This window comes from Mytilus galloprovincialis, chromosome 6, assembly GCF_965363235.1.
Source record: "Mytilus galloprovincialis chromosome 6, xbMytGall1.hap1.1, whole genome shotgun sequence".
NCBI classification, from domain to species: Eukaryota; Metazoa; Mollusca; class Bivalvia; order Mytilida; family Mytilidae; genus Mytilus; species Mytilus galloprovincialis.
Window position 1 is genome coordinate 6,222,373 of NC_134843.1, and position 237,312 is coordinate 6,459,684.

The window sequence follows — 237,312 nt, forward strand, 5'->3', positions numbered from 1 at the left end:
TAATTTTCAAACTACAAATGCCATTGAATAAATATATTTCCAATATCCTTCACTCATCAATCGATAAACTATGGTTTCCTGAAGTGCATTCAAGCAAATAGATTACTGCGTAGTTCCTTTTCAGTTTGATGTGTATGTGCTTCTAGGCTTTTATTCCTAATACGTAGTTTATCTTTTTGACTTTGTGGTTTCAAGGCCATGTGGTTTCGAGTGAACTTTTGAAGTTTATATAAGAAATTAATTGTTAAATACCTTCTTAAGGTAGCACAATACAAAGATTTTATAACTACAACTCCCAAGTTTTAACATGCTGTAACTTTCTTAATAATGCTTGAAAATTTATAAAAGTGGTAGTTTTGGATAGCTAACAGATTACTCTTTCAAATTAATACAATGTTAGTATTATGCAACAATTATGTAACCAATCATAACTGAGTTTAAAATATATTTCACCAAATTTCCACTTTCAAATGAAATTAGCTTCTGCATGTGTATCCCTAGAAGGTTGATTTTATTATATGTTGTTCCTATGGCCATTATCTACAAAAGGGTGTCTCAGATTTCAGATAGAATGTATAGATCAAATTTTACACCTAATTAAACATTTTCTTCTTTTATGTGGTTAGGATGTTTACACTAATTAGAGATTTATGAGAGAATGGAACACCATAGAGACAACCCTGTTGAAGCCCATGAAGTGTTGATTAAAATTTGGTTAAAATTTTCTGTATAGTTAAAGAGATGATAGAGCTAAATTCATTCAAGTGAACCTACCCATATTTTGCCACTAATTACATAATAATTGCATAATAAAAATATTGCATTCATTTAAAAGATTGATCTTTTATCTATCTATATATACCTCTTTTATTATTTTCTATGCATTCATAAGAAATTTACAGCATTTCAAAGGTTAGTGATTGGAATTAAAAAAATCTTTGTACTGTGCTACCTTAAACGATTATTTTGTTTTGGGTTTAAATTACAAGCATCTACTGAAGATTATTATTATAAGTCACTCCCATAATACCCTTTTGCTCTTCTGGGTTTAAAATAAGCATACTAGTTGAATCCAGATACATTCTGTTCGTACCGGTCCTGAATCAATTAAGTGGTTGTCGTTTGTTGCTGTATATCCTATTTGTTTTCTGTTACTTGTTTTGGAAATAAGTCAGACCGTAGTTTTCTCGTTTAAATTGTTTTGCATTTGTCATTTCGGGGTCTTTAATTGCTGACATGCGGTATGAGTTAAGCTCATTGTTAGAGAACATACGTTATAGCTGTTAACTTTTATGTGGTTTGGTCTCTGGAGGACAGTTTTATTGTTGGCAATCATACAACATAAACGTATTTTTATATTGAATGCATAATAAGGAAATTGCATTTCTATTTAATTAAATATAAAATTGAAAGTGACCGCCCATATTTTCTCAACTTTTCGTGTTTGTAACTGCATTTTTACCAAAATTGTACCAACTTATTAACCTAGTATCTTTGAAATGGAGATTTTCTAAATAGGCACTTGATTTTTCAACAAACACATTTGTATTTGATTTTGTGTTTTATGACAGGACATGGCCGATTTTTAGTATCATAAGGTAGCAATTTGTTTACACAATTTTGTTTTAAATTAATTGCTTTATTTATGTTAAAAAATATATAGTGACGTATGAAATGTCATATTTTATGTATATGATTGTAAACAAGGAAGACATGCACTGTTATGCATTAACCGATATGCACTTACATGCGTTAACCAATTTTCTAAATATATCCTTTATGTGTCTAATTAAAAATGACGTCAATTAAAAACATGGCAAGCATAAAAGTATATCGCCTGTTTTTGTTTTATTCAGACATTATTTGAATGATTTGGATTGCAGACTTCGTACTTGTTATATCAAGAGCCACACAATAGCCTGAACTTGGCAAACATTCCACTTAGACATTCATTTTCACTTTTATTGAAATCGTTAACGCTTATTTATTTATATGTCTTATCTATCTGCTATTATTTGTCTTTTTTCCTTCGATCAATTAATTATGGTGTTTTTTTTTTCAAATGATACAGAAACAAATATAAAATAGTATTCTGGCTTCTATGTTAAGGATATTTAAGGATAATAACACCCCCGCACACTTATCATGAATTAAGCGCAGATCTTATCTTGCTGATACTGTATGTTATGTTTGATAAGTTTTAAGTTATTTTTTTTAAACGCCTAAATTGGGTAGAAATCGTCAAATAAGGACCCTTTTTACTTATAAAAAATTAGTCACTGCTAAGATATTATATATCTTGTAACGTTTTTCGTTTATTACATGCATCACTGGGTTTAATCATCAAATCATCATGGTGTAATCAGATTAATTATTCTCATTAAACGTTATCAAGTAATTCCTTACAATCTATTTTTATCGCCTTTGATCAGATTGCACTTGTTACATTGTTTAATGTCAAATCAATCATGTTAATCAGCTGGTGCCCCGTTGCTTTGTTTAAACAGGTGCCTCGGTTGACCTCAGTTTCGGTTGACCTTAGCTCCGGGCTCCGGGCTCCGGGCTCCTGTAAAATAGCTCCTGTACAATATTTCTTTGTTCAGAGTCATTTAACCATATTGTAATCAGGTTACTAGAGTAGTATAAAAGAGGAAAATAGATAGTGAGAAAGGGGACGAGATACGATATACGAGGAGAGACGATTTTGTGTACGAGAGGTGCATATGTAGGAGATTTAGGATTATGTCACCGTATTGTTGAGCCTGCAGTTAAGATGTTGTAAACTTGTATTACTTTTACATGTACTTTGGATTTTGAATAATACAGTATTGAACTTTTAATCGACTTTGTGTTTATGTTAACTTGCAAGACTTCGTTCAGACTACACCAGGATCCATTTATTTATTTATGTGACCAGGATTCCCTTAATCACGCTACCAGAGATTTTTAGGGTTACCCTGTTAAAGAGTATACTTGGCATTTGTCGTCCGTGGACGTGTGAAACGTAGACACCAAACAACAAAGCACAAACACAAGAATACACACTCTAGTTTAAGTCCCCATACTTAAACACTTTTTCGTCACAATCTGTTATATATTTATCTGCTCTTCAAATCTTAAATTATTAAAAATAGTACTATGTCCATCAAAATTAAGGTCCTTATATTTCACTTTGATAGGAAAGTAATCGTTAGATTTTTCATCTATGACATGACTTGTTAAGATGAACTGGAAGAAATATATTATACTTTTTTATACTAATTTTATAAGAATTATTGACATATAAGAAAAAATGACGAAGGTGCTTTAACAGCCTTATTATCATTCAGAAATTAACAACATGCACAGATCTTTTAAAACAGTCATAACAACGAGGAGAAGATCATACAAAAATATTTGAAAAGCAAAATAACTTTTTTTTTTCAAATATGAGTGTCCATATCTCTAACTATGCTTAAATTGCGAATTTTCTTATTCTGATGTGTATGAAGGATGTAAGACCATCTATTGTAATAGTTTTCCCCGACAAAATCAAACGCAATATTGGAAAGTAACCCTTAGAAAGATTCGATTGACAACTATAGCCATGTTTGTTTTACTTTTAAATCTTAACTTGCTGATAATTTTACTTTGTTTTTTTTTTTTTATTTTCTAAATATTACAGTTTTAAGATAATTTTCAAAATAGTGATTTAAGGGTAATAGATGGATCTTTATATCTGAGAACGTTTCCCCTCCATTATCTCTCTTTTTATTACATGTATTATGGTTTTCAAGATATAAAACAATTACTTATTATTTCTCTTTATGGTTTATCTAATCCATATCATCATTTAAGTTGGTTGATTGATATTATTAACAAAATAATAAACTTTATTTAAGATACACGAAGAATCATTCCTAATATTTGATTTGGACCGTTTGGTTTCAGAGAACATTTGATTACATAGTTTCTATATGCCAAAATAATTATGGAAAATCTGACATGTTACTGTAAAAATATTTTTAAACGGTTCATTTATTTTCAAAACTCTGGCAATTCAAAACAAATAATTAGCTTTTGTTTTCACTATGTGAGAGTGAAGGATAACATTAATTTTACTAGCTTTTGCACAGTACATTTCTAGCCAAAAAAAAAAATAAATTCTACGTAATTTTCATTCATATTGTGAAAACCTCTAATGAATTGAATACTGTTGCGGGTATATTAACTGTTGCATTTTCTTTCTGTTTTAACACCAGCTTGCTTGTGATATAAGTTTATTTCATTTGAGTATCGTCTTGATCCGTGTTCTCTCTTTTATAAATTGAATTTCTAAATGACAATTAATATGGAAAATATTAAATTGTCGATATTGTAAGAAATACTTTCAATACAGAAATTAACAGTTGTAAATTCAATCTATTTAATAACACCAAAATTTCACATAACTTAAGGTTGTATATTGTAAATACAGCTGTACACGCATCTTTTGCTAAGATATAAGATATTCACAGATAACTTGAATTTTTGTTGACATACTGGTTCCCAGATATGATAATTATGTTTCATTTCATATAGACACAACATGGGACTAGTACCAGTATAAAAACATATTATTGCGGTGAAAAATCAATTCTGTAGTAGACAAACAGTACAGCATGTACAGGTAGGGGTAAGAGATAATTTAAGTATAAGTTTAAACTCTAAGAAGCTCGGGGCATATAAATGTTGAAAATAAAAAATATTTGAATAAAATAGTATTGCATATCAACTTTCCATTCAAGAATACAATTTTTCACAGACCTTCATGGTAAAAGTGTCAGCAATATAGCCGCAAAGGGAGTTCCTATGGGAAATTGCATTATCTATATCTACAGAAATGCAACCGTAAAACTGTTAGGTGGACATTATTTAATCTTAAGATTACAAATATAGGTCGAAACCAAAAACAATTTTCCTGATTTTTGGTTTATTGTTTTATGGTCGTGCAGTAACATTGGAATCAAATACAATTGGCAATTCAAGATCAATACTATTTTAACCATAGGATACAAATACCACAAACCGCTATCCATCAATTGGAACAACATTATTCGGTGCTGATCATTTAGTATTACTACAACGGAGGGGCGAAAGACATTATAGGGACAGTCACAAATTAGATCTACTAATTTATTATAGATAATTATCTAACGATATGATCAAGAAATAGAGGAAAGACACCAGAGATAAATCCACACTCATAGGTCGGAAATAACTTGACAACGCCATGTCCCAAAAAGGAAAACAACAAACAAACACACAAACAAGTACACAAAACACAACTTAGAAAACTATAGGCTAAGAAACATGACCACCACCAATAGCTAGGGTGATTAAATAAGCCATAAAGAGGACAAATCAGCATGTGCATATGATGACATCGACTTTGATTTAAATACAGCTTTTTGGTCGGGTTCAGTGTGCTATTATGCCTTATTAGGCCATGGAATGAAACAGAACATTCACTTCCGGTTTAGATTGTTAAGCCTAAAGTAAAGTCGGAGATATCTTTATATTAAGATACAATGTTTGTAACATAATAGTGTTTATCATGAATGTAAATATATGTTTTTGTCGTAATAATAGTTTTGAATTTCTTAAAATTTTTCATTGCTATCAAATGAAAGCTCCTATTTTTCCAAATATGACAGCGTCCAATTGTTTCCATAAAAGAGGGACGAAAGATACAGGAGGGACTGTTAAATTCATAAATCGAAAACAAACTGACAACGCCACTGCCAAAAATGAAAAAGACAAGCAGACAAACAATAGCACACATGACACAATATAGAAAACTAAAGAATAAGCAACACGAACCCTAACAAAAACTGGGAGTGATATCAGGTATTCCGGAATGGTAAGCAGATCCTGTTGAACCATACAATGTTCTGATTGTCCAAGATTATTATGTATTTTCGAAACATTCTTTATGTCTTCCTCCAAAGGGTAGATGATATATTTGCCACTGGATTTACAATACATAACTCAATCTTAAGATTTTTGGAGACAGAAAAAGACTTAAACCGATACCGTTTGATATTTCCAACTCAAAAGAAAACACACCTAAAATGCGGATTAAAATAAAATGTTGAATAATTATAACTTCAGAAGAATTTTTTAACAAGAACATATATTGACAATAACTGTTTAGTGTCGGTAAATATCAGCTGTATTTGTAACAGGCTAAGACACAGGTGTAATGCGAGCTTTAGCGAGCTATTACTCCTGTTTTGAGCAGAGTACAAATACAGCTAATATTCAAATACACTAAAATTTTACTCTCTTTATTTTGCAATTAATTCTGTATATTGTTTTTGCTTCGAAAGACACAAAAACTCACATTTTTGGCATTTATTTTCTTTTTTTAATCCCTTGAAGCCAGCGTAGTAATATTAAAATCAAACATTCAGCAGAAGAGAGGTTCACAAAAGAGAATCTCGAATGGTCAACCATTATACATCGCCCATGGTGAATAACTATCTATTTTAACATAACATTTAGTTTCAAAAGTAAAAACAAATAAGAAAACACTAGAACACACCCGTGATATCGCGGGTCTGTGTCTGAATTAAAGTATATAAATATGCGTAAGCCTTATTTTAGTATTGGTATTGTCATCTGATAAAGTCGATTATAAGATGTACATTTTTTTCTACTTTCAAAATCTTTCTGTTTGAACCCGCTGACTTGCAACTTATCAATTACATTGGTAATATTAGTTATTTGGAAAAAAGGGCCTGGAATGGAGTATTTTTTAATCAACAGCATTGTCCTGGATTAGTTATAAATAAAGTTAAATTCTTTGATTCGATGTGTTACGTCATGCCGGCAAACAAATCTAAAACTGTATTTTAAATTGCGTCATTTTAAGTCCAGATTGTTAGTATTCGTATTGTCATCTTAGAAAGTCATACTTTAGTTAAAATACTACAATGCAATACAATAGGGAACAATGTGACAATGATTGAATTTGGTAGTGTCAATCCTGTGATTATGACCCATGTATATAGCAAAATCCTAAACACACCGTTTTGTGGTGCGCTTGTCAGATGCAGAACGTACAGATAAGGTAAAAGGTGTCATAACTTTGTGATATACTATTCGTATCGGTATCGGATTCGATCCGGAAATTGTTAATAATTGGCAATATTAATTATGTGGAAAACAAAAGGGTCTGGAGTGGTGTAATTTTAATCAACACCATTGTCCTATATAAGCTATATATAACGTTAAATTCTTTGATTTGTCGTTTTTACCACATGACGGCTGACAAATTGGACCTCGTTATTTTAGTATTATAGATTGTCCAGTTTGAAACAGAAGTGTACGATTTGTTCTAGGCTTCAGAATTTTGAACTGAATTTGACATTCACTTAACATGCATGCTGAAATCGACATGATTAATTTTGTTACACATGTAAACATCCAAGTTTTGAAATCGATGATTGTCGTCGTAAAAAATTACTGCTGTTCAGGTCAGTCTGTTATCAGAAAATTTGTTTAGTTCGTATTGCTCTATAAAATATGTGAAAACAAACAGAATGTATCAAATAATCTTTAGTTCGCATTGGAATGCGACTGTAATACACATTCTGAGGTCACACAGGTTCATTCACCACTAGTCCGGCAGTGGACGTAGCTTAAAAGCGATATCTGTATAGTATACAGATACAGCATAGCGATATCTGAATCATATCTGTAGGGCTGTATCTGTAAAGTAAGACATCCAATTGCAGGATAAGCAGACAAACATTAACAGCAGTATTTTCTACGATGACAATCATCGATTTCAAAGCTTGAATGTGTACATGTGTAACATAATCAACCATGTCAATATCAGCATGCATGTTAAGTGAATGTGACAATCAGACAACACATTTATATAAACTAGACAGTTTAGGCAAACCGTCATGCCAATATGTCTGGATGATGAATGGAAATAACCCTTTAATTAAAACAAATGTAAATCTAAACAAAATCCCATTTGGTTAACAAAACAAAACCATTCTTAAAAATATTGTTTTTAGGCTTCTATTGCAATTCTTTAAGCTTGCAAATTTAGACGTTTTTTGTATGATATAAGTGTATGTCCGTAAAATTATTTCAAATTGGACTTCAAAAAAAGTAGAAATATCAGGACACATGCTATACAATAAAAATCATTTATTTTGTTGAAGAATCTTGAACAAATGTATGAACAAATAAATACATGATGTAATTATGTAGACATTCTAAAAGTGTATCTACTTTGTAACGACATGAGTGTATTTGGTTTAGATTTTGATGTTTTTTACTTTACAGCTGATAAAGAGAAGCACCGTTAAAGAAATGTGTTCTCTCATATTCGTAGTCTTACATATTGTGTAAAGATATTTGATGACAGATTGAGGCGCCTAAAATAAATAAATTTTTTGATGTTACATTTTCAGTGAGTTCCAATTATTATAGAGATAGTAATCGGACAAAGCGGCATAACCCAGATCGATAAAGATTTATCAAAGGAAACCGGGATTGTAAAATTTATGTTAACGTCAGATGCACGTTTCGTTAACAAAAGAATCATCAATGACACTCATCCAAAAAGTTACAACTACCATATAAAATTTAGAAGTTGAGGAGCTTTAATGACCAAATCTAGAACGTTTCAGTCGAATACAGCTATGGTAATATATTCCTGCGATAGAAAAACCCTAGGAATATCAGAACTTCAAAGTTTTGGACACAGTTGAATTATAATTATGATAATGTGAGTGATCATTCTTATAAACACAAAAGTGCTGACTACTGAGTTATAAGCTAGCAGTGCGTTTCGTCATCATTGGACTTATCAGTGGTGCTCAAATAAACAGTTGGACAGCTTAATCAAGCAGGAAGTTCACTAGCACTGCAGTCAATATTATTAACCAAAACAATGTACAAAATACGACTAAGTCCAAGTATATATAGGTGTTAAAAAAAATCAAAACCACGGAAAACTACGCAATAAAAATCCTGACCTGTTTACTTGTGAACAAGGAGATGAAATGTTCACCACCAGCGGCATCGATGAAGCTGTTGAAGACAAAATCGTCAAAATTACCAAGATTAAACTTTTGAAGACTAAACTCGCGTTTTTTTTTTTTTTTTGCATAAACCCATAATTTAATTTCGAATATATCTGTTGAAAGGTTAGAATATCAAAGAAGATTAGTATAACGATCCACATTATCACATCAAAATGTGTCAAATATGGCTAAAGAACATAATATAAACAGACTATTAAAAGAAACGACCATATCAGGGACATTACATATTTAAACAAGGTGGTGAGTACTGGACTGGTGATACCCTCGTAGATGAAACCTACAGCGCAAAGCACGAAGTTGAAGAGCATTGCAAGCCATAACTTTCGAAAATTGCAAACACAGCTCATCAAAGATACAAGGCTTATGATTTGATTCATAAGACGCAAAAGAGGTATACCAATGCTGAAATCTCTTAAATCCGTTTATAGATATACAAATAAAGAAACACAAAATAATATGAATTCAATAATACTGAATTCAAACAGCAAAGCAAAAAAAAACAAAAAAAAACCAAAAACAAAATCTGTTCTTGATCTTTTTGAAATTTTTTTTGATATCACATCTTTTTTTGGGACCTGTCTAAGGTGATTTTTAATCTGTTAATGTTCCTTGTGATGTCGAGTTTATCACATGAGTGTGCACTGATTTATAGTTCATAATCGTATAATGACCTTTCAATGTCTCATTAAATTAAGGCAGCAGTAGTATTGCAGTGATTGAAAACAAAACCAGGTAACAAAATAAAAGCGAAACACTTCAACTTTATGAGGTAAACAAACGAACAACAGGAACACTGAAGTGAACAAAAAAGACAAATAACAAACGTAGAAACTAACTATTTGCTAACAACCACATCTTCCTAAAGACTGACTTTGGTATAGAAGTATGGTCACTTCTTCTTCCTACTCTTGCCTTTTGGTGGTGCGGAATGTATAAGTATGCAGTGACATCTGGTCGTTAAATCTATGCTGCGTGTATAAGAATTGCCACACTCTTTGCACAATTAGAACCATGGGAACAACACTTTGAGGGGTTAGTAGGTGGTCAGCTTCAAGGCAAAAGTTCTGGCATTATCCAACTTGAACTCATTATCAAGTGTTTAAAGTTCCCCAAACTTCATCCCGAAATGTTTCTATTACTTGACCTTCCTGTAGTATGTATTGTTAATTTGTTTTCGTCCTGAATACACATAAAACCATACCTTCTCTAACCAAAACTACGAGGATTTGATAGTATATCAAAACACGACTCATTCTTAAGCCATTGAAAATATGTTTGTAACTGATAAGTAAATAAATGCCTAGTCTTATCCGGTCAAACTGTAGGCGTTAATTCTGATAGATAACAGACCCGCGTTTCGTTTACATAATATTCATAAGTTTGGTATATCAGACCTATTACGATGTTGCAGTGCATTGAAACCCAAAATGTCCGTAAACTTGTGCAAAGTAGTATTTACAAAATGTGTGACGGTACCTAATCGTCGATTACAAAAAAGTTTATATTTTATTACATTGACCTAATATTGTTTTATATTGCAACTGAAATTAATACATTGATAGCTTTTTTAATGGTAACACAAATGTCAAACTTATTTGCATCCCTTAATGAACCCCTGATTGTGGAGAAAGTGTTCCATGATGAAATTGACATTATATAATTAAAGCTATGTTACTATATTTATGAAATGAATACAGCTAGCTACAGTATAAATATTAATACAATATTACATTACAACCAGCCAGATAGGCTTACGATGCAGTGAAACATAACATACCATGTCATCATTGAAATGTTGACTATTGAAATGCTGATACTATCGGGGACGAAACTACCAATAGCAGTGGTATTGACCCAGCTATTCCCGGTATGTCCAATATAATTTTCGTGACAACCATGACATGTGACACAGTAAATAAGATTTGTTGTCTTACAAGTCATAATGGCGTTCACATGAAATTTTTTGCCATCTTTAAATGATTTCATTTTACCCGTTTCTAAGTATTTTGTATCTTGACCGCAAACACCGCATCTTGAATCTCCGCAAGACTTTATTTCAAAGTCACTAACGTTCGGTTCGAACCGAGCTCTGGTTAAGTGTTTCTTTAAGTTTTTAGGTTGTCTTCGGCTGTAGATTAAGTTTCCTTCCGGTATCAATTTTTTCATAGTTTCACTATCGTGTTGAATCGGGAGGTCTGATTTAATTGTATTAAAAACGTTTGGTAAATACGGGTCATGTGTACTAACAAACGGTATTTTCTTTAAGTTTTCATCCGTGTCCTTCACTTTCGGGGTTCGTACTTCTTGAAGTGTTAATAGTTTAGATTTTCGAATTCCACCTTCCATTAGACCCTGTGGGTATAACTGTTGTGTCAAATAGCCTTTTAATTCCTTCAAACGTACTTCTCGAATGTTATGGTCAGATACTATAGCACAAATCCGCCTTAATGACGTCGCCTATAGCGACACTACATTAGTTATCCTGAAGAGTCCCAATGGAAGGATGAAATCGATAGAATGGAACTGTTAACTTTTTACTTATTTTATTATTTTATTTAATGGATATATATGTCGTGTACATGTTTGCAGGTTATAACATGTACAAAAATATTGTTCATGTTATAATTTGTACAATGCCAAAATACAAGTTATAACATGTACAAAAGTACCTCGTACATGTTATAGCATGTACAAAATATTGTTTTAAAATGGTTTTAACCTGTACAAAATTTAAAAACAAATATTAAAGCAGAATATACATTCACGATTGAAATTTGTCAAAAAAAAAAGAAATAATCAAATAAAAAAAAGGTGCATTATTTACACCATGCATTAAATACCTCATTTTCATACATTTAAGAAAAAAGTTGTTTTACTTGTTGCTACCAGCTGACAGAGACAAGTGACACCTTTGAGTTGCATACAACTTTAATGTCCAACTAAGTCTTTAATTCCAATTTTATAGCCGCCATGTACATTTACATTCATATTCATCACCACGCCTGTTATATTTTTTTTCTCATCGGCAGGGTCCATATCAATGGACGGAATATAAATGATAACGTTATTCCATTGGAAGAGAACAGTTTATCTAGTTTTTTGAGTGTTTGTTTGTGAAGGCCTCAGGTTGAACCTGCAGGCCAGAAAAGGCCCTCTTTCTAGCACGCTTGATGTCAATATTTTAAATTTTAGACAAACCCTCACTGGTTGTGACAGCAGATATATCACTACCCGAAAGCGCCCTCTTCCGAGAAAGTATACCAGAAGTTGGCATGCTTATACTTCATCATCAACCATGTTAGCATCACTTTATTCAATTACCACTGTTTCTGTTTCTAACTCAATAGTTTGTTCTTGTTGTCTGCTGAATCAAGATCATTCAATTCACCAGCAGTTTCAGTGTTTGTGTAAGTATTAATGTCCGTCTCTGACATTCTTTTGTTGGTTTCAATTTCAGTGTCAGTATTATGTTCTGTCTCGGTAAAAGGGTCTTCACTTTTCTGTGATACAGAACTTGCTTAAAATTTTTATTGACTACATGTGTATTTTAAAAATCTCTTAGTAACTATAAAAACTATTAAACTTGTCATTCACTGTATCCGAAAGGTATAACACTTACATGAAAGGACAATAACAAAACAAACGATGAAAATATTATTGAGGTTTATGGCATGTGTTGTATTAATAGAAATATATTTTTATTTTCAAATTTTGTACAAGTTAAAACCATTTTTAAGCAATATTTTGTACATGTATGAGGAACTTTTGTACATGTTATAACTTGTATTTTGGCATTGTACAAATTATAACATATATATATATAGAGAGAGAGAGAGTCTATAAGAATCTACCAACCAGTAAACTTAATAGGTATTGAATCATCAAAGTTGACAATACAACACAAACAGGAACAATTATATGAGCCTAAAAGATTGTGTAACAATACCGATAAATAAATGGAAAACAAAACACTAAAAAGTGTTGTATATTATCGCAAAAGATGGAAAAACTGAACAGATGATATAAATTATACAATAATTGCAAATATTTCGGCTCAACAAATGGCTTTCCTCAGTGTTAAAAGTTTTAACAATACTGATATATGATGTACAAGGTGTAAACATAGATCAGTAATAATACAGGTAAGTTTTGGTCGATTGATTTTAATCCAAAATTCTGAACATAATTATATAAACATTAGACTGTAAATTTAATTATTTCTTTCTATTGATTCCATCTGTATGGAGGACACCCAGTTCTTTTATCCAAAACCTCTCCCGATTATCTCTTTGCTTATGTTGCCATGTGCAATCCTGTTCGATCACAAGGATCTTCATGTGATCAAAATCTTTTAGAATGTGATCTGGTAACCTGAAGTGTTGGCTGACAGGAATATACGGGGGTTTTTTTGTGAGGTCACTCCTGTGGCCATTAAGGCGTTTGTGAAATGGCTGCATAGATTCACCAACATATTGGAGACCACATATAGGACACTCAAGAACGTAAATCACGTTTGAGCTTTTGCAGTTGACATTGCAGAAGATCTTGTATGTCTTTTCTGTGGTCTGGTAATTACCTACAGTATGGTTAGGTTTGGAAAGGTCAGCACGGACAAGTATATTTCTCAGGCTGTTTGAAGGCAATCATGGGAGGCTCAGAAAAGATTTTGGATAACTTAGAATGTTTCTCGATTGCTGTCCAATGATCACGAATGGTCTTGAAACTATTTCTCAGGCATGGATGGTAAGTGAGCACACATGTTTAGACGATTTATATATATACATGATGGCGATCCGATGGATACATCTGTTGTAGAGTTGTCACTGACTCAGACGTACTTATAAATATAATTATTTTCTGTGACTGTATATTACATTAATTTGTAGGATCCTTTACTATAGATAATTTAGCTGATCTGTAACAATATCATCTTCATGCCTCATATATCATGTACTGTAGTACGCCGCTAGATTAAAACTGACGAGGAAAGGTAACACACGGCCAGCGAAAGCTCTTTTTTTTAAGAGCCCAGGTGGTCGTGTGGTCTAACGGGACGGCTGCAGTGCAGGCGATTTGGTGTCACGATATCACAGTAGCATGGGTTCGAATCCCGGCGAGGGAAGAACCAAAAATTTGCGAAAGCAAATTTACAGATCTAACATTGTTGGGTTGATGTTTAGACGAGTTATATATATATATAGAGAGAGAGAGAGTCTATAAGAATCTACCAACCAGTAAACTTAATAGGTATTGCATCATGAAAATTGACAATACTACACAAACAGGAAAAATTATATGAGTCTGAAAGATTGTGTAACAATACCGATAAATAGATGGAAAACAAAACATTAAAAAGTGTTGAATATCATTGCACAAAGATGGAAAAACTGAACAGATGATATAAATTATACAATAATTGCAAATATTTCGGCTCAACAAATGGCCATTTAGTAACTTTTTAGTGTTTTGTTTTGTATATATATATACAACTCGTCTAAACATCAACCCAACAATGTTAGATCTGTTAATTTGCTTTAGCCATTATTTTGTTCTTCCCTCGCCGGAATTCGAACCCATGCTACTGAGATATCGTGATACCAAATCGCCTGCACTGTAGCCGTCCCGCTAGACCACACGACCACCTGGGCTTCATGATATATATATATATAGAGAGAGAGAAAGACGTACTTATAATTATAATTATTTTCTGTGACTGTATCTTGCATTAATTTGTAGAGTCAGTTACAACTCTACAACAGATTTATCCATCAGATCACCAGCAATGATTGTGAGACATGGCTGTGTACATTGTATATTTACAACTCGCAAACATATTGTAACGAAAACCGTGCGGTCAGGCTTTGGTGTTATACTATAAATGTGTAACCCTTAGTGTGTTGCTATAAGAATGTGTTGTATAACAATGTATAAGTATATAATATGAACTAAAGTTATAACTGGCGACCCTTCTTTGGTAGCGTGGTACTCTGGTATCGTGGTTCTTTGCGGTATTCCGGTAGATCTAAGGTTGGTTCTGTATAGGTTTTGTGGTACTTATTGGTATTCTGGTAGATCTTAGTTTGATTCTGTTTAGGTTTTTGTAATAATAACAGACTCGTTAAATAAAAATCAACTTGTATTAACTTTAAGATGCGTTAAATATCTACAATTCATACAAATAGTATATTTCTCAGCAGTATTCAATTCTAACAAATAAATACCTTACTTTTTTAGAATATCATAAAGAAAATGGATAGCGGAAATATAAATACCTCGAAAGTTTAGTTTGGTTATCGGCAAATGGTAAATCAAATTCAATGTCAAAAGATAACGTTTCTCTCGAGAAGTTATTCTCTAAATGCAACTTGTTAAGGAATTAACAAGCCCACATTATACGGAAGTAGTCTGGTTACTACTTAGTCTGGTAAATGGTTACGGTACATGTATAATTTAAATCGCTTGGAATTAGCGTGTGTTAATCGATAGTCCATTGAATATATAACTCAAATGCATTGGGTTCTTATGGATAAATGAAGTTAAAGGCTTTTAAATTAGTCATCAGTTGTCTAAATATGAATTTTATTACACACTAACTTTAAAAACATCTACTGTGTATAGCTACCTTGTGTTCGATTATTTTGGCTGAGGACGTGTGATTTTGCGTGGTGCCATATCCTGAGCCTACACCATTCAAATGGTGCCCATTTCCGGCAGTCTTAATGACGCTCGATACAGATGAGTTTTGACACTAGATATGCCGCCCATAATGAGCCTTTGTCAAAAGTTGGCTAAACAAAGCTCATACAAGTGCTGACTTTCTAGAAAACTACTACGTAACAGGAATCATGTTCCTTTCTGGGAAACTACAACGTAACAGGAATCATGTTCCTTTCTAGGAAACTACAACGTAACAGGAATCATGTTCCCGTCCAAATCACTGAATTTCAACTTAAAAAAACAAGTTGGGATTATTTGGATAAAAGCATGCGCTGTCATCATCCAGCATTGCAAAAAAAAAACAAGCAAGAAATGCAACAAGCTCTTAAAGGGAGGTGTCCGAAAGACTGTATTCGTTGACTTATCTGATATCTGATATATGCCGCGAAAGATCAGTGATGTAGTACAGGCTTATTGTGGGGGCAACATATACTAGTATTGAATTTTGGTGTTATCTCAGTGCTGTTGTCTTTAATGTGACAAATTTTGAGAATTTAATAAACTTTAAAGTTTGCAAAATTTAATAGTAATGTGATATTTTATTTCTGTATTCAAAATGATGGTGAACATTTTAACATGTTGAATTCTCTTTGTTTAGTATAGTGTAAAACCAGGGCCAATACAGCTAACATGGAATATATACACTGACCAATAAAGAAATAGACATTTAATAAAACTATAGTTATAAAAACAAGAAGATTTGGTATGAATGATTAAGATATAACTCTCCACTGGGCACAATAGACCAAATGAAACAGAAATTATTATATATATATTATAGGTCTTCGTACGTCCTTCAACAGTGTCCAAAATCCATACCGTATAGTCAGCTATAAAAGGCCCGAAATGACAAATCTAAATCATTTTAAACAACAAAACTAACGGCCTAATTTATATGCTACATAGCAACAAACGACAACCACTGAATTACAGGCTGCTGACTTTGAACATATTATTTAATCAATCGAAATAATAAAGTACTATAATTTTGAGTATGTAATTGATTTGTGTATCCGAAGAAAAGAAGAACGTATGATACTTATTTAGGGTCATACATTGATTATTTTTCATGATTCCAATAACTTTGGTGTCTTTTCAATTTTTGGAATAATAATACCGAAAAAAGATTTGTTCGTCAAGTAACATCACATTCAACGAATCAATGTTTTACCCAGCAACGAAATATGCGAATGTTAAATTTGGAAGGGTTTCATGGTGATTTTTTTCTCCAAAAAAGTTACATGCAATGAACTTCTGTCAGAATATTGAGGTTCTAATTATATAATATCCATTTAATAGATGATTTTAAAATAGTAGTTAATTGATTGTTCGACTCAAACATATGTATCTCCTTCGGTTACTGTCCTACATTAGCCACTGGAGTATAAGAATGCCTTTCCATTGTAATTCGCAACAAGCAACATTCTCCTTTCCTTACTAAAATGAATCGCACGTGGTCGGGAGAGGCCATCATTTTTAGTCAACAGTTGTCGGTGTTTTTGTCCATCGGAAGATATTATTATTACATTGTTTGAATTACGTCTTACCACGTAAACATTGCCATTATTGTCTACAGAGATTCCTGCGGGTTTTTTCAATAGACTTTCTTTGCAAAATGTCCAGTGAATATGACTGTGTATATCACAACATGTAACAGTGTTGCTGTCAGAATTTGTATAATAAAGATTTTCGCCGTATGCTGCAATATAACTATAACCAATCAGGCCTTTCTGCACAAAATCGATAATGCTCTCGTTGTTTAGATTGATGATTTGAAATCCCTGACTACAAATATCAACTAATTTCGATTCATTATATGTAATTCCAAATGCAGAATGTTTGTTTGGAATAGCTTTCTTGATTTGTTTGGTTTTTAAATCGATTATAGTTAAAAGTCTATCAACATAATCACCAGACGTTACAGCTAAGGTGTTGTCTTCAGTAATGTGTGCTATATCAAACGCCATTGTCGAAGATTTCACTTCAAAATTTAGTGATCCATTTACACTTAACACTTTAACTGTGCTTTCTCCATAATTTGAGAATGCCATTCTTCCATCAGGTAGCAGACATAAACCACAGACATTGGATAAATCTGCATCCATGGTCTGTTCTAATTTAAGATGTAGATTTTCGTAGCAACTTGAAGGTACATTTGTCAACATCTTTTGGGCTTGTTTTTCTTTTTTCGTGATAAGATTTATTTCGTATGGTTTACTGCCAACTACAACTTTTCCAAAATGTTGAATATCAGCAATATTTTGAATCGCGGTATTTAGATCAAATGAAAACAACACCTGTTTAAGATTTTCGTTACCGGAAATTGACCTCAGGTATTTATCGTGGCCAGAGACTTCATTGTCTAATCGTTTCATCGATAAAAAGGTCTGGAGATTTGACGCATGTTCTTTGATATCGAAAATGTTCCCCTGTAATTTCGCAATTTCCTGTTCTTTTTCCTCTAAAGAATTCAACATCTGACGGATTTTCTTGCTCTCTGTTTCATCGATTATCTGCAGTGACTTTATTATATCTGCCTGTATTTTGTCAATATGATTATTGATCGCTGTTCTGGTATCTTGGATTTTCTTCTCAATTTGCTTCCGAGCCTCAGATAAAGTTTGAAGGTTGTTCTGTCTGTTCTTTTTAATTTTCTCCATATTTTCAACGACTTCGTCTAATTTCTGCTCAATCTCATAAAATGCATTTGAAGTCTTGACATTATTTATTACGTCGTCTAACTTTGCAATTTCTTGGCATTTGTTGTGACTTTCCACAATGCAGTTACTACAACATGGACAATCGTGCTTCTTGCAGTAAATGCTGTATTTTGCATTATGTCTGTCACAGAACTGGGAAATTTGAATTACATCACTAGGTAAATTTTTATATTCAGAAATTGGTATGACGGTATGATTTCGTGATGCCTTTGATAAAACGTGGTGTTCCTGGCAGCCTTCGCAAAGTCCTTCATCACATTCAGTACACCAGACAGCAGAAGGTTTGAAGATATGGCGTAGATCACAAACACCGCAATTCAAATATGAAGCCGCCATAATACAATATAGATTGTTCACCCTGTAAAAAGTATTGACATTTCATCATTGCATCTTAAGAAATTCTTACATTATTCTCATTTATATTACAATAACTTAAATACTGAAATAGGTTTAGAATAACGGTATTCTACTGTTGCATTTATTTACCAAAGTTGAAATGCACAATTTCGAAGTTCTTATAATGTTTCCTCTTACAAAGCTATAATCTTATTATATAAAGAATATCCCGCACCGTTTTCCTATCCGTATGTTTCTCTATTTTAAAAAGCAGTGAAATATGGTACAGTAATATATAATCAATTGTATTGCTAAATGTTACATTTTTAGAACTCTAGTATAAAGTTGAATTATAGATAAGCACACTCCTAATTGAATTGGTGCAATCATGTTGAGCCGCTCTGTTGACTTCATACACATAGAATATATTAGTCCAAATAATTAGAAAGTCCAGTCAGAACGTTGACCCCGGTTTCACCCAATTTCGTCAAGCAATTTTTGTTTCTTTTTTCTTCAACGGAAACATGTATGTTTCCTCCAAAAATCATATCAAGTGAAATCAAAGCATCCTGTACGTTACAATTGACAATTGTGTAAACTTGTAGAAGTTCTAACATACAAATTGTTTTGAATAAGTGTACTCAGTTAGAATAAGAAGCTTTCAAACCAAAGGTCGTCAATTGTCGCGTCAAACTTTCGCAAGCCTCTAGCCTTTGTTAGTCTTGTATTATTTTAATTTTAGTTTCTATTGTACAATTTGGAAATTAGTATGGCGTTCATTATCACTGAACTAGTATATATTTGTTTAGGGGCCAGTTGAAGGACGCCTCCGGGTGCGGGAATTTCTCGCTACATTGAAGACCTGCTGGTGACCTTCTGCTGTTGTGTTTTTTTCTATGGTCGGATTGTTGTCTCTTTGGCACATTCCCCATTTTCATTCTCAATTTTATCACATGACATTTTATTCTTTATTCTGGGGAAACTAAGCTGAATTTAAGATATTTGATGATGCATTTTATGAACAGGCCTGTGTCAAATTTGTGAAACTGTATATGCTGTTATACACAAATGCGACACATCAATGTGTCGAAAGTTATGTCTCAGATGTTCCGATAGTAATTTAAGATTCATGTCCCGTTATTGATAGTTATCAAAGGTACCAGGATTATAATTTAATACGCCGACGCGCATTTCGTCTACATAAGACTCATCCGTGAAGCTCAGATAAAAAAAGTTATAAAGCCAAACAAGTACAAAGTTGAAGAGCATTGAGGATACAAAATTCCAAAAAGTTATTCCAAATACGGCTAAGGTAATCTATTTCTGGGGTAAAACAATACTTAGTTTTTCGAAAACTTCAAAGTTTTGTTTACAGGAAATTTATAAAAATGACAATATAATTGATATTCATGCCAACACCGAAGTGCTGACTACTGGGCTGGTGATACCCTCGGGGACGAAACGTCCACGAACAGCGGTATCGACCAAGTGGCGTAAATAGTTGTCAAAGGTAACACCTTATTTGTACTATTGTGTGTAATAATATAATTACAGTATGTTATTTACAATAAACATTCTCTTATTACGAAATACATTTTTATACTGCAGACGTATATAAAACAACTACAAATAGATAAACATATTTTATCATTTTTAAAACAATTTCAGAACTGGAAAAGAGATTCAATATTCCAGTAAAGGTTACTCTGGGCCATAGAATACTATTCCAAGAGTTACTATGATATTTTGGTATATATTTTTACTGCTGTAACTAAATGATACCAACATCAGAAATTAATTTCCATTTATAAAGATCAAGGCTAACCAAAATATGTAAAAAATACTTGGTCTAGACAGGGTTGAAATATTGAATTCCCTTGCAATACTGATGTATATCGGATATATATTTAAAAGATATAATAATCAAAGTATTCTCTACGTAAATCCATCTCAATTTGAAATGAAAGGAAATTGGTTTGCAATCAGTGTATAATTAAACTTTAAACAATAAATTGTGTCTCATTGATCCCATACTTCTGCACTAAAATTATAATCAAAGTACAGAAGTACTAAACATATGATGGAAGGTCACACGCAATTGTCTCAGAGAAAAAAACGTATTTCTTTACCTCAAAATTAGGTTAAGGTGCATAGATATATATATATATATATATATATATATATATCTGAGACAAGTTCCTGTTTGGATGCTGAATAACTGACAGGGAATTCAACCTGACCGAAATAACTATTATATTGTAGTGATATTACCATTTGTTATCAGTAAACTCTAGATTATTGTTATATATTATATTTTAAATATTTGTATAAAAGACGGACGAAAGATACCAAAGGGACAGTCAAACTCATAAATCTAAAATAAACTGACAACGCCATGGCTAAAAATAAAAAAGACAAACAGACACTATAGTACACATGACACAACATAGAAAACTAAAGAATAACAACACGAACCCCGACAAAAACTAGGGGTGATCTCAGGTGCTCCGGAAGGGTAAGCAGATCCTGCTCCACATGTGGCACCCGTCGTGTTGCTTATGTGGTAACAAATCCGGTAAATAGTCTAATTCGGTAGGTCACATTCATGAAAAGGAATGGGATTATAGTTACGACGTAAGGAACATATCCAATATCATTTGTGAAACGATACAACAGTCATATATATTTTCAAGATCATTTTTATAAATTTCCTGTTTTCAATATTTTGAATTTTTCGAAAAACTAAGGATTTTTCACTGGTAATATACATTAATTTTCATAAAACAAGGATTACTTTCAAGCACCATAGCACTTTAACTAAATGAAACTATGAAACCTTCAGCAAACGCGAAAAGCTAAAACGCAAAAACGCGAAATCGGAAAGAAAAAATATTTCTCGTTTTCGCGTTTTCGTCTTTTTGTTTCCGCGTTTTAGCCCTATAGAATATGAAGGGCAAAAACGCGAAAACGCAAAATGGCCTTAACCGGCCACCATAGGTTCGGGTGTTTTGAAGCAAGTGGTTTCGGGAAAGATCCTTTCGGGATCCGGGAATTCGTTTTTCGATTTTCGGGATGTCGGGATTTGAATTTCTTTAAATTCGGGACCTCGAGATTTCTTGCCAAATGGTCAAATTCTTACCAAAAAGTCTATAAGAGATAAAAAAAAAATATTTAAACACTTAGGTGATGTAATATCTCCTTGTCATTTTCGTTCCCTGTGGTGAAAAAAAACTTAACTGACAGAGTCACATATTGTTATCATGAACACAAACAAGTATTCCTGTGCTATCTCATAACTTCAAAGAAATTATCAGAATTACTCTAATTAGAAATCTTAGTATCCTATTGTGTGTTAGTCTGCATTTTTTACCACTGTTTTTGTTTTACCACTCGTATTTATTTCAACAGAAAGTAAAAATAAACAAATAAACCAGTGACAACTCTGCTTCTAAATCAAACCAGAATTGACCACGAAGTATTATTTTAAAATCATAGTTTTAAATGAAATTCACAGTGCACTAGCGTAAATAGTAAACTTGTAGGTAACGAATAATTACCGGTAAATTGCATGTAAATATGTGTGTTGAACTAGAAAGAAGTTCGCATGTCCCGTTTTTTTTTATGCATATGAAAGTTTTCGGATGATTTATATTTGTGTTAAAAGTATAAAAAGTGGGACGGGGAGGGGTACGAGGGGTCCTGATCCCGAAATCACGGGCTCAATAAAAACATGAAATCCCGAGATTCAGAATTTATAGAGAAATTTAAATCCCGAAATCCCGAAATTCGAAAAAAATACACCCGGATCCCGAAATCCCGAGCTTAAACACATTGGATCCCGGATTCTCGATAAAGGTCCTATCCCCTCTATTAGCGATACTAAGGGGTAATTGACCACAAGTGTAACATTATATAATATGTATTAGTTGATGAACAAAGCTAACAGAAAGTGGGGAAAAAACGAACAAAAGAAATTCCGTCTACAAAACATTACACATAAACTAAGAATTGAGGACTATGACAATTATCTCAGTTCTAAACGAGCATAAGATAAACAGGTGTCTTCTATTCCGTCCGCATATGTTTGAGAAAATAAAATCTAAATTTGAAACCATGGTCGAACCTAAAAATATATATGATGATCAAATTCCAATTTCGAAAGGATAGCGAGATGCGTATTATTTTGTTGTGCTTTGCTTAACATTCAGAAGAAGAGAATACAATTTTGAAGTATTTCTTTTATTCCCAAGTCTCAAAATTAAATATTACTATAGAATTATAGAGTACAAAATGTAGGGGTTCCCGGAAAAGGGAGAGGGTGAAAAAAAATATGTTACTATGTCAGGGCCTTTTATAAATGACTAAACGTTATGGATTTTTCTCATGGTTGAAGGCCTTTGTGGTTGCCTATTATAACTGCTTAATTTTATCCACTTCATTCAATAGGTTATCTGGGGTGTCGAATTTTTTTGGCGATAAATTATTCGTAAGCTAAAAGACTACTCTGTCATAATTATTTCCAATTTCAATATAATATCACTGACTTTGTTTTTCTGTAATAAGATATTGCCATTAACGACATTTAGGATATTTCATTTTGTTTATTTAGGGAAAACTTACGTTTTCCTTATGAAAGAGGCATTAAACGATAGAATTGTCTAATATTCAATGAGATAATTGCTTTTTGTTAATAAATACTTCTGAAATTTTTTTAAACAGGGGGTAACTGGCCACATTACACTGGAAACATTATATTGAAATTACACTACAAACATTTTATTAGCATTATACTGAAAGTATCGATACATTCTCATAACATCGCCATTGGTTCATTCTTATATCATTTATACACCAGTACATGTATAACATAGAAAGCTTTAGAACTACATGATAATACAACTATAGCATTATAATATTCACAATGCTAAGGTAGCAATGCACAGTTCAGAAAAAACTTTAAATTAACACTCATAATTATTTAAACACCCTCTTTCCGTTCCTTTCTAACAAATACGGCTTAATATGTGTGTTGTACATGTGTATATTTATGGAAAGAGAACCATGGCAACAATCTGCATTTATTTGATACAAATAATGCAAAAAGGGGGGGGGTGTGAACATGTCACAAAAGTCTCAAAAGGAACATTTCAATCAATTAGTGTGATACCTTTCCTGAAACCATAGAAATCCTGAAACCATAGAAATATTTATATATAAAGAGGTCCAAAAAGGCATATAAATTTCTGCTCGTTTTTCCATAAAATTGAATTGAAAAGATCGAGCGTCAAATCTTTGTTGAAAATAAAACACAATAATTGCTAGATTTATGGGTGGTACGGATAGGAAAATACGGACTGTCAAACATGTAAATGGCCTATAAAACATGCTAAAAACAATATAAATGTTCATATAAACACACTTAGAAGGCTTTATTATTCTTCAACTATCTAAAAATCTATTTTATTGTACAAAAACTTTTATATTTAAAAAACTTAACATGGCCATAATGCGAAACTAAACTTCTAACTGTGAATTGCTACCTTAAGGTTAAACAGTTTTTCTTTCAAATTCCAGTTTAAATGAATGTTGTTGTTCTGCTAGCTAAACCGAGCAAATTGGCCTGCTACTTTTGAAAATAAGTTAAAAATAAATATTTTATGAAGGTTAGCAGTTGCCACTGAAATGCAACAGAAAAGTGACTTGAAGAAACATGCCATGTCAATGTGTAAATTCTACTGTTTTAGTCAAATTTCTAAAACTATACCTTCTGTGCTTGTCTTTTCTTGTTTAAAACATAAATTAACCTTAACAGTAGACAAATTTTCCAAATTAAAGCTATTTTAAAGCTCTAGAGTGTCAATTTTGTTGTGTATTAGCATACCAAAGCCTTTGTTAAAATTATGCAAATACTGAATTAATTTATAACAGCGGGAACACGTTGAGACATAATTCATGCTTAATTGTAACTTTATACTTGCTAAAATAATAAATTTGAATTATTCGCAAAAAAAAATATCAAGCATTCCTTATTAATGTTCCTACATAACGCCCATTGTTTCTTTTCCAAGGGGTAGACAATAAAGTATCAAATTATGACCGATCCATGTTCTTTTGTCAAAATGTCTTTATTGGTTGCTAATGACAATAAACAACAAAACTAAAATATATTGTCATACTAAAAGATGTTTCTCCCTACGAATTGTATCTATAATCTAAATATCAATAGATTTGTGGTATGATTTTTCAAAAGATAAGCAATTCTGTGCTTTGTCAAATGCCATAAGGTAGCAATTATACACAGTTAGGAAACAAACTTAAAATTGACTCATAATTTTTAAACACCCTCTTTCCCTTCCTTTCTAACAAAAAAGGCTTACTATTTCAATCAATGAGTGTGATACCTTACCTGAAACCATAGAAATATATCTACCAAGAGGTTCAAAAACAAGAGGCCTGAATCGCTCACCTGTTATTTTTTGCTTAAAATCTTTCTTCAATGATAATTTTGCTTTTCAATATATATTAGTGAGTGTCTTAAAAATTCAATTTAAATGTTGTTTGTATCTGTCATATTTTCTAGAAAAGCGATTTTACCCCCTCTGTTCCATTTTAGTCACAGTGGCTATGTTTCTTGACGTATAAGGAAATAAAATACAAAATTTGTATTAGATATTCTGAAACTTGTTCAACCTAAGTTTTGCTGAAATTGATTCAGCAGTTTGAAAGCAAGCAAACTAGATGAACAAATTTTGAAAAATTGTTCTAAAAGGACAGTAACTTCTCAAGGGGTCGATTGACAATTTTGGTCATATCAACTTTTTTGTCGATCTGACTTTCTGAACATTTTTGCTGTTTACAGTTTATCTTTATCATTAATAATATTCACGATAATAACTAAAAACTCCAAAATTTCCTGAAAATTACCAATCAATGGGTTGTTAGATTCATCTGATAATTTCATGGCTGATCTATATTGACCTAATGAACAATTTTACTTCATATCAGGTTTGCTCTAAACGCTTTAGTGTTTGAGATATAAGCCGAAAACTGCATTTTACCCCTATGTTCTATTTTAGCATGACTGCCATTTTTTTTCACGAAACAGAAAATAAAACATGAACTTTATTCTAGATTCCCTAAGGATCATTCAGCTTAAATTTGGTTGGAATTGGTTAAGTAGTTTCAGAGGAGAAGATTTTTTAAAATTAATAAACATGATAAACAAAATGTGAAAAATTGTCCTTACAATGCAATAACTCCTTAAGGGGTCGATTGACAATTTTGGTCATATCAATTTATGTGTAGATCTGTTTTTGCTGAACATTTTTGATGTTTACAGTTTATCTTTTTCATTAATGATATTAAAGATAATAAACAAATACTGCAAATGTCCTTAAAATTACCAATTTAGTGGCAGCAACCCAAAAGTGGGTTATCAGATTCATCTGAAAATTTCAGAACTTATAAAACTTTACCTTATAAACACTTTTATCTCAAATTAGATTTGCTCTGAATGCTCTAATGTATGAGATATAAGCAAAAATATGCATTTTAACCCTATGGTCTATTTAGCCATGGCGGCCATGTGCTTTGACGAAACAGAAAATAAAACACAAACTTTATTCTAGATATCCTCAGGATCATTCAGCTTAAGTTTGGTTGGAATTAGTTTAGTTGTGTCAGAGGAGAAGATTTTTTAAAGTTAGATAACATGATAAACAAATCGTTAAAAAAGTCCTTGAATTGCAACAACTCCTAAAGAGGTCAATTAACTATTTTGGTCATTGCAACTTATTTGTAGATCTTACTTTGCTGAACATTTTTGCTGTTTACAGTTTATATTTATCATTATTAATATCCAAGATAATATAAAAAAAACTGCAAAATTTCCTTCAAAATACCAATTTAGTAGTAGCAACATGACAACGGGTTATCACATTCATATGAATATTTCAGGAGTGGTACAATTTTACCTAATGAACACTTTTACCCCATGTCAGATTTGCTTAAATGCTTTAGTTTTTGAGATATAAGCTGAAAAAGAGGGACGAAAGATACCAGAGGGACAGTCAAACTCATAAATCGAAAATAAACTGACAACGCCATGGCTTAAAACGAAAAAGACAAACAGACAAGCAATAGTACACATGGGACAATATAGAAAACTTAAGTATAAGCAAAAAAAAGCATATGCATTTCTGCTCGTTTTTACATTAAATTGAATTGAGAAGATCGAACTGTGTGTTGCTACCTAAGGCATAACACAATGATCTATGCAACTTGAAATTATATAAAAAAACTCCGATCTCTTTTTTATTTAGTTGAAATACACATGGGGGTTCATATAATGACCTTATAACAGCCATTCTCAAGAAAATATGCATTTTCAGATTTCTTATTTTTTGAAAGTCGTAAATGTGGATATTTAACAGATGATGATTCAAGAATTAATTTCTTTGTTACTGAATCTTCAACACTTTACCGTTTAGTTAAAGAAATTAGAAAGCGATCTAGACAGGAAATTTTCAAAATTGTAGATTTGTATCACGTGCACATGTATGAACCTGGCAAACAGAATATGAGTTTTGTATGCACTACCTCGAATAGCGCCGGATAGAATCGTTATAACAGTGTGATAATATGGACAACTCGATATTTGATTCATAATGATTAGGACAATACATGCAAACATTTGAAAAAATATTTGGAACCCGGAATAATCATGAAACTTTCTTACACTTGCAGTATATTTATTTACCAATTTGCAATTTTTATAGGCAGCAGGCATATTTTTAATTATTTTACAGTTATTTCCTTATTAATCGATTACGCTTTTATTTTAAAGCATGCATTTCCAATACTTAGGAAAATGTGTTACACATACTCACGATTGTGTAAAGATACTGTACGGCATGTACAATGGGTATAATAACGTTATAGAGTAGAATTTATGGTGACGTTACAGTAGACATCAATAACGTTGCCGAATATTTTCTAATTTTAGGCTCAAACTTTAAGAGGATATAGTTTGAAAACAAGCACGGTTGCTAAGGACTTTTTTCACCAATGGATTCGTCGTTTATTTTTTATTTGCATTTCGATTTAAAAAAAATTATCTGTAGACCAACGAATTAGAAAATCAAGATAAAGTAAAAATATATGCCGTTTTTATGATTTCTCCTATTTTATTTCTGACGTATAATGCTGTTAGTTTCCACAGCTTGTATTTGGAAAACGAAAACGGTTACCCCCTTTTTATTTTATATTCTGATGTATGTTTACAAGCAGAATCCACATGTAACATTTAGATACACATCTGTGGAGTATTTAATTACGTTCACCTCGCCTTAACGGATATAGGGAGAACAACAGATTTATACAAATCATGTTAGATTTTTTGATTTACCTGATAACTACAAGTATTTCATTGTATTGGTAAGGTGGCGTCCAGGAAGATAAATACACAACTGATCACATGACTATGTGTTTTAAAAACAATTTATGAAAAACGTGATATACACAGGCGATAAACATTCATGTATTTTAAGTGCGCAACTTATCTTTAATCTGAATTATTGAACATTGATTCATTCTAAACATGTGTGAATATTGAAAACAATAAAATAACAAAAACACCAAACTCAAAGAAAAATTTAAAACACATTAAAACGAATGGAAAAAAATCTGCCATGTTCCTGATTTGGTACAGGCACCAGGCACTTGTATTGACAACCATGTGTGCCAAAAAAAAGGCATTATAGGGGGTCATTATACATATATGTGTACTGTCAAAAAATGGGGTGAGCAGTTATCATTGTGTTATGATCTTAATCGGTCTAGAAAAACAACATGAAGAAAAAATGAAGATAAGCAAACAAAAATGACCATAGGACAATTTCACAAATTGACTGAATGTTTAAATATCGAGTCACACCAAAAGGATAATGCTAAAAATGGACTATACAGTAAAGGTTTGAAATAGAAGAAAAGACAAATAAACAGACCACTATAACACGTGATCAAGATAAATAAATTAAAAAAACGACAGTAGGTGGCCTTAATTCATAATGAAGTCCCGCTTTTCCTACATTTTTAAATTTTAAAAATACATTCTTCTATAACTACAAAAAAGTTCAAAAGCTGTTAAAGATAATTTGGTTTTTCAATTTAAATTTAATTCACTTAAAGGTAAATACGTGCATACTACATGCAATTTACTTATTTATGAGAAATTATGATAATGAATTATACAGAAAATTAAAAATATGAATGTACTGTGAATTGATATAAAAGGAAAATTTTAATATCTTACATATTGAAAGTAATGAGGAAGAAAAGGCTTAAAACAGAAACAAAACAATCAATTGAATCATGCATAATTATTACAAATATAATTTAGGGTTTGAACTGTAATCTTAATGATAGTCAGCCTTGATTTTGAATTCAATGCTACAAAAGTAAAAGGCTGAAAAAGACAAACCCATGTTCAAAATACACTTAATAACACTCACAGTAAATTTATCCACAGTATCTAGATCATCACATGCCTAGTTCTTGAACATATAGATGAGTCTATGTCATGTATTAGTCAAAATTTAAATACACTGATTTGGAAAAAGTTTTTGATATTTTGAAAACTATTCCGTTCCGTATTTTGTTAATTTTACTTATTGTTTATGTAAAAAAGATTCGAACAATGCATTCCCCATATACATCCTATCTTTATGTAATTGTGGTGTTGTAAATAAAGGCAACAGTAGTATACCGCTGTTCGAAAGTCAAAAATCGATTGTGAGAAAACAAATCTGGTTTACAAACTAAAACTCAGGGAAACACATCAAATATAAGAGGAAAACAACGAAACAACAGAAACACTAAACTGCAACAAAAAAACTATGCAACACTAACAGAAACGAACGATAAGACAACAATTGCCATATTCCTGACTTGGTACAGGACATTTTAAGAATTGTTGTTTTGTGGCTAGCCAAAACTTATACATTTGTATACTTGTCTTTCATTTTTGCTAATGTGCTTTGTCTATATGTCTTTTTGTGCTTCTTTGTTACATATTTGTTTGTTTTTATAGTGATTAAGATTATAACTCAATGTTGACTGCTGTATCCCTATTTTCAACATTTTTACTTATTATATCTGTCTGTTTTGTTCACACATCGTTGTCAATAGGATGGACATTTTATGCTACTGTTATACAACTGAGAGGTTAAGCTAGCTATAAAACCATGTTTTATCCACCATTTTCCACATAAGAAAATGTCTGTACCAAGCCAGGAATATGCCAGTTGTTATCAATTCGTTTGATGTATTTTATCTTTTGATTTTGCCATTGTATGAGGGACGTTCCTTTTTTAATTTTTTTTAATTTTTTGTTGTTAATAGTTGGAATAGGTGTCAACTCATCTGGGTATCGAGTTTTTCGTTCGCTGAATGACATCATATACTCATCATCTCATGTGGACAGACTTATGCTTGTGGTTATCGCAGACTTTGGTCGGTACATTTCTCAGAGTATTAATGATGGTAGGACAGTTTGCAGTAGAGCACTTCCAGTAAGTTCTTTGACATCCTTTTTTCTTGGCCTGGAAAATTCATCTGCATTGATGTTATCCCTTTGTTATTTTCCGATCAAAGTTTTAAACACTGACAAAGCGGTAAGTTCGTTTTGATGGGCGGGGTGTATTTGCAGCTTTACACGGCATTGCAGAACTTACATTTTGTTTGCATTGTTTTAGTCCTAAGCATGCATGACATAGTTTTCATTTGAGGTATAACAAACAACAGTCAATCAATCACTCCTTGTCGTGACCTTGTAAACTCAGTATTGATTGTCATGAAAGGTGATGAATAAATAGCGGGATAATTTTATGATATCGACGCTTGCGGTCTCGAAACGTTTCGAGTTAATGCGATTCCTTTTATTTCCCAAATAATTATTGAATATTTAAATAAGCTGTTATGATTTTTGAAAATCGATTTACAACTGTCGTTCGTTATTTCATTATTTACGGTAAGATACACGACTAAGTAAAGATGATTTAATAAAGTGTTATTCTTTAAATGCTAAATCAAAGGACTGGAATGACAAACGAGAATTGTTTTAATATCTGATACTGCAATTTATGTTTGAACATTTCTGGAACCATCTTCTTGGTCTGAAAATATAAATACTTAGTTATTATTTATATACAATGTTTAGGCAATTAAATAGAGACCTACTTTTTAGATGGTGTGTTTGATTTTCAACGATTTCCAGACTCTTTTTTATGCAGTAAGCAATGAGAAATACCTTTCAAAATAAATGTTTTTTCATATTCTAACAGTCTTAAAACCTTTATTAAAATATGGTGAGTGGGACGAACATTTAAATTTTTCGTGATTTTTTAGTTTCAGTCAGTATTGGTTTTTTATAGTGATATTCGTCAGACAAAGCTGCATAAATCAGATCTGTAATTGTAAAATCTGTATGTGGTTTACTGCTATGGATGTTGGTATCTTTATAACAGTTACGCTATACAAATAAAAGACGCAAACAGGTATTTTTTTAAGCGGGATGGTGTTATGATATTTAAATGCAGTATAACACAGAAGGATATTATTAGTTACATAGTGCGATAGTGACCTAATACGATATATATGGGGTCAGTAGATTTCCATATGGGGTGAGAGCGAAGCTAGAATCCCCATATGGAATTTAATGACCCCATATATATCGTATTAGGTCACTAGCACACTATGTAACAAATTTATCTTACCGACTATCTTAACATGTGATATTTAGAGTAGTGGTCTATAAAAGTGATCAAGTCTTTAAAACTGTTAGACTATTAGTATGAACCAACTTCCATAGGGCTATTCAAAAACAAATTACAACAATAACAACTTGTTAGCTTTAAAAGTGTTGAATGGAATTCATTTCAATCGTTCATTATCCATTTAATCGTCTGTTGAAACATTTTAAGATTTTTCTCGCCGCCGTGTTGTTTGTATAACACAACTCCACTACTAACCTAATATGGAACTTTACTAACCTAATATGGAATATACATGGTCTCCACGAGGTCGTTCTTAACCAATCATAGTCTTACAAATGTATAGGAGGTACGATAAATGTGGATACGTCGCTATGTATTTTTGATGCAGAATACTTTTTGTAATGCTATAACGCTATTACGATATTCCTTTTTGGACCATTTAAAATCCAGCTAGAATAGCTACATTGTTAACAAATGGAACTGTTTTGACTGTGAAACATAATCACAGTATTTAATAACCATTGTCGCTATCAGCGCAGATGCAACGACTTTCTTCGCAGGCGACACAATAAAAATATATAAGTCTCGCTAACCCGATCCAAACATGAGCAGTAGATCATACTAAATATAATCGTATTAATGTTTTCAAACTTTTTAAATTAAGCAAATACAAAAAAATAGAGCACGATTGTATACAAGACTAGTCATTCACAATAAATATCAGTTAATCAATATGGAAAAGAATGAAAATCTTTTATAAAGTACGATTTTGACTAAAACTTTAATATAACAAAATAATAGAGATATAAAGGGATATTTGATGTGCAATGTGTTTGGATGATAAGGAATATAATCAGGTAAGAAATCATTGTTCCTCGTTATGATCATTATGTAATATATTTTGCTGCTTATTTTACAAATAAATAGATTTTTTTTATTTTAATTTTTTTTTCGTAATAATTGTGTTTCTTTTTATAAATATGACATAAAAAAATAAAAGCATATTTATGTTAACTAAAAGGATATATATGTAAACAGTAAATATAAATTATAGGATCACAGTTTACATTCAAGAAGGGACACTGATTTAAAAAGAGAAAACCACTTTGACGTCTTGGTGAATTTGAAAATTAAAAAAAAATGTATAAATAAAAGAAAAGGTTAAAAGAAAGTAAAAGTTTTAGTTGTGTGATTTTGTACACTGATTGAAAAACGTTTTAGTATCTATCTATATATATGTTGTGTGCAAGTTATCATTTTGTACAAATTATAATTTGTACAAAAATATTGTACTTTGCTTTTCTATGATGTGCTAGTGTTTATTTTTTACAAAAAGTTCTAAACAACCTGTAAATTCCAAAATACCTCGTGCTGAGACACTTAAGTCGAGCGTACCATTAATGGTTTACCTGATTTGGTCCATACTTTTATTTGTTTTAACCAATAACTTCATTAACATTTTTTTTTTTAAATCATCAAATTGTCAAATATGAGAGTACAAGGATAAAGGCTGTGGATTTTCTATAAAATTTCCCATATGTTAAGCATTGAATCAACACAAGGGTACATAATCCTTTAAACGTTTAATCCCGCTGCACCTGTCCTAAGTCAGGAATCTGATATACAGTCGTTTGCTTATGTAATCTATACGTGTTTTTCGTTTCACGTTTTTTATATAAATTAGACCGTTTGTTTTCCCGTTTGGATGGTTTTACACTAGTAATTTTGGGGCCCTTTATAGCTTATTGTTCGGTGTGAGCCAAGGCTCCATGTTTAAATGAATACAAGTAGTTTTGTAAATAACTTTATCCTTCACATTTTTTCTTTCATTTTATTGATTAATAAAAGATATATACATGTGCAAGCAAAACAATAATTAACATAACATATCGATGAGTTACTGAAAACAAATTACCATCACTGTTCATTTATATTCATTTCAGCATAAATCCTGAGATCGGAGGCTGTCTTTCTTGAAATATTTCAAATAGTTATTTCATAAGCATTACGCAAAATCCAGATGTTTCCTAATAAGCATCAAATTTGTAGGTAGATGTTTTTGTGTTCTGTTAAATTGTTCCTTTTAAAATAGTAACACGATGATGACTGCTGTACCCATATTTTGACTATAGTATTTATTATGTCTGTTTAGTTCACGCATCATTGTTAATATAACGGAATTTGATGAGACTGTCAACAAAGTAAGAGGTTTGGCGCTATAAAACCAGGTTAAATCCACCATTTTCTACATTTGAAAATGTCTGTACCAAGTCAGGAATATGACAGTTCTTGTCCATTCGTTTTTTATGTGTTTTGTCGTTTGGTTTTGCCATGTGATTATGGACTTTCCGATTAGATTTTCCTCTGAGTTCAGTATTTTTGTGATTTTACTTTTTTCATGCAATATTTCAAATATTTATTTCATAAGCAGTACGCAAAATCCAGATGTTTCCTAATATAGTTTCAGCATTTATCAGTGCAGAAAAAGAACAGCTTTAAATTACAGACTGAAATTTATGTTCATCCCCAAGAAATACTAGTCGCAGTGAATAAACTACAATGTGGTCATCATAACGATTATTTACATGTGTAGTGGTTGAAATTATCCAGTTTATAATTTTTGAAGGGGTGCGTTTGAAGTGCAAAATAATCTTACACTAAATGCGATGACATGTACTTCAAAGTTAACTGCAAAAAAAGCACATATGGCTTATCTTGTTTGTGTGAGGTTACGAAAATGAGTAAATGAACATTCTTGTAAAAACTAGTTTCAGAACTGTAAGATGAAATAAGTATAGTAGCTAATAATTTATATACTAAAATTAAACTAAGATATGAATTTTTATAAAAGAAGAAACTTGGCTACTTAGTTCATTGTAGCACAACATAAAGCTATTGGAAATTATGTATGTTAAATCCCTGTGTAGGGTAACACTATTCTCTTGCGTTTATTTAATGCATATAGCTTTATTTTCAGTGGACCAATTAACAGACTGAGTTAAAATAACATACTGATCAACAAACCCATTGCTAGAATATTTGAGTGATAAAGTCCAAATGAGCAAAGCATAAATGATGAGTCAGGTAACGTTTAACGTTTAGAAATGACGGAATAATCATAGTGTGACTACATTACTTTCAAGTAAAACAGATAAAACGATGTAATTGTTTAGTTTATGTTCTGACGAAAGCGAAACTGAGTATCATGCCTTCCTTAATTTCTCGTAATGTGTGCCTTTTTCAAGAACTTTAAACTCTTAACTTTTCAATAATACATATAACATTCATAAATGTGATATGGTTAAATGCTTTGAAGAAAATTCATTTTTCTGTATCAAATAAATAAGAAATATGAAAGTGAGTTTCCATGTTTCTTCAACAAATCTACAGTAACGGACTTTTCTCTACGTAACCTCATACAAAACGGACTATGTTCTCGGTTAACCGACAAATTCCCTTGAACTTGATTTCGTGTCTTGTAACAGTACATGACCACCTATAAGCACCACTTGGTACCAATTTATTAACACGCTTAAATTACTTAGAATTAATCTTTTCATTTATTTTAAAAATCATAATCACGTGTAAAGTGGCATTATTTTTGTATTTAATTATGAACAAGGAAGATGCGCAATAACATGCATGAGCCAATCAATATGCACTTAAATCCGTTAACCATTTTTTTCTAAAAAAAAAACATCGCTTTATTTATGTCTAATGAAGAATGACATAAAGTAAAAAGAAGGCAAACATAAATGCAATGAGACTTCTAACAATAATTTAGCATAAACATATATTCAGCAAAGCATTGAGAGTGAGTATAAATGAACCAGTAAGGTTCTGTTGTTTATGTGCAAAGAGATGTTAAGAAAAATGATCATGATCATCATAGAGGTATGTAAAACTTGAGACAGAAGCGAGATGATTGTTCAATAATATAAGTTGTGATTGTATATTTTCCATATATTCACATTTGTTTTAAAAGAGACATAATCATGATTATAGTATATGTCTCTGTTTTAAACTCTCATAACAGCAGTTTTTTGATTTGGTGAATTTGAATAATTTCTGTCAGAATAGGCTTATATTGAATACCTTGTTAATCTTTCCTTTAAAGGGAAATTCCGCGATTTTTTACTTATCATCTAATTATGTTCATCTTAACATAAAAAACACATTTGCAAAGTTTTAAATTTATATTCCTTCTAATAACGGAGAAAATCAAGTATTTGTAACTTTTTTGGTTGAATTCTCGAGTGGGTCGTGACGTATTAGCCCGATTTATTGAATTCTGGGAAAAAATAAAATCTGTTTAACTCTTATAGCTTATCGACAATATACGTAATTAAAAGCGCACAGCTGACGAATGGTCGAAGTTATAAACCACAATATAAGAATGAACGAAAGTGAATATGCATATATATACCGTTTTGTATTGATTGAATTAAACTCCTATAAAATTATCTCTAGTAAATGTTTTTGAATAAATTTAATTAATTATTGTTGAGATTTTTTTCATAAAATATTTATTGAACATTTTTACTGATATTGAACTGAAAATATTTCAGTTCTATTTACCGTTATTGTTTTGATAATCATTTCAATGCAACTAATGTGTGAGCAGAGTGTGTATATTATTTTGTAAAGGTCACTGTATATTTCTCGGCTTGAGGTCAATTCGTTTACCTTGTAGCTACTTAGCCGCAGGTGTGAGTTCAAGCGTACACAGGTATAAATGTTGTTATTTGGAAAGGATAAATAGAAAGGATTAGAGTATATGCTGTCATGATGTTAATACACTAAGATTAAATACACGATGAGAATAAAGATACAATAATTAAATTGTGTAAATTAATTGAAAATAAAATTCAGATTCGTAATTCCGAAAGTGTATAAAAATAAAAGGAAACAATTTTTGATTACTTTCTTAGCGGCAATTGGCGTAAAGATTCAAATATGAAGCAAAAAATAGTAGTTTTAATCTTTAATAAAAACTAAATGCAATATTACCCAATTTGATATACCATTGTACATCTGTTTGATATCATTGACTTTACCGGAATTTCTTAACTTGACGTATTCAAATCTGGCTGTGTTTAAATGCTAATAAAACTATTGCAATTTTAAAGTTTTTAATTGACAAAAAAATACAACATACAACATGCATAATTTTTTTTTAGTTTCTTTTTAACATTTTATTCTTACATAATTAAATTCATTTGACAATCATTTACACGAACTTTTTGTGAAAAGAATACTAATTATCTAAGCTAAGGCATTATGTCTTTTGAGGATTTTTGAGGATTTTTTTTAAAATTCTATGATAATAGTTGTGCAATGTTGAACATGATAGCCGTCATTAATCCAAATAAGTAATACAGTAGTTGTAATAAAAGTTATACTTTAGTCATGCATTACAGATATTGACGAATTTATAATAGTTCGTTCATACATCGTTGTTCATGAAACAATCATTATTAGTATACATGTAAGTTTCCTGACGTATAAGAGCCATTGAGGATGAGCTCCAGAGAAATCAGACTAGTTGCGTTTCGTTCGTTTGTTTGTTGGGAAAGGAGAGGAAATGCAACCGCTTGTACAGATAAACGACAGAATTACCATACAAGCATTTATAGTCAACACAATCAGAAAGAGTTCCCATCGTTAGACGGGGAATATGAAGGCTTCCAAGAATGAACAAGTGACATGTCTAACTCTGAACAGTTAGAGAACAGACTATCGACATCGAACGCTTGTTCTTGATATTTGAAACTGTATGCATATATATACGTATACGTTTATGATATAGTGATGAGTTCTGACCAAAACTAAATTCCTTCATGGTTATATCTTGCCATACGTTTATATTGGTTTGTAAGGTGATTACTCAAAATCGTTATTTGAAAATCCTGTTTGTGAGATGTAGATTCATTTCAATACAGAAATTTCGTCTATATATTTCACAAGTGTATAACACGGAGAAGCTCTGAAGGTTCATTACTCCCATTTTGTTTGGGTGTGAACCATCGATGTTTACAGCAATATCAAGGAATAAGGTGATGATGGTAGAAAGAACTATGGGCGTCATGTGGCAAATATTACATGCATATCGGACAATGAGTTGTCCATCTGTATGAAAAGTTTTCCAATACAACCATATTATTGAGAAGGAATGTTTAAATGCTATACTCTCGTACTAGTATTACAGGGTTCTTGTGGCGTTCACCTTAGACACACATCGTTTTAACGATGTTTAAAAAAAGACAGAACCAATTTAATGTCATATTTCCCTATTTTTTAAATATAACTAAAATTCTTTTATCTGACAAGAATATCCCTATTTAGCGAACAAGTAATTTATTCTTTTTTCGGTTATTGAATACCAAGAAAGAAAATAAATCCCGAAATTAATTTGAAACTTTGATACTCAAAAGTTTCCCAGCAAAATATTCACATCCCCTGGGGATAATTAGTGTTCGTCCAGTGGCATATATAACAATTGTGATGACGAATTCCTTCCTTTGTTTGAGAACAATCTTATTGAAATATAAATCTGTGATTTTCCTAGGTCCACAGCTTCAATGAACCAAAGCAAAAGTTATACATCGACCTGTATTTAAATCAAATTGGTTCTCTTCTTCTTTTGGTATACAACTGTAGTCTATCGACATTCGATGATTACATACTGTTGGCATACGTTGGCTAGTCTATTTACAACACTTTTACCCCTATTTATTCAAAATATATGTTTTTTTCTTATGTTCAATGTATACACGTATATATTTTAAATTGCGCTATAGTTCCGTAACTTTATATCCAGTCGTATAAACGAATCGTCGGCAAGTGCGTACATTTTTTTAAATCAATATTTCTGGTCTGTTCCAATCTGTCCTTCACTATTGACAATGACTATATATTACATTTTCCCAAATTCACCCTTGGAAAAAATATTTAAATAGATTTTAATTTCATCAAATCTTATTTTTTGGGTATTATTTATATATTATGAATTATATTCTTTACACCAGAAATGTTATTTATAAACAAGCGTATGAGTTTAGTAATGACAAGTAAGACAGAGTTGTATATTATACATCTGATAGTTCAAAATGGAAAGTTATAAGTTATAAGTTATCAGCCGTGTACACTGATCAATACCTGCAGAAGTGAAACGATGCATGAACTTGCAAGCCCGACAGGAAATTGCTTGAATACCTGGACGTGTCACCTCACACCCCTCACAATACCTTTGGAAGTAATACCTTTAGCCATGCTGGTGATCAGATAAGGGAAGATCAAAATATATTTGAAAAAAGTTTATTACTTTAAAGAATTATGAACAAATTAGATTTTCGAAAACTATTTTCACGGAACACTTATTTATGATTTCAACTTTGACTTTTCACCTAATTCCAATATCAACAGTTTAAAAACAACAGACCATGGTAATTTAAAAAAAGTAAGAATATTTTCCGTATCAAGTTAGTTAGTCGTATTAAACAACCGTACGATTGACAAGATATTGACACGCAATTACGACTACATCGGTTACTGTAGTTTTGTTTCTTTGTGGTTTATAGACATATCGTTTTTATTCATCGGGAAAGAAGACAAGATGGCGGATCTCGGAGAATTGATACTCTAAATTTAAAATCGATGGTGATCGCTTATCTAGCGGAATAAAACTTTAATATCTATGAATTTGAACATTTTTATACAGAATGAACATAATATCAATTTTTGATTTTTTTGCGAAGTTTCCCTTTAATTTATTTTTCTATTACGCACTTGCGCTGTTCGATTGCAGGATTTTTAACGAAAAGTGTAATGGTAAAGATCACTGCATACGGAAAAGTTGTGCGCGAATTAAAGCACGGAATCCCAATAATGCAATAGCCTTTTTAATATGTGTAGTTTGTTAAAATAAAGGAAATCTAGTAGATGCAACTTAATGTTATACTAACCACTCGGCTCCGTCCGTCAGTCCATCCAAATTATCGTGACGAGTTATTCTTTCAAAGTTGCATGCCTGCTATGAAAGTGTACGATTTTGTATTTGGTCATCAGCTTGAATATATTGAGATTGTCAATTCTGAACAAACACTTATTTTTTTTATATATTGTGACATTGGTTACCCATGGTTGAAACACAAACTATTTGGAAATAACAGATTTATCTTCATTATGTATTCAAACTGAAAGCAAGATTCAGTCCAATGCATCTAATGCGCTTCAGAACTAATTTGTCTAAAGTTGCTCATGATAGGGGTAAATTTGCAAGATGAGCAATCCAAGCACTATAGGTGTTAACCTTCTATGTTATTTTGTTTCTAACAAGAGAGTTGTGATTTTATGTATCATTGTCATTTTGTTTAGGTTCTTTTGTTAGCTATTCTGACATCAGTCTCTGACTTCTTTTAGTCTGAATTTTACTGTGCGTATTGGTAGCAGCCGAGTAGTCAGCACTTCTGTGTTGACATGTTTAATCAATGATATGGTCATAACTATGAATTAAATGTTTACAAAACTTATAAAGAACTTTTGAAATACTAAGGCTTTTCTTACTCAGGAATAGATTACATTAGCTATATTTGGCAAAACTTTTAGGAATTTTTTATCCTCAATGCTCTTCCACTTCGTACTTTATTTGGCCTTTGTGTACATCAGCATCACTGATAAGTCTTTTGTAGATGAAATGTGCATCTGGAGCAAATACAAAATTTTTATCCTGGTATCTATGATGAGTTTATGTATTGCTGTGTGTTTTTTCAATCTACATTGACTTGATGTATAGGGGCACAGTTGAGATATCACGAAACATGTTTAATTGTATTTTTGCACATCTCAAGTAAAGAGACTCTGGCCTTTGTTAGTAATGTATATTGTTTTTTAATTTTAGTTCTTTTATATGTTTAGGAGTTTAGTATGACGTCTATTTTGACTGAACTTGTTCACATATTTTTGTGTAGGGGCCATTTAAAGCCTCTCCAAGTGTAGAATTTTTTCGCTGAGTTGAAGACCCATTGGTGGCCTTCATTGCTTCTTTTTACTCTTTGGTCAGGTTGTTGTACCTTTGACACATTTTCTATTGTCATTCTCTATTTTTTATTGTCTCATTGAAAATCATACCACATCTTTTATATTAATACTCTTTGATATGTTCTGCTCTTTTTTTATTCTCGGATTTGCTTGTTCCTTTTGTAAAATATAAACTTCCTTAAAAATGATTTTGTTTATAAAGCTAAGCCAAGTTAAACTATAACATAAAGCTAATAACACATTTTCAATTCTTAAAGTTTATCATATTAGGTATTATCATATTCTTTACAAAATATGAAATCTGCAAAATAACAATATAAATAGGGATTACAACATCAAAGATTTCTCATATAACTGAGAATGCAAGTACACTCACAAATCTTGTTTACACTTACTTAGCATTCCATTCCATATACGCTGTAATTGTCACTACATTTTTAAGATTTTTTCTCTTATAAGATTAACACAAAGGAAATTGCCATCATTGTAGTAACAGTCTTAAATCAGTTTTTTTATAAATTGAAAATTGAGTGGTAGAAACTCAGCGAAAAAAATATGCTCATCGAATATGTTAATGAGAGAACTTAATGTATTCTTCTTTCAGGCATATTTTTGTTACAAAATACAAATTACATATAAATAAGAGTTTTTTCACATGTTAAACCAAAAAAATAACACCAAAAGGTTCTTTCTCGAAATGCATAGATATTTCATTTGTATGGTTAGTACACAAATCAAAATTTATGAGATCTCAAAATCAGAGTTTTGGAAAGAATGTATTTAATCAAGTGTGTCCGAAATTTTTAAAAACAGAAAGTATTCAAATGCTTTGATGTCGATGTTTGACAAACTTATTATTGGTCAAAATCTAAAGGTTTTCAATTGAAATGAATTATAATACCAAGGGATTTTATATTCAACAAGCCAAAAAATAATTGGAGTCCATAGGGATACTCACATATACAAATTACACTTATACAATGCAGAATTATAAAACATTCAACTCTAAAATGAAAACTATTCTAAACAACAACAGATAAGGAAAACTATATAACACTTTTGAAACTTTTATTTCATTCCAATCTAATCAAAGACATTGTTTGTTAAAAAAACAGTTTATCATGTTTATAATATTTCCCAACATTTTTTACTTTTTATTCCTTAAAACATTCCTTTTTTTCATATAGATGTATATTCTTCTAAGGCATGCATAGTTTCAAATATATATGTATCACGATAAACTTCTTTCTGCATTCACTACTTCTTGAACAATGTCTACTTATATTTTGTTCTAAATCAAATATAAATGATTTACATACTTACATAAATGGTTATAGTTAAGGCTTGATTGCATTAACATGACTGTACTATTAAGCATGGAAATCAGCATTATTTATGCTTCCTCTTATAGATGGACAGAAAACTTAACAGTGAGTATAAATTTTGTAAAAAAATTTTTTATATATATACCTATATGATATTGTACTGTAAAACCTCAACTACAAATATCCAAAACAGACCAGAGTACACAATCTTAAAGATCTGACCTTACAATCATAACAGATGACTTGCATGGGTGTTCAATGTCCTGAACAGAAGAACAATTACTATGGGTCATTGGAGGAGACTTAGACAACAGGTTTGGAATATAAGTTGTCTATTATATTTTTTGTAGCACCATGCATTGAGGATATACAGGTTCTTGCATATTATTTTTCTTTTCTTTCCAGCAGATTGTCGTGTTTATAAATTCAATACTGAATAATGCTTTCAAAACCTAGATTAATAAACACTAAACCATTTAAAGCAACTTTCCTAAATTACAATCAACATTAAAAGCAGACTAGCTTTGATATCACATAAAATTATTGACAACATTTAAATATGCAGTGGAAAGATACTTAATCACACAAAAACACTAATTTATAACCTTATATCCATGGAATATTGCAGATCAATAGTCCTGGTTAAAAAAAAATTTGTGGTTTACCAATTTTCTATCTTCCTCAATAGAATTATTATTATCATATTATGACATACCTATTTCAAGCATTGTTTACCTTAGCAAATATGTTTCTTTGTTTTACTGTCAGAGTGTGTAATGCAATAAACCAGTTTTCAGTCTGTTGATAATATAAACATGTTTTTTTAGGAGGCTGAATTGTAAAAATTACATAAATAGAAATTGTTAGCATTCATGTCCTGACCACAGCCAACTATATATAATCTGAGACATCTATATCTATGGTATGTTGTGTAAATGGATATAACTGATCTTTTAAAAAATTACATATAACCCTTTCCTCCATAATGACGCCTTTTGACGCCAACCCCTTTACTCCATAATGACGCCTTTTGACACCTGTGTAGTACCTTATTTGAAATGCTTTGACTACAAAATGTCTGCATCAGACTTAAAAAAATTTGTATCCAATATAACAAGGACATTCATGAGAATATCTGACTTGAATTTCATTGATGAAATATTCGTTTTCACAACGCATTAACACTTTAAACCAGATGATATTTTTTTACTGAAAAAAATCCTATGCGAATTAAGTATATTAAAAAAAAAAATCCATGGAGGAAAGGGATAATACAAAAGCATACCAAATATTAGCTTATTATACATGACCTGTAGAATTAACATAAAATAATCATTTTAACTTATTGTTAGAGACATATAATCACATATGTAAAGATGCAGGTCAGACGACCTTTATAAAATTTAATTATTTCACAAAATATGACAAAATTATTCATGTATTTCTTACACTAATTAAAAAGGATAACTTTCATTGAATATGATTATTATTTCTAACATTAAAAAAACTATAATATGACTACAAAATATATGAGTAGAAACACAATCTACCTAGACATGATAGATATCCTTATCTACATGATTCTACAATCGGTAATCAATTGTATGTTTCAAAAGTCTATAATACAATGCCATTTCTGTCACTAGAAAGATAAAACTCAAGTGTCTACTCTCATACAACTATACTTGAGGCCAAACATTTACAATGAAATCATATAGTCATGTTGTGAATTACATTTTTTTCTGAATGAAAACTATCAACTTTCACCTTATATCATTTTAACATTTTATAATAATTTTTACTTAACCATTGCTTAATTAATTTTTCCGAGGAAATTTAGACAAAAAATTGAAAAACATTCACTATAAAGTATATAAACATTAATGATTTAATACTCTTAGCTTTCAATTCACTTGACAAACATTTATTAAAAGTCACAAATGTATTTTAAATGGCCCTTAAACAAGGAAATATTTCTTAAACGATGAGGATTCAAATATATGGAGAAAGTAAAATTTTGAAAAAAAGCATATATTAAAAAAATCCAATCAAGTCTTTTTACCACTTTTTTCAGTTAATTCATACATAAATTTAATAACTAAAAAAAATGTCCATACATAAATTAAACACTCTTTTCTATGAATTACAATCTGTCAAACAAAATCTTCCAAATACAATCTTTCAAGCCTTTGTCAAAACATAATGAAAACATTATATAACCAAAATATAATTTGAAAATTTTTGAAAGATTATGACTAGAATTTTCTATAAATAGAATGTGTTTATATTTGACTAAAATATATTTTTCCAAAATGCTTTTTCATAAAAATATAACAAAAAAATTTTTATCCTTTTTAAACTACAATTTGTGATATTCTCATATAAATACAAAATACTTATAGAGTGCCTTGAGAAACCAAGGTGAAACAATTCAAACACTTGTCATGGCAGTTCAGAATTTATATGGTTTACTTTAGGTGTGGGGATCAGATCAACTTCTGTTGGAGTAAAATATTTCAATGTTGTTTTTTTCTGAATAACGTCAAGATGTAATTTTTAAATGCAAAGTTGTCTTTCCTGTATTGGTTTCAAAATCCAATGATCATTTCTCTATTAGGTATATTTCCAACCCCATCTGCCTCCCCCCTATCCCAAATAATATTAAAAAGGGAATACTATAGGCTCTAGTATCAATATGAAATAAATATAATTATATATACAACCTTATGTAAATGCTTAATATCTACATAAAATAACATAAAACATAAAAAATAGAAAACTAAAATAACTATAACAAATATAAATAAAATATCTATAAATAGCATTGGAGACCTAAATAATTTTATAAATGGATCATTATATGGCAAGAAATAATAAATGTTAAATATAACAAATCTAATCTTTCAAAACACATGGATTCATAAATGTGTTTTTAAAAAAACAAATTTGTAGAAAATGACTTCAAACAAGCATTTGCAGTTCATACATATATAGCCTTTTTCAGTAAATGATACATAAAAGTAATCAATATCTAATATTATTACGTAGACTATATAGAGTAAAAGGATATCATTTAATTATCCAAGTTGATAAAAATTAATCTAAAAAAAAGTATAGTTTCTTAAACATGTTAAAAAAACATGAAATATTGTTAATGAGTCATTAAACACTTTCAGGCCAATTTTAAATCTGGAATTATTTTTTTTATATTTCAAATTTGTTACCATAACTTATAAGATAACCCAAAACTGGTAAACAAGTTCAGGAACAAATGCAAAGAATGAAGGCTAGATGAATTTTCTAAGCTTAATTTGGATTATCTCCCATTATTTTTATTTTGAATATAATATACCACCTGACCACAGTGGGTTTCTTTTATGATAAACCCAAGTGCAACACTTTAATTTTGATTCTAGAAAAAATTCTAATTCCTTGTGTATTATATTATATACTAAGTCAAAAATCTATTTTCCTTATTTTTAGTCTACTTTTTCTGTCAGTGTGCAATCCTAAACATTACTGTTACAAAATATATATTTCTTAAATATATAAATAGCTTTTGAAAGAGAAAATGGTTAATACATTTGTAATACAAAATATATATTGCTGCATGATGTTACATTACTGTTGACCTTTTATCTGCATCACGATGAGTCCCCTATAGCATCTAATTACATCTGTTTAGAAACTGTACACCATCATGCAATTTGTACACATTCCTTTTTAAAGCTTTTTCCTTTCTAAAATTAAAAATTTGTCTTCAAAATATCTAAATAAATTTCCTTTCTGTATTCAGATATTTCCTCCAGTTTTTTTCATGCTACCAATCCAAGTCGGTTAACCTTAGATGACAAAAATGTATGTAGAACAAACACAATAGGTTTTGGACAGGTCTGCAGATCCAGTTCCTGAAACACAATTAGGTTAAATTTAACATTAGGATTTATTATCATGTCTATCATGTTAATCACCAAAATAAGACCTTTAATAAACAACACGGACTGTAAATTTATTTTTTATTTAAAATGTCTTTCAATTTCAGAGGTCAAACTTTCCTTTACTGTAAATTCAGAAATTATTGCGAGGTTTTTATTATTCGAAAAATGCTACAGAGTTGTAAACGCAATAATTAAAACTCGCATTTTGAAATATTTCGTATGAATTAAACATGACTTTTCTCAAAAATCGTTATAATTAAAATCACATTTAAGTTTAAAGTTACAAAATCGCAATAATAAACATGATAAATGCACGCAACAATTTCTGAATTTACAGTAATTATTTCAAACACATATAAAGACCATCTTTCAGCAAATGTCTTTTAGACTTGCCTAAAAAATTGCAGAATCACGATCAATTTTGTAGACTTTACCTTTAGCAGTCAATAGCATTACACCAACATAAACAATTGTAATTATATAAGGACCAATATCTATAGAACAGTATATTCCTAAATAGACTTTCACTGACATGCTGAAGTTTATAAGTTATAGAGTGTGACGGGTAATCAGTGTAGTTGGTTTGTGTCTGTTATAGTTGTTTTTCGTAATCTGTTTTGTTATAAATTAGACCATTCATTTTCTCAATTTTCTCATTTCATATTTTTCATTTTTGAGCATTTTATAGCCTACTATGTGGTATAGGTTTTTCTCATTGTTGAAGGCTGTTTTGTTGCCTATAGTTGCTTACATCCACTTCTTCTAAACCTAGGTGGATAGTGTTCTTATTGGCAATCATACCACATCTCCTTATTTTTATATTAACATGTTTTGTTCTGTTGATAATTTGGATATCTATATGTTTCATATCTGTGTATTATTCATACAATCTCCACTTATTTAACATCCATAAATGGACATACAAAATGGAAGCATTTAAACAACAAGCCTCAATACCTAGACCGGATTTTAATAGCCAATTAGTTTAAGAGAAATTATATTATTAATGTACCCTTTCAAATCTTAGTGGTCTTCAAAAAATTGTAGATAAAATACTTACATGTTCTCCATCTGTTCCAAAATCTAACCACATCAACCTGTTCCCGTCATCTCCTGACATTCGTAACTTTTCATACGGAAAAGACCAGAACATTTTATCATCATTTGCATGGTATAAGGTAAAACCATTTTCATAGTGTAGATTTAGTCTGGCTTCTTGGTTCTGCCAAGTACATACTGAAAAATACAAACACACAAATAATAATATCAGATTTAGTCTGGACTCTTGATTATGCCACATGTGCCATGAACAAACTCAAAAACACACGCACAAAAATAAAACAAGATTCAGTCTTAACTCTACTCTGACAGCCATTTTTATAGGTTTTATTGAAAATACTCGAACAAAAATAATAATGAAAGGACAAGTCCAGTCTAGCCAGCTGAACATTTTTGCATTCCTGTTTTCAATCTTTTTAACTTTGAAAAACAAGGCAAAAAATTAAATGTACTAGATGGATATAAAAACAATTACTTCATACAATGTACTTTAGATATCAATTCTGTAAAATGATGTTATACAGGTTATAACTTGAGGACGTATATTTTAAATTTTGTTTATCAACAGTGCACCATTAGAAGTGTGAAACATCAGAAGACTTAAACTTGAATGCTGTACCTCTTATTAATGCAATAAAACATAGATAAAAAACTTAATTTTCTACAGAATATGTAAATCTGTCAACTATAGTAAGCATCATTGACTTAAATAGTTATTCAAGTTTATTTTATACAGTAAGAAGAGTGTGTCCAAAGTACACGGATGCCCCACTCGCACTATCATTTTCTATGTTCAATGGACTGTGAAATTGGGTAAAAAAATTAATTTGGCATTAAAATTAGAAAGATCATATCATAGGGAACATGTGTACTAAGTTTCAAGTTGATTGGATTTCAACTTCATCAAAAACTACCTTGATCAAAAACTTTAACCTGAAACTCCCACTTTCATTTTCTATGTTCAGTGGACCCTGAAATTGGAGTCAAAAGCCTAATTTGGCTTTAAAATTAGAAAGGTCATATCATAAGCAGCAAGTGTACTAAGTTTCAAGTTGATTAGACTTCAGCTTCATCAAAAACTACCTTGACCAAAAACTTTAACCTAAAGCGGGACAGACGGACTCACGGAAGGACGCACGGACAGACGAACAGAGCAACAAACAGATGGACGCACAGACCAGAAAACATAATGCCTGTCTACTATTGTAGGTGGGGCATAAAAATTTAAAATCATATGAAACCAGTGACTGGTGAAAAATACTGTAATGCATGTATATATCATCAACTAAGTCTTCTGGGCACGATTTTATCATTTTAAGTACATCCATTTCGTATAATCGTCAAAAAAAAATTCTCTCCGTCTGTTATGATGTGAAAATATGGCAGCTTATTAACTGTTGTATCTTGAAGCTGTAGTTTACTGATTGTCACCTAAGTATAAACAATCAACAAAGAAACATAGGAACTCATATTCTCATACCACATCTTCCTTTTTCTATATATAAATATCTTACCACAACTAACTTCTTTAATCAATACTGCAGCTCCATGTGAACCTTGGACTAATGCTCTGGACCAGTATGCCAGGTCTCGTTGTGTTTCTACCCTAAATACATGCATTTCTACACCATTTCTGGTCCCACATCTCGTTCCAAATGTCACTAAATCACCACCGGTCATTGGGTTAGTTCTCTGACCAGAATGAATTAGTCTGAAATTGATTTGAATTCATATAAATCAATATCAAATGCTTATAAATAAGCCTCAAATTCCTGTTTTATTTTCTAAGTAATCATATCTTGACATGCAGTGTCATTAGATTTTAAGTCATTTTGTAAGTAAGTGTAGTTAGGTTGGTGTCTCATTGAGGTATACCCAGCTCTTTTTTTATTCATACATAAATCAGATTTACATGTGCAGTACTAGTAAACCTTTAAGATTAAACAAATATTTCAAATATTTTGAATTCAATATCAATCGTTAAGGGACGACATCAAAAGATCGATGTAGGATAAAAAACTTAAATCAAATAGTTTGGGGGGGGGGGGGGGGTAAAATTCTGCAAGTTTTGTATATCTAAAATCGATTTTTACATATATCCCTATTGGTAAATCAATTTTTCCCAAATTAAGTTAAGAGGGGAATGAGGGGGTCAGTGAAAAAACTATGTGAATTAAGTTTTTTATCCTACATTGAACTTTTGATGTCGTCCCTAACATGGTTATAGCAATATTCTGAACATTTTTCCCCTGCCTCTACAAATAGCGATGAAGGTATACGTATATGATAAGGTAGTTTATTTGATCCCTTGATTTTGAAATCAAAAGTGTTATAAGTCAACTAACATGGAGTAACATCTTAATAAAACATTAATTACCATGATAACTGTTGATTCATTTAGTTTTGTTGGTTACAATTTTTCGTAGATTGAGGAAAACATAAATTGTCTGTTCGTTGATATTTGATTTTGTGATTTTGACTTCATACAAGCATATATATGAAATTTTTACTATGTTTTAAATTTTAATTTGTGGTTCATCTAAAATTAGTTTTCCACAAATAACAATAAATCCACAGTAGTCTGTTACCATGGTTACATATCATCAGTGTTTATAGTTTGGAATGTTGTCTTTCAAATATGCATCATGTGCATAAGCATGATAAGGGCATGAAACTTCTTGCATTTTTCAAGTGTTTAAAGGACAATGAAGGAAAACCTGTTAAAATTGACAAAATAGTCTCATTTCGAGATCATGCATTCATGTCATTATCATTTTATATTTTAACATCCCAAAATGTATGAAAAATAACTGACCATTTAAGGTCAAACATGTCACCATCAATCATACTGACCATCCTGCACTACAGAGTTCAGTTGACATCCTTTTCATTATCTATAAAATTACATATTTTGAAAGGTTCGAAGACTGAAATTATTTTTTTTTAATTTCAGGGTAAAAAATTATTACAAGCTGTAAACATACCCCTTCCATTTTCATACAGACTACATATATATGCAAAACTACATATGTATTACTTCCTGTACGCAAGGTTTTTTTTTATCAAAATAGAAATACATGTAGTTGCAAACCTTGTAGCCAGTAATGGATGACTTTGAAATGGTGTGGCCCATTCCTCTTTACTCCAAGGGGCTGTGTCATACATCATTAAATCTTTATCTGTTACAGCTAGGAATACTGGTTTCCAGGTGGGGGTACCTTGCTCATTCGATAACTAAAAAGTAAAGGATGATAAAAACGTAAATTCATTTAAAATGACATGCTGTAAATTAGGTTTCCTCTATATCTGTAAATAAGTAAAAGATATACATGCATGACATGTGAAAATTTGATGTTGAATGTGTGTAAAATGTCTTTTTTGGCACGGCTTTTGTTTAATAATAGTCATGTTTATTTTGTCCAAAAGCAATGTGTAATATGACCATTACAGGTTAAATATATATCAATTTCAACACTTATGGCATCACCATGATCGGCTCTAAAATGTCCAGATTTTTTACTGGTTCATATACTAATGAAATCAACAGAACTTTATATAAAGACTTGATAGACCACATATTTTTATTTAATATTAAGTAATTCAAGTATTTTTGCAATTTTAGTGGCCAAATGAGGCTCCTATCATGCAACAATGTACAACATGAGCTAATTATATCTACTGCTTTAATTGAAGAACTGAATGAAAAACCCAAGATCTTTTATTAAACATGTTAAATCGGTCACAAAATGTGTGTCATGATGAATGTTTATAAATACATGTACATATAAATGCATGTTATAACTCACAAGCCTGAAGCAATTAACAGTAAATTTTGATTCCCTGACTAGTCATTAGGAGTTTTAACTATAAAACATCTTGTATGCACAGTTAATTTTAAGGCCATGCAAAATTTATTGTTGGTTTTCCCTAACATCATGATTATTGCTGGATTTGTGTTTAACCTACAAGTCAAATCTTTTTTTTAACACCTGAAACAATGGGCATGAAATTAAGATGAAAAAAAAATTATTTTTAACTATATATGATAATCCTTTAAATGACTGTTGAAAACTGTAGTCATAGTTGTGAACTCACCTGCTCAGATAACCATCCAATGTGTTTGATCTCCCCTGAATTAGGAGCTGAACTCATTATGTGGTTAGCTTCCTCTATACATTGTCTCATCAAAATAGCCACATTAGCATGAATGAGATTGAACCATTCTGAGGCTGTTCCAGGATCAGGAAACCTTAATACACAGGAACTTTTCCCATCAGGGGAATTGAGTTCTAAAGTTTTTCTTTCAGGATCTGACATACTAAGATTTCTACATAAATAACATAATTTTAATGGGATTGTCTTGGATTCATTCCAGTTTGCCCGGGCAGCATCTCTCTGAGCTTCTTGACCGCCCCAACCTAAGTCATTCAATGCTGAGGTCTTTCTAAAATATGGACTAACTTCTCTTATATACTTCACTGAAACAGAGGAAAAAACATTTTAGACTTAACAAACACCCACACAATAATAGTACATGTATGTACAGGTCTGTATGAACATGTTATGCATGCATGTGCATGTACATTTTAATTTGTCAGAAAGTTCTACTATAAAGTACTATGAAAAAATGAAGAACTAAACAGGTCAAATTCTCACAGTATCAGAAAATGAGTGAAAATTGTCTCTGTTTTACAGAATTAAACTGATATTATTTATCAGAAGGCAAAGCATTGCCTATATCTAACACTGTTCAGTGTTGTCTCAGTTTCTTGTAGATGCTTGGCCTTTTTTTTTATACATGTACAAATGATGTATGTGTACATGGTCTTGAAGTTAACCAATTTTGGTAATTTTAATTTGAGAAACCATTGATACATGTACATGTAGCAACATTTTGATACAAGTCAAATATTTTTTGCTTTTAACATTGACTTGATGAAGTCATATTTTGTTTTGAAATAAAAGGAGGGAACTCATTTGACATGCATGCATGAAACATACACATTTAGGCCTCTACAAGTCAATAGCAGACTTATTTATGTCTGAGCTCTGACAAATGTCTGACAAGTGAACATTTATGAAGATAAGAGCAAGTCTGCCTTAACCATGCATGTATACATGTACATCTGCCTACTTGTATTTTCATCTACACTTTTGAAAGAAATGTAATATTTTTAAACATGTTAAAGCATGGTAGAAATTACCATTGAAACAGTAACATTCTCATGATTACAAATGTACATGTAACTAATAGCAAAACCATTGACACAAACATTATACATGTACTTGTGTTGTATCTTTTAAAAGCAGTTAAATCATCTACATGTATGAAGAGCCTACAATACAACTGTCTGACAGTATCTTATCAATTTGTGATTACAATTTAAATGAACACCAAACTGGACGATGCAGTATTTAATTCTGTGTAACATACATGTACATGTAGGTTGCTTCTTCCTGTTATTAGGCAATCTTTATCATGTTTATACCAGGGCTTCCAAAACGGTCATATATTCCGGACATTTGTATAATGTCCGGTAAAAGTCCGGCAGGGCAAAGCATGAAACGGTCATATACATTTTAGTTTTCAAGGCTTTTTCGGTAATTTTAACATAATTCACGATCTTTTTGACCCAACCTTTTGCCTTTAACATCCACACATTTCCGGTCATAAATGTGACATGATGATTAATTACTATCAAAACAAGCCCTACTTCAATACTTTCTAATTTTAATCAAGGCTAATTAGTTGTTGGACAGGTGATATCTACCTGTTCAGGTGACAGGTAAACTATGTTCACTTCAGTACCGGACCAGTGGCGGATCCAGAGGGGGGGTTCCGGGGGTCCGCACCCCCCCTTTATTTTGGCCGATCAATGCATTTGAATCGGGACATATGTTTGCACCCCCCCTGCACCCCCCCTTTGCCCTGGGCTAGCACCCCCCCTTTCGAAAATTCCTGCATCCGCCACTGCGGACATCGTATAAATTGATCGGTCTATTCACAATTATTTTCTTACATTTCAGCGGTTTGTAGCTCATTGATTTAGTCCAAAAGATTAAAATTATGAGAAATTAGTTTATCTACATCATGTACATGATTTGATGAAAAATTTTAAAAGGTTTAAATGAAAAATCGTCAGAACTACGTTGAATGAACTAGAACACGTGTGCGCATGTGCAAAGGTGGGAAATTTAATTATGCATCCTTTATTTCTTCAAAATGCTAAAATTATCATTGATACCTGTATCTAAACGTTCATTTCAAGTATTTTGTTGAAGAAATAACGTGGAAAGAGCTTCTTCACTCAGTCATGCTTTGTAAACGTACATGAATTTTACGTATCCGTTTATGGTCCATGTTTTACCATTGTCAAGTCAACATCCAATTTTAGAAAAACGTGATTTTAAAAACGAAATTAAAGTTTTTGACATGTCATTTTGCACAAATAAAGAGTCTATGGCAGATATGAGCACGCTGATGTGCACACTTTGAATGATGCACTGCCAATTTAACAGTTTACATCCAAACATCAAATTCATATCAAAGTAAAGTTTAAAATCATTTTTTAATCTAATGTCCTTATCATTGGAATGGCCATCTGATTACCATAATTGCCTTTTGTGACTAAGTCTTAAGAGATTAAAATCAGGATCAGATATAAAATGTCCGGCTGGCTCAAATGTTTTTTGGAAGCCCTGCTTTATACAAATATTTTAAGTATGTCTTACGAGTTGTAAATGTAACCATGGTAAATGGTACATAATTGTTCAAATGTACAAATGATGTATATAGAAATGCATTTTTAACGTGGAAATATTTATATGAAATTAAATGTCAAGTGGGGAAATAGATGACATTACACAAAACTCTAAACAAACATCAAAACATCACTAAAATAGCAATCCATTAATATAATGTCTAACTAATCCGTTTTAAATCTTACATGAATACATGTACATGTATGTACATGTATGTATTTGATACATTTGTATATATATTATATATTGTTCCTTTGCTTAACAGACAAAGTGATGTTACAATTGATTAAACAGCACTTAACATATGCATGCTTAAAGGTGCATTAGTTATGATTCGTGATAAATAAACTGAAGCAAATACTTTACTTTAATTTGTTCCTATATAACATGTATAACGTAGAATACTACATGTACTATGTGACTACCAAGATAAAATAATATTTGATTTTTTTTTAATATCTCTTTAACATGTTTAAGACTGACAGTCTGTGAGACTTCAAGAAATTTATAGACTTTGGTAGCTTCAGACTGAAAAACTATAGGAACTGCTCAATAAATTAACCACACATTTCTAATCGTAAATAAATACAGGTTTATCATAAAGTAGATAGATATTGTCATGTCAAATGAGAAAAAAATTGTGACTTTTTTTAGTTTCAATTTGATGTGAAGTGTTTTATAATGGTTTCAGAATTTTGGATTGCTATCGACCCCATTTCTTATAAACCTGGTTTGCATTCTGTACACTTCTGTGATGAAATAAATTGGATTATAACAATTTTGAAGTGACAGATTACAAGTTTGATAAACTAGCTGGCATCTCTTTAAAACTATAGTTTGAATGACATTTTATTGATATATCAGAAACTATTAGGATAATGGCAAATAATTTTTTAATTCATGTCCGTTTCAGTATATTTATTAATAATGACTCAATGATGAAATCAAAAGCAGGCAGCCACAGTGGGACCCTAATATGAAAATTTCTGGATCCGCCACTAGTCCAGACTCATAATTATTTGGACTAGATCCGCCACTAGCATGACTAGAAGCACCCTGGGTGGGCAATGGTGGGATGCATCTCAAAAAAGATCTGAGCCTGAATAATCTATTTCTATATAAATATATGCGACTCTTGGATGCATTATAAGACTATAATATGACAATTTGATTACCTTCTATATCTACAACTTTTTTAGCCTTTTTCAATGCTTTTACAGCATCATCATGAGTTGCTTCCCTTAGATCTTCACCATTTACAGACAAAATAGCATCTCCTACATAAAGCTTTTCAGTTTTGTCTGCCGCCATTCCTTTGAAGATTTTACTTATTAAAATTGGCATTTTATTCTCTTTGCCACCTTTAATACTGATTCCAAGGCCATTCTGTTCCTCTTTAACCACTCGCACAAGTCGTTTTTGGCCGGCGAGACTGTCTGGTAACTGGTCCGTTTTAGGAAGTGTGCTAGATGCATCTGAGGATCCAAGAGTGCTATTTGCTAACTCTGGATTTTCATCAAGTGTTAAAGTCAACGAATCCTCATTTAAAGTAACGTAAACTCTGCACCATTGCTGTCGAATATATACTTCGAACAGCCCAGATCTTGGCAGACCAGCCGCCATTTTGACAACCATCGTATCACGTGATTACTGTACTTACAGGGTGGGAAATTTCAAAGTTCTTTTTGGATACATTTCGTCTGAGGAAACAAAAGATTGGGCTTGCTTTTTACGGTTATTTGCCTCTTACTACTATCAAAGGATTTGTTATCTACTTTTGTAACACAGATTATGAAAATAATGGTTTTTATTTTGTAGTGTTAATTTTTTTAGAGGTGTTCGATGTACTTGAAAATCAAAGACATATATACAATGATCTATAATACATGTATTATATATGTCTCTGATAAAATATATACTTTTGATGGTTCTTTTAATTCTGTTGACAATTATGAATTGTCTACTCTATACTCTATACGCTACACTTCCCGACACAATCTTATCAAGAAAAAGTTTTCCGATATTTAATTAAATGGTCTACTGATTAAAATCGCATTGCAAATTTATTATATAACTATTATATAACTTGTTGAAAGCCTTTTTCTGTGTGCTAGATACACATAATGGAAATGTGAAGATTTGATTGAAGCTTAAATTTCCCCCTGACCAACATATATGTACGTTTCGGAGATAAAATGTGTCGACAGGTACATTTTGTAGTAGGTATCAGTATTGTGTCCCTTTAATTTCAGATCTATTCCTGTATTGCTATAAATCACAGTTTATGTCCAATCTCAGTAAAGACACGTCATTGTTACATTTGGTTGATATATTCAACAATACCTACCGTTATCTTGATGATATATTGTTTCGTTAAATAATCATGAGTTCTCTAATGTACAACCGAAATTTACCCAAATGAACTTTATTTTAAATCGGTCCTACTAAAAAGCGCCCGGGAGCGCCCGGGAAAAGAAAAAACGCCCGGGGAAAAGAAAAAGCGCCCGGAGAAGGAAAATTAGCGCCCGGAGAAGAAAATTAGCGCCCGGGAGAAGAAAATAATAATATTTTATAACAATATTTTTTTTCCTTAAAAAATAACTAATCATTGCTTGTTTTGTCCTTAATATAAATGGGGATATGTACGATGCTACATCTAAAGTGTTGTTGTACTTTTACATTTTAGATTTCAAAATTGTATATTGAAGTAAATAAATAAATATAAATAAGAGTATATAGAAGAATCATGAAAGACATTGTCCTCGATCAAAATGTATATTTTGTTACTAAAAATAATCGGTGCCTGAGGTCTAATATTTTCGCAACGGCATGGTGAACACTTTTTTATACAGATGCTGAGATAGATTTATTATATCTTTTTATAAAACTAAAACTGTTTCAATGGCTATGGTCATCAGGGTTTTAATACTTAGACTTAAATTTAAACAAAACATCTGCTTTTTACCCCCCTTGTTTTAACTACGGTACATATCGTTTTTGAAAAACATGTCTTTTGATGTCTTACATGTTATAAATCTTCCGCATAAACTGTGATCCATTATTATCAGTCTTTCGAAATAGTATTCATATATTATTGTTAAAATTGAAATATTCATACTTGTTTTTGTGCTTTATTACAAACGTATTATCTGAATTGGCAAATAACTTGTCTAAAATAAAAAAAAAATCAAAGGTGTCTCATGCCAATAAAATATAAATATATTTTCCCCGGGCGCTTTTTCTGTTCCTCGGGCGCTATATTTTCTTCTCCGGGCGCTTTTTCTTTCCCCCGGGCGCTTTTTCTTCACCCGGGCGCTCCCGGGCGCATTTTAGTAGGACCCCTTTAAATAAATCTACATAGGTTTAGACATTTCAATTTCGAATGGGAAACTCCATATTAAAATTTACCACAAAAGAAACGATTGTTCATTCCCTATTGTTAATTTTCCCTTTTTTTAGTCGGCGATGTACCTTTTGCTTTATATCCTACGATGTTTATATATCACAACTCGTTCTCTCGAGCTCGTTCTTTTATATGCCCCTGTATATAGTGTTGTCATAGAATTTTCACGAAGTAATCAATGCATCATTGGTACATGTATGTTCTCTTTTCGCCCGTTTTCTATTTTTATGCCCCACCTACGATAGTAGATGGGCATTATGTTTTCTGGTCTGTGTCTCCGTTCGTCCGTTCGTTCGTTGTACCGTTCGTTCGTCCCGCTTCAGGTTAAAGTTTTTGGTCGAGGTAGTTTTTGATGAAGTTGAAGTCCAATCAATTTGAAACTTAGTACACATGTTCCCTATGATATGATCTTTCTAATTTTAATGTCCAATTAAAGTATTGACCCCAATTTCATGGTCCACTGAACAAAGAAGAAGATAGTGTGAAACTCAGGTTAAAGTTTTTGGTCAAGGTAGTTTTTGATGAAGTTGAAGTCCAATCAACTTGAAACTTAGTACACATGTTAACTATGATATGATCTTTCTAATTTTAATTCCAAATTAAAGTATTGACCCCAATTTCACGGTCCAGTGAACATGTAAAATGATAGTGCGAGTGGGGCATCCGTGTACTATGGACACATACTTGTTAATACATGTATCTGGAAAATATTTAAAATTATTTTAGTGGTTTAAAAATTTTAATTATTTGGTGAAAATTTCAAAATTTCGAAAATTTTCGAAATAATGGTATTTTTTATAATTAAAAACAAATAAATTAGTACTGATAAGTGTTACACGGACCGACCATAAAAGAGTTTGTAAAGGCGACCGCCTCCCGATTGTACTTTTCTGGTTTTACCTTCATAAGGATCGATAAAGATATTAACATAAATAATTTTCCGCAAGTATAGTAAAATGATTAAAAAATTCTGAAAATGGTCCTAAAATAACAAATGGATAAAATGAAAAAAATGAAAAAAATGACGAATAATATGGCAAGGGCGGATCAAGAATTCGAATCTTCATGTCTGGGGGAGGAGGGGGCACCATGAGATCAAAATTATTTTTTTCATTTTGAGTTGTATATATACGAGTTTGGGTGTTATTGGTTGGGATGTCAGATCATCGTTTCTATAGTTCTATTATGGTGATGACAAATACAGATTAAAAGGCAAACTCATTAATAACGAGTATAAAAAATAGCAAAAGAAATGAGAAATACATCTAGTGTATTTTTTTAATTTGTTTATCGTTCATATAATGTCTCTTAAGTCTACATGTATATAGGCGGAGTAAGGATTTTTGTATTGACTGAGTTCTGTATTGAACATGTAAAACTTGTAGGGATTTTCATTATCTTATCTTATCTATCTTCATAGAGATTCTAATTTAAATATTGGGTTGAAATCTTTTTGAACAAATATGGATACATCTACAAAATCAAATTGTATATTTAATATATATTTTAGTGCTTGTGTACGAATGTGAATATATATTCTCATTAATTTGTAAACAAAAAAAATATATTTGAAAATAAAAACATTTATTTTTTAATCATTTCAGTCATATTCTTGTGTTGGATTTCCGCGTATTTAATCACGGGATTTCCATATTTAATCACTTTACAAAATCTGAAAAAAATTGAAACTTTAAGCTTTAAGCTAACAACTATTCTTTACTTGCCCAGAGATTTAATATACCTTTCATATAACCTCCTTGTTATAACCATCATTAGTATAACATGTAACATGACTATATGAAAATGTGTTACGAATATTGCCAATGATCGAGACAGCAGTCCATCATAAACCAATGATGTAGAATTTAGCAACTATAGGTCATCGTGTGGCCTTGAACAAATAGAACATCTCAAACCGTCAGCAAGCTATGTATACAAGGAATTCAACATTACACATTTAAATAAATTCAAACGAGAAAACTATCAGTATGATTTATGTACAAACCACTCATTGAAACGGAAATCTAAATATGATAAACAACAACAACCGACAATTGATAAATTACTAGCTATTGTAATGCTTGGATATTTAAAAAGATAGAATATTTTGAAAATGACCCTGAAATGTATTAGTATCACGAAGCATTGTCCCCTCCTTTATTTTAATTTCACCTTATTGCCCTCTATCAACGATTTGCCGATAATAAAAGCACGCATACATTCTGAATTTATTGTATATTGAAGAACATCAAGTAGAATAAAGTTCTATTATTCTCACAGATATTTGATTAAAATTAAAATTATCTCTTTCTTGGGAAAAATAACATGCTTTACAAATAACATGCCTCTGGATATAGAATTTGTTTATGAAACATGCAACACATTTACAAATTAACTTGTTTTTACTTGTATTGACATTACATGTTTATTACGTGTATATGTGATGGGCAGAGGTTGACCAATTGATTCGGAATTTCAAATATACATAACATAATAAATTTTTAAACATTTTATGTCATTTTGAAGTCATCTAGTCATCAGAAATCCAGCCTTAAGTGACAAAAAATATGATTAATCTAATTAATCACTGACCAAGGTATATATTAATTTAATTGATTAGTTATTAATTCATTTCGCTAAACATTTTTTCGAGGTACAGGATATACAATCCCAAGTCATGGAACTGAAAATTTTCTTTTCAGTCGTTTTGTTATGCATGTTTTCAAGGAATATATTGGCTTTACGTGAATGTGAGTTATTTCATTTATTTTATATTTAATTTCATTTTTGAATTTGTATGGTAGGTTCTAGTTCAAATAATATATGCACACTGTTATTTTACTTGTTGCTTACAACTAGGAGGGAAAAAAAGGAAAACACATTGTATACGGTATCAAAGCTATACCAATAGCTAAAAAAAATCAAGGGTTGGGAACAATAACTGCGGATTGAGTGCTGATAATAATGTTTAACCCCTCCACATTATCTATGTGCCTGTGCCTGTCCCAAAGAAAAAAAAAATCCCCTTTTTAATCGTTAACGTACACAAAGGTGCAGCGTTGAATAAAAGTGAGATATCATGTAAACATGCTAAACATGTTTTAAGTGTTAAGGTAAGGACGATAAAATACAAAATCCAACAAGATTCGACAAGTTTTAAATGAAATAAATCGATGGGAAATCAATTTTTAATAGAACAAAGTCTGTAATTTAGTACTGCCTGCCTTATTATTTTCGTTTGTTATTTTGGATACAAATCAGACATATACGATATTGTGTTTGTTCATTGTTGAAGGCAAACAGTGACCTATAGTGGTTTACATCATTATTATTTGGTCTCTGGCAGGAAGTTATATCATTGGAAATCATATAAAAAAGAAGATGTAGTATGATTGCCAATGAGACAACTATCCACAAAAGACCAAAATGACACAGACATTAACAACAAATTATACCACATTTCCTTATTTTATACTACGAATTCATAAATATCCAAATGAATTAATATTTTAAAATTGACTTATTGTTTGTAGTGTACATGGAACAGTTATGTAACCAGCAGATAAACTTTCTAGCTTTGAATGAAGACGCAATTCTATTGAGAGTTAGTCCACAGGCGTACAGGAGAAATCTGGACTGTATTGTGGCCATTGAACCACATCCGAATAAACAACTTTCTGTAAAACTTCAAAATTTGGATATAGATGCCCTGCCCTCGGGACAGTGTACCGATGATTATCTAACATTATACGATGGGAGAACACAGGCAGCACAGTTCTTAGCAGGTAAGGAGAAAAAACACCATGTTAAATAAAAAAATGTAATTACTAATTAAATACATTTTATATGTCCGTACTCAGAGCAATGTATCAGTATGATTTTTGTATGTTTTATGTCCAGTAGAACATATTTCATGCTTATATAGAACAATTTAAACATGTTAAAAGGATGAATGCATGGTGCGATCAAAGTTTTTAATTTACAAATGGTGACGGACTAGTATAATCAATCAATAGGGGAGAAAAATAATGTACAATTTGAAGTCCAGAAAATGAAGTCAATATTTGCGAAAAATATTTTTAGGAGGGTCTCATGAAACATCTTAATTGGGGTTACAAGAATTTATTTAATTTACGTGAAATTATATTATCGTCTAAAACATTTATGTATTCAGTTATACCATTTTACAAACAAAGAACTGTTGTTTTAATTTCAGGAGCGCCCAATCAAATATGTGGAAACAGAAATGTTAGAACTATACCACTAGCCGATTCCTACACAACACAAAGAGGGTATCTCACAGCCCGATTTCGATCGGGACCAACAAACTCTATCCACAGAGGATTTGACATGATTATTTCAGCTTTCCATTTAGGTAAGTTTATTACGGTCATTTCAACAACTGTTTGAAGTTTATATGATTTGTATATAATATTTATAAAAGAATTTTGCATATAACACACACTTGCAGACTTAATAGTATTACATTATATGATGCAGGTGCTTCCAGATAGTCTCCTAAGGCAATTAAGCTTTACTTGTTAACTGCAATGATAAGATACCCGTTGGGTGCTTTTAATTATATACATAAACTATACTGGTATTCGAATGTGCGACTGTTTAATTTCCAATAAATAAAGCCCGACTATATATTCAAGTTTTCTAACGCACCGATATTTTACTTCCAGCACCATGCAAAGATAATGAATACAAGTGTTACAACCAGAGATGTATCCCAGAAAACCTTCGTTGTTCCGGTTTTGATCACTGTGGAGACAGGACGCCAGTTTGTTTATTGACAAATGAAGCTAAAGCAGCCGTGGGAGTGACAGCAATCTTAATACTCATAGCAATTATCGTAATTGTCGCAGTTTGTGTCTGGAGAAAAAAGCGTCAAACAACGTTTAACGACAGGGTAGGTAAAACGAGATGTTAAAGATCATACCACTATAGGGACTTCACTTTCCGGACAGACAAAATTGGTTATCAACAACACATTGCCTTGTACAGGAGTTGGAAGTAATACCGTCTGCATATGATTCCAATTATTTATGAAATAAATGGGCCGAGTGCTATTCTAATAAGGGCAAAATACAAAAACAAATCATCAAACTTAAAACACTGAGAAAAGGACATTAGTTTGAAAAATTTTAATCATTATTTTAGATAAAAATGTCCTTTTCCTCAAACGTCATTGCTATTCTTGAATTTTGATTGACAACTGTGAAAATGATTCCGTCTTTTTCATAACAGATGTTTACTCCACAACCGACAGACTTATACCCACTATTGAGATGGGACCCGTCGATAAATTAACAGGTTAGCATTTGGCCAAATAAGCCGCCATTCAAAATTATCTTAGTAACTAGCAAAAATAACCACTAAGATTTAGAAGCATGCAGTTCGACAGATTTTTTTCATGAAGCATATAACAACTACCAATTTCCCTGTTTGAGGCCGTCCTTTTATGTCTATAAACATCCATCTTTCGTAAAATCAAATATTTATTTCTGGGTTGGCATGTTCAGTTAAGTTAAGTCGTATTGACGCCAATAGATAAACAGATCTTATAATAATAATTAACAGTGTACATACATGTACATAAGTTACTCTGAATTTAGGAATTCAGCGGGTATGTCTCAGCAATGATACTATTAATATTTTCCGACAAAAAAAAAAGTGATAAAAAAAAATCATCATTTTATGCAAATATTTTTGTAACGCAAGTACACTGCTCTTAACGGCTTTATGGATTCAAGATGGCTTATGTTTTTAACAGTGTCTCGAAATATAAATAAAAATATTAAAAAAATTCAGCAAGGAATTTTAGTTAGAATGAAAATACTAATAACGTAAAACCTATACAGAGTTTATCTTTTTAGGTGAAACAGCAGAAACAGAGAAACCATTTTGAACATTCTGTCGCTGGGGAATCATTCAAAGTTAAAATGAATGGCCAAGTGCATTAACAAAAACAATCATATTTGAGAAATATGAGAAAAATATCATGTCTATTTTTATAACTATTAGAGAAATTGTACATATATGGTTGAAAATATGAATCCTAGAAAATGCTACAATGTTGTTTGGCAGTATGAATATAGCTTCTTATACATTGTACCATCACGTAATGTCCTTTCCAATTTGGCTTATTTTGTCTTTCAGGCTTAGAAGGTGGGAACCTCAGACGCAAAGATTCGACTCAGGGGATTTTTTAAAAAGGATGCCATGCAATAGCATGTATAGATCTCAAAAACTTACATATAAAAATGATAAAAGTTAAGAAGAAAAAAAGTAATTAAATATTGCTATACATGTTGCAGCATTTTCTGACTATATGTAATATACTGTATATGTACCAAAGTGTTTATATTTTATTTGTGCTGAACTTACTTCGAACATTTGTATAGTTTGTATGTTTGTATGAAAGTGTGAGAAAACAGGAAATAATAATTAAAATAATAAAAAATATTAACGTTTTCAGTTTCCAGATGTCTTTCTTAGTTTTGATTAATATTGTTTGGTCTATTCTTCTTTAAATATCAAACTATAAAAATCAAAATAAGATGATTTGGTATGAAGATTGCCAGTGAGACAACTCTCCACTAGAAACCTAATGACACACAAGTTAACAACTATAGGTCATCATTAACTAGTCCGAGAGACGTGTTAAATGATAAGTGAATATAATCTTGCTTCAAACCACGTACAAAAAACGTTTCAAATAGTATCGTGTACTTGAGACAACTCTCACAATTGCGCCGATTTATGATAAAAATGTCGGACGGTCAATCATTTGATGTGTCATTACATTCACAGTACCTCTATTATTGACATTTGAAATATTCCTCTGAAGAATAATAAATGAGTACTTCTAAACTTCATTAGAAAACTCGTTATTGATACAGAAACCCAATGGCATAAACAATAACAAAAACAATCATTTATAAAAGTCAGCATTTATTTTTTTCAATAATAAACAAGTTTATGTAAATATATGGTAAGCCCTTATTGATTTAGATTGCGTAACGTCTAGTAGAAAACATTGGAAGAATGTTCAGGACGAGAACAAATTCACAGTTACTGTTTAGGGAGCTACCATTTGATTTTTATGGGGGGGCTAGGATGAAATTTGAAAAAAATAGGCAGGACAGGAGTTTTGAGTAAAACAAATGGCAGGATGAGACACTTGCAAAAAAAAAAGTCAGGACGACAATTTAGGTAAAAAAAAGTCAGGATAAACTAAAAAAAAAAGGCAGGACCGAACAGAGTGAAAAATAAAAAGGCAGGACAGAGATTACAAAAAAATGCAGGACAAAATTTTTCATCTTAGCCCCCCCCCCCCATAAAAATCAAATGGTAGCTCCCTTATACAATAGGTATGTCCTATAAAAGGGATCAACCGGGATTGAGGACAGGACACTTTCACTGAATAGTCGACGTAAATTAAAAGCAATATAATCATGTTTAGAGTACCGTTATACACCACTAAAATATGGCAAAATATTTGTAAAAGTAAACCATTATAGATCAAAGTACGGCCTTCAAAACTTTTTTTAAGTTCAGAATACACAGAACAAAAACAAGCATAGTTTAGAATCATTGTCTACGCAATTGGTGAATGTATGGCGTAATAATGTGTCATGTATTGACGACAACAAACTGGGTACTGAATAATTTCTTATCATAGTTTGATTACATATATGGCTGCAAACAAGCGTCACTGATGAGTCTTTTGTAGACGAAACGCGCGTCTGGCGCAAATATAAAATTTCAATCCTGGTATCTATGATGAGTTTATTCAGTTAATAAAGTTTATAAAAGAATGTGCAGTTACATAAATTTACTAAATTTGTTATATAGCATGAAGCGAGTACGGTGAACCCAGAGCTTTTTTTCGAACGATACTTTAAATACTATCCTTTATATGCCTGAAAAAAGAAGATGTTGAATATTGCCAAAATAAGACACTTATTTTGTGCTTCTTCGTTACATTTGTTGTTTTTACAGTGATTAAGATGATAACACAATGTTGACTGCTGTACCCCTATTTTTGACATTTTTACCTATTGTGTCTGTTTGTTTTGTTCACGATGCGTGACAATATAATGGAATTTGATGCGACTGTCATACAAGTGAGAGGTTTAGCTAGCTATAAAACCAGGTTCAATCCACCATTTTCTACATTTGAAAATGCCTGTACCAAGTCAGGAATATGACAGTTCTTGTCCATTCGTTTTTGATGCGTTTTGTTATTTGATTTTGCCATATGATTATGGACTTTCCGAATTGATTTTCCTCTGAGTTCAGTATTTTTGTGATTTTACTTTTTATCCACCAGAGACCAAAGAACGAGGATGTTAACAGGGGTGTACTGTACGACATTCGACCATTTAGTGTTCTGTCCATTCATATACTGGTTCTTTCCGTGTATACTATCCTACAAATTATAATTTTGCACATATATAATCCTACAAAATCTGTAGCTTCAAAAGGCACGGTGATTATTACTTCCATTCATGTGCAATAAATAAACAACACCTCCTGCATTAACTAATGACTTGTACTGTGCATCCACAGAACTACAAGATACTACAATTTTAGACCAAATAAAGCGCTTAACAAACCTCCTTAAATGAATTGAACGTACGGCCCTTTGACTCTATTATGACGAATAAAATTGAGAAAGGAAATGGGGAATGTCGCTTTGTGTCAATATGCAAGTTAAAACATCAAATGAAATTGCATGCTCTAATAATAAGTTATATATAACGTGGCTGTTCATAATGGTATCAATTGTGTAACAAGCACGTTTCTCTTCATTTGAATATACCATGGAAGTAATATTTAATATTTAAATATTACTTCCATGAATATACCAAATAAAATTGCATGAACGGTATAACGTATCAGAGATAACAACAGATTTACCAAACATGGACAGTAGAAAAATAGATTCTACTACTGCATCAAATGTCCAAATATACTTTCCCATTCAAGACAATTTAAAACGCGAGCTTGTCGAGAGTAGCAGTATCTGTATTTCTTTAAAATAACATCAGATATGGTCGCCTTTTTCGTGACATCACCATAGAAAAATGTTGAAGAAGGTAATAATATTTGACCAACAAAGAACTTAGAACATTCAAACCACACGTTGTTAATTAATACGAAAAGTACTCACTGTTGCCTTTTGAGTCTTATTCGGAAAGCCGACATCCATTTTCTCTTGATACTGCTTTGTTAAAACTAACGCAAAATGGAATAAATTGCAAAATGGGAGAACGGTTCAGTAAATAAACGGATGCAACATGTGGAGCAGGATATACTTACCCTTCCAGAGCACATGAGATCGCCCCCAGTTTTTGGTGGGGTTCTTGTTGCCTATATATAGTCTTTAGTTTTCTATGTTGTGTCTTGTGTAATATTATTTGTCTGTTTGTCTGTTTCTTTTTTAGCCATGGCGTTGTCAGTTTTTTTTTATCTATGAGTTTGACTGTCCCTCTTGTATCTTTCGCCCCTCTTTTAAGAAAGAACAAATCTCAGAACGAAGTCAGTTTTCAATAGACATACATGTGTAGACTTATTCCTTGTCCTTTATCTGGTTTGTTCTGAGATGCCCGTATGTTGCAAGGGAGAGGAACAGCCTACACAAATATGCTAACATTATAACCGATGCAGTTGTTGATTCAAACATTAATTTTCCACAACTTTATGTGATAATTTCACAATTTGAGAATTTCTTACATTTTAATTTGTATTTAAGATCGACATAATTTGTTACCTTGGTATTTCAAGTGCACTCTTTCATACGGAGATTTATCGCGTCACGCTCACCAGAGCAGATATAAGTGTTGTCGACCGCTCTCTAAATTCAAAATTATGCAAAATCGTAGGTTTTATAAACATCTTTTTTTTCCACTTTTTATATCAAATTTCCTTTCAACAGATACAAGTGTTTACGGTTTTATGCTTTTTCTTTGTATAGTGTTTGCCTGACTGAAAACTGTGACAATGTTGAATGTTGTAATAAAAACATCATCCCCAACAAAATCAGTATTTGTTCTCCTTCAAATAAACACTGAAGCAAACATTAAACATTAAGGATAATATTAATCTTGCTAGAACGTTACTCTTTTGGTAAGTAATTATAAAAATAGAGTTTACATTAAATGTATCCCACTGTACAGTGAATTGTATGGAACCTATTCATTTTGACTTTATGGGGAACTTATTGGCAATGTTTATGAGAGGATGGAAATTAAAAGAATTGAAAAAAATCTTCAATCCTATCAAAATCGTGTTAATTTATTGATAAATGAATAGGATGATATCTGTACAATTGCATGGAAGTGCAGACAATGTATTTACTTTGACTTTTATAAAAAAAAAATCGTCATTATTTTCCATTTTGGGAATGAGGTGCCTCGTGTATATATAAATATAATTCGTCTAATAACAGTCCAACACTATTAGATCTGTAAATTTGCGGAGGCAAATTATATATATTATATATGTTTTCGGTTGGTTTGTTTTTTTACGATTAAGGGGTTTATAATCGTTGCTGATGAAGATTAATTCCAGAGTATCGTTTCGTAAGTGTCAAGTTAGGTATTTTAGATTTATGGAGTTTTGGAGGGTTTTTTTTAATGATGGTTCTATATACTAGGTCTAAAAGTTTACTCTTTTCTGAAGTGATTAGTAAGGCTTAGTACCAAAATTAGAAGTTTTCGTTTGTTTCTTGACAATCTCTTCTGATGATCCATTACCAAACACAGCCGGTTCCATTACTAACGATTTTAAGAGAGAGAAAAGATAAGCAATGATAAAAAAAAATCATACAAAAATAAATAAACCGTTTATAAATTAAACCAATGAACATAATGAATAGAGTATTCAAATGAACATTTTTGAATGTACATATATGACGCAATATCAAGTTATTTCAATTATACACGAACATATATTTTTGTTATTTCCCTCCAGGAGATAGCAATAGACACCTTGTATATCAGTGAAATCTGTCATCTCTAGAAATCGATCACACTCGACAGTATATACATATATATGTAGGACTTTAAAGTGCGATAGGGATGCTAAAGTACGATGGTCACGCTAAAGTGCGATGGTCTACGCTAAAGTACGATGCCTACACACGCTAAAGTGCGATGGTCTACGCTAAAGTACGATGCCTACACACGCTAAAGTGCGATGGTCCGCGAAAGTATAGACGTAATAAACGTACTATGGATTATGACGTGAACAGTCTTTTATACAAACAAAAATTGAACATGCCGAAAGATTAATGTAGACTATTTGATTAACAACTTTAAAGTAAATGTCCATGACTTACTCAGTTTAAACATGATAAAAGAGGGACGAAAGATACCAAAGGGACAGTCAAACTCACAAATCCAAAACAAACTGACAACGCCATGGCTAAAAATGAAAAAGACAAACAGAAAAACAGAAAAACAATAGTACACATGACACAACATAGAAAACTAAAAAATAAAAAACACGAACCCCATAACTGTGTTTTGTCGGCTGAAGCAAATGTGGGTTGTTTTCGGTGCTAGAAGAAGGACTTTTATCCTGCAGTCGACCATCTTTCTATACAAATACGAAAGTATACGCATAAATATCCTTTATCCTGTTTCTATTTGAAGCTAACGGATACATTGAAATCATTGTTTATGTTGCAGTTTACTTTGCCGTCCCCGTTCAAATATTGATTTTAATGAAAAGTAAAGTCGGTAACAGGTACGTCATGTTTCCATGCGTTAATCATAAATTGTCTGCTGAAAAATTAGAACGAATTTTGTATTTGTAATTTACAATGACGACTTTGAGAGGAGATGTTCACATTAGTGATATACTGTGTGAACGGCAAGCTACACCAATTATCCAAATATGTGATACCGGCCTGAATTTAAAAAAACATATACAGGATACATGTATATAGATTTTTGTCACACCTAAATTACTATGTTAGCAATTATTACGTGGTCATTCTTCTTAATTTAAAACAATGATCACTTTTAAGACTACCGGTAATTATAAAGCCTATCAAATATGTCATAAAACCTTGTACTAGCTTTCGCAAAAAGACTATTTTTTAAATCCGTGTTCTTTAATACTTTAAGCCCTTTTTTAACATTACACTTTTAGTCCATCGCACTTTAGCGTGATTAACCATCGTATTTTAGCGAACAAACAGCCATCGCACTTTAGCGTGATACACCATCGTACTTTAGCGTAGACCATCGCACTTTAGCGTGACCATCGCACTTTAGAGTACCATCGCACTTTAGAGTCCTACATATATATACATTGTTGCATCTGTAAGGAAATGTGAATTATATAATAATATTAAATGCACGTATTTAGCTTTTGTATTAGGTCCTAGGTTTTTATAATTCTAATCATGATCTCCTTTATAAAGTTAAATCAGAGTTAAGATTCGCAATTATAGTCTCAATGTGACTAGCGATACATTTCAATTAAATAAATACATGCAGAATGTAACATCTTTTTTTTCTTGTTTGTCAATCTTATTAAAATATAGATTTTGATGTCGTTATCCTTATATATACGAACATGCGAGATAAGATGGATCAGAATTGTAATCAGATTGCTTTCTGAAGTACTGCTAGTGTTGTGATTACTAGGTACAAATGTAATAATTCTCCTCAAGTGTGGAATGTTCAACAATGACCTCAAAAGGGAGTTAGGGCGACAAAGGTATAGTCTCGAATATCGAATGTGTGGGTGGAATATATAGTCTGGGTGGTAAAACTCTTAGACTGAGCACCTGCAAGCTAAAACTTTCACAAGTTGGCTCAACTCCAGCCATTATTGACAAACTTCTGAAACAGATGGGGATTATGTAAAATTATCTAAGAAATCGTGTTTATATGGTGTAGTCTTACGAGTACCGAATTCCCGAGGTATGTGCATTTAATAAAAAAAAATATCAAAGTCAAAAGATAATTGAATGACAATGCAAATACAAATAAAAAAACACCAGGCATATATTTTTTGCGTCTTGTCAACAACAAGACTAATCATTAGACTCGAATGAAAAAAAAGATGAACGGAAAATAAGCGGAAGAGCACTGAGTTCCCCAAAACTTTTACATATTATATAATCAGTTTAAGTGATCTCGATCAAACCAGTTTCTATCAGATAACCTTGGGTTATGGCCCTATTTGGTTGAATGGACTTTAATTTCTTTTTATGTTTTTGAAAATTTGAATATTTGGTAGCTTTTAAATTCAAATCTATTTTTTTAAGTTACATAAATTAACTTAAGGAGGTCACTAAATTATTCAAGTATTACTGCAATACAACATGAAGTGACAACAATTCTTCCTTTTGACTAAAAATAACTGAGCAAAACATATGAAAACAATTCAAGTATAACTACTGCAGAATTAACGGCATATAATCAGAAACAAGTGTTAAAGAATTGCATTTATAGTGATGCAAATTCCTATGAATAAGAAATAGATCAAGTTATTGAAAATAAGACAATTGTTATGTAAAAACTGTTCACCGTATTCCAACAAACACATCATGCTAAATTGTTTTATTTCCTTGAATTGCATACAGTCGTTTAGGTATTCAGCTTCATAAGTTTGGAATGATATACATGCAAATCAAAATCTACCATTAAAGAGGCAATTTTATCTACTTTAAAAAAAAAGAGCTCTGAAATGCGAAAACAGCATATGATAATGTGAGATTTTAAACGCTACCATAGACATAATTATATACATATATATAGCTTGCTGTTCGGTGTGAGCAAAGGCTCCGTGTTGAAGACTGTACCTTGACCTATAACGGTTTACATTTATAAATTGTGACTTAGATGGAGAGTTGTTTCATTGGCACTCGTATCACATCTTCCTATATCTATATACGTCTCTGAAGCTCCATTATGTATTCTTATGTGATATTTATGCGCATAATTCTACATCTGGTATCCTGAGTTTGATCATCCTAAGTCCAATTCACATTCACATAATTGCACGTTTATTTTTTTTTTATATACATGTAAATGTAACAATACATATTGATGCAAAATGTAAAATAATGAGTGTAAAATTGAGGCTGAACCCCTTGATACAGAAGTTTAATTGCACATATGCAATTGACTCTGTCTGTTATTTGTCCATACGATTACAAAATATAAAAACACTATTCTGTAACCCAATGAAGAAAAAACGACGATATATATATAGAGTTGTGATCCGTCTTTCTGTCCGTCTGATCTGTCCTTCAGTCATAGTCTCAGGAGGTTATTCGAATAATGGTCACATATCAGAAAAATATTCTGTTTCCCATGTTGATCCCATCACGTCTAAGGCCAAACAGGCCGAACACTAACACATAGAAGGATAAACCGGATATACAATCTAGAACATGACAGGGGATTGAAACCACACCTAAACAAACTATTTTCATAACCTGTTATGGGATTTTAGCTATGCATAAACGCACAGATAAGTCTAGCCCCTTTTCAACTGATTTTTACGACCTTTTCTATTTTCACCAACTATCCCAGGTAATAAGGGAGAGATCAGCGCCCAGATACATATTTAACGCAGCCTCATCAACTATTTGCCTTTGCGGTCTGTCAAAGTTATTTTTCGTTTATACATCGGTTTTAGCATAAATCAGGCCGTTGGTTTCCTCTTTTGAATCATTATATACACTGTGTCACTTTGGGAACTTTACGCCTTATATGTCAGTGACAAACTTATTTTTTACATAAATAAGGCCGTTAGTTTTCTCGTTTCAATTGTTTTACATTGTCTTATCGGGGCCTATTATAGCTGACTATGCGGTATGGGCTTTGCTCATTGTTGAAAGTCGTACGGTGACCTATAGTTGTTAATGTCTGTGTCATTTTGGTCTTTTGTGGATAGTTGTCTCATTGGCAATCATACCACATCTTCTTTTTTATATCCAAGACATTTTTGATACAATCATCAGAAGTCGGATTTAGTTTCTTCCAATAAGAGAACCAGTAATGCTTAAATTTAAAGATACCGAAAGTCCTCTTTTTAAAACATAGTTCATCCGAAGCGCTGTACCGATCTTAGAACAAAAACAAATCTTAGAACCCATATAGCACACTTGCATTTATATAAGATATGAAATAGCATTTTCGGTATGTGTATATTAAAAGTATTCGATCTCATCATATTTGATAGCTATAGTCAATACATCTTTTGTGCGAGATAAACCTAACTATAAGTAACACGTGTCGTATTGAACATAATTCTTCATTTGGAATAACACCCTTAGCAATTATAAAGTTTAATCCAAGGAAAATACTAGTTCTTTTTATGACTAATATGTTTATGACACAAAACCATGTGAACACTTTGCATATTTGCATTTAAATAGATATGCAACTTTTTAACAAATGAACCGAGGTTCAGGTAGAATGCTAATAAAATGTTGTTTTTTTTTTGTTTTTTCTTAACGTTTTCAACGCATTTAACTAAGCTTTTAAATTAAAAAAAAAAAAAAAAACACCACGTATTCCAGTCAAGTAATTCAGGGTACACGAGGACTCAGTTTGATCTATTGAAATGAATTTTATCATTGTAAAATCGGGGTCGCTGTCTATTAATATCCTTTTAGTGCATTTGAGCAAACATGTAGCTACACCAACGTTGAAAAAGACAAAAATCTATGCGAATAAATTATTATGGACCACATATAATATGATTACTTGATTGGTGTTTACTTAATGTCTGATGATAGCTACTTTACTTGAATTGTTAATTGTTAAGAAAGATGAATAGAAGAACTGCGTCCTAGGCAAAATTAGTACACTATATAAACCCTACTCATTTGAACGAAATTAACTAATATGGATCGGTATAAAATTATGGTTTTGATATCCAACAGTCATATTCATTTTGATCAATTGCTAATAACAAATCATTTATAAATCAAGATAACTTTAAAAATCTAATATGCAGCTGATAAAATTTGCAAAAAGACTCGAAAGACAAAATATAGTTGATAATAGTTTTACTCTATTATATAATATGTATACTCCAATAATATTAGTACAACCTTTGACGCCTATCCCTGGCATTGAGTCAGGAGTTAATTGGATAACAACAATTAAGGTAAATGATGGTAATTCGAGATAATACAAATTATATATTCATCTATTTGTAACCTGAAGTTCGAAATTATTTGTTAATCAGCTAAATTGAAAACACAATGCATACAACTTCTATTGCATGCAATTGGGATTAGAGAAATAATGGAAGCTATTTACATTCTACAACAAAGATCGATCTTAGTGTCATGCTGTTTGTAAATTTCTATACCTTATAGGTTTTATTTGACAAATATAGAGCATGTTTATAGACAATTCGTTGTTAACATGTTTTATTCTAAATGAATGAGCAAAATTTGACAATGGAGAACACAGTCATATAGTACTACACACCATTAAACTGTTATTACATTAATTGGATTTAAGTTAATTATTTCTTCTGTGTGTGCTAAGACAAAGGAAACTAAACAAAATGGGATTACTTATGAGGAAACGAAAAAAAGGTAAATGCTGTTTAATAAAATATATGGAAAATAAAGTACAAGTGAATGGCTGTATTAATCCCATAGTAAATATATGGGGATTTTTATGAACATATCGGAATGCTGTAAAAGGTGTTTTTTCATGTTCCGGCATTTTTACCTTGTGTTTGTATTTGTTTTGTTTTCGTAAGGACGGATCGAAATTCCTTCTTGGGAGAATGATATTGCGAATTTGTTATTTCAGAATCGAACTGTTGGTCTCTTCAGTCTTGTGACGCAGTTTTAGCTTTCCCGTAAATGACGTCTTGACCAAATGAAGAGTGCATTACATTGACCAATAATGATTTAATGCATTAGAAAATATCAGTATTATTTCTAAGCATACACGATTGTAAGAGGTCGATCTATTCTATGGCACTGGGGATACATTTGTACGTCTAATATGAAACAAGAACCCAAAAGAGATAAATGAATATATATAATTATACTGGTATATTTCAAAACTAATGCAACGCAAAGAAATGTGGGTTTTGGTTTAAAAGTCCGAAGAACATTATCTGCCTGAAGTCCGAAGAACATTATCTGAAATACGAAATTCAATCTGAACTAGGGTACAGGGAAGGCTTAAAAATGTATTGCTACAATTTTGGGATTTGTTTGAAACTGCATGTCTTTTTAGTGTCTTTGTTGAGATTGGTCTATCAGCAGTATAAATTTTGTCACATGAACGCATCGTAACACTTCACGTTTCTTCAAACATGACATTGCAATAAAATTACGCTTGTAAATAAAAACGCACCATTGCAGTCTTGGAGCTATTGAAATCGTTAAATGGACTTTTTTTTCTCGAATGGTTATCACTTCAACGGTTTTATCTTTTACAATTAAGGCAAGCTGAATAACACTGTCTTGTTTAATTTGAAACAAATTGTATCATTTCCAGAATCAATAAATACCTCATTCCCACTTCACACATTTTGTCTCCAATTTATTTCGTTGCATGTCCAATTAATTTTAAATCAGTGGTTTTTTTTCATAAAGTAGTTTTACGGTGCGTTTTGTTTTATTACTTTTAACATTAAAAAATGTAGCATAGCAGTTTATATGCAGCATTTATCTCAAATAATGAAACCAGTAATTCTGAAATGAACGAATTATTATTAGAAGAAAAAAATAAGAAAATTCACGTTCCGAAATTAACATTTATAATTACATGACAAGTAAACCTTTTTTCAGATAAGAATAACTCCAATGTCAACTAAATTTGAATAACTTAACGCCTTGGTCGGTCAGTGTGATCAAATTAGCGACTGAGATATTTGGGTTAATCGAGGCGCAATTTGAAGCGTAAAAAAGCATCATTATAAGAAGATCATATTTCTCAAACGTGATTACTCATGGATACGAAGGACTTGAGTTATCAATTACGACGGAGCTTTCGTTGCTAAACAAATAAATACCTCGCAAATACTATTATACTATTATGGTTCGAGATATAAAACAAAAACAAACCTACTTTTTTCTAATTATAAATGTGGACTTTTGGCTCATGCTGATGAATTTTAGCCAAAATCATTATATTTCACAAATGTTTAATGCTTCTACGAAAACAGGAAATCCATCTTGCCACTTTCCAAGCCTTACTGGTAAGATTTCCTAACCTCAAAGTGAAAACATAACAACACCTTGTTCGAGTACAAGACAACTTGACCCGTAGAAAAATCGTCGTTTATGAAGACGAATCAGACATTATTTTAAGGCATTCAGGACCGTCCTGTCGACTATTGTTTAGATTATCATTTGATAGTATGACGAAAAAAATGGTTGATTTATTGATTGGTGATTGCATTGCGCCGCATCAGCACACAAAGGCTATATCGCGGCGATGATATAAATCGGAAACTACTGACATCGTCAATAATTGGGAAAACTCGGGCCTGAATGTCTTTTACAATGAGCAAAAACCCATACACTACCTTAAAGGCCCCTTAAAGACAATAACAATTTTCAGATATATTTGTATAGTTTTGCATGATTTCAAATTGTATTTTTCAAGCGTTCCTCAAACGCAGTCTTTAATTGATTGTAAGTTGAGATCAACTCACTCCATTATGTTTCCAGGCGCAGTGATACAGTAAATTTTGTTTGTGTCCCCATCAGTAGTTTCGTTGATGACTGAAAAAAGTGATCAGAATCAGAACAAGAATGTTCCATTTACATGACATTAATATTGATCCCTGCACTAACATGTTATGAAATTATTTCGATCAATTAGTGCATGATAATTTGCAGTGAGGGATTAGGTTTAGTTTAAACATATTTCATTTGCTCAAACCAAAACGGATCACTCAGACACATGAAAGCAAAACATACTTATAAAGTATGAAATACGTGGTCTGGTAGATATAATTACAAGTATCTTGTGGAAAGGAGAAAGGACAGAACTTATTGCAAATGAATATTTTATTATGAAATTATGCTGAATTGCAATGGTTTCTTACTAGCCCTTCTAAATTCAATGGCTATTACCTTTATTCCATACATGTAAATGATCACAAATTATAGCGAACAACAACAAACAATTTGATGCTTAACAAAATTTAACCAATCTACTAAACACTGTTATCTCCTAATTCCCGTACCGACAGATGAGTGCTAATGTTATTTTAAAATTGAGAATGGAAATAGGGAATATGTCAAAGAGTCAAAAACCCGACCAACGAGCAGATAACAGCCGAAAGCCACCAGTGGGTCTTCAACGCAGCGAATACGGATTTACATGAATATGGATTTTTTACAAGACCTTTTCACGTTAATAATAATTTGTGAAATGCAAGAAACATGACACATTAAAATAAATTTGATGACACAAACTAACAATTCTTCGGCAATCGACTATGATAATTGACTCTTAGGTTATAAATAAAGACTGGAAATTTCTCTATAATTGTGAATTGTGAATGAAATAGGACTTACGATACAGTATTTATTTCGGCTATAGTATCTGCCTTTCAACGCGTTTGCGCTTTGATTATATGGTCACTGTAAGCAACGATTTATTCGTTTTCTTATACAATGCCAACACTATGGTTTTGTAGTATAAAACGAAATGACCAGTTAAACTATGTATTAACTGTAATATACGTTCAGAATTTACAATTCTGACAGTTCTTAATCAGTTGGAATACTATTTTTAATGCATATTCAAATAATTGTCATTTATTTTTGAAATCTATTATAATGCTTTATGTGAGACCATACAGAGTTTACTTCTGAATGTTGCATTTGGAAACATTGGCCGTTTAAGTCGGTTAAAAAGTAACAGATGTCAGCAATATCCATGATATTTAAATGAGTCAAACATACAAATAAAGCAAATAAAAATGAAAAAACAAATGCAAAAGATTAGTGCAATAAACAGTAAAAATATGATTACAGAACATTAATTTATGGCTAGTGTCTAATAATCAGCTACACGTGTCCAGCACGTACACTCTGTTACGTTTGTTTTCATAAGAAATAGCGTTCTCGTAGTTTTGCACAGTTATTTGGGATGTCCCCAGTAAAGAACAATCTGTGCAATACATTATATCTCTATGACATTTTGTTTTTATGTAATGCCTTAGCTTTGTTACATAATACTTAATAGCAAAGGAAATAACCAACATTTGCGATGATATAAAGGGATTTGCTAAAAAAACATAAATAGAACATGTGTATTTGATTTATTTAGCAAGGAGTTATATTCTGAATTATAGTAAGTATTTAATATTTACATGATGCTCAACTCCGCTTTACTTCGCAAAACAAAGCATGTTTTTCAGGTAATTTAAGGTATAATATAATTATCTGATCGATGTTTGTAATCCGCGGTTATGCAGAAACTAAAGAATTGATTTATATCAAAATTTCTTTTTGAATTAGAATTTAACATTTGTTTGTTAAATTAGACTTTACATATTCCGATAGTACTTTCTAAGACTTGACCAATCTAGAAATAAAAACTCAACACAATAAGGATAACTAAGCTATAGAAATTTGGCTACAACCGGACCTCACATAATAATAAAGTACAGTAAAACCCCTTCCGCGGAGAGCGTTTTTTTTAAAGTTTAAATACACAAATACGACCAAATTAGGGATTCGCTATATTTTGTAAGTGATGTGAATTAATTTTCTTAGCAACTCTTTTAGTGTAGACTTGGGTACATATGTATTTCACTTACCGAAAGACAATTTTAAAATATTCCCCTTACCCTTTGATGCTATCTGTCCAAAATACCTGACCTACATCTGAGTTGACCCACTTTTCAGAACTTGTGTTTTTATAGTGTTCTCCTCTTAAAAGTGCATTAAATATTTACCACTGGACATTAAGAAACAAACAATCAAAACTGCAAAGACGTTTTATGATAGATACAGTGATGTTTTGCCTCTTCTCTTCTCAAGTAGGTACATGTTTTCAAAATGAAGAAAAAAGCCCTAAGGTACTAACATAATGCATTTAAGTAAAACAATGTTCACCGTATTTTTTGTTCTGTTGTAACGCCAAGGGTTGACTGGGGTATATGCATATGGTGATCATTGTTGAAATTCCATGCTTAATCTATACAGGATGTATAACTACGTGGTCACGCCTGGTCGTGTTATAGACACTAGATATGATATAAAAGTAGGATACAACGCTCTCTGCACGTTGATGGAACCTTACAACAGCCATTAAGGGCATGTTACAAGAGCACGACTACCTTGATAATCCAGTGACAATCGAAATTTTTACCTATCATCCTAGAAGAACCTCCTATATAGATTGCATTTGTTGTTGTTTTTTCTTTTCTTGTCCTTAATGTATATGAAATATTTTTCACTGGACGTAAATTAGTCAATTATTACGTAATGACACCTCTATGTACCTTCAAAATACAAATGCTATTTACATGTAATTACTTAATGAGCCCAAGTTAATAGAGAATTGGCCGTACAGATCGATCGATCGTGTTGTATATGAACCACTTTCTGACGCCAAGAGAAACAAACCTGGAATATGATTCCGTCAGACAATCAGAAATACAAACAAACTCATCAGTCATATATACTTTATCTGCCTTAATTACAAACGTAACATAGATCGATTGAAGACGTTTTAGTGGTGTAACTCTTTCAGATAAAAACAAGGCTAATTGTTTTATTAGATGATAAATCATTTGTTTGGAATTATACCTGTTGGGTAAAGCTCAAGGCACTTTTTATGTCAGTTATGACTTTTGTTTTAGCAGCAATCATTGTAGTCGAGAATGAAAAACGGCTGGAAGTGTAATGAGCTTGTAATAATTGTGTACTCTTAACATTGATATAAAAATGCATAGATATGCTATTTGTGATTTTTTTTTATTCTATTGTTGTTGGTATAATTTTTAAAAAGTTAATGCATTTGCTTTCATAATCGCATTTTTCGTATTGGTAGTATCATGAACACATACTACACAAATCTTCCCAATATAACAATATAAAACAAAAGACTCTAAGAAACCAAATGTCTTATCTGGCAATCACCAAATATAATGTTCTAATATTGTAAGATTCTGGCAAACGGAAAGGGATAGTTTCACCCGTTTTTTTGGGGCAAAGTATTCCGAAAGTTTCCTAAAATTAAGTGTCAATGCGATAAAAGTTTTGTGAAATCATAGAATTTTCGGTAATAAAGGTGTATGTAGACAATGTTCTTGCTAATACAAATGCATATAGAATAATATTCTAGCGTATGTTTTTTTCTTGCAATTCCGATATAACCTTTTTGAAGACAGAAGTAGTACATATTTAATTGCATCGTTCTTCGTCAGTTAGGGTTGAAATAGAGAAATGATCAACACACTTTATTATTATAAGCATCAACTGAAAAGATTAACCAAGTACAGTTTATTTTTATTATACCTTCGGGCTTCTCATTCTTCTTCCATTCGTAAATATTATAAAATCTTTCAGGTGAAATAAATGTAAATGAATGGATATCAAAACAATGTTAATATATTTTTCTTTTTTTAGTGGAAAAACCTGTTACAATAAAAAGGGGTGGATTCAACGGCAATGTTGAACAAGCGTTTAAAAATATAACGAAAGAAATGGTAAGTATTTATTTTTCTTTTTCGAACACACTGATAATGCTAAAATAAACTTCCATTTTACCCTCGCATGTCCATATTTTAATATTGTCAATCGATATTCCTACACACCTCATATTTTACACCGCGCTGAAGTACGTCCATTATTCATAGTTCATTATTTATAATAATGAATAATGAAATAGTTCACTATTCACTATTCAATATTAAAAAATGAATAATGAATAATGAAATAGTTTATGTTTCATTATTCAAATTGAAGCGGTGAATAGTGAAATAAATATAAAAAAAATTGACTGTTGACACTAAAGCTATATTTTGATTCGCAATGACCATAAGAGTTGCCAATGAAATAACTATCCACAAAAGACCAAAATGACACAGACATTAACAACTATAGGTCACCGTACGGCCTTCAACAATGAGCAAAGCCCATACCAGCGCGGTATATTTTACACAGCCACGACGTCATATACCGAGTGCAATTCGTGGGATAGAAATAGATCCCAGTATCTCCATCTGAGGGATGTCCGTTTGGTTGTGCAGAATAAATAGATGCATGCGCATCACATCCTATAGGAATAGAATCATTAAATCTGATGCCTCGTGTCATGCGCGAGAGTGTCACACTTTTTGCACCTGTATGAACCCTTGCAACAGCTCGTTGATGGCATGTTGTAAACCATTTCTACGCTATCCAACATATCTTCATTTTTAAGTCGAAATTCCCGTTCTGTAGCCCGTTATTACATTGATTTCACCATACAGTGTGAGTCACCTCACGGTCGATGTGGGTTTTGATCTTGTCTAAGACTTATTGGCAGTCATACCACATCTCGTTCTAGCTTAAGTATTTAGTAGATCGGATTGATTGATTTTTTTTGTGTTTAACGCCACTTTCAGAATTATTTCTATATATTATGGCAGTCTATTTTTATCTGTTGAGGAAGCCGGCTTATTTTTATATCAACTGAGTTATCGTGGTAAAATTACATGCATTGATATTGTTATGATTATCATAAGAATAAATTAACATTGATGGTGTTTAATATGTTACCATTCATAATGAAAGGGATGAAAAGGTTATATAGATATAGGAAGATGTGGTATGAGTGCCAATGAGACAACTATCCATCCAAATAACAATTTATAAAAGTAAACCATTATAGGTCAAGGTACGGCCTTCAACACGGAGCCTTGGCTCACACTGAACAGCAAGCTATAAAGGGGCCCAAAAATAAGTAATGTAAAACCATTCAAGCGGGAAAACCAAGGGTCTAATTATATTATGTATTATGAAATAGATTTTAATCTTTCATGATACACATCGTACATTAACAATACAGACTGGTCGAAGAACCTGGAATTTAGTTAGAGGAGAAAACAGTATTTCCTATCACGCGAAGATTCACATTCGTGAAACGAAACCAATTACTACACGTAATTGTTATGCCACTTATTGAAATGGTAATAAAAGAAAAGCACTGGCATCTTGTATCCGCAACTCCTCCTTAAAAAGCTGACTATAGTTCAGGAATGTTTCTTTACATAATGCCAGTTTACATCGATCATTCTTATTTCAAATCAGAATTTTAATTTGTATTCATTGATATTACAATTGTATATATAAAGGCGGCAGCGGAGAGGGATCTGTATACTCTTTCATTTAGAACTTCTATACAGCGGAGAGGGATCTGTACATCCTTTCATTTAGAACTTCTACACAGCGGAGAGGGATCTGTACATCCTTTCATTTAGAACTTCTATACAGCGGAGAGGGATCTGTACACCCTTTCATTTAGAACTTCTATACAGCGGAGAGGGATCTGTACATCCTTTCATTTAGAACTTCTATACAGCGGAGAGGGATCTGTACACCCTTTCATTTAGAACTTCTATACAGCGGAGAGGGATCTGTACACCCTTTCATTTAGAACTTCTATACAGCGGAGAGGGATCTGTACATCCTTTCATTTAGAACTTCTACACATCAATATAAAGGCGGCAGCGGAGAGGGATCTGTACATCCTTTCATTTAGAACTTCTACACATGATTATAAAGGTGGCAGCGGAGAGGGATCTGTACATTCTTTCATTTAGAACTTCTACACATCAATATAAAGGCGGCAGCGGAGAGGGATCTGTACATCATTTCATTTAGAACTTCTACACATGATTATAAAGGTGGCAGCGGAGAGGGATCTGTACATCCTTTCATTTAGAACTTCTACACATCAATATAAAGGCGGCAGCGGAGAGGGATCTGTACATCCTTTCATTTAGAACTTCTACACATCAATATAAAGGCGGCAGCGGAGAGGGATCTGTACATCCTTTCATTTAGAACTTCTACACATCAATATAAAGGCGGCAGCGGAGAGGGATCTGTACACTCTTTCATTTAGAACTTCTACACATCAATATAAAGGCGGCAGCGGAGAGGGATCTGTACATCCTTTCATTTAGAACTTCTACACAGCGGAGAGGGATCTGTACATCCTTTCATTTAGAACTTCTACACAGCGGAGAGGGATCTGTACATCCTTTCATTTAGAACTTCTACACAGCGGAGAGGGATCTGTACACCCTTTCATTTAGAACTTCTACACAGCGGAGAGGGATCTGTACATCCTTTCATTTAGAACTTCTACACATCAATATATATTCTATGTTAACGTCAAAAATTCTATGTTATATTCATATTAAAATAAAATTGACACAATATTTTGAAAAGTGGATTCTGATGAAATACCATTTTGATTTTTTAGCATGCAACCAACTTTCTAAAGAACCATTTTGAAAGTTGTTTTGTATTTAAACTGAAAACTGACAACACCTTTGTTCTGGATAATAGACATTATGAAACTTCTCTGTCAATAAAAATTGAAAATTAGATTTGCAGCGTTTAATAGATATTCTAACAATTTTAAATTATTAGACCATGCCATATAATTATGAATTAAAAGAATGTTATAAAAGATAATAATGTAGAAGATAAGAGAAAAAATAAACGACCCACTTATCTTAAATTTTGACAGTTAAATTTGCAATTAGTAAGTTATTTCACGCTGCCTTTGATGTCTAGATGTATAAATAATACCAAGTTAATTGTATATGTAAGAGTGCAGCAAATTATGTTGTTTTTATGTAATGCTGTGATTATTTTTATGTGATAGAATAATGGAAGGGGGTCTAGGTTGGGAAACTTTTTCTGTTGAACGTTTAAAAAAATTTAGGGGATAGTTTACCCGTTTCACACACTAGAAGTACATGTGTACCTGTATTGTTCTATCAAACACCCTGGAACCAATGCGTTCTTATATTCAATTTAAAAGTTTGCTATTTTTTTAGTGCAAGCCAGAACTATATATAGTTTTGACATGAAATGGCTGTCACTTTATTCTAACGGAAGTCAAAAGAGCTACGAATGATTGAAATTGCAGAATTAACTCAGAAAGCAAAGAGAAAGGATTATAAGTTTTATTCCTCACGCAATAGTTAGAACATGTCTGACTTTAAAATAAAAAAAAAAAAAAAAAAACTGAATATAAATACATATATTTAAGTCTAAGTTTTAAAGTACTAATAAATTGATTTGAATTATGTTTGAAAATATCAATAAATCAAAATTGTTAGAAATCTACATAATCTTTACTGTTTGTCACGAAGTCCATTTATTCGTGGAATAAGTAGGTAGAATGCATTTATATTGATTCATAATGACAAAAATATAAATAATCCTGCAAGAAATTGACATTTTCTCCATTAAAAGATTATTGGCATCGTAAGCAGTTCTTTGGCTTTACTATGCACTATTGATGAAGTGTCAGAATAAGCATAAGTTTCTGTATGGACTATAAGTGCAAACATGTTGAACGCCTAGCCTGGATAATCATTAAACTCTTAGAATAGTAACATTATAAAATACTTTGATTGGATAAAACTGTATGTGTAAATACCCTATTTTTGATAAAATTATGTAAACACGTACTCATACATGTATGAACATAATGAATGACACTCATACTTAATTAAAAAGAGTCGTTTGACAAATAATAAAGATATCCCTTGTTTACAAAATCGCAATGAATTTCTGATATAAAACACGGAAGGGAATTCGAATATAAAACATTAGAGATAAATACTATTAAGATTTGCAGCAATTATACACTAAATCAGTACATTGAGGTAGAAATGCTATTAGCATTGTGCACAGTTATATACGACCATTCGAATAATAACGTTTGTGAAATTGTGCAACGTGGGACATCCATACCATTATGTACTACTCTTAGAGTGATGCAATACCTAGCTTAACATCTGATAGACAGTCGGCATTCATATGGAATGCTCTTAGTCATCATGTATTTATGTATATATATATATTCTTATTGCATTGTGAGGTCTGTTGTACTGTCTTTTGATAGATAGTGTTATCCTGTCTATTAATTATAAAAATTGTAATAAAATAAATATCAAATTAAAGATTTGAGTCATTGGTCAAAGTAACCTTTAAGGACTTATTTGGCCCTGTAAGTATTGCTTCAAGACAATGCTCATCCTATGTTTTATCATCCAAACACGTTTTTAAGAAAAAGAGAAAATTAGCCTAGGCTTCATTACACTATTTGATGTCTTTATGGTGACTTCATTGGCTCGTTTTGTCAGACGGACCAAATGTGAGAATATGTTGTTGACTAAACGCGAACATCATCAGTACGTTTAGGTCCATCGTCACTTCCTTCCCATGTTCAGCGAGCGGTTGTGATGTGATGCTACATTGCACGAATTATGTTGCAAATTGTATTGTTATTATTGATAATCAGCACCGCTGTCATTAGGGAATTGTAACTACATATTGACAGAACAAACCTTAATTTTAGATTAGTTAGTAAAGACCACTATGAACTTTTATAGTGCAGGGATACCGGCGGTCCCTTCTATATAGAAATTGATGTCATTTTAAGTGTTTCCGATGAAGGACAAAACTCGGAAGGGGTCTTTTAACAAGGAGCACAGGTGTCATCGAAAATATTTCTTCTTCACTGATGAAATAAACATAAACTACATTACCTGTTTGGGCGATGGTTGTGCTCCGTATTATTTCCGACCATGTGCAAGTAAAAATATAAGAAAAAATATTAATTTCGTCTATCATGTCATTTCTGTGTAACTCCGACATGGTAAGGATGCATTAACAAAGTACGTGCATTCAAAACGAATTTCTGAAAATACGAGATATTAGAAATGTGTTTGGTTTTCGAGTCATCTTGGCACGAAATCGTACCTTGTCGTTTGATAAACAAGTTTAAAAATGCGAAAATCATGCTTTAATGATTATATACGAAATAGTCGTTCATTGGCCCTTCTGAGTACCGTATTTCAATAAAATATGGTGATGTCTCTTCGGTTATGTTGTGTAACTAAATCAACACTGTCAGAACATAGAATTATAATTGGTATAGATGAGTTCAAATAGTTTTTTACAATTATTTACGCCGTCTTTTGATGATCCATGCGAGGTTCCCTGCAAATTTCATAGCATATAAGTATTATATTAACTATGTCACTTCAATGCTTAGAGTAAATACTATGATTTATGATGCGGAGTCTTAGTTTTGACACCAAATATCAACTTATGTATGCACTAGTGAGGAAATTGTTAGATTTTGTGATGTACATGTAAATGTGTAATTACCATTATTTACATAAACTGGGTCAGTGTTTAATAAAACGGACAAAAAAGAAAAAAATGAAATTAACAATTAGTCCATATCTAAATTATGGTTAATGAGGAAAAATCACGGAACTTGAATGATTGTCTGATTTGTTATTAGTGTCTCCTGATATAACATCCAAAGGAACATGTTCACAAAATAGCAACAACATTACTCTGGTGAATTCTACATGAAAACATGTTTGAGATTACTGAAGATAAAACAGGGAATTATGTTTGTTTAATACCCACTAAGGATACAATAGCAATGGTAAATAATGACAAAATGCTTGAAATTGAATTAGATTTAAGCTTTTTTGATATTTATGATATTGAGTGTGGATGATAACAAGGGTAGTATCATTTCTAATATTTTGTTTTGGTCAGCTATATAGAGAAAAGTAAAGCTTATTCAAAGGTAAGAAATTTGCAAGTCATTTATAATTTTGAAACTATTTGAAACGCGCTAAAAAAGCAGTCTTTGAAATATAATGAAAACAAAATTGCAAAGAAAAGCAAATGTTCGTTTATCTGAAAATAGTACCAAAACTTATATGTAAATTTAAATTAAACTAATAGTTTATCATATATAAAATGGAGATTATGTTTAAATCAGAACAAATTCTGCAAGTCATTGTTATAGTATCATATTCGAGAATAAGTTTAAGTTAAACATTCGATTTAATCCAATTACATTTTCGCCATCAAGACATAACCAAAATAACTGCATGTGATTGTTAACGTCCAGTGGAAAATATTTCATGGATATTCAGGACGAAACTCATTAACAAAGATCACATATGATCAGAAGTTTTGGTGTTAAGGGCATACGATACAGTTTTGAACCTGTATTTACAAGTTGATGAAAATTTGCATATAGGCTATTTTTTACCTGATTAAATCAAATATGTCATAAAAAATATACCTTCATGTGCTACTTTTTGAGTAAAATGAGGTCGAAATTTTGTATATTTGCTCAAAATTCAGATTTGTGTCCGTATTTTCTTTTTAGAAAGAACGACGTAACTTTTTTGCTTTAAAAGATAAACACAAATTGTTTTTTGTTAAATAATCGATAATTTCTGTATTTTATAAGTATCATTGAAAATTATGTAATTTTTATTCCGAAATAACTCTATATTTATCAAATGTTTATGAATAGAGGAAAAAACGTCATTTTTTGCTGCATCTTTATCAAAATTAAAAAAATTGCGCTATTTACAGTTTTATAAAATTTGGGTCACATAATCTCCTTGCAAAATGAAACAAATTGCTGTTTTAAAAAATAGGGGTCCATGCACTCGTTTTCAAATTAAATCAGTTTGAATGATAAAAATCAGTCGAAAAATGCATCTTTTCCCGATATGTCATAGTTTGACGTCGCGAAAATAACATTTTACGTTAGCAACGTCATTACCTTCCCTGTAACTGTATCGTATGCCCTTAAGGTAACGTTTTGACAAATACTGTAGCTGAGAAGGTATAAACAATACATATTCATGCATGTACATATACCCGAGCTGTGGTGATATTTGAATAATCTATATTAATGAAATTTTATTAAAGTCAGACTGAGAAAGGTGTTTTTTAAAATATCGATGAATAGGATTTATGTTAACGATGTTTATATTTCTGTAATTTTGGCCACTGCACGCTTTCAATAAAAAAAAAAAAATATCAATCTATCGATTTTGACATACTGATGTATTGTTGGGTAAAAAAACCCTTATTCATTAGCTAACTAGACATTTTTATATAAGAAAAAATCAAGTTGATATACTAAAAGAAGAAGTAACAAAACGTTACGATAGATCTTTTAAAATCCCGTGGACGAAAAATGCATTTAGGAAATGTAGCCAATATTTACACATTTTTGATAACTTCATGTGTTTCTATTCAGGTTAACATGTATGGTCGAGCGATCATAAACGAGTGCAATAAGTCTGTCTTGTCACTTGGGTTGCATATCTATATTCAATAGAGTTATAAAAAAGTATTTGGCCACATCTCACAATCCATGAAATGTTTACATTGGACCCAGATAAAAGATAAACCGTCGTACAATATAACAATATACATGTATGTGGTTTACATGAACATACAGATTGCTCGATTGCGTTTGTCGTCAAATGTTGCGTATTTGTGGTAAAGTTTTGAAGTTGTCTCTGTTTTGTTACTCTGCCAGCCCTATTTACTGATGTCTTGTCTGATTTTGTAACTAAACCATTCTCCCCATAGATTCAATTCCTCTGCCTACGGAAGAATAAAGAAAAAAGGTTATAAAAGAAGGTTAATGACTGTGTGTCATGGTTATAAAGTCACTACATACGGAAAAGCTGTTGGTTGATTAACTTTATACTGCACTCGTTCTATTTGAGCAGTCAAAATGCGTTGACTGTATATTTCTATGTCATCTACAGTCACTGACCCGATATCACTTTTCCTTATGAATATTTAAATAGCAGTTGCCGAAACTATATTTAATTATACATATGACCTCTTCAACCTGTTCTTGTTTCCAATTTATATAACGAAGCGTGGAACGACTCAAAGTTATTTCTTTTACTATTTTTGGAAAACATATTTCACTTGTTAATATTTTTTGTTTGAAACCTATAAATCATTATGTTTTAGGTTTATAGTTGATATTTTATTCCATACTCAAACTATTCGTTAAACATCGGCTGTGGTTTCAACAGTGTTACGGCCAGAAATCGCCTTTAAATTGTAGCCAACAAAAGACACAAATCAATAGTAAAATTTAACAATATTTAATATACAAAAGTTTACAAAAGGTATTACACAAATATTACTGTTAACTTAACTGTCAAAATATGAGTCCAATCTGTTATCTTTATCTGTATCCGGAAATCTTTCGGAATCCAATTTGAATATTACGTTCACTACTAATGTCACAATCCAGTATGATGGTGTTTGTAGAATAAAAGTGTCAATCCAAATGCTGTGAATACTAATGTCTATCAATGTCTATGTCCAAGTTTAATTATGAGAGTTTAACTTTAGTGTCTGTATATATATAGTGTTGTCATGGAAAATTCTAGAACACTCTATAATGGAACATTGTGGAAAATCCTGGAAAGTTACAACGGAAGTTTCTGGAATAACGTAGAAGTTTAAAATTACGCATCTTTTATAAGGATCATTCTAGAAAGTTCCAATCATTCTGTGATTGTTCCAGTGATTCCTAAACTGCACAATTATAAGATTATTTGGTAAACAACTATCAGGCCATACAACACAAATTAGGCCAACATAAATAAACATAATAATTACAATATCATAACAGCTCCCCCCTTAAAAGAAGTTTTAGTGTAACAAAAACTTATCATGAATAATATGAACAAAAATACATTATATATACAAAGTGATTTAATAAGCTCTAGATAAAGCATCAGCTATTACATTATCTTTACCCTTAATATGTTTTACAATTACATCATATTCCTGTAACAATAAACTCCACCTAGTCAACCTCTGATTCTTGTTTCTCATTTTATGCATGAAGGTGAGAGGATTATGATCAGTATAAACAAGAATAGGATATACAGTGGGATTCAAATATACATCAAAATGTTGAAGTGCTGACAGCATTGCAAAACACTCTTTTTCAATAGTTGAATAATTTTTCTGATGTTTATCTAATTTCTTAGAAAAATATGATATAGGTTTTTCAACATTATCATCTGTCTCTTGATATAAAACAGCTCCTATTCCTACATCGCTTGCATCAACGGCAAGTTTAAATTGTTTTTCAAAGTCTGGAGTAATCAGAACTGGACTATTAATTAAAAGTGATTTGCTATTTTCAAAAGCTTTTTGACAATTTCCGCTCCAGATAAATTTAGAATCTTTCCGTAAAAGATGAGTCAATGGTTGAACAACAGTAGCAAAATTTGAACAGAATTTCCTGTAAAATCCTATCATGCCTAAATATCTCATAAGTTGTTTTCTATTTGTAGGAGGTGGAAATTTGGAAATAGCTTCCACTTTAGCCATAATAGGTTTTACTTGACCTTGGCCAACTGTATGCCCTAAATAATCAACAGTGGCCTGACAAAATTCACTTTTACCAAGATTAACAGTCAAATTTGAATATGACAATCTATCAAAAGTATCATACAAATGTGTTAAATGCTGTTCCCAGCTATCACTACATACAATAAGATCATCAATATAAGCATAACAACAGTCTAAATCTTTTATAACATTATTGATCATTCTTTGAAATGTAGCTGGAGCACTTTTCATGCCAAATGGCATTACAGTATATTGAAATAAGCCATCTGGTGTAACAAAAGCTGATATTTCACGAGCTCTCTGTGTCAATGGAACTTGCCAATAACCTTTCAATAAATCAAATTTGCTCACAAATTTTGCTTGACCAATATTGTCAATACAATCGTCTATCCTTGGAATCGGATAGGAATCAGATTTTGAGACTGAATTTACTTTTCTGAAATCAGTCACGAAACGAAAAGTTTTATCTGGTTTTGGCACAAGGAGACAAGGAGAGCTCCATTCACTGTTACTCGGCTCAATAATATCATTGTCAAGCATATATTTAATTTCTTTTCTCATAACTTCAAGTTTGAGTGGATTGAGCCTGTAAGGATGTTGCTTAATTGGACAAGCATCTCCGACATCAACATCATGACAAACAGCAGTGGTTTTGTTTGGCACATCTGGAAAAAGATTTTTATAAGAAAATACCAAAGTTTTTATTTCTTCTCTATGATCAAAAGACAGATGTGCAAGTTTTGAATCTAAATTTGACAAAATTTCTGAATTTTTCAATCTAACTGTCTCTTCCATAGTTTTACAACTAAAAATTGGTTCAATTACATCTGGTTTGTCATGATTGTTCTCAAATTTAACCATGCCTAAAGTGGCAACTGGTTTACTATCACATAGTACATTAGTACGCTCAAAATATGGTTTTAACATATTAATATGACACACTCTATTTTGTTTGCGCCGACCTGGAGTTTTTACAATATAATTCAAATCATTAATTTGACTCTCTATTGTATAAGGACCACAATATTTAGCCTGTAAAGGATGTCCAGGGACAGGCAGAAATACAAGTACGCTATCACCAGGCTCAAAAACTCTGTCCCTGGCATCTTTATCATACCATATTTTCATCTTGTTCTGTACATTTTTTAAGTTTTTCTGAGCAATTTGACAAGCAGTATACAATTTTTCTTTAAATCTAGATACATAGTCTAAAAGATTCAAGTCAGTATGTTCAGTAAGCCACTTTTCCTTAATCAATTTTAACGGTCCCCTTACAGTATGACCAAATACCAACTCAAAGGGACTAAATCCAAGGGATTCTTGAACAGCCTCTCGAACCGCAAAAAGTAGAAAGTGAACTCCATCATCCCAGTCTCGGTCAAATTGAAGACAAAAAGTTCTAATCATGTTCTTCAATGTTTGATGAAAACGTTCTAAGGCACCTTGAGATTCTGAATGATAAGCACTTGATCTGTACTGACCAATCCCTAACTGGTATACGACTTGCTGAAATAAACCTGACATGAAATTTGATCCCTGGTCGGACTGTATAGACTTAGGAAGTCCTACTAATGTGAAAAATTTGATCAAAGCTTTGACGATAGTAGGTGTCTTGATATTTCTGAGCGGAATAGCTTCAGGAAAGCGGGTAGATGTACACATGATTGTCAATAAATATGCATTTCCAGTCTTGGTCTTTGGTAAAGGTCCAACACAGTCAATTAGAACTCTGCTGAAAGGTTCGTCAAAGGCTGGAATAGGCAGAAGTGGTGCTGGTGGTATTTTCTGGTTAGGTTTACCAACAACCTGGCATATATGACATGATTTGCAGTATTCTGCAACATCATTTCTAAGTTTAGGCCAGTAAAAATGCTGCAAGATCTTAAGGCAAGTCTTCCTTATACCTAAGTGTCCAGCCAAGGGGGTGTCATGGGCAAGACCAATAATTTCTTGTCTATAAACTTTAGGCACCACCACTTGGTATAGCACTCTCCATTCCTCCTCTGGGGTAGCATCAGGAGGCCTCCACTTCCTCATTAAAATACTGTCCTGATGGTAATAGCATTCGGCCACTTTGTCTGCTTCCTCCTGTGGTTGAGCCCTCTGGCTGAGCTGAAGAACCTCAGGGTCTTTATGTTGTTCTTCGAGTAAATTATTTCGGTCTAATGAATGGCTGTTTACATCTGGCCATGGCATAATAACATTTTTGTTAACACTAGGTGGTTTTATAATAGCCTTTTCTGAGTTACCAGGATCTTCAATATCAGCTATAAAAGTGTCAGAAAGGTCCATGTAATCAAACTTGTCTTCTTGCAAATTCTCATTTTGTTGTTTTCTAGCCATCGCCCTAGTAACAACACAAGCTGGATACAATTCAGCATCATCTTCAGGTGATTTAACATCCACCACCGGTTCACTGGTAACAATTGGTTCAGCAACCACTTTGTTCCTAGCTAGATCATTTCCTAGCAATAAGGTAACACCCTCAACAGGGAGATTAGGACGAACACCTACAACAACTGGTCCAGTTATCAAATCTGACTTCAGATAAATACGATGGAGAGGAACATCTATACAACCTAACTCTACACCTTGTAACAAAACGGAGGCACCAACAGAAGTATTCTCGGACAAAGGCAACACACCTTCTAACAATAAAGTCTGAGAAGCTCCAGTGTCCCGTAAAATTTTAATAGGCTGAAGAGTGGTATCATCAACAATAGCAACAAACCCATCAGACATAAAGGGTTTATATTCCTCCATATAATCACAAAAACTGGACTTAAAAGCCTGACTCGCAGGACATTCCAATGTACTGGTAATATAAGGTGTCGTACAAGCACTGGTCTTCGGCTTATTATCTCGTTCATTCTTCTTCTGGAGTCTAAAACAATCAGCCATCAGGTGACCAATCTTCTTACAATAAGCACAAGTCAGTGACTTCTTCTCAAAAATATCAAATTTTGGACTAGACATATTATAACTGGACTGACTCTTATTCTGTGGAACAGGCTTACTATCAGTACGCTCAGTGCTTTGATTTTTGTAATTTCCACTGGAAGTATTAACATTTTGACTCTTGAAACTTCTTTTATGTGAAAGAGTATAATTATCTGAAATTACAGCCGCATCATGTATTGACTCAACAGTTTTGTCGTCTAAATGTGTTTTTAAGTCTAAATGAACACATTGTTTGAACTCTTCTAATAACATCAATTGTCTTAGGTTATCAAAATTGTTATCTGTTTTCTTTGACGTAAGCCATTTATCAAATAGATCTTCTTTTTCCCGAGCAAATTCCACATATGTTTGTGAATCAAACTTTTTATAAGATCTAAATTTCTGTCTATATGCTTCTGGTACTAGTTCATAAGCTTTCAAAACTTCCTGTTTTACCATATCATAATCAGAACTTTTTTCTGATGGAAGTGCGGAATAAATTTCAGCGGCCTTACCCTCAAAAACACTTTGCAGCATCGTAGTCCAATATGGTTTCGGCCATTTCAAATTATTTGCAATTTTTTCAAACTGTGGAAAATATTTATCGACTGTTTTTTCACAAAATCTGGGAACCAAACGTATATTTTTTGCTGCATCAAAATAATCTGATTTTGACTGGACTTTAGTGTTGCTTTCTTCTTTGACCATTTCAATTTTCAGTTTTTCCATCTCTAGCCTTTCTCTCATTTCAAGTTCTTTTAATTTTAATTCATCTTCTTTTATTTTCTCCCTCTCCTTCATTTCCAGTTCTTTTAATTTAAATTCATCTTCTTTTTCTTTTCTCTCTATTTCCAACCTTTCCTTCATTTCCAGTTCTGCTTGTTTTAATTTAAATTCATCTTCTTTTCTTTTCTCCATCTCCTTCATTTCCAATTCTTTTAATTTGAGTTCATGTTCTAATTCAAGCTGTTTTAATTTAAAGGCGTCAATATTTTCGACCTTAAGTTCAAGAGCCTCTTCACCTAAAATTTCTGCGTCAACTAATTTGTCTATAACCAAATTTTTTATAATTTGTTTTCTCATAGATACTTTAAAAACTAATTTCAGTTCTTTAGCAAGCAACACTAATTCCTCTTTCTTTAAATTATCAAAACTCTCCAGGTCTGGCGTTTTCAAAAATTTACCAGCATCAAATGCCATTTTGTAGAATTTTGTTGGCTAGTTATAATAAAAATATTGAATAAATTTTGAAAAAGATATTTTCGTTCTCCCGGACGAGCCCCCAATTTCTGTTACGGCCAGAAATCGCCTTTAAATTGTAGCCAACAAAAGACACAAATCAATAGTAAAATTTAACAATATTTAATATACAAAAGTTTACAAAAGGTATTACACAAATATTACTGTTAACTTAACTGTCAAAATATGAGTCCAATCTGTTATCTTTATCTGTATCCGGAAATCTTTCGGAATCCAATTTGAATATTACGTTCACTACTAATGTCACAATCCAGTATGATGGTGTTTGTAGAATAAAAGTGTCAATCCAAATGCTGTGAATACTAATGTCTATCAATGTCTATGTCCAAGTTTAATTATGAGAGTTTAACTTTAGTGTCTGTATATATATAGTGTTGTCATGGAAAATTCTAGAACACTCTATAATGGAACATTGTGGAAAATCCTGGAAAGTTACAACGGAAGTTTCTGGAATAACGTAGAAGTTTAAAATTACGCATCTTTTATAAGGATCATTCTAGAAAGTTCCAATCATTCTGTGATTGTTCCAGTGATTCCTAAACTGCACAATTATAAGATTATTTGGTAAACAACTATCAGGCCATACAACACAAATTAGGCCAACATAAATAAACATAATAATTACAATATCATAACAACAGGTAATATACATTTCATGGCGTTGTATATTTCTCCGCCTGATACCGGTATGAGGCCTTTTTGAAAGCGGATTTTTACCAATATCTAAATCAAATAAATAACATTTACACATTAAACAACAATTGAAAATGATTTTTTTTCTAGATTGCAGAATAAAGACAATAATAGTGCATTGACTTGACATATCAACGATATAAGGATTCGGCCCAAAACGGGGAAATGCTCGACAGAGCCTCGCATAGGTGTCCTTCAACTGGACCCTTAAAAATTATGTATACTAGTGTACAGTGATAATGGACGTAATACTAGACTCCGAATTATACACAAGAAACTAGAATTAAAAATCATACAAGACTAACAAAGGCCAGAGGCTTCTGACTTGGGACAAGCACAAAATTGCGAATGAGATCTCAACCCTCCCCCTATACCTCTAGCCAATGTCGAAAATTAAACGCATAACAATACACACATTAAAATTCAGTTCAAGAGAAGTCCGAGTCTGATGTCAGAAGATGTAACAAAAGAAAATAAATAAAATGACAATACTACATAAATAACAACAGACTACTAGCAGTTAACTGACATGCCAGCTCCAGATCTCAATTAAACTGATTGAAAGATTATGTCTTCATAATATGAAATTCAGGCACAATCCCTCCCGTTAGGGGTTTAGTATCATACTATCATAAAATATACGAGAAAAACACAACCCCTGTCATGACAACAACTGTATTTTAAATAAATGTGTTTAGTTCCGATTCAAAGACCCTATAAGTGAATCAATATTGAAGTATTTGGCACAACTTTTTGGAATTTTGGATCCTCAATGCTCTTCAACTTTTTACTTGTTTGGCTTAATAAATATTTTGATATGAGCGTCACTGATGAGTCTTATGTAGACGAAACGCGCGTCTGGCGTACTAAATTATAATCCTGGTACCTTTGATAATTTTTTGAAGCCAAAATCCTTAATGAACTAACAACAATATCGTAACTATATCCCTTCTTAATAAGTCTGTGTAAAGGTTTTGTAAGCTTTTGAGGTGAATACTGACATTGTTTTGCTTTGTAAAGAATATTACCATAAAAGATTGGATGTGCAATACCTGAACGTATACATTATTGTCTATTTAGAAGACGGGAAGACCATAATGCAGTAGCAGCAGTACATTTCTAGAGATTTTAATACAAACAATGATTTTCTTTTAAAAGAAAGTCGATATACATTGTACATGTGTCATATAATAGTAAATACAGCAATAAAATAAATCATTTTTTTGTGTGTGTGTTCTGGGGTGGGTGGGAGTGGGGTGGTAATTGGACTTATATGACTTTTAAGTAAACTCGCAACGCTCAAATTATCGTCTTTTTGATATAGCTGAATATTTTTTATTCACTCTTTTTGGAATCGAACATCAATGACGAATACATCTCAATTTAGACATAAAACAGGAGAATTAAGTGTGTAATATTTGATGACCACACTTTTAGTTTATTATCAAATCATACATTCTGAAAAATGGAGACCAAGTCGTTTATTGATACCCCGAATAAATAAAACCTTGCAAAGCCAGACAAATGAAATGGATTGCAGTTCATGAAAAACGGACTATCGTTTTTATCAATATGGTATGCACTTGAGAGGAGGAATTTTCCAGACATTTTCCAGCCAAGGTTCCGTGTTGAAGGCCGTACATTGACCTATAATGGTTTATTTTTTTAATTGTTATTTGGATGGAGAGTTGTCTCATTGGCACTCACACCACATCTTCCTATATCTATGAATACATTAGGGCCGTCGCTTACAAGTTTTGTGCAAGGGTATACTTTACAATAGTGTTTCATGCTTTATAGAATAACTCTTGTGTAAACTGTTTTCTTTCATATTTCATATTAGGTGTTATGATCACGTTTATTTATAACAGAACTGTGTTTCATTAAGGTTTTAACATTACTTGTGTGGTTTAATGTCGACTGATTTCTGAGGAATATATTTAATTTTGCAAACAAAAACTTATATGATCAAGTCTTTTTTTAAATTTATGTTTTATAATATTTACCTGTATTTACCTGCATGCTGTAATATTGGCATAATTGAAATGTTTTATTTTGGCGCAAATGAAATATTGTTTGTGGCGCAAATGAAAGATATTTTTGGCCCAAATGAAATGCCAATTGGCGCAAAAGCAAAGCACCGAATATGGTTTATCAATTTCTAATTTAGAACCATACAATTTGAACTGCACAGCTTTTCTTTATGGCTAATAAAATAGAGAATAGAAATGGGGAATATGTCAAAGAAACAACAACCCGACCAAAGAGCCGAATACAGCCGAAGGTCACCAATGGGTCTTCGACGCAGCGAGAAAATCCCGCGCCTGCAGGTGGGCCTCAGCTGGCCCATTATTAATATTTATAAGTTCAGTGAAAATGGACGTCATACTAAACTCCAAAACATATACTACATATAACTCAAAAAATGTGAAGGGAAACATTACAGCAAATGCATGCCAATATCATTATTATTTTCATATCAGATAGTTTATGCTTAATGATACTGGACGACCGTTTAAGATCTTGGGAATGTAATTTGTTTATTTTACTTGTAGCTACCTACCTCGATGGATGTTCATGGTATGGGAAAGTACCTCTGTATAGGGGACTTTATTTGTCTGTACTGTGAAGAAACTGAAGGATATGTTTACAGCATACAATCGAGGTATACAATATATTTAACAGTGAATATATTAGCATTGTAATGGGGCAAAATGGGAGAAAAGAATATGACCACAAATATTTACTAGAGTGTAAAATGAGAGATGATAAACAACAAAGTAACTAGAGTGCAACATGAAAAAGCATAAGATGTTTCAATTATATAGATACGCGTAAATGTTTTTCTTGTTTTTAGCCTATATCATGCAACTTAGAGTCATTTCTGCTTTTGATATATTGAAAGTACATGCTAACAAAAAATGTTTTCTGTTTCATGTATATTACTATAGCTGCATGAACAATGGACTGAATGTGTACACTAATCAGGATAGAAATCGACCTAGAAATGTCCCGAATCCGCAAGGTAACTATATGTGACAATATATTGTAAAAATAACTCTAGCATCTTAAAGGGACAAAGCAGACAACCCACACAACAATTCACTGACATTATCGTTTTTTATTGTCAAAGTTGTGTGATAAATAGTACTTGATAGCGACAAGCATCCCATTAAGTTGGTAATGTAAAAAAATGTTTAAAGTTAATGGAGTGTAACGTTTACAATAAAAGATGGAAAAAGCTTGTCCTGATTTCGTATCTCAAATAATTCTTTTTGCATATTCAAGACCTAATGTTGTTATAAATACCATATTACCAGAGAAAATGAGACGAAATGTGACGGAAGCCGAGCGATACGAATCATTATATACACATTTTGAGGTCCACATACAATCCTTAATAATATAGACAAGTATTTATACAATATGCCAATGTCTAAAACTCCAAAAGATAGAGATATTTTTTTCAAATTCAATAGAGGCTATGCATGGTACAATATCAAAATCAAAGTCCTTTACAGACTTGCGAAGCAATGAATGTGTTTTTTAATTTTATAGATGTTTTTGTGCTTTTTTTTAAATGATTGTTTGTTTTGAGATTGTAACACAGTGATGACTGCTCTTCCCATATTTTGACTCTTATTTATTATGTCTGTTCTTCACGCATCGTTGTAAATATAACGGAATTTGATGCGACTGTCATATTAGAGAGAGGTTTAGCGCTATAAAACTAGGTTCAATTCATCATTTTCCACATTTGAAAATGCTGTACCAAGTCAGGAATATGACAGTTGTTGTCCGTTCGTTTGATGTGTTTTGTCATTTGATTTTACCATTTGATGAGGGACTTTACGATTGAATTTTCCTCGTAGTTCAGTATTTTTGTGATTTTACTTTTACGTAACACAAACCAACCGTCAGGTTCCTGAATTAGTACATTGGCATGGTTATGCGACGGATCTTCTGTTTTGCCTAATATCATTTCTCCGTAACAATCGAGTAGCGGAATACCATAACTCGATAAGAAGCAACTTGTAAGTTGATATTTTCAATGAAATAGTACATTTAGTATTTTAGATACGAATAAAAGGTATTTTTGTACAAAACTGAAAGTTCTTTTCACAGTAGTATGTCATAATGGGTACGAAAACACTGAAAATCGATGAAAACAAATTGTACTGGTATGATAAAACTTGTTGGCATTGATTTATCTTTTCATAAATGTAAATTGACAAAAAACAAATATTCATAACAAAAAAGAATGCAAATATCGACGGTAAAGAATAGACACATTAATAATTACAGATTTTATTTTGCAGTAATTGTCTTTCAAATAACGATTCAAAACAGATACAAATTGAACAAGAAACTTAGGAAGGTAGAGTTTTCTGACATTGACACATCAGAAGTGCACGAATCTTCTATCTCAAATGCAGCAAGTAAGAAAATAAAAGTAAGTGTGATTAAACTACTAAGGAAATTGTGATTTTTGTTTGACATTTCGTTGTATTCTGCGAATAATGTTTTTGGAGACGGCATATTTTGGTTTATATATATATATATATATATATAGGAAGATGTGGTGTGAGTGCCAATGAGACAACTCTCCATCCAAATAACAATTTATAAAAGTAAACCATTATAGGTCAATGTACGGCCTTCAACACGGAGTCTTGGCTCACACCGAACAAAAAGCTATAAAGGACCCAAAATTACTAGTGTAAAACAATTCAAACGGGAAAACCAACGGTCTAATCTATATAAAAAACGATAGTCTTAATTTATCTGCTTCCTGTACCAAGTCAGGAAAATGGCCATAGTTATATAATAGATTGTTTCTGTGTATGTTACATTTTAATGTTGTGTTTCTGTTGTGTTGTAGTTGTTCTCCTCTTATATTTGATGCGTTTCCCCCAGTTTTAGTTTGTTACCCGAATTTGGTTTTTTTCTCAATCGATTTATGAATTTCGAACAGCGGTATACTACTGTTGCCTTTATTTATACATGTGAAAGAGGCGAAGTTCATGTCAATTTACCATTATATTATTTATCAGAAAAAATCATGCAGCAAAATTAAAAGGAAAAATTTAGAAATATGTTAGACAATAGTTGTTCAGCATCTGTACACTAAAAAGCAATCCTAAATGTTGTCATATGTTACCACGTCAAGTAGACTTTACAAAAACAATAAAGTTCACCAATCAGATCAACAACGAACGCTATTTATATATTAATATGTAGACATTTTAAGTTGGAAACAATCTGTAAAAAATTCTAATCACTAATTGTCCAATTAAAAAAAAAGTACGATATATCACATAGATCTGATACTTTAACCGCTGATACGATTGACCCATGTATTGAAGTAATTGTATTACCTTATTTTTTGTCAATTGTATTTTGAATAATAAGCGTTTATTTAAACTAAGTAAACTATCAGTTTTGGAATAAAACATTGTTATAAATGAATAATAATGTTTCTCAGAAAATATGCTTTAATTGACTTTTAATTGCTATATGTTCTCGAAATGGATACAAAAATGTCGATATTTCATAATAACAGTAATATTTTCATGAAGAACAATTGTTCAATATTTTTGTTTAAAGATACATGTATTAGACATTTCTGCACTCACATATTTGTCAAATAAAATATTTAGAGTATAACAATCAAAAACACATAATAACTTATGTTTTACTAGCCTCAAGATAACAAACAGGTTATCACCTTACAAATTATTAAACGCCAATTTGTAATGTATCTTACCTAAGTCTACCAAAGTGTTTCTAAACGCACGCAGGACGTCAGTTTGTTCCTCTATATTTGGCTCTGTTACATCATCACTAATTACACTTGTGCTATTTCTGGTGTCACATGTGCATTTTTTGTCTTTCAAATGCTTGTCTAGATGGTTTTCAAAAGTCTTTACGTTCTTTGTGATCACTACGATGTCTTGTAGGCTATTACACACTTCCACTTCTCGGTAGTATTTCCTTAAGTGAAGACTGTTTTTACAAAGTAAATAAACCTTATGTTACTAATGAGTCAAATGCTAAGTAATCATGTTGTAAATGGTATGTTTCTATCATGTCAGCTCTTAGCCTTCGCAATGTTAAAGTAGGAATTTTCAATCGTTCTTCGTACAATAAATATCTGTGGTTGGGTAACTTGTTTTGTTGCCTACGTCGGACGTTTTCAATTGTTTTGATATCTCGGATATACCAGAGTGTTTTCGTGATTTGTTGGTTTCTTTGGTTTTAAAGTTTTTTTTACTAGATTCTTCAACACAATAAATATTTTCAATTTATGTATCACCGTTATCGTCTTCTACAGTTAAAACGCTACTGAAAAATTCAGTCAAGACCTCAGCCTTTTCTGTATCTGTATTTGCAGCAAAGTTTTGACAATCCTTTTTACATGAAGTTCTGATACGCCAATCCTAGGTTTCCAGTTGGCATTAACGTATGCCCAATCGTTTTTGCAAATTGTTTTCGCAGACTTTTCGATACACTTCTCCCGATTTTCCCTTTCTAAAGAAATTGATGCTTTTGATTTATTTCGAGCATTATTGTACAACTGAGGCTTTCGTTATCTATGTCATTTCTATATATTCCACATACTTTTATGTTTTGTCCTTATTGATAGTTTACGTCAGCTCTAAGAGGTTGTTTAAATTACTCATTTGAGATAAGTTTCTTAGGTATATGTAAATTCATAGCATCAGACAATTTGTTCATGAACATGTTTACCATATTTTCTCTATCTTAAACAGCTAGTAATTCCTCTAAGTTAACATTCATATGTGACAGTCCCTTTAGCTAATAGTTAAACTTTACACTTTTCGAGTTTGCCCGATACAACTTTATTAAGCATGAAACCTACACCCCTTTCTGCACGTATATGTGTTTGCCTCTTCTTAAATAAATTATATGTGGGTTTTATAGGCGTCAGCGGAAGCGGAAAACAAAGACAATGAAGCAGAACAGAAGCGACAGTTTGGGAAAAAAGTTCGTTACGGGGAGATTATTCAGGTATTTACTGAAAGTATAAAGCATTCTTCTTGACCAATTACTAAAGAATTCTCCATTCACTCACGTCACTGCCCATGACAGCATCGACATATGACAAGTAAATAATAAAATATTTAATGAATATATTACACCGGTAGAAGAAATTGTAGTCACCTTTGATAGATAATTTTTCCAACCAGTTTAATAAATTATAGAGATGAAGGGTGTATGGGATACACGTGATTACACTAGACGACAAAAAAACAAACCAACACACCAACGTGACAATCAGCGGCAAACATACAAATTTGAAAACTAAAGTCTATAAAAAGTACCAATATCTTGATCACCCTAGAAAAGACAAAAAATACATGAAGGACAGAAACTTCACTATAAATACATGAAGAACAGAAACTTTACTATAAATACATGAAGAACAAAAACTTCACTATAAATACACGAAGGACAGAAACTTCACTATAAATACATGAAGGACATGAATCTCACTATAAAATACATGAAGGACAGAAACTTCACTATGAAATACATGAAGGACAGAAACTTCATTATAAATGTAAATACATGAAGGACAGAAACTTCACTATAAATACACGAAGGACAGAAGCTTCACTATAAATACATGAAGGACAGAAACTTCACTATAAATACATGAAGGACAGAAACTTAACTATAAATACATGAAGGACAGAAACTTCACTATAAATGTATATACATGTAGGACAGAAACTTCACTATAAATGTATATATATGAAGGACAGAAACTTCATTATAAATGTATATACACGAAGGACAGAAACTTCACTATAAATGTATATATATGAAGGACAGAAACTTCACTATAAATGTATATACATGAAGGACAGAAACTTCATTATAAATGTATATACATGAAGGACAGAAACTTCACTATAAATGTATATACATGAAGGACAGAAACTTCACTATGAATGTATACCTCACTATAAATGTATATACATGTAGGACAGAAACTTAATTATAAATGTATATACATGAAGGACAGAAACTTCACTATAAATGTATATACATGAAGGACAGAAACTTCACTATAAATGTATATACATGAAGGACAGAAACTTTACTATAAATGTATACTTCACTATTAATGTATATACATGAAGGACAGAAACTTCACTATAAATCTATATGCACATAAGTATTCTTAAAACAATGCTCAGTTTATTATATTGGAATAACGTAAATGTTTGTATTTCAGCTTCGTCATGTTTTCTCAGGGAAGTATATCCACTCCAGTACAACACAAACTAGCCAGAAAGATAGAAATAATATGAGGGTATGCACATTAATACAAGTAATTCGTATTCACTTCGATCAAATCCAATGTTTTATTTATACCCAGACACAAAACATGTGTAACATCTGGACAAATTACAAAGAAAACTCAATTAATGACATAATAGTCAGGAAATTGTATAAAGTATAATATTGGAGATTACATGTAACAGTCAGGAACATGTAAAAGCGTATACTATCTGGAGATAACCCATGTTATAACGTATCTGTCTATATGCGTGTAGACAGTCCGTCATCAATAAAGATTAGTTACGTAACAACTAGCAGTGACATTATGACAGAATCGTGTGCAGTTTAAGTACAGATGGTTATGCTATATAACATTTCGGAATGCATTACTTTCTCAGTTCATTAATACACTGGTTGGTTTATTGCAAACATATAAGTACTGATATTCATCACTAATACATTCATTACATATCTGATCTTAGATTGTACAATAGTTTTTTTTATACGAATTGAAATGTTGCTTGTTCTAAGTTCGAACTCTTTATAAGTTTGTCATCTAGAAGACGAAGTAAAAAATAAAAAAAGAAACAAAACACAAAGACTTGAGTATTGCCATTCCAATATTTGTTTCAGATAACGTATTAAGCTTTTTATAACACCATTTAATAACCAAATCATACTAATTTGTAAACTGTCCCAATAAACATTCATATCGGTAATAAAAATAACTGTGATTACAAAGAGACGACAAACCATATCTAACTGATACGCAATTAGAAAATAATTTATTGACCAAATTATAAATCTTTTTTTTTTTATTTGAAGGTAAATTGATCAATCAATAAAACGTAACCTTTGGGATTTTAAAGCTAACAATTGTTACTTCCTTATGAGGAATGATGTCGTGATTGTCGTACTTTTTTAAATGACAAGCCCTTATCTATGAAAAGGTCCACAGACTAAGAGATTTTTTGTCGCGATTATTTTTTGCTCTATTGATTCGAAGACACTAAACGTAAATTGTTCTAGTACATTTACGGCCGCCATCACGAGTTGGTTGACCGTTATGTTAAATCCGTTTCATATATGATAGCAAAAATGTTCCAAATGTGATTACTACAATCCCTTTCCCTTTTCTTCAAATGTAACGTACCTAATCAGACTTATTAACAACGATTAACGGGTTTATACTAACATGAGAATACGACGGGTGCTGCATGTTGAGCAGATCTACTTACCCTCCAGCGTGGCACGTTAAATCACCAACAGTTTTTGGAAGGGATTTGTGTTGTTCAGCCGTTAGTTTTCTATGTTGTGTTTATGGACTATTGTTTGTCTGTTTATATTTTTTTTTTCGTTTTTAGACATGGTGTTGTCGATTTCTTTTCTAAGTTTTCTTATTTGAATTTGAATGTACCTTTGGTATCACGCGTCTTCATATGAACTTTGCATCGAGTAAAACAAGATGACTGGAATTATATGAATTACTATTTTATTTTAGATTTCACTACTTGAATGTAATGCTAAAAATGCACAGTTTAAGATATTACCTCGATACAAAGTGAAATCAGAAGGAGAATTCGTAAGTATTCTAGTCGATCTTTTTTTCTATTGATATCTGTGTGGTTTTTGGTACATCTTTCCTCCACGATTGTGTATGCAATACATCTTACACAAGCTAAACAAGCTTAAACAACTTATGATTGTACAGTGGTTAACTTTCTAACGTAAGACGCGCTCTTCATTAATAAATTCTATGACATTTTAACTGTATGTACACAGAAATGTCGTTCATGGCTTTCACACAAGTTATTGTGTTTCATACATTACACATATCAGAATTATTTCTATCTTAAAGTAGTATGACGTTAAATGCACGATAGCGTTAAAGCAAATTAACTGGAGATCAAAACTGAAAACATCGCAATGTCAGATGAAAGTATGGGTACTACAACTGCATATAGAATCAGCAGTAATATTACCAAAAAAGCACACAAATAACTAAAATGTCACTGAGACATAAAGGCAAAGGTAGTACATTGTATACCGATGTTCAAAAGGCATAAATTAATTGAGAGAAAACAAATCCAGGTAACAAACCAACAACGGAGGAAAACACATCAACTATTAGAAGAAAACAAAGGAACAACAGAAACACTGAAGTGCAACAAAAAAGGCTCATACAGAATTTTGTTTGAATAGTTATTTTCTATTTACAGGTACAGTTGTATGATCAGGTCATGCTTGAGAGCATCAAGTCTCCTGGGCATTTCCTTCATGCTAGCGAACCTTACCAAATAGATCATTTTACAAATGCGTAAGTCTACAATTTCAGCGACGATAGGTTGATTTTTTAAAATGTAATTGGAAGATCATATTTGATTAAAAAAAAGAAACTTGCACCAAACGTTCATTAAAGAAAAAACATCAAAGAAGCTTCTAAATAACAAACAAAAAAACAAACAAATACATATAGAGATAAAGAAACAAAGTAAATTATATATTTATTAGTATTGCAAACATAAAGTGTTTTACTACTGTAAACATCATGTGGATTTCATTACCCTTTTAAGCATTTATATATATACAACAATCTCTTATATTGTTTTAATTACGAATCGCTAGAGGTATATTTAATATTGGAACTATAAAATGCAGATTGCTATGATTGTCAATTCTGTATTGGCATAGATGGATGTCAACATTTTTATAATGCCAATGTCAATAACAGAGACAAAAAGATACTTAAGCAATTACAGAGTTGATTGATAGATTCACGCACCAAACAACTGTTTTTTTCTATTTCAATTTATAGATCTGAGTTAAACTTAGGAGTGGAACGTTCAAGTTTTACATTGGTCGGCAGCTTCCGTGATTATCCAGATCAGTTCCAATTTTTTAGGGTAAAATATTTTGCATTATTACTGTATAGTTATGATATGGTTATGTAGTCACCGTAGGCACTGTCGTCGTCCATCTTCAGACATATTGTCAGTTCCCATTTATCATAGTTTGAGTTGACCAATCCGTATGAAGTATTCATAATGTTTAGTAGCTACAATAAAGACTGTAATAATTGAAGGGAATGTGGCCATAACCGATTCTTTAAAAAGGTCCAAATGGCAACACAACAGTTTTTTCATGTCGTTTTAGATTTACAGTATTTCCCAGTCCCCCGGTCGGATTATGCTGCAATGTTTCTTTATGAATTTTCCATACAAATTGAAAGCGTATTAGCAACCAGGGTTACAACTCCGTCGGGCATAGTTGATCTAAGAAAAAATTGGCTGTTTTTTTATGTTCCTATTGGCCTTACAGCTCCTAAAGTTGTCACGTATTTATACATCCCTGAATTTCAAATGTTAATGTTTGAGGATTTGTGATGAAAGTAAATATATAAAATCGCTTCGGAGGCAAGACATTATAAATGATTAATTTCAATCCAGCTAACAATGTTACACTTTAGGGACCTACCGTTTGAATTTTCCTCGAAGTTCAGTATTTTTGTGATTTTACTTTTACACACTTTTAGCCTTCTTGATTCCCATGAAATTAGGAAACCTAATCGTAGTCAATCAATTAAGATTTATCATATTTCCGATTTCAATACGTTAAAAAAGGTAAAAAGTATTTGGACTACATTACAAACTTGTTGAGTTCACTATTAACAATCGCATCAACTATGTCTCGGTTATTGTATAGAAAGGTATATACTATGAAAATAAGAGCGAGCCAAGCTCTTATTTTCATAGTATATACCTTTCTATACAATATCCAATTTAGCACATATTTACAACTTGAGGAATCCTGTAATTAGTCCATTGATATGTTTTGGCTGACTGGATGTAGCTCATTTACGTAGTTTTGTAAATCTACCCACTATAATATCAATGTAAAAATGGGATTTCAAAGGCCCTTGACTTTAGAATGTAAAGAAGGTAGCTGCTGGTGTAAGTATGTTTATTGATATGAACGAAGCGTTGTTTTACTATACATGTACTTATTTACATGGTAAGATAACAAAATGAATTGACCAAGAGCAGACAATTCTTAAATTGCAGTGATAGCTTTACGTTCTTGAAAACATTTTTTTAATTTCACATAAAACCTAAAACTTATCTTAATACAAACAGTTGGATCCCCCTCCCACATCTTTGATTGAAACACCTTTTAAAAATGGCTGGATCTGCCCCTGGTATGTACCCATAGGTAGTCTAGTGGATAGTTTATATGCATGAAATATTTGTCACTGGACATTAGGCAACCAATTATCGACCAATTTATGACTAAATATATCAAATTGCTTTATTAATAATTTCCCTTCAAAAGATTCATGGTTGACTTTTTTTGTGTACAAAGTAATTGCATGGAAGATAAAGGATTACAAATTTTAGATTGAGTTGTACTTTAATCAAGGTATAAAGCACCATTATTATTACTCTTTATTTAAATAAAAGAAACTTTTTTAATTGTCAAAACAAAATTTAGATCAAAAGATTGATTAGTAGGATGTTAAAAGTCTTTTTGAAAACTAATTACAAACTATTTAGTTAAATTTGGAACACATCATTTATTTCAAAATAGCCAGTAGCAATTTTTGTTCTAATATCTTCATTACAATACAATGAAATCTTACCCTTGTTGTCATTCATGCGTAGTTACTTAGTACACGGAAAAAGTATGTACTATGAAAATTAGAAGGCAAATTCAAGCAATTTGATTGGACGAGAAGTTGTAAGTATGTGCTAATAAAGATTTAAAGTAAGTGAGTAATTAACAGAAATATATTCAACATTGATAATTTTGTGAAAGTACACTATTATTACAACACATTATTTTTATCTTTATCACATATTCAAATGTTTAAATTTCGATATGTTGGATAAACTATCTAATGGGGAAATCTACAAGTTCGGTAAGCGCTACATATAAATAATAGATAATTTGGTTTATGCAGGGTGGATCTGTCATACGATTGTTCCATAAAGAATTAGAAGCCTATGTGATAGCTCAAGGATTGTTCGACCAAGAAGTAACAGAAAATGGTAAAACATATCATAGAAATAAACAAAACAAATGAAAAGCTCAATCATGATACAAGATAGTCGATTGTTTTAGTTTATAAAAAGATATGATGAAATGTTTCACAGAAAAAGGCTACCCATTTTTAATACAAGGTTTGATTATCTCGTAAATGATGATATTGCTTCGCATACCCAACAAGTAAACAAACTTTTGTAATATAACAATTATAACACCACAATTGTTTTGTTGTATAGAATAGCACACAGGCTTAAACCTTATTTTGAATATGCTGAAAAACTATTAGTATACAATTATAACTGCTGATGTAACTGTTTAAATATCTTCTAAAACTATCAGTACATTAAATATATGTACATACTTACTTCTCAAATACAACATATATTCCGATTTTTATAGTGTCTTCTAAAGGTAAGTTATATTAATGCTAAATAGGACTTTTTGATAATCAGATTCGAAATGCATTACTTATTTAATTGCCATCACATAAACATAGAGTCATGTAATATATATACTCAAGAACGAAGAAAATTTTCCAAGGATGGGGATACCGTTAGAGGGGTATAATGTTGTTGAGTATATATAAAGTTTAACACCTAAACAATGATTGAATGTAAACATGTGATGTTAACGTAATCCTTTATTTACTAACACATTTTATTATAGCCAGATTCTCAAAACTAACACGAATGACAGAGAGCACACATACCATTTTGTTCACTGAATGTTTTCCTCACATATATGCAGTTTAATAAACATTTCCATCAAATAAACAAATGACAAAACAAATCTATTAACGTTATTTCTATGAATTTATGTGCGATAGAATATATCGTAAGGAATACAATAATAAAATATTTCTTCATATACATCATGTGTGTTAAATTTCAACGTTAAATTCATAATACATCCATCTGTATCACGTTAAGCGTCTGAATCATGAATAAATAGTTCTTTTCAATTGCTTTACATATAGGTACATGTAGTAAGCATAGGTTTGACAATTTGTTTTACAATTATATTTGTTGCCTACGATAACACTTTAAAACTGTATAAATAAGAGATTAAAATAATAGTATCAATGGATCATATAGAAATTTTGATTGATAATTTTCAGAATGATATGTTTCGTTAGTTTTATAGTTTGAATTGTTTTACATTATCATTTCGGGGCCTTTTACAGCTGACTATGCGGTATGGGCTTTGCTCACTGGTGAAGGCCGTACAGTGACCTATAGTTGTTAATTTTTGTGTTATTATGGTATCTTGTGGTGAGGTCTCTCATTAGCAATCTTACCACATCTTCTTTTTTTTTATATTCGAGTATATTTTGTAGTTCATTTCCGTATTCGTGCCTTTGATCCTTATAATCCGAAGACGATATCACCTACATCATCTGGAATCACCTACTGGCAGATAGAAGCGGAATCTAGTATTCTCAATGGTACGGTTAAACATGTTAAAAATGAAACAGATCATTTTGTCTACCTTACAGATATAACTGTTTGATGGAGAAATGTCATATCTTATTCTCTGCTGTTATAATATCTCTATTCTTTTGTTTCATTATTCGATTTTTTGTTTCAGCAGTTTATAACATAACATTGATAAAAAATTATTTTGATTAAAAATAATTGGACATATTTCTATTGTATGTGAATTTACCCTTACATTTAAGAAAACAAAAAAAATTATGAACCGACATGTGCAAGATTATAAGATCTTAATAAAGTCAACTTCTTTTGGTGAAATAAAAACAAATTATCCCCCCCCAAAAAAAAAACCACGCTTTATTTCAAATCATTAGAAATTAAAATGTTGCCTAAAAAAGTATCTTATATCTAAATTTGTAGGTGATGTGATAAAATGGGAACAACAGATTCGACTTCGTCATATGACAAACAGGAAATATTTATCTCTTGATAACAACTTAGATGTTTGTTTAGTAGACGATAACGGTGATCCTAGAACAGTATTCAGATTTCACTCTGTAATCAAGGTACCTATAATTTACCATGGCCTCCAGATATAACTTTAAAGTGGATATACCAACAGAGTATTGTCAGTTTGATGAACACGCTGAATAGTATAGACCTACTGCTGTCATGGTTTTGGTATAATAACAATAATTTGGATGTATTAGGACGACGAACATGTCTACACAATGGTTTTTATTTCATTTAAAATGACTTGGTAAAACTTCAAAACCGTTTGTCTTCGCCTGGGTGTTCATTTATCAGCCAGATAAATCTGCTTTCGGTGTAAATGTTTAAAATTCTTTTACCTTTTAATATGAAACTAAGTATTCATAAAAGTTAATTAGAAAAATACCCATTAAGGTGACTAACGGAATATCAGAAGTCAAAGTCTCCAGATCAATGCATTATAAAGAAGACTTTAAAGTAGCACATAACGCAAGTGTCAAACAAACAATTTAACTAAGAAAAGCCTAAAACATAACAATACCAAACTTCAAAACATTTAAAGTGATAATGAATGCTCTTCGGAAGGTAATGCTTTTTATAAAGTCACAATTCTGAGAAACTAGATGTAATTTACTTAACACTTTTAAAAGCTTTTTTTTATTTTGTAGGAACAGGATGAAATAAAGTTTGAAAGTTATACAAGAATAGAACATATGTTGACCGGATGTTGGTTACATGCTTTGAAAGGTAAGAAATGGAGAATAGTATCAAATGAATGCATTACATGACATATTCTAAATGCAATTCATAGTCAGGAATATGACAGTCATTTGATGTGTTTTATCATTTTTGATTAGGGACTTTCCGTATTGAATTTCTCTCGGAGTTCAGTATTTTTGTTATTTTACATATTCATTTAATTCCTAATTCAAATTTTTTAAATATTTTTTCAATTTGTTTATAATGTAAGCTTTCTCAAAACTTACCACGTGGCGATCTGTTGCAAGAATTAGCTATCCTACGGTATAGTTAGTCGTCCAAAGTCAGCGTTTCTGCTTACTGGTTTGGCTCTAGGTTTTCGACTGACAGATCCGGAACGAGGCTCTTACGTCTTCCGGATCTGACTCCTCCGTCAGTGGAGCACCACCGACGACCCCGAGGTACTACACTCGCCCCGACGTTATATAAAAGGAGTAACCCCCGGATAAAAAACAAAAGACTCTATTCTGGTGGGATATAAGTATGGGACCCTTAAATTAGAAATACAATGGACCCGCCCAGCATCCCAGCCCCTTGGAAATTGAACAACAGGTGGTACCCCCTATCTCCGACACCCCTGGGATCCCTAAGACACACACCCCAGGATTATACATATAAACATTATTTCATCTTGGCCAACGGGCCGTTAATTTTATTAACTAGAAGACAACTGGCTACAACTAAAATAATTTGGAAGCCAACGGGCTGTAAATTCATTTATTAATGGCCAACTGGCCCTGATGTCAACTATTTACAACTAGAGCTGCCCGCCTACGGGTTAACTCCGTACAGACGGCCACCATTGAGGTGGGCCACCCGTAAAATCTCCCTTGGACAGGTTGCCCTCACTGTTCCCACCAACTTTGCCACCTCATACAGGTAATGAGGGGGGCCATGCCGTGCATTTGGCGAGGGAAAGTAAGGGGCATCGCTCTCCAAAAGGATCCTAAACGGAGGCACCGACCTCAAGGCGTCCTTCTGCTCGGAGTTAAAGGAATGGACGCCCATCCCAAACCCAAAGTAGGCATTGCGGTAAGAGTGTTGCCACTCTATCACTTGAGCCATCCCCCCTGGAAGCAGTGAAGATGGATTAGCTGTAAAGGATTGACCGCAACGCCCTTCATAACTTCCAAGACTTCATGATGAGCTCGGGCGTGAACCCGGTCCAGTCGGTCGCCCCGAATGTGCAGGACCACAGGCTGGTAGAAGCGACACGACTGGAGTGCCCCTCTCAAAGTAGAGATCTGACGGACGTGCAGCTTTTTCTACACTGTAAAATCCACTCCCACCTCTCCAAGGGCGGACACACACGGGTGAGTCACCAGTTGGTGGAACCGGTGCTGAGCGGCATCCTCAAACTGCCCGGCACTCTTGGGATGGATTCCCACCGCCCCGACCCATCCCGGTTCCAGCTTCAACGGTACACGGGGCCAAGTTTTCGGGTCACAGAAAACTGCAACCCCTCCAGCCAGCTTGACTGGGTCCACAGGGGCAGGGTTCAACCGCACCCTAAGAAAATCACCCAAGGATGTCCGAGAAGGCAGCCCCATCTTGCTCAGGGAACGATGCATATGACTGTCAAAAGCCTCTGGAAGGTCCCTGCACAATTGGGACTCCACTCCCCTACTCCCTGAGGAATTCCCCTAGTGCCCTGATCCCTGTGCCCCCACAGACAAGGATGAACCTCGTGACCCTAGACCCGGAAGTGACCGGCTTGGACGGGCACACGGAAGGGACATGAGGGAAGGTACAGGCCGGGTAGGGTGGGACATGAGGGAGGGAACGGGCCTTGGGGAGTGCCCCGTGGAACTGAACACCCCAACCTGTCCCAAGGGCCTGGGAGCCCCCTGTGTGCAAACCGGAGCCCCCAGCCTGCAGAAACCTCCTGCCTTGGTTGGAGGAATCCCCTGCTCACTAGCGGAGCTCGCCTGGGAAGGCTCACTGGAGCTTATGTTGACTTCCCCCAGAAAGGCCCGGCGCTGATGACCCTGTAAAAGAGCCATTAACTCCACCTGCGCCCTCCAGTGCATGAGCACTGCAGGTGAGTTGATTGGCGACATCGTGAAGGTTGGCGGAACCTCCCACTGTGCCAATTGGCACACTGCTGCCATGGCTCCGCACTCAGCGCTCAGGTCCTCTGGAGTCAGCCCCACAGTCTCCAGTTGGCTTATAACCCAGTGGATGGGGTTGCCCACAGCAGCACCCCCTAGGGCCCGGAAGAGTGTGCTCAACAAAGTGAGGCGCACTCGGGCTAACCCTGCATCTGAAACACCCAGGTCCCGGAACACCTTGGCCACATGTTCCGCTAGAATGTGCCCTTCCAGGCCTGGTCCCCGAGCTTCACAGCCAGACACTGGACAAGACAATGCCGAATTGGCATCCAACTTGGAGTACCACACATTTCCTGCTAGGGTGTCTAAGCACTCTTCTACTAAGGGGAGTGCAAATATTTGGCGGGAACAGGCTCCATTGACCCTTCTATAGTCCACACACCACCTAACGCTACCATCCCTCTTCCGTATGAGGACTGGGGCAGAAGCCCACTCAGATACGGATGACTGAATTACCCGACTGTAACATTTTTTCCAAATGGGCCTCCTCTTCTTGGGCAAAACCTAAGGGTGTACGCCGCATTCGCTGTTTAATAGGGGGTGATTCCCGGTGTCAATGCCATGTTCCAAGGCCGTGAAATGGCCCAGGTCCAAGTCACTGCTAGAAAGACATCCTGAAATTCCTGTAACAGGGAACACAAGGTCTCCTCCTCCCCTTCGGACAAATCATCACAGGACCTAGTGAACATCTCTTGTAAGTGTTGGGGCAACGACTTTTCATGAACATCTCCAGCAACCCCCATCTTGCACACTTTAGGGCCCAGGGCTCCCCCACGTCGACTTCCTGAGCTTGGGCTAGTAAGTCCCCCTTTGAGATAACCAGAGGACTGCCAGTGAGGTTGATCAGACAAAACACCGGATTTTGACCAACATCATGTAAGGTTCTGGGTATGAGCAGACTTCCCTCAGCCTTTGCCTCAATGATGTATTCTCGGCCCATGGGTTTGGCCAACACCCCTATTACTCTTTGAACTGAATTTGCCGGGACTGTGTGATTTTTTCCCGCCCGTACCTCAGTTGTTTGGGGCAATGAACTGGCCTGACCCCATGACATTTGGATGACCTCTCCGTGATTGGACAATTGATTCCTATGTAGGTCAAGTGAGATGCCCTGCTTCCTTAAGAAGTCTATCCCCAATAGCATCTGATCCTCAATTGGTGCTACATATATGTCCCATGTGAATTCTTGTTTCCCCAACTTAATATAAAAAGGCCCAGCAACAAAACCATTCATTTGTAGGCCCTTCCCTGCAGTGTTCATCACCACCTCTTTAAGGATAGGAGGTGGCTCCTTTAAACTCTTGTACGTTTCCTCTGATATCAGGGTAACCCGAGCTGCTGTGTCCACAACAGCATCGACCCTTTGACCCTGGACTACCACAGGCACCCGATACATAGTCCCCCCCGTTAACTGACTTATGGTTATCATTTCTCTTTCCCCTTCCGTCACCAAGTCCCCCTCCTCATCACTGTTTGAGCTATCGCACAGTGTTTGTTCCCCTTCCTCCCCAGACCCTTCGTCTTGTGACCCCGATTCAGACATGTCCAGGGCAGTGAGACTGATGGGTTCCCTCTCAGGCCCTTGTATTGGTTTTTCTTTTCGAGCTAAGTCTATATCTTTTGTGGACGTTGGGTCTGGTGGGACGGGAGATAATGATTTAGTGACCCCTAGTTCTTTGGGGTGGGACTGTTCCTCTTGGCGATCCTGCACAGGTGGGAAAATTACTTCCTCTGAAATGGCTAATCCCCCCCCCCGGTATCATTTCTATTTGACTGATGGTACCCTCCCTATTCAAGTAAGGTGGTTTCTGGCTTATCACGAGGTTCTTTATACTCCGTGGTTTAGGGCCAGACTCAGACCTCTTGAGTCGACCCGTTGGAGTTTAACGGACCCTTGTTGTCCTGGAAGGTTACTTTCTTACCCCCAGGTCTGGGAGAATTAGATCTTTGAATCTTTGGGCATTCCCTTTTAAAGTGACCTTTCTCCCCACAATGGAAACAACCACCATTACCGGACCGAGGGGAGGGACTTCTGGATGGGGGCCTAGCAGTATTGCGGACGGCAAAAGATAGCTTTTGTATTTCAGACATGATATTGCCAAGGGTTCCGCTTACCTCCCCTTTGAAGGCATGAAATTGGACATCTTTAGGGGGATGTTCTTTAGGGTGAATTTTGGGAGAAGCATTATTGGAGACTGGGCCTGAGGTGGAACATACAGTATAGTGGTCCCCACCCCTGCCTCTGGTCTCCGGGCTTACACTTTTGACTTCCTTTCGGGCACTGCGGTCATATATGGCTTGGTGGTTATGTTGATGCCAACGAATTTTGTCCACCGCCTCCTCTTTTTACTTTTAGGTTTGGCATTGGAGGCCAACATTCCCCCCTCCTTATCTGAGGCCCCCTGACACAATCGCATGATGGCTTGTTGGTACATATGATCCTCGGGCAGGTGACGGAAGGCTTTTGTGGCAAGGGATTGGACCCTGTCGGCCCAGTCCTCTAAGGTTTCGTCCCCACCCTGCCTGGCGATGTTAAATTGGACTTGGACTGTTTTTGCAACTCATTAAACCCAAACCGTTTAGCCAACTTACCCACCAAGTCCTCATAAGACAAGTCATGCCTTCTTTCCACGAGCAAGGCATAAAACTCTCTGGGTTTCCCATCGAGGGACCAGCACAATAGATCTTTGCACTCCCCTGAAGACCACCCACTGACCTGGCATAATCGGGAAAATTTGGCATAGAAAGCCTGCCAGTTGGTTTTCCCATCATACCTAAGACTCTTTTGTAGGATTGGAGGTCTAACCCCCGTGGGCCCCCTTTGTCGATCTTGAAATCTCTGGTTATGTGGCCCCCAATGTTCTCCTGGTGGTCATATGCATCCCGACGAGAGCTCCTCTGGTCACCAGATCCCCGTCTAGGTTCCCCTGACCCTGTGGGGTACCCCATGCTACTGGCGTGCCTTGATGCTGGAGCCTCACTCTCCATATGGGCATCTCTAAGCCTTGGGCCCTCATTATCGGTATATCGGTTTGGGAAGCCCCCTCTTTCCCTACCTGTATCCCCGGCATGGTTATATCGGGATCGAGGTGTTTCCTTTCATACCTGTAATCTCTCGTACCCCCATACGGCATCATGGGCCTGTCCCATTTGTCTTGGTGGACCCCAATGTCTTCCCTGAACCCACGGTTAAGTTTCCCACCATCTTGAAAATTGAGATGCTGGGATGGAGATGGGGACAGTGCCGCCCTGGCTCTGGGTGTTTCTACTGCTTGACTGGGATACTCATTTGTGGTTTGACCCCTACCCCTTGCCTGTATGAGGCTATCTATCCGCTGCACCTTTTCCTGATGCCCTATCTCCTCCTTTGCAAAATTTATTAGACCCCTGTTGGGTGGCAAAGAGGTACTAAAATCCATTGACTCTAGAGCTGCCTCAGTGATTCTCATATAGGGGACCTCACGTAGATCCTCCAACTCTAGAATCCCCTTATCCTCCCTCAATTCCCAGATTTTCGCTGCAATTTTAGTCCCCCCCCCCCCCCCTGGAATTGATAACAACTCCTCAAAAGTGGCAGAGTTTATGTGGACTCTAGCCATGGTTACACTTGGAACACAATTAATAAACAATTTAGGTTTAAATACAATAACAAACTTTTTAACTGGGGATCAAGCTTATAAGTTGACCCCAGAGGTATGTATAGAAAGGGCAAGTGTATGTGTGTGGATCGTTTAAATTGCCACTTACAATTTCTTCTTTCTGTTTGCAACTGGAAGATTCTTTCCAAATTCTGTTTGCAAATGGAAGTTGAACTGCGTAGGTCAACTGAGTGCATTACGCGGCAGAATTGGATTGGGGTTTACAAAATTCCCTACAAGGGTTTTGCAGAACAATTAAGGGGTTTACACTTGTTCCTACAAGGGCTCCGCAAACGGCCAAGTGTGAAAAAATCCCTAAAAATAAAAAACCGTGACTAAAACTTAGTCACAAAAGGTTCCCTTCCCGATGCTCTAACTTTTCCTCCCAAATAAACTAACCCAGCAAAGTTGTGGTTAGCGAAAACTGAAAATAGGTGACCTGTCAGGGATTCCCTAAAAACAAAATGGAGGTGCTGTTTTGGGCCCCTTTGAAATCGCAATTTCGATGCAGAATTCAACTCCCCTAGTGAATTGGTTCGAAAAAAAATGCTCGCAGCGCCAATGTAAGCTTTCTCAAAACTTACCGTGGCGATCTGTTGCAAGAATTAGCTATTCTACGGTATAGTCAGTCGTCCAAAGTCAGCGTTTCTGCTTACTGGTTTGGCTCTAGGTTTTCGACTGACAGATCCGGAACGAGGCTCTTACGTCTTCCGGATCTGTCTCCTCCGTCAGTGGAGCACCACCGACGACCCCGAGGTACTACACTAATAGAATGTTTCCGTTTTCTCTTTTGAAAAATCGCAATTATGTTTGGACAGTACACTCTTTATGTCAAAAGAATGAGGATGACACGATTTTAATCAGACAAGTTTTACCATTTATATTACCATTAAATATCGAAGTCATGCAAATAGTCGTTTCAAGGAATATAAAAAGGGAAATTTGAATTTGAAATCAAATACAATACAAAAAACGACCTAGGTAAAAAATAAACTTTTGCAAAATATTTTCATTATAGATCAACCGTTTGATAGAAAGACTTTTATGGAGAAGTATGGGGTTCAAAATATGGACACAGAAACAACAAAGCTACGACATGTAAGACATCTTAATGATAAGCTGCTATACAATAACATGAATTCTGTATCTTTTGTGTTTATAAACATATTCTGCATTCATCGTTATAAAGAACGATCATTGATTAAGGGTTTCGACGTATTAAAACATGAGGAAAAAATCTGTCCATGAATGGTGTAAAAGAATAGTGAAACTGATCAACATCGCAATAGATGGTCACACTGAAAAAATAGGGAAACACATCAAAATATAAAAGGAGAACTACGATACAACAGAAACATAACACTACAATGTAACACACAGAAAAACGAACTATAATATAACAATGGCCATTTTCTTAACTTGGTTCAGGATATTTTACGAAAGAAATTGTGGGTTGAACCTAGTTTAGTGGCTAGCCAATCCTCCCGCTTTTATTACTTACTTACTTACTTAGTCCTTGTTATGCCTTTTGGCACATAGGGCAAGGACAAGTTGCCGCCACTCCTCTCTGTTTTTTCAAATCTTAGAGTTGATTTTCAAACCAATCATTCTGGCATTCTGTTCTAATCTCTCCGTTTTTTCTTTCATTTGATTTTCAGTATGGGATACTAATGCTAGATCATCTGCATAGTCTATATCCTCTAGGTTTGGAGTGAATGTCCACCTTATTCCGTTGTTGGTATTTGACATTGTTGATTTCATCACCCAGTCGACTGCAATGATAAACAAGAGAGATGACATCAGACATCCTTGCCTCACTCCAGATTTTACCAAAAAACTAATGTCTGGGTCAGAGTCTACAGTGCATTTAAAGTTGTCGTAGAAGGCTTTGATGAGTTGTATTAGTTTTTCAGGAATTCCATAGCTTTTTAAGATGGTCCATAATCCCTGTCTGTGTAAGCTGTCAAAAGCCTTTTCAAAATCTACAAAGTTGATGATTATTTTTCTTTGCCATTCTGCACATTGTTCGAGGATGTTTCTGAGGACAAATATGTGGTCTATACAGCTTCGTCCTTGTCTAAAAGCTGCCTGTTCTTGTCGTAGTGTTCTGTCTATAGCTGTTTTAATTCTTGAAATTAGGATTTTGCAAAATACTTTACTAGGAATAGAGAGAAGAGTGATACCTCTCCAGTTATTGCAATTAGTAAGATCACCTTTCTTTGGTATCCTCATGATGTCACCTTCGGACCAGTTGTCTGGTATGATGTTGTTCTCCCAAATTTCTTTAAAAACTGGGTAAAGGATATCTGATGTTTGCTTAGCATCAGCTTTAAAGAGTTCAGCATTTAATTGGTCAATGCCTGGTGCCTTTCTATTCCTTAAACTTTTTAGTGCTCTCTGAATTTCTAGTTTGGTTGGCGCATAAAGATCTATATCTAATTCTAATGGTGTTTCTGTGATATCGATGCTAACTGTATTTTCTGGTTCTTTTCTATTGAGAACTTCTTGAAAATGTTCTTTCCATCTTTCCTTTTGTTCTTTTTCGGATGTGTTGTTTTGTTTGTCTTTAATTGGCATGCTCTTATTAGTTTTCTTGTTGCATAGCTGTTTTACAACTTGGTAAACCTGTCCCATTCTCTGGTTGGATGCAGCATTTTCTGCTTCTTTTGCAAGGTCTTCTGTATACTTTCTTTTGTCACTTCGTGTTGCTTTCTTCACTTTCTTATTGCATTCTGAGTATTCCTTCCACAGCTTATCTTTTATTCTTTCTGAATAAGTCTGACAGAGTTTGTTTATTTCTTTTCTTTCATCAATCAATTTCCATGTTCCTTGTGTAATCCGTTCTTTATGTATTTGTCTTTTATAGCCAAGAACTTTTTCACTGGTTTCTTTGTATATTTCTTCTACTTTCAGCCATTTATTGTTCATTGATGCTGGTTCTGATGTTTCTTCTATTGTGTCTTCTAGGACCTGAAATCTGTTCTTTATCTACAGGTTAAATTCTTGTTTTACTTTGGTGTCTTGCAGTTGATTTATATCAAATTTTCTTTTAATGGTTATTGGTGAAGACATCTTATTAAGTTTCAACTTTATATTGACTGTTATTAGAAAGTGATCACTTGCAATGTCAACTCCTCTCTTTACTCTGACATCTTGTAAGGATCTTTTCCATTTTCCATTGATCATAATGTGGTCTATTTGATTTTTGTCTCTTCCATTTGGCGAGTTCCAAGTTAGCTTGTGAATGTCTTTGTGTGGGAAGATGGTTCCACCAATTACTAAGTTGTTAATTCCACAAAAGTCAACCAGAAGTTCTCCATTTTCATTCATTTGCCCACATCCATATTTACCCATTACTCTTTCATTTCCTGTATTATCGTTGCCAACCTTTGCATTTAAATCACCCATTACAATTGTCAAATCATGTGTTGGTATTTTTCTGATCTCAGCTTGTAAGGTGTTATAGAATTCAGTTTTTACTTCCTCTTCCGCTTCATTTGTTGGTGCATAGCACTGAATAAAAGTTACTTTGCCTTTCTTTGCATGGAAACGGGCTCTTATAATTCTTTCATTTACAGGATTGTACTCAATAAGTGATTTTGCTGTTTGTTTGTTCATAATTATTGCAACACCTTGTTGATGCATGTTATCTGTCCTTCCAGAATGTATGATTGTTTCTCCTGATCTTGCTATAGACTTTCCACAACCTGTCCATCTACATTCACTAATGCCTACTAAGTGGAGCTTATAATTTTTCATTTGATTTAAAATTTGTGCTTGTTTTCCTGTTTTATACATTGTACGAACATTCCAACATCCTACCTTCAGTTTTGTTCTCGTGTTCAGAATACCATTCCTGCTGCTAGCTTCCTCTTGGATTTCACTGGCACCATTCATACTTGCATGTGATTGCTGGTATTCTGAGTGTCCGAGACGAGTTAAGTTTCTTGTCCTTATTTCCGTAACTGTTTGTTTTTTGCGAGACGAGATAGTTGGTCTTGTGCTCAACCTCCAACCTGGAGGACCAGGAGATTTTCTTTCAAGGTTCTCTTCATTTAGATCAGTTGTCGTCCCCGACTATGAGTCATGATCTACCCATGTTTCAATTCAGAGTTGTCTCTCCTAGATAGATAGTCATCCCTGACTACGACCTCTATCTGACCGTTTATTTTCCCATAACTGGGGCAAGGATGATGAGTGCTAGGGCGTATCCACACACCGATGGGCCTACACACTGCATCTCTTGGGTCTTTGCTACTCCGAGATCTCCAGCAGATTAGCATGACTAACTAAGTAATCAGTATCCATGTGTTACCGCGAGGAGGATTCTGCTGGAGTCCTGATAATAAAGAGGCTATGTACTGGCAGGAAAGGCTTACAGACTCGGCTTTCTTTTCACAATAAATTGCTAGCCAGCGGCATAAGACATCCACAAGGGACAGTCCCATACACTAGACGCATGATATTACCCCGTGGTATACACCACCAACACACTCCCGCTTTTATGGCAATGTGAAATATAACATTAACATGACAACATTACACGACAAGACTACAATACACATACATTGGAGATCATATAGTACAGAGAAACTCACAAATAATAGCTATAAAAAGGTACCAGGTTTATAATTTAATACGTGACGACACATTTGAATTTCTAAAAATTGTCTAAAAATTGGATAGGATTAGGAGAGAATTCAGGCTTATGTTTGTAATACTGATATAACATTTATTAATTACAATGAAAATAACAATACTTATTTATATAAAATTGTGTTAGTATTTAGATAATATTAAATGAAATATGTTTATTTGTAGATACTGGCTTCAAATGAAAGCATGTATGCCGATGCATACACATTACAATGTGTTCCACAAAATGATGTTCAGAATTTCAACTACATTGCTGGTATAGTGCCATTCCTGACAAACTTAATCAAAGATGTAAGCATTGTACAAACGTTTTTCGAAAGATAGAATATTTTGCTTTGATTATGTATTTGCAGAATTGCTGTTGAATTGGACATTTGTAGATAGGTAAAGAATAAAATATGCTTTGTACATCATCAAACTGCTGTTGCCTAAGTTATGTGTAGATAATATTAGAGACATAGTGCGCTAGTGACCTAATACAATATATATATGAGGTCAGTAAATTCCACATGGGGTGAGTGTGATTCGAATGTCAATATTTCATAGTTTTAGTAACATTTAGATTGTTCACAATTTGACTGTTTTATCATCGATCTGCCTGCAGTTCAGCTAGAAATTATATCCTTCCAATAAACATATAAATATATATGAAATATAGCTATCAAAGGTACCAGTATTATAATTTGGTACGCTAAACGCTCGTTTTGTCTACATAAGACTCATCTGTGACGCTTATATCAAAATATTTATATTTGAAGAATATGAAGAGCAAAGGATTCAAAATTTATAAGCAAATACGATGAATCAATTGTTCGAATTAAATACAATGGTTATGTGCTATTAACATAATACGTTGTTCACGACCTCTTTGGACTGAATCTAAAATAGCGTAAATATGTACTCTCAGTATCAGTTCTTTTAGTTTTTCAATGTCATTTTAGTTGAACGATGTGCCAGCTCTTTCAGCTAGAAGAACATATGCTATAGTAACGGTATGTTTTATGAATTAATAATAGCAAATTGAATATCAATAAAAGTACAAGAGACATAAATTTGTCAAATATATGAATAATTCTTGGATGAAGTGGACTTAAAAAAAATATAATCAGTTTCATATAAATACGAATAAAAATGATTTACGGTGTAGAAAAACGTATCTCAAGCGGCACGAAATATGCAATATGTTTATTATGGATGTTTTTATAACCAAGAGTTCCAAATGGTGAAGTTGAAATCATCCCTTCGTAAATTTTACGGTCGCCATCACGAGTTGGTTGACCGTTACCGTTCACAGATGATACCAATATGTTGCTTATGTCGTTGCTACAATCCCGTTCCCGTTCTGCGAATGTGACCTACCGAAATAGACTATTAACGAGACTTGTAAAAATATGAGCAACATAACGGGTGCCACATGTGGAGTATGATCTGTTTTCCCGTCCAGAGCACCTGAGATCAACCTCAGCTTTTGGTTAGGTTCGAGTCGCTTAAGCTTTAGTTTTCTTTGTTTTGTCGCGTGTACTTTCGATTTTTTGTTTGTCTTCTTTTAAAAATGACATTGTCAGATTATTCTTTATCTATAAGTTTAAATGTCCCTTTATTATAATTAGGTCCTCTTTTACAGAAGAGTACTTATTGTATACATTTATTTTACCACATACACATGTATTTATATATTTGTCTAATAATAAGTACTCCCACATGAAACTAACTGTATAAATATTTGCTATCTTTAGGCACTAAAGGATGTAAAAACGTTCTTAGGAGACAAAGGACTACCAGTGAAACGGAAACAAAAACTACTCAGAAACTTGAAGGTTATACATAGTTTTTATTCAACAATGCTTTCTTTAATCAGATGCACATTTTATTTACAAAACCAAAAATAAAAATAAAAAAAAATAATAATTAACTTTGTACACAAAAAAATGATATATACTTAAAATTCTCCTGGTAAAATATAACCTTTAAGGAAAACTCGTCGTTATAATTCATATACACTTTCTGAAAGTTCAAATACTGGTTTGGTTTTTCTTTTGCAAATTGTGACTTGGATGGAGGGTTGTCTCATTTGCACTCAGACCACATATTCATATATCTATAAACTGATTTTCAAATGACAGGTTATAGATCTATTGGTAGACCTTGTGAAATGTCCCTTGAGAACAGGAGAGGAACAGTTATATCGTATTAGGATATATAAGGAGGCATATGATGTTCTTCATGCGTACATGCTGGGAAGAAGTGGAAAGAATGCGTTATACATGGCAAAATACATTGACTTCTTTCAGACACAGTTCACACAAAAGGTACATATTACACAATCTGCAAATTAAACATTTACCAACAAAATCATTTGCATTTAAACTACGATTTACAGTATCAAAATATGTCCTATTAATAACAAAGATGTGCAATTAAATAGTGCCGTAATATTTTATTTAATCATCCTGTCAAAAGTGTTTTACACTTCTTCCTTCCAAGTCTGCATTAAGTTCACACAAAAGGTACATATTACACAATCTGCAAATTAAACATTTACCAACAAAATCATTTGCATTTAACCTACGATTTACAGTATCAAAATATGTCCTATTAATAACAAAGATGTGCAATTAAATAGTGCCGTAATATTTTATTTAATCATCCTGTCAAAAGTGTTTTACACTTCTTCCTTCCAAGTCTGCATTAAGTTTGTTTTAGATTTATGAGTTTGACTGTCCCTTTGGTATCTTTCGTCCCTCTATTAAATTATATACACTGCATCAATGATAGAAAGTGTAACAGATACATATAAATTATGAAGCAATCTAGGAAATACACAAACAAGCATAAGGAACTGTAAGCTATATTATTAAAGAACATCGTTGAAGAGAACACATTTAAATATTTCATCATTTAATATATCAAAATATTTAAAAAAAATCTAAATGGTTTCAGAATTGAAGTTTTACCAAAAACATGTTTATTAATGTTCCTTACTATGTTGACTATGTTTTGAAGGGTGGTATAGGAATAAACGTTGCTCAGATGATTGTTGAACTGATGAGAGATAAGAGGAAGCTAGTCGATAGAATAACCACCGCACACATAGATAGATTCATTCACCTTCTTGGTGAAACTAAGGTATGTCATGGAACATATTAAACCACAAAGCTGTTGTGTCACAAACTACAGTACAATTTGACTATTCGTATAAAAGAACCTATATTGACATGTTTGATGTTGCAGTGGTACTAGGGCATATTTATTCTAACCTTTAAATAAAGGCAACAGTAGTTATTTTACTTTATACCGCTATTCGAAACTCATAAATCGATAGAAAAACTGAGGGAAACGCATCAAATACAAGAGAACAACGACACAACAGAAACACAACATTAAAATGTAACACACACAGAAACGAACTAAACATTAGACAAAATCGGATGAGAATAACAAATATAACTTCAAAACAAAATACATGAATTCATGATAGAAAAGTACCATGACACGTCTTATATAGCAATGCGAATTCACACTTAAATATAAGAGGAAACAAACGACACAACAGAAACACAACATTAAAATGTAAACACACAGAAACGAACTACAATATAACAATGGTCATATATAATATTACAATATTTATCAATATCAAACTGCAGAAGCAATCAGATAACTAATTATACTATATAGCTATGTCGGTGTATCTTCTGAATAAATTTAAAAAAAAAAAATCGTACAAATTTCGTTGAACCAAACTGAAATCCAAGAAATGAAGTGGGTGATTAATTTTCTTTAACATAACACACGAATACAACAGAAAAGACGTAAAGACATTTGACAAAATCTGATGAGAATTACAAATATAACATCAAAACTAAATACATGAATTTGGGATAGAAAAGTACCGTGACACGTCTTATAGCAATGTGAATTCACACTCAGCAAAACGGTCACAATCGGGAATAAGTCACGTTCGGTAATTAAAAGATTAGACGACGTAATGACAAGCCACAATCTTCCACGGGGTAAAAATGTCCTTAGTTAGTTTGGACAAAGACCCAACGTATGCATCAACCAATTCGTGATGGTGTCCGTAAAATTTACGGAGTGTCATTTTCAATCTGTCCTTCTCATAACTTTGTTGGAGCAGTTTCTGAGTAAAAAATTCACAGATATATTTCTTGAAAGTTCTGTAGTTAACACATGTAAGTTACAAGACACCAGATACAATACAGATTAAGTTGACGTATATTCTGATCATTAAATACGATGTCAAACAACTAAGGGTGAACATTTGGATAATTGTTATCGTTCTATTTTCCAGAATTCAATATTTCTGAACCTGTTACAAGTGCTTTGTGTTTGTGATGGAGTATCGATACCAACTAACCAGACATATATTACAGAACAATGGCTACGACAAGATATGGTAACAATAATTTACAATTATATTGATATAGAAATGTATAAATCATCCTTCCCTACAAAGAGGTTCACAATTACACAGCTATATCAAAGAAGAAAAATGATTCTATGTTGTGAAAATTTATCACACTTAGTGAACGAATGATATTTTGAGATAGCACATCTTTTGTCATGATTTATTCATCCTCCGATATGTGGTTTATAATTGTCCCTGTAATGATATTTTGATTGCATTATATAATATTTATGTAAACTACAGACCAAACGTTGTAACCTTTGCAGGATATTTTCTTTATTTAAAAGAATAAGTCATCAACTACTCAATATAAATATAATGAATTTAGAAATGAAATTTCATTGATGCTCAATTTATTAATTTTCCAGGGATACAAGTTTCATGCCGCCAGAGGTCAGAATCTGAACAGAGAACCCAATGTAATGTTCCTATCATCTGATGATAAAGAGTCTTGGGTTCCAATGCATCAATTAGATGTAAGGCCATTGTTTGGTGTAAACATGGAAACATGAATAATTGAATCAAATAATATTTTTTTATCAAGAAGTCAAAAATTGAAAAAGGAAAATTGTTTACATAAACATGTGAATGAATTAAATGAAATAAGATCATCAATATTATGTATCAATTGCGAGACTAAATTAATTATATCTAATTTAGTTTATCTATTTTCCATGTCTATCATTTTCTTCTATTTTCGTTTAACCAACGACTTAGGTTTTATTACAGTTAGATGCACTTGACAACTTTGATAAGGTATGATTGGACATTTAAAAAGCTTGGTTCCTCTTTTGTTCGCTAATGTTTAAAATCAGTTTGTTTTTATGTTATCATAAGTTTACATATATGTTTCGTTTGTTAATAGATTTTAGCTTTTGTGGCAATTTATGTTCCTGATATACTTGCTTCGTTTAGGTTTTCATAATAACAATTATTAGCGTATATTATCGTATATTTATTTAAATGTTTACCTGTATTACTTCAAGGTATGGTTGGAGATTTGCTTTTAAGTACCAGTTGTTTATCCTAGGTTTATGCGTATCCAATGTAATATATTTATTTTAATATTTTTTGCCCCACTTCTAGTTGCAAAAATGTAATACATTTTAACACTCAGTCAACATATCAGAATCGGGAATGGGACGCCATCGGTTATATTATATGTTAGACCTATTTAAGAACTAGTATTTAAAGATCAAAGACTACAAATTGCTAAATAGACATTTCGCTACCCCATTATATCGGTCGAACAATTCGAGATTTGGACCATAAAACTGAATTTTGATTTCAGTCTTCCTTGTTCATAACTCTGTTGGTTCAGTTTTTGTGTACTGCGTATAGTGTAATCACGCATGCCTGTAACGTATTAACTTAGATATGTAAACGCGAAGTTACAAATTGGAAACGTAAACTTGTTTTACTTGCATCTTATTTGAGAAATTTTGACTAATCAAATATTTGATAGTAAACAGTTTTAAACTAAGGCAGAATAATAAAAAAAATACCAGTTCAAACAGATTAATATAGGAAATCGATGACATCTTTAACATGTATGAGCTTTATGTTTAAGAGTTTATTGATTATTTTTGTAGCCCTGTGAAGCTGGTGATAGTCCATACAGATTTTTACTGAATCAATTAGACTTGTTGAAGTCCCTCTGCTTCGTAAGTAATATATCCTGCTTTTTTCAACAAAACTTAAAAAAATCTGAATGAAAAATTGTTATGAGGTGTAAATATGAAAATATAGATAAAAAATACCATCATGATAAAATTATATCTATTGGAAATTAATATTATCGGTAGCAATGTTACTGCACGAATTACGCATTTCGAGATTTTAATCTATTTCTAGTAATTTATTTGTAAATAAAAAACACAAATTTCAAAAACGTTCTTAACTAAATACCCATGAACCATCTAATAAAGCAAACATGTTTAAAAATCATTCAAATCTTTCTGTGTTAATTTGAAGGGTCGGAATGATTTTGCAGTTCATACTATCACAAGAGAAAAACCTATATTGCAATGGGAAGATGCTTATCTGTGCTTGACATCTACACAGTTAAGTGATCAACTGCGAGCCAAGTATTGTGAAGTCATCATAGGTAAATAATTTCAATATATTCTATATTCATTTTAGGTCTGCACTTTAGAGAACTGTGTTCGAGCGTTTTAGATAGATTACTTTCAAAACAAAGGATTTTTTTAAAAAGCGGCAAAAAAAAAACACCAATTGATACGTAAGATAAAGGCAACAGTAGTATACCGCTTTTCAAAAGTCATAAAGCGATTAAGCGAGAGAAAAAAATCCAGGTCACAAACCTAAACCGAAGAAAACACATTAAATACAAGAGAAAGAAAACAGATTACCAATTACACTGACCTGCTACAAAAACAAACGCCAACATACACAGAAACGGACTATTTGATTACAACTGCCATTTCCTGGCTTTGAATAGGATATTTTATGAAAAAATGGTGGGTTGAACCTGGTTTTATTGCTAATTGTAGTCACAATATACACTCATTCAATCAAATAAAGATATCTACATGTCTTATTATGGACATCGATGTTAAACTACTTCACATATATTATTGTTTTATTTGCCAAGAGTATAAACTATTTAATTTCAGTGACACAACCCTTTGGCTATATGATATCGAAGTACTAAGTTGAATCAAAATTGTTCCATCTTAATATTTTAACTTCGGCTCATGATAGACTTATGACACAAGTTCCACGGATGACATTTTTCAAACATGAAATAGCAAGAATCGCACCGCACTTTAGCGGCTGTCCAAAGGAAAAAATACACTGGCCTTTGTTAGTCTTGTAAGCTTTTTGTAAATTTTGGTTCATTTATATGTTTCGGAGTTTAGTGTGACGTATGTTTTGCCATACTATACATTTTTCAGGGGTTAGCCGGGGACCAACTTCGGTTGTCGGATTTTCTCGCTGTGTTGAAGACCTATTGATGAATGTTTGCTGTTTTTTGCTCTTTGGTCTTGGTTGTTTTCTTCTCAATTTTTGTTTATGATAACACATGAAACAGCACACATTTAATTGTAATTATGTCTTTTGCTTGTGCTTATACAATCTAGTGTAATCATATTTTACCTAAATGCATTTCAGCTGCTTTTGTCGAAGTTGGAAGCAACTATTCGGTCCTTGATCAGCCAGAATTATGCTTTGTTTATGAATTTGTTGGAACAAAAGATGGAGACAGGGAATCAACACAGGTTAAAATTTTTAGATTTAGAAAATCTGTTATTATTACATCGAAATGTATACCCTTTCATTACTAAACAGTAACTAATGCTTGAGTCATATATATCGTACTTTGGGAACTTCATTTTCCATATGTGAATAGTATTTGCAATGTTTGTTTTGTCGTATCACTTATGCCAAAAAAAAATGAACATTGATAAAGATATAAAAATATTATAGTCCATGGTCCATTTTCATCACAACACTATGTTTTATTCTTTTTTGTCATTCTTGACTATGTCAAAACGCATTCAGGGATTGGTAATTGGTCACAAAGCTGTGCTTGTTTTATCCGTATAAGGATATTTGGTCATATACGAAGTGTTATCTGCAGCTGTAAATTTTGTGTTAGAGTAGCGGTTTTGACGTCTACTGTAAAAAAGAAGAAATACAACGCCTATCTGAATATTTAATTCACTGTTTTAGGACGAACCAAGTCATTTCAGTGTCGAGCCATGTCAGGTTTGATGCTTTATTTAAATCCTTTGTTTATTACATGCATGTTTTCTCATTTTAGAAGGCCGTACGGTTGCATATAATTGCTTACATCCATTTTATTTGAACTTTGGTGGACAGGTGTCTGAGTGACAATCAAACAACATCTCCTTGTTTTTATAATACCAACATTAATTTTATCATAGCACGCAGTTTCTTATTTAGTTTATTTTATGTAAAAGTTTTTTTAAGTATTACATGTAAAAGTATTTTATGATAGTATTTTAGTTGAACAAAACATGTTGCCAACATTTTACTGTATCAATAGATTTTTACCTATTTTTAAAATATTGTTAATAATGAAATATAAGAACAAAAATGTAAGATAAATTTCATAGTTAACTAGTATGACTGATTTGCCTTAAAATGCATTAGTCTTTTTTGTTATTTTAAGATATAACAAATACGTCATTTTTCTACTAATGATAATCTTATATGTATTCAGTCTTTATAAAAGATGATTTAAATGAAATATAAAATGACAAATATGTGATATCATGTTTGAGTTTTTCACCGTCTTCTTCCAATTGATCAACGATATTTAGACATGATCTTCGATTAAAAGAAACACCCAGAAACATTATCTACAAAAACTAACGTTTGGTTACCTTTCTTATTCAAGTGTGTTTTCGTACTCGTATTGATTTTTTTGGTCAATGGTCTTAAACATACATTGTCGAAGGCCGTACGGTGACCTGTAGGTGTTAATTTCTGTGTCATTTTGGTCTCTTGTGGAGAGTTGTCTCATTGACAATCATACCACATCTTCTTTTTTATATTATATTTGTCCAGGGTGTTCGAGATTTAGCAACACTGTTTCCCGTCTTGCGAGATTTTATAGTAGACTTTATGGAAAGAAACAGTCAGATGATAGCATCGGAAATTGGTTTGAATCAACTAACTGAACAGGTAAAACGGGTTATACTTCTTCATATAGCAAAATCGTACTATGTAAAAAACATGATTATACTGTTTCAGTTTGAACAAGATGAATATAATTTCATATTTCAATTTCGACCTAAAAGAAAAAATAATATTTCGAAATATACTATAGTAGCGTGAACTTGAATCGGCTCATCACTGCAATTACAGTTATATTTAGAACTTTAGTTTTATAGGTGATATATAATTGTTCATTGGTGATATTATTAACCTATTTTGTACGTCACCATTGGTGCTTTCGATTTATTTACTGTATGTCAATACCGCTACTATCACCTGTTTTACGCATGCTCCTTTAAAACACATTCTTTATCTTTCCTTTAGCTTTTGTGTTTACTGAAACACTTGGTTCGCTTTGGATACTTTGGGGATCTTACAGAGATTAACAAAATCATTAAACCATTGATTGCTGTACTGGACGGGTCAACAGACGTACCAGTTCGTAAGGATAAACGGAAAGGTAGTATGTTTTATAGAAAAGTATTTTGAAGCAAGATATGATTAACAAACAATGTTTTAATTTGTGATCTTTCAATCAAGGATGGATACACGTAAGTTTTATTATAAATGTACCCCTATTCGTTATATTTGATGCTTTATGATACATCATATTTATTCAAATACACACAAAAACACATAGTTTTATATATTAAATGATAAAAATTTATCTAAATCAGTTGTATGTTTTACAAAGTTATTTGATCATTCAAATTTCAGGCTATTCAAGAGATGCTCAAAAACTCGTCAGCCAGTATAAGTCCGGTGGACGATATGAACCAAACGCTCAAACTGAAGCTGTTGTCAATGCAAAATATCAGTATGTTTTATATAGTCATTCTGTCTTTTGCAATGTTTCATGCTTGGATAAGGGCTAGCCTTAATTCTATGTATTTTTCATCTGCAATAGTTCAATAAAGATATGACCAAATATATAAAATATATGATTAAGAGAAGACTGTTAAACAGTACATAAGATATGTTAAATATATCTAATATTGAAGAATGTATGTGGTATTGTTTCACGTAATTGTATTTTCACAGAAGACACAATTACCAAATGAAAATAAAATTAATCACAAATACGTGCCCTCTCTTTTCCTATTTCTAAACTATCAAAATATATTTCAACTACTTCTGGCTTATTTGAACCTATATGATTGTAACGGTTTCTTGTACGCATTGAACGTATGGTAGGTAATGTGTCTCCCATATATAAACAATACTATATATTGTCGGATAAAAGTTTAATAACAGTATGTATACAAGAATACAAACATATATATATAGTACACCAAGTTTTCAATAACGCTTTTTTACAGGGGTCTACAGGTTCTGGATTTTCTTCTAACATTCCAAAGAAATCTCCGCTTAAAGGTATACATAATTGATGTAATACATGTGTTGTTATTATGATTTGCTAAAAGTTAAAAAAAAAATAAAATACAAAAACTAGAAAAAAAACACAATGAAAATCAGTAAACTACTGCTACACGGTTTACCGATAGAATGCAGCTTTAAAACTTAAACAACATTCATATCTTGGCTTTGTAGAATTTTTGAAGAAAACATAGAAATAAAGGCAACAGTAGTACGCCGCTGTTGAAAAGTCATAAATTGATTCAGAAATAAACAAATCCGGGTTACAAACTAAAATCGTGAAACACACATCAACTTCATAATAAAGATAATTCTAGGAGATCTACGAGACTCAGCATAAACATTATCCATAAGTTTCTGATGACCGATAAGGTTTTGTAATGCCGTTTTCATCTTTATAAACTCTATCACTATTATAGATATGAATTGAAAGTTTAGAAAATTATAACTACTATACTGTTAAAATGAAAACATATTTTTGACAAAATAAACCAGATAACTATAGTAAACAGAAAACTGCGTACAATATTAAAATGACGGTTATCTTCTTGACCATCATTAATCGACTATTTATTCTTTGCAGACAATGGTTGAAAAGTTCAAGATGATTGAATTCGAACAAAAACGCAAGATAGCATTGAGGATGACAGCACTTATGTATGAAAAGTATAATCCAAGGGACACAAAAAAGTATGTAAATTCTATGTAGCATAATTCTTTTGTTCCACATGTTTGGGAAAGTGATTGGTATTTATGATATCATATCTGTTTTGTGTCATGTTTAGACAAATATATTTTTTCCATAAACAGTCAGACGGAAAGTAACACACGGACATTCAAACTATTATCAATAAAAACAAGAAACTCCATCAACAAAACATAGCAAAAAACGACAAAAGACAAACAGACTTCTTAATACAACATAAAAAAAATTAAGAATGATCAATATGTCGCAACAAAACCCGTGGTTGATATCTGGTGCGTCGGTGCTGATCCTTTTCGAATTTATCATTTTAAAAAGGTTACTAAAAGGGAGACAAATAATAGAAAGTAAGCGTTGAACAAATTCACTAAAAGTACAGTGTCATGGCATTTCATAACCAGTTGGATTGTTCGCCTTTTTATTACATCTACTTTCTATAAAAACTTCTAAAACGGTGGCTTTGAAAATTTGTTTTTCTTTCAGAAAAGCGTTAAGACAACAGCAGAAAATATTAAATGAATTACGAGAGATGTTTCACGCATCTGATATATTTGATAAGGATCATTATACAAAGATTTTGATGGTGAGGTTTTATTTATCTTTATTATATACTTAGTAGTAAATACAGATAAATTGTATGTGTAATACAATCAATGGCAAGCGTGCTGTATCAGCCACCCATGATGATATCGATATCAGCACGGTTGCAAAAGCTTTATCACACCTTTAATCTGTATGACGTCACGTCATCGATTGCAGTCACTGTTGCAAAGGCTTTCAAATCCCTGTTCTGTATGACGTCATGTCAAACCTATAATCTGTATGACGTCATGTCAAACCTATAATCTGTATGACGTCATTTCAAACCTCCTTATCTGTATGACGTCATGTGACATAAAAAAAACTACTTGAGGTATATATATGATATGGCTTTTTCAATATCACACACCATATCAACCCTCAACCAATATAGTCCCTCGAGCAGAGCTCTTGGGATTATATTGGTGTCTCGGGTTGATACGGATGCGATATTGAAAAAGCAATATAATATTCTCTATATATTATTGTACACCTTTCAAAGAAAGGTTATTTGATGCTGTTGAAATGACAGCTCATTGTGAATTTTATATGTTTATTATTAGTTTTCTATGTTTGAATGTGAATATGTTTTAATGCAAGTTTGATTGAATCCTTTTCGTTTAAATATATAAAATAGTTTAACAAACACACATTAATTGGTAAAATTGACATTATTTCAATGTTGAGCGGAAACAAATTGTTCAACATTAAGTTCTATAGAAATTGAAATCAAAAACAATTGTCCTTGTATTTCCTTGTATATATTTGTGCGTGGCATCCAATTGCCCATCCCGTTGAGTTAGAATCAAATCGTATTATTTTTTTCAACTTGTTTTACTTTTCATAAATGTTTTATGTTTGCAGGATATTGCAGAGTATAAATATGACAAAATGGTTTCCAAATCTCTTGACATTTTAAACAAGGCATATTCGTCCCAAAGCGACATGTTCAAGCTGGCAGAGAAGGCACAGGTATAAATCTATTTCATATTAAACATCAAATACAACTATAAGGGAAACATGTTTTGAATAAGAAGCCTGGTTCATTTAATAACTATTTCTAGTGTTTATTTTATTTGATTACATGCATGTGATATTTCAACTTTGATGATGATTTTCGTTTCTTAGAGCTAGGTAAAGTGTGAAGGCTGATGTGATAAATATTTGGGCATATAGTTTTATTCTATCGTTGTGTAACAAGTCGGATATAAGGTTTATTTTTTAAATAGTTGCTGATGACATCAGAATCAATTAAAGTTCACATTGATGTACAAAGAGAGTTACCCGTCCTCCAAAGATTTGTCCGACTAAAAGCCAATGATTATCAAGTTAAAGTTATGGGAGATATTCTTGACGAATTCATCAGGTAACATTTTTATCTCAAAATATGAAATATGTGTAGCAGATCATATGTTGTAATTTTTTTCTCTTCTTTTTTTCCTGATTTGTAAACTTTATACTTGCAGTAGATAGTCGAAATTTACATTAATTGGTATTAAAAGTTGTATTCGCAACTAACTTGACATTAAAGGTTGTATATGAAACTTCATTTTATTCCAACATTTTCAAGAAAGAATTATAGTCATTTTAGATCAGTACGAATTTGGATAACGTCATAGAGCTATTAATAGTGGAGATATTTTTCGTTTATTTACATTTATAAATGAGTCAAATATTCATTGATCCTAAATTAGGGGTCATTTCGAAAGGTCCGTCTTAATAAATGGCACCAAATAAATTTGATCAAAATGGCGCGATGCATTGTTTATTGATTTGAAATAAAACTTTTGTACTAAATGTTTAAGTACGATGATCTGAGCCAGTCCAATAGAAGTGATTTTGTAGGATATTTACTGTCCGGAGCAGCTGCAATAGCTGAATACATTACTTACTATACCATGGCGTTGTCAGTTTTTCAACGATTTATGAATTTGACTGTCCCTCTGGTATCTTTCGTCCCTCTTTTACTATAACCGTTTCACAAATGATATCGGACATTTTCCTAACGTCGTAACTACAATCCCCTTCCCTTTCATTAATGTGACCTACCGAATTAGACTATTTGCCGGATTTGTTATCTCATAGGCAACACGACGGGTGTTACATGTGGAGCAGAATCTGCTTACTCCTCCGGAGCACCTGAGATCACCCCTAGTTTTTGGTGGGGTTCGTGTTGTTTATTCTTTAGTTTTCTATGTTGTGTCATGTGTACTATTCTTTGTTTGTTTGTCCTTTTCATTTTTAGCCATTGCATTGTCAGTTTATTTTCGATTTATGAGTTTGGCTGTCCCTCTGGTATCTTTTGTCCCTCTTTTACTACCATGGAAATTTTGAACTGGTCAGATCACGTCATCGTGTTCTTATTGTACTAAGTGTCGATACGATTTTTCCAACAATTTCAACTAAACTCTTTTAACAGTATATGATAGATTTGGTTACACAAAACATGTACCCCCATTTTTGATATTTTTTTTTCTTAGTATTATGTCTGTTTGTTTCGTTCACACATCGTTGTCAATATAATGAAATGTTATGCGACCCTCATACAACTAATGTTTTCGCTAGCTATAAAACTAAGTTTAATCCACTATTTATTACTTTAGAAAATGTACCAAGACACGATTGTAACAATTGTTATCCATTCGTTTGGTGTGTTTGAACTTTGATTTTTGCCATTTGATAACAACTTTCCGTTTTGAATTTTCCTCGGAGTTCATTTGTTTTTGTGATTTTACTTATTAGTTTAAATCAATATTGCGGCGTTGTTTGCTCGTATAATTAACAAGAACGCAGTTGTATATATGAAGGAAACATTATATTTGTATATGTATATATCTTTGAGATCGAATCAACGTCGGAGATATGTTTTTAATTTTGCAGGTTGTGTACTTTACAGAAAGGATGCGATGAACCTCATTTTGTAAATCAGAAAATTTTGCTCAGTCATGGCAAGTATTCCCATAATCATTTCTATTTGACATGAACGAAAAAATGATTTCAATAATGAAATGCAAGAGAATAAAATCATTTAAAATAACTTTTGAAGGCAAACAGCGTGACAAGTAATTTTAACATAAATGACGATTGCACAATTTTATATGTGACATGAACATATTGAAAAGAACATATGTTGGTGTTAAGGTCAAATCTGAGAAAAAATAATTTGCAACTACATTTGAAATAAAAATTGGCAATTAACACCATTTTTTGGTTTAAAAGCAGTCTTTCTTTCTTTGTATTTAACGACACTATTGAAAAATGTTCATCCATACCTGACTTATGATTAAACTGTTTGTAGGCGTTTTGGATACTATAAGGGAGATATTGAGACAAGAAATCGATCCACAATTGGAGGTATGCTCAATTAATATAGCGCCATATTTGTTCAAGTAAAACAACATCAATTTATTTTGTGTCATGCATTTGTAGTTTAAAATAAATTTCATCTTTACTACTGTAGATTTCGTTGAAGTAATGTTTCGCTTTTTGTCGCAAATTGTTCAAACCGTTTTGTCTCCTCTCCTCTTTCAGTTGTAAGGTAAGGGGACCTCTTTAATTTTTTAAGAAAAAATAATGTTCTTTATCATGCTGTAGACTGTTTAGAGAAAATATTAGTTTAAAAAAGTATACATACAATGTCAAGCAAACTATAAGGTGTAATGTTATGATAAATAGTTCGAAATACACAGAGGGCTTATAAACTCTGTATAATAAGTGTTGCTTTTTGTGTTTTATTTATCTAGCTATTTATTTCGTTATTTTACTAGTGAGAACAAATGCACGTACACCATATTTCTTATAACATTTCATATATATAATTAACTAATAGTACTTTATTCGTTGTAGGAACATTACCATAGAATGAAATCTATATTTTCAAAATCACTAAAGCTTGTTCAGGTTTTATCAAAAGACAACAAGGAAGTCCAGGAGAGTCTATTTTACCATCTTGATACTTTACTTGAAGTCAGCATAGTGCCTTCAGATTTAGCTTTGGCAATAAAAGAGGTATGTACATTTACGTTAATTATTTACATACAACACAACATTGCGCCTTTAAATGAAGCTTTGTGTTATAAGTGGTATAAGATATCAAATAATATCAAATCAAAGACCATATCACAGACAAAACACTCAAAACATGTACAAGCATAATGATTTAATATTTCAAATTAAATTTGAAAGTAAAATGAATAAAAACCAACCTTGCTGATCATCTACTTCAAATGCTTTGAAATTTGCTTGGCATGCAAATTGCTATGACATCTCTAATTTTGGAGAGATTTAGAACAGTAAAGCATTCGATTGAACATGTTGCTATGTATAAGGGTAAAATCACAGAAAAAAACTAAACTCCGAGGAAAATTCAAAAAGACAAGTCCCTAATCAAATGGCAAAATCAAAAGCTCAAACACATAAAACAAATGGATAACAACTGACATACTCTCCTGACTTGGTACAGACATTTTCTGAAGTAGAAAATGGTGGATTAAACCTGGTTTCATTGCTAGTTTTATAATCTAAAAGAAATCTTTAAAATAATATGAAAACATTATATGTTGGTGCATTTTAAATATATAATTACAGCTTATGTTAGAATGTTGGATTTTGAATGGTTGGAAATCAGTTTATATTTTTCGCAATTTTGTAACATATTTCCTCAAACGAATTTGACTGTTTTGACCACTGCCGATGCTTGTTCATTATGGGTGTGTTCACAAATACCTACTGTTATATAGATGCACCATAATTACATTCTAAACTAATCTTTATTTCTCGTGTTTGCTTGTATTCTTCTAGCTGTTTGTTGCCAATCAAACAACGTGCCTTAAAATAACAGAAAGTCAAATTAAAAAGCTTGTTTTACTGACATGTGAACACACAAGTGATGCACCAGAATTCGCTGATTTATTATACACGTTAGTAAAGGTTGAAGGACTTGATTTGAATATCAAACGAAACCAATCATTAGTGATGAAATATATTATGCAGAACTACCAAACAGCCGCTTACATTCTCGAAAAACCACAAAATGAAAGGTGAGTACTGGAGCGTTTTAGGTTATTCAAATTAACATAAGGGCCGTCAAGAAGATATCAACGAGACTTCAATAAAATAACACCTAATACTGAAACCAGAGATGTTAACCTTTAGTTCAAATGTTCACGGTTAATTTAATATTTTATCTATTCACTAGCATACCAACAGTCAAAGACTACTAGGGTTTCCTCAACAAAGCAAAACATAAATACAAGACAAATACATAAAATGCATTTTAACATCACCACGGTTAGACACTCTAACTAGGTAACCATTTAGAACATTTTCATTTTTGCGGTTTAATATTTTAACAGTTTTTGAGATGTGTAAAAACGCAAAAAGTTTATCAAATTTCAAAACATGATTTAAAAAAAATACAATAGTTTATCAAATTTCAAAACATGATTTAAATATATTTAATAATAATTTAATTTAATAATAAATTGATTGAAATAAATCGCATTTAACATTCATATAAAACAATTAATGATTGATCGTTATTTGTTTTTTACAGAGAGCAGATACTCACAAATACACATTCCGAGAAAGAACACCTTGCCTATTATGTGAGATTTGTAGATTTGCTTGCTGTCTGTGCTCAGGTAAAAATTGATTGAATCAATGTTTGTAGAAAATGTAGAAATACGCAATACAAAGAAAGGGTATCATTTGAGACGTATCCAAACTAAAAAGGTTTTGTTAACCTACAATTGCTTCTTTCCATTTCATTTTAACTCCTGTGGATAGTTGTGTCATTGTAAATAATCATTCATACCACATCTCCTTTTTCATACAGGAATACACAAAACAGAAACTAAAACATCAGCAAAACCATGGACAATAAAACCTCAAATAAAATAATCAAAATAATCCGATTAAACAAAGAAACGCGACAAACAAAACATGATCTAGTTACCGAAAAATGTAGTTTCCTTTATAATTTGACGCTTTTGTTAAGAATGAAAACATTATTTAGTCCATACGTAGCATTCTTATTCATTTTACAAGTACAAAAATGCTATCAAACAGTCTATCATTTAAATCAGAAGAAATAAATAGAAGAGACACGATACAATCTTCTACATTTCACCTTTACTTTTATTCAACAATTATATTTGTCTCTAAAAAATATTTCAGAGAGTACTCTTAATAATATTGTAATGCGACAGTCAGATAAATTTTATTTGATCACATGCACGACTTAATTCAAAACTTTATTTCATTTATTGAATGTATACTGTTCTAAATAGAAAAAGAATGTAAGTAAAACAAATAGTTAATCAAGGTATAGGGTTTACCATAGTTTTATTTCCGCTGCATATTGTTTTTGTGAAGATCCTGCTATACCCATAGATTCAATCGTTCCCATTTTGCAAATGATCTTAATTGGCTTGAATTCAACTATTTAGACTGGTATATGTTTAAATTCGTATATTTCCAAATTACACATTTAAATGTATTAAGAATGGTATTGATTATTAAATTATGAGATTGGGATTTCTGCTTTATTATTCAGCGCATTAAATATTTTCAAAACCATCAAATATATTTTCCAAAACTACCTTTTTTTACAAAATTGACATTTTTGGATTTGCCCATTCTAAAACAGTTTTTTCCGTTTCAATAATTTAATCAACAATTTCCAAGCTTTTTTTAATTGGTTTTCTAGAGGACATACCTTTATCTAAATTTCTCCTTACTATTTTTAGGTAATTTCGAATTATACTAAATTTTCTCTTCTATAAAAAAGATTGGAACCTAATTGAAGTTTAAAAAAAACTTTAGTATAATTTCACTTCGGATTACTAACTTAATCCGTTTATTGTAAGGTTCACAAGTATTTTCTGCGTAAAAAAAATTGTGGTTTGGGTTGTATGTTAACATCTGTTAGCCTATAGGAATGATTTTGGTATATGCAATTTTATTATAATCAATTCCAAAATCCAGATTCTTTTATCTTTAAGAATATTATTTATGAAGTTGTCGCTTAAGATTTATTTTTTTCGTCCCAAAGATCTTAAGTTGTATAAGTTCCTCTTTTAGTTAAGCCAATAGGTGTTCTGTTATATTGGTTGTTTTTTTATTTCCAAATAATTGTTGGTTTAGGATATCGTTTCTTTTTATTGGACTTTGTATACTAATACTTGAAAATTAGACAATGTTTTTAGTAATCCTTGTTCTTCTGAATTTTATTTCCACATTAAAAAAATTCAAAAAGACACTTTACCAATTGATTGAGTATCAAGTTATGCCTATGAAACGTCAATTATTATACATATATATGACATTACGAATCGGATAACTTGGACAAATATTGTGAATATTGCATCCTCTACATAGGCATTTTTTTAAATAGGCACATGTCACTGTGTGAAATGTTCTGACCGAAAGATGGTTTCTCCTAAATTTGTTAGTGTTAGTAGAGGTAAATTCGGCATTCATTTTTCCATGTAATCATTTTATTGACTACAAATATAAAAATATGCAAAAGAGTAATAATGTTTTGTTCTATTTATTTCTAGGGAGAAAACAAGTTTATAGAGTCACTATGCCAAACAATGTTACCTATTGAAGAACTACTATGGGTTGTAAATCATGGTTCAATAGACAATATTATCAAAACTCCATTTGTAAAGTTTATGCACGAAGTTTACTTACAATTCGTTGGAGACATTATAGAAAGTGGAGCAGCAGATTTGCAACACAATAAGTGAGTGATTTTAACATAAGATGATATGCTGTATTTCTGTGTTAAGTGATATTTATTTTCATAAGCCTCATTACATTTTATAACATTTTATATTTTCAACTTTATGTCTTGGAATATTTTATATTGAAAAGGAATCGTTTAAACCTCTATCTTCATAATCTTAGTTTAAACAATATTTTATTTTTCAAAAGTGCTCAAAATACAATTATGCAATAGAAATACAGGATTTCGGAATCAAGAAACACCTATATAAATCCGTCTATAAATAAAACCGTCTATTTTGATTTTTGTTTATTTGTCCAATTTAGATCTATATTTCATATTATTCCTGAAGTGTAGTTTGTGGGATGTTTTGTAGAGACATGTGGGAATTCCTGGACGAACTAACACGATCAATGGGGAGAGCTGTAGCTGGACTAGATACCCATAAAAACTCAATTGGTGCCTTCCTAAAGACTAAACCGGATAGAAGGTACAAATTCAACTCCAACAAGATGTAGCTGTGTTATCTTTAGGAATAAAGATAAAATCATTCCTCAGAAAAAAAAGTGTTTATAATTATCATCTTTTCAAATTCTACAAAATGAAATGGTATAACAACTTCTACTCAATAAAGGTATCTAAGTTAAGATAACATGTATTTTACAATGCCTACATCATCTTGTTTCTATATTTAAAGTATATGTTTGATATAATAACTGCTAAGTATTAAGTTGTTTTTTTAAGCAAAAAAAAAACGGAAAAAAGAACAAATAAAAATGTGTAAGACTTAACTTTTTTTATCAATTTTCAGCTTAATGTCGAATGAAACATCAGCTGTGAATAGTTTAAAAAACAGTGTGTACTTCTCATTGGAAGCCGTTTTACCCTTTCTGAAGGTAACTTGTTCCTATTATATAGTATTCATTTCAATCATAAACAAAATCATTTATGGTCGATTGGCGTTAATATTTACTTAAACTGGTTATCATCCTGACTTATCTGAGATTATGATTTCGAATATCGAATGTAGCAAGGTGTTTTCACTCCAATTCTAATTGGCACTGATTTACAGTTGTCCAGCTTGAACGTTGGTGGTTTATTCGCGTACTTTTGCTTCCAGAACACTAAAATCTCATTACCAAGTTGTAGCTGGAATTTTTATACAACAAACAAACAAGCATCGACAACTTATACTCATATATAAATATATTTATAGGCGGTTCAGTTACAAAACAATTTTGACTTTAAGATTAGGTGCAGATGAACGAGGTAAACAGTATTGCCAGTCTCATCGCATTGTGTGTGATAAATTATTATTATTTACTCTAACATCTATGTCAACCCATCAAAATTAATAAAACTGATACGTTGATACTATATACATGTATTTCCATTTTATAAATTGATATGTGATATTCAATACTTTGCTTAATATTTCAGACATATTTCACACGAGTTTACACTCCAGAGAAAGAAATTTATCCTGACGAAATAGAAACTGCTAATGGAATCGCCCTCGCCGTAGCAGTAAGTCATATATTATTTAATTTGCTTGTATTTAATCGTACTTGAACAGTTGTTACTGATTTCTTTTACTTCTTATAATTATAATAGTTATAAGGTTGAAACGTTGCTTTCAAAAGTTACTGACTCAAACTACATACCCTAAGTTATTGTTGATGTTTCGGAACAATCGTACCACATCTCCTGTCTCAAAGTTTCACATGAACTCGTTGGTTCAGATCAAACTGGTCGTTTAAAAGTAAAATGCATTTACTAGGGACAAACATATCAAAATACATTAAGTAACTGATTTCCAAAGGAGATTAAATGTGTTCAGTTTGGTAACATGTGTATCAAAATGTTATCTGTTCTATAAAAAAAAAAGAAAATAAATGATGGAATACAATATCTATTCTGGATCTGCACTGAAGTCAAAACTTACTGTAGAATTATGCTGTCGTACAAATTCATCAATTTATCAGTCTTATAATGTTGTTCTTCCTTCATTTGTTTCGCCTACAAGTGAATTATCGTATACACTCGAATCAAATCAGTTGGATGACCAAGCTTTATAAGCAATGAAAGAGCAATAAAAATCTCAAGTTCGGACCAAATACTGTTAGGGCCCTTTATGCTATTAGGTAGATAAAACACTGCAAGTCGTTGCAACGACCCTTTGGTTGTAAACAATCGCATCCCAGATGTTTACTTCAATATTTGAGAATATTGCCTTTTTTCCAAGATTTAAAAAAAATGGCTCTATATGTGCTGGTTAATAACGTTGTTTTATCTATTCATTCTTATGAACTCTCGAATCTTACTTCTTTGTTAATTTGACCTGTTGATACTGTTTCTAATGCTTTTTTGTTATTTTATGTTAATATGAATCTTGTCTATATACCAGCATTCATTATTTGGAATTACTACCAAAAAGTAAAATCACAAAAATACTGAACTTAGAGGAAAATCAATTCGGAAAGTCCATATTCACATGGCAAAATCAAATAACAAAACGCATCAAAAACTAATGGACAAGAACTGTCATATTCCTGACTTGGTACAGGCATTTTCAAATGTAGAAAATGGTGGATTAAACCTGGTTTCATAGCGCTAACCCTCTCACTTTGATGACAGTCTCATCAAATTCCGTTATATTTACATTGATGCGTTAACAAAACAGACACAATAAATAAAATAGTCAAAATATGGGTACATCAGTCATCATCGTATAACAATTTTAAAAGGAACAATTTAACAGAACACAAACACATCTATCTACAAACACATTCATTGATTTGTGTGTCTGACGTCAGAAAATTTTATACGTCACATAGATTTGTCGTTCAATGTGCATTTAAACAATTTTAAAATTTACATAGGCAATGTTAGCATATAGGGTTACAAAATCAAAAGTATGTAAGAATAAATTTCAGAAATAGACCGAGATTGAAAATAGTCCAAAAGTTATATATAGAATTTATAAGAATCCACAAATAGTAATTCCACTACGCGATTGAAGAATGATTTTGACGTTTATGGTTCAACGTATTTTGTAATTCATAATAGAAATATATCTTGACATAAAATAGAACAATATCATACTGACGGGATCTTTTTAAAGTACAGAGTCACGTTATAAGAACCAAAGAAATACAAAAAGTCGCATATACAAAACACGCCACCAAAAAATGAAAACAATACAAACACTTCACTCCAATTTTCACTTCTTCGTACTATGAACATCAAAATTATTTCATTTCTCCTTAAATACTGTTATTGGAATGTAGGAAAACAAGTCACAGGAAAAAAATTCACGGAAAAAAAGTCACGGAAAAAAAGTATCAGGAAAAAAAGTCACAATAAATATTTTGTATGAAAACTGTCATATGATCTGCACATATATATTGGTGAAAAAAAGTCATACATTTTGTATATATTCGTATCTGTTCATTTGCTTATTGTCTGTGTGTGGGTTTTTTTTTCTGCTGTTCATGTGCAAGTATGGTTTTGTGTTTTTTGTACCCCATATCCCTTTTTTTATTATAAAATTTAGAATGGAAATAGGGAATGTGTCAAAGAGACAACAACACGACCATAGAACAGACATTACAACATTGATTGACAGTGACTGTTTAGATTAATTAGTGGCTTCTTGTGGCACCTTTCCCTTTTTTGTAGACCTTTCACTTCCTCTATTGGTAGGAAGCCCTACCCATGAAAAACAACTAGATCTGATACACTTTTACAAGTAGTATTATTTTTATTTAACAAAACTGCAATTTTTTTAATTATTTATTTCATACATATACAGCTGATATACAAAATGACTTTTGTCATGTGCATTCCAACATACTTCTTATAAAACATTTTATATATTATAATTGTGATTTTTTGATTTTTTTATTTCAGACATGAAATAAATGATGTTTGTTATGTGCATTCCAACATAATTCTTTCAAATAATTTTATTTATTGTGACTTTTTTTCCTGTGACTTTTTTTCTTGAGACTTTTTTTCCTGTGACTTTTTTTCCTAGAGGTTTTGTGACTTTTTTTCCTGTGACTTTTTTTCCGTTGACCTGTTATTGCACCCGTAATGGAAGTTTTATCTAGCACTAATTATATAGTTTAATTGTTGATATTCACCCCATATGTACCAAGTGCTAGATAAGTTTTATTGATATTAAAGAAATTTATTGATATTCCTAATGAAAGATTTTATACACACAGACGAACAAGTATACTAATGACAAAATTATTTTTTATGCACGTGTGTAGGATATGACGCAGCTTTTTTTCAAAAGTGATTATTTTCTATAATTTGTTTAATATTTCACAGTGGTATCTTACTTTAACTTTGTTTTCACCTGTTTATTTACTTTTGACCTTAATTATTTATCCCTTATATATTTTATTAACTATGCATTTGCATTCAGGTATCGTAGATCAAATTTATTCATTCATTGTGTGTTAATTTGCGTTTTTCGATTGAGTTAAGCCTTCCGATTAATATTTTATAGTGTGTATTTCTATGTTGTGATGTTATACTATTGCTTCAGAAAAGGGAGAAGGTTTGGTAGCATTAAAACGTTTAATCATGCTGCAAATTTTTGCACCTGTCCTAAGTCAGGAATCTGATGTACAGTAGTTGTTGTCTGTTTATGTATTTCTGACGTGTTTCACGTTTTATATAGATTATACTGTTGAATTTCTCGTTTGAATGGTTTTACATTAGTAATATTTGGGGCCCTTTGTAGCTTGCTGTTCGGTGTGAGCAAAGTCTCGGTGTTGAAGGCCGTACCTTGATCTATAATGTTTTACTTGTATAAATTGTTATTAGGATGGAGAGTTGTCTCATTGGAACTAATACCTCATCTTCCTATTATCTGTTATAGTTATATTTAAAGTTAAAGAGCAAAATGAAAAGCTTATAGTGAACTAATTAATACAAATAATGATGATCTTATGGAGAAAAAAGCAAATACTTTAAGTATTCACACGTATATGCAATACTCTTACTTACTACTATACAATAATTGATAAAACACCCGTTTGTAAAGAATGACATCTTGGATTTTAATAATTTTTCCCATCCTGAGTTGTAATATTTGTACATACTAGTTAGAAAATACTTTTTAAAGGTGTTTCTTCGACTGTGCATGTGCAGTACTCACAACCATTATTAAGCAGTGCTCCTATACAACTGAAACCATAATAATATATAAGGAAAATTCATAGAAGATTGAATATCAATTTTAGGGATTATGCGAAGCTGTAGGACCATTTTTATCGGACCCAATTCATATGAAGACTGCAGTTACAACATTGACGGTTCTTATTCCACTGTCAACAGAACCTAAATCTGTACGTATACATTTAAATCCTCTTAAATATCGAAAATAAAAATACATTACGACTTACATGTATAAGATAATGACGAATGGCTTGCTCTTACGAATCTTAAAAATTCATCCATTGTATTATTAAAACACTATATAATAATACGATCGTATACTATTTGTAGTAAAATTACCAAGTACATGCAAACCTCAAGGTTAGGTTACAATTGTACACTTATACTTAGTTATGAAAGGTACCATGATTATAATCTGATACGCCAGACGCGCGTTTCGTCTACATGAGATTCATCAGTGACGCTCATATCAAAATATTTCTAAAGCCAAACAAGTACAAAGTTGAAGAGCATCGAGGATCCAAAATTCCAAAAAGTTGTACCAAATACGGCTAAGGTAATCTATGCCTGGGATAAGAAAATCCTTAGTTTTTCGAAAAATTCAAAGTTTTGTAAACAGGAAATTTATAAAATGACCACATTATTGATATTTATGTCAACACCGAAGTGTTGACTACTGGGCTGGTGATACCCTCAGGGACGAAACGTCCACCAGCAGTGGCATCGACCCAGTGGTGTAAATAGTTATCAAAGGTACCAAGATTATGATTTAGTACGCCAGACGCGCGTTTCGTCTTCATAAGACTCATCAGGGACGCTCATATCCAATTATTTATAAAGCCAAACAAGTACAAAGTATAAAATATCAGTATTCGATGGGTTGTTGACTATATATTTTTTTCTAATTACATTAAGTCATATGACTAAAAAGAGATATTGAGACTGAATGAGCAATGACAACAAAAAAAGACGAAAATGACACTACACAATAAATCACTGAAGTTATTTCTTTTTTTAATCTGTTGAACTAAACTCACATTCTCATAAGAACTTGTTTGTTTGTTAAATGATGCTTTTATTAAGTAAAAAAAATGTATAAGTTTATAACATTTATGTATATATTTTTTGCAGTTGTTTGATAAAATTCTAGACAAAATTGCTGTAAATCTTAATGTGACGGACACCAGAAGTGATATTAAAAAGGTAAACTAGCCGTTATAAAGCTTTGTATCATGATAACAATATCAAATCTAGTCTCTATTAAAAATGAATTGCCCACAGAAGAAAAAAAATACCTTAGCTTTATACCTTAGCTGTATTTGGCAATACCTTTCGGACATTTGCGTCCTGAATGCTTATCAACTTCGAACTTATTCATTTTAAGTGGAGCATTACTGGTAAAAACAAATTCGACTGAACGCGCTTCTTACATACAAAATTAAACCTGTTACTTATGACGAGTTAATTGATATATATGCATGTCTCGCTTTACCCAGGCATTTACTTCTATATGTTTATATCCGTTTTCAAAATATCATCTCGAGTATATCGTGAACAAATGCTAGGACAAAATTGGTCGTTATCCTATATGACAGTAGTTTGGACTCAATTTAAAATTTGAATTTTATGTGTGCATGATCTTTTTAGGATTGGTATGCTATTCGTTTCTTTTTGTTACAATTGGGTTTACTGTGGTATAGGTGTCCAAATTAAAAATGATAGAATTTATTCATACTTTGCCAAAACGTAGTATTTATGGAAACATGTTCAAATATATAATAAAAATGATAGGTCACCGCGCATTTTTTCAAGCTACAGGTTGTGATAAAATGACACATTTTGTATGGATTATACAGGAAAAAACATCATTATGTGATTAGAAGCGTAACTAAAAGATAGCTTTTAGAAAATGCTTTCAGATGATGAAATAAAAGATAACGTCACCGTACGTTTTTCCGGCTAAAATTCAAAATTCCATGTACATACCTTCAGAAAATGCTCTATTTCAGAGTTATCTCCCTTTAAAATGTCAATTTAAAAACATTTTAAAATCAAGCAAAATTAATCAACAATTGTTAAAGTTATAATCTTATAAATTTGTTCTTTTCAATGCAAATTCATATTAGTTATCTGCGCTCCTGCATCAACTTTTGCTAATTTGTTCGAAAATTTGCACCTTAGATTCTCTGTTTTTTACAATCCAGGATGGCGAAAGACACTCATATCACCTTAATCTTTATTACTCTGCTTTTGTTCTATCCCGCATTCATGTATTTGGGTTTGATGTTATATTGGTTATTCTCATCGGATTTTGTCTAATGCTTAGTCCGTTGCTGTGTGTGTTACATTTAAATGTTGTGTCGTTGTTCTCCTCTAATATTTAATGCGTTTCCCTCAGTTTTAGTTTGTTACCCCGATTTTGTTTTTTGTCCATAGATTTATGAGTTTTGAACAGCGGTATACTACTGTTGCCTTTATTTACTACATTTTAAAACCATTCAACTACTCAGTTAATATTTTTATTGTGCAGGGGAATATGGTTTACTATACAACTGAGCTCCAGTTGAACGCCAAATTCTATACATTTGCCAGAAATTGTAATATAATCAACAAAGGACAGAATACAGTAAAGCAGCAAACAGGCTACAAGTCTAAAAGAGGTACTATATAAGCATCTACTTTTTTATAGCGTTTATGAAAGACAAATGTGCAGTTGGTTTTAAAAAAAACGATTCAACAAGAAATCTAAGCATATTCTCTACTATGATATACAAATGTATATGGAAAAGATTTGGTTAGTTTCAAAGTATCTGCAGGTTTGTAGCAAGTGTCGTTTATTACATTTTCTGACTGATTGGATGCCGTTGCCTATATTTATGATGTATATCCTATTTGCTTTATTTTTTTTATAATAAATCTAATACTCCGTCCTACAACAAATCTCAAATGTGCAAAAATGACAGATGATTGTGAAGCTGATTGATAATTCTTTAAAATTGTTTTCTCAGTTTATTTGATAAATCATTTTAGTATGCATACTGAAAATTAAATTATTTTCAGAATATACTGAACTTGGATTAAGCAACGAAATGCCACTCGGGGAAGAATTTCAGAGTTTAGTGAAATGTTTTATCAACAGCAGAGAAAAGAAACCCGCTAAAAAATATGCAATGGTTGGAAAGCTTCTTCAACAGTTACAGTATGTACGACTATTCATAAGGATAACTTTATTCGGAGTTGTGTGTTCCTTAACTTCCGCAGCAACTTCCTTAGCTAGTATTATATGTGTTCAATAATTTATCAAGATAGTAAATAACAGATGATTTCGTCCAATATGTTATATATCTTTTTCTCATTGCTCGTGTATTTCTGTACATTAAGAACGTTTTGCAATGCAATTTTTTTTTATTTCTTATTCAATTTACCCACAATCGCAATATTAAAACGTGATAAACTACCTATCAAACATGTTTCAAGGATTTGCAGCATTAGATAGTTTCAGTTTAGCACAGCTGACGTCACAAAAAGGGACGATAAAAGACGAAACAACAATCCGCACAACACAAAACCCAACACAGAACACGAACGACTTAGCACCACATGCACATAATAAAGATAAGGTCACAAGGTCGAGTTCTTCGGGTGAATAGAGGTTTGACAGTTCTCAAAATTATAAACAAAATAAATAAAGCAATAACACTTCAAATTTTATGGAACAATGTGATTTGTATAACTGAACAACCGTAAAATTAGTTTTCTTAAACGATTTTGTTTTACATATTCTAATATCTACTTTTGATTTGTTAACTTTTTCACAATGTTTCTAAAACTATTACCAACATACAAGAGACAATCAGTATGGAGATTTTTCTTTTAGAATATCAGCGGACCTCTTCAAAAACTCGGCTGGTTCAGCTGCAGAATTTGATGATTTGGATATAAAATGTTTACAAATTTTGCGTGCCTGCATTCATAACGAAGAGAGAAAGTTACCAGAAGATATGGATTCTAGAGCTGGAGAATCTTCTGTTAAAAGGTACGATACACTACAAATGACAGGTAAAAGGTTATTATAGATATAAATTAATTAATTTCTTGTATTGAAGATTTGACGTGGTCCAGGGAAAATGTTCACCAATTACCGTAATGGTTTTAAGCATTTGCATGCCTCCCGTCAACCTTGAAAGATTTATGTTTATTCCTACAATTTCGGTGGCGTCAAATTCCCCCTTCATAAATTTCAAAATAATGCGGAAGTTTTTGTTACCGTAGTTTTACTTTAGTTTGCCTCAACCAAATGTTAGGAAACTGATACACAATGCATATTACCACAAAACACAGATGACGTCACCCTATCAGTGGCTAGTTATGTTCCTTTATAACGTTATATTCAGATGGCGGCATTATATGTGTCCAATGAACACAGTCTCCTTTTATTTTGAATAATATAACTGCAGGTTTAAACAAAAATTACCTTTTGTTCTATAAAAATCAAATCAACATTACATTTCATTTGTTTACCAGACCAATATTTAATGGAAATATTGTTCATGTGAAAAAAATATATTGGTACCAAATCACTTCTTGGAGTATGATATAGCAAAAACGAACCGATGGAAATCAAATTAGAAAAGATAAAAACAAATCATTTGTTAGACTGTCATTTTGGATTAGATTTCTTAGGCTATTACTCATATCGTTATGAAATGTTGGTTTTCATTGCTCTTCACATTTTATTTGAGTTCGCCTTCCAATTGCTTTGATACGAGCTCAACCGATGAGTCGTATCTAGTACTACACTGTCCTCCATTCCAATGATTGTAGTATTTCACCGTTCCTCTTTTTAAACAGTACTGTGTCTTTTTGTGTCGGGATGTATAAGTACCGGGCCACGTCCACTTGTATTTTTGTCCATCTGATGAGTTCAACTGATTTTTATTGTTCGTTCTTATGTTGTACTGTTATACCACTGTCCCAGGTTAGGGGGAGGGTTGGGATCCCGCTAACATGTTTAACCCCGCCACATTATTTATGTATGTGCCTGTCCCAAGTCAGGAGCCTGTAATTCAGTGGTTGTCGTTTGTTTCTGTGTTACATATTTGTTTTTCGTTCATTTTTTTTTACATAAATAAGGCCGTAAGTTTTCTCGTTTGAATTGTTTTACATTGTTTTATCGGGGCCTTTTATAGCTGACTATGCGGTATGGGCTTTGCTCATTGTTGAAGGCTGTACGGTGACCTATAGTTGTTTATGTCTGTGTCATTATGGTCTTTTGTGGATAATTGTCTCATTGGCAATCATACCACATCTTCTTTTTTATATATTGTGTACGTATAATGATAAGGCTCTCCTACAAAAGAATTCTGGAAACAAAATAAAAACAAATACCATTTTTGTGTTTAAACCGTAATGAGTTCCATCTTCTTTTTTATTCATACATAAAGCGGTGGCTACTGAAGTATGTTAATTGCAATTGCAAAATAAATATTGTTCGTTATTTCATGTTGGGGTATACAGGATCTTATTTTTTTCTAGGCAACTTGAACATGTCAAAGATGTACAGAACGCTGTAAATAATCATGACTTTGTGAGGAAAGTATTACCACATATAGCACGCAGAAATGACGCACTTGTCAGAGAGGTCCTTGCTATGATTTCAGGAATGTTGTTTAACGCAAATAGACATGTACAGGTAATATGTTCCTTTGACAAACAAATCAGTTTACAGTATTATTACAGAGTTATTCGACTGCTCGTGTGAGTTATGTGTTATATATAAGAAAACAAACACTAAATAAAATACTTACGATGTAAATGCAAATTATAATTCTTTTAATATAATACAATGTGTTGAAAATATAAAAAAAACGTAGAATTATTCTTAAAGAGACACCTCTTCACTTCAGACTTAATGACGTAAAAGTAAGCATTATATGACCTACTAAATTAGAGTTATAACAGGGTTTGCACTAACATACTAACACGAGGAACACAACGGGTGACACCTGTGGAGAACAACCCTTTCAAAGCACCCGAGATCAGCCCCAGATTTAGGTGGGATTCGTGTTACTCAGTCACTTAGGTTTTCATACTGATTTTTTTAAACTGCTGTTTGGCTGGTAGTCTTCTTTTTTATTTTTATCATTGGCGTTAACAGTGAATTTTCGACTTTAGGGGCACTAGATACAAGATATATAAAAAAATCTAATATATTATTTTTTTGACTCAACCATTAATGAAATGCAAATAGTAAAATAATAATTTGCTTTGAGAAGCCAGTATGGTTCAATTTTGTCAAAACAAGCTAAAATACATTGATTATGAATTATTCACTTGCAAGTGAATAATTCGATCTCATTGAATCCGTATTCATGTGAACTTCAATTTAACACCTTAGCTTTAGATTGATAACACTTGAATTGTATGTGTAAAGTTATTTAAAGGAAAAGAATGTCAACATTGAAAGTGAAACAAGGGTAAATCCTTTGATTGACTAATCCGATCGATAGAAAATCATTTTTATACAGGTAAAAACGATGATAAACATTTTTTTTTCATCTATAATATGAAATTTAATAGACCTAGAATAATCTAACACCAGAGTTTGCTAAATCTATTTATATCTATATTTATGTTTACATCGCTTATATGGTCATCGGATGACTTTAGAGATCATTTAGATAATTAATTAGATGACGTCTAGTCTAATATACACACGAAACGAAGCTACGTATTTTCATGGCCGTGCACTGTTAACTGTTTATTTTAGTCTTTTGATTGTTTGAATAAATGTTATCAAATATGAGAATTGGATTAAAATGGGTGAACATGAATTTGACAGCTAAATGTCCTTCTGGGTATCTTGTATCTTGATTTAAGAATCTATGCATCACCGTTTTACCTTCAACAATGAGTAAACTCCCAAAATGCACCACAAGTTAGAAAAGGATCCGAAATGGTAAATGTTACCTATCAAACAGAAAACTAACGGCTTGATATTTATGACACAATCACTGCATTACAGACCCCTGATTTATAAGTGTTTGGCTTTAGACGATTACGAGCTTGACATACTGTAAACCAACTAAATTTCGCGAGCGATTTATTTTCGCGACTTTTGCGAGTAGAAAAATAACGCGAATTTAAATCGTCTCGAATATGTAAAACTTGCATCTTTCCTTATTTAACTGCATCTAGTTAGTTAGAAAATCGCGAAATTAAATTACCGTGAAATGGAATCGAAAGGGCTAAACGCGAAATAAAGTATCCGCGAAAATAAGTTGGTTTACAGTATTGTATATAAAAGCAGTTTAATGCGGTAAGCGATGATCTAAAAAAAACCCTCACATTTCAATTAAAAGATGAAGACTAAATCTGCCAACGATTTAAATTATGATATTCTTTGATATCCATTAAAAAAAGTTGCATGGGGAAATCAATAAAGAAGTTAAATACGTATGAAAGTCTAAAAGTGTTGACAAGTTCCTTTTTCAATAATAAAAACGGACAAAACTGGTAACAACAGTGCTTTATTTTGACCTCTGCAGGAAACCCCAATCATCCATGAAGCAGTTAAACTAGAATGTAGATAAGTTCAGTAACTATTGGAAATTATCTTTCCAATAATCTCACGAACTAAAAACGTTTATTACTTTAGATTAAATGTGGTTGAAAAATAAGTTTTATATTTGTATTTGCTTTGAGTTTTTAGTTTGTTATTTTTTTTTCAGAAATGCATGTTGGAATATTTCCTTTCAACAAGAGAAGAGTTGTTTTTCATGGCTCTTAGAGAACGTATGGTAATAGCTTCAAACTCCATCAAAGAGAAGTAAGTCAAAATTATTATGAAGGTAGATGGGGTGTCTAAATTGTAATCCATAAATTTTTTTATTAATTTGCCAAAATGTAGTTTATATTATGCTTTTTTTTTAAATAAGAAAAAGCATGGGTCACAGGTCTTATTCTTACGCTAAACGGTGTTCAAAATTGACAAAGTTTGTATAGATTATGCATGGAAAACACAATTTTCTGCAATAAAGCGTAAACTACATCATAGAATTTTGAGATAACGTATAAGAAGATAGCTTTAATAGTATGCTTTCAGTTAGGAAAAAGAAAAAATGGGGTCATTGGACCCGTTTTCTTGCTAAAATAAGTAAATTCCTAACACATTCTATTGTAAAAGTACCTTAATCTGGATTATCTGCCCTTGCATTTGAGTTGACTCCCCTTATGTGGCAAAGTTGGAAAAAGTTAAATCAAACAAAAGTTTTCTGTTTTTTTTGTAAAATACAACCATAAATATGATAGAACATTGTCTATATTAAAATGAAAGTTCTTCGAAATGATTTAAACTACTACTTTCAAAGTTTGCACATTTTATTAAAGATCTAACACTTGCTTTCTGGTATTTCCAAATCCAAGATGGATCTACCTTAAGATAAAATTAAGAAAAAAACTGATATCACCATGAAGTAAAACAACGAAATTCGTTCTGGCATAACATACAATTCAAAATATATACGGAATCTGAATTAAAACATATTCAAATAATAGTTTATACATATTTTCATTTTTTTCGAAGGGCCAAGTGAGCTTTTCTCACCACTTGGCGTCCGTCGTCCGTCGTCGTCGTCCGTCGTCCGTCGTCGTCCGTCGTCGTCGTCGTTAACAATTTACATTTTGAACTTCTTCTAGAGAACCACTGAATGGAATGGAACCAAACATGGCATGAATGTTCCTTATGAGGTGCTGACCAAGTGTTGTTACTTTGTAGCCGATCCATCATCCAAGATGGCCGCCAGCAGGGGACTTAGTTTAACATAGGACGCTATGGGAAATGCATACAAATGACTTCTTTTAGAGAACCACTGAATGGAATGAAACCAAACATGGCATGAATGTTCCTTATGAGGTGCTGACCAAGTGTTGTTACTTTGTTGCCGATCCATCATCCAAGATGGCCGCCAGCCTGGGACTTAGTTTAACATAGGACCCTATGGGAAATGCATACAAATGACTTCTTTTAGAGAACCACTGAATGGAATAAAACCAAACATAGCATGAATTATCCTTATGGGGTGCTGACCAAGTGTTGTTACTTTGTAGCCGATCCATCATCCAAGATGGCCCCCAGGGGGGGACTTAGTTTAACATAGGACCCTATGGGAAATGCATACAAATGACTTCTTCTAGAGAACCACTAAATGGAATGAAACCAAACATAGCATGAATGTTCCTTATGGAGTGCTAACCAAGTGTTGTTACTTTGTAGCCGATCCATTATCCAAGATGGCCGCCAGCGGGGGACTTAATTTAACATAGGACCCTATGGGAAATGCATACAAATGACTTCTTTTAGAGAACCACTGAATGGAATGAAACCAAACATAGCATGAATGTTCCTTATGGAGTGCTGACCAAGTGTTGTTACTTTGTAGCCGATCCATTATCCAAGATGGCCGCCAGCGGGGACTTAGTTTAACATAGGACCCTATGGGAAATGCATACAAATGACTTCTTTTAGAGAACTACTGAATGGAATAAAACCAAACATTGCATGAATGTTCCTTATGAGGTGCTGACCAAGTGTTGTTACTTTGTAGCCGATTCATCATCCAAGATGGCCGCCAGCAGGGGACTTAGTTTAACATAGGACCCTATGGGAAATGCATACAAATGACTTCTTTTAGAGAACCACTGAATGGAATAAAACCAAACATGGCATGAATGTTCCTTATGAGGTGCTGATCAAGTGTTGTTACTTTGTAGCCGATCCATCATACAAGATGGCCGCCAGTGGGGGACTTTTGAATGAAATTAAACATGTTCCTTTCCTTATAAATGAGGTTGTGTTGTCACTTTTAGCCAAATTTTATATTTTTTTATATGATTTCAAAAACCCAAGTAAAATCAGGTGAGCGATACAGGCTCTTGAGAGCCTCTAGTTAAAATGACTATTCCTTTATTTATACTCAGACGATCACTTCTTGCTCAACATCAAGCTAAAGTTTCTCAAGCAAAGCATTCGGATGATCAGGAATGTACTTCACCAGTTGCATTGAAAATTTTACAGGTAATTATTGGGAAAATAAGAGAAAAAAGAATAACATGATTAATTAAATACATTGGACTACTTTATGTTACATTCATCATGTGAAATAACTGATATTTTACGAAAACTGAATAAAGTCAAACTAGCACTTTATTCCATATGTATATAACTGTTATATGATATTGTTTTTTAATTTGTAGTGGCAAGAGTTAACAACTTTTTTTACGAAACACAAATTTATATTTTCATGAAAATACAGCTGGTAAATAATTTTTATTTTTAAAAGATTGGGAATTGTTATATTATTTGAAAACTTGTACATGTTGTTTGATCAATTTAAAAAATGATGCAAGTATTTATATTACCTTTCACAATCTTGCAGACGATTCAGACTTATGATATACAGCTAAAGACAGAAAGGCTTCATGGATGGGTAAGTGATTTCTTTTGTTTTTTCCAACGGTACCAAAGGGTAAAAATGTATATGGTCTCAGAAACATTTTAAACTTATGTTAAGGAGGAAAAGATATCAAACTTTTTTAGTCCATCAATCTGAACTTCCGGAGAATTTTTTATTATTATCAACAAAAGAAACGATACACGACTTTTTTTCAAACTAAAGATGACGTTTTCCGTTTATAGGAAATATATTGAAGGTAGTAATACTTAATGGCCATGGAAATATAAATCCGTTTAAAAACAAAAAACTTTTGCTTTCATGATGTCATTTGGCGAAATTTAATGTTTTTTACAAAATGTACATTAAACGACAATTTAAAAAAAAAGAAGTTCCAAATAATGATGCGAACCACTCTTTTAACGGTAGAAACAATGTTTGCCATCAATTTTGTTTTAAAAATCATACAGTTTCTTCGTTTATTTGTAAAGAAAAAATCGGTCCCACAAGAAATCGTTAAAGTGTATACATTATAACTTCATTAACTATAGACAGTATGTGTAAAGCAAAATAAAAAAAAAAAAAAACAGTAACAACTTTAAAACCAATCCGAAAGGTTCCAAATTTACAGTGTGTAGTTTTATTATCTCAAAGTTTGTTTGAGACGAAAACAATTGAATTTGTTTGCATTTTTTTTAGATTTCCAAAAAAACACCTTTTTTTTTTTTTACCAAAAATTAAAAATAAACAATATTTCAGTCCATTATTTACAACATGATCATAACTTGATAAGCATATTGAATATTTTTAAACAAATTTGAAAATTAATTTAGTACTTAGATTTTCCGCAAAAATAATTTGCGCACTATGATCGTTTACACGGAATTTACATACTTTCCGACAGGTTTTGATATTCATTATCATATGTGCATATATTGCAAATGGAAGCTTTTTAAAATAGTGTATCTCATTTTGTTTTATATTTAATACTTTTTGATAAATTTTATTCCTAAGTCATGTATCGTTTCTTTTGTTGACAAAAAATACAATTGAGAATGGAAATGGGGAATGTGTCAAAGAGACAATATATTTTTATATGGAGCTTTCAAAAAATCTTTGACATTGATTAAACACATTTTTTGTCTTTCACAATAGACATTTACATTCTTGTTGATATTCCTGTGCGCTCTGTCATCATACAAACTGGTGTTTATTTATATATGATTAGACAATACACAAATATGACGAAATTAGATACAACACAATATATCATATTATTTTTAAGACAAATCTATGATATTTCAATTTATCATATATATATTTAGTAATAAATACGGAAATTCTATATATCTAATTAAGGTTGTTTTCTCCAGTCTGTATCATCTACCCTGTGTCGAATACCCAGTATCACATAGCTAAACCCGTATCACATACTACGTATTGCACCCCTTTAGCTACATCTCTTAATTGTTTCCGGAACTCCTCCGTTGTTATCTGCTTGAAATTTTAGAAGAAGTCAATATTGCCTGAGGGAGTTGAAACCTTAGTTTCTTAATAATTACGGACAATTTTAGTAAAGTTTGTTAAATCATATCAGTACCGAAGTACTGACTACTGAGCTGATGATACTCTCAGGACTGATAGTCCACCAGCAGAGGTATCGACCCTGTGATGTAAAAAATTAAAAACAACACGTTTAATAATTTCTTGCGTCCGAAGCGCTTTTCTGGATTTACCTTCACCAGGAACGCTCAAAGCCAAACATTTGAAATCCGAAGATGTAGAAGTACGGAAACCGTTGAAGAGCTATATGTCAAAAATACAAAAAATACATAGCTAAATTCATCTGAAGCCAATTTTGCCTGAGTGAGTTGAAACCTTAGTTTCTTAATAATTTTAAAATTTATAAACGGACAATTTTAGTTAACATTGTTAAATCATGTCAGTACCGAAGAACTGACTACTGAGCTGATGATACCCTCGGGGACTGATAGTTCACCAGCAGAGATTTCGACCCAGTGATGTAATTAAATAACAGTTATTAAATTATGCGCTCATTCATCACCGTATCTATTTCAAATAAAACACTAAAGATATTTTTATTTAGTAGTTAAATCCTTTTTTTAGGCTTCAAGAGGTCTCCAATGTTACGCAATATTGGTTGTTTGCAAGTATACAAATCACAAATCTGATTTTGTTAGAATATATGAGAAATAGATCAACGCAAGGCCAAATCAGCATCGCATGTTGCATCATCACTCGACAAATATCAGCCCTCGGGACCTTCTGCGCTCGGAACTGATATTGGTACCTCGTTGTGATACAGCATGCGATAATAATTTTGCTATGTATTATTCTATATGTTATTTTGTAGACCTTAGTCGGGCACGCTTCACCACCTCCATCAAGGAAGAAGAAAGGGTTGTTTGCAGGAAAAGATAAGCTACTAAATGTCGATTTGTATCAAAATGGTAAAACGGATTTGACTGTGTTTACCCTGCCATTAGAGGTAACTGTGTGATAACCTTTGTTGGAATATTATCAGTGTTTTGTTAAAAAAAAAAAAAAAGAAATAAAAATCGTTATCAATGAAAATAATGTTTGCATTTTGTGCCGATTATTATAACTTTGCATCTGCGTTTCTCTATAATGAATGTTCATGTGTGAGTTTGTGCTGTATTTCTGTCATGTATTGTTAAAGCGATATTTTTAACATTGTTATAAAGCGGGAGGTTTGGCTAGCCTTTAAAATAGGTTTAACCCAAGATGTCCTGTACCAAGTCAAGCATATGGCAGTTGATATCAACTAGTTCGTTTCTATGTGTGTTGGTGTTTGTTTTTGTTGCACCTTGGTGGTCCTGTTGTTACACTGTTTTCCTCTGATAGTTGAAGTGTTTCCATCAGTTTAGGTTTGTAACCAGATTTATTTTCTCTGATTCGATTTATGACTTTTGAACACCGGTATGCTACTGTTGCCTTTATTCAAACAATTGTTTGTAATTGTCAAACATCATGAAAAGTCTTCAAACATTAAAATGTTCTACCATTATGGAATCAGAATGAATATGAAAAAAAGAAACAAATAATGAATCAGAATGTCGGATTTGTTATTTGAGTTTCTTTCTTTCTCAGAAACCAAAGTCGAATTCGTATAAAAGAGGGACGAAAGATACCAGAGGGACAGTCAAACTCATAAATCGAAAATAAACTGACAACGCCATGGCTAAAAATGAAAAAGACAAACAGACAAACAATAGCTTACATGACACAACATAAAAAAAAGAATAAACAACACGAACCCCGTCAGAACTAGGGGTGATCTGAGGTGCTCCGGAAGGGTAAGCAGATCCTGCTCCACCCATGACAACCGGCGTGTTCCTCATGTTATAAAAAATCCGGTAACAACTTTACCATTTATATTATTGACATAGCATCACTAGCTTTATTTGGCCTGCATTTGGTATGATTTATATACTTAAAATTTTTCGCTTAACAACAAATAAATAATTTTCCGTATACTTTTTCAAAGGAAGCTGACGAAGGTGAAGAAGAAAAAAGTGCTCTCTCTGATATGATGCAGTACAACGATGATGGTTATATAGAACTGGTTCTAGAACTGTTAGCAAGGATATGCGATGGACAAAATGCCGACTTACAGGTACGAGCATAGATCACAATAATACTTTAGAAGTTTAATGCATCTGAAGCGCTGAAGAACCACTTAGATTTTTGCATTTAGCAGCTACAGTCTAAAACATGTTTTAATCGGTGAAAACGTTTGGAGCTATATAAACAAAACAGACACAATTATAGCTTGTTGTTTGGTGTGAGTCAAAGCTCCGTGTTGAAGGCCGTACATTGACCTATAATGGTTTACTTTTATAATTGTTATTTGGATGGAGAGTTGTCTCATTGACACTAATACCACATCTTCCGATATCTGTAAGAGTAATAGGGAAAATTTACCTGATGGAGATGGAATCTTATATATATAATTAGTATTATTGATAATGTTTTGATTTATCAAATATAAAATTTTGAATAAAATATATTATAAATAATGTCAGTACCGCATCAACTACTGAGTTGGAAATACTCTGGCAGAATAGCAGTCCATGATTAGTTGTATCTTCCAGTCCTAGTCATAAAAGCAGCTTCAATATAGAGTCAATTCATAAGGCTTAATATATTTTTAAATGTCTTTTTAAAGAAAAGGGGTAATGTTAATTTATTTTAAAGGTATTGCATTTTTGTGAAATTTTGTTTTAGAATTATCTAAGAGAGCAACCAGACAACGTCAAATCATTCAACATTGTAGCTGAGACAACGCAGTTCTTAAATGTAGTTTATTCAGCCATTACAAAGAGAACCATCGGTCTAGCTGTTGGAGTTTTCTCAAGTTTAAATGAATTTTGTGCCGTAAGTATTTCTCATTTTCTTCAGTCAAATTATTCGATACTTTCAAGTTCTTCACTCTCGATGTTGATTATCATAAAATTCAGAATATTTACACGTTATATTACAGGGAAACCAGGAAAACCGGGTTGTCTTGTACGGAAACAAAATTGTGGACTACATTAATTTCATCTTACGATCTGGCGACGTTGGTGATTGTCCCCCCGAGAAGGTAAATATAAAAACTTGGCATACATGTATTTATTTAAACATTGAAAATTCAAATTGACAGAGAAAACATAGTTTTTATGATTTATTTTTTCTCTTTTTTGTTGAAGAATGAAGAGGCATTTAGTGTTTGGATCGACTTTATCAGACAAAAGACTGTTGAAGCTATTTAAAAATATAAATGCATTTACAAAGTTATACATTTAGTCACCATATACCACGAAGGGTTTCATTCTGAATGAACTGAAAACAACTATTGAAGACTTGAATATCGGTAGTTCATCTTTATATCCATTACGAATAACTACAAAATAATATCGCTGTACATACCTCCCATTGCGCATTTAAACCCCTAAAGCAAGAAAGAATGTGGATATTTATAAATGATTCCGTTGGGCGGGAGGTTTGAATATATTGTCGACAATATACATGTTCGCTTAAACTGATACACCTATTGTCCATCTTCCTGTACAGATACACATATTGTTCATCTTCTTGTACAGATACACATTTTATCCATCTTCTTATACGGATACAAATGTTATCCGTCTTAGGCATTATGTACGCTAATGAACACTAATTTTTTTAATTTTATTTTATAAGGTACTCGAGTTGCGACAGATAATAGGAGCAGTTGTGTTGTCAATGATTGAAGAAAATGGTCCAGAAAAGACTGAAGTTGCAACGGTATGTTAAAACATATGATTGAATTATCTTAAATTTATATGTCGGTATATGTGCTTTAAGGAAAACATAATACCATTGTAAAATAATATTTATAAGATTTATTTGCATGCATTTTCAATTCTATGAAGATATTGGTACTATTCTATCTTATGACAACAGACTATATACTAATACTGAGATAATTGGGATTACACAAAAAAGATAGATTATGAGTTAGCTCCTCTTTATAATTCCCTTAGGCAGTGCAGAGATATAGTATTAAAATATACTTGAAAGGTCTACCGTGAACTAATCGTTTTTTAATTGAATTGTCAAATTTTTAAACTTTTACATTCGGATTTGTAAACTTTTGTTTGGCTTTTGTTTTTTGTTGTTTTCATTTTTTTGTCAATGAAACGTCAGTTCGTTTTTGTAATTATGAATTTGACTATCCTTTTGGTTACTTCTGCCTGTCTTTTATTTTATAATTTCAAACGGTCTTTTAATATAGATTGGTAGACATACATCAGAAAAAAATTATCATCGAGCGCAACTGAAATTGACAATACCAAACATTGATAATAATTGCGTGTGCTATTAAATATGTACTAGTATATTGACTGGACATCAATTAATAGGCTGAGGTATACTTAAATGCTTCTATTATAGGAAGTCAAAGATACCATTGATAAACAGGCTTTACTGCAGTGCATGACAAACTGTTATAAGATGTGTCAGTCAGACCAAATAAATTTAGAAGATATTGTAAAGACAGAAAACGTGGAAGCGGATAGTGTACTTGGTTCAGTGAAAAATCTTGCATCTGTTGGTGGAGGCCTTTTGAGTCGGATAATGGTAAAGAACATGAAGAATTAGATGATGTAAAACTAATGTGCATTATTAAGAGTACATACAAAAACATATAAAATATACCTGATATTATAATCTTATAATTATTATAATTGAATGTACATGTACGTTAACATTTCAAGCAAACAAATAATATTGAAGTCAATGCTATGAAAAGATATTAGATTATGTTTTAAGTGTTTTCAGTTGAAATACATGGCAATAGATATCACTCAAATGTTATTTGTGTAATTATTATGGTCGTGCAAAACATTTATATGTTGGCCTTTGTTAGTCTTGTGTGATTTTTAATTTTAGTTTCTTGTGTATAATTCGGAGTTTAGTATGACGTCCATTATCACTGAACTAGTAGTATACATATTTGTAAGGGGCCAGCTGAAGGACGCATCCGGGTGCTGGAGTTTCTCGCTACATTGAAGACCCATAGGCGACTTTCGGCTGTTGTCTGCTCTATGGTCGGGTTGTTGTCGATTTGACACATTCCCCATTTCCTTTCTCAATGAACATTATTGCAATGATAAGGGGAGTAGCAGTGTGTTAGTGGATGACCAAAATAAGTTATTTCATATAATTCAAATGTAATTTTTTTATATAGGGAAACACAAATGATCAAGAGCGAGAAATTGTTACAGAAACGGGATATCTGTTTTACCTTATATGGGCAAGAATGTTGGATATAGATCCAAATTTGCACAAAAGTAAGTATGTTGATTTAAAGAGAAGCGGCAAATTACTGCCAATATAAGAACAGCACGTTCGAAATGCAAAAGAAATGTTTAGATGCATCTGCGAAAGTATTTTAAAATTACTATAGAATAACTAGTCGAAGAATTCAAATAGAGAAAAATAATCAACGAGTGACCGAACAACACATTAATTCACGAATGCGCGTAGCGCATGAGTTAATTATAAGTGTTGTTCAGTCACGAGTTGAATATTTTTCTGTATTTGAATTCTTTAATTAGTGATTCTTTTCATTACATTGGCAAATGGCTTTTTTTAAAATAATTAATGTAAAACGTGTAAGGAACTATATCTTTTATCTTCGCATTCACTATTTGTTTTGATACGCCGTAATCAACGTCTTGACAACGCCTATTGTTGTATGACGTCAGAGAGTGAAATAACCACGTTTATTTCACATGTGAAATAATCGGTTTTTATTTAACTGGGAAATCAATGTAATTCATTGCAACCAATGTAATAATCACTTATATCTATCTGCACATGCAATTAATTAGGGCTGTATTTAATAAAAATATTTGATGGAAACTGAAATTAGTTTGCTTTCATAAATAAATTAAATCTTAAAGGCGTATCCTGAGTTCATATGAACAGCTACAAATTTCAGAACAGTACACAGTTGATGGTTGATAATGCTTTTAATTTATATTCCAGAATATTTTTTTTCATTTTTTCAAATATAATGAATGAAAGTAAGTAGCGATTTAAAAAAAATTATCATGACTTTAAAATCCCTAAAATATGGGTTTACTATAAACATCATTCTTAATATCGTCTTTTAATCACTGAAATGTATATATTAAGTGTTACACGGTCACATATTTGTATTTCGTTCACTTTTTTGTGGTACATAAATTAAGCCACTAGTATTCTCGTTGATTGTTTTTACATTGGTCGTTTTGTGGCCTTTTACAGCTGACTATACGTAATGTGCTTTTCTCATTGTTAATGGCCAAACAGTGACATACAGTTGATAGTTTCTGTGTCATTTTATCTCTTGTGAAGAGTTGTTTCAGTTAAAATCATACCATATTTTTTTATACATATTTTTTAGAAGTAAAAATTAGTCCTACGCACCAGAAAGCAATTGATTTTTATAAGAAGAGCTGTTTCTCCATTGAAATCGTCAAGGAAGATGTTTTGCAAAAGGTCAACTTTAGAGTGGAAAACAAAGTAAGTTATATGGAATATAAAAAGAAATACTGCTCAAATACGTTTGTTCCTTTACCTCCATTTTTTTTATGTCCATGATGTTGTCTACCCTTTCAAGACTTAACCCTTTCAAGACTTAGGAGTTTAGATTGTCTATAACGCATTATCTCATTTTTTTGGATTTGGTATAGTGCTTATAAGTTATAGTTGTATATCTTCCTCAAATCGAACACTATTCTTTTAGCTGCAATCACATAAGACATGAAAACTATTGATATTTGGTAATGATTGATTCTTGTTATTTTCTCGCCTCCCTATTTCTCTTTAGTCTGCATATATAGTCTTCAAGGATGATATTTTGATTGTTTTTTCAGAGTCTGCTGCGAGACGAAGTAAAAGAAAATCTTAAATGGAATATTGACAGAACTTCTCCTAGCAACAAAATTCGTGATTTGATGGGATGGACATCTGACATATTAAAAGATATAAGCTATCAGCGAAAAATATTGCAGAAACCAATATCAAAGATGTTTACAAAATTGTGGTAAGATTGTATATGTTGTAAATACAATGTATTGTAAAGTAAAATAAAGTATATTAATATTTGTGCTTGAATATCAATAGTGATTTGTATTGTTTTGTCATTTTCAAAATTGCGGTTCGAAATGTAAATGCAGACAAACTTGCACGTGTTTTTTTCTAATTTTCAAACTTTTAAAACATTCCATGCTTACTTTTAAGTGTATCGTATTTTTCGAGAAAAAATTCTTTGGCTTTATTTACCAGCAGTCTGGCTTTGTTTTCTTGAAAGAAAAGAAAACCAAATCACTTAAATGTCAGGTATTTAAAACTATATAAATATCATTTTACGTACATTGTTACCCCTATTTCATTTTTTTGTTGATGTACCATTAGAAACTGTATGAAATTTGCAAAATTCAAAATATTTTTGTTTTAATCTTTTCTTTCATTTTTAATCAGTAGGTTTTTTTTCAAGGAAAATGCCTCGGGGTATTGTCCACTTCGTTAGTGCAGTTATTAAGAATTCACTTTCATAATTAATCTACAATGAAAGTCATTCATGTATAGCATTTCATAGTGCATGGAAAGCCATGTACTGTGAAAATTAGAGGGAAAAAAAAAACTGCCATTTCATTGGACGAGAGGGGATAAGTATGTTCTAATATGTAATAGAGGCAAAAATATGAATATCATAGAACACCAATTACAACTATGTCTTGGAAGAATCGAAAAATGGGCCTCAGAAAATGGTTTTCAATTTTCCTCACCTAAAACGGTAGGGATGCATTTCTGTAACAAAAGGAAACTGCATCTTGATCCAGAACTCACTTTATATGAAAACCCAATTGTATTAAGCTTCCCGTTAATCATATATATATATATATATATCAAGATCGAGGAAAGGGCAGTGGTCATTGTTTGTATCGCTTTATTTGAATTAGATAAACAGAATAAATTTCTTTAGTATACATACTGAAGTCGTCATTATTGAGAGACAATATATCATCCAAATATCTAAAAGTATTGTTAAATTTTTGTGTCAGATGTTGTTTCTATGGGTCTTTGTAATATCATTTAATTACCCTTAATACATCTAAAAATAGTTTTTTTTTTTCATAAGAAAGGACTATGTTATCATGAAAATATTCATTTGAAATATTTATTTACAAATAGAACCTAAAAAAGGGGGAATTTCAGGGTAAATTACAATGACTAGTATTCCTCTATTGGCAACTTTCTGCAACATATACCCAAGAATGTTTTGCAGCATTTTGTTGACAAAACATCCATAATTATTTATGTGAGGGTTTCTGCGTTTTCGGTAAAATCAGATGTAAAAAATAACAAAAATCGGCTAAAATCACGCCGATTTTTTTGTTAAGTGGATCACCTTATGTACCAAAAAACTGTTTTATTTGAAAAAATTGTCAGTTAGCAGTTTAAATGATTAATAGTTATCAAAGGTACCAGGATTATAGTTTTGTACGCCAGACACGCGTTTCGTCTACATAAGACTCATCAGTGACGCTCATATCCAAATATTTATAAAGCCAAACAAGTACAAAGTTGAAGAGCATTGAAAATCCAAAATTTCAAAAAGTGGTGCCAAATACGGCTAAGGTAATCTATGCCTGGGATAAGAAAATCCTTAGTTTTTCGTAAAATTCAAAGTTTTGTAAACAGGAAATTTATGAAAATGACCTAATTATTGATATTCATATCAACACCGAAATGTTGACTACTGGGCTGGTGATACCCTCGGGGACGAAACGTCCACCAGCAGTGGCATCGACCCAGTGGTGTAAATAGTTATCAAAGGTACCAGGATTATAATTTTGTACGCCCGTTTCGTCTACATAAGACTCATCAGTGACGCTCATATCCAAATATTTATAAAGCCAAACAAGTACAAAGTTGAAAAGCATTGAGAATCCAAAATTCCAAAAAGTGTTGCCAAATACGGCTAAGGTAATCTATGCCTGGGATAAGAAAATCCTTAGTTTTTCGTAAAATTCAAAGTTTTGTAAACAGGAAATTTACAAAAATGACCACATTATTGATATTCATGTCAACACCGAAATGTTGACTACTGGGCTGGTGATACCCTCGGGGACGAAACGTGCACCAGCAGTGGCATCGACCCAGTGGTGTAAATAGTTATCAACGGTACCAGGATTATAATTTTGTACGCCAGACGCGCGTTTCCTCTCTTATACCCATGAAAATAAAAAAAAATGTTATGCTTTGTCTCATTTTTACCATAAAATACAATGTTAGCCATTTCTCCTAGCTATACTAATATATACATACGATGTCACGTTGTTTCCATGGGAAACAGACTATACAGATTTTTTTTATTGATTTTTTTTTAATTTGACTGTTGTTTGGACCATTTTCAACTTCAAAAAAGTAATCGAAAAAAAAATAATCTGGCCAAAATTTTTCATATTATTTAGTCTATTATTACAGAGAATTGATGTTAAGTGTTAACATGAATATCAATAATGTGATCATTTTTATAAATTTCCTATTTACCAAACTTTGAATTTTTCGAAAGGCTTTTCTCAACCCAGGCATAGATTACCTAAGCCGTATTTGCAACTTCAAGTATACTATTAAACATGTTTTAATTAATTGTATTGACTTTGCTGATATTCGTAAGAAGCATTTCAATGTCAATAATATGTATGATTTATTTAATTATGTTCCATTTACAAATATTGTTGCATTTTTAAAACAAATTGGAATTTATTAGAGAATATAAAAATGTTATTATATTTAAGTCGTTTTTAATTTTTATCACGTTGTCTTACTGTTGATTTTTATTTGTAAATAATCAATTTGCTTTAGTCTAGAATTTTAGTATATTGAAGGATTTTTTGTCTTATTTTTAAAATATGCTTTAAATTGTAAAAATATTTGAATTGGTCTCGCCTCGAGATAGCCTTTTTGTGCTCATGCGGCGTAAAGCAACCAGCAATCAATCAATCAACCTAAGCCGTATTTGGCACAACTTTTTGGAATTTTGAATCCTCAATGCTCCTCAACTTTGTACTTGTTTGGCTTTATAAATATTTTGATATGAGCGTCACTGATAAGTCTTATGTAGACGAAACGCGCGCCTGGCGTACTAAATTATAATCCTGGTAACTTTGGTAACTATAGAACGATTTACTAACTACTAATTATCCTTTATTCTTCAATTTATTTAGGTTAATATGGAACTTTGGTGCCTTTTTCTTGAGTGTTGCAATCAACTTGCTTATGCTGTATTCATGGAATGCAAAAGCTTCATTAGAAGATTACCAAAAGATAAATGGCAATCAGACAATAGACTGGGATAGAATAGCAGAGTACGTTTGCCTTTACATATATCTAGGATCATATGTAAATTGATGTTGGAAAAGATCATAAAACCAGAGCAATGTTTGTGACACCTACCACAATGTTTTAAAATTTATTTATCAAGACAGGACTATACATCAGTTATTTTTTTAACTCTTATATACGAAGCAAATAATCTAAACTCGGAAAAACAGCACGTGGAAGGTGGTTCACGAACGACAAAAAGTCGAAAATTTTACAAATCATATAATTTCCGTTTGAACAGAGCTCTGTAAACGTAATCAGCGTTTATGAAGATTAGTTTTATAGTACTTATAACATCCGTATTTCAAACAAAGCGATGAAACTCTGACAAAAGAATATTATTATATATAAAAGAATACAGTTCTCATTTTTATATGCATTTACACAATGATGTCATTAAATTGTAATTGATATCCTACATCCATTATGCTTTACTGTGACATAAGATTAAATCGACGAAATCCCTCTCGCATGAATCGTGAAAAGCTACCATTTTCTGGTAATCATTAATTAACTTAGAAGTACACAATTGAGCTAATGCCGTCATGTTTGTACTTACCTTAGATGGTTTTGTATTTAAATGAAAACGGAAACCACAAAGACAACACTGACCAATCACTTAAACAATCTTACATGGAATTAACTGAACCAAAATCCATTGAAAAATTACAGTTTTTTTTAGGAGATGGTCTATAGCTTTGCCTCCTATAAACTTAATTTGTTTGTACTTTTTATTTGTAGTCCAGATCCAATAATAAAAGGGTTGAATAGGCAGCTATACGATGTGATAATGTATGCTTTTATGGGAAGTCATAATTTCTTTTCTTTGATGGTGCTAATTAGTTATTTGTTGCTCAATCATCCAAGACTTCCTACGCTAGCAGACATCTCAGCGCCATTTAAGTATGTTAATGTAATAACTTCATTTACAACTGTGTTTAGGGCATATCAATCAAATACTACCATATACATATGTATTACCAGTAGAAAAACAAGACTTATACCTTTTGCTTTAATTCAGCAAATAAAATATGTTTAAATTAAATAAACAAGATATTAATCGACATGAAATGACAATATGTTGTAAAACACACAATTCGTATTCCACAACACACAATTTCACCGATGAACATACAGTTTTCACAATTCAATTCTATGATCATGTGTGTTAAATTTATTTTGCTGTCATAAACGATCCATCGGGCAAGAAAACCAAGCAAAATATGATATATTAAATTTACGTGTATAATCTACCAATATATTTGTTTTTTTGTATGATATTATTCCTGCAATTTTTAATGCTACATATTAAATTGTGTTAATATTCTTAAAACGTTACCTTTTATATGTTGTATTGATATCTATTGAGATTGATGTTCTAAGATATTGTTTAGCAAACTTAGGATAAAAAGTTAATGTAACTTATCTTTCTCACATATATAGATGCTTTTCTCGCAAAGAAGAGAACACCGAGGAGGGAACACGTGACAAAGATTCAGGTGGATCTCGTTTGGATGCAAAAGTGCTGAGTTTTACAACTTTTTATTTTCTTGTAAGCAATACATTTGTATAATGCAGTTTAATGATTTTATCAATTTTAATGTTATTTTGTTATCAGTACGTGAATTAATAAGTGACCAAGGCCCTCGAAAACACCGGTACACTGCACAAAACTTGTATAGTGTTAATATCTAGGTTTACTGATGATTTAAGGTTTACTTTAAGGGAAAATATTCACAAATATCCACGACGACAGCCAACTGTCAATCAAACAGAGTAGATTCTTCGGGGTTTCAGATAAGAGTAGAAAATATTAACTGATGCGGAAAAAGGGAACCGTCAGGTGTAGATTGTGTTTTCCGTTTGAGACAGTTATTTACATTTATGTTAAATGTATAGAAGTATTAACATATGTACAAACTGTTAACATTTTATTCAGCAAAGATTGAATCGTCTGACTGTGATTTTTGAACAGAACTAACTCACAAATTAGTCTAGCTATATAACATTCAACAGCAGCTAATAGTTTAAACAATATTTTATTTTTTTTTAAAAGTGCACGAAATATAATTATACAATATAAATACTGGGATTCGGAAACAAGAAAAACTTATATAAATCCGTCTCCCTAAACAGCAGCTGTTCATTTATGTGTTCTATATTCCTAAACATAAAGGCATTTAGATGACTTGGGTTTTTATTCATTCTTTTATTTTTGTAATTATTTCTAAAAGGTATTTTATCTAATACTTCACGAACTATTTATGCTAGAAAAATAAGGAAAATGATATGTGTTGTTTTTCAGTTGTTCCTGACTCTATCAGTATTAGGAACAGTGTATCATGGATATTTTTTCGCATTCCATTTATTGAACATTGTTGTCAACAATCAACTTTTGAGTGGCGTCATCAAATCTGTTACACAAAACGGTATGAGGGTGTTAAGACTGTTTTAAACTCTATCATTTATGCTATTTACATACATAATTTAGAAAATGAAGGCTAACAATATGAAGGGTACCATTTTATTTAGCACCAGATGCATATTTCAACAAGCAATTTCACTAAACGATTTTCTGTTTCATTATATCGTTAAAAGTTATAATTCTTCTAAATTGAAATGTGATATTTAAATTAAATTGAGACAAAATACATATAAGATAATATTTTTTTACAGGATGGTCCTTGCTGTGGGTAGCTATCCTAGGACTAATTGTGATATACATATATGCACTGATTGGATTTTCTCTATTGAGATCTTTTTTTGATCCCACAAATTATTTATATTGTCATACGCTATGGCAATGTACTATAACAGTTGTGAGATATGGCCTCATAGGTGACATGTTTGATGTAAGTATCATAATATGGTGTTCTTCTTCTCAAAACAATTAGAAACAACAATATTTTATCCCTGCTCAAATCTTATCAATCCATTAAAGTCAAATCCAATCAAATAAGTTTCAAAACTTAGTAATATGCGTTAACTGCAAGCCAGACCAGTTGCATTGACCAGGAAATCATATATCAATGTATAGCTGAAACCAAATTTTCCTCCTTTGACATCATTTTGGGCAACGGCCTATGCCATAAGAGATTCAAAAGCATGACTGGGTGTAGAGAGACAGGCAAAGCCACGACTAAAATACAAAAACAAAGAACAGTTTGTTGAAACTAAAAACGGGAGTATAAATGAACGCTCCGGAAGGGTACACAGCAGATGCTTTACTAGACACCGCCGTTACAGTAGTTCTTTAAACGTAAGCCATCACAAGTTAGATGACAGAAATATAATATCAAAACCAAAATCCGTGATCTTTTCATCCAATTTGACCTACCAAATGTGTACGTATATGTGCAAAAGGCGTCTGGAGCATATGAAATCACCATCGGAATTTGGCGGGGTTTGTATTACCCAGTCTTACTTTTCAGTAATGTTTTTTTGTAAAACTGTTGTTTGTCCCTTTGACGTTTCTCTTGTTTTACTACGGAATTACAATATTAACACAAATAAACCAATAAAGACAACAGTAGTAAACCTCTTTCCAGAAGTGCAACAAAACCAAACACCGATGCAACATACATAGAAACAAACTATTACATAACAACTGCCATATTCCTGCCTTGGTACAGGTCATTTGAAGAAAAATGATGGATTGAACATTGGTTTTGCGGCTAGCCAAACCTCCGCGCTTTATGGCAATGTTAAATATATCGCTAAAATAACAACATTACATGACGGGAATAAAACGTTTCAACAACTTTCAATTGCCAACTTCAAATAATTCAGCAGAAACAAACTATCTGTCCCTTCGTATGTCGTTTCCATATCAATTTAAACAACTTTTACTTAAAATTGTAAGAATTCTCGCATTAGAGTATAAACAATCGATACAATTGTATATCTAGTATTCAAAACATACTAAAAATGCATACTGTTATGTGATTTTTTTTTTAAATTTGTTTTCAGACTGTGTCACAGTCGGATGATCGTCATGGAGGTTTTGCTCATTTTTGGCCACTCGTTCTGTATCACGTGTCTTTCTTCATATTTATCACGACAATTGGTCTAAATATTATATTTGGTATAATTGTGGATACCTTTTCTGAACTACGGGATTTGAAGGTAATGAATATAAATACGTGTTGGTGTGAAATTTAATAAAAGTAAGGCAAAAACGATTAATTGTTTTATATTTTATTACTCAAACAGTAATCCATACACAAACTTTTCCCAATGAAAATTTCAAAAATAGTTGTTTTTAAATAAAGTTAACATAAAGCAATACACAGTTGAATATTTTCGATTTTTTCTCCCGATGTTCATCAATTTTAATACTTCAGTTTTATCATGTACATCTTTTGAATATTCATTTTATAAAATTTACTGTTTGCAAAAGTATAAATTATTCTAAATTATAGGGATTTTCTGGTAACTAACAGAAAACCCTTGCCGTTTTTGGCACAACCTTTTTGATCTTTTGGTCCTCGATGCTGTTCAACTTTGTACTCGTTTCGGCTTTCAAACTTTTGTATCTGGGCGTCACACGTAGGTCTTGTGTGGACAAAATACACTTCTGGCGTATTAAAATTTTGAACTTGTTGCCTTTTGTTGGCTGTTGTTCGTGTGATTCTTTGTCAATTGTGTTCTCCAATTTATTTATATTGTAGTCCTGTGTTGTCATTTTGATGTTATATTTCACATGGCCATAAAAGTGCGAGGTTTGGCATGCCACAAAACCAGGTTCAACCCACCATTTTTTCCTTTAAAAATGCCCTGTACCAAGTCAGGAATATGGCCATTGTTATATTATAGTTCGTTTCTGTGAGTATTACATTATAACGTTGTGTCGTTTGTTTTCTCTTATTTTTGAGTGTAAATTCACATTGCGATAAGACGTGTCACGGTACTTGTCTATCCCAAATTCATGTATTTGGTTTTGATGTTATATATATATGTTATATTTGTTATTCTCGTGGGATTTTGTCTACGTGTGTTACATTTTAGTGTTATGTCGTTGTTCTCCTCTTATATTTAATGCGTTTCCCTCGGTTTTAGTTTGTTACCCCGATTTTGTTTTTTGTCCATGGATTTATGAGTTTTGAACAGCGGTATACTACTGTTGCCTTTATTTAATTAAAGTGAGGCAAATTTTCAAACGTGATATTATGATTGTCTTAAATGAGTTTGCAAAACATATTGTGTCAACTAAGTAATAATCTATTGAGATGTACAATTGGCTACTTCCCTGAAAAATCGACATACAATAATAATATTGTGTTTCGAATTAAGTGTTACATTAGAAGCAGTGACTTCACAAATTTATCAAGCACTGCTTATTATAAATTTATCGTCAGATTTATGGAGAATTAAAAGTCATGGATCTCTGTGTTTTTGTTATTATTATTTTTCATCTATAAAAAGTCGAAATTTGAAATATAGATACCACTTTTTATTAGGATTAACTTACCTGATTTTATATAAAATTTACATTAATTACCAACTTTATTTTAAATTGATATTAGTTTTTTTACAAGTATTATTGTGGAGCAAAACACTTTATTTCAACCTTTTGACCGGCTAGTTTCTAATTTAAAATTGCAGATAAAGACACTTCAAAGTAGATTAATACTTTATTTCTTTTCAGTGGCGTGCTGAGTCTGATATGAGGGAATGTTGTTTCATTTGCAGTAGAAACAGTTATGATTTTGAACATACTGGAAAGGTAAACGCAAACAAAATCATTACAAATGTATGATAGTAGGGAAGGTGTTATTTGAATGTACATGTGTTCAAATTCTTCCTTCATACACTAGTAGCCAGATTAAAGTCTGAAACGGTCAGTTTGGTCTGATCAAGTCTTGATCGACTTAATTTACCGCTAGAGAAATACGTTGAGACTTTTCAGATTTTAAGACACTGTTCAGATATGTTATGTCAAGTCTGTTCAGTCATGTCAAGGTAATCAAGATGGAAGGCTCTAGCGTTCAATCAAGTCTGTTAAGACTGTTTTGGACAAATTAAGACCAATCATAAAAAGTAACTTTCAAAACTTTCAGATCGGGTTAAGATCCGTTTAGTGTGTTAGAATGATATTAGGAGTTACGCCCCTTTATGTGGATGATACATTGTATTATAAATGCTAGAATAAAAAACGTATATTATTTTGAATTATTAAACATAAAATCATTCGTTGGCTTTTTATTTCTGTTGGTCTTTGTTTAAGGTATAAGAGAATAAATTATATATATATATTATACAGTTTTGTTAGCTTGTTTTGTTGTAGAAATAAATTATTCGCCAATAACTGTTTCTGATTTTTTTTTTTTTTTTTTTTTATTTTGGTGTTAATTTATGTATTTATCTACTTATTCTTTGTGAAAAACAATTGCAAATTTTAAACGTAACACTAACAAAAGAGTGACAACAACATCTTATAAATCTCATACGTCCAAATCACGTTTCTGGATTTTACTTCATCTGGAACGATCAACGCAAAATACAAATATTTTATATGTCAGATAATTTATATCGTTAATTTCGTTATCCTCATCAGGCCGCATCAGGAAACCATGTCTCCGTTTGAACTAAGCTTCTGAAACTGCTCTAAGGCCGTGAAGTGAGAGTGTTGAAACTATAAATAACATACCATCGCAAAGAGAATGATGTCGATAGGTTTTACAGAAAAGAGAATGATCGGCTATAAATATGAATAATAGAGAAAATGGAAAAAAAATATAAAGAATGGAGAACAATAAGGTGCTTGAATATAAAGAATTGATAATAATAGACAAAAAGTATAAAGAAAAAACCCGGCCTACTAAACATTAAAGAATACAGAAATGAAGGACCCCCCTCCAGATCCTCATAGATTAAAACAATATAACCTAATTTTAAGTTCAGCATCGAGTATATGTCTTAGTACATCTGTTTGTAAATGCACTTATCCTTTCTTTCATTTGAATAAAAAACTTATTTGATATAAAATATGTATTTATTTGTTTTTCAGATTGCACTATTATAAATAATTCTTCTTCGTCTTCTCCTTCTAAACTGTAAAAGGAACGTATGTATGCGTTAATATTCGGTCTATAAAGATTAAGTTCGATGGCACGTGCCAATAATCCAAAGGTAATAAAATCAACGATCCATAAAATAACGTGGCAATTACAATGGCTATTTCACAGTTATATCATACGTTCACCTGTCATTGTATCATACATGTACCTCCGTATGTGTAGTATAAGGTTCTAAATCATTTTTGATAGCTTCTTTCTAACACTATTGACGACATTGTTTAAACTACATGCTCATGTCACAAAACCGCAAATTTAGTATAGTTAAAAAGATAAACGACATTGAAATGCATTTTTCCTATCAAAAATGTATGGTCGTATATTTGTAACTCTAGGTGTTTACCTAAAATGTATTGAATATGTAAAAGTTAAGATTTTTTTTTCAAATATTTGCCAAAAGAAACATTTTCCGATAAAAAAAACCAATCCATATAATAACGTGTTGTCCTTTAAATCTTTTTTGGGGGTCCGTAGAAATACCGCAAAAGACCCCTTTAGTGCACTAAGAACAAAAAATTGCACTAAGATGGAATGATAAAATTGACACAAAGGACATTGCATATCTAAGTTAACGTTTTAAAAATAAATAATTTCAAGTTTTATAATCATATTTTAAGTAATTAGAAAGTTATTTAATGTTCTATCGACACACGCCACACTCAGTTGATTGTAATCTATTGAAATTCATGTTCGTTCAACCATGACCCGTTTTGAACACACTAGTATACTTATTAAAAATGTATATATTATGTTATTTTATGTTGTTCTTGTTTTGTTTTTTTTATGGTATAGTTATTACTGCCGTATCTATTTTGCTTTTCTGTCTGCTATAGTTGTTACTTCTATGTAAAAGTGTATTTTCTACTTATTTTTGTTTCTTTTAATTTCGTTTGCTTGTTCCGTAAGTTCACTTTTTTAAGTTCTCTAGTAATATTTTATAAAGATATTTTAAAATAGTAAAAAATGTATAGAGTTTGTTTACCAACACATACTGACATAGAAGATACACATGTTTCGCAAAGTATAACAGTTTATTACATTTTTGTTGAGCCTGCGACTTTTGTTGCAAAAGCGAGACATAACGATCCACAAACCACAAATATTCACTTTGTGGTTAAAGTGTTTGAAACTCTAATAACTTTCTTAAACTATCCTGGATTTCTACTAAACTAGGACAGAAGCTTGTTTTTTTATCATAAGATAGCTGAAAAAAAAAATTGTTTATCCGTATTTTTATTTATAACTGACTTTTTTGTTTTTCTGTAAGCTTATATGAATTCACTCTGTAAAGTTTTTAATAAAAATCACATTTTTATGTCGGGGCCTTTTAATGATCGGTCGACTATATGGCAATGTTTTTCTCGTTATTGAAGGCCGTATTGTTGCCTATAATTGCTTTTCTACCTCAGGCATAGATTACCTTAGCTGTATTTGGCAAAACCTTTAGGAATTTTGGTCCTCAATCAAGTGCTCTTCAACTTCGTACTTTATTTGGCCTTTTTAACTTTTTTTGGATTCGAGCGTCACTGATGAGTCTTTTGTAGACGAAACGAGCGTCTGGCGTATATACAAAATTTGGTCCTGGTATCTATGATGAGTTTATTTGCTATAAGACGTCTATAACTATTTTCGACCTTGTTGTCTTATTTTTTAAATTACGTCATTGATGAGCTGATCACTACAACGTTTAAACAAAATATTCGTTCCCGTGAAAACTATAAGATTTGTTTAACTTTCAAATTTCATCGTGATCTCTTCTCAGGATATAACGACTATCTGAATGTTGGTTTTACAGCTAATTTCCCAATGCATGTAAAGCGAGACTTTTGTTAGCTTGATTGCTTAGTTTGTATATTTTACAATTGTAATTGGGATAATGTCCAATCAAATTTAAATATAATATATACAGATTAAAATGTGCCTCTACATTATTTGAAGATGTCAATGTTATTTACAAAGCTTGAATTCATGTTTATACCAACAGAGCAAGCAAGCCTACCAAAATTTTACTCTACAAGCATTAGGAAATAAGCTGTAAAGTCGACAAGATAACAGGTTAATGTATGAATTCAAGTGCATGATTTTCAGAATTTAAGATTTGTTGCAATTCTAAAGTACAATGGTTAAATCAATCTTATCTTTGATGTGCCACATGGGCATCCCTATAAAAAAGACAGTCCATGCGTGGCCCATGACATTAGATATTATGCATGTCAGTGGATATTTTCTTTGTGAAGCTAGCACTAATAACCTATATTATTTACGTGTCTGAAATATTTTGAAAAGTGTAACTAAACTCTTGAACAGACCATTTATAAATAATATATTATTCTGATTCTGATATAAACGTCGTTTGTGTGAATTCGGGATTTACACGTATTAAAAACTCTTCGCTTTTCGGCATTCAAGAAAACATATATTTAGCAAACACTATTGAGGAACACAAATAAAAAATAAATTTAATTTGTTAATATTTGCAACTCTTAAACCCAGCTGATATTTTTTTTATTTCTCACCTAACAAATGGGATATACACGACTTCCCAAATTTAATCTAATATTCACCTAATATATGCTCAAAGTCAACTTATTTTAAAGAAGTTTTAAAAATAAAATGGTTAAATGCATTTTTTTTTTACATAAAGCACAAATATATTTACATGTTTCATTATCAGATCAAAATATCTTAAATACCCCAGTCCAGAGATACCGTGTATATTTGGCTGAATATACATGTACCATATCGAGAATTTTACATTCATACTTGTTACGTAACGAGATATGTGCCCAGGTAAAAAGATCCAGCAGGTGGTGTATATTCTAAAGTGTTTATCGTCTTCTATTATACATGCCGATGACGATGACATTTAGCTTGAGGGCCATTTTGTTTTCGCAAAGAAAAACAAAAATTAAACAATTTTATAGATATAATATTCTGTTAAAAAATCATTTTTAAAGGTGAACATATAAGCATAACGTCTTCGCAATTTCTGGTTAACAGCCATGGACACAGATGTCAGAATGAATAAGAAAACACTAAATTCTTAAACAATATATTGTAAAATGGACACCAAACACATGTTGATAGAATAGTGTACTGATAGTATAAAAAAGAAGATGTGGTATGATTGCCAATGAGACAACTATCCACAAAAGACCAAAATGACACAGACGTTAACAACTATAGGTCACCGTACGGCCTTCAACAATGAGCAAAGCCCATACCGCATAGTGAGCTATAAAAGGCCCCGATAAGACAATGTAAAACAATTCAAACGAGAAAACTAACGGCCTTATTTATGTAAAAAAATGAACGAAAAACAAATATGTAACACATAAACTAATGACAACCACTGAATTACAGGCACCTGACTTGGGACAGGCACATACATAAATTATGTGGCGGGGTTAAACATGTTATAGGGATCCCCACCCTCCACCTAACCTGGGACAGTGGTATAACAGTACAACATAAGAACGAACTATAAAAATCAGATGAAAAAGGCTTAACTCATCAGATGGACAAAAATACAAGTGGACGCGGCCCGGTACTTATACATCCCGACACAAAAAGACACAATGAACACATCTGAGAGTACTCGCAGTTATCTGACAGCTAGTTCAAAGTCACTAACAACTAATAAAAAAATCATGCAACTAAGACTAAACTATCAATCCGTACACATCCAACATCCATCTATCGTTTTCAGATATTTCTTTTCCGCCATTCATAAGTTTAATGTTTTAATTACTTTGACTTACTGCTATACATGTATAATGTGTGTTCAGAGATGGATTTATAAACTTTATGCTTAAAATAATAAACCCAAAACAGACAATAAACAGGTGATTTGGTGACCATTTAGACTTCGTTTAGATAAGACACGTCTTCAAAATTAATAGTTTAAAATAAAATTTTGGGGATTTAAAATGTATATCCAAACCTATTCTATTACTTTCCTCTGAGCAAAGTCTTAAGAAAAATATATATTGAAACTGTAGGAGATCATAGTGGGTTGAACGACAACGAGACACTCGCAACCAAACAACAAAAATCACATAAGGACAGCTAGTGGGCAACATATAAGTGTTCACCAATAGATAGGTGTATACACACCATGCCAATTTCTAAATCATACCTTACAGTGGAGATCACTTCTAACCTCTCATTAGAACTGTCAGAATATTCTGTCATAGAACTGTTCTAACCTGTCCTAGAACAGTTCTAGCTAGAACAGTTCTACCCTAGAACTGTTCTAGGTAGAACTGTCAGGATCAGTTCTAGGTAGAACTGACTAAATCAGTTCTAGGTAGAACTGTCAGGATCAGTTCTAGGGTAGAACTGTCTAAAACTGTTCTAGGTAGAACTGACCAAATCAGTTCTAACCGTAGAACTGTCAGCAGAACTGACTAAATCAGTCAGAACTGTAGAACAGTTCTAAATGACGTCACTGCAGATTGGGCAATTTAGAATTTAGAAGAAAAAATCAGTTCCAATTACTTTACTATATATAATAGCAGATGTTTCTATATTTTTTACTGATCAAAAGTTACATGTACAAATATCGAAGTGGATAGGAGGTTATCCCAACTCTTCGGAGAAATATTTTTATGAGATTGCAAATGAAACATCATTGTTTACGTTTCTTCGTTCCCCGTTTTTAACAGTCTCTTCGTAAATATAACTCTGCATTTAATTCAAGTAAATTTAATCTGAATTTACCTTGTTTGCCTTGGATTTACATTCATGATTTAAGATTCTGTTTTGACAAATGTTCAAACGAAAATTGTACAGTGGATGAATTATGGGATATCATAGTAATGAACACAGTGTTGTTAAACGCAAGAAAACTATGTACATTTGCACTGAGGTCTCAGATTTGATTTATCTCGTTGCCAAACTTATCCATAACGATAATGGATAATATCTGGGAGTCTGGAACGTCAGAAAAATATACTCGATCTGAACATGAATGAAATATTTGCCACTGGACGTAAGGCTACAAACAGAACCAATCATTTTCCTTCTTCAAATTATATTAACAGTAAAGTCAGTATACCTTTCCAAGAAGAGAACTTCTCATACATGCACATTTCATTTTAAAATAAATTATATGAATCAGTGATGTGAGTGTTGGATGATGCCGTTAAATAGTTTTGTTTAAAAAAAACCATCATGAACTACTGACTTAAAAAGTCACTTTTTGTGACGGTTCATTATTTAATAATTTAAGTTTGGATGTAACGGGTCTTCTGTTGTTATTGTGTTATCAGCGCCCATAGACATAAGTTAGTCATGTGACCGTAATGTCAACGTTTTTTCATGGTTTGGCAAGGTTTAAAATGGAATTTAGAATTAAATTATAAGAAATGACTTATCATTTTTTTCTGTCTATTCGAAATAACGTAAAAAATGTGGTGCACACTATTAAAAAAACCCGCTTCGCACAGTTTTACATTAAAAAAAGCAAAATGATCAGTTTTGGCTGATGCAGTCATCATATATGGTCAGATTTGGTTGATGCTGTCAAATATGGTCAGTTTTGATTGATGCAGACACATATTTCTGTTACATGAGTCAGTCTGAGGTATGAAAACTACTGAAGTTTGTTCAATTTCCAATATTTCAGTTATTTATATATACTACAGTAAAAAAAAATATAACTGAAGTACTGTGCAACTATATAGACTCGCATAAAAAAAAAAGCAAATATGGTCAGTTTTGGTTGATGCGGTCAAAAGATTTTATTATACAACTCAGTCTGAAGTATGAAAACTACTGATATCTGTTTACGATTCAATACTTTGAATAAAAAGAGGATATACTGGCACTATAAATTCATGCGAACAAAATTTTGAGGTCATTGTTTTCCAATATTGCTGTAACTTGTATATTACAGTCCCTCTTGACCTAAAATTATAACTGAATTACTGTGCAGCTTTATAAATTTGCAAAAAGAAAGAGCAAATAAGGTCAGTTTAGATAGATGCTGTCAAAAGATTTTATTACACGACTCAGTCTGAAGTATGAAAACTACTGATATTTGTTTAGGATTCAATACTTTGAATAAAAAGAGGACATGCTGGCACTATAAATTCATGCGAACAAAATTTTGAGGTCATTGTTATCCAATATTGCTATAACTTGTCTGACTTGTATATATTACAGTCCCTCTTGACCTAAAATTATAACTGAATTACTGTACAGCTATATAGATTTGCAGAAAGAAAGAGCAAATAAGGTCAGTTTAGATTGATGCGGTCAAAAGATTTTATTACACGACTCAGTCTGAAGTATGAAAACTACTGATATTTGTTTAGGATTCAATACTTTGAATAAAAAGAGGACATGCTGGCACTATAAATTCATGCGAACAAATTTTGAGGTCATTGTTTTCCAATATTGCTGTAACTTGTATATTACAGTCCCTCTTGACCTAAAATTATAACTGAATTGCTGTACAGCTAAGATTTGCAGAAAGAAAGAGCAAATACGGTCAGTTAAGATTGATGCGGTGATTGATGTTATTAACCCCAAATGCTTGATGGGTACAAATCAGTATTCAGGAATTAACTTTTTTTGCATTACACCACATTACAACAGAAAATAGAATATACACGTAGGACCTTGAAGTATTTCTAATACATTGTTGTTTTCCTGTTCTATGTAGCTTTCTTTCTGGCAAACACGGTTTTATAAATGCTGACAGGCACCGACCATTGAAAAACAATCGATCTGTTTAAAATAAGTAATGCAAATAATTGTTTTTTTTATGGCAAATAAGAAAAAAAACCGTTTGATTTAAAATTGTTTAAAATTATTTAGAATAGATTTATGAAAATAACGTATTTTAATGTGAAAAGGCTAGACTTTAATGTGTGCCGTAGGGATGTTATTGAGTGGTTTGTTTACAATTATTTCCCACGTATTTCCCTAGTGAAATCTGCAATAATTATTATATCATCATGTTGTTGGATTTTCACATTATAATAAAACTAAGAATATGACGGATGAATTTATAGTTAGCTGTTTAATGTCCAGTGGCAACTATTAGATGTATCATTAGGAGGACATGTACAATGTTATAATAACATTAGATATATGTTTCATTATAATACGTTATTCTAATTGGCTTCTCTGCAATCTTGCATTATTCCTTAATCAATTCCAATACACAATAAAATGTATCATTCATGATGACACGAGGTCCCACAATAGAGTGCACAAGTAAATAAAATAAAAACTTGATAAAAATGTATCGTGTTTTCATAATCGCTGTATCAAAGCAAGTGAATTAGTCTAAATGTCCGTACAATGTTAAATATAAGCGTTTTCTATTTTTATCTGACAAGTCCACACATGGACTTTTCATTAGTCTAGAAAGTTCTCTATAGTGTTCCGTCAATGTCTTAGTGCAGGTTCGAGAGCTTATTGTACCAAAGCGGCCTAGGCGGTTTTTAGACGTACCGGCAAGTCCCTCGCTCACAATAGCACAACCGTCCTTTTGATGATCAATTTGTTAACTTGCTGGGACTATCAATCTAATAGCATAATAGTCCCCTTTAAATCAGAGCTCTACCGTTAAATAGTACTGTAATTGTTATTAATGTTATTATTTTATTTTTACGCTGTCTTAATCTGTAATTTAATATATAGTTATTTTTAAAAGTAAAATATAGTGTCTTGTAAGTCTTTTTTGGGAAGAATATTGTTTGTTTTAGAGTGTATGAATAATTTTTATTGCAATCAACTTAAAAAAAAAACTAAACTATGTGGACCGTATGTCATCGAATACATTTTACCTTATATAAGACAGCTGATTGGATAAATATGATAGGTTGTTACGCCTACATTGATACTGATGTCCAATCGAATACCAGCAGACACCTGTCAGTAAAAAACAAATTGCAAGCGTGGCCGATTTATTTGTTTATTCGATATTTAAAAAATAATTTAGATAGCCGCTATTCGCTTACTCTTTTTCAGGAGAATTTCAATAACTGTTTTTTTTTTCTCACTTTCTTATTAAACAGAAAGGTATTTAAATATGAGCGTACAACCAGAAACGGAATACTGCAAGCATTTTATATATCATGTGTATAAAAAACATTATCAAATTATATTTGTAGATTGTAAAAGATTAAGAATATTTTTATATCTGTACTAAATCATCTGAAATAAAATAAAACATATTTCTCTCTGCCTGAATGCAATCGTAAGCAAATATTTTTTTACTTTTTTTTGGGTCTATTTGCAAATGACGAAGAATTCTCCTTAAACTGAATTATTAAACAAACAGACTAACTTTAAAGGACAAAATACTAGCGTGAACTTCCATCCAAGGAAATGAATTTCTATAAAGTAACTAATCTAAGTGGCCATCGATGTGTAATATTTGACACTGGACATTATTTTTGAAGCAATGCAATACGTATAATGTATACTATCAATCAAAATTAAAGACTTTTGAATGTAACAATATTGTACAAATCCATTTGATTTACTGAATTTTTATATATTTTTTTTTTATCTAAATGAAAATGTTGTAAACTGCTCCCAGTTAATATAAATAAGAAGATGTGGTATGTGTGTCAATGAAACAACTCTCCATCATTCAAGTCACATGGTATAATTTAATAAGAGGTCAAAAGTACGACCTCAACACGGAGATTTGGCCCTCATCGAACAGCAAGCTATAACGGTCCCTAAAATGACTAGTGTAAAACAATAAAAAATGAAAAACAAAAGTCTAATCTATAAATACGGTCATTTCGCTACGTTATTTTATAGCTTTTTGGTCAATTCCGAAATAGCAAGTAAGCGTCTCACTGTTTTTCAAAATGAGTAGTTACACTGGTGCTTCAAAAAATCTGATACGAAACAGAAATATAAACCGTACATTAGATTTTATCAATCGTGTCTATTTTTCTATGATATGATTTACTCTTGTATTTAATTCGTGCTAAAAAAAAATGGCGAAAAAAAAATTTCAAATGAGTTATCGACATCGGTCTTTATATGTATATAATGGTCAATATAAACTGTCAATTAAATTTTTAAAATATGCTAATATAATTGTTGCATTTATTTAATAAAATATAAAATAATGTTTTATTTGTAAATGTAATAATTTAACCCGGTTTAACCTTATACATCTTATATTAAAGATAAAACATGGAACTTCATTCATTATACGTCCAGTGACACGAATGCGTAATTATTTAGGTAGGTTATGCTCATCCGTTTCGGTTGACTGCTTAAATAATCCGTTTATTAAAATGTAAATAACTTTCATCAAGCATCTGTCATCTGTGTACAATTTTAAAATAAAAAGTAAATTATATACTTAAAATATACGTTTCTTGACCAAATATAGATAAGAACTATTACTCTACATTAGAAACAAAAAATGTTTAAGAACATCTTTGAGATATATTTAATACTGATCATTATAACTTTAGAGGCGGAATGCATACATACAGGACTACTTTATGTCAGACTGCAAAGTTTTTATGACAAATTTTCCGGTTACAACAATTAATCTTTTCTCGTATAACCAATGAAATGTTAAAGATTCCATCGGAAATAAATGAATTGTTTTTAAAGTTTGCATACTTTATTTAATTAAATAGATATACAGTCATATTAAAAGATCACAAAAGAATATCATCCAAGATATAGAGATTATATTCATAAAGGGGGAGTAACCCCTGATAAAAACAGATAAAGTGTCGCCCGTTTTATTCAAAATATTTAAAATCTTAACACAACTGAACACGATCTTACTGCAACTAAACAAGTTGTTCACCTTTGGTCTTATTTGATCTGAACGTGATCTAATCAAGTCTTATTTGAATGCTAGACGAATCTGTCTTGTTTATCTTGACACGACTGATCTGACTGACCACAATATATCTTAACAGAGTCTGAGTGTCTAAACAGGTCTTAACGTTTTTCTCTAGCGGTAAATTAAGTCGATTAAGACTTGATCAGACCAAAATGACCGTTTCAGACTTAAATCTGGCTACTAGTGATACTAAGAATACGATCTGATTTTTCAAATTGAAATTCCATTTCTTTCATTTACCTCTGAAGAAAATAATTCTGGTACACTCATGTCATGCATGTGAGAGGTTTGGCTAGCTATAAGGCCAGGTTTGATCCCCGATTTTCTACATACGAAAATGTTGTACCAAGCGTCGAACATTACAGTTGTCCATTCATTTGATGTGTTTGAACTTTTGATTTTGTCATTTGCTTTGGGACTATCCGTTTGGGATTTTCTTCGGAATTCGGTATTTTTGTTATTTTACATTTTGCTGTAAGATCATTATTTGAAATAGCACATCAGTTCGTATGAGAATATTATGTTGGTAAATTTAAAAGGTTTATTCTTCATTTTAGGGATTCCAGTACCATGTAGGACACGAACATAGCATGTGGGCATACATTTTGTTCTTTATACATCTAGACAATGTCAAACCATCGGACTATACTGCACTTGAACTTTTTGTGGCCGCATTGGTAATTATATGACAATTTTTAAAACATCATATCAAAACGTTTAACTCATGAATACCTTTAAATAGGTTAGCTTGATACACCACTATTGTGTCCTACAGTTCTACAGTTTAATTAAACGTGGAAATTATGCTGTGTTCCAAAATAATTCTCCGTAAATTTCGTCTTTTAGTGACCGACGTATGAAACGAAAATATATGAAAAATATATACGAAAGAAGAAAAAGACTTGATGTTAAGGAAAATAGGTAAAAAGTGCAAGTCTCTGTTACAAAACGCATATTTTTTGCATTTAAAACATTGTTTCCGGATGATAATAGTGTTTCCCCTTTTGATCGAATAATACAGCGAAGGTCAAACTCATAAAGATTTAGGGATTAACAGGTCAAGTAAAAGGTCAACTTCTAAAAAAAGAATGTTAACAAAGTTGGTTTTAGGACGATTTCCAACATGGATTTGTTACAAAGTTATACAAGTGAAAGAAAGTAGTAATGATTCCTGTTTATTTATAGAACTAAAATACAAAGAGTGTTTACCCTTGAAATGATATTGTTTTCTTTTCGTGACAGCTTTTTATATTCTTGAAGTTAAATGATTCGTGTAAATGGCATAATAATCATTTATAGACCTTGCTTGTATTTATTGTTTTTGCAGTGGAAAAAGGAAAATTTCGATTTCTTTCCCATGAACCGAGCTTTGTGCCTAGCAAGCGCTGATGACGATGCCAATGATGCTAAACTTGAAGAAGTGCTATCTAAAGTGGCTATGATTCATAGAAAGCAAATGGAAGAGGTATTATATCTATAAAAAAGATCTAGGTCGCAGATGTCCTTTTTGATTTGGAAGCAGTTCTTTTAATTGTTAATAAAAACTTCTTCTTCAAAGTTTCCTCAAAGAGAAGTTAAACTAAAGGAACATTCAAAATCATAAGACATGTTTAAAAGAGAAACAGATAAACAGACAAACAACAGTACACACGACAAGGACCCAACCAAAAACTAGGGTTGATCTCCAGGGCTTGTCTTGCTATTATTCGACCTTTTATTTACACGAAATTATAATTAAACATTTTGTGAAGTACATAAAACATTTATTATACTAAAGTCAGTTATAATAATTTCACAGGAAAAAGTTAGAAAATACGATGGTAGATTACCAAGCCACCATATCATATTCTGGAGGTCGTATAGGTCTTAAAGTGTTTCGGGTCTTATACAGCCTTGGCTTTCAAATATTAGGCTTTGAGCGTTCATGTTGAAGGTGAATACAGAAAGAGCTTTGGGTATATTAAATTAATAACGTGTTGTGTTCATTTCGTTTGCTTGTACTGGTTGTCTGTTTACTGTGTTCCTTGTGTTCTGATTTTATACTAGAGTCTATCATATTACGATGATCTACACCTTCAATCTATGTGTTCAAATACATTCTTTGTATTTGATATATTAACAAGTAATATGTATGTATCTTTAAAAAGTTAGTTTTTATTTTATTTATCAGGATATTGAAAAGAAACGTCGTAAAGAAAAGCTCCGACAGAAACGTTGGCATGAGAGACACAGGGCATATGTTTTTGATGCATCACAAGCTGAAGGTCAAGGAACTCTTCCTTTGTCTAAACGGAAACCATCAGGAAAGACAGATCGTGAAACATTTACATTAAAATCTGAAGATGAGTCAAGTATCTTGAGAACAGAAGATGACGACAGACATTCGGGTTTTTCGGATGTTGATTCGATAGGAAGTTACGATGAGACACCAAGACGAGCAACGCGGGCAAAGTCAGCAACACCAGAAGAATCTACTAAACTTTAACAGCCATATTACACATTTTTTTTTAAAGTCTTCGAATAAGAGAGTTATGAAGAAAAATGTAGAATATTTCTTACAAATTTGAAGTTTAAGATCATATTCAAAAGGATATGTTTGCTATGTTAAAATTCTAAAATTTACATGTGAATTTAATAAAATAACATTTGTTTTTCAAGAATACAAGGCTGGAATAAAGCAAATATTCGCCCTTGAATAATAGAAAGTCTAAATGCTCTAGAGTACTAGTACAACTTACTACCACAAATTGTCAAACATGACAGCAACAGCGAAGTACCTTATTCGCGTAATTATATTGTCGCAAAACGGATAATATTTTATATAAACATTCAGTAATAACAGCCGCTGGTCTACTTTTAAACAACTTAGATCGAAGAACGATTAGACAAGCACATAATGATGTGTTCAAAATTTTCTTTTGTCGAGAAAACAGCAATGATTTGAATACCTTTGCTTCGAAGGTAGCAGTTTAAAAAGTGGCCTTTCAATTGTAACATTATCGATTAAACACTAATAGTGAATTAGCGTTTTGTGTTTGTATGATTGTGGAAAAAAATTTGTATTCTGTACAAAACTATTTAACATCACACACACAAAAGAGCACATTTGTGAAAAAGTATTTCAGATATTGGCTTAGTATTATCATCGCACACATTTATTTGAGAACTCGGATTTACATGTACAAATAACGATAAAACTACGAACGTTTTCTTTTTATTCAGTTGTACATGTATAATGATGGCTCAAAAACATTTAAAACTAGTACGATCTGTTGTCCAGTTTTGTTAAATGGAAAAATCCTCTTTTTTATATGCTTTTACTCTTTAGATATCTTTATTTATTGAACTTGTTTTATTCGATAACAATTTGGTGTGTTATTCATTTGTAGTATATTAGTTTATTATTCTTTAGTATAGTACACCTCTTTGGTTTACTACTTGTGGCTATTCCATTGTCATGTAGTTGATATTTTACAATGAAATATGTTTGAAATAAAGTGAACACATGAACTAAGTTAACATGTATATGATTTTTGTTGTTAAAAAAGACAGTTAATATATTTTTCGCAGAATAATTTCGCTGTTCGTTGATGTGCCGTTTCGTCCTGTTTTCTCGTATACTTTTATATCTTATAATGTAAAGACATATTGCATTTAAAACATTAATATTAATACGTGATATAGCATAAACGCATGTGTTTTTAAAATAATTGTTATTTGTAATATGTATTTGAATAAACCAATGCATATATACATAGCTGTATATACATGTATCTAACTGTTTAAGAAAATAATTTTACATAATATATATATATATATATACATCATTACTTTGTATCCAATCTTAACAATGAAATCTTAACAACACCACAAATCATTATATATTACTGAACTTTTATTACTTTGATTAAAATATTCACTTATGATATACGATTGTATAAAACATTTTTTTGTATATATGAAACAGCCATTGCATTTTATTTTCTCATGCCATGTTGGTACATGTAAATTTCCTTTCTAGAAAAAGTTTATTAAAAATCATATGTTCTTTATGCTCTTCACGGGTACTTGAAATGAATAAATACATTATCAAAATAACTGATTCTTATAACGTTGTCAGGTGAATAGACATGTTAATGCTCCATTGCCGTTGTTGCTACTGCATACAGTATCCCCTATATATGTCCGTCCGCCATTACACCCTTTCATTTTTCTGGCACAACTTTTTGGAATTTTGGGTCCTAAATATTCTTCAACTTTGTACTTGTTTGGCTTTACAACTATTTTGATTTGAGCGTCACTGATGAGTCTAATGTAGACGAAACGCGCGTCTGTCGTATTAAATTATAATCCTTGTACCTTTGTTAACTATTCTGAACTGAAACAATTTTCAGGAATCTCTCTTCCTTATGCCTGCAGATTTATTTTATCTGATTTGCTGTACGTATGTATAATGATAAAGGTAGATTTTTAAATCTTTTTTTAATTCACGGTTTTACATTGTGTCATGTGGGGCCATTAATATCTTTCAAGACAACTTTACAGTTTGTCTTTTGCTCGTTATTGAATGCCGTCTAGAAATATTTTAAAGTGTCTCACTTCATTTCTTGTTCTAGTGATGTGTGCCCCAATGTGTAATATTGTTCATGTAATTAAAGGCTATTACTCCCAGGTTGCTTGATTATAGATATTGTAGTAATATTAGATACTTGATTTGTATAATATTGGAATTGAAATAATGTCGCTAACATAGCATTCACGTATCATTATGTTGTACCCTATAAATCTACAATTATAGTGCGAAACAGCTGAATAAAAAAAAAATATTTCTTCTTCTTTACAGAACATAACATGTAAACACACCAACATACGGGTGATTTATTTCACCTTTATAATCAATAGTAAAAACAAATCACTCGAGAGATGCTAAATGAAATGATGCATGACTGCATCTTGTAATGCAATTTGTCCTAGTGTAACAATATAAAAAAAACACTTCAAAGAGGTATATTGTGTATGTTTCAGTGGTGATAGACAATACGTTAACCATCCAAGCAATGTAACAAAACAATATATTGCACAGTAATTGTTGAATTCTTCTACACATTCTTGCATGCATCATTTGAAAAGGTCAGTGATATTCAGAATAAAAATAAAGATTTTCAAAGGGTCAAGTTTAAGTTTAAATTTGTTTCTTGTCACGCGTGCAATCACAAAACACTTACGAGATAAAAACATGCTGAGTAGATAATAACGTTAATGATGCAGAAGAGAAGGTCGTTACAGGTCAACGTTAACATTGTGTCTTGTTGACTTCGAATACACATTGAATCCAGGTTATTGATTATCATTAAAAGATACATGTTTTCTATCATAACGAAATGTTTCATTTATTGATTCAAAATTCAATCATTGAATCAGAAAGGGGATTTCAGAATGCTGATGCGACGCCGTCGTCGGAGATCAAATTATTATCTGTTACGAAAGAAACTGGAACTAAAATTTCGGAAGAAAACTTCAACGGCAATGCACGTGAGTACACAATATTAATAATGTGTCTTAACAAACTAAATACTGTAATTAGCATTCCCTCTAGCACGTCTAGCTACTAAATTAATATCAATCCTATTTTTCTATGTTTACCTAGTAACAGCATTTCATCATTTTCGAATAGACATTATTTGTCACAAGTCTATTACATAAAAGTACAGAGTTAACAGTCTAGACACTTTTCAGTAGGTCTTTCTACTTTAAAACTAGTATCAAACTATATTATAGTGTGTTATGAGATAAATATAGATTCTACCACTATATCGAGTGTGATACGATATTTTATAATTTATTTTACTACAGACAGGTAGATTTTCAAATTTAAAACGCGAGGCTCGCCGAAATATTTAAAATTTATCTGTCGAGAGTTGATAAATATCGTATTGCATGAGATATGGTGGTGAAATCAGTTTCTCTAATGATTTTAGACGATCAGACGATGTAGACAATCAATACTTCATTCTAAAGATCTGTAAAAAGAAGTGTTCTTTCAACGTTACGTCATCAGGTCGCGTTTTTTATGACGTCACAATAGAAATTTCAAGACAAAAGCAAGAAAATTTGACGTCATAATTGAACATTGACCAGTGAAAAACTGAAACCAACCGAACCACACGTTGAATAAATTGAAATAATCATCAGGTCAGGAAAAAGGATAAATTGGGTAAGAATTAGATAAATTGTGTGATATGGGCTGACGAAACGAAGTGGTTTTTTTCACCAAAAAATATCAAATGATTCCTATATTATCAAAAGTTCGATATTCGTTCTGGTGGTATTTTAACTTTTTATTTTTCAATTCCTTCTATTGTCGAACTGCTCAGTTTTTTAACAGTTTACTAACAATATGAAATGTATTTTACTTGCAAAATATCAGTATGTATTGATGAAATGCTATAATTCTATATTACTGTTTTTCTTTTATACTTGAGTTTGTATGTCTAATTCTTTTCAATGTTGAAAGCATCGATATAGTAGACGTGTATAGATGATAAACTTCTAATTATTCTGCTGAAAAGGATCAATCTATCTTGTCCATGCACTTTAGTATTAACAAATGAAAATGCTTTACTCGTTCCGCTCACTTGATTACATAAGTCATCTATCCCATTCAGCTGGCTATAGCAAAAATGGTTTTGAAATAAATAATCGAAATATATTTACATAGAAGATAAGGCATCGAAGTTCTATAAAATAGCAATAAAACTAATTCCCTAAGCAATAGTAATGCGACAATTATTTAATTACCTTAAGCTCTAATACATAATTAATAAATTGTAGTCTGAATAATTATGTTCGACACGAGTGCAGCAGGTTAAAATGTCTTGCAATAGAAAATATGTGAATTTTATTTACTATAATCATTATTACATATTGTTATCGGAGAACTAACAAACACAATACCGTAACGTTATAATTATGGAAAATGTCATTGGAAATGCAAGTAGAATGAATAATCAGGTAAGACAAACTATGTGATATTTCTGCCCCACCTACGATAGTAGAGGGGCAATTTTTTTTTCTGGTCTGTGGGTTCATTCGTTCGTCTGTATGTTCCGCTTCAGGTTAAAGTTTTTGGTCAAGGTAGTTTTTGATGGAGTTGAAATCTAATCAACTTCAAACTTAGTACAAATCTTCGCTATGATATGATCTTTCTAATTGTAGTTGCCCAATTGGAGTTTTTACCCCAATTTCACGGTCAATTGAACATAGAAAATGATAGTGCGAGTGGGGCATTCGTGTACTGTGGACACATTCTTGTTTTACTTATACATCAAGTTTGAACAGGGGACAAGTTCTCTACCAATGAACTTATATATGCAGTCGGCATATAGAATCATTAGGCAATGTTATCTAGCAATAAGCTTATTTGGCAATATATAGATGGATCAATTCTATACTGATAAAGAACTGTAAACAGATGTTCCCTAGACTGTTCTAGCTAAGGTAGATCCGTAAGATACAGAACATGTAAGTTGTTATCATAGTATGGTACAATTGTAAGAACCAGTACAAGAATTATTTTTTTTTTACAATTAGCAAACTAACGCAATATTTCGCTGATAAACTAGTTGTATCGTGCGTCCAAATAAAATCAAATACAGATACGAAACGTGTGTAGCTCATTGAGAATTAAATTTCTTTACCTAATAAATAAATTGAAAGCAGTTCAAAATTATGTATTTACTTCACGTAATCTGTTATTAAAGTACTAATTAATGTAAGTTTTATATGCCCATTGACCAATATTATGAGATGGTAAAGGGTAATGTATGGGTATTTGGTTTAAGCAAGAGGTGAAACATTACAAATGCATGTACCAAGTCAGGAATATGACAGTTGTTTATCTTTCTTTATTATGTGTTTGAGCTTTTGATTTTGGACTTTCTGGTTTGAATCTTCCTCGGAGTTATTATAGTGATGTTAGTTTTTACTATTCTTTAACCTTTTACCTTATATATTTACTTAAAAGAATAATTTTATTATATTCTCCACGACAAGCAAAAAATATCAAACACAGAGTACTTTGTGATATTGAAAATATAAGGATTACACGATTGCTATATCGTTTCCTTGTGAGTGATTTTATATCTGAGTTTAGTGATTATAGTATCTTATTGAACTTTATGACATTATACAATCTTATGTAATGAAACAAGCTGATTTCATAACCATTATTATGAACTAGTAAATTGTAGCATGCACCAATAAAAGTTAGTCATATTAAGTTAAAATTTAGAAACGAAAATAAACAAAAGATAGTATGATCAATTATATAATCATACAAATAAACAAATAAATAAAACAAACAAACAAACAACAAAACCAACAACAAAAAAGAAAGAAAGAAAGAAAGAAAGTAAGAAAGAAAGAAAGAAAGAAAGAAAGAAAGAAAAGTAGATATAATTGCGATTCCCTTGACTAGAATATATCAGGATTTGTTCTTGGAAAAACTGTGAAAATCAGATTTTAGGATACTGTAGAACTGTTCCATTGCAGACAAGTGTCTGTCAGAAGCTTTTATCAGAAAAATAACGTTCAGTCCGTCTAGACGATCTCAATAAGCAAACAATAAGCATGTTGTTTTACGCAGAAAACTGTGTTTACCATTTAATATCACAGCACAACCCTGTTTGAAAAATCGTACAGTAGGGTACACAAAAGTCGTCTCAAGCAGTGTTGGCAAATCAAATAGTTTCGATTAGAAATGACATGGATAATATATCGCTAATAATGATTTTTACACCTGTATTGAGCAATTAAAGTACAATACATCTTACTATTACATAAGTTGTCCCACGTGACTTTTGTTGTATGCCAAAAAATTCAAATTATATCAGACATAAACTTTGATTAGAAGTACAGTAGCGAAATTCTATAAAATGTCAATACCTGGAATTATCAAGCAGATTTTCATTACACGATAACATTGCGGACGTTTTAATTGCAAAACTGTTATATAATATAAGTTGATTTGGTGTAGCATTACTGACTAAGCCGTTTATAATGCATTATTATTAACGATTTCATTATAAGATCTACAGGATAAATATCTTATTTTAGAACTGATTAATAGGATGGAGGAAAATTCAGGTACTAGTATGTATTATCTTCTTCAAACTTAATTTATAACAGTTATACTCGTCCAGTTGATCGATTTCTGAAACCTGAAAGCTAATATATTCGTTAAAAGTGTCTATCAGTGTTGGGTTAATGTTTAGAAGAGTTGTATATACATAATGTACACAGTCATGTATCACCATCACTGCTGGTGATCCGATGGATAAATCTGTTGTACAGTTGTCACTTGATCAGACGTACTTATAAATATAATTATTTTCTGTGACTCTATCTTACATTAATTTGTAGGATCCTTGACTATAGATAATTTAGCTGATCTGTAAAAATAAAATCTCAATGCCTTATATATCATGTACTGTTGTACGACGCTAGATTAAAACTGACGTGGAAAGGTAACACACGGCCACTGAAAGCTTCATTTTATGAATCCCAGGTGGTCGTGTGGTCTAGCTGGACGACTACAGTGCAGGCGATTTGGTGTCACGATATCTCAGTAGCATTGGTTCGGATCCCGGCGAGGGAAGAACAAACAAATTGCGAAAGCAAATTAACAGATCTAACATTGTCGGGTTGATGTTTAAACGAGTTGTATATATATTATGTACACGGCCATGTATCACCATCATTGCTGGTGATCCGATGGATAAATCTATTGTAGAGTTGTCACTGGCTCAGACGTACTTATAACTATAATTATTTTCTGTGACTATCTTGCATTAATTTGTAGGATCCTTTACTATCGATAATTTAGCTGATCTGTAACAATAACATCTCCATGCCTTATATATCATGTACTGTAGTACGACGCTAGATTAAAACTGACGTGGAAAGGTAACACACGGCCACCGAAAGCTTTATTATTGTGAAGCAAAGGTGGTCGTGTGGTCTAGCGCACCGGATACAGTGCAGGCGATTTGGTGTCAAGATATCTCAGTAGCATGGGTTCGAATCCCGGCGAGGGAAGAACAAAAAATTTGCGAAAGCAAATTTATAGATCTAACATTGTTGGGTTGATGTTTAGACGAGTTGTATATATATATATATATATATATATATATATATATATATATATATATATATATATATATATATATATATCATTTTGTTCTTGCAAAATCCCACCGTGTCTGATTTTAGCCAGGAATCAGGGCTAAACACTAATATGTCCTATCTGTTTGAGTTTTTTTTCATATTGGTGGACGTATTTTTATATTTCATGTTTCAAATTTCATATTGCATACATGTTTATTTCCATAAGGTTAAAACAGTTATACTAAGTTTTGTATGTAAACTAGTATTTTTCAATTTAATGGAAATATAAGGCACATGCAAGAAGGAGATACTAGTAAGCCCAATGCTTAAGCTTGTAACACTTCTGCGTTAAATCATTGAAAGACAATGCTGTGATGATATCAAACAGACAGCTATTAAACATATTTTTGCATAAGACATTGAGAAAAATAAATCAAATTAAAGGTTTCCTTATATACCAAGAACTAGTGCTCACTGCAGATACTCATAATCTCTGCAACTCTATACTTGTTGCAAATAAATTAAGCTGAGACCACCCTATGCCTGACCGTATAAAAAGTAGATCTATAGCACATAGTTGTAATTACTTAGTACACAGACAATAAATATTTGTCTAATTGGCACTCATACATTTGTACCAATATCCCTGTTTGCCATGACCTGGGACAAACGAGAAGTTCAGTTTTAGCAATATAATCACTTTCTATCAGTGGAAAAACGATCAATGCTCATTTAATAAAATTGGGATTAATGGCACAAAAAGTAATGGCTTTATTAAATATATTTTTTTCGATTTTTCTACATTGTATATCAAAAGAGGCTAACATTAACGGAAAGGACTTGATTTATATGTCATGAACAGTGTGTATTATTTATTTGTTACTTTAAAAACAATATTTCATTTAGCAAAAAGTCAAATCACAAAAATATTGAACTCTGAGGAAAATTAAAAGAGAAAATTCCCTTATCAAATGGCAAAAACAAAAGCTCAAACAAATCAAACGAATGGATAACAACTGTCATATTCCTGACTTAAGCAAGACATTTTTTATCGTCGTATTTTCGTCTACAATTGTTACTTTGTCACATTAAGTTGTTCTTCATATTTTATTCTATGTCTCTTAATATGTCATATTGGAATTGTTTTCTGCTACTGTTATCATGGTTATACAAGTGGTGGGTTGAGCTAGCTATAAAACCAGGTTTATGCCACTATTTTCTGCACACAGAAATGCCTATTTTAAGTCAAAAATATGACAGTTGTTTTCTATTCGTTTGATGTGTTTGAGATTTGGAATTTGTCATTCGATGAGGGACTTTCCTGATTTGAATTTGTATTTTTGAATTTGGTATTTTTGACATTCTACTTTAAAATTATAAGATTAGTACATAAATATAATGGCGAGACTGATTTTAGGAGGAGAAAAGTCAGTTTGCCTATATGCCCTCTGAACATTAAATATGTACAGATTTTTTGTCAGAAGATTTTTGACAAAGTAACAGACAAACATGAGATGTTTTAAAATAATTATTTTATGAATGAATTATTTTATCTCCATGTAGGGTGTTGGTCCCTTCAACACTACTGCATTTCAATAAACTTTTAATTCGATGTCTATAACATTTTGTCATGCTTCCTATTGTTTATAAAACAATGTCAACGTATTGTGATAGTCAATCTGTTGAAAATTAACCCAATGAATTACGGGCGCAACAATTGTTTGTTATTTTTCATTTGAACTGCTTACCGTGCCAGAACACACTTGGTTTTAGTTGGGTTAGTGTAGCCCAGTATTTATAATTAGTTTCCAATATAGTGTTTTGTGAACTTATTTGTCTGTTCGCCATGTTTAGTTTTCTTCGACTCATGAGTTTTGAATTTTCTTCTTGGTATAAGCCACATAATTTGAGACATCGGGGAAGCTTTATAGACTAACTTATAGTCCCATAACGGTGGTGCAACAATCTATCAGGTATTTGGTAGACTCCTACCAGGTTTTATTATATTACTTCAATCATATGATTACCTACAACGACCAGTGGATGATATACATATTGTGATGATTGACTGCACAGACTTTTAGGCAGCAAATCGTTGTGTTGCTTCTTTAACGATATTGGTGGTTTCAAAATGCAATCAAAATTAAAATTATTCGGTTAAGTAACAGTAAACGACACCTTTAAACATTAAGTTTATTAATTATCAATTACATAAGCGGTCGTTTTAATCAGTATTTACTGGATGTTATCAAGCTGCAGTACATGCCTTTGATGATGGTGGTATCATGTGATGCTTTTAATGATGTTTTAAACACGTGATGTCAAAACAAGGAGTTAATACCGCGAGAGATTATTTACTTGCTTAGTTTGATTCTATCAAATCTAAAAGCACGTAATTAAAAAGAAAAAAGGCGATAAATATGCACTGTACAGTATATGATTTTAAAGTCTTCGTACTTTGTACTCATGTTAAGTAACCGGAATGGCGAACAAGTTTCTAATCATTGATGTTCTACGCGTTATGTGGTATCACCGATGTACTACGCGTATATGGCGTTTAAAATTTAATACATCAAGTTTACACTGGCAAGAGCAAAATATCTTAATGCTTTATTGTTCTTTTATTTTCATATGTGGAAAACAAAACCTACATTTGTAAACACGAAACAATGCAAAGCCGACTGATTAATAAATCTGAGTTTTCTATTGTATATATAATTATTCAATTATAATTTTATTCATTTCTGAGAGACAGTTGAGACCACCCTAGGTTTGTCCGTACAAAATGTAGATCTATAGCACATAGTTGTAATTACTTAGTACACAGAAAAGAGATATTTTTCTAATTGGCAGTCATACCTTTATCACTGTTTGACTTGATTTAGGACAGAAGAGAACTTTAGTTTTTACCACATAAGCCCATGATATCAGTGGAAGAAAGATCAATGAACGTTGTATATTCATTTAATAAAATTGGAATTATGGCAAACAATGTAATGGCTTTATAATTATTTTTTATTTTACAATATCTGATTCAAAAGATGCTCTCATTTACGGAAATGATTTGATCTATTGTGTCATGAACAGTATGAATTCTTTTATTTGTCACTTACTTTTTTAAACATTTAGCAAACTCATTGAATGTATATGGGTTATGCTAAACTTTTTATCATCGTATTTTCGTGTATAACTTTTACTTTGTATCATTAAGTAATTCTTAATGTTTTATTCTAAGTATTTAAATATGGCATATTGGAACTGTTGTCTGTAACTTTTATCATGGTTATACAAGTGGAAGGTTTTGCTAGCTATAAAACCAGGTTTATTCTACAATTTTCTGCACAGAGAAATACCTATTTTATGTCAGATATATGACAGTTGTTTTCTATTCGTTTGATATGTTTTAGATTTGGAATGATTTGTCGGTATTTTTGTCCTATGATTCTACTTTATAATACTTTAGTCATGAATACGATGGCGAGACTGATTGTAGGAGGAGAAAAGTCTTTCCAATATGCCCTCTGAACATTACATATGTACAGATAGTTTGACAGAAATTTTTGCCAAGATAAAGGACGGAAATGAGATGTTTTGAAATATTAATGTGTAAATGAAAATCACCATGAAGAGTGCAGGTCCCTTAATCACTACTCTCCTTTAAATCTGCATTTCAATAAGCTGTGAATTCGATGTCTATAACATTTTGTCATGCTTCCTATTGTTTATAAAACAATTTCAACGTATTGTGATAGTTAATCTGTTAACAATTAACCCAATGAATTACGGGCACAACAATTGTTTGTTATTTTTCATTTGAACTGCTTACCGTGCCAGAGGACACTTGGTTTTAGTTGGGTTAGTGTATCTCAGTATATATAATAGTTTCCAATATATTGTTTTGTGGAATTATTTGTCTGTTCGCCATGTTTAGTTTTCTTCGACTCATGAGTTTTGAATTTCCTCTTGATAAGCCACATAATTAGAGACATCCGAGAGTTTTATTAACTAATTTATAGTCCCACAACGGTGGTACAGCAATCTATCAGGCATTCGGTAAACTCCTACCATGTAATATTGTATTACTTCAATTATACAATTACTTTCAACAACCAGTGGCTGATATATATATATAAATATATATATATATTGAGTTGATTGATTGCACAGACTTTTAGGCATCAAATCGTTGTGTTGTTTCAGATGTTGGTGGTTTGAAAATGCAATTAAAATTAAAATAATTCAGTTAAGTAACAGTAAACGACACCTTTAAACATTAAGTTTATTAATTATCAATTACATAAACATAAGTGGTCGTTTTAATCATTATTTACTGGATGTCATCAAGCTGCATTAAATGCCTTTGATGATGGTTGGTATCATGTAATGATTTTAATGATGCTTTAAACACGTGATGTCAAAACAGGGAGTAAATACCGCGGGAGATTATTTACCTGCCTAGTTTGATTCTATCAAATCTAAATGCACGTAAAGAGAAACGTTGGAAGAGGCGATAAATATGCGATGAACAGTAAATGATTTCAAAGTTTCGTACTTGTACTCATATATATTTACCAGAACGGCGATACAAGTTTCTGATAATTGATAAGATACGGGTGTTCTATGAGTATATGGAGTTTTAGTACATCAACTTTATACTGGCAAGAACAAAATATTTTAAAGTAATGCTATTTTATTTTGATTAGTGGAAAACAAAACCTACAATAGCACGAAACAATGCTTATCTTTTAAAATTTATTCAATAAATTGGTTATTCCTTTTTTTTGTGAGATTTTTGCCACAGTGCTACATTTGTGAAAAAATCTATATCAAATTGCAAAATAAAAAACTCAAACATATCAAACGAGTAAAAGTGTCAAAGCCCTGATTCCGTTGAACCACGACCAGACAATCAATTTCTGCACAGCAATGTAATTAGTTTTCCTACAGAATTTCGGTGATTCTTTTCAAGCACCTCAAACTCCTCTGCCAATAAAAATTATAAGTGTTTTCCATTGATGAGACCTGTCAAGTTATTCACATTCCTATTCATTTCTCTTTGAAGGAGATTTGTCTCAATGAAAATAATGCCGTGACCCTTTTTTGTCACGAGAAAAGTATAGTTTGAAAAACGATTTACATTTAACTGTACCCAGTATTTATGAATATCATATTATGACTCAAGTCTTTAATACAGTTTGTGCTGAATAACACCATTCACGTTTCAGCCAGATAAATGTTCGTTTACTAAATATCATATCTGTTAATACTCATTTATTCTCTTTATTAAAAGTAAACAAATCATTGAAACTATCTTTTTATCTGACGGATTAGTCGACCGTAGTTATTGCATTCTTAGATAATCAGTGTGTGGTAAAACAAACCTTTAAACATGATGACGATATAACGATGATTGCACAATCTATAAAGTAAAACTACAAATTAACCAGTGTAACATTAATGAAGTTTGGTCCTGAATATGCATGGAATATTTGCCACTGGACGTTAATCAAACACCAACTGATTCATGAAATTAATTGAACAATAGTTAAATGATTAATTGCATTTAATTTAGAAAACCAATAATTTAGCTGCACAACACACTGAACTAATGAAAAAATAAATGTCACTGTCCTATAAATGATAGCAAGCCGACAAAGTAGTTTTGTATTTAACTAATTGTACCCGCGAGATATACCTAAACTCATTTAATTTATTCCCTACAAGAGAAGTACACTTGTCTTCTCAAATAATAATTGTAGAAACATGAATACTTCAAAATAATTACAGTAAGTCATTCTTATTTCTTAAACGTTTATCTTGTTTTGTCATTTTGATTTCATGTTGCATTGTAATATCCTTAATGGGTGACCGCATGGAGAACAGATATATGGTCATCTTCCGACCCGCAGTACACCCATTGCTACTATGACGCGTCTATTTAGATTTGCGGGATGTCTTTATACGCCGCCACGCGTACCCTGCGTCCAGTCATAATTGGGACGTAAAATATGGTGCCTCTTGTGTAGACCGCATCGCAGCAACAAATCTTTGTGGTCTCCGTTGGTGGCCAATCGCAAGGCAATGATTATTTATGTTCCTATCCAATATAACATAATTTTCTAGCTGCAGTCCAGCTAACCTCGATCTTTCATCCGGATTGCCTCTCATGAAAAAAACAACTTTTTGTTATCATTATTAATTTGTTCCTGAACACGTATGAAACATCTGCCAGTTGACGTTAAGCAAACCTTAAGGTGGTATGGGAGTCTAAAATAAAAATGATAGAATTTGTTCATACTTTGCCAAAACGTTGTATCTATTGATACATGTTGAAAAATATAATAAAAATGATAGGTCACCGCGCATTTTCTCAACCTACAGGACGGGACAAAATGACACATTTTGTATGGATTATACAGGAAAAAACACCATTTTGTGATTAGAAACTAAACAAAATGATAGAATTGTTAAATACTTCAGGAAAAGATAGCTTGCAGACACTGCTTTGAGAATATCAAAAGAAAAGATAGGGTCACCGTACGTTTTTTTCGGCTAAAATACAAAATAGGAAAATTCCATACAGAATCCTTCAGAAAATGCACCTTTTTAGAGTTACCTCCCCTTAAAATGCCAATTTTTAAAAAAAAATAAAAACAACCAAAAATAATTAACATTTGCAAAAATATCAATATTTAGAAGTTATATTCTTATAAATTGGTACTTTTAAATGAAAATGTACATTAAACATCTGCATTCCTGCATCAAATTTTGCTAACTTGATGGAAAATCTGGACCCATGGTTCTCTGTTTTTTACAATCCAAGATGGAGGAAGACACCCATACCACCTTAATCAAACATTTTATCCTACATCATGGAACGGTTCAAATAAAAAAAAAACTACAATTTTCAACTTCATTTTAGGAAAAGAACCCCTTACATGGTCATGTAACTTGTTTTAGTCATCATGCATGTTATATTTACAAATCTTTGGAAAACTAATAAAAGCTAGTAATAACTGAGTTACGACTATGATTAGATCTATCTTTCTTTTATATGTATTTTAATAGACTGATATTGATGAGGAGCAAAGCAGCAATCAGATAACTTAGGTGTAGGTGTTTTGCTGTCTTGTTTTTATATTTCAACAAGTACTTTTGCATGATAAACATGTAGGTGTAGTTTGAAAAATACGTCTTGTTGGAAATTAATTATATGCGATAGTAAATTTGTTAGGGAGGGAATATATGTAGGCATTACATGTTTTAAGTGCACTTTTGATTAAGCCATTCGAGTGCACACAGCATCCCTTTGGCGAAAATATTAATTACGAGACAAAATTCTGACGTTCATCTTTTTCATTGAAACCGCATAAAAAATGTTGACATAACATGGTTATTTTCTTTATTATTTTGAACAGACAGTGTTGTTAAGAAATAATTTAATCGGAAGCAGAAGTGTGCATCCTTCTCTACTATATTTACTATCTTTATGATCTTAATGATTTCTATATCACATTAAATAGATTCAAAGCAGGAAGTAAATAAGGTCGTTAAGATTTTTGTTTGATTGGTACTTAAATACATAGTGGAAATATTCAGTTAAGCAAACGCAGTTCTTTTAAGAACTTGTATTCAAACTATTTTGGGACATCGGGGGACGAGTGGTTTAAGTAGTTCAACTAGACTGTCAACCCAGTGATTGTGATTTTAACCCCTATGATTACAGGTGCGTTGAGTCGTGAGTCGACTCTAATCATAATTAAATAGTAAGTTTTCCTGTTGAAGGTCTGATGTTTTCAACCAATAAAAAACTGACCACTGCGAAAAAGTCAAAAGTGCTAAAATTTGCATTGAACTTCAATCAATCAAACTACATTTAATTATCTTTACTCGCCAAAATCGCATGCGCCATTTACCATGAGAACGGTTGTCTTGTGTCGAATTATCTTTTCGTGTTCAATTTTTGTTTTTAAAAGCAAATCTTTGGAAGTTTTAGTATAATTTATTCACATCTGTAATATACTATAGCAGCTCTTCGTGTAGATGTCTTTTAAATTTTGTATGTTATAGTTATGTGTCTCTCAGAATTCTATATATGTAGACCGGACATCTTCTTTTATTCTTTTTTTCTCATGTAAGATTAAACATTTTTTTGTTGTCCTAAAAAAAGTCGAAAGAAATAGAAACATACTTATTCAGAACGTAAAACAGTTAAGAGAATACATGCTTCTTTGCAATTGGATAACGTACTTTTTAAGATATTTTAGAGAAATGAGCGATTTTGTTTAGACTCGGTAAGATTTTTCAATTGACATATTATGTTGAGATTTGTCTATAAAAATGTTGAAGCTTATACTGTACTTTATGTAAGTGGGTTGTTGTCATTATCTCCTTGTTTTATTTGTCTAAGTTTAAGTTCAATCAAACTTTTGAATATGATGTATTTTTATGCCCTTTATCATACCTGAAAGCGTTGGAAGGAAATAACTGTTTCCATCTTACACGTGTTACATATTCTGCAATCATATACCTATTGAAATAAATGAATTTGTTCCCCATTCTTACTCAATGACAATGGTGTTATTTCAGTGAGATTTTCCGTAGATGCCTATCTTTCACTTAATATTTTTTTTCTCTTCAAATGTTCAATAATTTGGTAATTGACGCTTTTCTTTTCTTTTTTCTTGTGATTATGTTTTTTGTGCGTTTTTGGGAGGGAATTTAGTGTTGAGCAGGGCACTGGATAGCTAGATAGATAAGTTTATTCATGTACAGAGTACTAAGAAAAATGAAGCTATCTTTACGAATGTTCATGCACCCGTTAACGTTTAGAATTCGTTGTATATTTAATAAAAAAAAAAAAGAGAATGAAAGCGAACAATTTTTGAAAAAGACAACAACGAGACCAAAGAGCAGAAAACAGCCCAAAGCCATAAATGGGTCTTAAACGAACCGACAAATTGCAGTACGCGGAGGCCAGATTTAGCTTTTCCAAAACAATATATAGTAGTTCAGCGACACGAAACCCCAACTAAACCCCAAAAGATATATATATGAACCAAAATTTAAAAATAAATACACACAAGACTATCAAATGCTAGATAATCCAGACTTGGGACAGGCGCAAAACTGCAGTACTATAAAACAGATCTATATCTCAGCCTTCCCACTAAAGGCTAAATGTGCCTGTCGTTTGATCTAAATTCCACAGATCCTTTCATAAAAATTTCTTTAAGTACTATGGTACGAAAAATTGGCAACAGTATTGTATACAGTTTTACAGTCCGACCCGATTGTCATTATTAACCGACTTTATTGCAATGTTTGACACAAATACTGCAACAAATAATACCAATGATAGCCAGAAACAATAACTGAATTAAAAGTTTGACAAATATGCAGGCAATAGACTGTTCAATCACTTGTTTCAACAATAAATTTGCTACTTCGTTGTATTGGCAGATTTTTATTCCAATTTAATGGATATTACACATGATTTTATATTGTTTGATGTCATTCGGTATTGGAAATTTATTAATATGATGTATTACTAAATATAATTTCAATAAACGAGCGTTATTTTAGATTCATTGCTTTTAATTAGACGCCAAATTAATATGCTTGGCCAACCATCAATGGTATGTCATGATTCTCTGGGTAATTTCATCAGAACTGAGGCATCTGGTTGCAATTCTGTTGTTTTAAACTTTAAGCAACAAATAACAGGTACATAATAATGATCTGTTTATCTAACTATTTTTCATATTAATAATCCAGTAGGAGTATGAATAATGAAAACAAGACTCTAATCAAGGGACAGCCACTATTTAAAAATGTGACAATCAGTTCAATCTTGCTGAAACAATGTTACATTTTGAATGTGAATATATACATTTTTACGTGTTAAAATAAGGATGATAAAAGTTTAAGAATATTACATGTAGTGAAACGGAATATGATAGAAACTGATGAAATGGATAGTATTTTAGCAGCAAGACGACCTTATCTGTTCATGCCTGAAAATGATTCTGTTCAGAGCAGTAGACATTCTGTCCTCAGTCAGGATACTGAGCAACAGATTCGAATGTATTCACGTATGTTGAGACAGATCAATAAGGAAGTAAGTAAGAAATTCAAAATACTTATGATCACTTATTAAGAAACAAAAATCGAACTACATAGTTTTTCCGTAGTTACTTTTAATAACTTTAAGTAGAAATTACTATGAAAAGGCGTTGACCTCTTTCGCGCAAAGTTCACCATCGAAAAATACTGCAACTTGTATTATTTTGTTTATGTCCCTTTAAGTCATATCGCTCCTAACATTTCTACGTATATGTACAACTCTTGCGTCCGAATGTACCAGGTAAAGAACAATTCGGATGCTCGTTATACATCAAGTGTTATTTTCACTTAAGGTCAATGTATGTTGTTAGTGGACTACGTCTCAAATTTTGGTAAAATTGTGCTCATAACTTTAGTTCGTTGAACTATCATAAATAAAAAAAGATTTTATATTTTTTTATTTTCGGAATTATTTATGCAAATAACTCTTTGAAATCGGTAAACATTTGCATAGAAAATACATTAAATTCTTAAATTTATCTGAAAATCATCAAACCATCACAAGTTCATAGATTTAAAAAATAGAATGATATGCTTTTGATACAAATATTTTCGACAAAACACTGAAACAGTGTAAAATAAAATAATGAGATTACCAACTTCGTTATTACAACCACATCATTGTAAAACAAACCACCTCAATATACGTCAGAATAAGCCTTACGTCGGTTTTTAATTTTTTTTTTAGGAATTCATGCGATTCCCTCATTACTGTTTGTTTCCTTGGTTTGTCTTTCCTTAATCGATTTACGAGATATGAACATCGGTGAACTACTTTCGTATTTAATGATTATGCAAGATGTGTAAACACACATCCAAGCAAGAGTATAGGAATAAATCAAGCAATGAAAGTCGCCTTTCGTTACCATCAGCGTCAAATGAGCCACTAATTTTTAATCGTCACATCTTATTTTAAAGCAATCGTTAGCGCCACAAATTTTCATTTATGTTCCCGAACTTCAGATTGCCTCCAACAAATTCATACACAATACGTATTACTACAAAATTCAAATTGATGGGTACCATCATTTTTACCGTTCTTCTGTTATCTCCTTTTATAACTATATATGTGTACCCATGGTTACATTTTCCTATTTATTTCCATTTTTTTCAGTTAATTAGCTCTTCAAAACATGTGTGTTCACGACAACATTGATAGAGCACAAACTATGTTTTGCTAGCATGCATATACTCTTAGTTGCGAATGCTATGATTGTTAGTTTTTCTGTTTAATGAATTGTTCTCTTTTGAAGAACAATATCGGTTTTATAAGTAGACGATATAAAGGTCAAGTAAAACCAATTATATTTTTTTATCAACATTCATTATTTTGCAGGAAATATCTAAGTTGTTTAACTCTGTTACATAAAGTTGTTTAGTTGCTAGAAATTATACAAGTGTTATTAATCCTCCGATAAAAAAAGAGACAAAAATATGATGAGTTCAGAAATAAAGTAATTAAATTATCAATCATGTTATTCATAAGGGAAAAATAGATATATAAATATTATTCTATATCGCTTGTTTATTGAAATGTACTAACAATGAAATATTAATGTTATCATTAATTGAGATCGGCATGCATCAGTCATATCTGAGAAAGGTACGCATACTGATATTTGAAGGCTTTGGTGCAAGTTGAACACTTTTACCTCCTTTTATTAACCTAAAAAATCAACTTTAAAGATCTTAGAAGATGAACAAGTATATATATTTAATTGAGCTATCAAACAGTAAACTATTGTGTTTCATTGTCAAAGCACTCCTTTATTCTTTCTAACTCTTTCTTTACTTTATTGGTAAATGCAAACAAATCATATTGCAAAAACATAATCACATTATGGATTCAAATTTCTACAAATAAGGTTCAAATCATACTAATGTTTGAATTCTGGTAAACAATGGAATAGTCAAAAGTCTTTCGTCAGTGTCATTTTATTCAGCATTCACATTCATAATTATGACGGCATGATACTCCATATCTCACGGGAGGGATTGTGGTTGATTTCATATGATGAAGATATAACTATTATCTTTCGATCAGTTTAATTGGGGTCTAGAGCTGGCATGTCAGTAACTTTGTTAAATTATGTTGATCATTGTCATTTTACTTATTTTCTTTTTTTACCTATGCTGACATCGGACTCGGACTTCTGTTTAACGGTGTTTATAATTAATTGTGCGTATTTGTGTGTTTTTGTTTATGCCACATTGATTGGATGTAAAACGGGAACGTTGAGGTTTCACAAAACATTTAAAACCCCGCCGTATTTTTTGCATAGCCCCATTCATGAACCTCTAACCTTTGTTAGTTTTGTGTGTTTTTGTTTAAATCTGGTTCCTTTGTATTTTTTCAGAGTTTAGTGTGGGGTCCATTTCGCTGCACTATATAGTATTCATCCAGCTTAGGCCCACTTCCGGTGCAGCATTTCAAGTCTCGCTGCGTTGAAGGCTGGTTGGTTGTCTTGTGTTCTTTTTTTGCTATTCGGTCGAGTTCTTGGTTCTATCTAATATTATCCTATCATCTTCACAACACAAACCGTCATCTACTACATGTACAACACATATTTGATGTCTTTTAATTGATGCACAAACATTGTGGTTATTCGTACTTCAGACAGATACCAGCAACAACAAAAAACGACATCCAGAGATAATACACGGAACACATACAACAAAATGAAAAAAAAAAATGTTTTAGAATAGCTTAATTTTGTATTTTCACAGCACAACACCAAATCCCTATAGAAAAAGTGAAAGAAACACTCAAATCCTAAAACAATAAAAACAGTTTTGTCAGTAAAATTAGCGAAAGGCTTTAAAGTAGCTACAATGTGCTATTCCAGAGTTCCCAAAACTTTATCCGATATGATAAGTTATTAGAAATAACATTTCTGAAGAAATGAGATCGAAAAATGGTACCAAGTATACAAAAAAAAAGAATATATAATGTTTTATAAAAAAAAAAAGAAGATGTGGTATGATTGCAAATGAGACAACTCTCCACAAGAGACTAAGACCCCGTTCACACTAGCATTTTTGTTAATCGATCTAATTTGAATCGATCTAAATAAAACCAGTAAGCGTTCACATTATCCTTAATCATAGCGATCTCTATCGGTCTAATCTGAACCACTGCGTTCACATTACAATTAAAAACGCAATCGATCTGACCTTTTACCCGTAAAACTGTAAACATTGTGTGTGTATAAATAGAACTAATTTATCAAATTCATTTATAATACACCGATACACAGACTTGAAAGAAAGTAAAAGTTATTGTTTATCTTGAATCACACGTTAAAATTTTGATAACGGTGTTATTGCAGTATTCTTTAAATTCGAAAAAAAAACAACTGTAGCAACAAAGTTACAACACGACGAAATACTGAGGTTCCGGAAAAGAGAAAAAAATCAATATCAAGATTTCGCAAACTATGCTACGGCTAATGTGACAACATGTTTTAAGTTATTTAAAAGGCCTGTTTACAGAGAAACATGGGTTAAACAACGAACCTCAGGGATAATTTTGCCGCTATACATGCGCATAAGTTATTTTCGATTCAATCGTACTAGTTTAAACCGATCTCTGCGTTCACATTTAACCATGGTAAGACCGGTTTACTTTAGATCGATTCAAACTAAACTACCTCTTTTGGTGTTTTAGTTTAGACCGATTGAAGATCGATTCACAGCGTTCACATTGGCCCTTAAATCGATCTAAAGTGAACCGGTCTAGTTTAAATCGATAAAAATGTCCTAGTGTGAACGAGGTCTAAATGACACAGAATTTAATAATTATAGGTCATTGACGGCCTTCAACAATCAGTAACGTCCATACCGCATAGTCAGCTATAAAAGTTATATATTTGAGACTATCAACCAAGGACTTTCTTTTCTCACTAAAATAAGGAGCGCAGAAAAAGAAAAGATCCTGTCCAGCTGAGGTTCTCGTTACCTTCTATCAGCTGGTGTTGTTAGGTTGTTGTCTTAGTGTTTAACGTGTACCTTCACCTCTTTTTAATTATCATATATATCATAGTTGAACGTGTAGATAATTTGCAGAGATAGGTTTTATATTAAAATAATATAAACATTATATTTCGTGCGTCCGAATAGCTGCTGTTCTAGATTTACGATCATCGGAAACGCTTAAATCTAAGGATTGAAGAGCCCGGATATTAAAAAGCATTACCAATGATTACTAGTGTAAAGATAATTATTAATTGCTGCATTTTTACATGTATCATTGACAATTTCCTGTTAAATAATAATATCTTGTACTGTATGTAATGTTGAAGTCACCTCAGCGGTTACATGTACAAAGCACTTTGTGAAATTAATGTTATTTTGAATTAGGAGGCTACTGTCACGAAATCATAAATTAAAAGCAAATAGCCTTTTTATGATGTTAAACAATGTCATTATACTTAGACAATTACAATGTCATTTACAAGCTTCACCACATGGTAGACAGTCATGTTAATTCCATATCAATATGCCTTAAGTAGGGATTTCTACTCAATCTGAATTTTGAGAAATATAGCATACTCAATTACAAGATTGAAAATAGATTTTTTATTACGTGAATTCTGATAAAAATTGCTTAGATTGATTCTGTAGCTCTTCTTCATTTTTGACTACGTAGACCACTGGGCCAATGAGGCCCATTGTAAATTATAAAAGAATAAATATTTTATAGTATGCAATTTCATCCAGACTCATATACATCGGATTTCATATTAAAGGCTAAGTAAAACTAACTCACATGAATACGTGCCTCTTACCCAAATCAGGTTCGCATTTAATGTATGTATTGCTACCATGCTCGAGTCCAGAAAACTATTTGTATCAAATGCATTTTTGTTGAATGCCAAAAACATTTCTTCATAGTTTGGCTTTGAACTATATTTCATTAACTGTGAGTACTTTTTTCGGTGATTTGAGGAAAGATTCAAACTTGATGGGATGCAATTGGCTGTACCAGGTAAAATGACCTCCCAGTCTTATGGTGTTTCGAATGAAGGAAACCGGTGACAAATCAAACATTGTGGGAATTTTTACAATGTAATAGGCATCAAACAAACTACCTGCTTTCCACTGACCAAGATCAAAAGGTCGTCCATCGTTGTAAGTAACCCCATACTAAAAATCTTATTTCATTGTACGGAGATGTGAATTATACGCCAATGGGACACTGGAACTCGACGATCCAGATTGTCCAGCTGTACATCGTTCACTGTCGGGCTAGAACAAATTTGAAATAAAAAAAATCAGTCTCAGTCTGCAATCAATATACTTAATTTCTTACAAAAAATTAAATATATCAATCAAGGTCCTGCTGGATCGGTTGATTGATTGATGTTTGATGTTAAAGCCACGTCAAGCACTATTGGATTTTTTTGTGGCGGTCAGTTCTAATTGGTTAAGAACATTTTTGGCCCGTTAAGATCATCCGAACTCCGACATGTGAATTGACAAGGAACGCGGGTTCGAACTCAAAACCTTAATGTTGTCAGTCTAACTATACATTAGTTGACCTATTTAGACCTTAATGTTGTCAGTCTAACTATACATTAGTTGACCTATTTAGACCTTAATGTTGTCAGTCTAACTATACATTAGTTGACCTATTTAGACCTTAATGTTGTCAGTCTAACTATACATTAGTTGACCTATTTAGACCTTAATGTTGTCAGTCTAACTATACATTAGTTGACCTATTTAGACCTTTGTGTTGTCAGTCTAACTATACATTAGTTGACCTATTTAGACTACTCGGCCACCAATGTTTTTTACTTTCAGACATGCACATAGTTACATGTATGTTGCAAAATTTTTTTAACTCTCTTTTTTTTAAATGTCAACACTCCTCTTTTTTTTTCATTTTGATCTGCGAAATAACAAAATATTCATAAAAATTATACAACAAATACCATTACAAAAACAAAACTAAACTCTTTTAAAGTCGATATAAATGATAACAAAACCTAAGTGCAATAATGAATATGTCACATACTACGGAAAAGTATAGCCTTTATTCATAAGCTAATTGAATCTAAATGAATAAAACTGCTAGATATATATATAAAGGTTACTAATGATACATTATAAAAGCACTTGGTAATTTAAGCTTGCATTTAATTTGTGTTTTTTAAATTATAGCACCACAAAATATGTCTAAGAAACAGTAGTGACGTTACCTGGGCCAACATTAATAAGAGGGAGAAAAGTGTTATGTCTAAGACTTTATCCGAATTTCTTATTGTTATTAAGTTTTAGCAATACATTATGTAATAATAGCTTACTTTAACAAATAATTACCTCCTGATTATATAAAAAAGAGGATGTGGTATGATTGCCAATGAGACAACTGTCCACAACTGACCAAAATGACACAGACATTTAAAACAACTATAGGTCACCGTACAGCCTTCAACAATGAGCAAAGCCCATTGTTTACTGATTTATTCCTGATATTCACCTGCTAATAGCAATCTCTATTAGTATTTTGTATTTGAAAATAAACTAATCATAGATACAAGATAAATTTATATACGCCAGACGCGCGTTTCGTCTACAAAAGACTCATCAGTGACGCTCGAATAAAAAAAGGTTAAAAAGGCCAAATAAAGTACGAAGTTGAAGAGCATTGAGGACCAAAATTCCTAAAAAAATTGCATGAAACGTATTTTTCTATCACCTTTATTTGAACCCGTCATTATAAATGCCACTTACATTGTCATTCGACTGTTGTTTTGGAATAATTGAGATGTGCAAAGAAATTACATACACTGACTTACCTACCTATTAACATTACTTAATTGCTGACTTTTGTTGCTCCAGTCTGTGTAAATGATTGCATGAAGTGATACAATACTGCCACCTTCATGCAGTGGCGTATTTATGTATTATTTATTCAAAGATCACACAGGTGTCAATCCTTACAGGATATAAGTTTTAAGGGTACAGAACACCTAAGGGTGTTAACTCTTTAATCAACTGAGTGTTTTAATCGTATTCTATATGTAAGGAGAAATCGAGCTTTACAACGATAAAAATAAGTGTTTGTCAAACTGCCATATATCCAACCAAACTATTCCTTTAAATTGTGTGGTTCAAATTTCTAGAAATTTTCATACTTTTGTAAACATGTCAAAGTAAATATTTTGTAAATTAAACTTTATGAAAATTAAACGAGCCAAATATAGTTTGCTCAAAGTGTTAGGTACCCCATTAAGAGAGGCATGACAGGTTGAATCAGCTTTATTTAGTATATATACTTTATATCTATTCCAAATTCAGAGAAACTAATAAATTAATAATTAGCGGGCTGTTGTCTCTTTGGCACATTCTAAATTTCCATTCTCATTTTAATGATGACAATGGGTGACTGTCTTTTTGAACCTTGTAATAAAAAAATAATGCTTATTTAGGACGAGAACATATTTACGATACATCTAATAGAATAGAATTTGTTATAGATATACAGATTCTGTAAAGGTGGCCGAACGGCTGAATGAAGATTTGAGTGGTCCTTGTGTGATCTAGTACAAGGCAAAAGGAGGAAGTATGCGAATATTTATTCTTTATTCGGTCTATAATAACGATTGGCATTTACACGTCGAAATGGACAAATATGTATATTTCACCACATTTCAAGAGGCAGATCCAGGGGTATTTTTGAGCGCACGTGACGTTGTTTTCGTATGAATGAATTAATAATTAATTTTTTCGCTGATAACTCTTCCTTTAGTTCAATCAAATATATTACAAGTTTTTGCCTTGGCAGCGTTTTCAAATGTTACACCCGTAGCTTCACGGAACATCATAAATCAACTCTGCCGTCAAAAAATATCAACAACCCTAGATTAACCTAGCATATTGAATCTTTTGATTTGACGACGGAAGTGCATAGTCGTGGTTGCATTTCTAAAAATAACACAAGAGTCACTGCCAAAGCAGATAGGGAATAGAAATGTGTTTTTTTTTTATATAGATTAGACCGTTGGTTTTCCCGTTTAAATGGTTTTACACTAGTAATTTTGGGACCCTTTATAGCTTGTTTTTCGGTGTGAACCAAGGCTCCGTGTTGAAGGCCGTACATTGACCTATAATGGTTTACCTTTTTAAAATTGTTATTTGGATGGAGAGTTGTCTCATTGGCACTCACACCACATCTTCCTATATCTATCTTTCCTTGGTTTTGTCGTATTTCGGTAATTTTTTGTCCGTTGACTGTTTGGAATGTATAAATCCGCAGCAATGTCCTGCGGAATAGAGACAAACATTTGATGTTGCATGTTGAGACTGTGTCACGTCTTCTGCACGCTAGCACCCTCCAACACTCTTCAAATCATCTGCACGATGAGTATTAACAGATGTTAGTGCGAACGTTTGAATAATGAACTCTGGTTAATTTAAATGTTATAGATGCTAAAATGTGTCAGGAACGCCCCAATTGATTAGCACTGATGCATGTGTATACTGGAACCTTGTTGACAATATGGATCGAAGACATCACAGAAAAAAGAATTTACATATTTAAATCATGTGTTTTCATTTGTTTTACAGCTGCATGCAACCTTTTGATCTTAATACTAGAAAATGATTTGAAATGATGCTTTGATGACACCCTCCTTAAATATTTTTTTATATCTGTCCCTGGTTTTGGGACGAAAAAGATATGAGTCAATACCAAACACAAAAAGCCACCACAGTCCTTAGCAAAGGCTGTTCACTTGTAAACAAGATCTACGGGTAAGGCTTTGATCAATATCTAAATATAAATGGCTAGATCGCAAAATGAAGTTATTCTGGAATGTTTAAATTTAACTTCCATTTTTTAAAATGTCAATGCATAGGTGATACATAAATCTACTTTTCCAATAAGAATAACTTGAATATACATATTTATAATCATGTCATCGTTATTGGGTCACTCAGAGTAGGTTGCTGTAGCGATCTTTGATGAAATCTTGTGGAGAGAACCAAAAAGGAATGTATAAAATTGAGAATGGAAATGGGGAATGTGCCAAAGAGACAACAACCCGACTATAGAAAAAAAAAAACAACAGCAGAAGATCACCAACAGGTCTTCAATGTAGCGAGAAATTCCTGCACCCGGAGGCGTCCTTCAGCTGGCCCCTCAACAAATATATACTAGTTCAGTGATAATGAACGCCCTACTAATTTTCAAATGGAACACAAGAAACTAAAATTAAAATAATAAAAGACTAACAAAGGTCAGAGGCTCCTGACTTGGGACAGGCGCAAAAATGCGGCGGGGTTAAACATGTTTGTGAGATCTCAACCCTCCCCCTATACCTCTAGCCAATGTACTAAAGTAAACGCATAACAATACGCACATTAAAATTCAGTCCAAGAGATGTCCGAGTCTGATGTCAGAAGATGTAACCAAAGAAAATAAACAAAATGACAATAATACATAAATAACAACAGACTACTAGCAGTTAACTGACATGCCAGCTCCAGACTTCAATTAAACTGACTGAAAGATTATGATTTCATCATATGAACATCAGGCACAATCCTTCACGTTAGGGGTTTAGTATCATACCATCATAACATATATGAGAAGAACATAACCCGTGTCATGCCAACAACTGGTTTTTGAATATATGTGTTTAGTTCCGATGCAAAGACCCTATAAGTGAATCAATATTAACGCAAAAATATGCAATCTTTAATGACCTGACAACAGTATCGTAACTATATCCCTTCTTAATAAGTCTATTCAAAGGTTTTGTTAGTTTTTGAGGTGAATACTGACACCTTTGTGCTTTATAAAGAATATTTCCATAAAAAATTGGATAAAAATAAAAAATATGCATTTTAAGAATCATGATTGTTGTTATCAAATGCTTTTTGGTAACGTTAATGAAGTTATGCATTTACTGTTCTAGTCCGTACATGCCTAGTACTGCAAAACTATGAGTTGTTCTTAATCAAAATCTCCTGAAATAGTTTGTTAGTGATTGACAACCTTCAAATGGTTTGTACCTTTTTGTATACACATTGAACATAAACAAACACAAATATGATTTTTTTCTCTGGCAGGACATTTTAAAAATAATGTGAAATGAGTAGGTGTAATATTTTTTTTTAACGAAATCAGTATAAGAACTGTCAGATTGTGTCCTGTATATTTGTTTTACGGCTTTAAACTTTTAATGTTAAATGAAAGGCTCCTGAGGTATATATCACTAGAAAATACCCTCGAGTATACTTTGGTTCATAATTTAAAGATATTAAGTTTTTGAGGCGTGTTACAGGCAAAATAACACCCACTCAATATGACACCCAAGTAATCCCCCACCCTTTAGGTTATACTTTTTGCTGAGCAGAACATATTACTTGCAAGATGAAATGATGACGGCACGTCCATTTTGCTAATATTGATAATTCACCAAAAACATATTTCGCAACATGCTCCGCACAACAATATTATGCATCCCCTTACTATTAAATCCTGATCCGCACCTGATTTCTTGTGTTTCGAAATAAAATTTAATTTTACCTGGCAGATGTGACGTCACGGAAATGATGATGGCACTTAAATTTCAGAGCCGAACGTTGTGAAGGACAGTCGATCCAAGCTGGCATTTTAACGATTTTTACCCAAAATCCCTCCTCCTCCCTCCAAAAAATATCTTGAAATGAACTCATAATATAAACTACGCTTGTCATTACACATTTGTAGTATAAAACAATATCCATGGATTTTATGTAAAGAAAATGCGACACGCAATTTTAACTCTATTCATTTAGTAATATAGATTTTGTCATTTATATCAGCACTAAATAAAACTATATTAGGCTACAGGCTATCTTATACAAAGGTGTTAGTTAGTGTGAGTATATTAAATTATAATTTTGGGTACAACTGTGTCATATATGATTCAGCCAAAAAACATGTGCAAAGGATATTTCAGGTAAAATATGTCAGTTTTGACATGCTTGAGAACTCATATTCCCAACTCTATTTTTGAAGATACCAGTTAATCACTCTATTAAGTTGTCGACAAAGTCACTAATATTTTTACATTTTTTGCAATTTCGGGAGGAAAGTAATACGTCAGAATGTAAATTAAGTGAACACCAAAAATATTTATGCTTGATACATATGTGCAGTTTGATCAACAAGTTTGTAAAATACCACAAAATAATACAGCTTCTATAGACATTGCATTAATGTTGTGTTGAAAAGAACAGAATTCCGAGAGTGCATAACAGATCCACCGAATTCTTCCTTTTATTATCGGGAGATGTGTTAAATAGCATTAATACAAAGAAACTAAACACAGTTAAAATAAGGTCACTAACTACAACTTATCAATTATGTATATATACATTTTTTTCATTTCCTTAACAATATATAAAATTATTATATGTATAAATGAGCATCTCTATTGATATGAGAAAACAACGGCATACCATTGATATTGTGGTTTTTCTACTTGAGTGAAATTTTAATATTTGATAGAAAAAGTTTCAGGTTTTGTCAATTATATAATTAAAACGCCATGATTAAGCAGGTTCATACAATTAAGAGTCACTGATACGATATTAGCAAATATAAAAAATCGGTAAACATTTCTTTCTTAATAGTTTATTTCATAGTTTTAATAGTTTTGGCATAGGTATCCCTTTCTGTTGTGATTGTAAAAATAGTGATGTGTTGCAAATCATCAATATGCATGCACATGTTGTATCTGTTTAATGACGCAATGTATTTCATTCTTGCCAATTTGGACATGTTTGACATTGCGGTATGAATGAAAAAGGCAGAACATTGGTATTTGTGTGTCACATCTAAAGAATTGATATATAATACAAAAATGTTTACTTGTTTTCCAGAGCTCTAACAAAGAGTCAAGTGTGACTATTGACCAGTGAGGAATATATTAACATCATCTTGTTGATAAATTTTATTCCGTATCAACTTCACAAATACAAATTTGTTGCTAGGGTAAAGATAATTATGAATTGCAGCTTTTTTACATGTATCATTGACAATTTCCTGTTACATAATAATATTGTTTACTGTTTGTATTTGTTCAGTCTACTAATCGGTTACACGTACAAAGCACTTTATTGAAATTAATGTTATTTTGGATTAGGAGGCTGAAGTCACGGAATTATAAATGTAAAGTCAATAGCCTTTTGATAATTTGAAACAATGGCATCATACTTAGACAATCACAATGTCATATACAGTGTTCACGCTTCACCGCAAGTCAGACGGCCATTGTTAATTCCATATCAATATATTTTAAGTCCCCTACATTGAATTTTAATAAAACAGCATACTAATGTGTTCACGCACAAGATAATAGATTTGTAGGTCTTCCATGCTCTTAGACTTTGTACATGTTTGGCTTTATAGCTATTTTGATCTGAGCGTCACCGGTGAGTCTTATGTAAACAAAACGCGCGTCTGGTGTATTGAATTTTAATTCAGGTACCTTTGATTATTATTTACACCACTGGGTCGATGCCACTGGTCGTGTACGTTTCGTCCCCGAGGGTATCATCAGCCCAGTAGTCAGCACTTCGGTGTTGACATGAATATCAATTATATGGTCATTTTTATAAATTTGCTGTTACAAAACTTTGAATTTTTCGAAAAACTAAAGATTTCTTATCCCGGGAACAGATTACCTTAGCCGTATTTGTCACAACTTTTTGGAATTTTGGGTCGTCCATGCTCTTCAACTTTGTACATGGTTGGCTTAATAACTATTTTGATCTAAGCGTTACTGATGAGTCTTATGTAGACGCGTTTGGCGTATTAAATTATAATCCTGGTACCTTTGATAATAATTAGCAACGTCAAATTTGAAAAAAATTGCTAACATTGATACAATTTATTGTTGACTAATTAGACCACGCGACCAATGAGGTCCGTTGGACATTAGAAAGTAAGCATATCTTATAGTTTGCTATTCCACCTATACCCGTATAATTCTGACTCAAAATTATTATGGACTTTCCGAATTGATTTTCCTCTGAGTTCAGTATTTTTGTGATTTTACTTTTTATAGGCAAAGTAAAACTGGCTCACATATTTCTATCCGTCTAATCAAAATCATGTTAGCAGTTTATCTATTTATTGCTACCAGCAAAATGCCCGAGTCAAGGAAAATAGTTGTATCAAATGATTCCCTTTTTGATGTATGGCTAAACATATTTTGGCTTTGAACAAGATTTCGATAACCGTGAGTAACTCTTATTTCGGCGATTTAAGGTAAGAGTCAGACTTGATAAGATGTAATTGACTGTAGCAAGTAAACACTTTTTGTTTAAATGTCAACTTTGCTTTCCTTTTATATTGATCTGCAAAATAATAAAAGATTCACAAGAAAAATATACAACAGATACCAGTATACAAAAACATTATACTTAACTCTTTTATACCGATATAAAAGATAACAAGACCTAAGTTCAATAAAAAAATCAAATTATAGCCTTAATTGATAAGTTAATTGAAACTTAATAATTAAAATCGATAGATTTAAAAAAAGAAGATACCTCTGCTGCACTGCAAAAGCACTGGGTATTGTGAGCTTACATTTAATTTGTACGTTTTATATTATAGTACCAAAAAAATATGTATCAAAAACAGCAACGACCTTACCTTGCCCAATATTATTGTCTGTTGTTGAAAAAGTTCCATGTCTTTATTCGAATTTGATATTTTTATTAAGAATTGGCAATACATAATGTATTAAAAGCTTATTTTAACAAATAATTACCTGCTGAGTGTTTACTCATTTATTCCTGATAATCATCTGCTAGTAGCAATCTCTAAGAATTTTTTATTTGAAACGCATTTTTCTATCACCTTTTTGTGAACCCGTCATTATAAATGCCACTTACATTGTCATTCGACTGGTGTTTGGGAATAATCGAGATATGCAAAGTAATTGCATACACCGAATTACCTACCTATAAACATGACTTAATTATTAACTTGTGTTGTTCCAGTCTGTTTAAATGATTGCATGAAGTGCTACAATACTGTCACCTTTATGCAGTGACGTATTTATGTATTATTGTTTCAAAGATCACACAGGTGTCAATCTTTACAGGATATAAGTTTTCTCTTTTGCACACTCCCCATTCCCATTCGCAATTTAATATTGAATAGATTGGGTGATTGTTTTCTAATACATGTCATTCATATTTAGGACGAAAAGATATTTACGATACATCTAATATAATAGAAACAGATAGATTTTGTTCAGGTGGCCGAACGACTGAATGAAGGTTGGACTACTAGTGCAAACTATTGGTATGCTGGTTATTGACAATTGTTTCCTTTCAGCAGGTCATCGAAAATCTTCTTAAACAGAAAGAGTATTGTAAGGATTTTTACATTTGATAGTGACATCATTTTTAATGTTTTTATTGATTTTATTCAAAAGATTTGAAAAGGCCTTAGTTTTGAAACGACAAATAATCATACGAATCTATAGTATCTTTGTCAACATTTAAAGACATGGATCAAGGTGTGTTTTTATGTGCACGTGATGTGGTTTCCCCTCAAAACTCTCGATATAATCGGTATGATTGGTATCAACAGATGCTAATACGAGGGTTTAAATAATGAACTCTGGTTGATTTAAATGTTTAAAATGTGTCAGGAACGACTCGATTGATCAGCACTGGTGCACATAGTTTATGGTTTATACTGGGATTTTTTTCCAATGTTGCTCGAGGACATTCAAGAAAAATGCATCCTATAAGCTGCATTTTCTTGTTTTGGGGTTCACCGCAGAAGCTTGTTGTAGCGGTTTTTGATAAACTGTTGTGGATAGAACCATTGGAGAAATGAAGAAGCAACTAAATGGGATGTATGAGTTTTGATTATCAGGAAAAAGTTTTTAGAAATCATGATTGTTGTTACACCTGGGTTTTTTTTTGGAGTTGTTCTTCATCACAATTTCTTGAATAACGTTTTGATTAGATCGACATGCTCTCTTATCTCTTCTTTCTCCGCCTAATAAGTTGTAGACTTAGGACCATCCTAGAAAGAAAACACAAGAAAACCTAAGCATTTGCGATCAATTTAAAGTAATACATATTTTTAAGATTTAATTTGATTCTTGTATTACAAATTATAAACATTGAACACAAAGAATGAAAAATATTACTTTTTCATTGGCACAAGTCAGGACAATAGGATATTTTATTATATATACGAAATCAGTATTACAATTTTAAGATATTGTCCTGTATCCTTGATTAACAGCTTTAAACTGTTTAATATATTAAATACAAAGACTGCTATAGTATGATTACACTCATTTTGTCATTTGTATCAGCACTAAACAAAGCGTTATTATGATACAACTTGTCTTATACAAAGGTGTAAGTATGAGTATATAAAATATAATTTTAGGAACGACTATGTCATATATGATTCAGCCGAAAAACATGTGCAAAAGGATATTTCGGGTAAAATATGTCTTTTTTGACATCCTTAAGAACTCATATTGACAACTCTATTTTTAAAGATACCAGTTTATCATTCTATTAAGTTGTCGGCAAAGTAAGCAATTTTTGGAAAGAACTTAATAGTTTTACAATTTTTGCAATTTCAGAGTGAAGGAATGGCTGCTTTGCTAATAAATCTGTCTCAACCAATTAATTAATCTTGTCGAAAGAAGTTACATGTAGCATGCAAAGTAAACACTAAATGTTTTATGTTTGACAACTATGTGCAGTTTGTTCCATACCAACAATAAATCACATTGTACAGCTTCAATAAATATTTCATTTATGTTGTGTCGAAAAGAACATGATTTCGAGAGTGCACAGCAGATCCTCCGAAGTCTTCCTTTTATTATCGGGAGATGTGTTAAATAGCACTAATTAAATTCCTAAGGAAAACATAGTTCAAAAAGGTCGATAAGTACATCTATTCAATTATTTATATATGCATTTTTTTCTCTGATTTTCTTGGAAATATATAAAATTATGATATCTGTATGTGAGCATCTCTATAACATGTTACGGCACATCATTGATATTGTGGTTTTTCTACTTGAATGAAATTTTAATATCTGATAGAAAAAGTTTCAGGTTTTGTCAATTATATCATTAAAACGCCATGATTAAGCAGGTTCATACAATTAGAAATCACTGATACGATATTAGGAAATATTAAAAATCGGTAAAAATTTCTTTCCTTAATAGTTGATTCTATACTTTTAATTGTTTTTGACATATTTATCACTTTCCGTTGTGATTGTAAAAATAGTGATGCGTTGCAAATCATCTATATTCATGCACATCTTGTATAAGATAAATTAACATTTTTCCATTGTTTGATGGTGTAATGTATGAAATTTTGCCAATTTGGACATCTTTAACATTGCGGAACGAACAAAAAGGGCAGAATATTTTTATTTGTATGTCAGTTAAAAAAAATTGTAAAGGAATACAAAAATGTTGTGTCGTATGTCAGAACTCTAAGTGAGAGTGAAGTGACGAATTATATTAAGTCACATTTTCTAAAAACTGTTCATCTCCTTGTTAATAAATATTCCGTATCAACATCACAGATAATACACAATTGTCTTGAAGTTAAGATTCTAGGTACCACTGTTGTTATTTACTTGTTATTTATTTGTCTTTGTAAGTTTTAGTCTTTTTTGAACATATCCGTTTGACGTAGCTCGGTACTTATATATACCGTAATTTTATTATTGTGCTATGGTATTTTTATACGCCCGTCAAATTTTTTACGGGACGTATTATGGTATACAAATTTCCGATGTCCGTCCGTCTGTCTATCTGTCCGTCTGTCCGTCTGTCTGTCCGGCGTAAACATGTCGCACTGTAACTTGAGAACGACTTGTCCAAATTTCATGAAACTTAGTATAGTTGTTTCTTATGATAGTCAAATGATCTGTATACTTTTTGGTGAAATAAGATTAAAACTTTTTGAGTTACGGCACTTTGTAACTAAAACAGGGGTGTGGTTTTTTTCCGCATGTCGCACTGTATCTTAAAAACGATTCTTGATTATGGTTAAAAACTTTTAACACTTCTTAGTTATATTATTCTCAATATCTGTATACTTTTTGGTGATGATTATTGAGTATTTTGTAAAAAAGGGGGAGGGGTTTTTACATGTCGCACCATATCTCAAAAACTATTTATGATTATTGCTTAAAACTTAAACATGTCTTTGTTATTTTAGTCTAAAGATCTGTATACTTTTTGGTGATGATTCAAAATTTCATTTTTGAGTTATTGAGTATTTTGTTAAAAAGGGGAGGGGTTTTATACATGTTGTGCCGTATCTCAAAAATAGTTTATGATTATTGCTTAAAACTTTACACAAGTCTTTGTTATATTAATCTAAAGATCTGTATACGTTTTGGTGATGATTCAAAAAAATTTTTTGAGTTTATTGGCTTTCGTTTTATATTGATCTGCGAAATAATGAAAGATTCACAAGAAAAATATACAACAGATACCAGTATACAAAAACATTATACTTAACTCTATAATACCGATACTAAAGATAACAAGACCTAAGTTCAATAAAGAAATCAAATTATAGCCACCATTTATAAGCTAATTGAAACTTAATGATTAAAATCGATAGATTTAAAAAAAAAAAAAAAAAAAAAAAAAAAAAAGATACTACTGCTGCACTGCAAAAGCATTGGGTAAGATTATTATGATGAGTTATTGATTATTTTGTAAAACAGGGGAGGGTTTTTACATGTCGAGCCGTATCTAAAAATAATTTATGATTATTGCTTAAAATATTACACACTTCTTTGTTATATTAATCTAAAGATCTGTATACTTTTTGGTTTTGATTCAAAATTTTATTTTAGTGATATTTAGGTTTTTTTTTTACAGGGTGGGGGGGGGGGGTGTTTTACATGTACTGCCGTGTCTCAAAAACAATATTTGGTTCTTGCTTAACACTTTCTCAGAAACTATTTACGATTATTGCATAAAACTTCCACACATGACGTTGGGCGTATCATGCGCTCATGGCGCAGCTGTTTATTGTCTTTCGTTTCGGGTAATTTGCAATTGCTTTGTCTGTATGCCTTTTTTGTTTTTTCTTTATTTACATATTTGTTTGTTTTTATAGTGATTAAGATTATAACACAGTGTTGATTGTTGTACCCCTTATTTTGACGATAAAATTTTGGACCTATTAAGTCTGTTTGTTTTCTTCACACGATTGTCAGCTAGGCGATAACTATAACCAGGTTCAATTCACCATTTTCTACATTAGAAAAGCTTGTAGCAAGTCAGGAATATGACAGTTGTTATCCATTCGTTTGATATATTTAAGCATTTTGATTTTTTTGATTAGGGACTTTCCGTTTTGAATTTTCCTCGGAGTTCGGCATTTTTGTTATCTTACTTTTCAAAGCTACGTCCGACTACAATAATTGTTTCTAATTTAGACCTCAATTGAATGTTTCTGGGGAAGCTGGAGATTTATTAAGCGGTCAAACATTCGAGGCTGATTGCAACAATGGCAATCAATCACAAGTTGGTCTTTGGAGACTCACATGAAGAGATATTTGAGACTCACATGAAAAGATTTTCACAAATGTAGCCAGTACATATGTGCTATGTTTTTTTTAAGTATACATGTAATTCTTAAAGTTAATTACATTATTGTAAAAATAAACAGATTTCAAAGCCGTTTGAAAACATGCTTGTTTTATAGTTTGTTTTTACATTATATAATCGTAAAAAAAGATGATTATACGGAATTGGTATCTTTACGTAAATATTGGTTAACATTAAAACATCAGTTCATAAAATTTATATACAAATACAGTATTAGCGAAACTTAAAGATGATTTAAAGATAATAAAGCTAAATATATTAAGCATAAAAGTAACAACAAAACTCAAGGAAGATAATAATTACCAAAGAAAAATAGTAGAAATGCAGGATTGAGCTGTCCAAATCTGTTTAGAGGTAGAACTGCCAACGTGTCTAATATATGTTCAAGTTTGTAACTATCAGAATATGTTCTAGTTTAGAACTGTGAGAATATGTTTTAGTTTAGAACTGTGAAAATATGTTCTTGTTTGTAACTGTCAGAATATGTCCAAGTAGTAACTGTCGGTGTTGACATGAATATCAATTATATGGTCATTTTTATAAATTTCCTGTTACAAAACTTATGTTTCGAAAAATAAAGCATTTTCTTATCCCAGAAATAGATTACCTAAGTCGTATTTGGCACAAATTTTTGGAATTTCGGATCCTCAATGCTCTTCAACTTTGTACTTTTTTGGCTTTATAACTATTTTGATCTGAGCGTCACTGATGAGTCTTATCTAGACGAAACGCGCGTCGGGTGTATTAAATTATAATCCTGGTTCCTTTGATAACGATAATCAGTACAAGGTTAGAACTGTCAGAATATGTTCTAGTTTAGAACTGACAGAATTTTTCTAGTTTGTAACTGTCAGAATCAGTACTAGGTTAGAACTGTCAGAATATATTCTAGTTTAGAACTGTTAAAATATGTTCTAGTTTTGAACTGTCAGAATATTTTTTTAGGGAAGAGCATCAGAACAGTCAGAATTCTAAGGTAGAAATGTCAAAATGTGTTCTAGGGTGGCACTGTTCTTAACTTTTCTAGGGAAAATAGCATCTATCAGATATTGTCTTGGGTCAAGTTTCTCCCATCAGATTTTTAAAAGCTCTAGATATAACCCTGTATGTATACCACACACAACCTTTTATTTGTTTATATGAAAGAGCCTAATTATGAGAGCTCATTTCACGTACTATTTAGCTTAGAGTTACAAAAGAAAGAATGTTTTTATTGTACAATGAATTTTGTGTGTCATTTCCCAGCTTCTATCCAGATGCCATTGATGTAATGGGGATTTCATGTAATTAGGATGTACCTTACTGTGCCAAATTGCAAATATCTCTGCAAAGCATGCAAGAAAATGACATCGTTAAAAGAATGACAAAACATTTATCATGTAATTGCATCTACAGTGTTACTGCGCATCACACATTGCGGACTGAAGTCTTGTATTCATTAAATTATTATTTATCAAATCTACAGTTGTAATTCAATCTATACTTAATAATATCTATAACTATAAACAGAACATTAATGGATACAAAAATGACTTGGGAAATAGGTGCACATCTTGCAAATGGATTGCCTATAAATATATCGATGTAATGCAATAGACCATGATAGCATATTTGGCTGAAATGAAACCATTGATGTGAGAAAATCTAGGCCTTAAAATATGGATATTGCTGATATGGATATCCTAACACAAGTAAGTCTAACGTTGACGAATATAAATCTATGGCACGCCATACACTTTTAGTAGTTTATCATATCTCAGATAAACTGGGATTATCTCAGCGCTTAATCCTGCATTATCTCAGATAAACTTCGGTTAAATCAGATTCACCGAGGGTTATGATTTTATTCTTTCTTGCTTATGTCGGGCATTGTCATTTTTAAACAGACTATTTTAAAACCAAATAAAGGTTACCTTTTTTATAATGGCGGTCTTTACTGCTTGTAGGCTTTTGCTAACCTTAGTCAGAGTATCGGTGCAGTTTTACTTCTATTTTATGTCTTGCCTATTTTCCGTGCTTCTGTTCAAGGAAACAGGAGTTCAAGACCAGTTATTGGTTTATGATACCATTGGCTGATTACGTTTTGGTATGTCCAATGCAAAAAGAAGCGTTGAGTCTCGTTTTCTAAACATGAAATTGATCAATTATATTATAAGGTTGCAGTCTGAAGTCTCGTGATTCATATGAGTTTTTTTAATTAATTGACTGACATCCTGCTACGCATGCGCTGTCATTTCTCTCTGTCTTGTTCATGTTTAAACATTTACATAAATAGAAACAGTGTATTCTTTTTGTTTTCTTAGTGAGGCGCTCGACCAAATTTTATTTGAATCAAATAAAAAGATAGCTTAAGATGCAAAATAATTATAATTTGATTTGATAATTGTTAAAATATGACCTTGACAAATGTTTGCCGGCTTTCACCTTGGCTGTTTCAGATTGTTTTGAATGTCAGATATAGAATAACAAAATTGAGAAAACAGCTCAAGGCCACCAATGGGTGTCCAAAAAAAAAAAGGACTAGCTTTTCCTGTTTAGATAATGCCTTTATCAGCATGAATATCAAGCGAGCCCTTTCTGATTGAGAATATGAAATAAAATGAAATAAATTAATTGCGTACAAAACGTTGTGATAGTTGTTCGGTTGTAAGAATGAAGTCTCATGAATTTCATAGATATATTGACGAGGACGGACATGAATGCATTTACTGTTTACAAATGTTTCGGTCAAGATCGTTCCAATAAATTAAATTGTTCTGTGTTTTTTGTTTGTTCTGTACATGGAATATCTTTTTATCTCATTAACGATTTCTCATCCAATGCATTTCAGCAATTTATATTACGTAATATTTCGATTGCAATTTGTATGATCTTCCGTCAAAACAAGGTAATTTTTTGGAAATTTATTTGACTATAATATCTTAATAATTATGACACTCCTTGAAATTGTACTGAAAAAAGTATCTTAGCAACTTTTATATTCCTAGGCTACATGCCTGGAGTATTCAACCAATCATATTTATTTTTAAAAGGTAGGCTACATCAGCTTATATAATTTTCACCCGTTTATGCGACTCTCAGAATCAGGAAACACGGAAAAAAAGAAACGGTAAAGATGGCCATGTGCATATGTTCGATTTTTTCTTATTCAGTATTTACACACCTTTAAATTGTTATTTATACCGTTGATCATTTGCGAACGAAATTCTAAAAAAAAAGATGATTTCTTCATTAACGAACATGTCAAATCAATCATCAAGTTTATTCCATAGATGGTATAAAATGATTCATGAGTTAAACCCGTAACCATTCTAGCAGCTTGAAGCTTTTATCGCTTTGTGTATTACTCATTAAACCCAACACCATATTGTCTCAAACTTCCCTGGTATATCCCAATAAAGGTCTTCTACATGTAAATACTAAATGTAGGTTATTAGTATTAAGTCCAATACCATAGTATCACAAACTTCCCTGGCATATTTCAATAAAGGTCTTCTAACATACTAAATATAGTTTTTCTATAGTGCCTAACAAGATTTTGTGAGGTAGACGAAATTGACTTTAAAACGATCGTATTGACTTTTGATGTGCAGAAATAGGCAGATCGGACATATTTTGACTTTAGTTACTAACTTCTTAAGTTTGGGATTAATTGTAATCAACATATTCCAATGAGACTGAAAAATGTTTTTTTATTATTATGATAAATAATAATTTTACCTGCCGTAGTCGTGCGTAACATATATTTCGGTATTTCTCTTACGAAAATGACTTGTTTAATGGAAGAAAACGTATTATTTGTAAACTTTCTCTTTACTCTTCACAATAGGCTTTTAAAAAATAACCTTTCAACTGTATATTCCGAAAATTTTGTGAAAATCGAATAAGTGGCAATTCTTACCTTTCATACCTTAACTTTCATTGATAAAACATAATATTGACTCGTCCAGTGTCCAGTTTGAAGGTCATTTTAGTTACCGTACCCATTCATGCACGTTCTAATTAATCAATAGTCATGTATGAAAAGCATAAACAAGTTTGAAGGTAAACTAATAACAACTTAATCCAATCAAATTGCCTACGATATAATAACAATGACCAGTCCACATCATAAAAATGTATAGGGGTAAACTGGGTAGGGAGAAAATGTCAGATATATTAAGTTCATTATTTTGCAATAACGAGTAAAAATTTGTTAACCAATAGATTTGTTATAATTTCATAAACATGTCGTTATGTATTGGTATAGTTTTTGGATCTTTCATTAGCGTATTTAAGGCTGTAGAAAGTTTGACCTTCAAAAGTCAACATAATCATTGACTTTATAAAGAAAATTCGCCTTTTTAAGACATTGAATGTTTCACAAATAATACGCGACAACAAAGCAAAATCAATTCTTAAAACACTGCAAAAAAAATAATTCTGATTGATGCAGTGGTATTGTCACAAATTGCACTGGAGTGAACAGTGGTACATCAAACGTCGAATTCCCTCACACAATGTTATCACACACTATAATTGGTGTTTTTTTTTACAAAATGTAGTTTTTCTTAACAAAATTACAAAGTAAATATTTCAATTTCCTTAGCATATATGTATTTATATGTTTAGATTGGCTTAAAATATGGATATTCTTTTTAGCATTGTTGCTTTTTGTAACCACAAAGTGTTTATGAATATAAGCTACTGGTATTTTTTTTCTTCATCGAAAGTAAAATTCCTTACTAGGATGGCAGCATTCGGATTTTTTTTTATATCTATCTAATCAGGATTAAAAGACATTAACCACCTTTTAGAAAATTCGTTAACCTCATCAGCTTCGTGGTTTGTTACAAACTCTGTCTAGATTGTGTTACACAATTGTGTTCCATACATTAATCAGCAGGAAGCCTTTGGACACTAATTCAATTCAATTCAATTCTTTATTTACACTCAGACACAAAATATGTGTTACATGAGGACAAATTACAAATCAAATACAATAAATGACAGAATAGACAGGTAACTATTAACAAAAGTGTAATTTCTAAAGATAATAAAACTTGTAAGATTACATGCATCTTTCTAAATGAAGGTAGATAGTTTCTTAATAAATATAGCTAGATTATACAATAACTGACAGTGACACAATGACAGCATATTTTGCATTTTCAGTACAGATGGGTATGTTGTATAATATTTCGGTATATATTTCTTCCGAAGTTCAGTAATAGAATTATTATTACATACATATAAATAATGATATTCATCACCAATACATGATTCATTACATAAGGTACATATGCGATCTGTTCTAGCGATGTTGTACCATCTGCCAGTTTCCATAGGAATTTTTAGGTTACATGTTCTCAGTTTTGAAATCCAGATTCTTTTATCCTCTGGAAGACGTAATAGATAATTTTCCAGACCAAACTGAGATTTAAATAACTTATAATATTCGCCACGAGACGAGTTATCAATATTACTGGACCACTTTTGAAGAAACTGATCTTGAAGAATCTGTTTTATAACGGGTTTGAAAGTTGAATAATCAATGTATTGGTTGAAAAACATATAACCTAATCCTGAGTTGTCAAATATAGATTTTACAAATGACACCCATTTAAATTCACAAATACCATCAGCATGTAATTTGAAAATAAGCTTATACATAGAACTACTAAGTTTGTTTTCATTTTTAGCCATTCTACTCCAAAACGATAACATTCTTAATTTTACTTTAATTTCTAGTGGAAACCTTCCTAATTCTCCATATACCATAACATTTGGAGTGCTTGATCTCACATTTAAAATTCTCTTGCAAAATTGTAGATGAACTTTTTCAATTATATCAATGTTTTCAAATCCCCATATTTCTGATCCATACAATAAAATAGGCTCGACAAGATAATCAAACAATTTAAGTTGTAGGTCAATAGGTAAATGTAAATTTCTAATCTTTGTATAAACAGCAAAAAGTGCTTTTTGCGACTGTTCTACAAGCTTTTTCTTTGCACAAACAAATGACCCATTATAATTAAGCAAAAGACCAAGATATGTATAGCTATCTACAATTTCAAGAGATGTACCATCAAGTTTAAAATCAAAATCCATTTTCGATTTTCTTTTGCTAAAAACCATCACTTTAGTTTTACCAATATTCACACTAAGTTTCCACATTTTACAATAGTTTTCAAAAACTTTGAGAGCATTTTGCATTTCATCATAAGTATCAGCAAAAATAACAGTGTCATCTGCATACAACAAAACAAAAATTTCTAAAAATACATGTAATTCATTATAACATTTTTCTTTAATTAATTCTAGAGGTAAAACATGAAGTTCTCTAAAGTAATCTTCTAAGTCATTTAAGAATATGGAAAACAAAAAAAGGAGAAAGATTTTCACCCTGACGAACTCCAATCATACAAGGGAAGAAATCTGATTTCGTATTGTTGTACTGAACACATGATTTGATATTGGTATACATATTATATATCACTTGGAAACATTTTCCTTTTATCTGGCTTTTTTGTAATTTAAACCAAAGTCCAGTTCTCCAAATGGTATCAAAAGCCTTTCTAAAATCTATGAATGTACAAAACAATTTTTTACCAAAGGACAAATACAATGAAACAAGTACATGTATGACAAATATATTGTCTGTAGTTGAATGCCCTTTCCTAAAACCGGCTTGATTTTTAGAGATCAATTCCAGTTCATTAGAAAAGAAATTCAGTCTTTCGTTTATAATCGAAGTGAAAAGTTTACCCAGACAACTAATGAGTGTTATTGCTCGAAAGTTGTCAGGATCTTGTGGATTTCCTTTATTCTTAAACACCGGCTTAATTATACCCAGGAGCCAACTATCTGGGATAATACCTGTGTCTAGCACAATGTTAAAAAGTTTACAATACATTGAGATAAACTCAGGTGGGGTGTTTTTAAGATATTCGTTTAGAATACTGTCAATCCCAGGTGCTTTACAATTTTTCAATTTTTTAATAGCTTCAGCAACTTCTGTCTGGGTTATAATCCCATTTAATATTTCATCATATATAGGATTTTCTTGAATGACAGCATCTATATCGATAGTAATATCCCCAGGTTTCATATCGTCTTGCATTTCATCCTCCGAATTATCAGAGTTAAGATTTTTGAAATATTCTGAAAAAGTTTCGATAGATATATCCGGACTATCTTTTTTAGAGTTACTAAATTTATTCAACAACTTCCAAAATTGCTTCGAGTCGGATTTTGAAAAATTTCGCAGCTCATTTGCGCACTTATCTTTATATTTATTAAAACTGTTGCTCATCTGCTTTTTAAACTCTCTGGATCTCTCATTAAGCAATAATCTGACATTATCGGATTTGTCATGCTTAAATTTTGCCTTTACCTGATGAAATGCATCCCTTTTCCCTCGACAAGCTCTATCAAACCAAGGTTTATTACTATTACTCGATTTATATGAACGAATATTCGAGTTGCCCAATACACTACTGGCTGTCTGGGTCAACACATTGCCAAGGTCATTGACAACCATATTTACCTGTTCAGTTGTAATGTTTTGGTTACTATCTAGGTCATCTAGCGCGCTGTCAATTTCACCTAAGCGATTTGATAACACCTGCTGAAATTGGTTAGCATGAACAGGATTCCACTTAATTTTAGTATGATCTAGGTCATTTATGTTTTTGGGATTTACTTGTTTCAAAGTCTGGAAACTCAAGGTAAAATGTATTCTGTTATGTACATCTGAGATCATCGGATCAAAATCTAATACATTAAAGTTTGTAATATAATTAAATAAATCAGGAGAAATAATCAAATAATCAATGAGGCTCACATTTTTACACGTGGTTTTACCAATTGTATCATCAAATAATCTACCGTTAGCAATATACAATGAACACCTTTTACACATGTCAATTAATTTTGAACCAAACCCATTAGACTTTTTATCCTCTGAAGATCTTTGCAAAGGGATATTGTAGTCTAATAAAAAATTGTAAGAATACATATTTTTAAGAGTATCTACATCCTGATTCAAGTTATCAGTTAAATCTAAAATATCAAATAGCGTATCATCAGGAACTATAAAATCAGGCATTGTTGCAGTTCTAGCATTAAAATCACCCAGCAATATTGTAGAACTAGCATTTTCCGAAAATTGCATCATTTCTGTTTCAATTTCAGAAAACGCATTATCAGTTGAATACTTAGAGTACTCAGGGGGAATATAAACTCCTCCAACTAAAATATTGGCCCGTAACCCAGTTAATTCCGGGGAAATTTCAAACCACTGAACATAGTCGGAATCAGTATCTAAAAATTTCAAATGTTTGTCAAAAATTTTCTTAAATGCTATTACAATGCCGCCTGACTTTCTTTCGAATTTTTTTCTGTGTTTTGCATAATAAGAATAATTTACAGGTAAGTCGAGTACATCATATTTATCAGTTTTTGTTTCGCAAAATGAAAAAAAGTCATATTGATTGATTATATCACAAAAGTCATTGTTCAGTAACTTGGATTTTAATCCACACACGTTTACAAAGGAGAATCGTAATGACTGTTCATGTGTGTCTGATGTGTTGTCCTAACTTCCGTGTACATGTTGATCAGGGGGTGCACCACGGGGTGGGGGCTCATACGGCTGGCCATCGACAATGAGTTGATCATATACAATTTTAGCGTTTCTACGGGCCCTTTGGAACTCTTTTAACTTCGGTACTAATGCCCGTCTACGATCATTAATTTCAGCGGGGTACTGCTGCTGGACGGAATAACGTGACTTATGCCTTAGTTTTGCTGGGACGACTCGAATCACACGTTGGTGGTCATCGTATTTTGAAAATTTCGCTATAATATTTCTCGGTTTTCCGTCATTTCTTGGTCTGAGTCGATGAACATTCTGAAAGGAAATTGTGTTAGCGTCTCGGATTTCAAGTTCAGTTTCGATAAAGTTTTTTATTACACTTTCAGTATCTTCTTTGGATTCATTGTCCTGCTCAGTTATACCACTAAAAATCAAATTATACTTCATTGAATGTGTTTGGAGCCTTAGAAATTGTTCTTTAAGTTCAAAGTTTTCATTTTCAAGATATGTGTTGACTTGTTCCATTGACTTTACTCGATCTTCTATGATGTAATGATGATTTTCTTCTTTTGCCAACGTATGTGCTTGTTGTTCTTGTGTTGCTTTAATGTTATTTATTTCAATTTTCATATCTGTCATGTTTTTTTCAAATATTTGGAGTTTTTTGCTGATATCCTCCAATAAGTCAAGTTTTTGTAACTGTTGGTATATAACTATGTTAGAATTGCTGACACTTTCTAGTTTTTGATTCATAATACTCATGTTTGAAAACATCATCTGTATTGCGACATTGGGGTCTGAATTAATTGGTAGGGTAGCAGTTGATATAGGTAGCCCTGAATTACAAGATGATATCTGTGGACACGGCATTGGAGACTGAGAGATGCGTTGAGGCTCATGCACCGGTGTACTTTGCAGAGGGTAAGGTGGTACCGGGGGTCTCTGAAATATTGATTTACTACAGTGCAGAGAATTAGGTTCTACAAATGAAACTGCAGCTGTGGGACTAATAACAATCTGTTCGTATATTATAGACATATATACCCTGAAGCCAATAAATGACCATGTCTACTGTGAACTAACATGTAACCGTCAGGGGTTAATTGCATAGTTTGACAATTAACCACATATTATTATTACTCCATAACCAGACGACTATGTAACCGGCCTACAGCTATAGACATTTGTATGGACCACTGGACTATATAAGATCCCTCAATGGACTACAACACAGAATTCGATTAGACGACAATTCGATTAGGACAGATTGGTACCGGAGATTCCGCCAAGGTCTCCCCCCTCGTGGGTAGGCTGGAACTTATGCGCTTAATATCCAAACGTACTCCATCAGGATTGAAACTATACTATCACGTGCCCGTGTGAGGTATTGAACATTCGAACAATTCAACTTTAAAGACAGTTTGTGAACATTCGAACATTTGAACTTTAGAATCTTTCTTGACTTTGTAATTACATAATAAAATTATTTAATCACTGACTATATTACAATTGCTACGTGATCCGCTTAGCTGAATGACGCATTATATGCAGAGTCTGAAATAAGAATGAAGTCTTTCCGCAATGTCGTTTATGCATATTGTAAAAACCAAGGGTCCGATGACAGACACTTAAGGAACCCCAACAGACGTTTGGCAAAGAAGAAGACTGTTTTATAATCGCTCTTTGTTTTCGCCGTTCAGATATCTTCAAGCTATATAAATTGATTACCATTTACACCATATGTTATGTATTAGGGTTGAATTCTGTTCGAGGTCGTGGAGGACTTCAAATGGATTAATTTGTTTTGTAAACCGCTTTTGACAATTTGTTTCAATTTTATACTGTGTAACTGAAATATTTTTGTGAATTACCACGAGGATCGATTTGCGTGCACTGAAGCGTGACACTACATGTAGGCGGCAAGCACATGGTTTTTACACAGAGACAATTTTATTTCCGTTGGTTGTTGAAATTTTTGTACCCGAATGAGTCTTATTTCTAAAGCCGAGAAAAATCTCACCAACTTAAGTCCGAGGTTAGAAAATGTGGGAACTTTAAAATATACTTGTCGTTTTTATCTGACAGTAAAGGAAGGTATTTAAAGGATCAGACTGTAGATAAACACCCTGACTTCATTTTATGTACAAGTCAATTGTGTCTAACTTATACCATATGACTTCATTTTATTTACAAGTCAATTGTGTCTAACTTATACCATATGACTTCATTTTATGTACAAGTCAATTGTGTCTAACTTTTTCATGGCTTTTGAAAAATTGCAAAAAACGAAAAAACTTATTTCTTTTCTTGTTTCTGTGCCAAAAAACACCAAACTGATTGATACAATTCTCTTGAACTGAATTTTAATGTGCGTATTGTTATGCGTTTACTTTTCTGCATTGGCTAGAGGTATAGGGGGAGGGTTGAGATCTCACAAACATGTTTAAGCCCGCCGCATTTTTGCGCCTGTCCCAAGTCAGGAGCCTCTGGCCTTTGTTAGTCTTGTATTATTTTAACTTTTAGTTTCTTGTGTACAATTTGGAGTTTAGTATGGTGTTCATTATCACTGAACAAGTATATATTTGTTTAGGGGCCAGCTGAAGGACGCTTCCGGGTGCGAGAATTTCTCGTTGCATTGAAGACCTGTTGGTGACCTTCTGCTGTTGTCTGCTCTATAGTCGGGTTGTTGTCTCTTTGGCACATTCCCCATTTCCATTCGCAATTTCATTAGAAACAAAACGTAACACTCTCTTTAACTTTGACTCTGTTAATACCATTAATAGATGCAAAAGTCATTATATCAATGCATAAAATTAAGTAAGGGATAATTAATGACTGTAAACACTTTTGTTTATTTCTCTATTTGCTTTGTATAATCAACATGCTTAAAGCATTGCGGGAATGTAAAGCCAGAAGCAATAAATTAACTTTTTTGACTACTGTTCAAAGAAATATTGTCTCTTTTAACGACTAGATTTACGTCATATACATCAATTTTATTGTAAAAACTCCAACAAAATCACTCGGGACACCTTTTGGCTAATTGGGTTACAAACAGCAATGCAATGTATCGTACATGTTTTTAAATAATATGCAAGCAGGCACAAAAGAGATCTTTTTCGGGATTTTATTGCTTGTGAATCTAGATTTTATATCATTTGAAGTATTCGCGTCATGCAAAATTCACTTCAATTACATGATTAGAATTCCAAATATATCGGGTCATTACACTTACTGGTGTCCTTTCATGGTGGTCAAACAAGGGGTCAACAAACTTAGGCAAAGTATGAATCATTATGAATTATATAATAATAATAATGCATAATATTCAGCGAGTTACATTTCCTGTACTAAGCAGACAAATTAACATAATGTCCAGTCGGTTTGACTGAGATACCGTTTCATATACCTTGCATTAAACTCTAATACGCTGTATATTTGTAAAGAAGATGCAATACTAAATTTGGTTGTCATTTCGGGCATAATTTCTATACATATAATGCATACACATGACATGATACTAGAAACTGACGTCTCGCAATAGTGCAGATGCTTCACGCTTCTATGTTACTTTCACGAGAATAAGAGCGGAATGAATGAGACTTTTCAGCAATAAACAAATCATACATTTGACAGGAATTCGGTGTTTAGGCCGTGCAGCTTACTAGTAATACACATATTAATTTCGAGTTTCGTTCTGAAAAAACTTGTTATAATTCGCATCGACATTATAGTTGACAAGTAAACGTAGTCATGATTTACAATTCGTGATGGTTATTGTTATATATATTAGTTCGGTCTATACTGATAACATGGGAAGAAAACTAACCCGAATATTTCTTCATATTAAATCATTACTGACTCTCTAGATACTATGAGTGTACGATATGCATACTTAGTCTGGTATAGTACAATCCTACTGACGCAATTGTCCTACTCAACGTGAACGGTATATTTTTGCTTATTGTGAAAGGTCGTATGTTCACCTATTCTTCTTATTTTTTTATGCCATTCGGTCGCTAGTGTAGAGTTGTCTCATTGGCAATTATATACCACATCTGATTTTTAAATTGTTTTCCCAACACAATTGTAAATAAACATAGTCGTAGTTTATTAGCACCAAGAAAGGATTTAATATTACATTCATTTGCAGACTTTTCAGCTTAGGTTTTTTATGATATTTATTTTTTGCTATTTATCTCAGAATATGTTGTGAATTGGCATCCGTTTTATGTGTTATGTAACATTTACCAAAAGAATGCTATGCTTATCAACGAAAACAACATACACAATAATTCATAAATGTGATGCCTCATTGCCATTTATGTTATTTTGATATGTGTTTTAATTTTTTTGTTTTTGTTGTTGTTGTTAGATATGATATGTGATGTGTTGACAGAACAACGTGTAGTTATATGTTTTTATTAATATTATATATATAGTATTACAAAAGGTAAAAATAAAACAAACGCTACATAATATACACCTAATAAATTAAACAAAAAGATACGTATTAATAATTCAAAATGGAATTCGTACAAGTTAAATAAACAATCAAATGTTTCCTTTCGTTTTGCATTAAAATAATTCGTGGTAATCGTTACCTTACACGAAACATCTGTCTATATATTTTTATGAATGGGATTTTCCGGTCCGCTCATTCCTTATTGTCACAATAAATCACGTGGAGAGTTCCAGAAGTGTGAATCTCTTTTATGATTAAATCAACCTTAATTAATTTCTATGTTGTAATCATCCTTTGAGTCCATTGCATGTCAAAACAATAAATCAAATACATCATCGTGTGTCAAA

General features: G+C 32.1%; 3 protein-coding genes across 7 annotated transcripts; 2 read left to right on the forward strand and 1 right to left on the reverse strand.

Annotated features, from left to right (window-relative positions):
* Positions 1 to 40,915: 40,915 nt before the first annotated feature.
* LOC143078802 (beta-1-syntrophin-like) lies at positions 40,916 to 55,410 on the reverse strand. Its single transcript, XM_076253780.1, has 6 exons — positions 54,934 to 55,410; positions 51,092 to 51,474; positions 50,088 to 50,230; positions 48,511 to 48,707; positions 46,998 to 47,173; positions 40,916 to 45,907 (listed from the first exon to the last, which is right to left on the reverse strand). The coding sequence occupies exons 1-6, from the start codon at positions 55,391 to 55,393 to the stop codon at positions 45,815 to 45,817; spliced, it is 1,452 nt and encodes a 483-aa protein (XP_076109895.1). The 5' UTR covers positions 55,394 to 55,410; the 3' UTR covers positions 40,916 to 45,814.
* Positions 55,411 to 59,798: 4,388 nt separating this feature from the next.
* Positions 59,799 to 63,640, forward strand: LOC143078803 (neuropilin and tolloid-like protein 1). 4 transcript variants are annotated; one of them, XM_076253781.1, is made up of 5 exons: positions 59,799 to 59,911; positions 60,695 to 60,946; positions 61,378 to 61,536; positions 61,850 to 62,076; positions 63,044 to 63,640. In XM_076253781.1, the coding sequence occupies exons 1-5, from the start codon at positions 59,839 to 59,841 to the stop codon at positions 63,128 to 63,130; spliced, it is 798 nt and encodes a 265-aa protein (XP_076109896.1). In that variant the 5' UTR covers positions 59,799 to 59,838; the 3' UTR covers positions 63,131 to 63,640. The 4 variants fall into 4 exon arrangements, with proteins under 4 accessions (XP_076109896.1, XP_076109899.1, XP_076109898.1 ...); XM_076253784.1 differs by having other exon boundaries at positions 63,327 to 63,640; XM_076253783.1 differs by having other exon boundaries at positions 63,029 to 63,118.
* Positions 63,641 to 73,440: 9,800 nt separating this feature from the next.
* On the forward strand, positions 73,441 to 189,086 carry LOC143078804 (inositol 1,4,5-trisphosphate-gated calcium channel ITPR2-like). 2 transcript variants are annotated; one of them, XM_076253785.1, is made up of 71 exons: positions 73,441 to 73,755; positions 79,777 to 79,856; positions 97,056 to 97,165; positions 97,452 to 97,525; positions 98,820 to 98,953; positions 101,446 to 101,532; positions 102,767 to 102,844; positions 104,315 to 104,395; positions 105,033 to 105,130; positions 105,629 to 105,716; positions 107,771 to 107,858; positions 109,193 to 109,300; positions 109,710 to 109,855; positions 110,450 to 110,528; positions 117,308 to 117,387; positions 121,111 to 121,236; positions 121,887 to 121,937; positions 122,682 to 122,762; positions 123,069 to 123,254; positions 123,949 to 124,071; positions 125,258 to 125,362; positions 125,743 to 125,850; positions 126,967 to 127,038; positions 127,349 to 127,481; positions 128,510 to 128,616; positions 129,071 to 129,106; positions 129,932 to 130,048; positions 130,406 to 130,541; positions 130,799 to 130,898; positions 131,401 to 131,455; positions 132,042 to 132,148; positions 132,645 to 132,744; positions 133,605 to 133,712; positions 133,970 to 134,106; positions 135,621 to 135,688; positions 136,039 to 136,094; positions 136,587 to 136,748; positions 137,541 to 137,779; positions 138,295 to 138,382; positions 140,303 to 140,490; positions 140,849 to 140,962; positions 141,284 to 141,368; positions 141,913 to 141,999; positions 145,734 to 145,838; positions 146,800 to 146,871; positions 148,199 to 148,328; positions 148,729 to 148,867; positions 149,546 to 149,704; positions 151,204 to 151,360; positions 153,399 to 153,496; positions 155,647 to 155,743; positions 156,105 to 156,155; positions 158,494 to 158,628; positions 159,649 to 159,777; positions 160,389 to 160,538; positions 160,645 to 160,746; positions 161,346 to 161,429; positions 162,078 to 162,263; positions 162,874 to 162,976; positions 164,077 to 164,195; positions 164,549 to 164,718; positions 167,909 to 168,049; positions 168,807 to 168,968; positions 169,509 to 169,617; positions 170,371 to 170,494; positions 170,742 to 170,917; positions 172,035 to 172,190; positions 173,713 to 173,790; positions 185,546 to 185,665; positions 186,316 to 186,453; positions 187,159 to 189,086. In XM_076253785.1, the coding sequence occupies exons 1-71, from the start codon at positions 73,725 to 73,727 to the stop codon at positions 187,471 to 187,473; spliced, it is 8,142 nt and encodes a 2,713-aa protein (XP_076109900.1). In that variant the 5' UTR covers positions 73,441 to 73,724; the 3' UTR covers positions 187,474 to 189,086. The 2 variants fall into 2 exon arrangements, with proteins under 2 accessions (XP_076109900.1, XP_076109901.1); XM_076253786.1 differs by lacking the exon at positions 129,071 to 129,106.
* The last annotated feature ends 48,226 nt before the right edge of the window (positions 189,087 to 237,312 follow it).

Excerpts from the sequence above, each read along its gene's own strand:
- LOC143078802 (XM_076253780.1), bottom strand. The coding sequence starts at position 55,393 with ATGGTTGTCAAAATGGCGGCTGGTCTGCCAAGATCTGGGCTGTTCGAA. Across the intron at positions 50,231-51,091 it reads TTGGATGGTTATCTGAGCAG|TTATCGAATGAGCAAGGTAC; the intron begins GTGAGTTCACAA and ends TTTACTTTTTAG. Across the intron at positions 47,174-48,510 it reads GATTAAAGAAGTTAGTTGTG|TATGTACTTGGCAGAACCAA; the intron begins GTAAGATATTTA and ends TGTATTTTTCAG.
- LOC143078803 (XM_076253781.1), top strand. The coding sequence starts at position 59,839 with ATGGAACTGAAAATTTTCTTTTCAGTCGTTTTGTTATGCATGTTTTCA. Across the intron at positions 59,912-60,694 it reads TATATTGGCTTTACGTGAAT|TGTACATGGAACAGTTATGT; the intron begins GTGAGTTATTTC and ends TATTGTTTGTAG. Across the intron at positions 60,947-61,377 it reads GGCAGCACAGTTCTTAGCAG|GAGCGCCCAATCAAATATGT; the intron begins GTAAGGAGAAAA and ends TTTTAATTTCAG.
- LOC143078804 (XM_076253785.1), top strand. The coding sequence starts at position 73,725 with ATGGGATTACTTATGAGGAAACGAAAAAAAG. Across the intron at positions 98,954-101,445 it reads CAGCAAGTAAGAAAATAAAA|GCGTCAGCGGAAGCGGAAAA; the intron begins GTAAGTGTGATT and ends TGGGTTTTATAG. Across the intron at positions 125,851-126,966 it reads TTCCAATGCATCAATTAGAT|CCCTGTGAAGCTGGTGATAG; the intron begins GTAAGGCCATTG and ends TTATTTTTGTAG.